The sequence below is a fragment of the Mustela lutreola genome, chromosome 2, assembly GCF_030435805.1.
Source record: "Mustela lutreola isolate mMusLut2 chromosome 2, mMusLut2.pri, whole genome shotgun sequence".
Taxonomy (NCBI): domain Eukaryota; kingdom Metazoa; phylum Chordata; class Mammalia; order Carnivora; family Mustelidae; genus Mustela; species Mustela lutreola.
In genome coordinates this window covers 112,767,862-113,056,219 of record NC_081291.1, presented here as the reverse complement: position 1 = coordinate 113,056,219, position 288,358 = coordinate 112,767,862, and the positions used below count along the sequence as shown (strand labels likewise).

Sequence of the window (288,358 nt, the reverse complement as noted above, 5' to 3'; positions counted from 1 at the left end):
ATATTGTCAAAATTTCAATAATTGCCTAACTGATTATAGATTCCAATCAAAATCCTAGGAGAGTTGTGGGGTTTTGGAAATTGGAAAATGGAATCTAAAATTCATTTGGAAATACATAGGACATATAATATCCAAAGTGATCATGAAAAAGAAGGACATTGAAAGGAGGACTAACACAACCAGATATCAAGGGTCATTATAATGCAATAGCAATGAAAAACCATATGGTATTGGCATAAACATTGATAAACAGATTGCCAAGTTGCCGGATATCAAGGTGGTCAGTTAGGACAATGAGCCAAAGTTGAAGTAACCATCAAGTTTGTATCCACTCTGTGTGACACTGTATCAAGAGGCAAAGGAGAAAAGAGCTGGCTCCCCAGTGTCTGTTTTCCCCACAGATGGCCCTGAGCACAGGTGAGATGATATGCAAAACAAATGCGAGAAATCATATCATTGCTAAGGAGTTCCAAACAAAAGGCTCTTGCCTTTTGTATGGACCTGGAGTATCTAGTGTTGGAAGGTGGGAAGGGCTGGAAATGGAAACATACTAAGTCAGAATGAGGAAATTCCCTCAGCCCAAACTCCTCATACCTCCACACCCTCCTCCATAAATAGGTCTCAGTGAGGTGGAGTGGAGTGGAGAAAGTGCCTTTGTCCCAGCTCTGATTAAGGAGGCCTTAGAATGGAAGTGACCAGGGTATAACACAAATATACATATGAGTATGACTGGCCAGGAGAAACCTGGGAGGATTATGTCCTCAACTGCAGCTCCTTCCAGAGACTGAAATAGTGTGGCTGTATACCAAGACTGGTATAGGGAGGGAAGTCTCTCTCATAAGGCCTGTTGCACAAATCCTTGTAATTGCCTATGGTTGGGCCTGAACGATCACTCATAGAATTTTGGCCGGGAGTTGAACTTTTCATATGTCAGTGGAATAAAATAGAGATTCTAGAAACAGACCCATATACATACAGGCAAATGATTTTTGACAAAAATGTAAAGGCAATGTAGTTGCAAAATTGGATATCCATATGCAAAAAATGAACTTGGAGCCATCCTTCACACAAAATATAAAAATTAAGTGGATCATAGACCTAAATGTAAAATTTAAATAAAGTCTACAAATCTAAATGTATCTGCATACAATCAATATACTAACAATGACCAAATGAATGAAAATCTTGTTAGATAAAACCTAACCCTATAAAACCCTGTAAATCTTATGGAGGAATTCATAGGAGACATTATTTGTTACCTTGGATTAAGCAAACATTTCTTAGTTATCCCATTAAAGCACAATCCTTTAAAAAACTGCAAAAATGGAGGTAAGTTAGACTTAGAATTAAAAACTTCTACCCTCCAAAAGACAAAGGTAAAAGTAGAACGACAAAAAACAGATTGTGAGAAAATAGCTCCAAATCACATATCTTTGGCAAAACATCTCTGGAAAATAGTTTTGCAGTTTCTTAAAGGTTTAATGATTTAAATGTCTGCCTAAAAATCATCTAGCCATTCCGCTACTAGGTATTTATTCACCTATGAGACATGTAAGCATATGTTCATACAAACACTTGTCACAAAACTTCAAGTCAGCTTGATTTCTATATTCAAAATTGGAAATGATGCAACTGTTCTTCAATATGTGAATGAAGAAAAGATAAATTGTAATATATCCATACAATGGAATACTGTTCTGAAAAAAAAAAAACTATTGATATATATGTATAGCAGCATGGATGAATCTCAAAAGAATTATGCTGAGTGAAAGAAGCCAGATGAAAAGAGTACATGCGATGTGATCGCATCTCTAGAAGAGTCTAGAAAGTGCAAACTCTACTATCAGAAAACAGATCAATGGTTGCTTAGGGATGACCGTTGAAGGATATGGAAGGTGGGCATGAGGGAGGGATTACAAGGGAACATGAGAAACTTTTCGGTCTGATAGAGATGTGTATTATATTGATTGTGGTGATAGTGTAACAGATGCATATATATGACAAAACTTAACAAAATGTACACTTTAAACATGTATAGTTTATTATACATCAATTATGCCACAATAAAGCTATTTAAAAATGATTGATTTCTGACCATGAAAATACGTCCTCCTTTCTTGCAGATAATTATGGAGACGAGTCCTAAGCTTCACATACTTTTGGATGGCAGAGAAATCAAGTTAATGACAGGCTATTCAGGGAATTCCCTGGGAATGATGACTTGAATAATAAATCTGATCTTTACCCCTTCCTGGGGTCTTGCTCTGGAGTACTACTTTCTTCTTCAGACTAACTCTCCATGTCTCGAAAGCAGCAACATTAGGCAATTACTGTTTACACTGTACCCTTGACTCCCAACTTAGTCATAGAAACTGCTCTCAATTTCCTTCGGTACCAACAAGACTTTTCTGGGACTTTGGGAAAATTGACATAAACTGTGAAACAAAAATCTCAATATCAAATATTTGATTACTATCAGTGGAGTGCCAGACCTGGCTTCCTTTGGCCGTGAGAAACAATTGTTAAATGCTCAGCAATTTTACAAGCTAGTGGGTAAATACAGCTATTATTAAGATTTAATTATATACTTTAATAATGAAATTATATAAAAACAAAGATAACAAATACTCAAAACTCATCATTTCCTAATTTCCTGCATTCAGTATTATCTGTGTTCTTGCGGTTTACACATCTTTCAACATCCATATTTAGTGACATCATGCTTATTCCTTGAAATTGGCTAGTTTAGGAGTATTTACAAATACTACAAATCAGGGCTTGATTTATTGTTCAGTTGATGGTTGAGAACAGGGCAAAGAAAGTGTTAAACAGATTAAAGTAAAATGGCAGCATGTTTGTCATTGTTATATTGTGTTATATTGTGAATAGTACAAAAGCTTGAGGAAATATTGTTCTATTATTTGAAACTATTATCTGATTTAGCAAATAAATTGCTTTGGTTCACTGATATACCGAAGTTGTGAGAAATGTTTTTGTTGTTTCACTTTTGTCTTACACACTAACATACACAAAAATATCAACCAATATTCATATTGAAACTATATTGACTCATCAGTTGCTAACATGAGTAGGCATTACAAGATTTAGCAAAAACCAATGAAAATATTGTTATACATTCTACGATCATTTTTACTTTGTGTTATATAAATATTATATCACTAAAATGTATAAAAACAAGTATGTAGATTTGCATTCATTTCTTTCCCTCGAGAGCCAAACAGACCTCTTTCACAGTTCATAAACCCAGACCTGATTCGAAGGTTTTCCTCAGGGGTATCTTGGCGTTGGCTGCTTCCAGTCATTTTCTGGGGATGCCAGTTCACTTCTCTCCCATGGGAGTTGTCTATCCATGAAATATGAACCATGGACAAGGGGATTTTAATTACATTTCCATAATTAATAAGTCCCCTGGAGTAATTTTCTCAAAGCAAAGCCATACTTAACTCTCAAAATGACATTTCCTCCGCATGAAGTTTTCAGCTTCAGCAGGTCTTCCATTAGGGAAGTTAAACACCAAAGGCAGAAACTGCATGCATAAGATACATTTGCTGCATGAACTATCTGTGCTTTTGTGGTATAAGAAATATCATTCACAAAAAATAAAAAACTAAAGATAACTTAGGAAAATAAATTTCAGGGAACACCTGGGTGGCTCAGTCGGCTAAGCATCTGTCTTCTGCACAGGTTTTGATCCCAGGGCCCTGGGAATGCCCTGCATTGGGCTCCTTGCTCTGTGGGGAGTCTGCTTCTCCTTCTGTCTGCCACTCCCCCTCCTTGTGATCTCTCTCTGACAAATAAATAAAATCTTTTTAAAAAAGAAAATAAATACAATGAATACTTCAAAGAGTTATTAGCTTTAATCTATAAATAATCTTTATACATACCATGGTACTTCACTGGGGAAAAATAAAAACAGGTAAAAGTCATGAACAGAAACTTCACTAAGTAATCCAAGTGGCCGATGAAATACAATAATGATCTCATCAATAATAGTAAGAATTAAATTTAAAATAAAGTATCATTTTCACTTTTAAATTTGAAGATTTTAGATATCGGTCTATTCAGGTTGTTGATTTCTTCCTGGTTCAATTTTGGTAGTTTATTTAAGCGATAATCTTGGAGAAGGTGATATAGGGAAATAAAGCGACTCTTAAGTACTCTTTTTTTTTTTTCCTTTTTAAGATTTCATTTATTTATTTGTGCGAGAGAGAGAATGAGAGAGAGCAAGCAAGTGAGGAGGAGGGGCAGAGAGAGACAGAGAAGCAAGCTCCTGGCTGCGCACAGAGCCGGATTGGATATGGGACTTGATCCCAGGATTCAGGGGTCACGACCTGAGCCAAAAGCAGACATTTAACCAACTGAGCCACCCAGGTGCCCTCATGTACTCCTGATCAGAGTAAATTGGCACACTTTCTGAAGGGCTCCTTGGCCATATTCTTCATGTCTCTCTCTCTCTCTTTTTTTTTTTTTTTAAGATTTTATTTATTTATTTGATAGAGAGACCACAAGTAGGCAGAGAGGCAGACAGAGAGAGAGGAGGAAGCAGGCTCCCTGCCAAGCAGAGAGCCCGAATGCAGAACTCGATCCCAGGACCTGAGATCATGACCTGAGCCGAAGGCAGAGGCTTTAACCCACTGAGCCACCCAGGTGCCCCGTTCTTCAAATCTTTTGACCCCACAGTTGCACTTCTAGTGATTCATATTAAGAGAGTAGTTAAGGACATTTGCAAAGATGTAGCTAAGAGAATGTTTTACATGACTTTGTTTATAATAATAATACATATATATAATATTTAATAATTAAATATAAAATTTGTTTATAATGACAAATTACATGTCTAACAAGAATGAATTTGTTAAACTCTTCACATATATATACATATACATAATATTAAGCAACCACAAAAATTATATAATGAAATACTAATAATTGCCATGGAATGACCTTAATGATATACAACTTTGGTGTGAAACAACATCTTTAAACTATATGCAGTTTTGTCTCTCTTTTGGTGGAAAGACATACGCACACACACACACAATCATTAAGATTGAAGGACATACTCAAAAATATTAACTGACCTTTTATTTCATGTGTTACTTTCTTCCTTTTTTTTTTTTTTTTGCTTATTTGTATTTAATTGTCCTGTATTGAGAATGCATTACTTGTATAATAGAATTGCTTCTCCACACTATTTCAGCACTTTATAAATTTCATAATCAGGTGATTCAATGACTTCTTAATTCTCAGATTCCTTGGGATTACAGCTGTTTTGCTTAGGGATGCATTTGCAAGCAGCTTGGTAGGGTGAGCATGACTTGAGAGGGCACTCCTGGAAGGAGGAGAGTTCCTTGTGTTTGCACTTTTCCTGGTTATGCAAATGCTATGCTGACTCTAGCAGCCCGCAGGTGGCTGCTCTCTTTGTGCCTCAGTGTGGAAATGCAGAGAGAGTGACTCATTTTACTGGTGATATGACTCTGGGTTTGGTTACCCACAGGCATTTCTTCTCTGACTGGGTCCCCTGGAGGAGGTTTTATTTTAACATGTTAGCAGAGGCTTTTCCAGCCCAAGTGAAAGGTTGTGAATGACAGAGAGGGAACACACCCTCTCATTTATCTCCATTTACAAGGATTGGGGCAGCCTGACCTCTTGGTTTGTACCCTTCTTTGGCATCTCTGGGCAAAAAGCCTCAGGCTTCTGACTTCAGCGTTGGAATTTTGACTACAGGACAGTGTCTCATAGTTGAACCATTTCTATAGTTCTACACTTTAAAATTATCCTAGAGAGTTCTCTATAGGTCTACCATAAAAGATTCAACAGAAAGGTTACTTTTGGAGATAAGGGGCTGTGGCATTTACTCTCTAAGAAACTTAAAAGCCTTCTTCTCCACTTAGAAGGGAAGTGATATTTAATAGGATCTGTGTCCTACACAAGAAACAGTCTCCCCATCATTTCTTCTGTTCAGTCTATTGACAAAGCCATCAATAAAAGCCATCAATTTATAATTCAACTTGACAACCTATACTGAATTTCAAAAACAGATCAGAAGCTGTGCTAGATACTAAGAATAGAAAAATGAATTAGACAAACCTTAGAGGCCAAGTCTGATAACATAGAATCCACAAGCAACTTTGTGTAAATGAATATGGGATGTCCCAAAAGTCCGGAGACATAGGTATATATGTATAATACGTTATGCATAACACCAAGGACTTTTTCAATATATAAAACCAGTAATGTAATACCATCTAGGTCTTCAGACTTAATAGCTATCTTGTTGAATATAGTACAATAAGCACTGGGATGACAGTATAGAGTTAGACCCTAGATGCCAGTGAATAAACAATTTCATCTGGTGGAAATAAGTCATAGAAAAAGACAGAAAGAAAGTTACATTAAATAGGGCTTTGGAGGATGAGTAGATATTCACAAGGTGAAGGAATTGAACAGTATTCCATGTAGAGGAAATGACACTGAAATTTGGATGGACCATTGTCTTGTTTGATGATAGAGCTCACGAGAACTTTCCAAGAAGTAGAAATGCAGAGTATTGTTTGTTTGTGAGGCTGGGGTCTAACTGGAGCGATTATGGGACAAATTTTCTTCCATTCCTGAGCCTTCTGCTAGTAGCCAGTGGTTTGACCATCATCAGGTTGAAATTGGTAGGAAACCTAAGCAACACATGTTTAGGGAGTCAGCAGGGCAGTTAACAGAGGCAGCAACTTCTATTTAGGAAACATTAAGTGTAAATCAGAGATGGTCCTATTTGAAAACTTGTAGTGGCTTCCAATGTTACTACGGGACAAATTTCAGAGCCGATATTCTCTATCAGACCTGGAAACTTGGTCTAGTCAAAGTCCATGTGAACTATTGAGGGTGACAAGGATCAAAGCCCAAGGACAAGGTCTAGGGATAGAAACTTTGTGAGGAATCTGAGAGATGCACCTGGTGCTTTGTGGAAGCCTGTAAGAAATTCAGACTTTCTGTCTGCCCCAGACCTAATAAACCCAAGCTGCATTTTAACAAGATCCTCAGATGACATACATACTACTGATCACTGATCTGAAGACCACATTTTGAGTAGCCAGCGTCTGAACTGCTGGTTTTCTAACATGGATGCACATTGAAGTTAATTGATGAGTTTTAGGAAATAGTGATGTCTGATCTCTGGGACCTACCTACGGATATTCTGATTTAATTGATGTGGTCAACACACCAAGAGACAGAAAATAGGAGAGGTAATCAGGAAAAATTGCTACCTAGAAATAGGTTCTCAGGGTCAAAAACAAACAAATGTGGATAACATTGATGGATGGATGGATGGATGGATGGATGGACGGACGGACAGATGGATCAATGGATAGATAAGAAGAAGTCAGAGGACTGAGATAAAAATGTACAATACCTAGTTCAAGAGGACCTTGTATCTACTAAATTTTAGTAAGTTCTTGTCTAGATAGAGTCTTGGCTCACTATAGAGAAGCAATCTAAGTTGAAGTATTTCTCATCGGTATTAATTTAGACAGGACAATCTTTATTGTTCAATACTGACCCACTCATTGGCAAACATTTATAATCCCTGGCTCTGAACACTAAGTGTTGGTAATATGCCCTAGTCATTGTGACAACCAAAATATCTTCTCTCACATTTCCAAATGGTTTCTCCAACCTGCAAATTACCAGTTCAAACTCCCAATTTCCCTGCCAGGATCATGTAAGAGATTGATAAAATGTACAGAGCATTGTCTGTGTTTAACACTTGAGTATGTCAGACTGAGTTTGCACACATCAAATCACACCTCTTGAAGCTGTGAATACATGCAAGTGAGGAAATGTGGAGTAGAGTGCAAAGAACACCGACCCTGTAATCAGAGGTTGGGGATTGAGACCACCCTCTAGCTAGGTACCATCACATTACCACTTCTTCTGCCTGGGAGTTTCCAACCTATAAAATAGGAATAAAAATACCTGGGTCAGTCATCTTGCAGGGCTGTTAAGAGATGATGAATACAGAGACCCTTTAGAGATGATAAAATTTTGTTTAAATGAAAGTTAGTATGATTCTAAAATACTACTCTTTTCTCAATGATATAGGAAATCTCTAAGGTGGGTGTCAAACTGTACACACAATGTTGTGTGTTTTAGAAGTTTTCCTACAGCCCTGTCTGTGCCAACCAGCAAGCCCTCCCATGGGTTGAAATATGTATATCAAGTTGCTCAAATAAAAATAAACTGCAGCTGCAATTTTAAAGTTGTTTTTGACTCTAGCCCCTGCATCCTAAAGTCTCTTAGAATTTCCCCCATACACATTCAAGAGCAGGTGGTCAAGGGGAAATTCCCATAAGTCCCCTCCACAGCTTTTTTAAGCTTGCCTTGATACTTATGTTCTGCTCTATCAATTTCTTTTTCTCTTCCTGTGTTTTTTCTTCCTATTATATATATTCCTATTATATATATATATTCCTATTATATATATTATATTCCTATTATATATATAATATACTATATATATATAATATTCCTATTATATATATATATATATATATATATATATATATATATATATATATATAGCAAAGGGTAACGTGTGCCTTTGGGCCAGATATCCTTCATTTCCCTTTCCATATCTGCTCTCCACCTATAATTTGCTCCAGGATCCTGAGTGCATGAATTACATCAACATGGTTCTACCTTTTCATTGGGTTCAGCAAGTAGATAGTCCCTGGAGCAGAGGTGGAAGGAGAGTGAAGTGAGGCCCTTTATTTCTCCAGTTCCTACCACTTGTAAAATCTGCCTGGGCTGGGTGTGGTGCTTCCTAGAAGGTCACCCGCTCTTTTTAAGCAACTGCTATGCAGGCCTTTTGTTTTCCAGGTGAATTTCTCCCACACCTTGGGTCTTGGGATGGAACACTACTCCTGCTACAACTCTGTTTGGGTATTATACTTGTGTCTCCCCAAACTCCACTTACCCCTTTATATTTATTTTTGTTGAGGATAAATTGACTTTATCTTATTTTGAGTTGGACATCTGTGTCCTCTTTGGTGCTTTACTGATACAGATGCTCAAAAAGAGCACTGGACTTTAAGGATCAGGACCAAAATTAGCCATGTCTCTGCCAATAATTTCTCAAGACACTTTCCCTATTAAGGTTTTGGTCTTCTCCACATATAATAAAATCAAAATTTGGGACTGTGTGATCTCAGAAGGAACATTTCCTAGGCACTGACCATAGAGTTTCCAATAGGATAAAGTAAGAGGTAGGAAATTCTGTTTTGCTTATCATTAATGGGAATTTGCATACCTGTGTTGTTCTCTTTAGTGTCATTTTATCAACTAGAACTTGTGGCATGTGTGCAGGTGGAAAGGGAGCTTTCTGATGTTTGAATGACTTTGACACTTATTAATGCATGTGATTCCTGGTAGGCGGTGGTTTTGATTGTTGTTTGTGTATTTGGAAATGGTATGCACATTAAATTTAGAAATGTCTGCTTGTTGGCCTACGTTGTCCAAATTTGAATGGTTTCAAAAAAAGCTTTCTGGTTTTTTAGACAACATTCATCATCGTCCATCAATCAATCAACTAACTATCTTGGAATACTTACTGTCACTCGTGCTGATGCCAGCTTCTTAGTTACCATTGTTTTGACTCTTGGGAAGCAAAGAAAAGCACACTGAGAAAAAGAAATGACAAGGGGCGCTTGCCATGGCAGTCTTTCATTTGGAGCCACCAGTGACGCTGTTGGCTTCCTTCAAAACAGTGGTGTTAGTTTGTTGTGTTATAATTCTTAGTAAACCCTCCTTGAAGAAACTGAACTCAGAAAACCTGTAGTTTCCTATTTGTTGGTTCTGAAGGGTCTACTGAGCTGACAGAGTGATCTGTCAAGACTCATTCAAAAATAAAACCCACTTTCATTTCAATCATTCCTAATGAATCCAAACCTAGGGTTTTGTTGTTCATTTCTTTCTGTTCAACAAAGTCTATTGCATTATATATATATATAATATATATATATATAATATATAAATTATTTTTAATTAAAAATTTAGAACATAAGAGTTCTAAAGATTAGTGATATTTGTACAATACGTGGCATCTTGCAAATAGTTTTATTCATCATTCTCTTATTTCACACATCAGTTTATGAACTTTGGTTGAGTTGAGATTTCATAAACAGTGACATCAAGTCAGAAAGCGGAGTTTTCTGATGACACAAAACAAAAGCTGTTTGGCACTGGGTCGCGGACTGTGTTTCTTTCCTCTGGGGAGTGTTGCATGCTTAGAGTATAAGCTTTAGCTATTCTTCCCAGCACTGCAGGGCACGAGAAATATACATTGCTGCCTGAGTCAGACAGAAAACAGAAATGAGCAATCACCGGAAATGGCAAATGTAAGGAAAACTCCTCAGTTCTCTGGCAAGAAGTATAGGCCAAGCCAAGAAGATAACTTTCAGTCTAATTCAGATTCAGTTAATCTCTACATATCATTTACTATCCCACCTCCTTTCAATAGCCAAGTCTGTGAATCCTCACTGCACAATGCCACTAGTTCTTTCTTCCCACATATGCAGCATCTTCCACTACCTAGACCTTCATCATCTTTCTACTTGACTTTGTAGTAACCTCTATCTTAAATGGTACCTATGTCCATCCTTCCACTGTCCTTAGATGAGTCTTCCTGTAATCATAGTAGATGCTTCCCAAAAGTTTGCTTGAAGGAGAAGTTGACCTGTTTGTTTGGAGAAGCTGATTACAGAACATGATAAAGGCAGCAAAGAAATATTACAGAAGTACTACAAGTTATCCCAATAATAAATCTTTCTGAATAAGATCTAAGGACGCTCTTCAAAGAAACTTCACATTGTAATAGATTGTGTTAATGCAATACTGTTACTCTATACTCAGTATTAAGTTAAGATGCTGTCTGTGTCTTCTAGGACTGCCATAACAACATGCAGCAGTCTGAGTGGTTTAAACAACAGGAATTTTTTTTCTTAAAGTTCTAGAAGCTGAAACTTGAAGATCGGGGTGCCATGATTTTTGGGTTCTGGTAAGTGTTCTCTTCCTGGCTTATAGACCATTTCCTTCTCACTGTGTAAATCCCAGTCTAAGCCTGAAGGCCCAAATAGCAGGAGCCCTAATCTTGGAGGACAGGAGTAAAAGAATATCCTGGCTCAGGCAAAGGGAGAAAAATCCCCCCTTCCTCTGCCTTTTTGGTTTTATTCAGGCCCCCAGTGGACTGGTGATGCCCATGAGCATTAGAAAGGGAGATCTTTCTCCATCTACTGATTCAAATGCTAATCTTCTGGAAACATCCTCACAGACACACACAGAAATGCCTTATCTGAGTATCCCCTAACCCAGTCAGACTGACACAGAAAATGACTAAACACTAAACAATGACTAAACCATAAATTGGGTAAGGAGGAGATATTTGTACATTTAAGGGCATTCAAAGGATCAGACCAACACAAATTCCATCAAAAGATGTATTTATAATTTCGAGTATTGACTTTGAGGAGTGAATTAGCAATGACTTGTGCACTATGGTCCATATGCTGGTTCTGGCACTGCACTTCTGTACTTAGCTTAATTTTTATAGCAGTCCTATGAGATAGATATTACTATCCAGTATTCAGATAGCATCACTCTTCCATTCAAAGCCTACTTATGAGTCCCATTTGAACTCTGAGAGAAGAAATCTTTACAATGTTAATAAAGCCTGATGTAATCTCACTCTCTTTTCCCAATTCCCAAGAGTGTTTGTGCTCTTGGGCCCTTCCACATACCCTCTTGCCTCATTGGGTTCCATCCAGCCACATATCTGGGCATTCCTGTTGTTCTTAAATGCTTCAGGCAGACTCCTGGCTTAAATCCCTTGTCCTTATCATTTTTTGCGCCTGGAGTACTCTTCACCCAGATATCTATATGGCTTATTCCAACATCCCTTTCCATCTTGGCCTAAATGTCACTTTCTCAATTAAGCCCAATTCAAGCAATGTAAAAATGCTTCCCTGTCCTGTACCACAGCAATTTTCCCCTTCTTTATTTTTCTATAGCACTGTTACCTGATAACATAGGATAAAATTTACTTAAGATTCTTGTTAACTGAAATGGTCCTTATCTGCTGGCTTACTGCACTATCACGGCCCTTCCTTATTCCATTAAATGGTAGGAGGCTAGAAACCTACAATCTGTATATCCCAGATTTCTTCACCACCTGGATATATTTTGGATATATTTTGCCATTGAGAGGATCAGTTAGGAAATTGGAGGACAAGAGAAGCCATTTTGTGCCTAGCCATACCTCAGCCACACAACTGTTGTGGCTCCAGGTTACCTGCTCAGCTAGTGTGATTCCAACAGAGGCAACAACATTGGCAAGAGCAGCACTGGTGGCATGGCCCTCTTGGAATTTATCTTAGGGGCAACAATGATAATGGACTTGATGCTTGAGCACCTACTGTGTCAGTAGCATAGAGGCCCTTGACTTCGTGCAAAACAGTATAGCAGAGGTTCCAGTGGGAGTGGTGGCAATGGTGGAGCTCCAGCAGCCTTAGTGACATAGCTAACATGGTACATTTGCTTTAGACAATAGCAGCTTCCTTTTGCTCTTGTAGTTCCTGGGATGTTGTTCCTCATCTCTGGATAAATCCCTTCTTTCTCTTTTAATCATTAAATTATTTCAACTTTTTTTTTTTTTTTTTTTTTTTTTTTTTTACAAACAAATCCTCTAATACATTTTCTCTGTTGGAAATACTTTTGGTGGTTCTTATTTTCCTGAATGGGCCTTTGCTGACCCAGGACATTCAAGACTGCTGCCTGAATGTGCGTCCAGAAACACACACTTGTTGACATTGTTGTTTCTGCCACATCTGGCATTTCCAAAGACAAGGTAAAGGAACTTTTCTGCTCTCTGCTTAAACAGTCTTCTACCAATGCCTACCATTTAGTACTTAGCCAGATGCCAGCTGATAAAGCAGTAAGGGAAATCTTGGCTTCTAAGTAACTATGTTACTGAAAGGACAGGGATGGAGTAAAGACAATAACATGTACATTTATTCTTCCCCAACAAAAAAAGGGAATTCAATGATGGAAGTGATTTTTGCAGTATTTTCCCTATTGTTTTCTTAGCATTGGGTAATTAATTAATTAATATTCCCTTGGTAAATTTTTGTCTAATAAATTATCATCATTTTTATGTGAAGAAATTGATTCATCAAGGGCTTTAAAAATTCCTTGAGTAACAAGTCAGGAAGACAGAATTCAAATTTATATCCTGTTGACATAAAATTGTACCAGTTTTTATTCGTATGGGATAACTATTCTCCTAAAGTTCTATTGCTGATAAATCAGAGGAGTAGAACAGTAGACTTGAAAAGAGCCCTTGAATAAGAGATAAGAAACCTAGGTTCTAGATTCTCCTCTCTCTCCCTTGACCATGTGACCTCACTTCACCTTTCTGGGTCTTAATCATTGAGCCAACAAATTTTTACAGAGTGCCTCGCTTGTGTTACATTACATAGGTTTGGTAATATATGGCAAAGTCATTTTTTCCAATGATCCATTAAGCCCTGGTGATTCAAAATCTATCTCAGATTTCCCAGTGATTCCACGTCTCCTCTACCATGACCCCATCCAAGCTACCAGTATCTTCCCTTGGGTTACTGCAATAGCTTCCTTACTCATTACTCTACTGCTAATCTTACCTCTTCCTAATAGGCTTCCACAAAGTAGCCAAAGTTGGAGATAATTTTTAATGCAAATGTGATCATAGTACTCTCATGCAAAAACCACTTTTTTTCTCCTCCTGGCATACTACACTTGGTTACTAGAAAGAAGCCAATTCCTTTTTTTTTTTTTCCCCCTTCCCAAGACCTTCTCAAGTGTTATTATCCCTTCCACTTCGTATACTCTTACTCCCAGCATTTGCCCAGGATAGCCATCCTTGTAACTTGAATATCTGAATATGGTCCATCCCATTTACACAGCCCTCATCATTTATAGCAATTCTCTGTAGATTTATAGATATATTTTATAATGCTTTGTTTTAATGCCTTCCTTTCCTAATATAATGAAAGTCCCACAAGAGAAGGAAAAGTATGTTTTGTGCAGAACTAAATCTCCAATATGTAGTCCAGATACTAAATACACATCTCTTGAGTGAGTGAATGGTTAGGAAGTCATTGAAGGATTTTAAAAAAAGTGGTGTGATCTGATTGATGTTCAGTCTTTTTAGAGGAGTACTCTGAATTTTAGTTTCTTCAATGTAAAATGGGAATTAGATTATATATCACATCCCTACCATTTTCACATTCTTTGATTTTGTTCCAAGTCTGCAGCAGAATTCCTAAAATTCACTTATTATGCCTTGCCTGTGACATGGGTAAAAGATCAGTATTAAAGCTATTTTGTTACAAAGAACAAAAATTGATATGGACTTGCTTAGTAGTTCATGGCAAACAAGCTAAAATCTCTATCACTGAACACAGAATTATGGATGAAAAGTCAAGGGCTAGTAAATATAAATTTGTTGGTTTCCAAAATGGACATTTTTCCCCCTTTGGGATGCCTTTGAGTCAGAATGACTAGCAAGCTTAGAGAGATATCTCAAACTCTTTAAAAATGCCCTTGAGTGTGGGTCCACACATACTCGATTTACATGACTAGACCCCTTTGCATTTTTGTTTAATCTTATTAGCATGGGGACATAAAAATCCATGATTTGTAGGAGTCTGGAGATAAATTTAACTACCTACATTAGATGACATTTTTAGATGATATTAGATTTGCAAGAAAATTAGCTGCCATCCAGCCAAAGTCTATTCAGTTGTTGATTAAGCAAACTATTGTTTATCATACATCAAACATTGTGGAAGAGGTTATGGGCACAGGGCTATACTACATAAGGGGAAACTGAGGGAAAAATAACCTTTCTAGGGTGACATTGGTTGGTGAGAAGAGTTAAGAACACAAATTGTAACCCTCAACTTTTAATCCATTTCCATGATGGCAAGGATAGATAAGCTATGGCCCATTACCCAAATCTGACCAGTTCCCTCTTTTTGTAAATGGAATTTTGTTGGAACATGACATGCCTATTTGGTGAATATTGTCTGTACTACCTTCATGCTCCAATGGCAGAGTTATAACAGGGACCATATGGCCTGAGAAACTAAGAATATTCACTCTCTTACCCTCTATAGAAAGCTTGCTAATTCATTTACTATAGCACCACTGTACATGGACTGTTTCTAAAAATGATTTTCAGGGACTCCTGGGTAATTCAGTTGGTTAAGTGTCTGACTCTTGATTTTGGCTCAAGTCATGATCTCAGAGTTGTGCGATCAGGCCTGTGTTGGAGATTTCTTTTCTCTTTCTCTCTTCCTCTCAGCCCCTCCCCCGGCTCGCATACATGTTTTCTCTCTCTCAAATAAATAAATCAATCTTTAAAGAAAATAAAAATAAATAAAAGTTATTTTCAGGTGGTAAGCTTGGGAGTAGTGAGAAGTATTACCCTTTCTTTTCAGACTGAAATTTCCATAAGTCATTTTCTCTATTGTCTACCAACAGTGATTTAAAAAAAAAAAAAAGTGTTGGAGTTGAAGAGGGATTAAGGTTGGTTAAAACAAGCCTAGGGAATTTGGGAGATTCCTTTTACACATACAGGAACTATTCTTATCTGAAGAGTTACTTTCCTTCATAGTATGCTAATGTGATTTGGCATCTGGTTTTGATTTCAATTCCATTTGAATCATGTAATAATAAAGCAGTTTTATTTCTCATTTCTGACTATAGAAAGCATAGATGACCTAGGCCTCAGTTGTTGCATTCTGATGCTATCACCACATTTTCACAGAAACTATACCTCCCACAGCTGCTCCTGGTCTAGGACTGAACTCCATGTGGACACTGAGGCAGGCCCAGTCTGGGATGATGAGGGTTCCTTGCTGGGCAACTTTTACTCAAGGATTCCTGACAGCCTTGTCAAACATACCTTATAATTCACACTTCCACATTTCTTTTTCTGCCAACTTTATTGAAGTATAATTGAGAGAATTATAAGATATTTAAAGTGTACATTGTGATGATTTGATAGAGCATATACCTTATAACGGGATTTATCCCACTTAATCAACACATTCATCACTATATGTATTTGGTGAGGACATTCAGGTTCTACTCTCAGCAGATCTTAATTTATACAATAGTGTTAGCAACTATAGTCACTGTGATATACATTAGATCCCCAGACCCACCTAACCTTTCTTCCTTCTTTTCCTGTCCCTTTCATTTGGCATTGGTAAGAATTGTGCAGGATATCTCCTTTAAAGTAAGAAAAAGAAAATTACTGCATTTTACATGCTATATGACAAAGGAACCATAGCCCATTGCAGGTCCTTTTGGGTTCCAGAGAAAAAACATAAAAGGTTTGGAAATTCTACTCTGGTCCATAATAGTAGGTACCATGGAATTTGCCAGCCTTGAGTGGGGCCTGAAGCAGGAAAGGGTTCTGCAGCAGATTATCTAGTCTACAGTACAGTCAGCCCTGCCATCAGGACCAAATGACTCAGTAGACTCTCTGGTTTGAAGTGCTAGTGGTGGAAAAAGATACAGTGTGGAGCTTAGAGCAAATTCCAGTTAGAGAACTGCAGCACAGGCCCTTTGGATTCTGAAGTAAGACTCTCAGCAGCTGAGAATTATATACCCATTGAAATAGTAGCTCTTTGTATGTTTCTGGTTCCTGATAGAGAAAGTATGTTTGACCATGTTATCAATTTACCATGAACCTGGACTATGCATTATGAGCTGGGTTCTCAGGAGTAATCACTATGCATAGTCTGGCTCGATAGTCTATGTATTCAACCACTGTGACAATGATCTCTATGGTAATTGTTAATGTATACATTTTTGTCCCAAATGAGGCTTTTAGCTCATTGTCACTAGCACAGCATTTAGCACACGGTACCCCCAGCAGGGTCATTGGATTAATAAAGAGAAAGGGGAAAGAAGATTTGGGCAGTGACAGTAGACTTGTGGACTTCTTGGGGAAAAGAAATAGTTATGGTACCATGACATAAACTTTAGCTTCTGATTTCATTGGAGAAACAAACAGCATATTACCTAGTATTCTAACCCCCTTCTTTCCTATTTATTTATAATTTGGTGGCTAACAAATTATCCCCAAACTAAGTGACTCTAAACATTTCATTAAATCTCCTGTTTTGTGGACTGGGAATTCTGGGGACTTAGCCAAGCAATATTTCTGCTCCACATGGCATTAATTGAGGTCACTGGATAGTATTTTACTGGCAGGTGGCTGGTCTCAAGTTCCTTAGACAGCTTCATTCACATGTCCTGTACCTAGGCGGTGATGGCTGGCTGGCTAGAAATTATTGGGACAATTAAGAAACCCAACACATGTGGCCTTACCAGCATGCTGACTTCTGGATGACTGACCTTCATGGCAACTCCGGGCTCCCAGAGAAATGTTCCGGGAGGCCAAATTGCAAGACTTTTTATGACCTAGATTTGCAAGTCCCAGAATGTTGCCTCTGCCAAATTTATTGGCCCAGCCCAGGTTCAAGGGGAAAGATGGGGAAGAAGTTGGGGGATGATCTAGATCAGTGAAGTTAAAGTGAAGTTAAGTGAACCACTGAAAGTCCCTGAGCTTCAATCTTCTCTTCTGTAACTAAGGGACAATATAACATGCCCAAAGTTCAAAAATCCTTATGATGCTCCAAAATTATTATTAATGCATGAGAAAATCTTATAAATTATAAACTTTCTAAAAAAGTAACCTTCATTAACGTAGCTGTTGAGTCAAGAAAATACGGCATAATCAAAGTGGGATATGACCTAATTATGCAAAAAATCCCAATAAAGAAAAAACCCTAATATGGGTTATGGTGACTGGCTTAAACTAGACTAAACCAAAGTCATGTTGTTTCAAAAGAAAGAAAGATGTATCTGCTTGCAATAGCAGGGAATATTTTATTATTATTATTCTTCAGTGATTCCACTATAGCTAGTATGCAGGGACTTAAGAGGTGATACCATACTAAAATTCAGTGAAGTCAGAAAAATCTCTTTAGCCCAGCCATAATCGGAATTCTCTGGAATGAAGCTTCACTATGCAAAAATGACTTGGCTTCTGGAAATGCATCTGGACAGTTCAGCACTGTTATTAGATTTTCTCTGTGTCTTTAATGCTAATAATAGGACCTGCAAAAAAAAAAAAAAAAATCTGATGAAGAAAGCTAAGGTATGCAAGATTTCATCAGAGCAGGCTGCACCCATGGCCTCTGGAAATTTTCATCCTGTGGTTGGAGCCCTGGGTGCCTATCTAGAAATCAAGAGCCCCAGAGCCTCAGTCATCAACCCGGCCCCACATGGCAAAAGAGCATGTCTCCTGAATTAAATACACCTTGCTACAGTGAACTGACTCAGATGTGGTATTTTAATTGGCATTAAACAGAATTATTATTTAATTAAAGCAGAGGCTAATTAATTTTCTGAGTCATTGTTTGTGCAAAAGATGCTGTATTCCAGTCAAAACCAATTTAATTGAACAACATCAAATACTCAATTTGGTGCCTTCAGGAGGTCTATTTTGTTTCTTTTATTTTCTTACTTAAGTAGATACTTTTATCAGGAATAATTTAAGATAGGATATTTAGATTCATTAAATGCTATACAGGAAAGGGAATTTACAGAACTTCTCCAGCTTAGAAGCTTTATAAACAATAAAACTGAAACCCATAGAGTAAAAAGAAGTTATCCCAGATTGCACACCTAGTTAGGGCCAGGACAGTCCTGAGATGAATGGCTCTTGACTCTCATTCCAGTGCTCCTTCTACTAAGAAACATGAGCTTTCTGGAAGGGGACCTATGGCATGTCAGCACTAGAGGCAACCTTACAGATTATCCCCCGTTACATCATTGGGGAAACTGAGGATCAGTGAAGGAAAAAAACTTGCTGGGATGATCTCCTTCCCTCTTTGAGTGTCCTGTTGGCCCTTAGGCCAACCTCCATCTCACTACATAATCTGAACCTACTTATGAATTTGTCTTTTTGCATGCAGTCTTCTGTAATTGGTTTTGGAAGCTCTTAAGGAGAAGGTCTCGGCTGTCTTCTACTAGTATCATATCCGCCAAAGCACTTAGTAAGTGCCCAGCACTCAATATACACTGAATATAAAAGCTCAGTTCGATGACTCCCCCCAAATTGGAATACAATAGACTAACAAGGACTAGAGACCTAGAACATGATATGTACTTATTCAGGTGCAATAGTCAAAGACTTTCTTTAGTAAGAAGAATCAGAATTTGAATCCAGACTCTTGCACTTACTGACTTTCTGACATTCTGAATCTGTTTGCTCATCTGAAACCGGTTTTGTAAATATCTCCTTCACTTGTAGCTATAATGATGAAATGAAGCAAACCTATGAGCCACTTGCATAATGCCTTGCAAATAGAATGTAACCAAACAATAAATCCTAGTTTTCATATTGCCGCAGTGTGTCCACAGCCTCATTTATTATTATGGGACAGGACCCCAGCACTCCTGGAAAGGACTGCATGCTTTGCAACTTTGCTGAATACGCTGGAGGGGTAGAAAGAACCATGCTCCATGCTTCTCTTCCATCTCCCTCTTTGTCTGAAATGTCCTCATCAGGATGCAGTTCTCTGAGCTTTTTTGGGGGAGGGAGTGGCTCCTGCAAAACTCAAGCGGTTGTCTCAATCCTAATTCAGATCGCCATTTTTCCCAACCAAACCAAGCCAGGGAAGAAGCTAATGGCAATCTGCAGCCCAAAGCCTGTGGGCAGGCAGATTTCTCTCTCGCACAGAAGAAGACAGGCCAGTGTGCTCCCGGGAAGGCCCGGGTGGAGCCCGCAGTCTGTCCTTCCGTCATGAACTCAGCGGGAGTGAAGAAACCCAGCCGCGCCTGAAACGGCTGCCTTCATGAGGTACACCCTCAGCCGTGAGTTATCGGTTCTGCATAATCCGCAGCCATGCCCGGGGGAAGGAAGGGTGGTTGCCAAGTTCGCCCTCCAGGAGCACGTGCTTGCTCTTCTGGTCTCCATGTCAGGGCCAAGTGTGGGCGGCTGGGTGCGTGGGGAAGGAAGGTAGGTGAAATCTGTCAGCAGCTGTTGCAAAGAGTTTTATGGGTTTTCCTATACCCAGACCTCCCAAATTTGGGGTTGCTGAATTGCCTGGGCACACCTCAATGATCAGTCTGGATCCGTGGGTCTCCGCCAAGGGTTTAGGGGACATCACAACTGCTGTGCCAGGGGAAACAGCCCTTAATGAACTGTAGCGACAGCTCCATGAGGAAATAGGACTCTTCCTCAAAAAGCCGGAGGGTGATTGCAAAAGCCAGGGTGTTGGGGGGCGGAGAAGGAGCTGTGGATCAATCTGGAAACATGCAAGGGCAAAACTAGAACAAAGAAAAGAACTCCCCTGGAGAAGAGTTTAACTCCTCAGATACCGACTTTGAGAGCAAGGGAGGAACACAGCTCTTCCCACGGGAGAGGGCTATAAATCTTGATGTCCCAGGGCAGAGCTACCAGGAAGGATTTCTACACATGAGGCAAGACTGTGAGTCTGTTTCCTGGAAGGGCGAGGCGGCCCTGGCTGTTCTTTGTCCTCTCTGGTCTAGAGTGAGATCTCATCCTCTTCTCGAGCACCCACACTAAAAGGCAGCATTAAAACTTTCCCAAGGACAGAAACCAAGAAAGATCCACTTGTGCAGCAAAACAAAATAGAAAACTTGTGAGTTTGGGAATAAGGAAGAAGCAATTTTGCAAATCACTTCCTCTCCAACTAGTCTAGCCAGTGGGGAGAGAAAATCCTTAGCTTCCATTTTCTTGGCTCTAAGTGCAAGAGGATAGGTCCAAGAAAAGGTGTTGTAAGGAGCAAAAGAGAGTAGACATATGAACATGCACTCTAAAACACATTGCTAATAAAAGAGATCACTCTCTCCTCCTTGGTCAATATCTTCTTTACTTTTTCCAGTGTTTCTAAATATTGAATGATGACTGAGTCAAAGGAATGAGGATGAAGAGAGATGTAAATCATGAAAAACAAAAACAAAAACATCTTCCCCCAAGGAATGCTTAAATCTCCTTTCCTCTGGGGCAAAAGAAATGTTGAGTAGAATTAATAACATCAGGTTTTCCCTTCCCAGATGCTCTGCCTACATTATCTCATTTGATCCTCACAAAAACCCGTTTTGAATGGGTGCGTCCATTCCTATTTTACAGAGGAAGAAACTGAACCTCAGAGAAGTTCAGTGACATACCCAAGTTAGCACAGTCAGCAAGCGGAGAACCCTGAATCCTAACCCCAAGCACTTTGCACTGTGCTCTGTTCAGCAGTCTGGTTCCTTTGGGATGACAAAGCAAGGATATATCACACAGTGTTTCAAGAAGTTGCAAAGGAGCAGGGACAAAGGGACTGGTTTGAGTAGTCTTTCTTCTGGAAGTTTGACGTGGATTTTGAAGACTGTGTGGGATTTGGGGCTAGTGGGAAAAAAGTGGGACTACATTCCAGAGCTGACAAGAAGAACAAACAGGGTCTCAGAAACAGTAAGAGGCAGGGTACATGCAGGGGATTCTGTTTGAATGTGTGCAAACTATATTAATTCCTGAAGGAACTTCCCTGAGTGGCTTTCAAAATTCTCAATCCTTTCCCCGGTTCTGTGAGGTAGGAGATGCTGTGTCACACTGAGAACCGCAGACTATAGGTGCTCAGAGACCACTGGGGAGATGGCTTTTGATCAGTCCATGCTGCTTGGATAATCTAAAAACTCGTAGAGCCCCAGGGGGCACTTCTTGAGAAGCCTGGGGGAGAAGAGACACCCCATCACTACTGCAACTCAAATGCATTGTAAAAATGTTAAACTTACTTTAATTATATATACTTCTGGGTAAACTTTTATGTTTGAAAACCACAGATCTAAGTATAAACCCATGCCTTTCGCAGAAAGAAAAACAAGCCCAGAGAAGGAAAGCAATTTTTCTCAATTCACAAAACTATTTCATGGAAAACATAAACTAGAACTCTAGTCAGGGACCCATTCTCCTACTCAAGTGAGCCTTGTCTTAAGGCTACAGCTCATCCAAAATTTAAGGTACTATCCTGTTCTGAGATCAAGACTTAGATTTTAAGAATCTATGGAATTGGGGCTGCCTGGGTGGCTCAGTGGGTTCAAGCCTCTGCCCTCAGCTGGGATCCTGATCCCAGGGTCCTGGGATGGAGCCCCACATCAGGATCTCTGCTCAGCAGGGAGCCTGCTTCCCACCTCTCTTTCTGCCTGCCTCTCTGCTTACTTGTGATCTCTCTCTGTCAAATAAATAAACAAAATCTTTTAAAAATATACTTAAAAGAAAATCTACTGAATTGGCATGTTTACCAGATGCCTGAGTTGTCCTGATAGGATCTCCAACAGTAGACTCTCAGCTTCAAATGCTCTATCATCTGAGATATCCTATTATCCCCACCAGCAGATAGCTCCTACTGATTGGTAAGTGCTTCCTTATATTGAACCTTACTTTGGCTTCGTGGAACCTTCTCCTCTCTGTCCTAGTTCTAATTCCTCTTTTCCAGAAGAGCCATTCTGCATGCACTCTTTCTGATCCAACATGAACATCCTCAAAAACCTTCAATCCACTCTCTTAAGGCATATATTTGTTCTCTTACCAACCTAACCAAATTTCTCCTAAAACTTTCCAGATATTTACTTTCCTTGAAAGCTATCATAGCTACAAGTGTACTCTTGGTAGGATCTGACCATAGCACACTCTACTGCCTCTATTTGAAAACCTCCTACCATGGATGGAGCCAGCATTTGTACTATCTTTCAAATAATCACATCATCCTGGTAGAGGAGAACAAAAAGCCCTAAATCTTTCACCTATGCCTCTGCTAATCACATTCCTCTCCCTTTTGGCTTTTGCATCTCTATGTTATGATCCAAAGGCAGAGAGCAGCTCATTTGCCCCTTTTATGTTCTGAAGCATTAGATGGGGCTTGTTTTCCTACCTTCTTGGTGGGAAGCAGGTAGGGATGCTTCTTGGTGCCCTATGTGTGTCGTTCTCTATGCCGCCCTCTGTTTATCGCTGACTTTATGCTTAGACACTTTGTGACTTTACTAGTTTATCTCTTCTCTTTTGAGTCACCAGTAAGCTTGCAGGAGAACTTTCATTTTAGACTTTTAGACAATTAGCAACAAAGGGAGTTAGTGGAGATTGGAGTAGAAAGGGGAAATGTGAAATCAAGATATCCCTTGCCATTCAAATAAAGCACCTGCCAACTGTGGCTTGCTTCTTGATGTTTTGCCTGAATCAAACTGACTTACCAACCCATTTAAGATATGATGACTTGGGGGGCCTGGGTGACTTAGTTGGTTGAGCATCTGCCTTTGGTTCAGGGACCTGGGATTGGGGCCCACACTGGGCTCCCTGCTCAGCGGAGAGCCTGCTTTTCCCTCTCCCTCTGCCTGCTGCTCCCCCTGCTTGCGCTCTCTCTTTCTCTCTCTCTCTCTGTCTCAAATAAATAAATAAATCTTTAAAAATTAAAAAAAAAAAAAGGATATGAGGACTTCAGTTTCTCTTCTTTCTTGCTAATTTTTATTCCACCTGTAATGGTGATGATGATGATGATGATGATGATGATGATGTGGTGACCCCTTTCACACCCTTATAATTATCATTTCCTCTCTTGCCATTTCAGACACTCAATTACCTTTTTTGGGAGAAAATTTCAAGGAACATGATTTTAGGGAATTGGCTTGTTATCTTAAAGTATTTTAAGGGCTTACGAGGGAAAGAATTAAAATATGGCCTGAAGAGGTAATTAAGGATATTATTGGGTGGAAATGGCCATGAAGCATATTTATCTCTAACACATAGAAAAGAACTGTATTAGAGTCGATGCTATTTCTGAATGGAGTTGGTTGCCTTGTGAAGAGGTGAGCTCCACACAAAAGAGAAGGCCCAGGCAAAAGCTGGGTTTTACTTCGAAAAGGGTGTGGAAGATTCTGCATCAGAAAAAAAACATTTATATTTCTCATCAAGTCCTTGTCAATCTGAGATTCCAGAACTCTGTAAGGGCAAAATAGCTGGAAAGGAGAAGAAAGAATACTGTTATGTGTTGTAGCATCAGTGAAAACATACTTCCTAGCTTTGAAGCTCCTTCCTTCACAGAGCAAAATTCTAAGCTCAAGGAGAGTCCCATACATTCTCTCAGAAGGGCTGTTAACAAACCACCGTGTTTTGGTACCAACAGGACTGTTCGAGTAATAGCAAATAACGCGCTAAGACTTCCTTTTTTGGCAATTCTTGGGTGGCTCAGTAAGTTAAGTGTCTGCCTTTGGCACAGGTCATGATCTCAGGGTCCTAGGATCGAGTGCCTCATCAGGCTCCCTGCTAAGCATGGAGTCTGCTTCCCCTTCTTCCTCTATCTGCCACTTTGCCTCTTGTGTTCTCTGCTTGCTTTCATGTTCCTCTCTCAAATAAATAAATAAAACATTAAAAAAAAAATTTCTCTTTCCACCTTCTCAAATACCTGGGGCTGGTGGGAGGGCAAGAGAACCAGAGTGGGAGAAACTGAGGCTTGACAGTTCACAGTACTTCATGTTGTCTTGTTTGTTTTCCAATACTTTAGTGCTATAGAATGTTTCTCTCACATGTTATGTGCAATAAGTGGACAAGAGAAGCTTATCACAAAAACTCAGGGACAAAGACTGATGTGGGCTACATTTTGATACATGTTTCCATGATTGCAGAGGCAAGGAAAAAAGAACATCGTGACTCATGTCGTGACTCTTGAAATTTCTATCCAGATTTTGGGAAGATACCAGTGGTGTCATGCTACTTAGTTTTGTAATTCTCTAATTTTTTTCCTGAAAGGATTACTAAGCATCCAAGAGAGAATATCTTTTATATTTCAAGAGAAATATTATCAACAGAATCTGTTTTCTTTTGTGACTCAGAACCGTAAGACAGCATCCGCCAGAATTTACATTTTCAATACTCACAACCCTTGGAGAGAAGCAATTAATTTTCTCTGTACGTTTTCAGTTATGGATTTTGAATACAAGAAAGTGGTATCTAGAAGTATTCTTAGAGATCATCAGTCTTATTTTACACCCGTGGGAATCGAGGCTCAGCAACAAAGACTGGCAGAGGAAGAACATGGGAGTTAGCACTGGAACCTTTGTGATGTAGAACACGCAATCCTCTTTCCAGTGCTGTTTGTAAAACATTCATTGTCCATGCTCACCACTACTGGCAGGCCTGGCTCTAGAATGCTTGCTATCTTGTGCACAAAGGTGAGCTGGAACTGAGATCAGTCAAGCAAGCCACAGGTTCCAATAGCTACCCACAGGACAGCCTTTTCTTCTTTTGATAGGGTCTAGATAAGCAGCTAAAGAACAGAAGTAGATATGAACATTAAATGTGGAACAGAGATCAGAAAGAAAAAGTCGAGGACGAAGGACAAGCTACACACTACCACAGGACTACGGGGATCAGTTCTGCTCGCTGTGTGTGCCAAAGTAGCTCTGCACAACAATATTTTGCCATGTGCATACATGCAGATTAATTGGAACATTGTCACTAAGCTGAATGACACATGGTAGCACACTTTGCATGTTTATGAGCTATTGTCAGGGCTGCCAACTTGATTATAAAGGAGCTTTGTTCCAAAGGCTTTGTTAATTGAGGTATCACTGTAATGTTACAGATGGCTTCTAAAAGATGAAATTGGAAAGCAGAGTACCGAGATGTCTGGTTCATCACCCACTAAGCTCTCCAAATTCCACAGCTGGGGTCATTTAACTCCCATCTGTGAGGTGAACACTGTCCCCAAGCATGGGGCCAAAATCCATTCACATTTTCTTCTATTTATTCATTCAGTCATACATCCACTCATTCAATAAGAACAAGTATACTTAAGATAGAAACTTAGCTGCCTCCACTAACAGGACAGTCTTAACACTGGCATGGGATAAGTTTGATCAGACCCCTTCTATATAATCTTTCTGTTAATAATACATTGATATCTTGATGCCAGTCTGCCTATATGTTTGTTTCTGAGTTTATTAAACTAATGTTGAGATAATATCTATATTTATCTATCTCTGTATCTATCTATCTATCTATCTGGTAAAATTTCCTCAATGCCTCAATACCTCAATACCTTTAGATATTATTATTAAAAATCAAATGCCTAATGAAGTAAATATGGATTTCCACTTATTATTTATATTTTATTAAAATTTCTATAGGTATAAGAAGGAAATATACAAAAACAAGATCTCAGGAGCTTATATTATTCTTTGGGTTTTGGTAAATGTTTGGCCATTGTCATCTGGTGTTGATGCAAACCAATATATATTTAGTCTGTTATTATTTGATGATATAATTTGGGCTTTTAATGTAGAAATTATTTTAGCATTTTAGATAATACATGTATAGAATGCCTCACATAAAATATTTTATTTAAAATACTCCAGACTATAAAAGGTTATATTTTTCTATGTAAGTAGCATGTGTAGCAAAGTAGCATCCCTTTTTGGTAATGAGACTTATGTGTTGGATTATGTTTCCTTTTTGCCTAGGCTACCCAGAAACTCAGATCCAAATAGGATGCTTAGTCATAGAACTGTATCAACCCTTATGGTTTATATGTTTGCTTACTTCATTTTTGCTCAAGACTGAATTTTTCATTTCTGTTTAGTAAACAGATTTCACAAAAGTCCTTTTTTTTTTTTCTAAGCCATCTCAAAATCTAATTAAAACTGAAAATAAATTAAAATATATATGGATGATGAAATAATCATTTGTTTACATATTTAAAGTTGCCTAGTAACTTTGGATTTCAGTCATGATAGAACAATTTGTACTGTACTGAAAAATACACCTATCAAAAATATGTGTATTTTATATTTATATATAAAACAAGTATTAGAAGGAATTTAAGAGCAAATCATGCAGGTGTAATTTCGGGGCTATGAATCCTGAAAGAAAAAGAGCATAACTATTGATGTGACATTTTCCCCCAAAAAACTTTCTAGTTTGTACTTCAGGACATCTGGGGATGGGTGGTGGAGAGCTCAAGGAGAAAGCAATAGTCTTACTAGACAGAGAAGTCACAGGTTGGAGTGTGTTACTATCAAATCACTAAGACTTAAGGTAAAAAAAAGTCACAGAGAAGTGGAAGCCCTACAAGCAAGCTCCAACATATCATCTAATATTTCCTTTGGCTGACCCCAAAACGGGCATGAAATGCAGGACTAGAAATTCAGAAGAAAAGCAAGTGTGGAGATTGAAGGCATGATCAGAGATTTAAATAGCCATGAAATATTGGGAACACAGAGATTAGAGCTCAAACCCCACCAAGATGGGGGAGCCTGGGTAAATACTCGGGCTTTCAGTTGAGACATCAGAGAGTACCAGAGCTGGGAGAAATAATTAGGCATTAAGAGTAAGAGCTATGCCTTTAAAGTATGGGCAAAACAGAAACAGACCTGACCTAACAAAGTTCAAAACCAGCCCTTGACATGATGATGATGATATGCAGAGACTATCTGCCTACCTGAAGAATCTTAATCCTATTTGGAAGAAGACAGCATTATTTAGAATTCCTCAAATTTTTCACCCAAAGTATCTGAAATTAAAATAAGAATTACAAAACATGGCAAAAACAATAGAAATTACTAAAACTTTAGAGGAAAAGGTATATAATTATATATTATTATATATAAGCCGTATGTAGCAGATGGGGTTATAAATAACTAGGATTAACATAGATGAAAACAGAGAAAAAAGATAAATAATTTCACCATAAATTTAAAATTTATAAAAAGTTAAATAGAAATTGTAGAAATATAAAATACTAAACTGAACTTACACATTGAATAGATGGGATTGGTAGTAGATTACAAGGAAAACAACAGAATGTAAGTGAGCTGAATGACAGTTCATTAAAAAATATCCAGATCTTAGCACCAAAGGGGGGAAAAACGATGAAAAATAAAGATTTTTTTTTATCTTTACGATAAAGATATTGTAAAGATAAAAGATAATGACAAAAATATCTTAAAGATATGTTTTATCTAAATAAATAAGACACAAATAAGACACACATTTTATTTATTTATTTATTTAAGACACAAGTTTTTTTTTTTTACTCTTTTATGTGGAATCTAAAAAAAAAATTTTTTTTAAATTTCTTTTCAGCGTAACAGTATTCATTGTTTTTGCACCACACCCAGTGCTCCATGCAATACGTGCCCTCCTTAATACCCACCACCTGTCTCCCCCAACCTCCCACCCCCCCCGCCCCTTCAAAACCCTCAGGTTGTTTTTCAGAGTCCATAGTCTCTCATGGTTCACCTTCCCTTCCAATTTCCCTCAACTCCCTTCTCCTCTCCATCTCCTCATGTCCTCCATGTTATTTGTTATGCTCCACAAATAAGTGAAACCATATGATAATTGACTCTCTCTGCTTGACTTATTTCACTCAACATAATCTCTTCCAGTCCTGTCCATGTTGCTACAAAAGTTGGGTATTCATCCTTTCTAATGGAGGCATAATACTCCATAGTGTATATTTACCACATCTTCCTTATCCATTCATCTGTTGAAGGGCACCTGGATATGAGCCTGGATAATAAACAGCCACAGCAATACCACTAGTAACCATGTCCAGGTAAATTTTGTGTGGTGAGAACCAGAGGGCTAGACATAAACTAGAGTTCCAGAGCCTGGGGTGGGTATTGGTCAAGCCTGACCTGTGGTCTGAGATGTATAAGGTCAAAAAACCCTGATAGACAATATTCAGGGGTAAAGCATCCATCTGTATAACCTGTATAGAGGCAGAGACCAGACACATAGAGCTTCCTGCATCTATGGCGAGGAACCTGGAAGTCCCAAGCTGAGTTAACTATTGGGAGACAACAAATAGATGCTAGATCCAGAAGAGATTTCCCTATATTTTGAGTCATAACTGCTAAGATTTTGTATGGAGTACCATCACCTAGACCATAGCAGAGCAGAAACTGAAGAGCTCCAAGTTTGAGTAATTCCAGAACATACCTCTGAGCCCCTCCAGCTCTCTAACCTTCTTTCAGCATTCTCATCTCCAAACTCAGAACTTGCTTCAACATTATATTCACCTCCCCACGTGACTTCTGATCAACATTTTGGCCAATTTCCTGCTGCTATCAACCACATCACCATCTCAACTTCACCTTTGTATCCTTCTGAGCCTGGAAAGGTAATCAATAATCTTGGATTTCAGATTCTGTGAACTCTTTGGACCCATCAATTCCCATAATTTACCAGGGCATCAGGCTTATAACTACAGCCTGATTTCTGTTCTTCTCCACCATCAACCTCTTTTTGAAACAGGGGTACTCTGAGAAAGTAACGAATTAAGAATCTTTCTTTCGGAAGTGGAAGAACACCCAAAGTGAATAATGATAGGAAACCAACATGGTTGATAGCAACAGTAGGAGGAGCAGCCATAGTGACAGGAATGTTCAAAGAGGTCTGGCAACTTCTTCCTTAAGAGCTCTTTTTGGGACAGCAGATGTGCTGTTAATCCATATTTTATAGTTCCCTCAGGAGAATTTCCTTTCTCTTGGGACACAGAGCAAGCCCCCATGTCAATCTCTTGACTTGGTCATTGTCGGCATTGAATCCGAAAATTGTTTACACAATTTTTTACTTCATTTGTTTTTTCCTCTTTCTCTTTTCAATGCAAAACAAGATTGAATCATTTGTACATCATACCTATACATAAGTTTTCTGGAATCTTTTCAGTTATTGTTGTTATTGATTTTTTCCTATTTCACAAACAAATGAATAAGATATCATTCCAAAAAGACATAACCAAGAAGTAGTATCATGTTGATGAAGTGAAAACAATTCATCTGGAATCAGATAACAGGTTGCCCAAATCCAGCTTCCAGAAAATGTTCCCTCACATGTTTCCCATGTCCAATCAGAGTGAAGTCACATGCCAAGAACTTGTTTGAAAATTAAATCTGTTATTTATTTTTGTATTTGGGGAAGTGCTCAGAGAATCCTAACTCCCAGAAGAGCTTGACAGTACTTGGTTAACTGAATAAATATAAGTGACCTATTCAGCACTACTGGAGAAGGTGGTGGGACAATGGAAAAGAGGTCCTGGGTTCTAATCCCAATTCTGCCTCTAATTTGCTATACCATTTCAACTGATACATTTAACCTCTCCAGGCTTCAGTTTTTCATCTTGTAAAATGAGGAGGTTAAGTGAGTTAAAAGTCAACATTGATTAGACACTTACTATGTGTCAGGTACTATTCTAAGCACTTTATATTTCTAATTCTTTAACTATTACCATAATCTCAGAAAGAAGGCTGTTCTGTTATAGTACCTATAGTATTGAGAACACTGAATGGCATAAAGTTTAACTAATTTACCCAATGTCTGACAGCTAGTAAGTAGCACAGATAGGGGGCAAATCAAGCTAGTTGGCTCCTGAATCCATTCTTTTAGTAATCACACTCTATGACCTTTTCATGCTGCTCCACACTGCTTTAGATACTCTCTAAAGCCTTTATTCTAATTAATTTCAGATCTAGGAGTACTAAAACTCATCATTGTCAGCATTATACTAACTGAATAAACTTGCCTTTTGGGGACTCTAAAGGTAGATCCAAAGATGGCTGAAAAAAATACATCTGCAGAATCCAGTAATTACATATTAACACTAAATCTTTCTATTGGCTTTGACTAAGTCTTTTTGAGGTCACCACAAATAAATTTTGGAGATCAGCACATATACAAATTCAAATGTCCATTAGGAAGCGTGCATACCCTCGGATGCAGCTGTCTTTGCTATATAGAGAACCTAATTGAATCTCTAATCAGTATAACATGTGCTGAATTTTAGTGTTGTGCTTCTATTACTTTGTGATTTGAGATTTGCACTAGATGTTTGGTAAAAAGCTTACACTTCATTTTCTGTCTAGAAAGTTGGTTCTTATTTTTGGTTTCATAGTTGATGTTGTAAACTCTTCTTCAGTTCAGGTTTGGTGTGTGTGTTTTAATGGCTTTGCTCTTGGATTTGAACTGCAATCTTGTGAATATCTGAAATTTGTGCTTTTGTGCAGATTTGGGATGAGAGGGAAATGGGGAATTTGTAAATTGTTTCTTTTTAACATCCTTGAAAAAGCCACATGTGTTCATTCCCTTTTCTTCAGAAATGCCCAAATCCAGCTTCCAGAAAACATTCCCTCACATGTTTCCCAGGTCCATTCAGAGTAAAGTCACATGCCAAGAACCTGTTATTTCCCTGGGGTCCCTGCTTTGGGACTATTGTAAATCTTAAGACTAGCTGGACACCTAAGCTCATTGCTTTTGAAACCATGAAAACTTTTCAAAAATTCTGAATTTACCACTTTGAGTAAGAATACTCTTTTGACTTTCCTATTTTTAGAATATTGAAGGAGTCATGAGAGAAAGTTTAGTTGAGCTTAGCTTTTCCTCATTCATGAGTGGAGTTCGTATGCACATTATTCAAATCCAGAGATAAAGAGATCATTGGGTTCCAAATTATGTTATTTTTCTGTGAATACATAGGCCTTTTTTTCATATTCAGTGGATTCTAGTAAGTGGCTATTACCTGGCTCTGAGAGAAGCAGGGGGAGCTCTGATTTATAACGTGTGCCGATTCTGTACTCCCACCATGGCCAACTTCAAGCTATGGACATGAGTGACTACTTGGAAAGAGTTATATACAGTCTGCTCTTGTGACGCGCCATGAGCTGGCTAGGAAGCACACCTCAGTGATCCCAGTGGGAACTGAAATACCACTTTCCAATGATACATGATAGTGATGAGTGGGAAAGAGTGGAGCCTGATACCTGCAGATGTGATTTCAAGCCACTGACAGACTGTGTCACCTTAAAGAAAATCTTAAGAGGTGTTCCGGTGGCATAGTTGGTTAAGTGTTCTGACTCTTGATTTCGACTTGGGTCATGAACTCAGGGTCCCGAGACTGAGTGCCTTATGGGGCTCTGAGTTCAGCACGGAGTCTGCTTCTCTCTCTCCTTTGTCTCCCATCCCAAATAAATAAATGACATTTTAAAAACAACAACAACAACAACAAGACTCTTCTTCTGCCCCTTCCCCTCAAATAAATAAATAAGTATTTAAAAACAACAATAACAAAACCCTTAAAGTCTTGAAATCTCTCCCCTCCACAGAGGGGGAAAAAAATGAGGATAATAACAGCTCTCTGGTAGGGTTCTCCAAAAGAGTTTGAGATGCTTGAAATGATAGCATTGGAGATAAATAAAGTTAAATACATAAAATAAAAAATTTTAAGTGATCTTTTACGGAGGGGAATGGATATGGAAAAGATATGTCAGAAGTTAACTAGACTTATTATTATGATAATTTCGCAATATATACGAATGTCAAATTATTATGTTATACATCTGAAACTAATATAATGCTGCCTGGGAATTATACCAGGCAAAGAAAGAAAATGGTTAAAGAAAATGGTTAAAATAAAAAATAAAAAGAAAGATATGTGACTAGGAAGTCACATATGACCATGGCATATGGACCTGGCCAACGTGTATATAATAACAGTAGAAGAGAATAATTAATAAATGAAGCAAGTTCAGACACTCCAGACCTTCTGACATGATCAGTGAGTGCATCAGAAACTTTCTTGGTCTATTCAAGTGTACCGTTGAAGGGAGAGTCCACAGGCCAAGAAAGGAGGGAGGAGCTCAGAGCAAGTCTGCCATGAAATCCCTCAGATCTTTTTTTATGGGTGGGAGTTGTGAAATGCTTTTTGCATCTATAATTAGGGAATGAAGTAGAGCAGATGGCTAAAACGCAGTTATAATTAAAGTATAATGCACAGTAAAATCACCTTGTGCAGCCAGTGAGGCATCCGCGCCAGAAAATATTAATTCTCTTTGACTGCGCTTTTAAGCCTCCTCTGAGCTGCGGGGAATGGCTGTTGCATCATGACACTGATTTCACACACTCTCTTTCTGTACCAGAAGTTCTGTTCGCAAACTTTGGATTGCCCTATGCTCAATTATATAGCCCATAGAGTCTGCTATTTAATAACGAACACTATGTAGTGAAAATAAGGGCACATGCTTCTCTTTAACAGCAAAGATCCAGTGTGCTGCAATAGATACACTCCTGGGTTAAGAATTCATTTATGCACTTTTCAACTGCATGAGTAAATAAGCTCTGGAGGATAAACATCTAATGCAAGAGGATAGAGACTCTTTCCCCAGGGTGCAGCTGCTAGGACTATAAGAAGGTTGAAAACCAGTTATATAGGGGGACTGGCCCATGTGCAGATTCCTGAAATGCTGAATGTGTATTTCTCTTCCCTTCTACATAAGCAATAATGCAGCAGTGGAACCAACATTGGACCCGAGGCAGATGACTGCACCACTAATCCCAACTTGGCTTCTAAGCCAAGTCTGTGTGTTCACAGGACATTCACTGTCCATATCTGGGCTTGTCTTTTCTCAACTAGAGGATGAAGAAGTTGTACTATATGATCAATGTAGGTCTTTGAGGCTTTGTTACCTTCTTTTTAATTCAAGTGTAATGTAAGACCTATTTTCTCTTTGGAAAATATAGAATTACTAATTCTAATTTTTCTTGAAAAAAGCATGGGAAGGCAGAGTTTATTCCCTTGAGAGTTTATTTTGTTTTGTCTTCCAAAGGAGGTGAGAGATCAGTGGCTCAAACTGATTTCTGTTTTTCTTTTGCTCGAAACTGTTGGGCATCCGTATAAACAAGAGGTTGTCACTTCTGAGCGTTTTGTTCTAACCTAGTTGTTAACGCCTTCAAGGGCAGCAGGGTCCTGAAGGACGAATATTTCTTCCCCTCCCCACCATCTTCCAACTTCCTTAGGCACTTCACCTACATAGCTTTTCCTTTAAACTACACTTGACGCTCGAACAGCATGGGGTTAAGGGCATCAATTCCCCACATGGTTGAAAATCCATGTAAAACTTTTGACTCTTCAAAAAACTCAACTACTAGTAGTCTAGTACTGACCAGAAGATGTACCAATAATATAAGCAATTGGTTAACACATATTTGGTATGTTACATGCATTATACACTGTATTCTTACCACAAAGTAAGCTTGAGAAAAGTAAATGTTATTAAGAAAACTATAAGGAAGATAAAATACATTATACACACACACACACACACACACACACACACACACACACACACACACATTATAGAACAAGAACAAAATCTGCATATAGGTTTACCTGAGCAGTTCAAACCCATGTTGTTCAAGAAAATTTTGTTAGGAAAAGTATACTATAAGCATATATATCACTCGATGATTTAGGACTTCAGGCTTCAACGGGACAATAAGTTTTCCTTTTCATTCTAACCAAAAAGAAGTCAAAGACAAAACAAACAAAAATCCCACTTTTCCATGATCAGCTCCAACATTTCGCTTTTCAGCTTAGTGCCTACTAAGAATTTATCTTAAACTATATAGTCAGCTACTGGATACATAGTTTAGTAGAGTGCTTGAAAAAAATAAATCCAATAATAAAATTGATGAAAGTGAACCGTTCACAGTCAAAAGTACAAAAGTAACAAAATAGGCACCTGGGTGGCTCAGCCAATAGAGCATCTGACTTTTGATCTCAGGGTCACGAGTTCAAGCCCCACAGTGGGTATGGAGTCTACTTAAAATATAATGATAGTAGTAGTAATAACAAAATATGCAAGGAAATAAATCATGAGTGAGAAGTATTTTCAACAGAGCATAACCGGGCCTGAAGAGTTTGGATACTGGAATTACGGGGTAAAGTCTATAAAATAGTTCCGTAATTATGGTAGACAGGTCTCTAAAATGGCCCTTGGGACGCCTGGGTTGCTCAGTCGTTAAGTTTCTGCCTTCAGCTCAGGTCATGATCCCAGGGTCCTGGGATCAAGCCCCACACCGGACTCCCTGCTTGGTGGGAAGCCTGCTTCTCCCTCTCCCACTCTCCCTGTTTGTGTTCCCTCTCTCACTGTGTCTCTCTCTGTCAAATAAATAAATAAAATCTTAAAAAAAATTAAAAAAAATTAAACACATAGAATGGTCCTTAAGAATTTCCACCTTTTCATATTTACACACTTGCATAATTCTTTTTCCTTGAGTGAGAGGGATGTAGGGACTTGCTCTGATGATAGAAAACACCAGAAGTGATGAATGTCTTTTCGATGATCATGTGTGAGTATGACTTCTGCCTTGCCAGCACCTTCTCATGCCTCCTTAACATGCTTTTTTTAAAGAAGGAAGCTCTGATGTTTAAGAGGCTGATGTGACAAGGAATTGTGTGTGACCTTCAGTCAATGGCCAGTGACAACCGAGGCCCTTGGTCCAACAGCCTGAAAGGACCTGAATCCAGCAAACCACACAAGTCAAGCCTTGGGATACAGATAAAATTCCCTGACTGACAGCTTGATTGAGACCTTGTGAAGTTCCCTGAAGCAGGGATCCCAGCAAGGTTGTGCCTGGGTTCCCGACCCAGAGAGACTGGGAACTGATTAATAAGTGCTGTTTTAGACTGCTGAGTTTAATTAGTTTTGTTAATCTGTTATGCAAAAGATAACTAATATGTTTTGTATTTAAAGAAATGAAAGGAGGGGTGCCTGGGTGTTTCAGTGGGTTAAGGCCTCTGCCTTTGGCTTGGGTCATGATTCCGGGGTCCTGGGATTGAGCCCTGCATCGGGCTCTCTGCTCAGCGAGGAGCCTGCTTCCTCCTCTCTCTCTGCCTGCCTCTCTGCCTACTTGTGATCTCTCTCTGTAAGATAAATAAATAAAATCTTTCGAAAAGAAAAGAAAGGAAAGCCTGAAAACTATATGTGGGGATAAACAATTATAAAGAACCGCCACGTTTTGGGGTTTATTTTTAAAAAATGGATTCTCAACACTTCGTAATTTTTTTTTAAAGATTTTATTTATTTATTTATTTATTTATTTATTTGAGAGTGAGAGCATGAACAAGGTGTGGGGAGGAACAGAGAGGGAGGGATAAGCAGACTCCCAGTTTAGCAGGGAGCCTGACGTGGGGCTCAATCCCATGACATGAGCTAAAGGCAGATGCTTAACCTACTGAGCCACCCAAATGCTTTTTTTTTTAAATACCAAATACATTTTTCTAGAAGTAAAAATAAGACAATAATTAAAAAGAAAAGAGAAGGAAAGAAAAAGTAAAAAAGAGAAGAAAAGGAAAAGAAAGGAATCGAGATGAAATGAAACGGGATGAGCTTTACAGCAGATTGATACAGCAGATAAGAGAAAAAAAATTAAAAGGTAAACATGAAGAGAGGAGCCCAAATGAAACCTAGAAGGACAGAAATTGTTTTAAAAAATGTGAACAAGAAGTTAGAAGAAAGGAGAAATGGAGTACAGTCAATATTTTAAAATACACTAACTGACAATTTTCTGTTTCTGATGAAAGACATCAACCAAAAGTTTCACGAGGGCATTAGTGGAAAAATTGGTGTATCTCTCTAGAGTCTATAGTTTAGTTATTTAATTAATATTGAGTTTTTTTAATCTTGACAAATGTAACAAGATTATGTAATGTTAACATTTGCAGAAGCTGTGTGAAAGGTAGATGATAACTTTTCTGCTATTTCTACAACTTTTCTGGAAATCAAAATTATTTCAAAATAGAAAGCTTATTTTAAACATTAACTCAATAGAAGAAAGGTTATTTGTGGAAGGTAATTATTATTAAAAAAATAATAATTTTTTCTCAACTGTGAAAAAAAAGCAGAATATATAATAACAGTGTATGTATCATTATGGAGATTTTTTTTTTTTCAAAAAGCCTGTATTTACATAAATTTGTGTGCCTTATACCAAGTCTAGAAGGAAATGCCAAAACGTTAAATAGTGGGTAACAGGATTGTGGTTTTCACCTTAATATGTTTATATAGTGTTTAAGATCAGCATAAAATGTTTTTGAATACCACATACAGGCTCTCAAAACTCACGGTTCTTAGAGGGTATTATGCTAAGCGAAAGAAGACAATTAGAAAAAGACAGTTATCATATGATCTCTCTGATATGATGAATTTGAGAGGCAGAGTGGGGTGTCGTTGGGGGAAGGGAGGGAAAAAATGAAACAAGATGGGACCAGGGAGGGAGACAAACCATAACAGACTCTTAATCTCACAAAACAAACAGAGGGCTGCTGGGGGGTGGGGGGAGGGACAGGGTCGCTGGGTTATGGACATTGGAGAGGGTATGTGCTATGGTGAGTGCTGTGAAATGTGTAAGCCTGATGATTCACAGACCTGTACCTATGGGATAAATAATACATTGTATGTTAATTTTTAAAAAACTACATGGTTGTAATATTCTATTATTTTGTGGTAAAAATTAATGAAAGGCTAACAAACATAAAATTTCACTGGACTTGAAGGAAAAAAAACAGTGGACATGGGATAGCTAGCCCTTACAAAAAGAAATAACAAGTTTTAAATTGCTTATGATGGAAAGATCTCTTAATTTTCAGGTAATGGGTTATCCACTATAACTGGGCTTTTTAAAATAATATTATTACAGAGGTAATCAAATTTCTAAATAAAATAGAGAAGAAAGAGAGGGGTGTGTGTGTGTGTGTGTGTGTGTGTGTGTGTGTGTGTTGGGGTAGATGAGGTGGGTATGCTTGAAAACCCCTGGAAAGTCTTAGGGAGAGACCATTACAAGTACAACATTGGACTGTGGAAAGAGGGTTTGTAAGGCCTTAGAGCAGTTACAGAGCCCACCATAAGAACTTCGCTTCCTTAATTGTCATCCTCCCAGCTCATTCTAGAAATGAGTTTTCTTACAATTCGTCCTTTAGTTCAGGGGCCTGAATTCTGGGACATCTGATCAACTGCCATGGTTCAGGCCAGGTTGTCTTTCACAGTGAGAAACACAAGGAGACAAGGCAATGATGAAGGCACTGGACCATGACGGATCAAAATCCCAGAATGCTGGCGATATAAATACATTTTATATATTTTGCTTTCTTGGGCTGTTTATTTAACTTGCGTTGGTTCATTTTGTACCTCATTTCCAAACAAATTTAAGGCAGAACGTGGTTTAAATGTATTATCAGCTGTTTACATAAATCATCCCTGAAGGTATCGTATCCTATGTTTTTTCTTCTTTTCAACTTGAAGCTAGAGCTCCAATCAGTAATGGCACAATTTGTTACCCAAATACTAAGCTTCAATTATTCTGTCAAGATTATAATTAAGAATATTTTAATATCTTCCCAAAGAAACCCACATTCATAGCATTTCAATATTAAAATCAAAAGAGTACATTTTTAAAAATTTCAAACTTTCAGAAATATATGATGGTCTTCCGCCCAAAATTTGGAACATCATGTACAGATTTAATGAATGGGTGGAGCTTGTTTCAATCTTAGGTTTCAGGGGAAAGATACTATGGTTTCATAAAGTCATTTTTTTTTCTTTGCCCTTCTCTTACTAGCTGGTTGAGATACCTCCAGGGTGACTATATTGTTGCACTCTTATATTTTCTAAATTCTTTACCAGATGAATGAAAAATACTCAAACTATAAACAAGAAATTATTTTAATATAAATATTTATCATGTCTTTAGAACTCCCTTTAGAGTTCTTTCTATTCTTGGATAACAGGTATGTTTCATGTAACACAGAACAGATTCTGAGCCTAGTTTATTCATGTGAATGCTTCTCCTTTTCCTTCTTGGAAACCAGACATACTCAAAGTGTTGACATCATTAGCAGTAAATAAGAACTGAAGTAAAATGCTTTCATTAGAAAGGATATGTTATGGGCGCCTGGGTGGCTCAGTGGGTTAAAGCCTCTGCCTTCGGCTCAGGTCATGATCCCAGGATCAAGCCCCACATTGGGCTCCCTGCGCGGCAGGGAGCCTGCTTCCCCTTCTCTCTCTGCCTGCCTCCCTGCCCACTTGTGATCTCTATCTGTCAAATAAATAAAATCTTAAAAAAAAAAAAAAACAGTTCCCATTAAAAATTTAAAAAAAGAAAAAAAGAAAGGATATGTTACTATCACCCATTGATGTTTTTTCAAAAGAGTAATCTGATGGACTAAACATAGGGTGAAGGGATGTTCTTGAGGTTTCTTTATTCTTTGGGGAAGTTTCTCCCTGTATAGCTAGCACCCCAGGCAACCCCACTGACTCAGCAGGTCCAACTGGGAACTTATTCTTTTCCTTTATTTACTGCATTCAGCCCTTTGTAAGAAATTCCATATATACTGATATATAGAGAGAATTTCTTACAAAGTATGTATGTGTGTGTGTGTGTATATATATATGATATATTAAAATATATGATATTATCAAATTTAATTATGATACTAAAATAAAACAAGAGAGTCAAAGTGATGAAGGGAATTACGTTTTATATATATATCATATATCATATGATATATGATATCATATATATATTTATATATTTAAATATATATTTATATATCATATATAAATATATTTATGTATATATGATATATAAATATATTTATATATATCATTTATATATTTATATATTTGTAAATATGTATTTATTTATATAAATATATATTTGTATATTTATAGAAATGTAAATACAAATATAAATATTTATATATTTATATATAAATATAAAATCATATGATATATATAGAAATATATTTAAATATATAAATATATGAATATTTATATTATATAAAATATACAAATGATATATAAATATATGAATATTTATATATATCATATATATGATATATGTACATAAATATATTTACATAAATACATATACATAAATTTATAAATATAAATATTTATATTTATATAAAATATATAAATGATATATAAATATATTTGTGTATATATGATATACATATATATGATATATATCATACATATATATGATATGTATGATATACATTTACATATATACATAAATATATGTATATATCATATCATATATGATATATATATATATATAAAACATAATTCCCTTCATCACCTTGACTCTCTTGTTTTATTTTAATATGGACCTGGGGCAAAGGTTCATGTGGAATACATTTAATCAGCAGTTCACTATAGGAGCTGACTTTCAAAAGACAGGATATTAGGAATGATATTTAAGAGGACATATTCAAGAGTCATATTAAGAGTTCATAGCACAGAGGATAAGCTCTTACTATTGCATGTGTACTGAGTCTGCCAAACTATATGGATGCTATACCACATACATTTTGGAAACTGAGTTGGTCAGAATGTCAGACACTGGAATGCAAGCTGTAAGAGAGAGGCTGTGTCATCCACCCACACAGCCACTTCCCACTCAAGGATAGACAATGCAACCCATTCAGATGGTAGACTAGGGCCTGTCTTTATTTGGACTGCTATTAATCTACATGATTCCTCACTAATCTTCCTGGTCCACTCTTGCCCCACCTCCAGAATATTCCCCACAGGCAGGACAGATCAATCTTTTTAAAACTTTTTTTTTTGGATCATGTCACATCTCTGTGTGAAATCTTTCAAAAATTTTTCATTCGTCTTAGAATAAGATCCAACTCCTTTTCTGTCTTGGTATAATGTGACTATTGAATATGTCACTCTCCTCTCATGCCATCTCCCCCTCTCTCACTCTGACCTAAATGCACTGTCTTCCCTCTATCTCTTGGATATTCCCATCTCTTCCTTATTCAAAGTCATTGTGGGTTGTTTGTGGCTGGAGTCCATGGACAGGCTTTTCCACCTCCTTCAGTTCATCTTGGATGCAAAGTACAGGAAGACTGCTGGTACAACTGCTGTAGGTGTTGGAGAGGGTGCTGGGGTCTGAGTTACCTGTGCATGCAGCTAACCAAGCTCTGGTCCTGCTTGAGCCCAATCTGGAGGTACTGTTTTCATTTTTTGCTTGATAAGTGCTAGGCTGACTTTATAATACAAAACAGAAATAACTATAGACATATGGCCATTTAGTACCCCATGGCCAACTATTCTGTTGTTATAAAGACCCAGTAACATAGAGGGATTTATTTTACCAAAAGACTTTTTGTCTGCTGCAAGTGGTGTGGACATACTCCAGAATATGAGGCAGTTCATTGTGATTCTCCTCCTAGAGCTTACCATAAGCTCTTTGCTACATATTTTCCCACCAGATCCCTGAAGTCTCCTCTGCTATCCAACATATGGACCAGAGCACCAAGTATATTGGCCACAGTGCTGTTCCTTGGCATGGGAAGTGTTTCCTTAAGAACCCAGAAAGAGCTATCAGGCTCTCTGCTTCCTTCTTCATGTTAGGAGATGCATGATGCAGCATTTTCTTTTCTTTTCTTGTTTTAATTTTGGAAGACATATCTGGCAAGCTCCTGACAAGGTGATCCCTAAAGATTCTTACTGAAGTGAAGGACTCTGAATATTTGTAGAGTTTATCTCCTGTGGCTCAGGAGCGCATGTATCTTATCAAGGTTTCCAGCAAGGCTATCTGTTGTTTGTCCTACCTGATCAGCATGATGTTATTCATATAACGGCATCAGTGTGGTGGTCTCTGGGTTGACCAGACAGCCCAGATACCTTCACTCTACAACATGACAAAGAGCAGGAGAATTAACATAACTCTAAAACAAAACTATAAATGAGTATTGTTGCGTGCCCTATGTGAATGTGACCTGTTTGTGACCCTTCTTTATAATCAGAATTGACAAAAATGCATTTACCAAATTGATGGCTACATATCATGTACCTGAGATCTTGTTAATGTGCTTTGGCAAAGATATAATCTCTGGCATAGCAGTTGTAATCAGAGCTCCTACTTAATTGAGCGTTTAAGAGTTTTCACTTAGTCTCCAGGATAGATCTGAGTTTTCAATATGGCAGGGGCCATATTGAGAAATTAATAGAGATATGTTTGGTATATTCTTCACATTCCTGTTCTATATCCTTTAGTTCTTTAATGATGGCACTAATCACCATCCTTCCTGGAATGTGACATTCCTTTCTATTTACTGCCTTGAGAGACTGAGCAGTTTCAGAGGTTTTCATTTAAACTTTCCCACTTTGATCACTCTTTCTCTAAAGGCAAAGAACCCAGTGTGAGCATCAGTCTAATTGCCAAGTATATTAATTCCAATTAAATACTTCATGACTAGAAAAATGGGTGGATCTCCAGACATAGTGAACACACTGTGAGCTGGATTTGAACCAAGATTCTACTTATTACCTAATTACATGAGCTCCCACTCCAACAGGGAGTTTAGTCTTTAAAATTAAGGGAGTAAGTCCAACTTAAAGGTTTCTGGACATGGATGTCAACTCAGACCTTCTGTACCCAATGTATAGTTACCCAGGCAATAGCTATGGGTAAGACTGACTATATAATGTGTGGGGTCCAATTCAAATTAAAATGTGAGGCCACTTGTTTAAAATTAAGAATTTTAACAGGGTGACAATACAGTGTTAAGTCAAGTGAGGAGCCCTTCTAAGTTCAGAGCTCAGTCCACACTCTTGATGGTGCCTATAGCTGCAGGTCTCAGAGAGAAAACTGAAAGGGTTGCCATGGCATATATTTGCCATAGTGTCAGATTTCTTTTTCTTAGGAACCCAGCTACCTCTTCACTTAATGGATTTTAGGTCTAATAATTGACTTAGGTCAACAAATCAAGCAAAGGATTATCTCTTTGTGTTATATGACTACCCTCAGCTCCCTTTTTCCTATTCTTGCTTTTTTCTATGTTTTTAAGAAGAATCCTTGTTGACTGCCCACTTATTTTGCTTCTAGGTGTGCCGTGATCTATTAAACATCTCCACAGCTCCTTGTGGGTCAAGCTCTTTGACTGCACCTCTGACCTTGCTGGTCGTTGTGATAATTATGACCTTCTATTATCTGACAGAAAAAATGGCACCACTTGGCCACCATTACCAGGGGGTAGATGGGCATCATTGCCATGGATATTAATAAGCCCTGCTATGTGTCAATCTTTCTTACCATGAGTCCTGGCCTGCAAAGGAGAGCCAGCACTGAACTTCTAGTGATGCGGCTACTCTTTTCCCCAACACATTTTTGATGGCCCTGGAAAATTATGTGTCATCTTGGCCTTCCCACCTAACATATTCCCCTCTTCTGGATTTACATTACATATCCATTCTAGCATGTCCAGTTCTCTTAGCTTCCTTATTCTTTCTCTACCACCTGCTAGAGAAACTCAAGCAATTCCTCTTCAGTCATCACTGTTCATCACTTTTCTCAGACTTTTAAGAGCTTCCTTGGCAGTAAGCTTGCCCCATCCAGGCTGGTCCTTACCAGCGTGTTAAATCCCATGTCATGAGAAAGTACATAATGACCTCTTTCCTGTATAGTCTTATATTCCAGCCATCTTAATCAAATACCTTCAAAATCCAATCCCAGGGATATTTCTCTGACTTTTGCTGGTATGTGCTAGCTAATTCTGGCAACTTCTTAAGTGAGTAATTGATTTTTCCCTTTATCATTAACAGATGGGTTCCATTATCATAAATAGATGATTTTTAGCCCTATTTAGGAGACTTGCAGCCAAAAGAGGAGATAAAGGCACACCTGAGATGAAATACTTGTTGTTTTTCCAAGAAAGACCTCTGTAGCTTCTTCTAATATGAAGAAAATTCTGGCTCTTCTTCAGAGTGATCCATTTCTCCACGTTCTGAGGGCTTAGGGAATGCTATGGTCTAAATGTTTTTGCCCTCCCGCCAGATTCGTATATTAACATCCTAATGTCCATTGTGTCGGCATTAGGAGGTGGGGCCTTTGGGAGATGATTAGGTAATGAGTTTGTAACCCTCAAGAATGGGATTCATGCTTTTATAAAAGATGCCACCAAGCTCCCTAGCCCCTTCCACCATGTGAGGATGCAAGTCTACAACTGGAAAGAGGGCCCTTTCTTGACCATACTAGGACCCTGATCTCAGACTTCCAGGCTCCAGACTGTGAAAAATAAATATCTGTTGTTTATATGCCATCCAGTCTGTGATACTTTGCTGTAATGGTCCCAATTGACTAAGACAGACAGTCTACAGAACCAGCTTATCAGGGCATCCACTTAATGTTCTTATCTCACATTTCAGGGTCTCTAGGATTTCTATGCAGACTTGACTGAGCATTCAAATGTCTCTTGAGCTCTGTGACATGATCGGGTTCTCAGTCTGCTGCTTAGCTTTGTTTGCTTTTGCAGAGAGGTCCTCATATCTTTGTAAGCTACCAAAGAGGCCATCTGGCTCTCACACTTAACCTTTAACTGCTTGTTAAGTGCCCTCAATTTCTCAATATCCTCCTGCAGAGAGTCAATACAACCTAGCAGTAACAACACAACTCCACTTTACTTGCAGGAAATGTTCCCCCCATGTCTTCCTAAAAGCCAAAATCATAGAACCTGCAAGTCTTCCCACACAGCGGATGTTCTCCAGGTCAACATGATTGAATCTGCATCAAATGAGCTGCAGCTTGAGCTGGAAACTACCTGAGCTCCACATGGCTTTGGATGCCACCCTATTTATTTGTCAGGAGGTATGCAAGTCCATCCTAAAGATCCAGCTTCTGTGTGCATTCAAAGACAACTCTCAGGACTATGGGTATCATTTTGAAACCTTTTGGAACAGACTCCAAGATAGAATTAGATGTGCAAAAGATATACCACGGAGGATGCTTTTGGAGGATAAAGAAGGAGGAAACAGAAGAAGGCCAGGAAGGAAGGATATTACTTCAAAGGGTAATAAGTCCTATCTCTGAAAATCAAGAGGAAGAGGGAAAAAAAGAAGGAGGAGTTAAGAGAAAGAGCCTCAGACTGAAGTACAGTTTTAAGAAAAGTTGGCCAGGCAGTGAGGCATTCTTGAGTCAAAATCACCCATTGGAGATATCCCATGTGTTGCCTTAATGGGCCTGGTTAAGTAGTCTCACCAGGATCAGTCCTTGGCTGGAGGGAGCATGGAGGTAGTGTGGCCTTTCTGAGATAGCAATGTGGCTGGAAGAAAGAGTGCTGTGACTGATAGCTGGTTATATGCTTCATGTCCGGAGAGCTGAGCTGTTTATTTCCAAAGCTGCCACACTCGCATTACAAATGTCTGGTAAGAGCCATTTTTCCCTTCACGATCTAATGTTGTCAATGGAGAGAACTCTGTAAAACATGGCACCCTGTGTGACCATGGGTCACACAATTCCATCCTCATATAACCAGCCCATGTAAACTCTTTGAACTCAATTCAACCTCTAGAACTGCACTTCTGGGCATATTTCAATTGAGGGTGAGTGTAAGTCTTTCCCATTCCTTCACAGAAATTCTCCCTGTAGACCCAGATCCATCAGAGAACTGAGACACGTTCTTTTAGATCCATGTAGTCTGACATAATTTGTGTCACCCTCTTTTAGACACACCTTCTAGAGACAAATTCTGCAGGGAAGTATTTTTGATAGTTGTTTCATATAGGTTATTTCAGAATACAAAAATTATGCATATTCACTGTATAAAGTTTGAAAACTATAGAAAAATATTAGCAAGAAAATATTTCTTCACTCCATTAACCCATCTACCCAGAAATAATTACTGCTTAGAGTTTATGAACTTTCTTTGCTTTGTTTTGCTTTTGTGATAGATTCCATATCAAATTTTCTACACCCTGAGAATGAGCTGCCTGGATTTTTATTTCTTCCATTAGAAGATTTTTTTAAAGTGTTTTATTTTATTTTATTTTTAAAATTTTTAAATTTCTTTTCAGCATAACAGTATTCATTGTTTTTTGCACTACACCCAGTGCTTCATGCAATCCATGCCCTCCCTAATACCCACCACCTGGTTCCCCCAACCTCCCACCCCCTGCCCCTTCAAAACCCTCAGGTTGTTTTTCAGAGTCCATAGTCTCTCATGATTCACCTCCTCTTCCAATTTACCCCAACTCCCTTCTCCTCTCTAACACCCCTTGTCCTCCATGTTATTTGTTATGCTCCACAAATAAGTGAAATCATATGATGATTGACTCTCTCTGCTTGACTTATTTCATTCAACATAATCTCTTCCAGTCCTGTCCATGTTGCTACAAAAGTTGGGTATTCATCCTTTCTGATGGAGGCATAATACTCCATACTGTATATGGACCACATCTTCCTTATCCATTCGTCCATTGAAGGGCATCTTGGTTCTTTCCACAGTTTGGTGACCGTGGCCATTGCTGCTGTAAACATTGGGGTACAGGTGGCCCTTCTTTTCACTACATCTGTATCTTTGGGGTAAATACCCAGGAGTGCAATTGCAGGGTCATAGGGAAGCTCTATTTTTAATTTCTTGAGGAATCTCCACACTGTTCTCCAAAGTGGCTGCACCAACTTGCATTCCCACCAACAGTGTAAGACGGTTCCCCTTTCTCCACATCCTCTCCAACACATGTTATTTCCTGTCTTTCTAATTTTGGCCATTCTAACTGGTGTAAGGTGGTATCTCAATGTGCATTAGAAGATTTTAAAATAGGGCGCCTGGGTGGCTCAGTGGGTTAAGCCTCTGCCTTCAGCTCAGGTCATGATCTCAGGATTTGGGATCGAGGCCCACATCAGGCTCTCTGCTCAGTGGGGATCCTGTTTCCCCCTCTCTCTCTGCCTGCCTCTCTGCCTACCTCTGACCTCTCTCTCTCTCTTTCTCTCTCTCTAATAAATAAATAAAATCTTAAAAAAAAAAAGAAAATTTTAAAATAATTTTGAATTGCCTTTTTTTGCCTTGATTATTAGGATAAAATGAAGCAAATTAGAAGAGGATATTAATTAGTAAATATTCTTTCTGCATATAGGTAATGTGCATATATGTTAATATATTTATTATATTCATATACGTACATATATACATGTAGTATACATAATATATACACACACACATACATACACTCATATAAATATCATCATTGTATCTACTATCTCTAACTCTTTCCCTCACTCTCTCTTTTCTCGCTCTTCACACACTTCTTGTTATATATGTATGGTCAGGGTCTCATGATCGAAAATGAAAGATGTTTTTATTTTGAAAATGTACTGATGCAATCATTATCATAATACACAGAGTTGTTCCGGTCTATGGAGAAAATGACCTATGCTGTTCAGAAGTATAACATAAGAGATATTGAACAAGAATCCAGATGGTTTAAATGGATCAATGGCTGAGTGGCAGAGTAGTGTGTTACCTACCTAAGAGCAGTCAAAAGGAGTTCCATTTTCAGACTGGGATTATTCCTCCAAGGTTGTACTTTAAATGTACTCCTTAGAAACTTGGCACAGAGATGTTGCTGTAAACAAGACCCATTGAAGGGTCATCCCATGTGGATTCCCCTGTAAGGGTGCCCTGAGAATCACTTCCATCCCACAGAAGCATTTTATCAGTACATCCACTCCCACATGCTTGAGCAGTGTGCACAACCCAGATTTCAAAATAAGCAGAGTTAACATTCTTGACTCCTGGCCCAACTGTGGGTGCTTGTCATGAGCTCATGCCTTTCTTTAAGGGTTGGCATTTGTGGTGCTTATGTTATCACAGGCTAACTGGACCAGGAAAAAAAAAAAAAAAACATTGAGAGACATGTTTTAGAGACCATGCCTGGGACTCCAAGCCATAAAAATGCACACAATGTATTCCGCGTCATTTTGGGGAGGGTTAGAAGTGTGGCAGTAATTTTAGGGAAACAGGTTTAACTGAGTTCAGATCATGGTTCCAACACTGTCTGTCTGAATGATGAAGGCAAGGTGGCCAATTGTTTCTTCCTCTGAGAAATGGAGATAATAGCATCTAACTCCTAGGGCTTTTAGGTTTTTATCCAAATAGCTAGTGGGCATAAAATGTTTAGTAAATGCCAAACACCATAAAAATTCTGGACTTGCACATGTACTATGAGGAGGAAAGAGACTGGGTTTTATTTACCTTTATTTCTCCAGAGCCCTGCACAACACCAGGTATACCATAGGCATCTAATTAATGTTATTCTATTGAACAAATGGGTTCCAGGCTGGAAGTAATAGTTGGGTCTGCTACAGGCTACTGACACTGATGGTTATGTGATTCTGAGTTTTTCTAAGTTGTTTGTGTCTTAGTTTCTTCATGCATATTAAATAGAGGTGATGATACTTCTTGTTCTGGTCCTCACATGGAATTTGGTAGGCTCTGATGAAAGGCTCACTGGGAAAGTGTTTGGTACAATTTAAAGCACTATACACAGGCTTGTTATTTTTAAGTCATTCTGTTTGCTGGGATATTTTCTAAGTAAATGATGTCTAAATTCCCTTTTAACTTTGAGTATAGCTGATTTTTAAAAATGAAAAATTACCAAGTCTTTACAAATGTCCTCAGCCCCTCTTTTGGGATCTGTGCTCCATAGTCAAAGAGTATGTTTCAAGAAACTACACATCAGAAAAGCATCCAGTGGTTTAAGAAATAGGTATGCCTGGGTGGCTGAGTGGGTTAAGCGTCAAACTCTTGATTCTGGTTCAGATCATAAGCTTAGTGTCCTAAATCAAGCCTTGCAAAAGGCTCCATGCCCATCTTTCTCTCTCTCTTTCACTGTCCATCCCCCACTGGCTCCACAACCCATCTCCCCCACCCCAGGTGCACATACTCTCTATCTCAAAAAAAAAAAAAAAAAAAAAAGGTAGGAAGGAAAGAAGGAAGCAAGCTATAGCTTTTGGGATATACAGATTGGCCCTTGTTTTCTTGGCTTGCCTTCATAGCCCTTTCCTCCACAAATGATAGCTTTTATGACTTTCTGATGATTGGTACTCGAACTGTAAGACAGAAATTTGGGAGTGAATGTGTGTCTGAGGGAGATGTTCAGCCACAGCTGACTGTCTTGGGCTCAAACCACACAAAAGTAAATAAGAATGCTACATTATATTCTCTCCTACCTACACATAGGTTACATGAATTCTAGTAAACATATTCTTATCTTATCTGCATTAATCAGGCACCCAAAACCCCAAACCAAAAGCCCGGGTGACAAATTGGTTATCAGTAACTCAGAGACACAACTATACCATAGTCATCCTTTTGTCTAGGAAGCTTAAGATTTCACAAAAAAGAAGAAAATAAAAGAAAGAAAGAAAAGGAAAAGAAAATAGAAAAGAGATAAGAAAAGAAAAGACAAGACAGAAAAGAAAAGAAAAAAGGAGAATCATTTTCAGCTTTACCAAGGTTGAGTTCAGGGACTGAATCAAAGTGACCCACTTGCTACCTACAGTCCCTGGTTCCCTGATGGGTGCTCAGAGCAATCCCTCAAGCAGTATACATATTGAATCTATGAATCAATTGTCTTATCAGTGAGTGCCATAGAGTCTTGAGAGAGAATTATGCTGTAAGTCACTAAAAAGTCAGGCTCCATTACAACATCATCCGCTTCACTTATTTGTAAGAAGCAATTGAACGAATACATTGGATTTACAGACTAGAAACCAAAGGTCGATTTATTTGGAAGACTCAGTATAAGCCATTTTAGTCCCTTTTTTTTTTTTTAACAGATCTATTTTGTACCTAGAATGTGCTATGTATAACAAGTCTAAGCTATTATTGTGGATAAAAAAGATGACATATAACTTGGCCTTACATTAGTTTCTTATGAGTTTACAGATAAATTCATGGCCCTTAAGCACAAGTGTAGAAGTTCATGCACTATTTTGTGAACAAATGCTGTCCTTGATTTTCTCCTATTTTTCTTACCCTTGATGTTTATAGTGGTTATTTATTTCCTCATTTACCTGTCTCTAAAATAATTTTTTTTAATTGTGGTAAAAAAAATGCCTAACTCTGAATTTGCCATCATAGCAATTTAAGTGTAGTTCTGTAGTGTTAGATATACTCACGTTGTTGTAAAATAAACCTCCTGAACTTCCTCATCTTGCAAAACTGAAACTCTATACCCATTCAACAAAGCTTCCTATTTTATCTTAATTTTGGCTTCTGGTAATCTTGCATATGTATTCCTTAATATTCTTATAAGTATATGTATTTTATAAGGTACCTCAAATCATTCTGGAACAAAGTAATTTCATATAGATAGATACTTCAATGGATCATATATAAATGTAGCCTGCAAGTTTACAGTCATAGAATCTTGGACTCCTAGATATATCGCATGTACAACCTTTTTTTAAAAGATTTTATTTATTTATTTGACAGAAAGAAAGACATTCCTACTAGAGGATGAGTAGCAATAGCTGAACACTACACAAAGATAGCGACAAACCACATAAAGAGAGACAGAAAGAGGAATACAAGCATGGGGAGTGGGAGAAGGAGAAGCGGGCTTCCCGCTGAGCAAGGAGCCAAATGCGGGGCTCAATCCCAGGACCCTGGGATCATGACCTGAACCGAAGGCAGACACTTAACAACTGATCCACCCAGGCATCCCTTACATATACAACCATAATATCACATATATGGCCTCAATCTAAAGCTTGACAAACACACTTGCTACCACACATTTGTGTTCCTACAAACACAAATATAAGGATAGATTCTATTGAATGCATCACCCATCTTAAATGACCAAATAATATATGGTTCATTTATAATTGTATATGTTACATAATAGATAGGAGCGAGCCTGGGTGGGTTTTGGTAAATACTAATATATTGATTCCACTGCTTGCAATTTTACATGCTTGATGAAAAGAAGGAAAATTTTCCATAGGTCAGTTGCTGGCTATGTACATTCCAGACTGTGTTTATCCGCTACTATTCACCCATTTCCCATGGCAGTTATTATAAGGAATATCCTTAAGACTCCTGGCCCCAGACTCAGGTGACACCAAGCCGGAAGCCGTTCCTACTAGAGGATGAGTAGCAATAGCTGAACACTACACAAAGATAGCGACAAACCACATAAATGTATCCCCCAAAAAAACACAAACTCAGAGAGTCCCCTGTCTAACTTGCCCTCGGCTGGATCGTAAAAATCCCACTGCACCTCTACAACCACTCTATGTGAGATGAGGTTGATGAAGGGAAAATTGGAATAGAATGATGCAAGTAATATTAGAAGACTATAGTTCAAATATTTCACATTCATATATTTTATGGAAACACAATGGTGATATAAAAATATTGCTGAGTAATTCCCAAGATTGTGCAGGTGAGAGGGCTTGACATAACTATATTAGGCTTATAATAAATCTAATTTTGGGAGGAGACTTGGGAAAAACCTTCTCGTGGGCTTGGAAAACTAAGCGATTCTTGAAATGATGTACTAAGAAAACCAGTGTCACCTTTGTGATGTATTTACCCAAAGTACACTAAACTCTAATCATGAGGAAACATCAGCCAAACCTAAATCAAGGTATGTTCTACAAAGTAATTGACCTGCATCTTTCAAAAATATCTATGCCATGAGACATAAAGTTCTGTGTGAGACAGGATTTTCTCTTGCTATAAAGGACATTATTGGGATAACTGGGAAAACCTGAATAAGGTATATAGAGAAGATAAAATTTTAACAGTGTTGATCTCTACACTTCGGTTATTGAATTATGATTATGTAAGAGGTTTCCTTATTTTAGAAATTTAACACCAAGACATTCAGAGTAAGGTGCATCATATCTGCGACCGACAAATGGTTCATGAAAAAAAAAATCTGTAAAGTGCCAAATAGGGACTTCCTGTGTCTCCTTATTTATCTCTCACTCACGTGGGCATTAAGCGAAGGAGGGGTAGGAGTGAGGAGCAGCCCTCACACAGCTGTTCAGGGATGTCTGGAAAAGAAGCCCACCCACATTGCTTTTGGACACTGGGTGTGACTTGGAGGGTATCAGGTTTGTCTGTTAGGGAAACTGCCAACCTCCTCCCTCCCCATTTGGTCTCTGTGTTTCCTTGCATGCCCTCTGAATAGAGAGGTTTCCCTTTTCCCAGACAACCCTCTGAAGCATCTTCCTTCTCTGTAGATTCAATGACATTAGCTTACGTATGCATTTTTTCCCTATTCGATGAATTCTGGTGACCTGTAAAAGGTGGAGATCAAATCAGACGAGGCACATTGCTAAGCTTGCAATGCATCTGGTTTTTCATTTATAGAAAAAAAAAAAATGACCTTAATCCAGCCCACTTAAGTTCTAGGTCCAGCTTTATTTAGCAAATATTAGATTTATAGAGGACAAAGGTGGAAGGGTTAGTAGAATCCTCCCCCAAGCCAGAACTTGGTTTCCATGAAAATAGAGATTGTGGGGTTAATCCGAAGTCCTGTACTACACAGAGTGTTGTAAGACTAAAAATCACCCCACTCCTCAGTTCCTTCAATGTGACCAACACTTGATGAGTTTACTCTATCATCTTATATGCTAAAATGTCCTCTCCTGATTCCCATATTAGAAAAGAGGCACCAGCCAGGATGACTTGGAGAGGACAGGACCAGAGGTTTAGTTACCCAAAAGAAAGACAATTTAGCTTCTCCAATCCCACAGCCACAGACAGCCAGAGCTCTAAGGAATGTGCGAGATCATCCACTTTAAGCCCCTCATGAGGCATCTGTTGTTTTCAATTGTCCTCTACCTACTGCCCTTTTCTTGGTAATAGAAGCTCTATTTTCTTTTGGAAACTCTCTTTGCCCCAGTCTTGGTGGGGCTGTGGATTAGTGTGCTTAGACTTTTCTGAGCCAAACATGGCACCTTACTTCCACGAATTTTAATCTTAAATTAAATGACGCAAGTTTAGAAAAACCTGTTGAGTGTGATTTATTCCTGCTGTGGTATAATGAAGTGCCTCTACTCATTTCTATTACTTAGATCCCTGACACTATCCTGCTGCTGACCCTTTCCTGAACTTCATTTTTCAACTTTCTCTTCCACTCTGAATTTTCATGTTTTTTTTTTAACATATTTTCATTTAGCCAGAGTGAGTTTCTATTGCTTGTAACAAAATAATCTTCATTGATAAATCCTTCCTCTTAAAGATCAAGAATCTAAGGCTCAAAGAACGCTGCTTGCCTAAGGTCAGGGAATAAGTTGGCACCAGAAACCAGGTGAAATCCTGGTTAGCCAGTTTCTTTACATATCTGCTGTCTTCTCTAGAGATTTAGCAACCTTGGGGGGGGGGCGGGGAAAAGCAAGCTATTCCACATTACGAAAGTACCCAGTAGGACATATTATTATTGAATTCTTTAAAAGTCCATTGGACTTTTACTTCTGGCCATAACTGAGTATCAGAGACCAGAATTTATTCTTAATAACAAAAAGAAGGGGGAAAAGGAAAAGAATCCACATGTTCAACAGCTGTATAAAAAAGAACCAGTTACTCATATGTAACAACATAGGTATATATCAAAAATAGTGTGCCAAAGAAAAGAACCTAGACAAAAGAATACATACATACTATGCATCTTTATTTATGTGATATTCTATATTTGCACTGCCTGAAATGGTAGCCACTAGTCATATGTGACTATTTAAATTTAAGTTGATTAAAATTCAATAAAAATAAAAACAAAAATCTGTTTCCCCAATCACATTAGTCACATGTGACTAGTGGCTACCATGTCGGACAGTGCAAATATAGAATATTTCCTTCATCAGAGAAAATTCTATTGGATAATGCTGTTCTAGAAAATATGCAACTAGTATTTGGAAAAAATACTAATGTAAAATATTAGTATTTAGATCTAGAAAATATGCAAAAAGTCTAGAAAATATGCAACTAGTATTTGGAAAAAATACTAATACAAAAATAATAATGGCAAAAAGCAAGAGAGTGATTGCCCAGAGTCTGTGGTGGAAGAATTAACTTACAAAGGGGCATAAGAGGATTTTAGGGGTAATGGAATATTCTATATTTTGGATGTGGTAGAAGCTATATGGTATATAATGTGTCAAAACTCCTCAAACCGAACACTTTGAACTAGTGAATTTCATTGTGTGTAAATTATACAGCAGTAAATTTGATTCTAAAAGTCAAGTGTTTTATTAAAGTTTTTTTCCAATCACTTGTAATACTTATGATTAGATGATTTTTCTCAATGACATAAACATGTTATTCACCACTGAACTGTATTTTGCTAGTCCCTGAAGACACAGAGACAAATCAACTAGCAAAGTCACCCTCATCCTCTTCGCAATCCAGTACAGAAGATGGGGCTTATGCAAAAATTGCCCACATGCACAAAGAAAGTAGCAGGTACCATTACACAATAACAGATATGAGTCAGGACATTAAAGGTAGGGGAGTTTCCTTTCACCTGAAGGGATGAGAAAGGCTTTCTGTCCTCTGAAGGATCTGTGAGATGTGGATATATACAGATGGGCCTCGGAAACATTCTGGAAGGGGCAACAAAATATGATCCAGGGCAGGAGAGCAACCAGGAAAGTATGTAACCAGTGGATGGAATGCATAAAGAAGGGCTGCAGTGAAATAATTCACATGTATATAATTCACATTATTTTAAATACCAGAGTTTGGCACGGAGCACACTCTCCGCTGGTAGGAGTTGGGAAGAAAAAGTGTCCCTTTCTCTTCTGTTATGTCCAGAATTTCAGGTCATAAATGCTGCTGTTTCCCTAAGTCCTTGATGTTCTCTTCCTTTGCACGCATACTTAAAGTCATCACAAACGACATCCTTCAGACTGGTAAGTATTTGTCAGAAAGGCAATTGTCTTCTCCTAGGCTTCTGTGTATCTCATTGTATAGTCTTTGCCTAAGAAACTGGAGTTGCTGGAAAAGCATGTAACTTGTGCACCAAAGAAATAACTTATGCATTTGTAACCTGAGACTCCAGGGGGGAAGACAGATGTGATATTAATACAAGTGGCAATTATGTTAATTATAGTATAATTGTCACTTATTTTCCCAGGTGTAGATGGTTGTATGATATTGGTGTGCTGTTGAATCTTAGAGAGTTTGCCTTTTTGCCCTTGGTCAAGGTAGCTCTCTGCATTTATTTTTGGGATGCAATAGGATCCATTATTTTTCATGATTATTTATGGAAAATTTTCTGCCATTTAATATCTGTCCTTCTTAGCTAAATAAATTCAGGATTTTTTTATAACAGCTATTGATGTCAAGGCATGCAATTTAAATGTTCTGTTCTATAAATTAGGCTATAAACCTTTTGCAATTAAAAACATGCTAGAAATGCTTGCAAATTGATAACTTATTTGGGAATCTAGAGCCTCTCCTGGTAATTTAGAATATGTCGACAAGTTCTACTTACTTCCTAGAAGTAAATAGATATCAGGCCTGAAAAGAGCACCAAGTCTTGCTATTCCAAATGTGATGAAAGGACCAGCAGCATCAGTGTCACGTGGGAGCGTCTCAGGAATACAGAGTCTCAGGCCTTGCCACAGACCTACTGAACCAGATGTGTTAACAAGATTTCTAGGTCACTCACAGATGCATTAACATTTGAGAAGCACTGCACTACCAGATCATTATTTAACCTCTCATTTTATAAATGGGAAAAAAACAAGGCCCTGTGTGATGGAAGAATTTGGCCATGGTGAAAGGAAATTATTTTCAATTTATGAATTTTGTATATTCTTGTCACCTGTATTCCAATAGCAGGAGTAAAGCCAAACACTGTAACACCAATTAACAAATCTATAATTAATTAGTAAAACGATCTTCCCTTCAAGTTTTGCATTTTGTAGAACAAGCTGTTTGATTTGGCTGGGGCTCAGGCCAGCGTGTTTGTGAATTTCACAATTCACAGATGTTAGACACTCTCAGGCTAAGTAAGGGAAGAGAATGTCAAGTTTTAAATAGCTTCTCCCTTCTATCCTGGCTGAAGCAACAAATGAAATATTTTATGAAACACGTTTTGAAAACCAGAATTTCTTTTAAGGAAATGTCAAATTATTCCGAAAAAGATTTTTGATTATCTCACAATTTTGGCTACTGTTGATGTTACCCATTTACAGGTAACCTGTGGTTAGCCGGTGAGTGGAGGATGTAAACTTGCCATGTTAGTGACGCTTAGGCACACGAGCTTCTTTTTTTTTTTCCCTGCTGGAGTCTATTTTAATTTAGCTTCTGAATCATATTTCATTCAATTTCCAAATCCACAAAACCAGGATAGGTTTACAGCCTGTGTTCAGAAAGGAAGTAAGTGATTCTGTATGTAAACTTTTCTGATATTATACTCACTTTGGGATATATGAAGAATTTAATGTTTTTACTCTAAAGTAGGTCGAGTCAAAGCAGAACCAAAACCAGCAAAAACAATAAACATAATAAGAAAGTAAGACAGAGTGAAAGAGATTTAAGTAAACCAGAATATTTTCAGTAACAGGCAATATAAAATAATTTTTTAAGCTTCAAAATAGTCTGAAATAATTAACTATTATCACTTTAAGAAAATCTTATGTGTGTATTTGAGGTAGGATATTTGAAAATGAGACACAGCTCGATAAAGGTTATTTTCTTTTATTTGGGGAAGGAAAAACTTCTAAGGGATGTGAATGGATACAAGTTTCTCTTAGTTGAGACGAAGAGTGAGTTCTAGGTTAAATATAATCAAGGAATTTCCCTGTCTTTGCTATTTGAGATTGTGACCACAACAGGCGGTTGGCTGAAAGAGAGAAGGGGGGGGGGGGAAGTGGAAATGAAAAAAAAAAAAAAAAAAAAACCCTCCTCCAGAAACAGTTACAGAAGTCCTCAAATCAAATCAGTATGCAGATACATGGAAACGTTAATTAGCTGGGGCAGGATGGACACTCATCAGCTCAGTTCTGTTATAAAAGTCCCGGCTGCTGAAATTAAACTCTGATGCCATTCACGCCAGCATCCAATCACCAGAGAGATCAGAAGTTCAGAGATGCCTCCAAGTTGCCAACAAATGTGACCACTATACCTCCAGGACTCTGAAGCCGTGGTAGAGGGGGGAAGAACAATTTGAGAGAGGATGCCCAGCTGGTAAGAATCAACTGTTTCTGATGTTTGAGTCACTTGACGAATCTCATTGGCTAAAATCAACAAACGCTCCGCCTCTTTGCAAATGTGTACAAAGGGGGAAGTGTCTAAACTTCTATGTCTGATAGCATTTGACCCTATTGCTTTTAGCCTCCTGGCTTTATTATCTATATATACACAGGTACATGTGTATATGTTCTCTAACTGTTCTCCACTTGTTGATTATCAAAGAGAGTTGAAGGAAATGAATTGTGAAACTTCTCGGTGTGCTACCCTACAGTACTGTCCCGATCCATACATCCAGCGGTGAGTTGAAATGTGACGTAACTTCTATCAAAACTTAATTGGAGTGCCTTGTGTATTATGAGTGTTTCTGCTGTCTACAAAGAGCAACCCCTCCTTGTTTGGGAGCACAGTGATATTATTTTGGACTTGCTGTGAACTTAAAGTGGTTTGTGGGCATCTTTTCTAATTTTCTTTTAAGCTCATATCTGGATCTACAAAGTTACAAAGGCAATCTTCCTATGATTTCTTGAAAAAAGTTATCACACATTTGCAGATGTTGGAAATATGTTATTTGCCTTGCTCAATGCTCACCCACCCAAGAAGAAGAAATTTCATTGGTCATGGATATAATAATCAATGGACTATCTTCAAGTGAAAATAAACACAGAATAATTTTGATTTATACATTAAAAATAGATGAATAGCCATTGTTATGCCAACAGATTGTGGCTTGTCATTTTGGCTCTAAGAAATATTTTCTTCTTGATTTGTTTCATAACAAATATCATCTTTTGACAAATCTGACTTAAAATTTATGATTGTACTGAATTTTATTTATATTTATAGGAAGGAACATTTGCCTAGCACTAAGAGAGAATATTAGTGAATGTGCACGATGTGTGTGTATGTGTTTCAAATTAGAGTTTGCTATTTTTAAACTGGTAAATGAAATCTGAACAGTGTTTTTCCAGTCATAAAGTTATGGGAGATATTTAAGTCATATGTAGCAGTGTGATGTTGTTAATTTAACAGCATGATATTTGATGTTGGAATTTCATACTTTATTTTATAAGACTAATGAGAGAGGTCCTCTGAGTGTTGAAAATGGTGGGGTTCCAAAGGGGTTAACTTGTCATTCACCACCAAGGCTTATTGGAAGCTCATACCAGAAGTGGAGTGGGCTCTCTGGGCAGGGCTCAGTTACTGTCACATTGCCTAGGCAATTACAGAAGATGTGTGATCTTTTTTCATTAATATGACTTGTCACCATGTAGGACACTAATGTTGACAATGTAGACTTTGCTCCTCTTCCTGTGAGGTTTCTGGTGAGCTGTCTGAAAAAGCAGAAGCAGAAATGTAAATGGTGAAGAAAGAAAAGAGAGGGAGAAAAAAGAAAAGAAAAAAGAGAGAAAGAGCAAGCAAATTGTGGTCTTCTAGGTTGAAATGAGAAATGTGAATGGTGATCTGATTTTTGCCTTGCTATCTGCCACAAATCACAATGTTAGCAAAAATGAGGGACTCTGGAGTTTATGTTCTTGGATAACTTATTAATTAGATTTCAATGGAGTTGGGGATTGGGTTAATAAAGAGCAAAACACCCAATATTTTCTAGTTCCCAAATTGTTTTCCAGACTCAAAATTTTCTGTTCTACTCAAAATCTTTTGAAATGGTATTCTAAGAACATAGGTTTGATGAAATATTAGCTGTATCATGCTTCCCTTGAGGACATCTTTTTTTAACGTAGGTACTTGGATCTACCTCAGCTCTGGAGGAAACTTTCTTCTATTGACTAGCAACCCACACGTCAACCCTGTACACCCCTGTCTACAGGCATTACCCGTGATTGATGAGAGAAGCCTGGAAATATAAATAAATGAGAAAATTGCTTCTGATATTGTCCCAACAACCTGTTAGTTCATGGAATAAAAATCGCCTGCTTTTGACATATTATAAAATTCAAAGCACTAATAGTACATTAAAGTAGTTTAATAAATTGTGTTCAGCAAGATAGTGTACTCTCCATTTGTAATGAAAACAACTTGCAAATAAAGAGCAGACAGATGCTTGTTGCTGGGCATCTATTCTGTGCAAGGTACTGGAAATAGCGAAATGAGTAAGATGTGGCCGTAATATTTATTTATTTAACTCTATGGTACTTATATAGTTAATAATGTATATTTTCCTCAAATATTTTAACTGTTTTACCACATATTTTAAAGACTGAATTATTACTATTTTCCTGTCCACACTATTTAGTGAGAAAGTGAATAAGTAGATTAACACTGCAAGGTATCTACGATAGCATGTATTGTCAATGTAAGAATAAGTAATATGCTCTTTAATGCCTAGTGAGTTTAAGTTGCTTTTTCTTAACCGACAAACCTTGTAGTTCTCAGTTTACAAAATCTATTTTAAGGAAGACCAAATTTAATCATTCCACAATTGTAGTCATCTACATAGTTAAATTTGTCTTTTTTCCTGACCTCGTCTTTAGAAAGAAGTCATGAAAGGGAATTTTCAAAAAAAGAAAGAATAGGATATCTTGTTATTTTTAACTCCAAGCTACCCTAATGCATGGTTTCCTTTTATCAAGAATAGAATAAATGAGAGATGCTATTATCATTCATTACTGAATATTAATGTAATTCCCAAAAAGCCACTTTCAAAGTTCTATGCTAATCATTCTCGGTTAAAATTGAGATTTCACCCTCTGTGGTGTTTTTTTTTTTCACTTTGCACCTAAACATATTGATATACTATACATTTAGTTGTGTTCCAGGGTTTATGCTAATTTACTTTAGTCTTTGCAAAAACTTTTCTGACAATCAAAAGAGCATGAAAACCATGGAGCTAAGATTTCCTCTTTGATGATTTGGACCATTACAAAGAGGAAGAAAAGGTGGGGAAGAAATCACGAGCCTTGTCATTTTATTGCTAACTTAATTTTAGCACAAATATCAAAGCTTAGATGAAATTATGGCAGATCAATAAAGAAGAGCGCATGGGTAGATTACCATTGCCTTAAAAATGAAAACTATAGGGGCGCCTGGGTGGCTCAGTGGGTTAAGCCGCTGCCTTCGGCTCAGGTCATGATCTCAGAGTGCTGGGATCGAGTCCCGCATCGGGCTCTCTGCTCAGCAGGGAGCCTGCTTCCCTCTCTCTCTCTCCGCCTGCCTCTCTGTCTACTTGTGATTTCTCTCTGTCAAATAAATAAATAAAATCTTTTAAAAAAAAAAAAAATGAAAACTATAAACAATGAGTTCTGTTCATTTTTTATTAGGTGATAACTCAAAATGAATCTAAAATGTAGCATTTTAGAATCTAAATCCCTGTTAGTTTATTGTTGGGTAATAATTTGGGGACTTCTTTCACTCTTTAGCCTTTAGAACTGCCATCTAGTTTTTAAAATAGATTTTTAAACTGTGTAATTCTAAAAGATTAAATCCTTTCAAAATATAACTGAAAATAAAGCAGTTAACGTGATAAAAATTAATCAAGATCAAATTTTGAGATAATATGGTAGCTGAGGGCTAAAAATAAGAGAAAACGCAACATATTATCATTTGAGTCACTCGCAAGATGATTTTGTAATTTTTTTTTTTTTTTGCCCGTCACCCTCTATTCAAAAAAGTTCCAACTGCTAACGCGGTATGTGAATGAGTAAGAAGCATTTCCTGTGTAAATTGCTATTGATTGTGGATTTTATGCTTTACCAGTTAAAAGGTCAACTTCATTAAGTGTACTTTCTAAATATATCCCAAAAGGAAGTGTGGTGACAGAGAACTTCTAGTGGAACATCATTTCGTTTACGAGAGAATATCACAGAAGGGCAGGATGTACTTCTGTGTTGGGTGTCCTCCCCCTGCCTCTCCATTTGCACCCTCCATTCTTCTCCTTCTTCTTCTGTACCTCTGGAAGCTGACTTCGAAAGACTGCCCTAACTCTTCTTTTCTCCTCTGGTTTACTCTTGGGTTAGAAGCACCCTAGGAGATGCGATGAGCACTGGGTGTTAAACGCAACTGATCAATCACTGAACATTATATCAAATAATAATGGTGTACTGTATGTTGGCTAATTGAATTTTAATTAAAAAAAAAAAAGTGCCTAAGGAGGGAAGTTAGGGTATATGTTTCCCTGGCCACTTCCCTGTTGGGTTTTCTACTAAAGGCTGCAGGACGTGTCAGATACCCTTGCCACTGATCCCGATGCCTACCCTCCTTTTCTTTCAAGTGTAAAAGTGGTCAGTATTCCAAGTCATTACGAACTCCAAAACCCCATATCCTATCCCTTATGCCTTGGCAAACAGTCCTTTCATTAAACTCTCTATAGGCAGTCTTTTTTCAAGTACACTTATACCTGTCAGGATCATGGCCAAGTTCAAAAAATAAAATATATACCCATGGTATTGTTTATGCACATCCAATGTCTTTCAAAATTGATATAACATAAAATGATACAACTTCTGCTATGACATAAAGGGTGTATCCACTTACTGCAATGAGCAAACCAGCTTTTAGTGAGGCTAATCCATTCATTTTGGCCATCTCCATAATCACTGTTTCTCGATCTATAACAAGCCAACATGGTACAGTCTGTGTATGTTGTTTCTATCAGTCCTTGAATTGAAGCAAGGCAGAAGGCAGGAAGAATTGGTTCATAAAAAAATATGAAGGTATAATTTATCAACAGGGACTAATATATCCATCAGTTGTAGTGAAGAAAAAAAAAAAAAACTGCTTCAAACCCTTACAACTTTCACAAGAATAAATTCTAAAAGCCCTTTATGATCATTTATGGTTAGTCCAAAGTATGATGTATTATAATTCTAGATGTTACCCCTGGGCTGTGAGTGAGTTTAAATGGTAGGGAGGCAGGGAAGTGTGTACACTGAGTACACATAGAACTTGTCAAAAGATCTGAATAATAGGCTTAACTCCACCACTAACTGATTATATGACCTCATGAAATCATTTAAGCTATTTAAATAGAAGTTTCCTCATGAAGTATTTAGGGATTAGAACCTCTGATCTACTCTTCACGGTTGGTATGTGAAGCCTTATATAGGACCCCAGCTCAACTCTGAAATGCATTATCCTCGTGTAATTCCTCAGTTTTACCAATGTGAATGCAGCACCCCAGCACACTGGGGATTCCTTTCCAGCAATAATTGTGTCCTCATGTGGGCATACTTTCATTCCCTTTTGCTTGATATCATCTTAAAATTAAGAATAATTATGAGACTGGGGCACTTAGGTGGCTCAGCAGGTTAAAGCTTCTGCCTTCAGCTTAGGTCATGGTCCCAGGGTCCTGGGATTGAGCCCCGCCTCGGGCTCTCTGCTTGGCAGGGAGCCTGCTTCCCCCTCTCTCTCTGCCTGCCTCTCTGCCTACTTGTGATCTTTGTCTGTCAAATAAATAAATAAAATTAAAAAAAAAAAAAAGAACCATTAAGGGACTTGGTATGTCTTGGCTTATCTCCTTACTTCACAACTGAGGTTGAGAAATCTGAATCCCAGAAGGGTTAAGTGATTTTCTCCAAATCACAGAACAAAATAGTAGCAGAAGCAGATCTAGAATTTAAGACTTGTGATCCAGTTTGAAGTTATTTCTACAACAGAACATATTATCATTTTGTTAAAACTGTATAAAACGTTACCGTTAACAAAGTATTTCCCAGGGCAGCATGTATATGACCCACCTGGGCAGGTGTGGTAGGTGGAAAAATGGCCTGTAAAGATGACTGGGTCCTAATCTCCAGAACCTGTGGATATGTTCTATTACACAGCAACGGGGAGTGAAGGTTTCAGATGGAATTAAGACTGCTATTCAGCTGATCAATAAAATAGGTGGATTATCTTGGACTAACCACGTGGGCTCAATGTAATCATTAGAGTCCTTAAAAGTGGAAGTTGGAGGGAGAAAAAGAGCCAGTGATGTGATGTGAGAAAGGACTCAACAGATTTTGAAGTTGGAAGGGGGTCACGAGGCAAGCCAGCCTGGCAGCTCCAGATCCTGGAAAAGGCGAAATAACAGATTTTCCTCGATAGCCTGCAGATGGAATACAGCCCTGCCAACACCTTGATTTCAGTCCAGTGAGACCTGCATCAGGCTTCTGACCTATAGAACTCTAAGATGATGCATTTCTATTGGCTTAAGCCACAAGCTTGGGGGAACTTATTACAGCATCCACAGGAAACTAATTTACCAGGTAAAAAATTTTATCCTCAAATTGTAGACATGAACACTAAAACTATGTTTTGTTTTGATTTAACTAAAGGACTCAAGGAACTTATTTTATGTATTTACTTATAATTTCTTGGTGCCAAGAGGGTATAGTAGGAGGTGTAAGATACAAAACTAGACTCAAGGAATCCAAAGTAGAATTGCATATGTAGAAATCATACAAGGAGATATGAGGAAGGCTAGGAAGACGCATGCTTGCTGAGGACTGCAAGGTCAAAGTGTCCACCAAGTTAGAAAGGTGACTTTTATTAGTGGCATCTATTAACATTCCTCAACATGCTTTACATGGAGATATATTTCTTTCTCTCTCTCTCTTTTTATTTTTTTGGTTTTTTTAAATATTTCATTTATTTATTTATTTGACAGAGAGAGGGAGAAGAAGAACAAGCAGGGGACACAGCCCAGGGAGGGGGAGAAGCAGGCCTTCTGCTGTGCAGGGACCCCAATGTGAGGCTCAATCCTAGAACCCCAGGATCATGACCTGAGCTGAAGGCAGACACTTAACCAACTGAGCCACCCAGGGGCCCTGGAGATATACTTCGATTCAAATCGTAGATGGTAACTGATGCCCAAGTTTATAATGCCCAACTTCAGGTTCAGGAAACCACAGTAACCTACATTTTCACTTCTGATGTCAGGAATTCTGAGAGATGTTACATCCACAGCCTGAGACTGTGATTTGTATAAATCTAGGTGGAGCCTTGGGATTGCAGTGTAAACAAAAGCAAACTGTTTTGATTCATGGAGTTCTCAGGCCACTACTGAAAAAATAGCCCTAGGCTCTCCGAGGTTGTAAGTTAATTTTAGGTTAACAATTACATTGATACCTTTCTCTGGGAAATGGAGGGTGAGGGGGAGGAATGCAAAACTAGCATTTTTTTTTTTTTTTTTTTTAATCAAGCACCACAGAGGATTCCTTTGTTTGCAGTCAATTTTGAGACCACTACAGTGAGGCAAACTTGGACCCAGGGACCCCATAGAAGCTTTTAAAAAGGTGCATGGAGCACTGGGTGTGATGCAGAAAAAATGCTTGGAACACTGAAAAAAATAAAGTTTAAATTAAAAAAAATAAGATAAATTAAAAAAAGAGAAGCTTATAAAAAGGTACCCAGTGATATGAACAACAGACACATGTCTTCCTAAAGGGAAACTTCATGTTCTCACTTTACTTAAGAGCCAAATGGATTGTGAGATTAACGTGGCAATTTTCAATCTGTTTCAAGTCAAGAGAGCCAAGTTTCTGATTAGCTGTTTTGCAGCTCAAATTTGTCCTAACAGAGTTCCTATCTCCTTTAAGTAACTCGCCAGGAACAGTCCTCAAGCAACAAGTGATGGATGGATAAAGCACTATAATTACGATCAAAGTCCAAAGACTTCAGTCTATGTAATTATGCACTTCCCAACCTCTGAAAGTCACTTTGTTCCATTTAAAATAGGATGAGAAATGGACATGAGGTGATGTGTACTTATTGGTTAGTCAGGGTTTTGGAAATGACAGTTATTAACATGTCGGTTTTACCTTAAGCCATAATATTTAGGGGATAATTTAAATGAAGAAAATTAATTGTCACTCTGCCCTTATTGTTTGTCTTCTATTCTCCCTTTGTATCTTGAGACTTTGTTAAGAATTAGCCTCTAAGTTCAAAAATCATTACAGGAAAATAAAAATGTAAGGCTCAAAATCCCCTTGCCACTTTCAAATTTCCAGTACCTTTTTCTCTTTTTCAAATGAGCAAGCTTAATTTGTCAGGTTGAACAGAAAACACCCTTTCTCGCTTTCCATAAACTTGGTTAGCTCTCTTATAATTGAGGGGAAAACCAGAATCACAATAATGTTAAAACTGATAAAGCAATTTGACTCAAGAAGTACAAAATTGGATGCTGGTGTGGTAATCTAACCAACCACGTGGTTACCTAGGGTGAATTTTTAATGTAAGCTTTTTTACAAGTGATGGTGTAGATTGAAATAAATAATAGAAAACACACAAATTCATGAGAAGAGTAACACTGCAACATACTTTTCCTTGTAAGTTAAATATATTATACCTTAAGGTTATTGACTGCATTTAACCAGCTTACTCTATCATATTCTGACATATCATCATAGAAGTGGTCAATTTTTAGGGCTTCCTTAAAAATTCGAAGCTTTGTGGGGGTGCCTGGGTGATACAGTCAGTTACTGCATCGGCTCAGGTCATGATCTCAGGGTGTGAGATTGCGCCCTGCACTGTGCTCTGTGCTGGGCATGGAGACTGCTTATAATTCTCCCTCTCCCCTTACGAACTTGCCTCTCCCCTCCTCCCTCTTAAAATAAGAAAAGTTTGGTATTTTCTTTTTCTTCTTTTTTTTTTAAACCTGAAATTCATCATTAGTTTTTCTTCTTTATTTTTTTCTGGTTCAACCAAACTTCCATGTTTATGCTTGAATTTAATAATGTCATTTATTTCTTAACTACATAAATAAAATAAATAAATTTCTAAAGCTTTCATTGAGAAAAAGATCTTCCAACTTTTCCATTATATTGCAACCTCCAAATAGAAAGTGCTAATAAGAGGTGTTTCCATTTTCTTTTTCTTTTTCACACTTTTGTTATCTCAGGGAATGAACAAAAACTTTCTGCTAGACAGGGCTTTCAAACTAAATTATGAGCAATCTAAACCCTTCCAGTCAAAATGAATTTTTTCAGCATCTTAATTGATACTCTCTGATGTGATAAATCTTTGCACCTGTGTCAGCGATTTTTTTTTTTTAAGTATCCTGTAGAGGCTGATGTGTATCTAATTAAGATTTCGTAACTAAAACTTGGCATATTAATAAATGCCTTATCTTCAAGTTAGTGCTACTGCATGTAGGCCATCCTAGGTGTTGTGTGCCCATTGACATGCTTGCTGCAGAATCTCACATAGAATCAAGTCTTCTCACTGAGCACAAGCCTTCAGTGCTGCCCTCCCCTGTGAATTCATGAGCAGCCCTTCTATCGGGCACTCCAGGTACCACTGTATCTACATACATACAGTTTATATACAGTTTTTAAAAGATTTTATTTATTTATTTAACACAGAGAGAGTGAGAGCACAAGCAGGGAGACAGAGGGAGAAGCAGGCTTCCTGCTGAGCACAGAGCTGGATGTGGGACTAGATTCCAGGTCCCTGGGTTTGCAACCTGAGCCAAAGGCAGACATTTAACCAACTGAGCCACCCAAGTGCTGCAACAATTTTATCCCTAATAACTCAATCCTGCAGAACCATAAAGTAGAAAGCTTATTTTTTTCCCTCTCTCTACTTTCCTTTTTCCTTTCAGAGAAGCTCTGTATTTCTTTGCTTCTTGGGAAGACAGAATATATATGAAAAAGCTAAAAATACCACAAAGCACTTTTTCTAAAGCAGTCCAAACTTTTCTCTGCAAAAGTGAAATTGGGGTATTTTTTTCAACAAAACAACAGGAAATTATGACAGTAACATATCCAAAATAAAAACAACAAAAAAAACATATATAATTTGGGGTTTTATAAGAATTTTTTTTTTTAAGTATCTAGTTTATCTGAGTTGTTGGGCATGTTTTTAAAATAAGTTTTGTAAATAAGCTCATATTAAAATAAGATGATAAATACTGCTGGCTAGGGTGACTGGGAATAGAAAGAAAGGATAATGCTTTAAATAGTTCAACACTGTAAACTACGGAACTATTCAATAGTGTTCAGTAAATATTTAATAAGTCCTAGATTTTGGACATATGATAAGAAATTTAAAAATTCAGAGGTTTTTAGTACTGTTTTTACTGTAGCAAAACTAGTTCTAGAATCATCAAATTAAGTGTGAGGTAAAGAAAGATCATTGAAGCTCAGGAGGAAACATAAATATGAGAACACTTCAGGTATTTTCAGATGAACCATTCAGAAAAAGGCACTTGTGATTTTGTACTAATGATATCAAAAATTATTTATTAGTCCAATAACATGTTCCCAACAATAATGGAAGCCAACAAGGGAAAAAAAATCTAGTAAAACAGTTGTTTTTTGGTGCATAATTTTTTATACATGGAAGTTAAAATAAAATAATCAATGTTTTATTCATTATATAAATTATTTAATATTTGTCATGTATTTTTGCACTTAATGTAAGTACTTAACATACTTAACATAAGTAACTGCATAAGGAGCTCATTATCAATTCAACTTAATATATTTATTTCCTTTATTGAACATTTAGGTCAATTTTAATTTTTATTAATTTTTTTTTAAGATTCATTTATTTATTTATTTTAGAGAGAGTGAGAAAGAGAATGCATAAGCATAGAGGGGAGTGACAGAAGGAGAGAGAGAGAGAATTTTTGCTGAACATGAGGTCCTACTCAGGGTTCTATCCCATGACTGTGAAAGCACTACCCAAGCCGACACCAAGAGTCAGCTACTCAACCAATCGTGACACCCAGGCACCACCCAGGCACCACTATAATTTTTATTAAAAATTTAAAATATTATATAATCAACTTTCTTTTGAGTTATTTCCTTGGGATCGTTCCATGGAACAAATATTTAAGGAAGACAAACTAATACATGTTCAATCCATACAAAGTGCCATGTAATTTGCCTGCATTATTTCATATTTTATATATATATATATTTTAAAGATTTTATTTTATTTATTTGACAGACAGAGATCACAAGTAGTCAGAGAGGCAGGCAGAGTGTGTGTGGGGGAAGCAGGCTCCCCGCTGAGCAGAAAGCCAGATGCGGGGCTCCATCCCAGGACCCTGGGACCATGACCTGAGCCGAAGGCAGAACCCTAACCCACTGAGCCACCCAGGCGCCCGCATATAATATGTTTTTTAAGGTAAGTTTGCAGACAAGGGAAAAGAATGCCCAGAGAGAACTAATTTGACCAATGTGATTATTTAGTAATTAGAAGAACCTCTTTGTATTTTCATTCTCATCTGAGTCAGAATTTGAAACCAGGACTATCTGATCAGAAGACTTATTTCTTCCTTCACAATGTGCTGTCATCGAAGAAGTGAGAGTGATGACACAAAAGACAATATACTTTTTCAAGTTTCTGGAAAACATTGCTATTTAAAAGGACAAGTCAACGTGTTTTGCCAGAGTCCCAGCTTTGGCTGTCACTATTTTTAAATTTTTCTAACTCGATGGATATAAAATGATGTAGTTTTAATGAGCACTCATTTTCTAAGTAGGGCAACAACAGAAACCACAATTACGAATTTTTGAAGATCTCAATTTTTGATTCTGTGGTTTTCGAAAATGAGCATGGGACATAAGGCTGTTGAGTGTCTAATACTTATTAAATTATTACTATGTGCCAGAAACTATTCTAAGCACTTTGCATACTTAATTTTACACATTTAGTCCTCACACCACCTTAAGATTTTCTAGTATTAACTGCTAACTAAGTAGGTAGTATAATGTTTAAGAGACCGGCCTTTGGGGTTGTTTGCCTTGGTGCAGATTCTCTCTCTGCCAATTGTTAGGTCTCCTAACTTAATCTCTGTGCCAGTTTCCTCCTGCAGAGTAGCCTCTACCTGACCGAGGTTGCTTTGAGAATTAAATGAGTTAATTGTGTCAGTGGCTTAAGACAACATCTGGCCTGCAATAAGCACTCTGTAGGTCATAAACCTTATTATTTCAGATTCTGTAGATGAAGAAATTGAGGCATAGAGTAACTTGTCCAAGTTAAAAACAGCTAGACACTGGTGGAGATGATTTAGGTCCTGATTTCTACAGCTTGCTTGCTTTCTTTCTTTCTTTCTTTCTTTCTTTCTTTCTTTCTTTCTTTTTAATGGTCAGTGTCTTTGTTAACACTCAGTCAATTCTATGAAGAACTGGTTTTTGTCGTAAGTTTTGTCTTTTTTATGCTTAGGTACTGTAAAACTAATCATTTAACATTCTAGAAAAACAGTCTCAATCTAAACAGGGCAAATGTTACCAAGTATCTTTTGTATGATAAATATGACCCTAGAATGCCTAATTTGAGAACAAACTCTTCTACAAATGCATGGTACATGAGTGAGTGAAACTTTTGCTTACCACAAATGTGTTATGTTCCTTTCTGATATACCATAGAATTTTATTTTTATTTTATGGTATTTGCTTAAATGACTAAGCTCTTAGTTATATCTGACTACCTTGAGTCCTCTACATAGTAGGTATTTAATAACATAACTCTGTTGAAATGTTTTTGCTCTATGTGTGTATACACATATGTGTGAATATACACTCTACATGTGCATATGTGCCTTCCCCCTCACTCCTCGTCTGCTTTTCCTTTCCTTGGTACACAGTGTTAGACCAAGTGAAGGACCAAATAGAAGAGGTAGACAGGTGGGAACCCAACTTACAGGAGATTTTCTCCTTATAACAGAAGAAAATCTTGGCGAAAAAGTTGAAAAAGTGAGAAAAGCAAGTGAATCAGGTTTGAGAGTAAAGATGGTTGCTGGCCACGCCCATAATTTACTCCCTGTCAAGATGGTTTTGGTCTCATGTCAAACCATGTGAGAGTGTGTGTAGGGCAGATGTTCCTGGAACCCAGAGCTGTATCAAGTACAGCTTGGGTCTGAAACAGGCTTCTCCAGTCACAAGGGAGTGCCATGATTTTCATTACTCAAGAATTCCGTTCAGTCTGCACCAAGGGGAACCCTGCAATGAAAGCATCATGTTGGGGAACTAATTCTGCCCTTGGCAGCAGCAGTGTATGGGTCCTTTTCATTGAACGAAGAGACAGGCTATAACTAAGAGCATTTGTCTGGTACTTTGTCACTTCCTCCAACCCCAGAAGTCCTAGCAAACAGAAACAAATGTCCCACCCCATCTTGCAGGTGATGGTTTTTAATACCCAATGAGGAGAGTCTCTATAAACAGCAATCTAAATGCTGATGTGGTTTTTCTGTTTTTAGAGTCTATGCTAAAAATGGCTCTTCGGTTATTTTGGACTTTTTAATTAGTCATGCCCTAAAAACTGGGTCATAGTTGGAGCATAAAAGTTTTCTGAAAATGAGAGTATCGGTGCTAAGACTGTGACTGGTTCGTATGTCTATGTTCTATGATGAGTAGTTGACCAAAGGTACTAAATATAACCTACAAATTCAACAACCTCTCTTTTGGAGGGTCCAATGTAACAGGTTGTCCTCTGTTGGCTTCTTTAGTCACACAATAAATCCAGACACATGGCTTGCTCTCAGGAAGCTGGCCTCCTCTTAACCATCATCCTATTATAAAGTACAACTACCTGGGCAGTGTGTGTGCAGCACCCCCTCGGAAGTTAGAAGCCAAATGAGGGACCATTATCTTAAAAAAGAAAAAAAAAAATGTGCCTCTGTGCTACCTCCACTCCCAAGAATGGACAAGTTAGTACTAAAAATCATGAATTCCCAGATAAGTGGACTAAAGAATACGCATGAGTCAGGGCACCTGGGTGGCTCAGTGGGTTAAAGCCTCTGCCTTCGGCTCGGGTCATGATCCCAGGGTCCTGGAATCGAGCCCCATATTGGGCTCTCTGCTCAGCAGGGAGCCTTCTTCCTCCTCTCTCTCTGCCTGCCTCTCTGCCTACTTGTGATCTCTGTCAACTAAATAAATAAAATCTTTTAAAAAAAGAAGAAGAATATGCATGAATCTTGAAGATACGGCTATTTATTTCATTTCCAATGAAAATATTGCTTCTTTTAATTTTTTATTTAAGTTACAGTTAATTAACATACAGCATAATGTTTCAGTTGCACAGTATAATGATTCAATTTCTTACAGCACCCACTGCTCCTCACAACAAGTGCCCTCCTTAATCCCCATCACCTACTTAACCCATTCCTCCACCCCTCCCATCTGGTAACCATCTGTTTTCAGTTTGTTCTCTATAGTTAAAAGTCCATTTCTTGGTTTGCCTCCCTCTCTCTTTTTTTCCCTTTGCTCACTTTGTGTTGCTTCTTAAATTCCACTCCTGAGTGAAATCAGACGGTATTTGTTTTTCTCTGACTTATTTCACTTAACGTGATACTCTGGCTCCATCTATGTCATTGCAAATGGCAAGAGTTCATTCTTTTTTTGTGGCCAAGTAATATTCCACATCTCCATGGCTAAAAACACCACCACAAGAAATGGCATGTATTGGCAAAGATGCAGAGAGAGGGGAACCCTCTTGCACTGTTGGTGGGAATGCAAAATGGTGCAGCCACTCTAAGAAACAGTATGGAAGTTCCTCAGAAAGTTAAAAATAAAACTACTTCTGTTATCTAGGAATTGAACTACTAGGTATTTACCAAAATAATACAAAAATACTAATTTCAAAGACTATATACACACTGATGTTTGTAGCAGCATTATCTACAATAGCCAGATTATGAAAACAACCCAAGTGTCCATCAGCTGATGAATGGATATAAAATATCACTTCTTTTAAAGAAGTCAATATTAAGAAACCCAGTGAGATCACTTGCATGTCATAATTAAGATGCTTACAGATTTCTGCATGCAAAGATTAAATGACTAATTTCAAAAAGTTTTTTTTATCATATTTCTTCAAAGGTATGCTATTCTAATATGCTACTCAGTGAGAATACATTATCCTATAATTTTAAGTAAAATATATTTATAGTATAGTTTCAATTTTTTTAAAGATTTTATTTATTTATTTGACAGACAGAGATCACAAGTAAGCAGAGAGGCAGGCAGACAGAGAGGAGAAAGCAGGCTCCCTGCTGAGCAGAGAGCCCAATATGGGGCTCGATCCCAGGACCCTGAATCATGACCTGAGCCTAAAGCAGAGGCTTAACTCACTGAGCCACCCAGGTGCCCTAGTTTCAATTTTTTATGCTCCTCTATGTTCATTGCAGCATCATTCACAATATCAACAGTTTCAAAGTTTTAAGGAGAAAAATGGTGGGGGCAGGGAGAAGAAGAGGAAAAAAAGTCTTTCAACGATGGTGTGATCAAATATCATGGACCCTTACGTAATTATAACCTGACTTCTTTCCCTTCAGACATCCCTTTCAACAGAGTGAGTCCTAGTTCCTTACCATGCTCTTTTGTCCATGTAACACCTCCTTTCAAAATACTACTTTGTTTACTTGTTGTATGTATTTTTTTGTCTGTCCACAGTGGAAGTTGAACTCTATAAAGACAAGGTATTTGTCTCTTTTGTGCCCTGATTTATCCCAAACAGCTAGAACAGGACTAGGCACATGTGGGTGTTCACTAAATTACTGTTGGCTGATGAGTTATGGAGAAAGAGCTAATAAAAATTCCTTAGTTACTACTATTTATATTGTTTTTCCTGGTAAGATACTATTTCTTTAAAATGAGTGGAAAAAGTCATACTGGAAAAAGTTTCTCCTTCATCGGGAAATAAGGCTTGAAAAGATCAGGAAACTGAGGCAGTGTCACAGAGCTGATCAGTGGAGGAATCAGGACTTACAGTCACCATTACTCACAATACAGAGTTCTTCTTGCTAAACTTGGCCACCACTCCCATTTGTAAACTTGGACATCTTATCTGTCCAAATCCCTCATAGTTGTTTGGTGTTTTATTATGTAAAACCCTTTCACATAGGATTTGGGCCACAGAGCTATTATTTCCATTTTATAGATAAAGGACCTAAAGATAGAGAGCTAGTAACTTGAGGAATGTCACACAGGTGCCTAGTTGAAGGCAAAGGTAGGATTAGAATCCTGGAGTCTAATCAAATAGCCTTTTTGTAACTACATATTTTTCTCTTGCAACTGTTAATTTTAAAAAATGTCCTGAATACTGTTTATGTACCAAGCCCTATTCCACACAATGGTGAGTAAAAACTCGTCACTGTTATATTGGAATTTAAATCTTCAGCTCACAAATCAACACATGATATGCTGAGGGGTAGCAATTCTCTGTATAAAAGTGAGGCAAGGTAAAGGATATAGAGAGAGAATGACAGGTTTGGAAGAAGTACTGTATTCAATGGGTGGACATCTTTAAATCCTTAAATGAAATGATCTTTGAGTGGAGATCTAACAGGAATAAGAAGGGAATCTGAGGGAAAAGGAGAATCCCAGGCAGGGAGTGCGTGGAGATCAGAGTGACTGGAACAGAGTGAGCAAGAACAGAGTTAAGAGGCGAGACCAATTATCAGAGAGCAGAACTGCAGAAGGTGGATGTAAAGAAGGATTGACGATTCCTTCATGAGGATTTTACTTTTTCTTATATTTTAAAAAAATCACTTTGGCTGTAGGCTCTATGGGAAGAAGAATATAGAGACCAAAGTCTAGGGGCTTTTGTTTCAGAAAACAGTTAAGGTTGCTTTGAAGTAAGGTTTTAAGTAGTGGTACCACTATTTAGTGGTATTTTATTTCAAGTGGTGTCATATTTCAAAAGATGACTAATACAATTGTTGAAGTTTATAGATAGGTCCAATTTGGAGTTTGGGTGAAAGGGCATCTCATTTCTACAGCATGGCATTACCTAAGTGAGTGTATGTCCATTCAAAGCTAGTTCTCAACCTTAGAACTTAGAACTCAACATTCTCAAACTTAGACAACTCAACAACCTTAGAACTCAACATTCTCAAACTTAGAACCTCAACATTAGCTTAGAAACCTGATGTTTCAGCACAAGATCAATTTCTTGGTTAACCACTCTCAGATTGATATGTGAAGTTGAGAAAGTCAGTGTGTTAACTCTTATAATGAGACCATCTTATAATATGACTGTCCTGAATAAGCTTCTGTTGACCGATAAGCATATTCTTTTCCTGTATCTTATTATAGGGGATCACAAATTAGATTCAGAATGTTGCTAGATGAGTATGGCATACCAGAAAAAACATAGAGGTAAATAATTTATTAACCTGGTTAGTCCATCTCCATATAACCAACCCCATAAACATACACACACTGAAAGGAACATATAAATACTCATATTCTTAGGCCTGACTATACAGGTGTCAGAATAGAGTTGGAGACCCAACAGAACATACTTCTTTTCATATTCCTCAGAACTGATGAAGGACTAAGAAATTTTCTACTCCACTCTGACTAGCACATTCTTCTTTTAAATATGTTAATATGTTTGATCAGAGTTAACCCTAGTTTAGGCCTGAGATCATTTCTCTTTAGTCACTTGGCCAATGAGATCCACTATATTTTTGCTTTACTCACAGAAGGCAATGAGTCTTATATCTCAGTTTGTAAGTTGTCCCTAGTATGCATAACTATTATGAACTATTTTACAGAATTGTCCTAAAATTTCTGCTCAATAGTTATCTCCTGAGTTTAGACTGATTGAATTAAAACAGCTACTGTTTTCTTTTTAAACCATGGTATCTGCTGATCATGTTGCTGTTGTTACTTTTATAAATAATAATGCTCAAATATCCTAATTTTTCAAATGTCTCAGTTGAGTCTACCTAAAACTAGACCTTTCTAGATATATGGTAGGCAGGTTTTCATGATCTGTAATTATTAAGCAAAAATTCCTTTGAGCGTTTAAGTTTCTTAAAGCTTTTGCCCTAAACCATGTTTCATTTATAATAAGAAACTTGTCTAGTTGTCTGTAATATTTATATTTTTTAAGGGATTAAATCTAAGCGGATTCTTAGTCTTTGTTATTTTAGCTCTGAAAGAGTATGTTTGGGAGAAGCATCTCAAGTCTTTCATGTGGTCCTTTGTGCTTGGGGGAGAAATGGTTGAATTTCAGCCCACCTTCCACTGGGGCTGACAAGATTAAAGAATCAAATGATGATTAGATCCTCTCTCTATGTGTGTTTATGTTATTCATAGTAAATGCTATATACCTAATCCCCCATTTATTTGTGAGAAAACTTTGTGCTTATTAGCTAAAGCTGGGAAAGTATGAGACCTATTTGCCAGCAAATGTCTTAAAATACAAAACCAGTGGAAGTACCCCACTACACATATGAAATAAAGAAATACTTGGGACGCCTGGATGGCTCAGTTGGTTGAGCGGCTGCCTTCGGCTCAGGTCATGATCTCAGCGTCCTGGGATCGAGTCCCACATTGGGACTTACTTGGCGGGAAGACTGCTTCTCCCTCTGCCTCTGCCTGCCACTCTGCCTGTGTGCGCTCGCGCTCTCTCTCTCTCTCTGACAAAATAAAATAAAATAAAATAAATATTTAATAAAATAGTGTTTTTGTTAAAAAATGTAATCATGCCAAAGAAACAGATGACAACTACCCATTTGTAACAAAATGAAATACAGATTATTAAAACAGAAATGTATGTGAAAGGAAGATTAAGTTGGACTTTCTTCTACATGTTATATGGCAAGAAAATCAGTTTAATCTTAGAATCAATTTGTGATTATTTTATTTACTGGCTTTGATATTAGAATCTAAAAGTATCTGAGGTAAATGCTTAGGGAATTTACTAAGAGGTAAAAGTGTACAAAAAAAATTTTTTTAAGATTTTATTTATTTATTTGGCAGAGAGAGAGAGATCACAAGTAGGCAGAAAGGCAGGCAGTGAAGAGTGTGGGAAGCAGGCTCTCTGACGAGCAGAGAGCCCTGGGATCATGACCTGAGCCAAAGGCAGAGGCTTAACCCACTGATCCACCCAGATGTTCTCAAATTTTTGATTATATATATATATATGAATTTACAAAGTATTTTTGTTTGATTTTTTTTTGTGGGACAGATATAGTATTACTAATGTTTATCTTGCAAGAGACTGACGTTCTCATGCCAATGTTGAATGCCTTCTTATTAAAAAAAAAAAAAAAAAACTAAATATAAAAAAAGTCCTAAAGAAATAACCAATCGAACAACTTGAGAAACCTAGAAATTATAAAGCCTTTCCATATTTGCAATAGTGACCTAGTTATTCAGAAATCTCTCTTGTACTGTGATACCTCACACTCAGATTTCAACATAAAATTTCTTGGCCCAACTGTTTCGTGCCATGTCCTCTTATATTCCATTGTCACATGCCCTCAATGCAATTTTTGTTCAGCTTGATGAGCTGGAAGGGATCTTAATTGGGTTGGTGGAGAAAAGCCAAATTCTAGCTTTTGCATTCCACTGAGAACACCTGAGTGGGAAGATCATGGGACAGTTCCTGAACTATAGCTCCCTGAAATGAATTTCAGAGTGATTTAAAGCCTTGATCATCAGTTAGGGAAAAAATGCCATAGCTTATCTCCTCAAGGACTCACAGAATTTGCAGAAATGAAAGGGACACTAGTAATATTTTTAAGAGCTATTTTTAGTCTATTGAAATGTAATTAATGGAAACTGAGACATCTGCTTATGCAAGATCTTTAAAAATTAGAGACTTTTGGTTTAACTCCAACATGTAAGTAGCTTAGAGGTTGTCACTCTTTCTTTTAAGATAAAGCTGCACAAAGCAAAAATCAGTTACTTACTTGGACCCTTTATTGAAGTGAAGTTGCAGGACAAAGGCTACCATAAAACCTAAATGATAGGGTTCATCCAGAGACACAGTCGCAATCTGCTTTCCCTGCTGCTGAAGCCGTGAGGTGGCAGGAACATTTAATTGGTAACATTGTTTAATTGCTGGAGATTGTGTCAACTAACTCAGCAGGGACAGACCCCTTGGAACTGTAGTCTTAGGGGAGACCCACACTTCCCTGAGCCTCTGTCAGGAACCCCACCGGGTTCTCAATAAGCAGATTGAGTAAAATCTTCCCCTGAAGGGGAGGGAAAGAGGAAGCATTGTGAAATAAATGACTTTCTCCCCAACACACAAAAAGGACTATTATCCAGAAGAAAATATTTTGTTGGAGACTCTTCTTGTTGGGAATCTCTTACTAGGTCCCCATGCAGGCTTGATGTCTTAGTAAGGAGAAAAAGTAACATTGTTGACAGTGTCAGGGTTTCAAGGAAATAGGCCAGGAATACTGTAGTCTGAAAGGGAGTAGCGGTCAGGTGGAATTAGAGCCACTTCAGTGAAGAAGCACTAATGGAGACTACGTTCCTGTGATATAAACCCTCTAAAAGACTGAGATTTTTCATTTTTTAAATTTATTTTTATTTTTATTTGTTTATTTGGCAGAGAAAGACACACACACACAGCGAGAGAAGAATCACAAGCAGGGGGAGTGGGAGAGGGAGAAACAGGCTCTCCACCGAGCCTGATGTAGGGCTCTATCTCAGGACCCTGGGATAATGACCTGAGCCGAAGACAGACACTTAACGACTGAGCCACCAAGGTGCCCCAAAGACTGAGTTTGTTGTTGTTGTTGTTTGTTTTGTTTGTTTTGTTTTTTTGTTTTTTTTTAAGAGAAAGAAAGCAAGAGAGCACAAGTCTGTTGGAGCAGCAGAGGGAGAGGGAGACACAGTCTCCCTGCTGACCAGAGAGCCAGACATGGGGCTCATCCCAGAACCTGAGGTTGTGACTTGAGCCCAAGGCAGATGCTTAACAGACTGAGCCAACTAGGCATTCCTGAAAGACTGAGATTTAATTGGAATATTATAGAGCCTTTTCCTTTACAACACTGCTCTACAATAACAGGTGGAATCTAGTATAAGAGCAGCAGACAGCAACTGAAAGGAATGCAAAGCACAGACCCTCACAGAGGAAACCACCCCCCCAAAAAAAATTAAATAAAAAGTTAAAAAAGAAAATAAAAATAAGACAACTAGATGAATTTGAAGCCTCTGACACTATACCTATAGCAAATTTTAATTTAGCCTGGCTTCTAACAGTATTGACATAAATTATCCCACTAAAGGCAAAATTATTTCTTTCTATCATTCTATTACATGTCCAGTTTTCAACAGATTTCCAAGCATGTAAAGTCACAATATTAAAAACAAAACAATCATCATAACCAGTCTCAGATATGATATGATATAGGTGTTGGGATTATCTAATAGGAGATTAGTATGTTATGGGCTCCATTAGAAAAAGTCAAAACATGCAAGAACTGATTAATTATATTAGAAGAGAAATGGAAAATTTAAGAATCAAAAGAAATGATAGAATCTAAAATGCTATAACACTACAGTTTGTCCCAGGTATGCAAGACTTAACATTCAAAAAACCAACTAATGTAACCTATCACATCAGTAGGCTAGATAAGAAAAATGACATGATCATATCAACAGATGCAGAGAAAATATTTGACAAAATCCAACACCCATTCAGGATACAAACTCTCAGCAATCTAGGAATGAATGGTACTTTCTCATATTGATTGAACAAAAAAAAATCTACAAACAATTTATTGCTAACATATTTATTAATGGAAAACTGGAAGCTTGCCTGCTAGGATTAAGAATAGGCAAGGATGTCCCCTCTCAACGCTGCTTTCAATATTTTATTTGACGTCCTAACTATCACAATATAAGACAAGAAAAGGAAATTAAAGGTATGTCTTTGGGAAAGAAGATATAAAACTCTTTTGTTTGCAGATGGTATGATTGTCTATGTAGGAAACACAAAAGAATCAATAAAACTTCTGGAACTAATAAGTAATTATCATCAAGGTTGTAGGATAGAAGTTTAATGTACAAAAGTCAATTTCTTTCCTGTACACTAATAGTAAACAAGTGGAATTTGAAACGAAAAACATATTAGCACACAAAAAATAACAAGTATAAATCTAACAAAATATGTACAAGATCTGTATGAGGACAAGTATAAAACACTGATGAAAGAAACCAAAGTACAACTAAATGGAGAGATATTCCATGTTTATGAATAGGAAGATTCAATATTGTCAAGATGTTAGTCCCTCCAAACCTGATCTATACATTCAATATGATCCATATAGAAATACAAGGACATTATTTTGTTGATATTGAACAACCTGATTTTCATAAGAGACAAAAGATCCAGAATAGTAAACACACTATCAAATGAGAAAAACAAAGTTGAAGGGCTGACAGTATACAAGTTCAAGACTGAATATAAAGCTACAGTAATCAGGACAGTGTGATATTAGTAAAACAATAAGTAAATCAATGGAACAGAGTAGAAAGCTCATAAATAGATCCACATAAATAAAACCAGCTGATCTTTTTTTTATTTGAAGTATAGTTGACACATAGTGTTACAGTAATTTCCATGATTCACTTGATTCACAAGTCTGTGTGTTATGCTATGGTGACCACAAGTGTGGCCACCCTGTCACCATATAACACTATTTCAATACCATTGTATAGTCAACTGTTCTCTGACAAAGGAGAAAAGGTAATGCAATGGAGCAAAATAATCTTTTCATCAAGTGGTGCTGGAACAAAGGAACAACCACATGCAAAAACAAAAACAAAACAAAAACAACAGCAACAAAAAAGCTTGACACAGACCTTATACCCTTATAAAAATTAACTTTAAATTCATGCATCATAGACCTAAATATAAAACCCAAAATTATAAATCTCATATAAGACAACAGGAGAAAATCTAGATGACCCCTGAATATGGCGATGACTTTTTAGATATAACACCAAAGTCACAATCTATGGAAAAGTAATTGATAAGCTAAATTTCATTAGAATTATAACTCTTGCTCTGTGAAAGACCCTGTCAAAAAAATAAGAAGACAAGCCACAGACTGGGAGAAAATATTTGCAAAAGACAGATCTGATAAAGGACTGTTATCCAAAATATACAATCTTAAGGTTCAACAATAAGAAAATGAACAATCTGATTAAAAAGTGGGCAAAAGGGACACCTGGGTGGCTTATTTGGTTAAGTGGCTGTCTTGGGCTCAGCTCATGATCCCAGCATCCTGGGATCGAGTCCTACATCCGGCTCCTTGCTGGGCAGGGAGCCTGCTTCTCCCTCTGCCTCTGCCTGCCTCTCTGTCTGCCTGTGCTCGCTCGCTCTCTCTCCCTCTCTCTCTGACAAATAAATAAATAAAATTTTTTTTAAAAAAAGTGTAAAAAGTGGGCAAAAGACCTAAATAGACACCTCCCCAAGGAAGACATGCTTATGTCAAATAAACATATGAAAAGACACTCAACGTTTTATGGCATTATGGAATTGCAAATCAAAATAATGTGATACCACTACACGTCTATTAGAATGGCCAAAGCCTAAAACACTAACAACACCAAATGTTGGCAAGGATGTGAAGCAGCATAAACCCTTATTCTTTGCTGAATAGGAATGCAAAATAGCACAGCCACTTTGGAGGACAGTTTGGCCGTTTTTAACAAAATTGAATATACTTTTATAACATGATCCAGTAATGGTGCTCCTTCATATTTTCTCAAATGAGTTGAAGACTTATGTTCATACAAAAACCTACTTATGGATGTCAATAGCAGCCTTATTCATTATTTTCAAAAGCTGTGGGCAACTAAGATCTCTTTCAATAGATCACTTGATAAATAAACTGGCATGCCCTAAAAACCAAACAGTAATGTTAAAAAGAAATGAACTTAAGACATAAAGAGCCATGGGAGAACCTTAAATGATTACTACTGAGTAAAGACACAGATCTGAAGAGGCTACATAACACATGATCACAACCATGTGACATTGTGGAAAAGACAAAAATAGAAATTATAAAAGGATCAGTGATGGCCAGTGGTTTTTAGGGAAACAGGGGTGAATAGGCAGAGCACAGAGGATTTTTAAGGGAATAAAACTTCTCCTCTTGATACTATAATAGTGGATACAGGTCATTATATATTTGCCTAAATGCATAGAATGTGCAACACTAGAAGTGAACCCTCATATAAACTCTGTATTTGGGGTGATAATGAAATATCACAAATGTGCAACCCTGGTTAACCGTGGTGGAAATTGTGCTTATGTTTGAGTAGGTGATATATGGGTAATAGCTATAGCTCTGCTCAGCTTTGCTGTGTACCTAACACTGCTGTAAAAAATAAAGCCTATTCAAAAAACAAAATACTATAACAAGGATGAAAATGCCTTTTATAGGTTCATCAGTAGACTCATGAATTGTCCACAGCTGAGAAAAGAAGCAGTAAACTGTAAGTAGTAAGCAGTAAACTGTAAGCAGTAAGCAGTAAAGTCTTCCCAAACTGAAATGCAAGGAGAAAAAAAAAGAGTGAGGAAATCAACAGATCATCCAAGAACAATATCAAAAAAGTATAACACCCTCGTAATTAGAATACCAGAAAAAGAGAGAAGGGAGCAGAAGAAACATTTGGAGTAATAATGGTTGAAGACTTCCTCAAGTTAATGAAACAACGAACAGCAGATCTCAAAATCTCAGACAACAAAAAGCAGCATAAACGTGAACACTAAACACACACACACACACACACACACACTCACTTATGCATGTACACACGCAGGCACACACCCACCCTTTTGGGAATATCACATTTGAACTATAGAAAACCAAAGACAGAAAAAGTCTTGAAAGAAGCTAAGAGGGAAGAGAGGGAATCACCTTACCTAATGGGAAACAAGGGTAAGAATTACAGCAGACTTCTGAAATTTATTCGGGCAAACGAAGAAAAAGTAGAGTGAAATAATAATGGTACTGTACAACAAATGTACAACTCTACCTCCGATGAAATTATCCTTCAAAAGTGAAAGAAAAAAGAAAAGATTTTTCAGATAAACAAAAACCAGGGAAATTTATTGCCATCACACCTGACTGCAATAAGTCTCCTAAGTCCTTATGGCGAAAGGAAAATAATACAAGTAAGATGCTTGAATAAAAATATCTTTCCTATATAAAAGAAGGAGGAGGATTGGAGGGAGAATAAAGGAAAGTAAAATGAGATTCTTTTTCTCCTCTTCTTCCTCCTTCTCCTCCTCCTCCTCCTCCTTTTTCTTTGTAGAGAGAGGCTCTGCGGGGAGAGAGAGAGAATGAATCTTAGCCGGCTCCACACCCATTGCAGAGCCCCCATTGAGGAGTGTGTTGCAGGGCTTGATCTCATGACCCTGAGATCATGACCTGAGCTGAAATCAAGAATCAGATGCTTAACCAACTGAACCACTCAGGGACCCTAAATTTTTTTTTATTCTTAATCCATCTAAAAGAAAACCATTGAAAACAATAACAATGTATTAGATGGTAGCAGCATATAGCTAAGTGAAATGAATGATAGCAGTGCCCCAAGAGATGAGAAAGAGGAATTGGAAGATTTTTGTTATAAGGTACCTACCCTAGACATGAAGGAATACAGTGTTATTTGAAGGCAGGCTTAGTTTAGTTAAAAATGCATATTGTGAACCACAGGGCAAATGTTTAGATGTAATTGATACACAAAGAAAGGATATAAAATGGTATCATATAATATGTGCAATTAAAACCAAAGCATGCATAAAAAGGGGTAAAGGCAGTGGGATCAAATAACAAACCCAGTGAATAAGAACTAGTTACAAATATGGTCAATATGAACCCACCTAAACCAATAATCACCTTAATGCAAATGGTCCAGAAAAACCAATTAAAAGATAGAGATTGCCTAAATTTATGTTGCCTGCAAGAAACTCAGATAAGTTATACTCAGAGTTATAGATCTTTTAAAAAATCAGTGAAATACTTCAAAACTAGAGAAGATCTTCAAGACTCCCTCATATTGCCTCCCTATTTTCTAAAAGAAAAATTATGCCCCATGATCCACTGCTTCTAGACTGGGACCACAATGGAGCCACGCTGAGGAAACGGACTCAGAATTTGAGACTTCTGGCTCTATCATATATTCAAGATGCCCTTTCAAAGTTTTCTTTTCTTTTGATCAAATATCAGTAAAATGGGACAAGACATTACTATTTAGACTTTTTCATTTAGTTTATAAAATACTGTAATGTTCCCAAGCTTAACCCAATTTTCTGCCTTGAATATTAAATATAACAAAGTTATGTCTACTTTTACAATGAATGAAATAAAAATATGTTTTGTGTACATTGTTTAACAAAAACCTTACTGTTTTATTTGTGTACATGGTACAAGGCTATAAGTTTAATAAAGACAGAAGGGAAATGGCTGGTGGAGGCCAGTAGTGTGCTGAAGCTAGCTCATACTGAACTCAGAACAGCTGGTCATTAAATTTTCAGTAATTCTGCAAACCAGTTGTTAAACACAGCCATTATTTAAAAATAAAGTATATAAGCTCATAATTAAGTAAATAATATTAAAAGTCCAAGTAATAAATAACCAAAACTCATCATTTCTTAATTATTTACCACATTTTACAATTATCTATACTCCTCAGGGTTTATACCAATTGCAATTGTGTGGCAAAATTATTCATTTTTGAAAACTACTCATTTGTGCTGCCACCCATCTCTTTGCAACTCTGCAGTCAAAGTCGTCATTTTCAAAGCTTAAAATTGGCCATGATGGGAGCATTTACACTATGAAAATCGACATGCGCAGAATTCAGGGATATATTTTCCCCAGAAGTCTAACCGTTAAACAAGTACCAGCATATCACTGAGACTAGGGGAATACCACAAATTCGATCGACCACTGAAAGCCACATAGTCAAGCCTAGTCTGATATTATTATCTTGTATTTAAGATTAAGTTAAACTGCTTTTGTATAGGATCGGGTCCCAGTTTGGTTTGTTCTGTGGAAAAACTCCAAACAGATCAGCGCCTAATCAACTTGACAAACTTTACTTGAGCAAGTAAATGATACCTGGCGCCATTGCAACTTGCTTGAAACTATGAGGGCATAAGAAAACACGTTGAGGATGGCAGAGGAGGGAGAATAGAAGAACTCCAGTCCTTGATGATGCTGTTGACTCGGTGAATTAATTCTGAGATCATCTTCAGACATCTTGTTATATGCAAAGTATATTATTTTAAAGCCACTTTTAATTGGGATGTCTATTACTTGCAGTAGAAAGTAACCTACCTAATATACCAATTACCCTTTTTATAGATAAAAGTCAGCTAATTTCTACAGCCAAGACATGAAAGTTCATGTAAGGTCTTATTAGCACTTCTATTTTAAAAGCTCCTCTTTTTTTATTTTTAATTTTAAGTTCAACTTTGACTTAATAATAGCCTCCAGTATATGAAAGTATTATTTGAACCAGGGTTCTTTATGTGAAACATAACCAGAAAGAAACTTGAAGTGTGAACTCTCCAAATACATATTCATATAATCATGAGTATTAATGACTATGATGACTATCTGATATCTAACTTGAAATAAATACAGTTCTCCTTAGCAAAGGATGTAAAAAGATAGGTCCATTATTCAAACATTTACTAGGTTTTTCTTATATTTGGAGGTTGTTTATAGCCATAACATATTTATCAAATATAATCAGTGAGCCTGTATCTAATTATAAACTGATATCATTTCATTAAACATCATTTGTTCAATTCCTTGAGAATTGTAATAAGCATAAAAACCACCTAGTGATCTGATTTTATACTGTTAAAGTTGAAACCCTTTAACAGAGAAACTCCATATGGGCTGAATAAGGAAGAAGTATGCACTCTACTACAACTGAAAACCCCTAACAAGTGTTACACAGAAATAAGAGGGATATAGTTCCTTCTGTGTAATGGAAGGATAGAGAGTAGTAAAATAGATTTTTTTTTAAAGATTTTATTTATTTATTTGACAGAGAGAGATCACTAGTAGGCAGAGAGGCAGGCAGAGAGAGAGAGAGAGAGGAGGAAGCAGGCTCCCTGCTGAGCAGAGAGCCCAACTCGGGACTCAATCCCAGGACCCTGAGATCATGACCTGAGCCAAAGGCAGCGGCTTACCCACTGAGCCACCCAGGCGCCCAGAGTAGTGAAATAGATTTCTATGGTAAGCATGATGTTGCGTCCTCTAGTGAAAACAATAAAATTGGGAGTGTTCTAAGTCAACCTACAGTCTGAATTTCCACATTCTAGAAATAGAGAAGAGAGAGAAGAATATTAAAAATGATTCAGAATAGGTAAATAGAATAAAACAGTAAGAGCTTATACAATATTGGTTAATCTGCTTGATTTGCCTTGTGAGTATTATGGATCTGGGGGTAGCTGAAGAAATTCTTTGCAACTTCTAAGGAAGAGACTAGACTGATGCATTATCCTAAATTCAAGCTTACTCCATATGGGTAGTTCTCAGGTAACATAATTTATTATAATCTTATAATATATTTTACTATAGTCTTGTAACTGGCTCAATGTATATTAACAGGTAAATGTTTTTATGTGTTTACTCAGTCATGTACATATGCAAAAAATGTAAATTTGGTATTTTAAAGTGACAATAAAAAAACATACTTGTGATCATATATAAACACTCTAACATTAAACAAATGTATAAGAAAAGTGTTTTAAGGCATTAAACAACAACAAACAGTGCAGCCTGAAATCCTTGAAAGAAAATCTCACTGTAGATGTTCCACGATTGTGCTGGGTGTCTGCCTGGGATCAATTTTCTAAACTGTGACAGTGAAACGTAGCCTGAGGAAAGCACGGAGGTTCTATTGAAGTTAGAGCAGAGAGCAGAATTAAAAGTTGCTGAAATATCTGGAATCTGTAGGAGAACACACCAGGAAGGGTAGAGCTGAGCTGAGTAGGGATCCTTAAAGTTGCTCCTATCAAGTCTCTGGCTGAGAACTGAGCTTCCCAAGTTCAGGAGGAGACTGCAGGACGCTTACAAGCAAGCATACGTTATGGGATGAGAGCAGAACAGAGAGACTGAAGAGTGTGCACTTTTGCAAGACATGAATGTTCCATACCCAGCCAAGGTGAAGAAACCTTGTTGATATCCTGAGCTGTCAGCTGACACACCAGAAAGACCATGCATGAAGAATATGGGGGGCATTGGCTCAGTTGGTAGAGCGTATGACTCTTGATCTCGGTACATTGGGTATAGAGATTACTTAAAAAATAAAATATTAAAAACAGAATATGGATCATGTCCTAGAGTAGGCATCAGGACACTTTTTCTGTAAAGGGCCACAGAGTAAATATTTTACGGTCTCTGGGCCATAAGCTCTCTGTTGTTTTCATGGTGTAAAACATCTATACACAACTCACAAATGAATGAGTGTGTCCATGTTCCAGTAAAGTTTTATTTACAAAAGAACTAAGTACTGGGCCAGGCTTGACTCAGACATAGAGTAGTTCCCTGACTCCTACCTTTAAAGTAAGGCCCCCTACATACCAAAGCCTAAAACTTAGTTTTGGTAATATCCACAAAAGATGCAGGACTTAGATGTTAAATCTCACCAACTTAGAGGGGCTTGAGAAACATTTTAGACTTTACACAGATATGCCCTAGCAAGCATAAAACTAAATGAATACAGTTTCATGGTAAATAGTAATTGAGCTGATTTACTGAACAAAAATCCACAAACTTTAAAGGAAAATAACAAAATCTAGTGTATTTAAAACATATTGTCCAAATTGCCCAGTATAAAATAACATAGTTACAAGACAGGCAAAAAAAAAAAAAAAAAACCCACAAAAATAAAAACAAACCAAAAAAACACACAAACAACAACAACAACAACAACAAAAAACAAGAAGTTAATATATAGAGACTGAGTGAGCTCTGGAGTTTGATTAAACAAATAAAAATTTTAAGGGAGTTGTTATGGATAATTTCAAGGGCTGAAAGAAGAAAATACCATCTTAATGATAGACAGGTGAAAAATTTAAGTAGAGAAAAGAAAAGATATAAAAGGAAATAAAGTAGCAAATCTGTAATTAAAATGTACAATAACTGAGTCTGAAATTTTTAAAATCCACAACATGAGCGTCACAGAAGACTAGAAATGGGGCAGGAAAGTGTCAATGGACTTGAAGCAAATAGAGATTATTCACTATGAAGGAAGAAATAGGTTGAAGAAAAATGAACAGCACCTTAAGGGCATATGGGACAATATTATAGGAAATTACAAATGTTTAATTGAAATTCTAGAAGAAAAAGAAATTGAGAATTGATGGAGAATGTACTTAAGTAATGGCTGAAATTCCCCAAATTTTATGAAAGGCACAACATACAAATCCTTAAGAAACCCAGAAAACCCCAAGCAGAAACATAAAAAGAAAACTACATGTAAGCATATCATAAATACATTTCTAAAAGGCAAAAACAAAGTCTTGAAAGTCAACAGAGAAAATCGAGAAACTATGCAAGGAACAAACAAAACATATTACAGCTGGTTTCTTATTTGTAAAATGGAAGCCAAAAGACAATGGAATGGCATCTTTTAAATACCTAAACAAAATACAAAACTAAATTTAAAAAAAAATCCTATTAAAACAAGATTCTATATCCTATGAAAATGTCTTTGAAAAACAATGGTGAAATGAAGACATAAAAAAAAAAAAATGTGGGGAATTTGTTGTTAGCAAACCTGAACTAACAGCACAAAATATTAAAGGAAATTCTTTAAGTCAAAAAAAAAAATTATATCAGATAAGAATTCAAATATAGTACATAAGAAATAATAAAGAATATCAGAAATGATAACTAGTATAGCAATGCAGTCAAATTAGTACAGAGGGAAATTTATATATTAAACATCTATATTAGGGAGAAAAAGTTTTAAAATAATGATCTAAGTTCCTGCATTAAGAAGATAGGGAAAAACAGAGCAAATTAAAGCCTAAGTAAAAGGAAAACAAAAAAACACAAACAGAAATTAACATTGAAGTGCTCACTTTGGCAGCACATATACTAAAATTAGAAATTAACATTGGAGAAATTAAGCAAAGCCAACAATTGGTTCTTTGTAGAGCATTAATAAAAACTATTAAACCTCTAGCAAGACTGATCAAGAAAAAAAAGAAAGGAAAGAACTCACAAATGCCAACAGCAGGAGTAAAAGAAGGAGTATCACAGCAGATACTCAAGACAACAAAGGGTAATATGGGAATATCATGAACAACTTTATGCCAGTCATTTTAAGAACTTAATTGAAATTGACATATTCCTCGAAAGAAATATAATTTACCAAAATTGACTCATTGAATTATAAAACTTTGAATAGCTCTAAATTATTAAATAAGTTGAATTTGTTAATCCAAGGCCTTCCCACAGAGAAAACTCTAGGCCCAGATAGTTTCAGTAACTATCCAAATAGTTAAGCAAGAAATTATACCACTCTTATATAAATCTTTCAAAATACAGCAGAGGAGAGAACTCACCTAACTAATTTAAGAAGTCACCATATTCCTGAAGCTAAAATGTGATGAAGACTTTACAAAAAAGATAAAATTTCACACCAATATCTCTCATGAGCATAGGTGCAAACATACTAAAAAAAAAAAATTAACATATCAAATCTAAAAGTAGATAAGCTAATAGCATATAATAACTAAGTTTTAACCTGGAAATGCATCAAGTTGCTTCTATCAAGTCTCTGGCTGAGAACTGAGCTTCCCAAGTTCAGGAGGAAACTGCGGGAAGCTTACAAGCTTCATCACATCAAGTGCCCTCCTCAATGCCCATCCCCAGTTACCCCATCCCCCCACCTGCCTCCTCTCCAGCAACCCTGTTTGTTTCCTAGAGTTAGGAGTTTCTTATGGTTTGTCTCACTCTCTCATTTTGTCTTTATTTCCCCTCCATTTCCTTACATTCATTTGTTTTGTTTCTTAAATTCCACATATGAGTGAAATCATATGATATTTGACTTTCTCTAACTGGCTTAATTCACTTAGCATATTACCCTCTAGTTCCATCCACCCCAGGTTTGTTCAAAATTTGAAAGTGAATTAAATTCATCGCATTATCAGAATAAAAGAAAAAAAAAACACATAATCTAAATAGATACAGAAAAAGTGCTTCACAGAATTTAATATCCTTTTATAACTCCAGGAACTAAAGAGGCATCATCCTCAATTTGATAAAGGACACCTACAAAGCAAAACAAAGAAAAATAAAAAAACACAAAAAACCACCAGCTAACATCTTGTTGGCTGATAAAACATTGAATCATTTCCTCTTTAAGTGGGGAGAAAAAAAGAAGGTTTCTTCTTGCCAGTGAATATAATTAGCAATTTTCAATATTATTCTGAATGTACCAGTCAGCAATAAATCTAAACAAAGAAATAAATAAATAATAAAAATTGGAAACCTCTAAAGTACACCAAAGGAATCCCTAAGGAATTTATAAAAACAATTTATTAGACTTAATAATTTAGCAAGGTCACATAGTATAAATACAAAACGTATCCATTTTATTTCTGTGCATCAATAATAAAAATAATAAAAAGTAATAAAATATTAAAAATAATAAAATGTTGGAAAACAAACAATATTATTTATAATAGTGTAAAAATAAAACCACAGAATGCTTCAGAATAAATTTGACAAAAGATAGACAAGACATCTGTATTGAAACACTGATGAGAGAAATTTAATCATGTGTTTTAGTATTGACATTTCCTGGAGTGAGAACAACAACAACAACACCACCACAATTCCAGCATCCACAGTTGTTCCACTCCCACAGTTCCCTTAACTTAGCTTAAACTCTCCTTCATTACTAAGATCTACTTTGTAGGTGGGTTGTTAATGGAATTAGAAATATAATATGTGGCACGTATTGCATGAGACACTGGGTGTGGTGCATAAACAACGCATTTTGGAACACTGAAAAAAATTAAATTTAATTTAATTTAAAAGAAAAGAAATATAATATGTGAAATAATTGGCATAGAGCCTGCATCTGACATCAGTTCAGCAAATGGAAATGATTTTGTTATTGTGATTATTATGAGTAATAAGATACAAACTGAGATGCTTGCATTTATTACTTTAGTAATAACGAAATCATAGGCAAGTCTTTGAATAAAGCCAGCAAATGTAATTGATATCATGAATGAAGATCAATTTTTTTTAAGATTTTATTTATTTATTTATTTATTTGACAGAGAGAGATCACAAGTAGATGGAGAGGCAGAGAGAGAGAGAGGGAAGCAGGCTCCCTGCTGAGCAGAGCGCCCAATGTGGGACTCCATGGGATCATGACCTGAGCTGAAGCCAGTGGCCTAACCCACTGAGCCACCCAGGCGCCCATGAATGAAGATTAATTTTGATAATGGTGAGAAAATGAAGTCTCTTTAGCCTGTATTACTAATAAATTCGGAAGACTGGAAGCTAGAGAAAAATATATGGATGGTGCCTACATTAGTATACCTATTTTACCCCAGATCTCTATAGAATTGGTGAGTGACACAAGACTATGTCAATATGAGGGATTCTTTTCCCTCATATTGAGGAAAATAAGAAATAGGAGGAAAATGAGATAGCATGCTCCAGAACTTCTAACCCAGACCCATTGGATTCTAGAGCATACCACTGAAAACCTGTGTATCTTCAAAAATCACAATTACAGTTACATTTTGGAATGATAATCTCATTCAGGTTCCTTGAAATGCAGACTGAAACAAGGACTTGAGTGCTGGTAGTTTATTTGGATGATGATTCCCGGAATAAGAGTGAAGGTGCGGAGGAAGTAAGATAGGGAAAGAGTCAATATAAAGTAATTTATCAAAGTTACTACTGTGAGCACTGATAAACATCCAGAATGCCTCCCAGAACTTTCTACTAACAGAAGACTAGATTATTAATCTGCAGCCTCCTTTAATGGAAGATTATTTGAGTGGCATTAAGTCCCTGACACTCTCCATTTATCCAGGCTACGGTTGCCCTAACTAGGCTGAGCAGAGTTTTGCAGCATCAGAGGACACTTTGGAGCAGAATGCAAATAGAAATGTGAAATGAGTTTGAGATGACACTCTATTAACATATGGTGGATCTGAGCTGGTATGGATGGAACTGCCCTCTGTAATGGGGGCTGGAACCAGAGATGAGCTGAGGTGATAATGATCTCCAAGTTGAAGCCCTATTTTATGAAACCAAGTTTGAAAACATAGTATAGGTGTTGTTCACTCAACTAGGGCTGGAAAGTGGATCATATATTTTGGAAGGTTTCATCAAAGGACAGTTGTTAAATTAGAATATATAATTGTTATGTTACATAGAAAAGCTTTTTATGCCTGTAGATTAATTTTCAAAAGTTTGTAAAAATATAGGGAACTCAAAGTTAGATATATACTCTAACTTCATATTCTCTGGAAGTCCAGATTGCCAAGGCGATGTGATTCAGGTTACGTAGCTAGATTTTTCTGCTGCTAAGTAGTAGTCCACATCCGCATCACCTGCCTGAATGTCTAAATCAATTTTGACTGGCAAACAAGTTAAATGGATGAATTCCTTGACGAGGCTGTGTCCTCCCTTCACTCACTCCGCTCCCTCCCCACACCTTGGAGTTAGGTAGGTTGCTTCAAAAGAAATGAAAACAATTGTAGACCTGAGATACGATGTTGCTGAAATCTATCTTATGATCTAAGCAGGACCCCATTTAAGAGCCTCAAGACAGGTTTAACTCTAATGGGAAAGTTCTTCTGATTTGTTATTAGTTCTTCTGATGACCAGAATAAATACGTCTTCCCACAACTCCGTTTCTCTGATGGAGCCAGAAACTTTCCTGCCATTGACTCTTACCAAAACCAAAACCAAAATGAAAACCTTCTGCAACCCTTGAAAATCATTAGTATCAATTTTAAGGTTTGTAATTAGCTAAGTTAAGAAATAATACTTAAATATTTACATATGAACCACTTTCTCATATACCGACAAAATCATGTTTAAATTTTAATGGGAAACTATCTTATTTAGAACAATAGAAAAGGCATTAATTATTTGGAGATAGCGTAACAAGAAGAATGCCAGATGTATATGAAGAACACAAGACTTCAATGAGAAATAGAGAAGACCTGAATAAGTGTAGAAAAAGCAGAATCTTAATGTAAATACTTGATGATATAAAGATGTCAGTTCTGCCCCAAATAAGGTATGCATGAGATGGAATGCCAATCACATTTCTCATTGACTTTTATTGTGTACTGAGAAATTGGCAAAGCTATCTGGAGAAGTAAATGGCCAAGAATCAATTGAAAAAAATATTTTATTATGAATTACTAAAACACATTACAGTATTATAATAATAAAAAAGTATGGTATATTAGGTACAAGAATAGACAAACAAGTCAATCAAACACAACAGAGATCCGAGGAGTGGCTCCTGCTACTTGGATTAAGAATCAAATTATTAGTGCTATTGCCGGTGAGAGAAATAGGAAGGCTTAACAGTTAAGTACCAAAACAAGAAAAATGAGTCCCCGAAATTGTATATTTATTAGAATGTGAAGAAGACCTCTCTAAGTATAAAAGCAAAGTTAGGAACCAGAAAGGAAAAGACCCACTGCTCTTGTTATAAAAATTCTAATTGTTTACATTGAAAAAATATTACCATATATAAATTAAAAAGGCAAACTAGGAAAAATATTTCAATATGTGGCACTGTGTTAATATTCTTAATGCGTGTATTCACATGTTGGTGCAAAATAAAAGATCCCAAAGAAAATAATAAAACAAAGACTACAAAGGGCCAATGCATATGCAAAAAATGCTCAACATTGCTCAAAGAAAGGCAAATTAACAATGAGCTTCCATTTTCGGCTGAATAAGTGGGCACTTTTCTTTTCCTTTTTACATTTAATACCCTGTATTGTAGAGGTTTCTAGGGACTGGTACCTTCCTACCTTGCTTAAAATCATTACATCATCCTGGTGGCAAAGAGAACAATATTTTGCAAAAGCCTTAAGAATGTTTACCATTTGACTTGGCAGTTTCATTTCTGGGAATTGACCTCAAGGGGAAAAAATTAGATATAGACAGTGTACAAAGTTGTTCATGAACATTATTTATAGTAGCAAAAAACAAACCAAAGAAAATCAATACTGAAATGTCAGCTATGGCTTTAAGATCCTTGATTTTTACCTTGAAAGCTTTTTACCTTTGTTCTCCATTGAAAATTTCTACTCAGAAGACAAGGAGTGCTTGGGTGGTTCAGTTGGTTAAGCATCTGCTTTGGGATTAGGTCACGATTCCAGGGTCCTGCAATCAAGCCCACAAGGACTTCTGCTCAGTGAGAAGCCTGCTTCTCCCTCTCCCTCTACTGCTCCCCCTGCTTGTGTGCTCCTCTTTCTCTCTGTCAAATAAGTAAATAAAATCTTAAAAAAAAAAAAGAAGAAGAAGAAGAAGAAGAAGAAGAGCATCACTCCTGCCTCTGTGACCTTGTGGTTTTCTCTACATACTGCCAGGATTCTCCTTCCCGCACTGCACCAAACCATCCCTCCACTTCCCACACTAGGCTGGGATTCTTAAAGACAATGAATCTGTAACTCCCTGGAGCCTCAGTTCCCAAATGGCACCCAGAGAGAATTATAAATGATACTAATGGGCGCTCAAATACACTAGGAATCATGCTATGCACATCGCACAAGCTACTTCTTTTAATCTTTACAAAAAATCTTATGCTTTAGATGATTTTATCATTTCCATCGCACAGATGAGAAAACTCAGGATTAGCGGTTAATGAACTTGTCACATCCACACAGCTATTAAGTGGTAAAGCTGAGTTACAAGCCCATCGTACTCTATGGCTCAAATCCTTAATGACTATGAAGACATTACCTAAAGAATAGTAATACCTAACTGGTAGATAACCATGTGCTAAGCATTGTATTAAGTCCATTATATCTATATATTCATTTAAGCTTAAAAACAACCCATGAGATAGATGCTATTATTATCCCCATTTTACAGATGGAAAAAAATAGGCACAGAGTAATCATATAAATCAGCCAAGGTCTTTTGGCTAGTGAGTAAAAATGCTTGAATGAAGCCACACCCATGGCTCTTTGCTGCCTTGTGAAGCCCCTACCATCTATGCTGTGCTTTGATAGCAATTTATAACATATGCTGAGCCCCTTTAGCTCCTTTAGAGAGAAATCATTCTTTGAAAGCTCGGTTGCTGACCTACGAGATGCCAGAGCAGCAGGAGAAATGCCATTTCTAAAATACAAAGGGCTACATTTCTTTGTTAGTATCTGGGGAATCAGTTCCAAGTCCTATCCCATTTAGCATATTGAATGTCCCGCCATATAGTTGGACAACTTCAGTTCCTTCAGCCAAGATGATGACTTCATCTTCTGTTCCTTCATTGGGAACGCTGTCTCCTCTTTATACTTGAACATGAAGTCATCGCAGTAGCCTGCCAGTCATAGCCCCTGCTCACTGCTTCTGAATTTACAGAATCTCGGTCTTGCATGACCTAGAATAACAACAGTTCAGCACCTGCTCGCGAAGTGTTAAAGCGCCCAATGTTCTCACCAGAAGGAAATCTGTAGAATTTAGACATGTCACCTAAGATGAAATATAGGTTCAGTAAGGTTTTGTATTCAAAGTTTTGGGGACTAATGATATTTGATTACATCCGGGATGTCTGCAGTTTCAACAACTGTAAGAGAGCAGTTGGTGAAACATTATTGTGACTAAATTGGGGTGTGAGTCAGTGAATGAGAGTATACAGCAGGATGTGGTCTTTTTGTAGAATTGCGACAATCTCTCCTGATGACAGGGTCATATGGCTCCAAAGAAATGCTTTTCTTTCATTCTTTATTCTTCCAGTCAGTAATTGAACACTGATTTGGTGCTTACCGTGTGCCAGGTACTTTGTTAGGGGTCGGATATAGAAAGCTGAGCATGACGCATTCTTTGTCTTCAAAAACCAACATGTTGGGTGCCTGTCTGGCTCAGAGAGTTAAAAGCCTCTGCCTTCGGCTCCGGTCATGGTCCTGGGATTGAGCCCCGCACCAGGCTCTCTGCTCAGCAGGAAGCCTGCTTCCTTCCTCTCTCTGGGCCTGCCTCTGCCTACTTGTGATCTCTGTCAAATAAATAAAAAAAAATCTTAAAAAAAAATCTTGTAAGGAAGAGAGAGAGCTAATCAAACAATTGCCATATGCATTATAAATACTGTGGCAGACCGCTGGACTGCTGGACAGAGAGTTTGGAGGGTAATATAAACAGTAACAAACTCCAATTTAGGAAATGAGCGGGGGGAGAAACAGTAGGAAAGGGAGTTTCAGGAAGTGGAAACTGCATATGTATGTTCCATGGAAGAAAAAGGGAAGGACAGAAAAGAGAAAAAAGAAGAAAGAAGGATCTTTCTATCTCAGCTGGTTTTTCTACAGAAGTCATAACTTGATAACAATATTTATTTAATGTATTTGTATCTTCCTGGTCGTCTTCACTTTAAAGTGTTAAAAGGTGACACAGAGGTCATACATTGCTCCTTCAAAAATAACCCTGGCACAATATGCACTAAAAAAAAAAAAAAAAAAAGAAAAAAAAGAAAAAAAATCAAATTGACAGGGAGAAAGAGCATGGAGCTCTGAGACTAGAACTGCTTTGAGAATTGGAAACCCCATATTCTAAATTTGACTGTTCACCACAGGACCTTTCAGCCTTGATAGTTGCACTTCACATTCTGAATCATGGTGCTTCCCCTGTAAAATGAGGACCTTGGCTAGAGGGTGTTTAAGTTATTTTATTTTGTAATAGAAGGAAAGGAAGAGAGGGTATTAATCTATGGGTGGTCATTCTAGGAGAGAAAAGGAAGTCAGGTAGGAATGCTCTGAATGTCCAGGTCTAGGTCCATCCTAGGCACTGATTTCTGAATTTGTCCTCTGACATATTTTAGAACTAGGCTTTGCAGCTACGTCTCCTCAATATTGCAGATGAGAATGAAAGAGGGTAAGAAGAGATCTAAACAGAACTCTCTTTCAGGCAGAGGGCGATGCCATACAGAGAACTTGAGATAGAGCAGGAGAATGTCCTCAGTTCTCTGAGACCATAGATAATCACATCCTAGATCTCAGAGAATGACTGACAGGTGGCCTTGCCTGTGGCTTTCTTAGAAATAGAGATTCAAAGACTGCTACAGCTAGAGAGGACCTTCGAGTCCACCCACTTAAAAAAAGAGTAAATCAGACAAATTCCAAGAGCTATAAGATAATTACAAAGCTTACTAATTTGTGAGGTAAGGGGAAACACTACCAGTGAAAAAATTCACTGAGAAGTTTATTGAGGGGAAAGTCAGGGTTTTTATATACCAGAAAGAGGAGGTCCATGGTGGTTGGATTAATGAAGGACAAAAAATTTGCACTCTTGATAAGATAGAAGCAACTCCATTCACTGGCCAGAAAAGAATCTTTGATTAGGTTCAATAGAGGCTAGAGAATTAGGATCCCTGAAGCCCATGGTCCTTTTTTTTTTTTTTTTTTTTTTTTTTTTCACTTGATTCAACTCAATTGTGGAGAATCATAACTGTCATGATGTTTTCTAGGCCAGTGTTCATGCAAATGCAAAGCTTTTCTTTTACACAATCCAACCCCATCATTCCAGCATTGGGAAAACCAGCACCCAAAAATGGGAACCCACTTGCCTGGTTTGAGTGAGCCCCTCTCTGTGTCAGAAATCAGTTGGTATTTTATCCTTGATACCGGACTCATACTTGATCTTGATGCCTCCTCCCAGCTTCTCCTTTATATCTTTAGGTCCTTTGTATAATGGGAACCCGTTTTGTGCTCTTCTCATGTGATTTCAAAGGACTATGGAATTAGCCATGAAAATGAAGTGGACTGACCCAAGAAAGAGTGAGATACCTGATTATCTGAGTTGCCAAAGACTAGTAAGACAACCACCCGGGAGGGCCACTGTAAAGAAATGTCAGACTTCAAATGGGTTGTTTCACTAAGAGCCCTTCAAGGGACTTCAGATTCTAAAACTATGGGAGAGGACCTGTGAGCATTGTGTTATTGTAACTTCTCCTCTATCCTGGAGCTAGTATGCAAAGCATACTAGCTCATTATGTTTTAGAATGTAGCAGGTGTCCAGAAAATGCTTGCTAAAAAATGGAGTGGACACAAAATAACTGAATGAAAGCCAACTGAATGAAAGCTACATCTCTTTGGAAGGTTAGAGTGTGTTGTTGCTCTTTACTTCCTTTTCATTTCAAAGAAACCCTCAGCTCAGTGTGGTATGAAAAGTTGCAATGCTTTATCTGTTACAGTTCTGCAATTGCATTAGAGGCCAAGTAAAGCAATGATTCTATCAAAAAGTCCAGAAATAAGATTCAATGGCTGGTTTCTTAAAAAGAATTGGGGTTTGGGGATGGGGAGCTGAGTTCAAAGAAATATTTTGGTTTTGAGAAAAATACATTAAAAATCTTCAAATGATAAATGCCTTGGGGGGCAAGGTCTTGTCTAATCCTCTCCTCACTCCCCACCCTTGCCCCCCCCCCAACAATTGGAAAGTTGAGTAACTTGAGACCTAGCAAAGGCGTATAATTTAACTCAAGTCTCCAGATCTCAAAAATTCAGAAATGTTATCAGTGAATGCTGGTATAGGGTGTGATCTTCCCAAAGATAAGAAAGATTTATACTGATCTTTTTGTGCTTGAGGAAAGCTCTTTTATTTCAAACAGATACTTGATTGCTTAAGAGGATGCAGTTTGCACACTTCTGACACTGTGGGTATTGGCTACAACGCCCCTCTGTCCAAGAAACAGCTGTTTAGTTTCCTCTAATTGTAAAGTTACTTCCTGACCCATTCTCTCCCAAAATCCAAATGAGTCCTTATCAACTGTGCTCTTTAGTGAGTGAAGATATGACTGCTGATAGGGCTCCATCCTCCAGGGGTTTATGGTCACAAAGCTTGGCAAAGGAGCTGATCAAAAAAACTGATATCCCAGCTCCAGCATCCCTACTCACCTGTCACACCACAGGACCTAGCCAGGACCAAGTATGATGTCTTTATATGAATGGTAGTTTGAAAGGTCCAGTACTGTTTCTGTTATAAGCAGATGACTGTGGCTTTGGATGTTTATTAAGCAGATAAAGCTGTTTTCTGCCCCGCATTATTCTTCCTTGAATTAAGAATCTCAAACCTTTAGAGCTGAAAGGTACTTTACAGGTCATCTTTTACTAACTCCTCACTTTACAACTGCAGAGAATAAGCCCCAGAGAGGGGAAATGGACCTCTTTGGATCACACTCTGTGATGACAGATGGGGTTTTCTGACTTCTGAAGTACCTTCCACCGTACTCGGCTGCTTCCATCAGCAACACAGAATGACAAATCTAGAGTACAAATCTACCTTATTAAAGTGGAGAAACTGAGATGCTGAAGTTTGTTTAATTTGTTCAGAGTCATACATCTACTTGGTGGCAGAGCTTGTTCTAAAAAATTTTTCCCTTAAAGGTTTTAAGGTCCACTGATTGGCTTCTGAGATTTCCACGGATTGTTTATAGGTGAAAGTGGGTCAAAGCTGTGTGCATTTGTGTGGATATTTTTCTGAGAGCATTGATAGCTCTCATTAGATTAGCAAAAGGGTCATGACCTTTTAGTATATCCTAGATTACCTGCTCTTTGCAGTAATTGTGTTTTTTTTTTTTTTAAGGTCTTGTTGTCATATACGGGAAAAGTTTCTATCTTGGATTATTGGAAAAGTCTTTCCAGTAGTTACCTCCTTGTTACAGTACAGGAGAATTGAAAAATAAACATGTCCCATACAGTATGGGGCAGGGAATTGAAGAAATAGAGGAACGTGAATATTGAAAATAGATGAGGCAGGTCTATTTTCTAATCTTATACCTATTGTATCTTCATGTTTTTATCAGGGGAAGTCCTGTGCTTTTGATCTACCATATGATGGTAAGCCTTGCCTCTTTTCCTCTACCTTATTATTTTTCCCTGGCACACTGAGTAACCCAGTGTGCCAGTATTTTGAACTTGGAAAGAGATGACATTGCTTTAAGTCCAGGCTCTGTCACTTGCTAGCTTTGTGACCTTGGAAACATTGCTTTTTCTTTTCAGACTTCCAATCTCCTGGAAAATCTTTTCAGTATTTCTATATTTCAGTAGAATGAAATATAGTGCTTCCCATTATGTGAATAAAACCAACCACATATACAGAACACAACAAAGTTCCTACAGGGTAGGTGGAATACGTATTTACTTAATCTGCACATCTACCATCGGTTGAAAGGGGGAGTCAGGCTATCCAGAGAACAGGATTCTGGCTCTGACATTAACTTCTTGTTTGAAAGTGGACCAGTCACTCTCCTCCAACTTCCAACTCAGGACCTCTGTTTTCTTGACTGAACATTGATGAAAATAAGCTTTCTCGTACTTCTAGCTCTAACATTCTGTGGTCTCTTTAGCTGTCATTGCAGTGTCATGTGGATCTGTGGACATTCTTGTTATTCTATGGGTCACCCAGGGCTGCACCTTGTAGAACTTCTTACAGACACATTTCTTCAAATTGATGCTGGGTGATACCTTCAGAGCCCAAGAACTGAATATCTCAGGAAGGAATCCAGGCCTGGCTGGAATGAGGGGGTGTGGGGAATGAGGGCTCAGGCCTATTCCTGGCATTCTTAGCTGTTCTGTTACATTCTTTTTTCTCTTTTCTCTAGACCAACCCAATGTAGGTATTAGTCACTTTTGTAGAATCCCTCTATTATTAATGCAGTTGCTGATAATTAACAGAACTATTTTTAGAGGCATATATAATTCTTCTGTGTGATACCTCATATTTTCAACTAGAGTTGAATATGTTTCCAAATGTTTAAAATGTTTCTTGATGATGTTTGTTTGACCAGACACTTATATCCAGTGCATTAGGTAATGGAAAGTTAACTGGAGTTGACACTATCAAGGATTTTCATTCTCTGTTCCATCATGGCTAGCAAAATCCAATGATTTCAGTGATGCACAATATATTTAGTATATTTACTCTTAGAACCATACAAAGCTAACTAGCTTACCTTGTGAAGCAACTTAACCTCCACATTATTTACATGTTGGATTATTCTTTCTTGGGGGAAGGGAAGACTTATTTGTGCATTGTAGAATGTTTAGCAGGATCTCTGGTCCCTTTCCACTAGATGCCAACAGTTTGCCTATTCCTCAAGCACCTTAACAACCAAAAATGCCTCCAAGTATTTCCAAATATTCCTTGGGGGACAAAAATCACCTATAATCAAGAACCACTGCTGTAAGTGATTCATTGCCCAGTTTAAACTTAAGGGTTCTCATCTGTAAAAGGAAAGCAACCTTTCCTTTCCTTTCCCATTCAAAGAGTCTTGAGTCTATATTACTGCTCTCTGTTTCCTATAGCGCCAGATGTTCTTTTGTTTTTCTGCTATTGTCCTTTGGTTGTCTATTACTATTTACTCTATATACATACCGGTTATTATTTATTTATTTATTTGTTTGTTTGTTTTCAGTTGAGTGACTAATACAAATGTAGAACACCAGAGCTAGAAGCATTCAAGTAGATTGTCATGCCCAAGACAAGCTCTTTACCACTATGAAAATTCTCTTACCATTTCATTAGCACAAGTTCAAAATGCTTGTCCTTATTCAAATTTTTTTTTTTTTTTTTTTTGCATACATGGTATTCCATGCTTTATAATGTTTTGGTTACTAAAGCAAAACCGTATTTGCATTTAGCTATTATCATTCCCCAAATAAGCAATCATGTTTCAGGTATTTTGTTAAGCTCAATTCATACTAAAAAAAAAAAAATGTTACGTTTTATTATTATCTTTCTTGGTTTTAATTAATGTATATTTCCAAGGAAAGCATTTCCTTGGATATCCTCTCCTCAAAATCCAAATTTTTTCTGAAAAATGTAAATGTGTGAAAGAGTAACAAATCTGTAATGGATTATTTCAAGTAATTTGAAGAATTAGTTAAGTAATAAAATATATATGCTTCATATAGCACTTGATTTGTTTCCATTTATGGCCTTTATTATCTTCTCACATCCAAAGAGAGGTTTATCTTGGGTATTTCTGTTGCTTTGTCAAGGAAGCCATGCAAGTGGATGCCTGAGATGGGATTGTAAGTCAGAGCCTGTAGGTAGTGGGTGGCTGGAAATAATGATTTCTTGTCTTCTTTGTTTTGAAGAGGAGGGGAAATTCAGATATTTTCTTTCCTATAATTTTTTCAAACTTTTGGAACTCCATCTATAGAGCATCACTCTTTTGTCCTGATCTCAAGACCATATTAAGTTGGTTCTAATACACCTGCTAAAGGCTGGTGTGCCAGTAATCTAATCTGTACTAGGTTTGCCTGAAGGAGATGGAGAGGATGAGTTTGACATTGGTAGTAGGGCATCCCCTCATAACTCTGAGTAGATTCTGCCCTTTACCCTCAGTGTCTTTGTCTTATGCAAATCTGATTTTTTTTTCTGATTCAGTGACTCTGTCGTAGTCATACTCTTTTTCTCCCATTGTTTCATTTTTCATGGAGTCTCTTCTCCCTCTTAAATTCAGAAAGAAGATGCAAGTATATATCATTTATATATTTTCCTGGCTTTCATTTTAGAACAACATTGAATTCATTTTCCTATACAGAATGAGGAAGGGCTCCATTTTTCCACCAAGACCATTGCCTATCTGTAGTCTCTTGCTTTGTAAATATGCCACATTCCTTTTGAAATGTGGTGTAACCTACATTGAAAAGTGAGTATGGAGAGGAAGAGGAAGGTAGGAAAGAAGACAAACTGTAAATAAAAAGAAAGCACAAAGATAGGCAAAGGAACTGCAAATATTCCTCACCTTTTTGGTGCTAGTATTCATGTGTTTTTGTTTTTGTTTTTAATTTCTAATTCTTTGTTTCTGGTATATAGAAAGATAGCTTTTATACAGTAACCTCATATTTTGTGACTCTGATACATTAACTTTTTAGTTCAGGAGATTTATATAAGCTCTTGGGAATTTTATAAATAAACAACTATGTCACCAGTAAATGAAGGCAGTTTTATTTGTTTCTTCCCTATTTGTATACATTTTATATGCTTTTCTTATCTTACTCCACCAGTACAATTTTGAAAAGAACTGGTGAGAAAGAACATTCTTTTCTCATTCTCAATCTTAGAAAGCATCCAGTTCCTTGCTATTACATATATTGTTAGCTGTACAGATTTTTTTTTTTCCAAGTAGACTCCATGCTGGGTGTGAAACCCAATGTGGTGCTTGAACTCACAGCCCTGAGATCAAGACCTGGGCTGAGATCAAAAGTTGGACGCTTAACCAATAGAGCCACCCAGGTGCTCCTTTCTTATAGATATTCTTGATTGAGCTGAGGAAGCTCTCTTCTATTCTTGGTTTCTTTTATGAACATTGGATATTGTCAAATGTTTTTTCTGTATCACTTGTAATGGTTATACGGTTTTTCTTCCTTAGCCTGTTTATACAGTCAAATTATTTTTAGAAGTTTACATCAAAATATCTTTGAGCTTCAATAATCAGTTCTTCCCTCCTTTCTTCCTTATGTTTTACTTTTCTTCATTTTGTTGCATTAGAAGTGGCAGACATTCCTTCATTTAAGATGGCCTCTGGGTTACACCTCATAGAATGGGTGCAGAAAGTAGTTAATGACACTTTCCTAAAGCCAGAGTGCCTGAGTTCAGTCCAGCTTTACTTTTTAATTAGCCATGAAACCATCTGTATATTATTCCTTCACTTTCCCTATCTGTAAAAATAGGCTAATAATAGGATCTATCATACTTTGAAGATTAAAAATACTGACACATGTGAAGTTCTTAGAACAGAACTATCTGCATATAGTAGATTATACAAATTTTTTTATTATTACATCTCTATCACTCACATGTTCAGCCCATTATAAGCGAATGTCTATTGATTTTACTTAAACCAAGTGGTATTTAACTTGCTGCTTGTGATAATTTATTTTTAAAATATTGAATACTTGATATCATGTTCTATTGTAGATGCAGGGCTACAGTATTGTGGAAATGACAGTGGATTATAGGAAGAATAGTATCTACTATACTTGTCTCGACAGATGCAAAAGAATAAAAGGAATAACAGACATTAATACAAGCAGATTCAATTTAACCATTATTGGATTATTCAATTTAACTGTTATTGACCCAGAGATGTGGACTATGGTTAAGTCTTACATACACAATGATAAAACGGCCAAGGTTCCTGCCTTCATCGAACTTACAGTATGACAGGAAGACTATTTTTCCTGTTTGTTTTTTAACTCATCAATTCTTTCTTTCTGAAAAATACCAGTAAGCTCCTCCTTTGTTTCAAGAGTTCCACCCTCACTGCCTCATTTTAACACTCACAGCAACCCTCTCAATTTCCTCTTAATAACCTTACCTTCATGATGAAGAAACTAAGGCACGTGAGACATGAAAATCTGCCTCGGGTCCCAAGACCAGTAAGTGGCTTGAGCTCACTCATTTCTCTTGATTCAAAGTCATTGCTCTTTTTGTGAAGTCCGCATGTACCAGCTGCTATTTGGTGTTTGGAAAAGAACTCATTTTTATTAACTTTATGCACGTGACATTTGAATAATAAAAAAGAAACCTGAATTTAAAGTTGTAACATAGCCTTCTTATTTTGTGTTGGAGTAGGAAAGGAAGCTGGAGACTACATTTCAATGATTCTAAAACACCGAGTTTGGATTCAGATACTACAAATTAATCATCCAGTTGTCCATTGTTTTGTCCACAGAAATGAGGTGAAAAATCCAGAAGAACTAAATGATAGGGAAATAGGACTTAGTTATAATTCACCAACATAAATTTGATATTTCTGAGTAAAAAAAAAAATGGTATTATTAATATATGTTAAAAAAATTCTGGAGTTTGCAAAACTATAAATCTGTATTCTAACATAGCTTTTTACACAGCAGCATTGGTTTGTTGAAAGCCACTTTTGTTTATTATATAGAGAATTTTAATCTTCTTTTTTTTTACCTGAAATAAAAGAGAAAAATAAATAAATCCTCATATTTAAAATTTTAAAGCTAAGTAGTTAATTAAGCTTGAATTGTGATACTTTACACATTTTTTTACCAACTAGCTACGAAAGGAATTTATTTAAGTCATCCCAGTCTTGCCCTAGAAAGAGAAGTTTTATGTGCTGATGCTGTTTTGTGACTAGGAGCCACTTGTCTGACCGCAGTACAGCGTGGATAAATCCCCTTGTATCTTTTAGAAGCCTTACTTGCTTAATCTTCATGGACACATGAAGTGTCTGGAGTGAGCCTTGATAAAAGGTGGATCAAAAGGTTGTGCAAGAATTTGAGGTTAAATGCTTGCCCAGAGGCTCCTTTTGGTTGAGGATCCTTTGGTTTTTCTAATTGAGGTTGTTAACTGGCAGCCGTCGAAACAACTATCAGTGATCCGAAACACTAGCAGCAACAGTTTTCTGACTTAGGTAATATGGACTTTATAAAAGAGTGGTGCTATCATTCACAGATTCTGTTTCAATATGCATTTATTGCACACCTTACTCTGACTCAGGCATGGTGTATGGTACTCCCTGTACTGTCTCATTTGGCTGTCACTACATCACTGCTGTTTAAGCATTATTATTATCTCAAAATTACAGATGAGAATGGAAGTCCCATTAAATAAATAAAGACCAATAAATAGCATAGTGATTTCCTAGTTACAAATGCAGGACCTCCAGCATAGGGTTGGTAGAGAGATAGGTATCATGGCTTGAGTGTTATATTCCCATTCAGTATCAAATATTCATGAGAATTATTGACTGGGGAGCCAATACAGTAGTTGTGACAAAGACATGTTTTATGCCTCAAGGTGAGCCTTTCATTTTCATCTTAACACTGATATACTTGAATGAGAAGTCTTGATACACAGAGAGCTACAAACAGGGTTATCTGGCAGCACTGACTTCTCCACTTCTTGAAGTTAAGAGAGTAAGCTCTCTTACCCCCTCTAAATATTCCATGGATGGTTTTAGGAATGATTATGGTGTGGTGATAATCACAATATACCATTCTAGGAACACAAAAATCCTTGGGTCATATTAATATTTCCAAATCTTTTTGATAGTTAATATAGCACAGAATTAATGAATGCGGTTAGGCAGATTATCAAAGTCCACCCAAACCAAAGAATCTGTGATTTGTGATTTCATAAAGGGTAGTTAAGATTGGTATTAGATTGGTATCCAACTTTCCTAAAAAGAGAATGAGACTTTGAAACAAGAGATGGACCTCTATATAGGTTTTACATGTAATAGCATATCATGTGTTTATATATAATAGCAAAATAAAGTTTGAGGCTATTATCCTTCCATGATTTATGATAAAAGAGATTGAATAACAAAGGCTCTAGAGATTACTTTAAAACTACTTGTTCTCTTCAGCTGCTTGGAGCTAAACAACTCCAGGACTCAGTTTCCTCAACTGTAAAAAGGAAAAAGTAAATTTTACCTGTCGCATATGATGTGAAGATTAAATGAGCAAATGTATATAAAAGTATTTATAGAATCTAGCACAGAGTTGGTCTCAGTAAGTGTTATTATTATCATTGTGCATATTATTGTATTGGCCTTCCAGAAAGCCTTTGTTTTTTGTTTTTGTTTTTAAGACTTTATCAATTTATTTGAGAAAGAGAGGAGAGGGTAAAAGCAGGGAGGGGCAGAAGGAGATGCAGACTCCTGACTGAGCAGGGAGCCAGCGGAGGGGCTGGATTCCAGAAAACCAGGATCATGACCTGAACCGAAGGCAAATGCTTAAGTGACTGAGTCACCCAGATGCCCCTCAAGAAAGCCTTCATATAGCAGGGCGACAACTCCAATAATTGATCCTAAAGAGTTACGTGTGACAAAAGGGAATTAAGAATGTGTCTATTTCTGTGAGATTGTAAAGACTATGAAAATTCCTCTCCTGGTATTTCTATAAAACTCACAGTTAAAGAAAGAGATAAAACAGAAATTTAAGTGAGGCATACCTGCTACGAGTGAGAGATCATGGGAAAGCCCAACTGATTATGGGAAATGATCCTTCAGGAAGCCAGATAGAGGAGAATGAGAATTGACTTATAGTAATGTGAGGATTTATATAATGTTTAAGCTGAGCAGGGAATGTGAGAAGAATGTGAAACAGTATTTTTTTTTTTTTTTTTTTTTTGGATAACATTTACCTCTATAGAGAATGAAAATGGAAAATTAAAATCACAAGTTCACAAAGCACAATGGAAAGAAGCTAGACTTGAACTTGCCAATATGAGACCAATCCTCTTTCTGTCATTTTCTGGCCATGTGACCTTGGATGGTTTGCTCATTGTCTCTCTATTCTTTTACATGCAGATCAACATAAATGCACCATTTACTCTTCATAAGTTGGAAAGTGGGTAACTCTTCTTCAGGTTTGAAATTCCTGAGTATGAGTACACTGTTTTATGAGCCCTTGGAGAGATAATCATAATCGTTAATAGTATAAGGGTTTCCAAAGAACTTGCCTCAAATTAGCACTGGTGGACCTATGCTTGTCGGTTAGGGGGACCTGCTGAATTGGCTTTGGGCGCTGCCTGGTTTTGGAGCTGCCTAAGTGAGTTGATTATCAAGCTTCCAAAGGGCATCTGGTTGTTTTAGTAGTTTCCCTGGGGGAATTAAAGGTTTTAACTGGATGTGAAACATCAGACAGAAACTGTGGGGAAGATTTATTGACAATGAATCTCAACTTTCCGAAGGTTCATTTTGAAACTAACTTCCTTCTCACTCAAAAATGATTCAGATTTGAAACCCTCCAGGGGCCTCTTTGTGACTTTAGAGCATTAGGGAGCTTTTTCTTTGCTGTCATAGATTATCTCTCCATTGTTTCTTGACTTGTTGAAGGGGAGATGTGATTGGTAAGTCGCCTCTTCCCTAGGGCCTCACATTCTTTACTCATTCAGAAGATAAGTAGGACTCCACAATGCATTCCACAAAGCTTTCTCCCCTGCCTGGTCCCAAGGCAACCGGCATAAGCCATGCCAAGGGTATAATGAGCAGGGTAAATGCCACAGGGAAAGAGCCAAAAGAGAAGGCTGAGGTTGAGCCTTGCTGAGAGTTGCCATGACTGCTGCACTGTTTTTAACTAAAGAATCAAGACTGAGTGGAACAAAAAAGCACAAACTTGAAATTGAGTCTTAGCTCTGTCCTTTGAAATGTGATCTTGGGAAACTTAACAAACTTTTGTCCCATTCCTTTTTCTCTTCTGTAAAGTATGCACTGAATAATTGGTCTCAAAGTGTTATTGACAGTACTATGTATAGAGGATAGTAGAAAATTAATAAATCACATCATTAACAATAGTTATTAAGACTAACTCGGGCAGTATGTGCCTGGCATTATGCTCAGTACCCCATATGTCTTTTCACATCCATCCTCTTGAAATCTACACATAGATCCCTTGTCACTTCTATTTTGCAGATGAGAAACTCTTCGTGGTTGAGGTTAAATAAGTTCCTCCCAGCCAGTAGGTGAGTGGTGCAGTCAGAACCAGAACAAGGGCTGACTCTAAATCCTACCTTATATCCATAAACAACTTTCACTGTTGTTGTTTTCAGGGGTCCCAATATAGAAGTCTGCCTATATGAACAGGGAAAGAATAGGCAGGTGGCCACTAGTCTGAGAAGTTTATGGTGGGATTGAAAGGAAATGTAGAAGGAATGTTTAGGGGTTTAAATAAAAGTAGTTTTCAGAATCCAGCTCCTTAAATTCTAACACAGAGAAGAGACAGGAAGTGTACCAGGGCTCCATATTTTGGTCACACAGTCGTCAATCATCCACAAGAGAACTTAGAGCTCTGTCACTTGTATTTTTTTCTCAAAACAGAAGGAAACGAAAGCTCAGAAAGTGGTCATGATTTATCCAGAGTTTCACAAGTCAGTTGTTAGAAGAACTAAGGCCAGAACGCAAGTTTCCAGCACACTTTGGGCAACCTCATCTCGGCCTCTAATGGAGGGACCACAATTAATGAGATACCCTCAAAATCTCTAACAAAAATTTTCTCACTGGAGAAAACCTGATAGTAGCCACTTACGCTTTAGTGTGAATTAAAGGTTCTTTGTTGTTACCTATCCTGGAGACCATTTCTCTGGTTTCCTATTTGGACAGCAAAGGCACACACAACTTCTGTCCACTTTCCAACCAGATTTTTACTTATACATTAGGCTAGTCTTGTGCAATAGAGTGAAAGGAAGAAGAGCCTTGATGGTGGCAAAGTGGTCAGTATGCTGGAATGTGTATATGTGTTGCTATATGTGTGCATGGATGTGTGGGCATTTATGTCTTGCTCTGACTCTTCAGAGGTTAAGGAGAGGGGTCATTTTGGCTCATGCTATTTTTCTTCCCCCAGAGCTCTTTTTTTGGTTCTCTACATGGCGATATTGAATTAACATTTTAAGCTTCAGTTCCCATCACTTCCCTTGTGAAGCCATTCACAGCTTATAAAGTAGTTTCTTCAGCTTTCTAGACAGACCAGTACTTAGATAACATCTATCCACCATTCAGATCTCGGTCTAATTGTCACTCTCAGGGAAACACCTTGACATGAGGCTTGGGGCCCTCTAATGCATGCTTTCACTGTGCCCTGTCTTCTTTTTTTCATGCACTTGTCAGAGTTCTAGGAGAGCAATTACTGTGTCTCCCTGTTGTCTGTTTCCCTCACTAGGCTCTAAGTTGAAGGAGAGACAGGTCTCTTTTGTCCAGAACTCCATTTCCTCAGGACCTAGTATAGTGCTTAGCATAGAAGAATCACTCAATAAATATTCCTTGATTGAATGCGTAACATGCGTCACTTTGTACTGTACATAAATTTTTGCACTTCTGGCACTATTATTGCATTTTGCTGCTTTAAAGTTCAGTATGTTGTTGGCACTTAGAAAAATTACACAATACCATTTTTTAAATTTAAATTCCGGTTAGTTAACATACAGTGCAATATTAGCGTCAGGTGTACAATTCAACGTTTCCATACAACATACAGTGCTCATCACAACAACTGCCCTCCTTAATCCCCATCACCTGTTTAACCCATCCTCCCACCACTACCTCCTCTCTGGTAATCGTCAGTTTGTTCTCAGCTATAGCTAAGAGTCTGCTGTTTTGGTTTTGTCTCTCTTTCTTTCTCCCCACCATGCTCATTTGTTTTGTTTGTGTATACAGACACACACACACACACACACACACACAGAAACACATACACAACACGTCTTCTTTATCCATTCAAGAGCTGATGGACATTTGGGCTCTTCCCATAATTTGGCTAGTGTAGATAATGCTGTACAATTGGTGGGTCATAGGGTAGTTTTATTTTTAACTTTTTGAGAAACCTCCATATTGTTTTCCATAGTGGCTTCACCAGTTTGCATTCTTACCAACAGTGCCGGAGGGTTCCCCTTTCTCCACATCCTCTGCAACACCTGTTATTTCTTGTATTGTTGATTTTAATTCTGACAGGTGTGAGGTGGTATCTCATTGTGGTTTTGATTTGTATTTCCCTGTGGATGAGTGATGCTGAGCATCTTCCCATGTGTCTGTTGGCCACCTGGATGTCTTTTTTGAAAAATGTCTATTTATGTCTTCTGCTCATTTTGTAATTGGATTGTTTTTGGGGTGTTGAGTGTTATAAGTTCTTTATATATTTTGGATACTAATACTTTATCAGATCTGGGACTTGCAAATATCTTCTCCCATCCTGTAGGTTGATGTTTTTAAGACTTTGAGACAAAAGAGAGAGGGCCAGGAAATGAAACAGATGTAAATCACCTATCTCAGGAAGTGTTAAAGACTTAAGTTCTCATTAGTATGCAGAATATATATCTCAGAATGAGCACTATTAACATCAAATAATAAATCATTCCATAAAATTATTCCATATGGTAGCATCCTAATTTGTAACAGAAATATCAATACCACAAGAGTGGTATCATCATTGCTAGGTAGTTGGGTGTGTGAATGCCTATTTATTTCTGTTGAAGAGGAGGAATAATAGCAACGCACTACTGGGGAGTAGGAAAAACCCTATGACCTAGAAATAAAGAAACAAAGGATTAGCTCTTATCTAGAACATGGTGTCCTTGAGTATGTTCTCTTCCCTGGGGTCTCATGTATGCAAGGAGAAGGTTAGTTGGTCTAGGGTTTTTATCTTAAGTAGAACTTTTCTTTTTCCCCAAATAAAATTTTACTGGGAAACAGAGACAACTTCAATGAATACAAGTTGAACTGCTTTTCCTCATGGAAGAGAAGAAATAAACACGGAGGGACAAGCATTGGACAAGATTATCCCAGGACTCTTTCCCTCTAACATTCTGCAATCTGTTAACCCAGGAGGGTCCAATCCAGGTACACCTTAGAATTGCCTGGGGAGTTTGTAAAAATCCTGATATCTTTACCTAACCTCTCCAAATTCTGATTTAATGAATCTGGAACCTGTGTACTAGATATGTAATATGTGTGTATATATGTATGTATGCAGGTATGTATGTATGTATCTATCTATCTATTATTTACATAGATATTTTACAGCTTCCCATATCATTCTAATATGCATCTGGGGTTAAACAAATGTATTAATTTTCAGACACACCCCTTCTGCACAACCGCTCCATATAAACTGAAAGATCAAACATTTAAGTGCCAGCATATTTCAGTGATATGAAACATTTCAAAGTTAACATACTCTTGAAAGTCGTTCTTACAGAGCAAGTGATTGTCGACCTCATAGAAACTTTTGCCATATTTATATAAAATATATTTCAGCATCCTTTATTCTTAGTTATGTTTGGTGTTGCTTAACAGATGTTGCTTACCACCTGATGTGGTACCTTAGCATAAAGCTGCTACCTTTCTCACCTGGAGAGGTCATGCCTCCCACCCTTGAGTTAAATCAAAACCTCCAGTGGTCTAGAGAGTGTGTAGAGTTCAATTAAAAAAAAAAAAAAGGTTTAATATAAGACATAATTTTATATCTGGAAAATTGACAAGGAACCTACTGTTTTCCGACTCTCTTAAAGGAAAATCCTTCTAGGAGTACAGTGTATTCTCCAGGTCTATGAAATAACTATTTTTATGTGCCAAAATGTAGAGAGGAACACCAGTATAGACTTGGAAGGAGATCATCTCAGGAAGTGTTAAAGACTTAAGTTCTCATTAGTCTTTAGATTGTTTCCACAAGGGGGGAAATACTAGTTTGCTTTGGATGAACTCAATGCCAGCAGTCCTTTAACAGTAGTTGTGGAACTTCAGAGCCTAGAACATCTGAAAAAAAAAGGCCAACATTAACCTGGCTTGCAAAACTAAAGAATTTCTTGGGGCACTTAGGTGGCTCAGTCGGTCAAGCATTTAACTCTTGATTTTAGCTCAGGTCATGATCTCAAGGTGGTGATATTGAACCCCACATCAGGCTCCATTCTCTCTCTCCCTCTGCCCCCACATCAAAAAAAAAAAAAAAAAAAAAAAAAAAAGGAAAAGAAAAAATCAAAACTGAAGAAGAATTTATTAATTCCATATTCTCCAAGCATGTCTACTAAGACATGGGTTTTCTCTCCTTGCTCTCAAATAAGCTTTTTAAATATGGAGAAATTCTATAGAACACTGTAATATTTCCTAGTCACTCCCTAGTTTCAGCATTACCATCCCCTGATCCAAATAATTTAGCACACAGGATGACAACTGCAGCAAGCATTATTTTGGCAGGAAAATAGATCAGCTTACCACTGTGACCTTAGTCCTTATTTCTAGGTTTGCCCTAGAGACTCTTCCTATCTTCTGCCTGTGGGCTCTCGGCATCTTGTGACATGTCAAACTATACATCTGATGCTGGTGTACTTCTCCATCTAACACCGATAAATCAGACCCAGAATTACCTAGATCCTACTATCAGCCAGGCAAAAGGTAAAACTCTCAAAGACCAAGGAACACAGGTTATCAGCAGCTGTGTTTAATAGATAAGGTAGGTCCACAGAGAGGGCTTGAAATATTGCTGAAAGCAGAGTGGTTCTGACTCCAGAACCCTGTTGCCTCGTGGAAAACCCAAACAGGCCCCCAAACCCAAGCTGTACATTATTAAAATATGTACATTAAATGTATCATATACATACTTTTCTGAATTTCCCAGAGTGATCTTTTTAATGACTGCATGTAATAGTATAAAATGTAGGGGCGCCTCGGTGGCTCAGTGGGTTAAAGCCTTTGCCTTCAGCCCAGGTCATGATCCCAGGATCCTGGGATCGAGCCTGGCATTGGGCTCTCTGCTTTGCAGGGAGCCTGCTGCCTCTGCTTACTTGTGATCTCTGTCTGTCAAATGAATAAATAAAATCTTAAAAAAACCCAAACTTTAATATGTAGAGTTCCTGGTAGATAATGAAAAAAAATAGTCTTTCATGCTGAATTTTAGATGAGTTATATTTTTTGTGATTATTAATAATAGTCATGATCTGTGTACATTCATATATTTTCTTTGCCTCAAAGTTTTTCCTTGAAAATAACTCCAGGCATAGGTTTGCTGTCTCAGAAAGTATGGATGTGTTTATGATGATAGTACATTAAAATTTTTGCTTTTAGGTATTTCATAGTGAAACCTTATTAAGCAGAATGCCATTAATTTAAAATTTAGATAATTTGCCCAGAAAATTATTACTTTTAAAATAAGATGATCATATTATTATAAATATTAAGAATATTAAAATAATATCATAAATATTAATGTTTATATTAAATACTATATAATATTAATATTAAATAATATTATCATAACAATATTATAAATATTAACACTCACATTATAAGCATTGTAACTTAAAAATCAGAAATGCAAATAAAAACAACAATGCCATATCACCTCATAGCTATTAGAATGGCTGTTATCAAAAAGACAAGAAATAACAAGTATTGTTGAGGATGTGGAGAAAAGGGAACACCTGTGCACTGTTGGTGAGGATGTAATTGATGCAGCCACTATGGAAAACAGTATGAAGTTTCCTCAAAAAACTAAAAATAGAACTAGAATAGAATCCAGCAATTCACTTCTGGGTATTTATCTGAACAACAGGAAAACACTAACTCGAAAAGATTTAGGCACGCCTATGTTCATTGCAACATTATTTATAATAACCAAGATATGGAGACTACCTGTACTCACAATGGATGAATGCATAAAGAAGATGTATAAATATATACAATTGAATATTATTCAGCCATTAAAAAAGAATGAAATCTTGACATTTGTGACGACATGCCTGGGCTTTGAGGGCCTTTTGTTAAGTGAAATAAGTCAGACAGAGAAAGAGAAATACTTCTGTAAGAATATTTTTAAAAAGGAAGAAAATAAAAATAGCAGAACTAGATCTGTGGTTACCAATGGTAGGTAGGGAAAGGTAAGCAAAATGAGTGAAAAGAGGCAAAAGCACAAACTACTAGTTATAAAATAAATATATCATGGAGATACATTGAATAGCATGGTGATTATAGTTAATAGTACAGTATTTCAAATTTGAAATTTGTTAAGGGAGTAAATCTTAAAAGTTCTCATCAAGGGAAAAATTCAATAACTATGTATGGTGATAAATGTAAAAGAGATCTGTTGTGGTGATCATTTTATAATCTATACAAGTATCAAATCATGTTGTACACCTGAATTTAATATGTTATCTTATGTAAATTATATCTCAATTAAAAATAAAACTAAAGTAAGTAAAACAAATTTAAAACCCATTATATACTTAAAAATTTTTGCTATACAAATGTAAGTAGAAACTTACTGCTAATTAAAAACAGATTTTAGGGGTACCTGACTGACTTAGTCGGTAGAGCATAAGACTCTTGATCTTGGGGTTGTAAGTTCAAGCCCCACATTGGGTGTTGTGATTACTTAAAAATAACACCTTAAAGAAAAGAAAGAAAAAATATAAATTTAAAAATGTATCTTAACTATTCTGTAGAATGGTCTTTCAGTATCTTTGGTCACTAGTTATAATAAAAGAATGCTGTTTATATAGCATATGTGTACTGTGCACACATAATCATCTATAAGTTGAGCCACAAAATTTCATAAAATGATACTTACCCATACTATGTGCAGGGGGATCTGATATATTCCAGTTATTCCCTTGTGATTTATCCCATTCCAAAGTCATCTCTAGTACTTACATAATTGCTCATTCTCTCTCTCTCATTTCTTAAGTTGGCATTAGCCCTCTAAACTGACTTCATGATCTTGATCAGTAGATTAATAATCTTTGAAAACAGTCTTGACAATAAGTACAATATAAGAAAATGATTTACTGACATTGAACTCCAATAACTCTATGCACTATCTTTAACTATTTCACCAATTTTGGCAAATAATTTCTCTGTCAGTGTTCGTAGTTATGAGAAATATATTCTCATAGTAGTTAATTCGTAGTTATGAGAAATATATTCATTTACAGTTACCAATACAAACTTGTTGTTTTGTGAACAAAGATCTAAAAGAAACCATTATCTTTTGGTTTCCTCTTTCGTTCATTAGCCAGAATCTGTTTTTCATTTCTGTCACTTGTAAATTTGATGCCAAAATCCACACTCTGACCAAGGGCAAATAAAAATCATTTGGTCTCGTTGCTTAATTTCTTCACTGGCCTGAATACATCTAACCTCTGAGGAAAACCTCAAAAGACATAGGCTTGCTGGGGTACGGTATGCCAAGGTGGCTGGGAGTGCCTGACATAGAGCAGATCCTTAGAGTGTGTTTGCTGATCACAGATAAACAGATTACAAAAGGGAGAACTTGCAGGAGTGTGGGGAACAAACAGGCCAATGACCATTATAAAAAACTGTGATGTTCTCCAACTTCTAATCTAAATGGCCTTTTTTCCCCACAAAAGAGTTGAATCTTTTGAGTTAGTGATAGCTTTACTTCACAAGCCTCTGGCTAACATGAAGATTACATTTCTGTCTAACGCTTTCATCGTTCCTGTGTGGTATTATTTTTCTTTTTTCTATTATGGTTATAAAAATCTAAAGCTGAAGTATAATTTAAATGATTAACTTGTCTGTGTTTTAAATTCATCCTTATTTAATAGTGCTTTATGTTATTTATTCTCAATTAAATATAGTGAATAGCACATTGGTTTGTTTTTTCTTTATTTAAGAATCACAGTTGCTTTTTTATTTATGATGTCTTCAGTAAATATTTCTTGAATTTTCAGTCTTTGATTTATAACTCTGAGGAGGATTTTTTGAGATAATATGGGGAAAGCTACCATAAGGAATGATAAAAGTCAAGGATTATAGGTCTCCTTTAAGGATTTGGGTCATACAACTTAACCCTTGTTCCTGTTTTCTCTATCCATAGGATGGATACTTGTGAACTTATATTGTATAGGAATGCTTTGGAAATGAATAAGCGTATGAATTGATAAATGCTTTGAATTATTAAAATAAAGACATCATTATTATATCATTTACTTAGGAAGATATCTCAGACATCAACTACTTACTCGAATTTATTATGTTTTCAAAAGAAGTCTATTTTTCACTGGACCTACATGCTACTATTAAGTCATGGAGGTGTATGGATGTGTTGGGACAATGGGGTGAAGGAGGAAAGGTAAAGAGAAACCACACTGAGTGTCCCTAGGTGTCAGACCTTGTAAACATACTTCCTCAGGTTAACCCTCCAACAGCCCCAGTGGATATAACCTATTATCCCCCTGTCATAGAGGAGGAAAATATAGCTCAAAGAGCCCACATTAACTTGTCTGTTTTTCAAGATATTTGAGTTACTGCCCTAGGATTTGAACCTTACTACAAAATTCAGCTTCACAGGACACCACAGTTTTCTCACCTTTCAGATTGCTGCTTTGGAAACGTCTGTTTGCAGCTAAAATAGGAAAGGGCAGGGCTAATTTAATTAAAAGAAATAATTTATAATATTATCCCAAGAGATTTCTTTTTTCTCTTCCCTCAATGTTTCCATTACAATTTTAGCTGAAGATCTGGATCATTTCTTATTTTATCTTGCAATTTTGGCCACTCTAGTTCCTGGACTTACAAAAATATACTTGCTAAAGTTGAGTTAAAGGGCAAGACTTATACTGCAATTTTTCTGCTTGGTTATTTGTGTAATTAAAATGATTGTTCTGGAGAGTGACTGAAGGTTGAGCCGGAGGAGGGCAAAGGAAGGAGGGGCGGCTTGACAGAGTTAGGGAAATTCCAGAGGACATGATTGCCAGATTTCCTGCTGACCCTTCACTGCCAAACCCCGCCTCCTGCTCTTCTTGCACAGCTGTGCGGTTCATTAAATAGTGATGTCTACAAATCACAGCAGTGGTAAAATGCAAAGCAGGGGGAATTCCTGTGCACGGGTCGCTGCCAAGTTCCTAGAGTTTTAACAGCACACTCACCAAACTGCTTCTCTCTCCCCTCCAAAAACTATAAATAAATTCAATATCAAGAGTGTATTCATCAATTAGAGTGCCTCTCTGTTCTCTTGGAGAGTGTGAAGTATTGTGTAAACACATCAGTAATGGTGGCCAAGTCTAAGGCAACTAAATCTGGGTGGGTCTTATGTTGTCAGAGATAAGGCTTTGACCTTGATGTTGCTACCAGTCTTTTAGTTGAGACAAGGACCATGACCTCATCATTTGAAACATAGATTTTCCTGTCCATAGTTTGGGTGTAGTGCTTTTCAGAAACCTGCCTTATAGAATTTAAAGTCAAGAACCCAGTGGCTACTGTTCAGGAGAAGGATGACACAAAGGTCAGGGTTTAATTCAATGGTATGGACAGGATATATTTGTGTGTCCCTGTCTGGCACAGTGCTGAGGGTGGTGGGGGATGAAAATGTAAGAAAGAACTAATGTGCGCTAGTAGGACTGGCGTGAGCTGTGGCTCTGACAAATGGTAGACAAGTGCTGTTAAAAAGGTATCATGAGAAGGATGGTAAGAAAAAAAAAATCGTAAATTCTACCTGAAGGGATTGGAGAAGATTCAAGGGAGGAAGTAATATTAGCTCCATGTCTTTAAAGATAAATAAAGACAGAGGCACTTCAGGTGGAGGAAAAAAAAATTTTGCAAAGGTACAGAGAGTAGAATTTAGTGAGGATGAGAGTGTTGCCTTATGTTAAGGTGGTAACATTATGACTATATTATAAGATGCACAATATTAATTATCTGGCAATTAGAAAAATAATAACCTACTTGCCTTTATGCAGGCATATTGTCTTCAGTTGGGTCCATCTGTTTATTTTATGCCAGTTGGATTCTTGCATTGATGTTCTATGTCTTGTGCTTATGGGCATTTGAATTTGTGACCCCTGGGACTGAGTAAAAAGTATGAGTGAAAGAGGTGGGTTGGTGGAATCTCTGTAATAAGAGACCATTGGTCTGGGTTTTAGTAGATGGACAGAGAAAAAAAACAAGAGTATGAAGGATCAAAGTAGAGAGGGTCTGGAGGCCCCAGGAAAAAAAGTGGTAGCTAGCTGGTAGGCAGAACTTGAGTTTTTTTTTTTTTTTTTTTTTTTTTTTTTTTTTTGAGAGTTTTAGGATCCAAGCTGGACAAGGAAAATAGAGAGCAATTCAAATTAATGTGCATTTATTGAAGTCATGCCTTGCACCAACATTACTCATAGGTATGGTGGTGGATATTGAGATATATCAGTACATTGTCCTGATGTTATAAGTTACAAGGAATGGAAACAGACATGTTAGCAACTATTGCACAAAGCAGAAGACAGTAAGAGCTAGTAGTTTGCCATGGAAATACGGAAGATAGATTTATTTTGACTGGAGAGGGTTGGGAAATATTTCTGAAGAATTGTATTGAAGGTGAGATATAAAGATTAGCTAGGCCACTGATATGTAAATGACTATGATTGAAAGAAAGCAAAATAAGCAAAAAAGGAAGCCATAAAATGCAAGAAGTATTTCAGAAATTAAGACTAGGTTATGAATTGTATTATATTATAAGATTAGATCATCAAGCATCTTCAAAGTTGTGCCCTTGAATTTGGACTTCAAATTTGATAGGGAGCCATTGAAGATATCTGCTATAATGGGGTTGATTTTTAAATTCAGGGGTTCCGGGGGGCTCCATTATTGCCATACCTTATAGCTCCAAGAAAGAGCTAGGTTTGTGAGGAATTCCCCCAGACCATCATACCATAGGATGATAAGTCAGGATTGGAATTCCTTATTATTTGGTTTAAAGATCAGATATGTATTGAGATTCACAGACCTCACTCCTTAATATGAGTTTGATGACCCCTGCATCTCCACCCCTACCCTTGGGCTCTTATATCAGTTGATTCATTCTCTGTGTTTCTGGCACTTAACATGCTGCCTGACAAGTAATAGGTACTCAGTAAATGTTTGCTGAATAAATGAACAAACTACGAACTTGTTCTAACACGTGGAGAAGAGCCTGGTTATCAGTGCTTGAGTAAACAGTCTACCCAAGAGCATCTGGTTTTCAGTGGGGCTGAAAGCTAGCCTTTGATACTTCCCCTTTGGTCTCTGAGTTCTTGGACAAATAGCTCATTTTCCTGAGATGAGTCTCCTTCACTTGAAACAAATTTGTCTTATCCCCAACCACTAAGAAGCAGTCTCAGATGTGCTCCCCCACCCCCAGGGGGCTGATCCTGTTGCAACTTCACCAAGTCAAGCTTCCCATCTCCCTGACTTACTTCCTTGTTGAAATTTGAAAGGAGCAGAGATTGAAGGTTGCCATAAAATGACAAAATATATTTCAAATATTTCTCTTATAAATACTAAAAAGGAACAACTAACTTACATATGAACTACAATTTCATATGCAGAGGTAATTGAGCCATTTTAAAGTTCTAATATTATACCAGATACCTATTTTCTGGAAAAATTTTATATCCCTTTCTATAATTGCTACTGATACTTTCATAATCTTGACAACTGCATATATTAATAAACATGCCAATAAGTACAAACCAGTTTTTAAAGTAATTTTACAAATCACTACTTAGGAAACATTTTATCAAGTGAAAAGATTTTGTCCACAATGGAAAGAGTGGTGAGTGGTTAAAGCTTCGTCTTATATTCTCTCCAAAGTATATTTTTAAAGGTTTCATTTTTGCATAACACAGATGAAATCTAAAAACTATTTGGGTAGAGTTGGGTTCCAGCTCTCCAGTTTATAAGAGATACTCATGAATACTCAGTGGTATGCTGTTGTTACCTGTAATTAAAGTAGAGACACCATGTGCCTGGAATTGTGTGTGTGTGTGTGTGTGTGTGTGTGTGTGTGTGTGATCTATGATAACAGTATTCTCACAAGTTGGAATGCGGAAAAGGACTATTTCTAAATGTATTTTCTTCAAGTTCTGTGCTCATCTTCCTTGCCATGACATTTGAAAAGGTGTTCATGTTCCCGGTGTTCTCTCCTAACCCTGATGCTCTGCTTGCCCTGAAAGCCTACAGAGACATATGCAAAGAGATTAGGTCTCAGCTTTGGTCCCAGGAGTCATCCCTTCACATAGTGCAGGCTCATTGCAGGGATATCAACATTCAGAGCATAGGTACAGGGTGCCAGGGTGGCTCCGGTTAAGCGTCTGCCTTTGGCTGATCCTGAGGTCCTGGAATTGAGCCTCACCCTTGACTTAGACTCCCCACTCAGCAGTGTCTCCTTCTCTCTCTCTCCCCGTATTCCTGTTCTTGCTCCTTCTCTCTCTCTCTTTCAAAAAACAAATAAAATATTTTTTGAAAATACAAGTATAGGAAAACAAACAAGAAAGAAATCTTGCTTTGACAGAGTTATATATTAAGGTATATGTTTGTAAGTCAGGTGCTCAGAAATCTTGAGACGTTTCCTTTATGTAAACTTCAGTGCTGTTCGAGGGACTCCTCTTGTTCTTCAAGTTCTCTTTCAAGATTTTCTGTCTCATTGGTGTACACCACAGTCTTTGATAGTTTTCCCTTGCTTAGAGATCATCTTTACAGCTTTCCAAAGTTCTCTCAAAAACGAGAGGCCTCTAGGTTCTTAGGAGGGAGAATGAAAAAGGGGGGGGATGGTAAATAGGCTTCAAAGATCTTACTCAGCATGCATCTCAGAACTGAATCAGCTTTACACACACACATATACACATATCAAAGTCATCTTTTTAGAAAAACGTGATCTGAAACCCAAAACCAAAGTCAAAAAGAAAGAAAGAAGGGATGAGTGAAAGAAAGAAGGAGAAAAAAAGAAAGAAAGAAAGAGAAGAAGAAAGAAAGAAAGAGAAAAAAACAAAATAACAGAAAGAAGGAAGGAAGGAAGATTTGTTGGTGTGTGTTTACCAAACTGTTTTATTTTCCACAAATGACTATACTTTCCATCTTCTCTTAAAGTTAATGTGTCTATGTAACTTGTTCTAACCAGTGCAATATGGGAGTTCTCCTTGCTACACCTCGACTTCCTAAATTACCATAAATTACCATAAGATCCTTCCTATGCCTTCTCCCTTCCTCTCTTCTCTCCTCTACTCTCCTCCCTTTTTCTCTTCTTCCCTCCTCTCTTAAGGCTGGATAGAAGAGGGATGCCTGGGTGGCTCAGTTGGTTGGACGACTGCCTTCGGCTCAGGTCATGATCCCGGAGTCCTGGGATCAGGTCCCGCATCGGGCTCCCAGCTCCATGCGGAGTCTGCTTCTCCCTCTGATCTTCTCCTTGCTCATGCTCTCTCTCACTGTCTCTCTCTTAAATAAATAAAATCTTTTAAAAAAAAAGGCTGGATAGAAGAACCCAGAGGAGGTTTTTGAGGCCCTAGAGAATTGCCTGGCCTGGGTGGAAGGATTCTGGATCTTTGAGTCACTGCTTATAGGAAAGCTGCACAGGAGAGTTGCTTGGAAGGAAATGTCCTCCTAAGACTTTGTGTCAATGAGAAGTAAAGTTTGACTGTGACATTGGTTTTGAGATTATGGCATTTATTTTTCCATTGTACTTAGCTTTTACTCTAAAACAAGGATCACATAGGATATTTTCTGGTCAGCGAGGGAGGATACATTTGGTCTCTCTATGAACACAGTGCTTTTGTTTCAGGGAATGTGCCTTGATCAACACGAAGACCTAGTAGGTATGTTTCTGTCAGCCGAATATAATTGCGATTACATCTGATGCTTACAGCCAGTGACTCTGGACCCTTAACAAGGTCATGAATGCTGAGTCTGAGACCATCCCTGTGGTGGTTTTGGACGCAGTTGTCATGGTATATGAATCCGATGGTAAAAATCTGGTAGCTAACCATGTGAAGAATTCGGGTACCGTACATATAACACAATGAATCTTAGTGCAAAATTGTGAAGATTTATCACATATAAATTTCTGTGCGGTGGTTTGGGGTGTTTTCCTTTTGTTTAAAAAAAAAATCAAGAGACCATAAAACCATTTGAGAAATAACTGTGAATATCCAAGGAACTGAAACATTCTCCTCATTATAACCGTTGTGACTCATTATTCTCAGGGGATGCGAATCAGACCACAGTTTAGAATGGTGATAACCATTACCTACATTTTATTGAGTACCTGTCAGGATTTAGACCAGACACTTTACTCTTACTGCAACATACAGCATTAGGTATTTGTATCCCTGTTCTGCAGATGAGAATGTAAGGTTTAGGAAGCTTGTATATAACTTGCTCAAGGTCAAACATCTGTCCTGTGCAAAAATCAAGATTCTGAAGTTCATGTTCCCAATTGGTTCCCAATGCTCCCATTATGGGCCTCTAGAATCTTTATTTTTAATTATATTAGATATATCCTTTTCATGTATAATGCTCCCTATCATAAAATATATGTTTTTTATCTCTTTTCTTGAGTGAGGTCAAAACCCAAGGGATACCATATTTGTCAAGACAATTGTATTGTAATGAATTTACATCATTACATGAATCTAAGATTTTCTTAGATTCTCTGTCATTGGACATGTCGGGCATCCAGCTTCCCCAGCGATCTGCTTCTTCCTCTTCCTTTCCCTCTGCTTCTTCCTCTGCTTGTGCTCTCTCTGCCTCTCGCTCTCTCAAATGAATGAATAAAATCTTTAAAAATAAATAAATAGGCAAATAAATAAATACCCAATGTAAATGAGGTTAGTCTTGTTAATCAAAAGTCATGCTTGTCCGATTCCTAAATCATTTATTGCTTTTGTAAAATCTGAGAGTTAGTCCCGAGATCTGTTCAGCCCTGGATAAGTCCTGTGCCTTAGAGAAGGTGTCTTCGTTTCCTCTTTCCTTTTAGCCTGAAATCAGATCCACCCTCCAAAAGTCAGTCTTCACACTGAGCTTAGAAAGGGAAGACAGAATTAGTAGTAATGAGGAATAATATATATGTTAAAAGATAGCATTGAGAAATGCATTTATGTGGGAAAAGGAGAAAGCTTGCTGTATGATCTGCTGTTCCCTCTGTCTCTGAGAAGCTAAAATTAAAAATTGATAAAGACAGATAACAACATTAAGGGGATGCTCTGATGGACAGAGGCTGTCTATTAGAAAAACGGAAGTACTTATCTGTAACAGAATCAGCCCCAAGGATGTGTCTCAAGCATCGAGGCGGGGTGAAGTTTGACATCACTGATTACCAAAGGTCTGGAGGGAAATCCCAGGATTCCCACAATGTTGCAGTGACCAGAGAACCATGCTGCTCCTGGTAACCATACTTCCTTTTGTCCTTTCTCATAGGTCCTATGGTTTAGAAGCAGCCTGCAGCACTACCTGGCACAGCTCAGCTCCTTCTGAGCCGTGAACTTCTGAGTTTGTTCCCACAGTAGCCATCACGTCCTGTTTGTCTCCCTGATGCTGCACCCATTCTTTACCCTTCCACAGGTGTTCTTTTGCCACCTAGTTTGTTAGAAATCTTTTTATACGATGAGCATTGGGTGTTATACACAACCAATGAATTGTTGAACACTGCATCTGAAACGAATGATGCGCTATCTGTTGGCTAACTGAATTAAAATTAAGAAAGAAATAAGTAAAATTAAAACCAAAAAGAAAGAAATCTTTTTCTATTCCAAACCATTTTTATAAGCATTCCTCCTGACCCGCCGACACACTCACTCTGGGCCTCCTTTGTCGTTGGAAATATTCATGAACCTGCAGTTAAACTTTTGCTTTTGGGGTCATGGTCAACGAACTTGTTTATAGAAGGTCAAACAGTAAGTATTTCTAGCTTGCTAAGCCATGCAGTCTCGACTCTGCCCCTGTGATATGAGAGCTGCCATTGACTGTCCTGAACCAACACACAAGGCTGCTCCAGAGTGCTTTTCAGAAATAGACAAGAGTAGTTTCCAGAAACTGACAACAGTAGTTTAGGGACTGGTAGTTGATAGAACTTTGTATCACTTGAGGGTCGTGCATTTTTCTTCAGCCAGCTTTCCTTTGAAAGTCTTTCTCTGTGGAATTATGCCTCTCCTGTTCTCTGTGAATAGTTTTGAAATCTCCAGTTTTGAAATGTAGATAAATGTCTTTAATGTCATCACGCTTCCTATCCCTTTGAGACTATGGCCAGTCTAGGTTGGCACTCTAACTGGGATGGATTTTAAGAAGCACAGAACAAGCAAACGCAACTTTAAAGAATTTTCATTTTTTACATTTGTGGAATTCTGTTCTTTTAAATTTCTTTTCTTTTTCTTTTTTGGTCTTTGGAAGGATGTTAAAGAGGAGCCAGTTCATAGCCTTGAGGTACACACTTGTTCCTTTCTTCTTTATTTTTCTCTCCAGTTTTCCACCAAACCCTGCCCCAAACCCATCCTCCCCGGCAAACTCAAGCCACAAATATTTCATCCCCTTACCACCAACCTCTGACTCAAAGGCCTGTGTTTTGCAGATTAACTAAAATACTCTTGCTAATTTTTTTTTCTTTCTTTTCCTTTTCTCTTTTCTCCATTCCCAAATTCAAAAGTCAAGGAGCTAGGGCAAAGAGGGAGAGGATATGCCTACTGGAGGGCAGGTCAAAACCCACAAACATGCCTCACTGTAATTTTTCATCTTGTCAAATATTAATTTTAGTATTCTTAATATCATTATGATTTGAGGTATGTTCTAATTTCTTGTGGGGGGGCACATACTCGTACACAGTACCTATACAAGAGATCAGTGTAAGTGGCCTTAGGGAACATTGTCTCCTACACGTTTAGGTGGTACATCTCCCAGCTGAAAGCTGGTAGGGAGGGAAAGGGAGAGACTTGGGCTATGGCATCTCTGCCACACATTGGTCAGCAAGCACCTCCTCACAGACTGGGCCATCTCCCTCTAAGACAAAGTGAGCAAACAGAAGAAGGCATCCAGGGCCGCACTGCAGTTAGCCTGTAACCAGCTCCTGTGTTTCCCTGGGCTGTCTTCCCACAAAAGGCGGGAAGCCTAGAAATGTGGAGAGGGACTGGTGTCCGATGGGGTCACTGTCAGGGGATACTGAAGGGAGGACCTCTGTGATGACCCAGAGGCCTGAACCAAGCCTGGGGCAGCAGTCATTCTTGGTGTGGTGAGAAAGCTTTAAAAGACCTTTGCATCCCTGGTCTTGGCTTGCAGTGGGCCGTCTTCACCAGGGGCTGGGAAGAGGTTTGCCTGATGTCATCATTTGGCATCTGCTGAATGTAGAAAGAACCAGGGCTGGTCGTGTAAGAGTTGAGGAACAGTAGGTTTGGGGCCTTAAAATAGAAGAGTAATAAAATAGGAAGGAAGCTTAGTGATTATCTAGTAATCCAATTACCTTCTTTTACACATAGGGGAAAATGAAGCTTTGACCGGAAAAGGGAATCCTTTTCCCTAGCCAGTTAGTCCAGACAGAGCTCTGCATTACCCATGATGATTAGAAATAATAACTTGGTGCAAGAGAAGCCACAAGTGAGTGAGAGGAAGGTATAGTGTCCATCTTGCTTTGAGAGGTTGAGCTAAAAATTTGTTTTATCAAGGGGTTTCTCCAAACCACCTGGAAGGTGGCTCCTTGATTGCCTCTCATGTCCAGACTTCCCTCCCTGGAAGTAAGGAGGAGCCAGCTGTTCAGGTGATTCCAAATTGCTTATCTCCCCATTAGAGAATCACCAGCACTAGACACCAATGATGCTTAACTATGCCACACATTGGAATCTCCTGTGGGACTTCTAAATTTTTCCATAATGCTCCTTCCCAGATTCTGTTCTTCAAAATTCTGATTTAATTGGTTTGGGGTCACACCCAGGCATCTGTATATTAGCACCCCCGCCCCCCACCGCATGTATCCCAAAGGGTAGCCAGATTTGAGAAACACGAAGCTAAAAGAAGCCTGAGAGCTGAAGCATGGAAGGGGATGGCAACACAGAAGTAACAGCATAAAGAGGACAGTCCAGGAAGATGTCTGAAGAGAACTGTTGCTCAAACGAATAAGAAAGTAGGGACAAGAAGCTGGTGGGCCTCTTTGGGAGAGTAATGAGGTTCGAATAGGCTCAGGTGGAAGCAGTTTAGAAGCCTGATTACTAAAAGAGCAGGACTCGGAAGGAAGTCTGTGGAGACAGATCTCTCCTCTGGTTCTAGACTGAAGTGTCTTTGGTTTTCTCACCAAGAAGAAAGAACAAAGGACCAGCAACTCAGAGGAAAGTTTTTGGAATTGACAGGTAAAGAAAAAATAATGGGGCAGTTCTAGAAGAGAGAACGTGTCTTACTGTCAGTAATTCTAGAGCCTTGGACCTTCAGATAACAAGGTCAAAAAGCTCCTATAAAATGAACGATAGGATTTTCGGACCAGGGGGCCTAAAAGATCTCTAGGGGCAGCCCCCTCACTTCCTTGAAGGGAACTTGAATCCTAGAGAGGAGCAGGGACTCGACTAAGATCACCTGAAAGCCAGAGTTCTGACCTCCGCTTGTCCCTGGGAGAGTCTGCCCAGTGTGAGAGTTAGAAACAGAATCTGGAACCAGCCTGTGGAGTTTGCTGCCCTCATGTACAGAGTGTGTGCTTTGGGGTAATTACTTACGTTCTTTGTGCCTCGGTTGCCTAATCTATAAAATGAGGTTTAAGAGAGTCAAACTTAATCATGGGTTGTTGGATGGATTAAGTGAGTTAATATCCATAAAGCATTAAGAATGATGCCTAGCGTAGAGGCTGTATTAAAAATATTAACTGTAATTGTTACACCATGCTGTTTTATTTAACTGATAAAAACACATTTCAGTGAAGACTGTGATAATACCTTGCCTATGTGAGGATGGATATCTGGAGAAAATGTAGATTTATCAAGGTGCTCTGTTTTTTTTGTTTTTTTTTTTTTTTATGACAGTCTTAAAGGGATTAGAATGTAGGTGAATCCCCAAGTTGTATCTTTGCACACACGGTTTCTTTAAAGTGCAGGTTTTGAGCCTCATTCCAGATCGGCTGAAAGAGAATCTTTGGGAGGTAAGGACAGGGAATTTGTATTTTCCGATTGTGGGTCAGGTAGTGCTGTTGAACTTTCAAGCATGACGCCGACTGCCCCTTGCTGAAGAAGTAAGGTGACCTTCCATGGTAAGACACCAAGACCTTCTTTCTTGCCTATCCCTTTTTTCACTGTTTCAGATATGGAAATTGAGGTTTAGAGAGGTGGGATAACTTGCACATAGTCATTAACTTTGTAATTAACAGACCTGGAGACTCTGAAACCAAATCCTTTAGACTCCAGGCTGGCCATCCTTCCAGTTACCAGGTGCTCAGGAGGAAGTAACTTGCCACTTGGCTTCAGTTTTCTTATCTGTAAAATGGGATAATATTTGCATTTACATCATAAAGTATGAAAAGTAATGCCTTTCAGGCATATCGTGGAGAAACTTGCCCACAGAAGCAATTGCATAGTAAGTGTTGTTTCTGCTCTGATTATTGGCTTTGTCATATGTACTCTACTTTCCAAATATTTCCTTCTACAAGCGTTTATTTGACACCCACTTGGTGCCTGCTACTGTGTCAGACTACTGAAATAAATAAATGGTAATGTGAACTTTGTCTCCAAGAGCCAACTACTCCGTTAGAAACTGTAAGACAAGATATGATCAGAAAGAACAAAGAGCCATACCGTCTTAGTAAAAACAAAATTGTCTACCAGGAGCCCTTAAGAAATGTGTCATTCTGGGCAGTTCTATTTTCTAGATAAACATGTGCTCTTTAAAGAGTATTTTTAAAAAAATATTAGAAGGTAGATATTTCTTAGAATAAGGCATACTTCTCTGTTTTTTTTAACCAAGAATAGTATGCTCGATGTGAACTCATCCTAATGATTCAGGATCACATTGTGAACATTTTTATGGGGTTGTCATCCATGAAAGTCCTTAGGATCTTCTGAGGTGTACCTTTCTCTTTATTCTTGTGTTCATTTTTGCTTTTGTTTTTAATTTTTCTCTTTCATTGTTGTAATGACCCATTTCCCCACCAAAGTCACTGTGACCCATCAGAAAGAATAAACACTTGGGAAACAATTTGATCTGTATTTGTACACTAACTCTGCTAGTCTGTGTGAACAAAGGTCATTCATTCATTCAACAAATGTTTGTGAATGTCCCATTATTATGTCAGGAATTCTTTATTTATTAGGATATGAATATATCTTTGCATATCTTACATATATGTAAATTTTTGTCTTCAGGACGCTGTAATGTGGTACTTTCTTAACTATTCATAGCATAATTTCTTCACATCTTTAAAGTGAAACTGAGGCAATGACTAACATTGCCGTGTTAGGAACTTGGGGTGGGGTGTATTTGGAGAGAGAAACAGTTAGACACAGATAGGATTCGAATTCAGGAAATCTCTTAAGCTCTCATTCTGTATTAAAAAGCATTATGGAGCACTTCCAGGCACTGTTCTAGGCCTTGGAGATCCAGCAGTGAACAAGGCAATCTGCTCCTATTGAATTTACATTCTTGTGGAGGAAAACTGACAATGTACAAGTAAATATATAATACAATTTTAAATAAGTGATCTAAAAATATATATAGAAGTCCATAGAGTATGAACCAGAGATAGGAAGGTCTCTCTCTTTTTCTCCTGGTTTCTCTCAAAACAATGTTCATAAATGTGTTGCTTAAGACCTAAATCCTCATGATTGATTAATTAAATATCAAACATTATTGCTAGGTACTAGCCTTTAACATGTATCAGATCCCATTCAAAAAAAAATCTCTAAATTTCAAGATCTCTTATTATATAAAATTTATTTCCTCCCCTCAACCAATTTGTATGTTTAATTTACTTAGAATAAAATTTACCAGGACAAATTATTGAAATAAGCATGGTCCATGGGTGGTAATTTGTCCACAGCTGGTATGTTGAATGTGAAGGGATTACATGAACCTGGTAATGTGACCTTCATACACAAGATAGAACTTGTAAAACCCTTTTGTAAAAAGGGTAAAGCAAGGCCCAAAGGAAGTCGAATGAAGATAACAAAGAAAATGAAGGGAATTGTGAGGATCAGGACTAGCAAAATAATTGATTTTTCATGTTTAAAAACTTCTATTTTTTATATACCCCAAATCTTTTCATTTATTATGATAAAATAAAATACATCTTAAAATTTTTAAGTTAAGCTTTTTCTGTACTAAGACTTGGAACAAATGGAGCGAGGACAGGTGAAAATAGATGGTGCCCTTACTTTGAAGGGAGCCAGTAAGCTAATTTAGCAAATTGGTGGGGGTGGGGTGCTCTAAAGAGTTTGTTCTTGGGTTCTCAACTTCCTGCCTTAGTTCTTTTTTCAAATTTTATTTTACTACTAATTCCTCAGCCCATCACATACATAGCCCATAAACATGTAAAATTGTTTTGCTATAAATTATAGATAATATTTAGTATATTTTGTATAGGTTAGACAAATTTATGTTTAAAAAACCCCCCAAATCTCTTATTATTCAATATGAATGTCCCTCACTATTACTTTCTTAGCGGCCGTTCATCTAATCACTCCTAAGAATGAGGCTCAAGAGCCGAATGTGCCACTCACTCTTGAAATATATGATATTAACATGTCTTTTAATCAGCTATTAAGCTACAGAATATTAGCAATAATACCCACTCTATGAATTTGAGCTATATATACCTGCTGTATCTCACCATTTTTGACCTCCAAAATAACAATTCAGACAGTACACAGATATAGAGTTCAGACAGTACACAGTTCAGAATATGACTATCAAATGAGACATATGTGGACATCATTTCATATTGAAGTATAACAAATGTGACTCACTATTTCTGTAGCAATAAAATGTTGACCCCCATGTGTGTAAGATATACTCTATGAATTGGATCACCATGAGATATTTAAAATAATAATATATGAACGGAGATGATTACACAAGTATATGAATAATTACAATACAAGGTATGCACTGAAGCAAGAAAAGAGAAGTTTTGACTGGATCTGATGATAATTTATCATCTTCTAGTGTTTGACTATAATAAATGATCAGATAGTAGTCTTAAGCATTCAGGGTGAGAAGCATATTCTTTGGTCTTCTGTTGTTTGTTTTGTTTTGTTTTTGTTTTTGTTTTGCAATTGGTCCAAGATCATTTCTTATTTTTAGATCCACTTCTGATTTTCAAGTTGTTTGCCACTCCATGAGTTCAGTGCTGAGCAAATTGTTATTCCTCTTTTATACTCCCCATATGAATGTAACTGACCATGAGAAAGTTTTTCCAACTTCTCTCAATATTAATCAATTTAAGCTATATTTGTTTTAAAATCTCAGAAGATCTTTCATGTATATTAGAGGTTGTCAAGCATTTTTTGTGAAGGGTCAGATAATAAATATATTAGACTTTTGGGGCCATATGCTTGCTATTGAAGTTCTTTCAATTCTGCTGTTGTTGTTCAAAAGCATCCATATATAATACATAAACAAACAAATTTTGCTGTGTCTAAAAATTTGTTTTCCCCAAATACAGGCAGTGGGGGCCAGATTTGGTCTATGGATTGTAATTTGTCCACAGCTGGTCTAGATGAAGGATTACACTGCAGATTCTTAACTTGGCTTCCAGCTATGGGAGGTGGGTTGGAATGTGGAAGAGATTCATAAAATCTTTGAAATTCAAACACAATCATTTATGTATATGTCAGTATGTACATTTCTTTCTTTTGCCTTTTTCTTGCATTTATTGTGTGAGGCTATTGCTATAATCAGATTCCCAAAACAGGTCTATGAGAAAAAATTGAAGGCCACTACAAGTGGAGTATTTTCTGAACGAACCCAATGAAATTCTGGAGGTTTATAGGGAAGTGGACTTTTCTTCAATTTCTGAAAACCACTCAACTTGGAGTTCTCTGACAAAGAATAAAGAACCCCATGTGGTAGTGACATCCTCCTCAGCTGACATTGCAAGATCACCCTCACTGATAGACCTCTGTCTCTATCCATGATCTCTATTTTCCAGGTGGACTAGGTGACTGACCATTAAGGTCCTCCAACCCTGAGATCTTCTGGTCTTCTATTTGCCTCCAAAAGGCCTACTTTTATTTTTCCCCATTTTCTTAAGTTAGTTTTGTTTTTTCTTTTTTTTTTTTTCTTTTTTCTAAATTCAGTTCAGCACATTACTCAATCCTAAGAAAACTTCTCTGTAGATATGTATTTCCCCATAGTTCTTCCAGAACTCATTGAGTACACATCCAAGTCATGGAACTTCTTATCAGGTCCTCACATTGCTGCAAAACCCTACCATATCCAAAGCCTGATGTCATGGTAATTACAGCTATTCAAATGTCTCCTAAATTCTAATTTGGGGGCAGGTTATAGATAAGTTTCCTGTGCATAAGCTTGCATGTGTCTGTATTTGCATGTTGTGATGTTAACATGGCATTAGAGCAAGATGGACTCGAGTTTCTCCTATCATTATCATTTGCCAGATGCCAAATTCTAAACTGAAATGGATCAGACTATTCACTGACCAATTGAATACAGGAGAGAGATGTTGAATGATAACTTTCTTATGTAATATATTCTTAGATTTAGAGAGACTGCTCAGTTTACAAAAATGTTTTGTTTTGTTTTAGGATTTTATTTGTTTATTTATTTAGAGAAAGAGAGAGAGAGAGAGAGAGAGAGAGAGAGAGAGAGAGGAGGGGCAAAGAGAGAGGGAGAGAGAGGATTCCAAGCAGACTCTGTGTGGGCTTGATCTCACGACCCTGTGGTCATGACCTGAGCCGAAATCAAGAGTCCAACACCTAACTCTCTGAGTCACTGAAATACTCCAAAAAAGTTGTAATTGTCCACTTTCTTCAGAGCTTTTCAAGGGATCCAGGGTGCTCTGGGTTTATTACTAGAACTCTGTGGGCTTCCTTGGAACTGTGAATAAAATCCCTGGGAGTCTCATTTATAGAAAGAAAGTGTAGAGGATGAGAAATAAAAAGCTTTCACATTTTCCCCCCTATAACTCTGCTGTAAAGAACCAGGAAAGTAGTAATATGGGGTTTGACTCCCACTTCCTCATTTGTTAGAGGACCTGTGTAGACAAAATGAAAACATCATTTCAATATAGGTAGATTACAGGAGAATCAATGAAGGACAAGAATGCTTAAAACATGCCAAACTGAGGAAGTAAACTCAAACAATAAACAAAAAAGTATAGATATCTTAGTCTATTCAGGCTGCTATAATGAAATACCATAGATTAGGTAGCTTATAAACAACAGAAATTTATTTTTCACCATTCTGATGGCTGGGAAGTCCAAGATCAAGGCGCTGGCAGATTTGGTTCTTGTGAAGTTCTGTTTCCTAGTTCTTAGATGGCAGTCTTCACTCTCTATAACCTCACATAGTGAAAGGGAGAAAGAACTCTCTGGGGCTCCTTTTATAAGGGCATGAATCCTATTCATAGGGGCTCTACCATCAAGACCTAATTATCTCCCAAAGGCCCCACCTCGAAATACTATCACATTGGGGATTAAATGTCTGTCTATGAATTTTGGACTGGACACAAAATTTTAATGTATTGCAGCATGCTTACTAGCTGAGTTTTGTACTGAATGGTAGCAAAAGTAATGATTGTGACCTGGGGGAAGATGGTGGTGGAGTAGAGGAGGTCATAATTTGAAAAGACTCAGGGGTAAAGAGAAACAACCTGTAGGAACAGCTGGCTAAATAATTTGGAATAGGGCGTTTGTCCAAAGGAATAAAAAAGATGAGGGATGAGGTCTGATTAGATTTTGTCCAGGACACAAAGGTGAGTGATTATAAATTCTGAGTCAGGGAAGGAGAAGCATGATAAAAATCCTGTTGAGACAAGACTGATGATCACACATCAGTTGGGAGAGACTGCTGACAAATGAAATGAGGGCAGGAGGAAGGTACAGTGGGCTGAGGGTATAAGAGATGGGGGCTGCAGTCAGAGAAATCATTACTTTTAAGGCACAATTTGTTAGGATAGAGAATGAAACACAAAATATGGGAATTAGAGGGTTTGGTACTTGAGAGAAGAAAAGATCACTCCCTCAGAGTTAGAAACTGATGAGTTGACACTAGATATATAGACTTTGTTGGGAAGATTGGGAGTTTGGTGTACACAATATAGGGTTATGGCAGAAGCAAGCTGTGGCCAATCAGATCTTTAGACAGGTGGTAGTGGGAAGAGAAAAGTCTTCTGAATATGAAAGGGAAGCGAACTAATTATGGCAGAATGAAGGATAAACAGATATTGAAAGATACAAAAGAGACTTTCTTAAGAATTTAGTTCATTAGTTCACTAATAAAATATAAAATGAAATTTCTTGGATACGACACTTCGTTGTTCAAATTGTGGCAAATGAATATTTCAAGATATATTCTATAATGCTTTCTGCCCAAGTAACTTTTCTTTGCCAGGAGTGAAGCTGGCATATGAGTTTGATGATGGGGTGAATAGAGTTAAGGAACAGACTGGTCATTTTTCAGCATGAAGTTGAAAGGCAAGAATTCCATTTAATGAAGAAAAGTTGTTAATGGACTTGGTTTAGCTTATGTAAGTCGCTTTCTGGAGGTGGACATATCTCAGGTATAGGAATAAATTTACTCCTCCAGGGCTCTTGGGCATGGTTGATTGTAATGATGAAGAAATTCATTAAAAGACATCCAGATGCTCTTTGGCATCCCTAAAATTAAATATGACAATCAATAATCATAATAGTTATCATAATATCAGAGTAAACTGAAAATATAGAAGTGTTTCCAAACTAAAAATAAAAATAGATTTATGTGATTTGGAATGCTCCTGAGGCTAACTGGAAGACTTGTTCTGGGGAAGATCCAAAAAGGTTGGTATAAAAGGCTTTGGCATTAATGTGAGGGATTGAGAAATTTGTTGGAAGGATACAAGGATATACAGAAGAAGTCAGGTTCAGAGTTTGAGAACTGGGGTTATTCCTACAGTATTTGAGTATTCAAGTCCCCTTGGGACAATAGGGACCTCAGCTGTCTTTTCTTACACTACATTTGAGAGTCAAATCCTATGAGGAATCTGTAGAATCTCAATATTGAGAATCTGCAGAAAGGACAGATATTCTGTCCATATCATTCACTGACCAGTACTTGCTTTTTTCCACACCATTTCCTATTCATTTGAAGAAAAAATGGTAACTCTTGTGATTGAGACAGAATCAGTAGGAAATTTTATTCTTTTACAGAAAAAAAAATCCTCTGAACTATGAAAAACACTTTATATTGCTCAAATTTTGAGATGAATGAAAATTAGAACCATGTGTGTATATATATATATATATATATATATATATATACATATAATTTAATAAAGCATGAGCTCTGAAGTCCTACAATCTTAAATTTAAAGCCCAGCTCTTTCATAAATAAATAACAAGCCCAACTCTATCATTTACTAGCTGAGTGACCTTGAACAATTTCCTTATCCTCTCTGAGCTTAAAATTGTCATGTGGAAAACTGGAAAAGCAGACCCACTGAAACGAATTTCTGTCATAATCAATGACAATCCTTTCCTGCCAATCACAGACAGAGAGAGTACAGACCAATGAATGGCCCATGCTGGCTTTTCTGCTCTTTAGGAGGTCACAGTCCATTGGAAAATTAGGAGCATAAAAGCTTATGACAAAAGGTAAGAATTAGACAAATATTGGAAGTGTTCTATTTCTGACACCAAGCTATGAAAAACTATCAAAGGAGCAAGATAAATGCCTCATTCATCACTAAATCTCCTACATAGCCTTTCATGTAATATTCACGATAGGTATTGTTGAGTCCTTTGCTCATAAGCCTTGGACTAAAATACATTATTAGATGAGTACAGCAATAAATTCACAGAGGATTTTTTTAATCTGAACAATTTCACTACATTATTTTTTAAATGGCTTTCAAGAACACAGATAATAGTAAAATAATTAGGAAATGACCAGTTTTGAATATTTATTATCTTTGCTTTTAGTATAATTTAATTTGAAGTTTAATACTTCATAATAAATTATAATAATGACTATGTTTACAACTGGCTTGGAAAATTCCAGAATATTGAACAGTCTGCTTTCAGTATTCTAGTATGGCAGCATGGCAGTGGATCTAGGCTAAATTTTCTAGTATTCTAGCATGGCAGTGGATCTAGGCTAAATTTTTCAGATTTCAGCCTCAGTTTCCTTGTGAAATAAGGTAACAAGACTAGACAGTCTTTAAAGGCACAACCTACTTTGACATTCTATGTGGTCCTCAAAGATTTAGATTCTTGGTGACACCATCTTTCCAAGTGTGTGCACAGTTACTGAGAGAGCCCTCCAGGTCTGCTTTCCTGGAATTCCCCATACCTCATTCTCGCTCTTCCAAAAGGAATGACTTCCTGCCAAAGGAGCCTTTCAGTCAGGAAGTTTAGGAACAGCCAGTGAGTTCCTGGTCTACTTCACTATTAAATGCTGCTTTGTTTTGTTAAGGGAATTAGAGGATATCTAATCAAATATGCTTCTACTTTCAGAGTATTGAGTTTGGATATCCTAAAGGGGAGTAAGCAGGTTTTAAATACCCAGAAAATGTTAAGTATGGGAACTGTTTCAAGAGGCCAAAGGTTGGGTAATTCATGTCTGATGCATCAGTTCATTCTTCTGGGACTGAGGGGTAAAGATCTATGTTGAATACCATATCGCTGGGGTGAACTGGTTCTTTTTAGATTTTAGTTTTTCCATCTATTAAATAAGAAAAAAGTAGGCTAGATGGTCTCGGAATCCTATTAATTCTAAAATCCCTCTATAAAATTAAGGTTGTGTTGAATTATGAAATAGTAGATTTGGAGATTTTGGGGGAGTTCTGAAAGAAACTTAACGTAAGAGATTTGAGTGGTGACTTCTAGGACAGAACAGGAAGAGCAGGAGGGAAGGCAGACTATTAGGAGATACCTTTTGGGGTTTTCAGGTCACATTCTACAGAGTAGGGTTCTTTTTCTTTTTTTCTTTCTTTCTTTCTTTCTTTCTTTCTTTCTTTCTTTCTTTCTTTCTTTCTTTCTTTTTTTCCATTCTGAGTTAATGCAGAGTGTAGGAGAGGTCATCCATAAAAAAACAAGCTGGAAAGAAAAAAAAAAAAAGAAAAGTGATGACTTCCTATCTCTGGGTGTGACTGATTTGACAAAACCATTTGAACAGAGTGATTGTTCTATGAGTAAATTGATACTGAGATTCACCCAAAGGCAAAGCCTCTGAAGATGGGTAGGCTTTAGCTCACTCTTCCTGCCCTGTGGCACTAGCTGATCTCCTTCCTTCCTTTCTCTCAATGATGGTTGCCATCTTTATTCAGAAACCAAGAATCCATTCTCGGTTTGCACAGGAGACACTTTGAAGGTCTTCTAACTGAGACCACAGATTTTTAAATTGTTAACAGAAACTTTTCTTCAGATAAAATCTTGCTTGGAACACTAATGTACTTAAGACCGGCAAAAGTCAAACTTGCTGGCGTTAAGGAGTGTCTGGAGTCCTACCAGTAGGGACATTTCTTTACATCGGGTGAACCCACTGAGGCACCAGAAACCCTAGAGTTACGTGAAACCAATTTAAAAGCCGCTAATCTATTCTAAACCCCACTCCCATTTTTTGTAATCAAGTCCCCTTAAAGCATTAGGCTCTGGAGTGGGGGTAGAGGTGGGGAGGGGTTGTTGCCCAATTCAATGTAGCAAACCTGGGATAAAGGTGATCAAGGAGAAAATGAGAGACAAAGGGAATACCGTTTGAGCCTGCAGACACGGAAAAAGAAAGAACAATTTGAACTGCAGAGAAATGAGGGATAATTCAGATTTGATATAATTACTTTTGTGTAACATTTTTACAGCTTTAAGGGGCCTTTCAAATACATTATTTTGTTAGTTCAATTCAGCAAGTATTTCCTGGGTGCAGATTATATATTTGATCTAATCCAATCAATGTATTGACTACCAGGTATTGTATAGAAAATGTGCAGCACATTATTTCAAGCAGACCTTTCCACCACCCCGTGAAGGAAGCATAGCTGAAGAAAATAAGGTACAAAGAGGTTAAGTAACTTGACCATGACTTTATAATATGTCAGTAGTAGAGCTAAAATTTGAACCCAAGTCTATCTCACTTCAAAACCCGTGTTCCTTTCACTCTAACCTCAAGGAAACAGAAAATTAAGAAATTCGATGGGCTTTGCCTTCAAGTTACTTAAAATCCTCTACACTCAATTGTTGCACAAGTAAAATAGGATTAATTAGCATTGATGAGTCATAATGAAAGGCCAGGAAAGTTTGGAGGAGAAGGATTATTTCAAGTAAGGGACCAGGAAATGCTTTGTGGGGAGGAAATCACTGAGGACTGTGTAGGCATCTGTGAGGCAACTCTATGTCACAAACAAGGAAGCTGAAGTTCAGGGAGCAGGGAGGCTCTTCCACAGTTTTGCAGCTGGTTAGTGGTGACATCAAAAATCCAGGGACTGTCTTTTAGAAGTCAGAGAGAAACAGGAGAGAGAATGTGAACATAACATCAGCGATGTCTGATTTAACCTTCTCACTGATAAATGAATTAGTCTGCCCTTTCTCCATCCCTACTTCTGCTAGCATCTGATTCTTTCCTGGACTGGTGTAACCACTTTGCCCATAAAGTGATATGCTTATAAACCTTTCTTCCACACAGCTTCCAGATTTATCAATACGAGAGGTACTCTGTTAGTCTTGTACTTTAAATCCTTTTTTAATACTGTGGTGGTGGGTAAGCCAACCTACTCGTGTGATCCAAAACTTGTGTAGAACTAGATACATTCACAATACCTATGTGTGTGTGTGCGCGCGCGCGTGCGCCCAAATGAGTACAAGTAAAACTGAGAATCTCTGAATAAGATCAGGGGATTGTAGCAGTATACAATATCAATATCCTGATAATAATATTCTTAAGGGTTGTGTAAGTTGTGATTTACCATTGGGGGAATGACGGAAAGGGCACATGAATTCTGTGTAATTCATTACAACTGCGTGTGAATCTATATTGATCTCAAAATACAAAGTTCATTTAGAAATGTTTTTGCAAAAACTAGAAATTTTGAAATATTTAAGCTTCTCTGAACGTAGCATATAATTATCTTCTTCACTCCCCAGCTCTATTTTTCTGGCACTCTCTGCCCCAGATCTTAAACTGTGCAAACAGAGTTGCTTGCGACTTTCTCACATACACTAAGTTATTTTCCATTTTAGTATTTTGTTTATGACTGTTGCCCTAGACTGCTCACTCATATCATTAATCCTTACCTGGCAGAGCTAATTTCTTCAGATTGTTTAAGGCTCTTTCTTTGATCCCTCAGATGAGATGATAGACTCTTACTATATTTATTGGACATTTGGTTTCTTGTCTTACCTTCTGTACCTTCTTAGAGAGTGAGACAGTCTTATTTGTTGTTTATTTTCAATGACCTTTATTCTTGCTAGTAAGTAATAGATTCTATGTGTTTAACTTGAGTAAATGATTGTGCTTCTTCATATAGTTTGGGGATTATCAACAATAAACCCAATGTTACTGTCTTCTATTCTGTAACTAGACCAGAGTATTCATTTGCAAATTTAAGATGATTGACTATCTTAGTACACTATTTATTAACACTTGGTGATATTAACAGTAATGATTAAGAGCTTAGCTGATTTCATCCTGGGGTAAAATGAGTCCACTGATAATCACAGTGAATCATAGACTGAGATGATCTGTGTAGATAATACACAGACTTGGAGACAGCCCCACCTGAGAAAGCTGGCATTTTACTTCACATATAGAGGGATCGAGAGGTTTTTTGTTTGTTTGTTGTTTTTGTTTTATTTTGTTTTGTTTAAGTAAAGGCAAACTTGGGGATAGCAACAAAATGGAGCAAACAGAAATAGCATTCATTTACAGCATACTCAGATGTGTACCTATCCTTTAGTCCAACACAGAATTTTACACTCCAATTAAAAACCACCGGCACACACAGGGATTAATAAAAGAAAAAAATATAGGTTCAGAGGTTTGCATTTATTTTCCCTGGGCACCATGTTAAGAAAGGAGTGATGAGAGGGGTGATTTTACTGTGGATGAAGTTTAAATTTTCTGAAATCCTTTCTGTTTTCTGATTCTGCTTTTTACCAGCTGGAGGCAGAATGGACAGATAATCTGTTGAGACGTTTATAAAACAGGTTTAATAATAGGTCACCCTGGCTGTCAGACTTAATGAGGGAATGTTTATTTTCTTTCTGAAATCTTCAGAACATAGATGCTGGGTAGTGGAAGTGTAGAGTGTAACAGCATTTTTAGTTACAAAAGAATTTGATAGAGGATGTGATTATCTGACTTTATGTCCAGGGATCCCTGACACTGCCCAACAAAACACCAACCATGCAACTTTCTGAAATTTGCTTTATATGACTGCATGAATTTGAAGAGTCACCTGAGATGTCTTGATTAAGTATGTTTTAGTTTTAATATTCAATATCCTGAATACAGAAACTATAATTGTAATTTCTTTTTTGTCCTTTTAAGGTTTGTAGAAACCCCAGCTCATTTCTCTTGGAAAGAAAGTTATTACCGATCCACTATGTCACAGAGCACACAGACAAATGAATTCCTCAGTCCAGAGGTCTTCCAGCATATCTGGGATTTTCTGGAACAGTGAGTATCAAAGAAGCCAAAATATGTTGTATTTGAATTACTATAAATAGGTAGAGAGTATAAAAATATTGCTTACGGGGCGCCTGGGTGGCTCAGTGGGTTAAAGCCTCTGCCTTCGGCTCAGGTCCTGATCCCAGGGTCCTGGGATCAAGCCCCGTATTGGGCTTTCTGCTCAGCAGGGAGCATGCTTCCCTTCCTCTTTCTGCCTGCCTCTCTGCCTACTTGTGATCTATCTGTCAAATAAATAAATAAATAAAATCTTTAAAAAATATATATTGCTTACTAGGGCATGTTTCTAAAATCGATAAAATTCAGTCACTATTGTTAGAAAAATTAATTTTCTCCAATAGTATTTCTGGGTTCAAAATTCAGTAGAGGTTTACTCGGTTTACACCAAAAGATCATTATTCCAAGGTGGTATAATTTTGGAGTATCAGAAGGGCTTTCCTCAAACCATAAGAGACTCTTGATCATAGGAAACAAACTGTTGCTGGAAGGGTGGGGGGTTCAGAGAGTAGGGTAACTGGGTGATGGGCATTAAGGAGGGCACGTGATGTAAGGAGGTCTGGGGATTATATGCAACTGATGAATCACTGAATTCTACCTCTGAAACTAATAAGATATTATATGTTAATTAATTGAATTTAAATTTTAAAAAGTTGGGGGCTCTTCTGCCTAACTCTAAGTAACTTCTCCAGTGACTCCCTTGATACCCCAAATCTGTTCCTTTGGCTTAAAAGTTCTTATTTGCTGTTTCAACACAAATACCCGCTGGGAAGGTAAAATATTAAATTTTGTTATCACTTATGCCTTACTGGGAAAATGATTATTTTCTCCTTTATTAAGATCAAGTTTGGATAAGTAAGTAAATTCAGAGGAAGATAAAAGAGTATAGAGTACTTCATACTCTAAGGGATAGGGTTTAAAATACTCATTTCCTGATGCACCGTTTTTCTCCCATGTTCTACCCAGCAATTCTCAGACAAGGTCAGGGATCATGATTCCCACTGTACAAATAGGACTTGAACCACCTGAGATGACTCATTTGACATGTGGTTGAGGCACACAGTGAACCTAGAGTCTCTGACTCCAACCAACGAACCTTGCCAGCTTTGAAACAGAGAGAGCTCCTTGTTACCAGCCGGGTGCTTGTGTTTTATTTAGTCCCATTCCTTGCCTAACACACTTTCATTTGTCCTTTATGGTAGGCCCATATGTTCTGTTCAGCCCATTGACTTGAACTTTGTGGATGAGCCATCAGAAAATGGTACAAGAAACAAGATCGAGATTAGCATGGACTGTATCCGCATGCAGGATTCGGACCTCAGTGACCCCATGTGGGTGAGTGGTGGGAACTTCTCTAATATGTGGGCCATCCCATCCACATCTCTGTGAAATCTGTGTATTTGATGGCATATGAAAAGGCAGATGGCCCTAAATGGGCAAGGCCATTGGGCAGAGAATCAAGGTGGAGAGCAGAGAGAAACTTAAGTGTTTGTGGATTTTGTGCTCAACTCTTCTTACAGCACATGCTTTCACTGGTGTGGGGAATGTGGGCTGGGAATAATTCTTAAAAAAAAAAAAAAAAAAAAGAATGTAAAGATTTTATTTGTTGATGTGACAGAGAGAGAGACAGCGAGAGCAAGAACACAAGCGGGGGTTGTGGTGGGGGAGCAGGCTTCCCGAAGCGGGGCTCGATCCCAGGACCCTGAGATCATGACCTGAGCTGAAGGCAGGGACCCAAGGACTGAGCCACCCAGGTGCCCATTTACATTCTTTATCTGAGTTTTTCCTTATATCTGTCCCAATTTGGAGAAGGTGGTACCACTCCAGGGTTTTACAGGAGGTCGAGTTAGAGTCAGAACCACAGTCTAGATCTGAATTCTAACCAAATTCTATCGATACTATAGCGGACTGCCTCTTTCATGGAACTATCCTTCTTAAATAAAGAAAGAGGAAGTAAATTCAGTGTGAATATAGGTATAGATTTGAGTACCTAGTAATAGAATAAGGGGAAGGAAGGTAAGTAATACATAAAATAGTATTTTTGCGGGGAGGGAGTGCTTTTCCACTGAGTCACTCATGACCTTAGGCTTCAGTTCCTCATCTGTAAAAGGGGTAGACCAGGGGTGTAATGGGTTAATAATAATAAAATACTTTTCTGAAATGTTTAGATGAAATTTTCTGTATTTGTGTAGTGCATAGTGCTAGGGGGCTTTTTGTCTTATTTTTAAAAAAATATTATTCATTCACCATACAAATCCTGCTGCTGCTTTTTTTGTAAAACACACACACACACCCCACCAAACAAACAAATCCTACTAGGAAACAAAGTGGGGATTTCATAGATCACATGTGGAAATGATTTTGGAGATCCCATTAAAAATACCTTGCCTTTCTTTTCTGGTAGAAGATTTTATTAGAATTTTATATATATATATATATATATATATATATATATATATATGGATTGTACTTTTCTCTCTCTCTCTCTCTCTCTCTCTTCTTTTAAATATTGGGAGAAGTTGTGTCAGGAAATGGAACAGGAAACAACCAAAAATATAAAATTGTAACTTTATAAATACACTGATGTTTTGCCACTAAGTTGATGAAAGGAAAATAACTATTTGTCAGTGGACCCTTCCATTCTAATACTGATACGGTTCTCAGATTCGAGCTAGTGAAAGATGAATAAATCCAAGGGGCAGGTCACTCAAGGCCTTGGAATGTATTACAATTAAACCTGAGCAGGGGTAAATTCTGATTTGACAGTGACTTTGAAATTAGGATATCTCTAATTCACTTAATAATATCACCTCTTGATAGTAGCATAAGCCTAGGCAAATCTTTCTTTAGATATTCTCTCCAGCAATTTTCTGTTCCGATTCCTAAACTCATAAAAGCAAGTGAATTTATACCAAGCTTGAATGGAGACTCAAGCCTTTTAATTTAAGGTTTCTACTCTTATTTCACACATGTTCGCATACTGAAGTATGTGGTTTCTAAATGTGCCGTTCCCTTTCTTATTTTTTTATGTTAGAAATTTTCTCCTTAGACATCTTGGTTTTTTGTTGGTTTGTTTTTATGTTTATTTTGGCTTTGTTTTCCCCCTCTGGCCAACTCCTATCTATCCCTCAACAACTAGTTTATCCTATCTTCTCTGGGAAAACTTCCATATCTCTTTTTGCCACCAGTTTGAGTTAAAGACCATTCCTCTGAAACAACCTAGGTCTATTTTTAGTCCTATTACTTATTGTACAACATTATAATTGCTTATTTCCCTGTGTCTCAAGGGGACAGGGACCATATTTTGTCTTGCTCAGCATTTGTTAGTCACATAATAGACCCTCAGGAAAATTTAAAGTCCTGTGAAATGAGACTTGGACGTTATCTCAAAAAGTCAAAAAGCTCTCTTTTAAGCAGTCCTGTCCAAGAGAACTTTCTTTCAGTGATGTAAATGTTCTCTCTTCTGTATTGTTCAATGCAGTAGTCATTAGCCACATGTACCTTTGGGCATTTGAAATGTGGCTAGTGCAACTGAGGAATTTAATTTTAACTTTAGTTAATTAAAATTGAAATTACCACATGGGTTTAGTTTTGGGAGAGCGCAGTTCTAGAATATCTCCAGTCAGGGGACTGTTCTCTTGAACATTCATAACAGCCAAACTTCCTGTCCCCTCTGCCTCTCAAGTTCTTTCCTTTGTGACTATGGTCTGTCAGTGTGGAAAAAGTTATGCTGTTTAGATACTTTATTCTTTACTTCCACTGTTTTCTCAATTCTGTTAGAAAATATCCAGATTTGCTATTTGAAAAAAAAACAAAAAACAAAAAACTTTAGTCATTTAAAGTCCATTTTGGTGCTTTTATAAATCAGCTAAAAGAAACTTTAGAGAAATCCTAGTGGATTATCTGAACGAGAGTCTTGGAAACTCTACAATGGTGTTAGAAAAGGAAAGAATGAAGAAGGAGAGAAAATAAGTCAAGAAAATACATAGATGTCATTGCCCTCCTGATAGGTGTCTAGCTAAGACTGCACTGCTCTATGAGTTGGAGGTTATTGTTATTTAAGAAATACTGATATTTAAAAGGGTTATCCATTTGCAACCTACTTCTCCTGATTGTCAGTTATTACACACACACACACACACACACACACACACTTGATTTTGATTCTTTGAAATAGATTTTTAATAATGCCACTAGGAGGACTGACCTGATTGAAAGAGAGCATGTTCAATTTGAAGTTGATTCCTGACTCTCCGGTTATAATTCTAAACTACAAATTTTTAGAAACAACTTTTTCTTAAGCATCAATATTTGGTGGTGATTAACATGTCTGATCTTTTATTTAATCTTCCCAATCACTATGTGAGGTAGAAATCATTATTGTTCCTTTATAAATTAATAAGTCAAAGGCAAAAAATGAAGGTTAAAAACCTTTTCCAGGATGACATGTGCACACAACATCAGTGTCAGTATCCTACCCATACTACTCAACTCGATCTTCTCTCATTTTTCCTCCAGGATACTGGAGAGGAACTTTCAGAGGAACTTGAGCTCTATTTCTTGTTAAGTACCTGTCTGCTCCGTGAGCATTAGGGATGTCCATGTGGAGAAACCACTCCTCTCCCCATGAGAGAGTCCTATAGTAGAGTCTTAACACTGCCTCCTCTGAAGAGGCACAGGTCACCATCAGTAATAATGGACAATAAAACCATTGTCTCATCACTTATTAGCACCTTCAAGCTTGAAATTGTTTACCAGCTTAAACTGAAGGTAACACAAAGTCAGGAAATAAGACCCAGAAACTTTGAAAAGAATAAGGGATTGAGATGATTCCGAAAAAGATGAAAAACAAAATGAAATGTGATTTTTTTTTTTTTTTCTAGTGATGGGTCACTTAGGAACAATGATATTGAAAGAAAGCTACAAGTTGAGGGAAAAGGAACTTGATGGCATAAGCTTGCCTCTCTGTGGCTGTTCTGTTTTTAATATGCAAAGAAGTGAGGTATTGCTAGTAAGTGATAGTTCTGTATGAATCCTGTGTCTTCCCTTGTCTTATGACCATTCCAACATCCTCATCTGTGTCCACATGTGAAGGACACAGAGATGGGAATATGTAACAGTGACAGTCCTCAGCAACAGGAGTCACAAAATGGGGGACATGCTCAGGCTCCTATAACTAGTATTCTGGTTTAGAAAGTAAAAACTGGGATCCACTTAGATTCCTAGTTCTTCCAACAGATAGCTGCTGATGTTTGGTAGCATATTTTCGCTTTTCTTATGTATAAGTTCATAGCTAAATAGTTCTACAACTGCACATAAATTACTTTCCTTTTGCATATAATATCTTAAAAATTTGGGATCTCTGCCAGGCATGTTCTCACTATGCAAGAAATATGAATCTGTAGACATGAAACAACATGTCAGATAATTAAGGACAAAAATCTTGAAATTGAGAATGACATCCCATTTTTATTGATGTTTTTCACATAACCTTTACCTTAGCAATTAGTCATGAAATGGAATCGTAATGTTTTGCTCTGATTATTAACAAAGGAAATTTGAATTGCAGAGAACGTATGTGCCTTCTTCATTAGAATGATTTTAATGTCACTAAAAAATGAACTACATTGAATTAGAAGATGAAAGTGAATGAGGTTTTTTTCTCAAAATTTTTTCATAATTTAGCCTATGTTTCCAAGATCCTGTTGGCTTTTGATTCTACTAATATTTCCTTTAAATCTCAGCCTTGCCTTATTTACAAACTGTCTAAACATGCCTGGCACATCTTCAAGAGGGAGATAAGAGCATCAACACTTAAATGTTCTCCTGGAACTATTGATGGAAACTACATAACTTTTCTTTTTTGCATTTATTCATTCTTGGTGCTTTAAAGGAAGCCCTATTTAGTCGAATTGGGTTTTTTCCCTCATAATTTGAGTGGCAATTATCTAAAACCATCCGTTTCCATAAATTCTTATTGTAACATCCCAGATATACATGAAGAGTCTTTACCTCTTCAACTCTGCATTTCCCAAGAGCAGATAGTGTGTTTGTGTTTTGAAAAAGCCTAGGCCACAGAACCAAGCATACTGCCCTATATCTTAAATGATCCAAGATTCCTCTAAGATTTCAAGTATATATACTAGATCTAGTCATATACATATACTAGATTAGTACTTACTGAATGCTATGTTCTGCTAATACTAGATCTAGTCATATACATATACTATATTAGTACTTACTGAATGCTATGTTCTTTGTGATACAGATGGATAAATCATGGTGTGTAGCTTTGAGAACACCATAATACAGCAAATGAGTCAATGTGTACAAAATTATTCATATGTGTGTATTTTTAAAGCCACACCCAAAAGAAATGATTTACTGTGCCTGACAAAGACTGGCAAAATGTCATAGAGAAGGTGATTTTTATTTAGGTCTTGAAATAGGAGTCAAATTGATCAAAATATAGAAAGGAAATGAGGTCCAAGTTTTGATAACTATTATGAAAACAATTTATTTAAAAAAACTATAAAGTAACATGCAGAAGTTTTAAAAGAGAAGATTCAAACATTTGGCATAGGAGAAATGTCTATAGAAAGAAGGAAAAAATACAAATTTGAAAAATTTATAGCACATGGCAAAGGTTTAATGGCCCTAATAAATATTTAAAAATTAATAAGAGAAAGATGAAGCCATGCTCTTTGGCAAAGAGTCTAAGTAATTCACAGATGTTTAACAGACATAGAATGTTTCATCTCTCTAATAAAAAATATTGTGAATCCCAACAATGAGTTTCATTGGTTATCATTCCAGATTATGTCATAGACTATCATCAACCTGGTCAGCGAAGATTTAAATGATTGATAATATCCAGTGCTGATGAAAATATTGGGAAACAAAATCTATTCACTTTGGGCAGAAATATAAATTGATGTATTTGGAGGAAAATTTGCCCTTCTAATTTATTTAATTTTAAATTTTCATCCTTAGGTACCTAAAGGTATATACCACTTCTAGGAATTTCCTTCACAAAACAATTTAAAATATGTAAATAAGTACACACACACACACACTCACACACACACACTCACACACACACACTCACACACACACACACACTCACACACACACACCCCCATGCATACTGACATGTACACACACATACACATATATACAGAAATGAAGACTTCATTGTAGCAGTGTTTATCATATCTATAAAATGATTAAGACCAGCTAGAATTTTGTAGGCTTTAAAGGTTTGGACTCAGAGAGGAAAGAAACTATAGTTTAAAGCAAATGAGGGTTAAGCTCACCATTGAGAGCTGGTATTAGCAATTATGAAGCATGGTCATTTTCATCTTGCCAGTTTTATTGTTCATGAACCTCAGGGTGATTTCTGTGTTTGTGCTTTGTGTGAGGTATCTTTATGTTCAGGGAAAGATTATGTAGAATTGATATTTCTTATGAAATGTTTGGAAGAATTTGCTCATGAAACCATCTGGGCCTGGATATTTCTTTTTGGAAAGCTCTTTAATTATAAGTTCAGTTCTGTTAATTGTTACAGAACTACTGAGATGATTTATTTTATCTTGGGCAGGTTTTCATAAATAGTGGTTTGTAGGGGCACCTACCTGGGTGGTGCAGTTGGTTAAGTGCCCGACTCTTGGCTTCGGCTAAGGTCGTGATCTCACCATCATGATCTCACAGTTGTGAGATCGAGCCCCACGTGGGACTCCACATTCATCATGGAGTCTGCTTCAGTTTCCCTCTCCCTCTTCCTCTGCCTTTCCCACCCATGGATGCGTGTGAGCGCTTTGTCTTACTCTCTAAAATCAATAAATAAATCTTTAAAAAAACATAGTGATTTGTAAGAAATTTGTTGATTGCATCAAAGTTCTGAATTTTTATATGGAGAATTGTTTGTAGTATTCCCTTACTACTCTTTTAATGTCTGTGAGATCTGTAATATCTTTCTGTTTCATTTCTGATATTGGTAACTTGTTTCCTCTCTTTTACTCTATCAGTCTCACTAGGGATTTATTAATTGTATTGATCTTTCAAAAAGGCGCCTCAGCTTTCTGGTTTCCCTGTTTTTCACTTTTGTCTTTCTGTTTTCAACTTTATTATTTCTGGTCTTATTTTCTTCTGCTCCTTTGGGTTTATTTTGCTCTTCTTATTAAAGTTTCTTAAATTAAAAATTTAGATTATTGCATTGAGATCTTCCTTGTCTTCTAATGTTAGTATTTACATTTATAAATTTTCCATGAAACACTGCTTTAGTGGCATCCCCTACATTTTGCTATGTTGTATTTTTATATTGTTCAGTTTAAAATATTTTCTGATTTCTCTTAAGGCTTTTTTTTTGATCTGTGTGTATTTACAAGCATGTTTAATTTCCAAGTATTCCAGTGTTGTCTGTTATCTTTCCATTACTGCATTCTAATTTAATTCTATTATGATCAGGGCGCCTGGGTGGCTCAGTGGGTTGGGCCGCTGCCTTCGGCTCGGGTCATGATCTCGGGGTCCTGGGATCGAGTCCCGCGTCGGGCTCTCTGCTCAGCGGGGAGCCTGCTTCCTCCTCTCTCTCTCTGCCTGCCTCTCTGCCTACTTGTGATCTCTGTCAGATAAATGAATAAAAATCTTAAAAAAAAAAACAAACAAACAAACAAACACTGTATGATTTCAAATTTTCAAAATTTTTTATTTCATGAGTTTATTTCATGAGTCAAGATATAGTTTATCTTGATGCATGTCCTGTGGGCACTTAAAAAGACTGTGAAAGATGTTTTTTGGGCTGGAGTATTCTAAAAATGTCAATTAGGGCCCATTGGTTGATGATATTATGCAGTTCTTCTCTATGCTGGTTTATTTTCAGTCTACTAGTTCTATTGATTAGTGAGAGATGAATATTGAAGTCTTTAACTCCAATTATGGATTTATCTCTTTCTCCTTTCAAGTCTGTCTGTTGTTGCTTCATATATATTGAAACTCTATTTTGGGGTGTATTGTTTTATCTTCCTGGTGAATTGATCTTTTTGTCATTATATATTTCTCTTTATTCCTTGTGATATACTTCATTCTGAAGTCTACTTTGTTTTTATATTAATGTAGCCAATCTAACATTTAAGTAATATTTTCATGATAAATATTTTCTTCATCCTTTTACTTTTAACCTGTATTTATCATTATATTCAAGGTGAGTGCTTCTACAATGTATAGTTGGTCACTTTTTATCCATTTTGTCAATATCTATTAATTGGTGTATTTGTATCATTTCATATTTAGGTGTATATAATATATACCATTTGAATTTTGTGTGTTTGTTCTCTCCATTGCTCTTTTGTTTTCCTTTTCTCTGCCACTATTTAGATCACTTCACCTATATTTAGTATTTTCTTTTAATTATTCTGTCTTGGTGTTGGCTATATTTCTTTGCATATTTTTTACTTGTTTCCCTAGGCATTGTCATATTCATAGTTTCTCATAGTCTATTATGAATCAATATTTTACCACTTCAAATGGAATATGGAACACTTGCCACAATATTGGTCACATAATCCTCCCCCATGATGTTGTAGCTGTCATATATATTACATCTATGTACATTGAACACTCCATCAGACAGTGTTATAATTTTTGTTTTCAACTGTCAAATATATTTTTTTAAAAACTCAAGAGAATAAGTATATTTTATTGAATAGGATATTTATCATTGATGTTGTTCTTCCTTCATACTACAGTTACAATTCTGACTGAATACTATCTGGAAGAACAAGAATTCCATGTACGGTTTTGTTCATCAGAATGATTTTTTTCAAAGAGATATAAGTACTTCTGTTTTCTTTTTTTTTTTTTTTTTTTTTTTTTTTTTTAAAAAAAGACACATTTATTCAGCGTCATGATCAGACTATTACATTTAGCAATCAACAGCATGGGTGCAAAAAAAAAAAAAAAAAAATCTACATTAAAACCCTTTGTTGGAATGCTTTACACTTTCCACAGAACAGAAACTAAAATAACCTGTTATACAATTAGTCACAAATACAGTCCTCGAGTTTTTTTGCCCATACACATGAGTATTGTCTAAAACATGTCTTCTTTGTAGCAGCTAGGCCCTGCCACCACTGTGCTTGGCTGAGTTCACAAATCTGTTGTAACCTGTAGCTTCCCTGTCACTTCTCTGGCTCTCCTCTCCTGCTAAGCTTTGTTTCCTGGCAGTAATTAAAACCTTCTGCCACTGCCATAGCTGCTGCTGCTGCTGGAACCACCATAGCCACCTTGGTTTCGTGGTTTGGCGAAGTATTGGCCTCCACCACCATAAGGGCCAGAGCTTCTGCCTCCAAAATTGCCTCCTTTCATGGGTCCAAAATTTGAGGATTGATTGTTGTAATTGCCAAAATCATTATAGCTTCCGCCACCTCCAAAGTTGCTTCCATCATTACCAAATCCGTTATAGCCATCCCCACTGCCACCATATCCACCACCACCTCGACTGCCACCAAAGCCACCTCGACCACTGAAGTTTCCTCCGCGACCAAAGTTGTCATTCCCACCAAAACCACCTCCACGACCACCACCAAAGTTTCCAGAACCACTTCGACCTCTTTGGCTGGATGAAGCACTAGCCATCTCTTGCTTAGAGAGCGCTTTCCTTACTTCACAGTTGTGGCCATTCACAGTATGGTATTTTTGAATGACAATCTTGTCTACAGAATCATGGTCATCAAATGTTACAAAAGCAAAACCCCTCTTTTTGCCACTGCCTCGGTCAGTCATGATCTCAATCACTTCGATTTTCCCATACTGTTCGAAATAATCTCTTAGATGATGTTCTTCAGTGTCTTCTTTAATGCCACCAACAAAAATCTTTTTCACAGTTAAGTGGGCACCAGGTCTTTGAGAATCTTCTCTTGAGACAGCCCTCTTTGGTTCCACAACTCTTCCATCCACCTTGTGTGGCCTTGCATTCATGGCTGCATCCACCTCCTCCACAGTGGCATAGGTGACAAACCCAAAGCCTCTGGAGCGCTTCGTGTTCGGATCTCTCATTACCACACAGTCCGTAAGTGTTCCCCATTGCTCAAAATGGCTCCTCAGACTCTCATCGGTTGTTTCAAAGCTCAGACCTCCGATGAAGAGCTTCCGCAGCTGTTCAGGCTCTTTGGGAGACTCTGACTTAGACATGACGGCGGTGGGAGGGGAGACTTTAACGATGCTTACTCGGCGGCGTCCACAGGCCAGTACTTCTGTTTTCTAAGCAGATCATAAGCCATGTCAGATCTCTAATTTGTTGAATTTTTATTGAACATAAATTTATAAACGTTTCTTTCATAAACTCCACCAACCTTTTCTCCCTCCCTGCCTACACACACACCCACTAACACACACACACGCACGCACGCAGACACACACAACTCACTGTAACTCAATTTGAGCCACATCTATAGAAGTTTTCTAAAATTGTAGGATTGTGTCAAAATGGTTTTTGATATGCCAATTGTTTTGTCCTCATTTGATAAATTTCATTATTCATATGTATATATGTATGAAGCACATACTCTGTGAACAAAGTATTCTTCAGTAATTCACTCTATTCAGGCTACAAGGGGCTGTTTACCAGCAATGCTGTATGAGTCACTCAAAATTCTCAATTTCCTTCCTACATGCCTTCTCCTGACTCAAACGGTGGAAGGGGTACGATCCTTGATATGTCATATAAACAACAATTATTTTCTGTATGTTCCTGGTCTCCCAGGCATCTGAAATGCATAAAGTCTGCCAACTTGAAGTCTGATACCAGTATCAAGAGCTCCCTTGAAGGAAGGCCTCTCTGTTTCCCTTCCCTTCCCTTCCTACATGGTCTCTCCCTCAGGCTTCCAGAGCCACCCTCACATCTCCACTACTAAGCTCTTTTGTTCCTCCCACACATTCTCTCATTCCTTTTCAAGTGTCCTATTTCTCTCCCATCTCTACTTTTTCCTTGTTAGGTCTTCCAGAAAAACTCTATAGTTCAGTGTAGGGAAACTCAGAAAAAGGTGTTTTTTTCATTGCTGTTGTTCTTGTTTTTACTTTGATGATTACATTCTATGTAACAGGATTTTACAGGTTATTACTTACTTTAGAATTCTGACATAAGACTTTTAGCCAGATACACTGTGGTTGGAATTCTGTCATTACCAGTTTAAGCTGTGTGAACTTGATTATCTCTATGACCTGCTCTTTCTTCATTTTTACGGATAGACAATAATACCTATCACTGGCCTCAGAGAATTGCAGTGGTTTGTTTCATTATCTGATTTGTTTTCATTCAAAGTTCCTGCCATATAAAACTGTAGTCATTTAAAAATTATTTTTATTATCACTCATCTATTTTCTTAATAAGAACTCTGAGTGGGTAAATATATATTACTTTTCATGATGAAATGCAAATTGATAAATTGCTCATCTCTACTTAGTGATGAGTTATAAAACTATTAGTTTTTTTTTCTGTTTTTTTCCTTGAAGAAATAGATTTTATAATGTACATTTGGATTATGTCATATATAAATTTATAATCTACTTATTTTTTTGCATTCAATGATGAACCTATTTCTCTTATTTATAAGTCTTCACAACAACTTTAATTGCTATGTTATGCCATTACACAGACATATAATGATTTATTTAACTGTTACTTTACTCAGATTTTTTTTAAGAAGAATATTTATATAAAGAATATTTTCTTGCACTAGATGCTTAGAAGTGTGACTATTGAGTAAGATTGTATGAACACCAGTGTTACTGATACTTATTATCAAATTTCTTTTCATGGGTTTGTTTTCTTTTCAATTTGTACTCCTACAACTCTGCGGAAGTGTCTATAAACTTGAATCAATTTTCGTTAAACTGTCTCTTCTTTATTTTGATTTATTTATTTATTTATTTGGCAGAGAGAGATGGAGAGATCACAAGTAGGCAGAGAGTCAGGCAGAGAGAGGAAGGGAAGCAGGCTCCCCGCTGAGCAGAGAGCCCCATGTGGGGCTCGATCCCAGGACCCTGAGATCATAACCTGGGCCGAAGGCAGAGGCTTAACCCACTGAGCCACCCAGGCACCCCATACTATCTCTTCTTTAAAAATGCAAATATATCTAGGAGACTAAAGGAGATTCTAGTCATTTGCACATAGAGGTGAAACAGTCCCTCTTTCTATACCTTTGATTACACTCTGTGGAAGGGATGGTAGTTTTGACTGGAGATGAGGAAGACATCTTGGAGAATGGAGCATCTCTGGCTGGGGAAAGCAGGCCTCACCAGGTTAGAAACAATATGAAGAAAGGGGTGAAGAAAGAAGAGTACACAGAATATATATATATATATATATATTTGCCTATATATATTTCTCTCTATATATTCTTATATATATTTCTATATATATATATATTCCTATATATTTCCTATATAATATATATATTATATATATATATTCCTATATATTTCCATATTTATTTCCTAGGAAATATCTATATTGCCTGAGATTAGCCCTGAACATGGAGATGCGCATAACACTTTCTACTTTTCTGTGCAGCACTTCTTAACCCTTGCTCTTAGGATCTTTACTACCCTTTCTCCTTGGCTACTACCATTAAAATAATCATTCAACCATAATTTGTACCAAATAAGCTTTTGTTTATTAGTTCTATGAAAACAAATGAAACAGAATATATTCTGTGTAGAAAAAGTCCTCCAATTTTTGGAAGATGGGTTTGTAGTTACTTATGTTGCTTCTGAGATGGCCCAGTATCCACTCAGATTAGACTGAGTTCAGGTGTCCCAGAAGAGCAGACTGTTTTCCTGTTCTGTTCTTTGTGCAGTGTAGCCAATCAGAAGGCACCACTTTGTTCAAGATTGCCAAGCCAGGGACTTTTACCTTAAACACAAGTATGCATTTCAAACCTTGAACAAACAGTCTGCTTAATAAAATAAGGGAAAGGGTTTTCTTTCTTTCTTTCTTTCTTCTTTTTTTTTTTTTTTTCTCTAGAAATTCACAAACATCATTTGACAGGTGACAGCTCCTCCCTTACAAAAGGGGCTGTTTGCTTTTTGCTTTGGTGTTTGGGTAAACTGCAGCGCACACTGGCAGAGAATTTATTGCCTAGGGGAAGGTGTTTGCAGTCGCTGTGTTTAATCTGAAAAGAAACCCTTTCCTTCTATCCCCTCCCTCTGTTTTTGAGGAGGGAGAGTTGGAAATGATAGCCCTAGGGAAATAGTTCCCCTAACACCTGTCTTTGGTGTAACCTCAGCAATGTTACTTAAGACACTGTACTTAGTGTGTATGCATTCAGAATGACAAAGTTGAAGAGGGCAAATAAACAGAAAAGGATTTCAGCAGAAACACAGGAGCTGATTCTGACCTTACATCCTCTTAAAAACCTAAGAGTCTGAAATCCTAGCATGCTGATTTAGAGTGAATCTGATTTGTTTGAAGTAAAATGCTGTGAGTCACCTGTTCATTCCTTCAGTGACCAGTTTATTTAACATTGTTTAATCTATAAAACTTGGAAAATTCTAGAATAGTAGACTTAGGACTACTATTGTAGACCTGATATAGTTCTACTCTAGCCTTCCTTTAATAGATGAGACAACTAAGATCCAAGTTGATTAGGGTAGAATTCTCCAGTGTGTCCACTAGGGTTTATGGTTGACTATGGATTAAACCTAACTTTCTGGATTTGTAGACCTGCCTTTCCCTTTCCTGTTAGAGATAGTGTTGATGAGCTCGGGCTCTGGAGTAGCTTGCTGTCTGCATTTGAATTCAGATCTCTCATTCACTACTTGGATGACCTTGGCTAAATCCTGGCTTGTTTCTGAGCTTCAGTTTACCCACTTGCAAAATGAGGATGATTAGATTGGTAACAGACCAGAGAAGAGCTTTTTAGCATATTGAGACCTGACATGTCAAGCAGGTAACAACATCTTATATGAGGTCAGCTCTCAGTGGTGGTGGTCCTTACTGTTACTTCTAGAATATGATAAATCTGGAAACAGGAAATTAGGAATCCCAAGTAGAGCAATTGCTGATGCAGAAAAAAAGCAATATTTGCATGGGTTTGTATTTTTATATTTCAAAAAAAGAAGGTAATATTTGAAGATACACTAGTATTCTATAAAATCTGTTAAGCTCCTTCCCCCCCATTTGAAACTACACAGAGTTGAGTTTTCTTCAAATTAAGTCGAATTTTGAAGCAGATTTCTTTTAAAAGCTCTTATATTCTGGCATCCATTCAGTCTCCTAGAACTCACAGAAAATATTTTCAGTTTAATTACTGAAAAGTATTTTATTTCACTTATTTGGGTGTCATTCAGTAATTTAACATAATAAAATACTCTCTATGCCAGAGCCCAAACTTTGGAATTGGATACCCTTATATCCCTGGCTTGAATCTTCATGTGATAAAGTCAGAGCTGTGTGGACTCCAAAACAGTTTAGTTTTTTCAAAATGTGTTCTCTAGCCAACACCATCAGGAACTTTAAAAGATGCAAATAGTTTGGGTTCTACTCCAGATCTGCTCAATCAGAAACTAGAAGAGGGAGGGCAACAATCTTTCAATAAGCCCTCCAGGTGATTCTGATGTTGGAGAAACACTGGTGCAATCCAGTGTTTTAACATACGTATTTTTATAGGCTAAGAAACTCAGGTTCTGAGTGTAGAGTGACTTGCCCAAGGGGACAGAGCCATAATGACAGAGAAGAAACATCTAGGCCAGTCTCTATTTTAAAGTAGACATTTTTAGCTGTGACTCATCTTAAAACATGTGAAAAGTTCTACTGGGTTATGCCACTGAGAAATTAAAAAGGTAGACAGTAACAGTTTAGAAAAAGTAATTAAACGTATTTATTAAGTGGTTGGCTTCACGTCTTTATCAGTAGACATTGTCAAACAAATTCTCATACCTGATTTTCTCTTAAATTGTAGGTTCATAAGAATCTTTTCCCTGGCAAAAAGACTAAAATTTCAAGCTTGTATTCTTGTCAATTCAACAGGGATTTTCTAATTATTTACTAAGGTCAAGATACTCTGCTAAAGGTATAAAGTTTAAATAAAAGGGCTAAGTCTTTCACTACATCTAACTTAAAATCAGTGGGGGAGACAGTTATGAAGTTAATGAACTAGGTTATAGTTGATCTAAATGATCATAACCAAGAAAATATTTGTTGCTTAACTATTGAGAGATAAATAAATAAGACAACAAATTAGTACCCATGTTAGACAATGGACCAGTTTAGTCATCAGCAATGATGGCTGGGCTTTACAACTTTGGGAACAGTATTCACATCATACTCTAAAAGAATCTTAACTTTTAGGCATTAAGCAACTCAGTGATCCTGCACCTAGCCAACATTTGCTGCTTCATTCTAAGGAATGAATGAATAGGTAAAGAGTATGTTCTATACCTAAGGACCTCACAATTCATTACCAGACAGGGGATGCAAACAATTCTTATCAAGATAGAAAGTGGTAAGCACCAGAATTCTGATAATCATGTCTATGTAAAAGCTTAGGAAACATATGGCCGTGTGAAAAAGGAGAAAGAGAAGGTATTTGAGACCTTGAGAATTACCTGAGTTAGGGAACAAGCGTACATGTGGGAAGCATTCAGTGCAGGAGAACAGGAAATGATGATAAATAAGAACTGGAGAATACTTGCCTCACTTAGAGTAATGCAAATTATTCTTATTATCCTAAGTTCCCTGGACTCATAGCACATAATGTGGGCTATCGGTTTGAGACCCCTTGAGTTAAATGCATAAATGACTTCGATAAATTGTGTATCGAAAGGAAGGAAGGTCAATTTGGCTGGAAGCCAACAGGGAAGAGGAGGAATAAGGAAATAGATAAATAGTTGAGTTGGGGTCATGTCAGGGAAAAGAGGGATACATTCTAACCTGGTGGTCTTGGTGAACTGCTTATAGGATTCAGAATGTGGGCAACTAGAGGATGGTGGCTAGCGGTGGGGAGGTACCTGCCTGTGCACGTGACCCCAAACTCTTCAGTGTCATGTGCTTAGTGTTAAGAGAAGTAGGTGTATTAGGATTAAGAGATTGGATCTCTCTATGAGATTATTCTTTTCAGATGAGGACCTGTTCATTATCTCCTTTTTCTCCCACAGCTCTTAAAGTAGGAACATAGATGAAAATGAGAGTGCCTTTACTTTAGGGAATAGGTGAATAGACTACTAACTAGAAAATGAGAATGATGTTGATTTAAAAAAAATGGAATAGAGATAAAAAACAAAAAGATTTTAAAAAAACATGGCTGATTAAAGCAGTAGCTGGATTGACTATTTCTGATTAGAAGGGTCATGGGGGAATCTTCATCAGGTAAAAGGTAACATCTCAGTGTGAGTGCATGTAGTAGGAGAGAGACAGAAAAACAGACAGACTTAGTTTGTAGAGTAAAAGCCTTTTCATTCATTAGCTGAATGGAGTGTCCCTCAGAAGTATATTGTCTGCAGTGATGTGAGCTTCATTTTTATCTTTTTTGTCTATCAAAGTTGATTTTTTTTTTAAAGATTTTATTTATTTTGAGAGAGAGAATGTGTGTGTGCATGGGACGAGTGCGGTGGAAGAGGCAGAGGGAGAGAGAAAATCTCAAGCAGACTCCCCGCTGAGTGTTGGGCTCAAAGCTGGGTGGGATGTCACCACCCTGAGATCGTGACCTGAGCCAAAACCAAGAGTCAGGCTCTTAACTGAATGAGCCACCCAGGAGCCCCAGAGTTATTCTTTGTGTTTAGGAAAGACCTATAATTCATCTATAGATTAAGGAGAAAACATACACACACACACACACACACACACACACACACACACCACACAGTTCTTATTTCACTGTATTTACTTATCATCCTCCCAAGAAGCTGAAGAGCTCTTAATGGATGTTATTCAAAGCTTTTCTCACCACACCCTCTTAAAGAGATAGAAAGAGAGCAGGTACTTTCACATCTCAGTTGTGTCCCCCGCATGGCATAGGATAGTGAATCAGAAACTAAATTAGATACAAAACCCACACGATTTGTCTTGGTATCAAATATGCTTCAGTCCAGTGCATGTTACTACCTAATTAGAACTTAGATGACCTTATAAAATATGGCTTTTAAAAATAGCCCTCTCCTTTAGATATCGGGTTTGAGTATCAAGATGTTTTTTCTATAACCTGAACTTTAGTGGAGCATTATGGATTTTGTGATGTTGGCTGCCCTGGACAAAGGGAATAGGCATGAACCACCTCTGCTAGTGAATTAGATACAATCCACTCCCCCCTTAACCAAGGTATTTTCTGTGCTTTCCAGCAATAGCTTAGTTTGAAAAAGAAACAACTCAGCTGCTTGAAGTTGATCAGATAGAAAGAAAACTAAGAAGGCTATGGAAGAAGGGAAAAAAAAAACTATTTTGTGAATCATCAAAAATGGAAAACCACTGTGTTCCAGTATGTTCCCTCTTCTTTAGATTCAAGAATTAACACATCATGTCTAAAATTAAGCTCTTTGGAGGTCTTTTGACATAGGCAGATAGATCAGGGTTTATAGTGCAAATTTACTATCTCTGATATCTTGAAAAGCACCCAAACTTTAGCAATTCTGAGGTTCAGTGAGAAGCCACTGGCCTAGGAGTCAGAAGTCCAGGCTTCTAGTCCTCATGCTGCTGTCACTAATTGGCTTTTTGTTGGTAGATGAATAACTTCCTCTTCCAAGTATTTTCCTTATGTGTAAAAGCATGGAATTAGACTGGTTGCTCACTTCATCCCTTCATCCTTAGTAACAGATAAACCACCAGTCCTTGCCGAAACTCCTTTTGTGTCTTTATGTGACTTTGATGGGAACACAGACAGACACATACATTTTCCAGAACCATTAGTGAAAACATATAAACCAATGTGCCCCGTTGACACACATACACAAAATCTGTCCTAAATCATCACTATGTGGCGTGGCATCTAAAGAGTTTCCTTTCCTTCTATTCTCTAGGTCAAGGGGGAGGTGGGACAAAAATGAGAACACAAAAGCAACATTTTCATTTTTGAGAAAAGGAGTACTTCCTCATCAGTGCTTTTTGTGGAGGTGGGGTGGGTGGTGAGGAACTGTGCTCCTGAAGATTAGTCATGAATATAAATCCTGTCTGGAGCTGGAGAAAGGAGAAGGGACTGAGTTCTGCTACTCCACTCCTCCACTGCTACCTCCATCTGCCTCACGAGCCCGGAGGCAGTGTTCCTTCCAAACAACTACTCGCCTAACCAGTTCATTGGAATGTCTTTCTACAGACGGTGTCCTCATTCAGATTTCTTCTGAAAATGAACCTCTCTAAAAGCATAAATCATGTTTAAAAAAACAAAACATGGTGGTAAATTTTACACACACAAAAATCTCTTCTTTGGTTTAAAAAAAAAAATGCACACACCAACCTATCCCCCCCAAACCTGGACACAAACACAGAAATAAGAGCAATTAGGAAAACAGTTGCCTTGCACCTTTTAAAGAGAGGACTTTTTCTCTTGGTTGGATCTGGTCTTTGGGGTGACAGGAATTAAGCGCTCTTGATGTAATCTTCCCTGCTTACCACACACACGCCTTGTCGATCCCTCAACTTGCAGTGTAGGGGAGATTTTATGAAAATATTAAGTATATGTTCTTCTTGTTGGCATTTTAAAATGGACACATAAGACAGCGTGAAGCAAAAGATATGAACTATGGACTGACACAAATTTTACCATGTAACAATCATGACTTCAGACAGACCAATAAAAAAGGTCATATTCTGTGAGAGAAATTTAATAAATTGTGGAGTAGGTACTTAGGTGTCCATAGGTGGTTTTCTTTCTTTCTTTCTTTCTTTCTTTCTTTCTTTCTTTCTTTCTTTCCTGACCCTGTTGCTCAGCTGGGTCATACTAAAAAACCTCGAGTGGTAATGATTCACATAATATTTTCTTATTCTGGTTGTAAACAGTTCTTAAATAAATAAGGATAGTTTGTGATTTGAATTCACTGAGAAAAAAAAATAAAAGTGCTGATCTCTTAATTTATATAGTGGTAATGGGATGGTGTTGATAGTGTTATAGAAATTGAGTTTCCTGCTTTATCTGGTGAAAGTCTGAATGGTAGAGGATTAAAAAAGGCATTTGATTTACTGGGTTTATTCTTATTTTTAATTTTTAAAAGATTTTTATTTATTTTATTTGACAGGTAGAGATCACAAATAGGCAGAGAGGCAGGCAGAGAGAGAGAAGGAAGCAGGCTCCCTGCCTAGCAGACAGCAGGATGTGGATGGGGGGCTTGATCCTAAGACCCCCCGGATCATGACCCAAGCCGAAGGCAGAGGCTTTAACCCACTGAGCTACCCAGGTGCCCTGGTTGCTGGGTTTATTTTTAAAGGAATTCACATAATCATTTGAGGTTTGGAAAATTTGAAGTTTGGTTTTAACTTCACATTATCCTTCTGTAAGAACAGAATGAAACTAGCCTTATTAATCTATCCAGAGTTTTAGCTAAAGAGTAGTTCATGGTTGGAAAACAATGAGTCACAACTTTTATCTTGCAGAGGCTAGGACACTAAATTGTCTGATGGGTGATAGAACCAAGCCATTATCTTATGACTGGATTTCAAGAAGAAAGAAATGGTGTTATTTTTATTATGTGATTCTTTTCCAAAAATCATCTTGAGTCACAGAGATTCTAAGTAGTTATAAATTATTTTCTAAACTTTCGTTAAAATTTCTAGATAACTGGTCATCAAATTGCTCCCAAATCCAGAAAGACCAATAGTAAATATATATATTAACGTCAAAACACTGTTCTCAAGCGGCTATTTTCATTCTTTATCATAAACAATAAAAAAAATTCTGGCCCCAAATCCCAAATTTAGCATATGCATTAAAAGTACCCATGATACAATAACACCTACTGCACACTGTGGGTTGACTTGTTATTTTAAGGTTGACTCAAGTTAGGCTGTGACAAGGGCATGTACTGAAATTGTATTTGGCAGTGGTATATGGATGCCATAGTGAGAGTTCATATAGATTCAAGTCAGATAATGGATAAAATACAGGCCTAAAAAAACGAAAAACAAAAAACAAAAAAACCCATTCCCCCAACACACACGCACACAATTTCCTAGTCAGTGACCTCGATGAGAAGTACAAGCATGTGCCCAGAGATGGCCAGAGAACTTCATTCCCTGCTCAGCACAAAGCAAGTTAATGTGGCTGCAGAAATCCTGTTCAAGGCCCACAGCCCATATCTACTCCTGAGCTAGTTATGTGACTTACGGCAAGTTATTTCACCACCCTATGCTTCTTCTCTCATTTGCAAGATGTGAATAATGGCATCTCCTTCATAGTCTAATATAAGTATTAAATCATAAATAAAAATTATGTACATTACAGCATGAAGAATCATACCTAGCCTTAAGAAGTGCTGAATAAATGCTAACTATTATTGTTTTCTTTTTTAAATATTTATTTATTTATTTGACAGAGAGAGATCACAAGTAGGCAGAGAGGCAGGCAGAGAGAGAAGGAGAAGCAGGCCTTCTGCTGAGCAGAGAGCCCGATGTGGGGCTCGATCCCAGGACCCTGAGATCATGACCTGAACAGAAAGCAGAGGCTTAACCCACTGAGCCACCCATGCATGCCTTAAAATGCATAAAATTAAAGGTATTATAGTTTCTACCATCCTCCAAAACTTTGATCCTATGTAATGATCAAATTGAATAGAAGAGTAGAAATTTATCCTGGGTAAAAAGAAAAGTGAAATTTTATCTCATGAAGTGTTATCTCTAGTCAGTCCCTTTGAGAATATTGGGTGGAAACCAGTGTTATGGATGTTATGATCTATTCCTCTATTTTAGCTGTAATTTGTATCTGACTATCCAGCGCTCCCATCTGTTTGGGTTAGAGATTATGTGTCCAGTCGTCAGAGGAACCATGTTGATCCTTGCTTTGTACTTTTCCATTTAGTTATTATTCATTTGAAACATAATAACTTGTTTAGAATTAATGGACTAGTAATGTGGTCTTGAGTGAAAATATGATTATGATAAATGCATCCGGTAGATCATTTGTATACCCTAATGGGATGTACAAAAGAGACATAGAGTTTTTTGTTTTAAAGATTTTATTTATTTATTTGACAGACAAGAGATCACAAGTAGGCAGAGAGAGAGGAAGGGAAGCAGGCTCCCCACCCAGCAGGGAGCCCGATGCGGGGCTAGATCCCAGGACCCTGGGATCATGACCCGAGCCAAAGGCAGAGGCTTAACCCACTGAGCCACCCAGGTGCCCCGAGACATAGAGTTTTTTAAATGGCTGTACCCATTTAGACCTTCAAACAGGCTGTCCTTCACAGTGGCCACCTTGGGTAGTTCCATGCTAAATCTTCTCAGTGTCATTCACCTTCAGGGACAGCTGATCAGGAACATAAGAAATTTTGTATCCTTATTTTAAAGCTATTTTTTTCTCAATTAGCATCATCTTATCCAATTTGATCACTCACTTTATATGCTAAATTTGGCAGTGCTAAATACATTTTTTTAAGGCTGAAAATTTGTCACCATTGATTTGATTCCAATAATCAGTCACAAAGTGATTTATAAATTATGACAGATTGTTCATGAAGCTTGATGCCCCATGAAAGCAGGAATCATTACTTTCTTTTCTGTGAAACACATTGCAAAGCCTGGGCCTATTTAGTGCTCAGCAAATGTTTGTTGAATGGTCTGGAGGTCTAGAAGGCCCACCTCTTTAATCAAATTCTTAGCTCCCTAAGGAAGTAATGCAGTGTGAGTCTTTGAATGCCCCCACAGAAACTAAAGGACACTACATAATCACTCTACTGTCATTGTCTTGAAAATTAGATGCAGTCCCTCAATTGTCCCAACAATTTCTTCTCCATCCTCGTTGACTTTTTTTTTTTTTTTTTTTTTTTTTTTTTTTTTTTTTTTACCGCTTCCATATGCCATCGATTGCTTTTTTTGTTCATCGGGAATGTGTAAATATTAATTTAAAATGCTTCTTTGACATCTATTAAGCAATTTGCAACAGAATCAAGCAACAGAAGTTTTGGCATTTGGGGAATTATCAAAAAGTATTGTGCCTAGAAAGCTGTTCTTTTTTTCTTTGAGGAACATTTTTCTCTGAGTTTATGCAAATTCGAAAAGGCTAATGCAAGTCATCTCTAAAGATTGGTATGCAGGACAAAATGTTTAAGGTCACACGTTTTCTCTTGAAATTAGTCACTTCTGTATAAATCATGTTCTAGGTCAGAGGTTTTCATTTGAATGAATCAAAGCTAATTGCAATAAGGATTTAGAAAATGATACTTATTCATCAAGAACACACAAATAAATAAAATCACTTATGTTTGAACAACCTTCTGCAGTTTAAAAAAAAGTTATTTCATGTCCATTATCACTCTTAATCTTCACAACATGTAATGTATATCTCATGCCATTATAAGTACATTAACTCTTTGGATTTTTGGTGTAATTAAATGTTATTAAAAGCAATTTAACTTCATTAATGAACAGGTTAGTATGTATTTCTAAATAAAAGGCACCCATAATATTTCATACTGTTAAACAATTGAAAATATGGCTTTTGTTCTGGAGCTCCAAGTTAAAAGAATAAGATCCCAAAGATGCATTCTTTAACATTGTTTCGTACTCTACCTACAGGCAATATTGATAATAAAGCTAACCATGAAAGAGATTTTCAACACTGGTCACCTGATTGGCCTTGAAGAAACCTTTATTTTTTTTTAATTACTCATCTTTGTCTTCTTTTTATTACGGATTCTTTTTTAGACTTCCTGAGTTGAGTATTTGGGCATAGTCAATAGTGTCAGCACTACCTAGGACCGAATAAAGGATTGTTTGGTTGCTTTCTTGGTTATCGGAGAATGAGATCTTGGCTCTCATTCAACTAAAACAGAAAACGTCTGGGCAATGTCTGCTAATGTTGAAAAGTAGGGTCAGTTCTCATTGATATTCAGCAAATTCATCGATTGATTCACTTCTTAAAATGTATTGAAACCTTTCACTGTATAAGACCCCATTTAATATTTGTATGCCCAACCTAAGGTGATAGTGGGAATATTATCCTCAGTAGAATGTGATAGTGTATCAGAAACCTTGTTTGCTGAGCACAGTGAAGTGATAAATTTGTGCCCTTGTTTACATGGCTAATTGTAAGGATTTGGAAATACTCCTTTGATGTAGTAAGAGCAGATAATGAAGACAAGTTAAATGAACCTTTATAATGAATCTAGGAGTTCAAATCAGCTAAGAGTTCAACACTATCTGCTAATTTTCTTTTTGAGCCTGGCCCAAACTTTTATGTATCACCTCCCAGGCAGAAAACCTATTTTGGATATAGTGGCAAGCCAGCTTGTTTTTCTTTATAACCTAACACTTTATGCACTCTCTTAAGATGTTGGTGCTGGAACCAGCTATAGAGATCATCTTATAGCTATTTTTTTTTCTTTTTTTCTTTTTTTTTTTTTTGGCCAGCAAAGGAAATGAGCTCAGAGAAGTAGTGACAAGCCCTAGATTACATAGCCAGTTGGTGACAAAACCAGCCTAGCATCCACATGTCCTGATTGTTTGCACTATGTTATGATGTGCTCTGTTGAAAAAGAAGTTCCTATATACTGTCTTTTGAAACTAATTCTGTATTTTCAAATACAGAGCTCTGTGTACCAACTTGAGACTGTTATTTATTTATTTATTTATTTATTTATTTATTGATAATGTGAAATAGCTGCTCTCACATTGCCATTTTGCCTAACCACAGCTTATTCTTGTTTGGAGAAAGTATCAAGACTCCCTCTAATGTGTTTGGTGCTTATTCAATGCCAAGTTTAGTGCCTAGACTACCATGTTCGATGGAACGGTAGATTGAATTTCTGCATCGTTTCCAAGAATTGTGCTGTAAGAGCATAGCACACCCACCCCCCACATAATCTTGTTCTGCAGCCTTGGTGGTGTAATGAATTAGTCTTGCACGAGTCTGCTGCTTGTGGAGGGCTAAGCAGGGGATCAAATCCTCCCTTTGTAGTGAGACAAGCTGCCGGAGAAGTGATTGATATTGCAGACAGAAGTAGGACTTCAAGGAAGAAATAAGCAGATAAGTGGGGTAATAAGTAGATAATACTGCTACTTTGCACTTAGTGTCTTTTATCTGAGCATCTGAAGGCAGCTGTATCCTCAAACATCAAGGCCTCTCAATGTAAAGAGAGAATGGGGTCTCTTACTTGGTGGCCGCCTCTACAATCCATAAACCAGTGAAAAGATTTCCTAAGGAAGACCAGTGGTGAAGATTTTTTGTTTTTCTTCTTTTCTCTGGGAAGTTAAGCCACCAGGATATGAAGCAATCTCTCTAAAAGTTATCTTGATCTTGATGCAATGATCTGTATGCACTTTCCCCTACAACGTTTGGATCTGAAAAAAGAACCTTCGACTGTACCAACTAAGGCATTTACTGTATTTTTTCAATCCCTTCTGGTCATGTCAGACTCACTCCCTTTGAGTAATTCTCATTCTTGCATTTATATTACTCCTCAAAAATTTCCCTTGTAAATCTTATTTTTAGGGCAAAGTCCTTAGACAGTAAATCTTTCAGACAGCATCAGGCCATTAGGGCTCCAAGAAACTATTGTGAAGCGAAGCTGTGTTTAATGAGGTTGATGGGCTCAGTTAGAGATCTCTTTGAATATGCCTTCATTAATTGTGTACACATCTTGTTAATTCAGACAAAGAGGGTGAGTGGCCAAGCTGAAAGTGTTTCTTTTTAGCAGACTGTGAGTCAAAATTCAGAAGCCAATTCCTAGCAGAGTTAGAGAACAATACTGGCTGTCACAAGTTTTTGTAGGTAACTTTATTCCCTATTTAACAGAGACTACAACTGTTTTCTAGACATTAAATGACCCAACATAAATACTAAGTGCCACTAAAAATAGTGTTGAACATCCTTTCCATTTTTATTGCCAGTTTATGTATGTTGTGGGCTCCTTACATTTTTGTTTCTGTTTGTTTGTTTGTCAGTCATAGAAATCTTACGGTTAGGAGAGATCTTCAGGGTCATCAGATCCCACCACCCACGCAGTCTGGCATTTAGCTTCATAATTACAATATGTAAGTAACTGGCATAAACTTGGGAAGGAACGAGGACATGGATCCATCCAGTCTGTGTCCCCTGAAGATCAAAAAAATTTCACTAGATGTGGAAAAAAAGAGAAAAATCCACTTAATTCATGGCTAACTGTTTCACATTTTTATGGTTTGTCTAAAGACAAATTTGCTTTCTTTTCACAAATAGTATTTCCTTTAGAACAAATTTCATACTTGGCAGAAGATAAAAAAGAACGATGTATATTTAATAGTCTTCTCCAGCCATCTTTCAGTGTGACTGAATTCTTTTGTGAGTTGATGGTTCTCAAGTTGAGATAGTTACAGATAAAATGTGAAAGAGATTGTGCATACATGTGTGTGTTTGGGGAAGGCATATGATAAAGACAACACATGGATATTACACGTATCACTGCTTTAGCGATCCTAACACACTATTGGTTAATTATAATCTCTTCTATTTTTCCCTTCCACTTTATAGTTTATAAAACACTTTATCTTTCTTTCTTTTTATTTTTTTTTAAGTAATCTCTACACCCAGTGTGGGGCTCAAACTCACATGCCCGAGATCAAGAGTCACATGTTCACCAACTGAGCCAGCCAGGAGCCCCAACTCTTTTTTTCTTATCTGACAATCCTCACAGGTACCTTATAAGTGAGTAATATGGTCATGATGTCCTCATGTTATAAATGTGGAAATGGAGTTTCAGGGTTTCATCGAGCCCACAGATGTAGCAAGTATCAGAACCAGGACTCTACGGCCCACTTTTTGACTTGGAGCCATTGCTCTCCAAGTCAAGTTCAAAGTGCATTTAGATATAGCATCAGACAGGACATGTTAGTCGGCTACAACGAAATGCTATATAAAATCAGTAAATACTGTCATCAAATATATGCTCAACACCCATTTACTTAATTGACCTTTTTTTTTTAAATTTATTTATTTGTCAGAGAGAGAGAGAGAGGGAGCACAGGCAGACAGAATGGCAGGCAGAGGCAGAGGGAGAAGCAGGCTCCCTGCTGAGCAAGGAGCCCGATGTGGGACTCCATCCCAGGATGCTGGGATCATGACCTGAGCCGAAGGCAGCTGCTTAACCAACTGAGCCACCCAGGCATCCCTTAATTAACCATTTTAAGTACAAACCTTTCTACAGAGAGGAAATAGAATTAAAAACTATGTATAAAGAAATCACTTACCATGACCTGAATCCACTTAATTTAGCTTAATATGTAGGTTAAGTTTTTATGACTCCAACTCATCATTCTCCCCCAAGTCGGTCCCCTCCCTTCCTCCCTTGCTTGCTTCTTTCTTCCTTTCTTCTTTCCTTCCTTCCTTTTCTTATCTATTTTTTTTTTTTCTTTTTCAACCCCAAACCCAGAGGATGCTGCTCTTGCTAGATTTTACATTATGTTCTTTCAGGGCAGAGTGGAGACTACCTTCTGCGCAGTTACCGAAATCCTAATGTCACTTTTTGTCTCGCCTCATCTCCATTTAGCTTTGTCTACTTGCTTGAGTGCATACTTTGCTTCCAAGTTTTTGTGAGGCGACGGCCCATATCCTTGGCCACTTCTTCCACCTCTCTGCATGTCTGACACTTCTTGGTCTCAGTTTCTACTGCTGTGTCATTCTCCTTTCTCATTTAGGTCACATATTTCTTTTACATTTTAGAAGGCCCAAAATTAATTCTGAAAAATATTTTACCAGAGGGGAAACGGAAGTTGATATTTACTAATAGCTTAAATATATTTATTAGATAAACTGTCTTTGTGGCCCAAACTTAACTGTTTTCAAAGCAGAACTTGAGGCAGCTGAATGGGTATATAAGATGTAATTCTAGTACCCTTAGAGAGTAAGCCATGGCAACAAAGGTAAACACGTAATTTCTCTTAGTTAAACGCAGTGGGCAATGTAATTCTTTCTAACAGGAATGTAAATCTAAGAATATGGAGAGCCATTTCATGTTCACAAAACTGTTGCCAAGCACTGGGACATGTACATTCCATTTGGGGGCTTTATATTGTCAGCCTCTAAAATGAGAAAAGTTTGGCTATATGAGTTCTAGAGTCTCTTAATCATGTCAGATTTTTGAGTTCTGTTTCTACCAGTGCTTAGAATTACTGCTCATATCATTGTCACTGCAAGCCAGGCATTCTCTTTTATCCTTACTTTTGGAATATCACATTTCCCTCCCAGAGAAAATGGCAGAGCTCTTTCTCTTTTCCCTGTTCTTCGTGCTGAGGCACAAGAGAAAGTGGCCCTCGTAATGGGTGTGTCCACTTATAGTGCTAGGAAATAATGGGAAAAGAATTTATGAGCAAATGCCTAATTGATTGCTAACTACTGAGACTCATAGACTTAGAGAAGCATATGGAAAAAAAAAAATGGGTCCTTGTGTTTGAATCCCTAAATTATCCTGAGAACCTAGGGAAGCCCCTACTGGATTAGAGTCCTCCAGGACAGGAGGTCTATTAGGAGAACTAGTTTTGTTTTATAGTTTTAAATGTAAATGTTAGCCCCAGATGGGCAGAACATTGAACTCTCTAATTAGCCTTGCAGGTCCTTCTTTAAAGAAACAAGTGTGTAGCAACTAGCCATTTAAAAAGACATTCTGTGCATTGTTTGCTGAAGGTCAGAGGGCAAATGCTGTTGTGACAGTTGGGTGGACTTGGCAGGCACACTTCTCTGAAGAGGATCAGAAAGAGAAGAGCAGTCGACGTTAATCTTTGGTGATAGCAATGGCAGAAGACAGTTCTGTCTACTAGAATCTTTTTGATATTCATTCAATTCACGTGAAGTTTTCCAATTTTTAATCCAAGGAGTTAGAAAAATAGAGTCATAGGAAATAGGAGATGATCTAGCCAATACCTTTATCTTTAGGGAAGTTAACTTATAAATTATAAGTCATAATAGCTTAGTTGCCTTATGCATGAAAAAGACAAAAATCATTCAAGCTCACCAGTCTTATTCCAGTACATGTTTCCTACTCTACCTCTCACCTCTCAAGTCCATCCATGCTCACCTAACTTCACTTTATTATTCTGACTACAGAATGTTTTGTCTCTGTCTTCTGTCCCTTACTGTTATTTTAATTTAGGAATGCCTTATTTCTCTTTGTCTTCCTTCCAATTCCTACCGAATGGTAATGAGACTCAACTCCCATTTCTCCTCATTGGGAATTAATCATTCCTTCTCCCTTATTTCCATAGAATTGTTACTTATAACTTAACATTTAGCATTTATTTTATTTAGCTTCTGTTTTATATACATTTCCTCCTGATTTATAAACTTTATTGCTGTTGTTTTGTTTTCTTTTCTTTTCAGAGATGTCCCTTCCATTCTATCAGGCAGTCTGAGGACAGGCACGGAATGTTGTTCTTTTTTGGGTCTTATTGTAACACCATGTACAATGAAGTATTCAGTTAATGTTAGAAATTAAATGTGTATATGTGCAGGTATGCGAGGAGAAATAAAGTAGTTTCTACTGGTGGTCTCTCATATCCTTCTAGCATTAACATGGATCTAGGACTTAATCTTGGACTCAACTAATGTTTAACTATTTAAACTAGCCTTGACTTTTATTTTTCTGTTTGGATTGCCCAGTTAGGAAGGGAGGGGAGGTAAAGCTCAAATTTGACAATTTTCCCAGTGATGTATCCTGATAAGCATTTTTGACTTGTTTCCTTCTAGAATAATAGTGGAGATGGAGAAAGGGAGGTGGTCTGATGTTTGAGGATCATGCATGAGTTTTAGGTATCTGCACAGCCTTCTAGCTATTGACCTTGACTAAGAATTCACTATGGTTGCTAAATAAAAATTGAAAGAATATGGACCATTTCAGGAATTAGTTGGGAGAGAAGATGCTGAATATATCTTTTAAAAACATGCTCAGAAGGAAGCATCAGGGTCCTGGTTTGCTCATGATCTTACAGATTTAGGACACACCATGTATACTATCATTGATTTAGCCTTTCAGCACTGTATCTTAACCCTCTTACCCTGAAGAGAATCAATCTGAATTACAAAGCCTAGTGAACAAAAAGAAATACTTAAGAGAGCATAAAGAGCTCATTAAGATGGGCTTAGTATACCTGTTTCATTCATTTGTCACCTGAATTACAAATAATTCTTCACCTTTAAATTTATTTTGTTGGGACTGCTCCATAGTGTGTGTGTGTGTTCAGATTATTTTTAATGGAACCTGACATTGCCACATGTATCTTTCTGTGATCTGAATACAATGATTTGAACTCTTCTGGTTCCCATCTGAAGACTTGTTTCTACATTGTTACTAGGAGGCTATTAATACTTAGTTTCTCTTTACTTTTAAGCTACATATATTTTAATCCTAAAGTAAATTCCTGTCTTTGTTGGAAATTGCCTGTATTTTCTTAGATGCAGCATTCATCCTAAATCTTTCTCTCTCTCTCTCTTTTTAAAATCTTTCTATAACCACTGTTGCAGAGTTCTCCAGGTAAAGATGGATGCAGGTAATGTTTTCTTACAAAATCAAACCAGTGGCCTCTGGAGGCCAGAAGATCTGGCTTAACCACCTGGCTCACAGAGGCACACCTACTTGGTTGCACCACTTTTTAATCGAGTGGTGAATCAGGCTTGGGAAGCTGCAACTAAATCAGTTTATTATGTCTGTAACAGTAAGAAGCTCAGGAGATCAACATTAAGGGAAAAAAGCTGTTAAGTAGGAAAGTATCTTTGGGAGTCATTTGTGGCAACAAGACCTCTTCTTTTTCCTGCAGCGCAGGCAAACAAATTGATTTGCTCAGAGACCAAATCCCTCCCCCTTGTTGGGGGCATGCGCATGAGCAGACAGCCTCTTCTCTGACTGGGCTCCCTGCGTGGCCATGCAGAGTACCTACAGCCTTAGGCACAGTGGGTGTGTGAACTTGAATATAACATTGAAGCCCTCTGAAACCTGGTTTCCTTATCTGAGAATTGGTGGTAAGAAGGCCATGCCTGCTGCCCAGATGTATCTCAGGGATCAAACCAGAGTCGTCATCTGACAAACAGAACTGGAGTGCCTACCATGCATGCTCTCCAAGCTGGAGGAAGTACAGAACTACAAGAGCATCACCCATGTCCTCCAGCTCATATTTTAGTGTGAGATTCATGGAAACAGAACTCGAAAGTAATGAGATGAGATCTACGATCATGCAGGTATTGCCAGGACCAGGTAATTTCGAGCTGGGAATGACTGGGCTGCTTAGAGAAGACAAATGACCCACCGATGCCACCACAATGCTGGGTGTGAAAGAGTCCCTCAAGTGTTGAATCAAACAGAGGAAACCTGTCCTGTGGGTGTTGAACAACATATTGGAGTTTGCCTGGTGGAGAGAACAGAGGAACCGGGGTGCACAGAGCTGCAAAATTATGAAGTACAACATCTATGTGCTCTTAGTCTGCAAAGCATGCTAATACCCAAAGCTCTTATAGTATACTCCAAACTACTGCATCCGTCTTAGTTCATTAATAAGACTGTGTACTCAATTAACACTGTCCTAGACAGAAATATAGGCGATTTTAAAGCCAGAATTTATCATAGGGTTCTTACCACAACATGTTCAGGTCCTCTTAAAGTTGGATTCGGTTTCCCATTTTGGTCAAAAGTCCCTAGGGTTCATATCCAACCTTATTGCCTAGGTTCTGCCTTCCAATACTGTGAGTGCTTCACTTTCTTCTGTACTCAGGATCCTTGGGACAAAATTGATACCGGGAATCATGTTTTCATCTTTATTTTTAATTATTTTTACTTTATTTTATTTTATTTTATTTTATTTTTAAATTTATTTAATTTTTTACAGAGGGCAGAGGGAGAGAGGGAATCTTAAGCAGGCTCCATGCCCCTCACAGGGCTCTATCTCATGACCCTGACATCATGACCTGAACCGAAATCAAGAGTCCAATCCTCAATAAACTAAGCCACCCAGGTGCCCCTATTCTTCTTTTTTGTAATTTCATTACTATTATTTTTGGATCAAGGCCTCCTACACCCTATACTTAGGATGAATGGAAATGGTTTCCAGAGACAGGTACTCTTTCTCTGATGGCCTGGCACAGAGTGAAGATTACAGCAGCCTGCTGGCATTGGTGTCTAGGAGAGCAGTCAGTACTCGCTGCTTTGCCAGTTTGGAGAAGCACTACGGTTTGTTATACCTAAGTTACCTCCGCCCCTCTGCTGGAGGTGGCAAGGATAGTGATCCAGGGTTCAGCTAGGGCTTCAGGCTTCTGTTTTTTTCTCTTAATCATCCTAACTTCTTCTTCTTTTTCTTTCTTTTTTTTTTTTTAAGTGTCTTTCTTTGTTTCGTATTGTGGTAAAGAGCTGTTTTCTGCCCAAGAAGACATTGTTTAAACCGTTGTACAGTAAGAGAGAAGTTAGTGTCCCTTAGAAGCCTATGGAGAATTTGAGAGGCCAAGAAAGGACTTTAGAAATCCCCTAGGGCTTGGCCAACACTTTATTGCACTTCTGTGAGGCTGAAAATCAGAGAGGTTTCAAGGTCACACAGCAAGTCACAGGGCACATACACTGGAACTTAATATATATGTATAAACCACATATGCATACCTCATATTTTCACACTTAAGATATGGACATAGTGCAAGTATGACTAGTGTAGCATAGAGGATGAGTGGAAAATAGGGCTCCCGGAAGGGTTCAGTCATTTCACTACAGTCCCTGAAGCAAAGATGATGTATGTACTGCAGGGGAGATTCACGAGTGGGATCATCCAAGTTTTCCCAAAGTCACAAACCAGTGATTGTCCATCCTGTTTCCTGAAGCTTTAGTAGTTTTTGCCAGTTGAACACATCCCGTAACGAATGGTAAGTGCAGACGGGTGAGTTGAAACCCTAAAAGGACATTGGAATTCTCTGAGAGTCTGAATTAAAATAGGCAGAGTATGATTTTTTTTTCCCCCCTGGAGTCCATTCAGGATTCCAAAGTGAATGTACCTCCTTTTTATTTTGCCTAGGGATTTTCTTTTTTCCTGGAAAGGGTGGAGAGAATTTATGTAAGAAAGAAAGCTGAGTTGCCTCAAAGCACAGCCTCCAGGAAGAATGAGGCACCCCCCCAACCCAGTATTTTTGCTGAGGATAGACAAATAGAGGAACTAAAAGTAAAGCTTAAAATCTCTAGCACTGAAAACATCGTAGAATTCAGCTGGTCTATAAAATCCACTACCTAATGCTTCTTAGGAAGGAAATACCACAAGGAAAAGATGTGAAATATGAAGTTGATAGGGATGTTGTCTGTCTTCATTAATAGTAAAATTCAGATTATGGTTAAATAGACAAACCCAAACTTCAATACAAGGTGCCAAATGTATAGCAAAACTAAGTCGAGTAAGTAGAATGGAAAACTGCAAAATGGACAAGGAAATATTCTGTTTTATGTAATATAACCCATTTACTCTCAGAGCTAGTGCTTAACCCAAAGCCCATGACTCTTGGAATAATGCCTTTCTTAAAGGCAAGGTAGACTACCTTTCTACAGTTTTAAGTAGGGTAAATCATTTAAAAGCTGGTATTGTATTGAAATATATCTCAGTATGGAACCAGAAGGAAGGGTGATGTGTTGTGCAATTAGCTTGAATGAATATTTGTTCATGATCTATCCATTAAAAAAAAGGACTTACTTAAAAACACAGAGGTGAGACCTACACCCCAGGTTTCTGCTGGTGACTCCAGAGCTCTTTCCACTATTCCAAATTGACAGCTGACTACAGACCTCTTCCTTCTGACAGCAGCCATTTGGAGGCTATGTCAGGAGAAAAATGAAAGTTAGTGAAACACAAACAAAATCTAGTATTTATGGAATTAAGTATTTATAGAAGGTATCCAGTAGCCATGTGCAGAACTACAGATGTGAATAAATAAAAGGATAAAAGTGTACTTAAATCTATTTAAAACTTACTGTAAGCTAATTAGTGTCCTAGGATTGGTTAGGAAGGTAAATGTTACAAAATGGTGTGATATTTTGATTTTCTAGATGAAGGTTCAAAAAATCTAAGTGAACATACCAGTCTTCAAATACAGCTTACTTTGATTTAAAGACTTACACTTTCCAAAGCAGAGCAATCAATGGGGATGGAGAGGAATATGTTCGTTTTAATGAATAATATATGATAGCAATAGAAGGAAGTTAATTTTGTTTGTGTGCTTTTTCACTAAACTATGAAAAATAATTTTTATTTACTAAAGTAATCAGAGTTCATATTTCAATATATACAATACTAAAAGAGCAGAGAAACTTGGAAAGTGTGTGACAAAAATGTCAAAGGGTTAATATCTTATTAATGAGGAAAACACTACTCCTCCACTGGGGTAGAGATTGGAGGAGAAAGCATAGGACATTAACACATCATTCAAAAAAGAAACGCAAAGGGCTACTAAACGTATTGAAATATATTTAATCTTACTCATAATCTGGGGGATTCATATTTAAAATAAGAAAACAGTTTCTTTTTATTTGTACAATTGGAAAAGTTAATCTTCAATATTGTGGTCCTCTATCCTCATTACAAATGCAATTTATGCCACCCTTTTGGAAAACAACTTGATTCTACACCCATCAGGAGACTTAAATTATAACCTTTGACCCAGGCTGTTGAGTGGTAGTACTTAACATGGAAAATGCTCATAATAGTATGATAACTAGTTAAATATATATATATATATAAATTATGATATGCATGTGTGTGTATGTGTGTGTCTATACATACACACACATAAATGATCCCAACTGTTTATAGAACACATACATTAAGAGAGGAGAAAAAGCATGGAAACTTAACAGTAATTCTGAGAAGTTTGCTTACAAAGGGCATGTAATTTTTTTCACTTTTTGTCTCTAAATATCACATGATTTTGTAATCTAAAAATTTAAATGCAAATTAAAGGTAGTGCTAGGAGAGATGATCTTATCTGTGTTTATTTTTGCATCTCTTTACCTGGACCGTTTTGGAGTCCTTCCAAAGTAAAACACTATCTAAATTTGGGGAAGTGGTTAACAATACTGTTATTAAAATAATCATAGAGTGGGGTGCCTGGTAAATGAGCTATGAACATGGCATTGAAGGAGGGATAAATACTGGGGTGGGAGGAGGTATAAAGACATGACCTCCTTGAACAGCACAGGGTTTGTGTGGATTTGGGGGCCAAAATATACAGGTTCTACTCTTGATTTCATCATTTAGTATTTGTCTGCATTTTGGTGTCTTCACCTTTATCTGTAAGATAGGAATGATAACAGTACCCAGTTGATAATTTTGTAAGAGAATTAAACACATTTGATATATGTTAAGTACTTTGAAGAGTGCCTGACACATTAAAAGTACAAAGAGAGAGAGAATCTAAATCTTGTTTCCATTTACCTTCTATTTGACAGTTGACAGAAATAAAAAATGATAGCCTGAGTACATCTGTAAGATTTAGGACAGAACTCAGCTCCCTTTCTATGCCTATGAGACTCATTTTTCAGTCTAGCTAGTGACCCTAAAGTGGATGTCATCTTACATTTTGCTTTGGAACTTAGCTTTAGAATAAAAAGAACATTGATTTGGTGAATTAATTAAGTGGCTCTCAGTAGCTTCTACAAATGCCAATTCTTCTCACCTATCCATAGCAGGAGGGGATGAAATCACTTGGGGAAGATTAAAGCTCTAAAAATTAGATGTATGTTCTGTGTTGGCTGTCCTTTATAGTAGCTGGCATCAAAATGATCTAATTGATTTTGTTCTGTGGCAACTTGGAAAGTCCCAACATTTCTTAGCTTTCACACAGGCTCTATAAAACCCCAATCTCTTTTAACTATTGCAGTTGTATTATTCTGACAATTTTCCTTTTGGCAAACAGGTATTAAGAACTTGAGGTACTGTACTTAGATCAAAACCATCATCTTTTTTTCTCTTTTCTATTTTCATTAGATACTGTGCATTGATTCCCACAGGAAAGGCATCAGTGTCTTAATAAATATCTTGAGTAAAAGAATCTACTGATCAACCTTCTAATTGTTTCTTCAGAATTAACTGTTCAATTGAACACATTCATCAGGCATTTAGACACTTAATGTGATATGGTGAACAAAAAAATGGACTCCAGCCCCAAAGTTCGTTGCCCACTGGAGGAGAGAGCCAAGTATACAAAATTTAGCATTGCAAGGTAGTATTATATTGGTTTTTATATACATTCATATAACACAAGAGAAGATTTAATTTCATCTAGGGAATTGGAGAATTTCTCATGAAGGTTGTAGTGTCTGAGGAACCTAAAAATGTTTTCACTGATCAGGTAAAAAGAATGAAGGCATTCCAGACTGAGGGACCAGACTGAGCGGAGAGGCACGGATGATTAGCTAGGGCCAGCATGTGACAAGCAGAGTGGGATATGTGGAAAGTGTGGTTGAGAGCATAGCTTGGAGTCAGACTGTGAAAGGCCCTAAGTGTCTGTGGAAGTACAGTGGACCCTTGAACAGGATGAGGACTGGGGGCATTGACCCCCCCCACCCCGAGTTGAAAATCTGCATGTAACTTTGACTTCCCCAAAACTTAACTTCTATCCAAAACTTACTCCTATCTTCCTGTTGTTTGGAAGCCTTTCTGTTAATATAACAGTCGATTAACATGTATTTTGTATATTCTTATAAAACAGTAAGCTAGAGAAAATAAAATGTCGTTAAGAAAATCATAAGGAAGAGAAAGAAAATTTACTGTAGTATGTTGTAAAAAAAAAATCTGCAAATAAGCGGAACTGTGTAGTTCAAACCCATGTTCAAGGGTCAGCTGTAGTTGGTTTTTTTTTCATTGGCATGGAGGCATCCTGAGAAATGACATGGTCAGAGTTGTTCCTGAGGAAAGATAAAGAGATAGGGAGGGGGACTCTCATGGGGAGGAGGGAAAGTAGGGACAACACTGGATATCCATTTTTCTACTTCATTCAGGTAGACCTGTGGTTAAAGAATAAAAAGTTTGATATGTTTAGAATCAGGTATGTATTCTTTCTTGGAGTCTCAACTGCTGCTATTAAAAACAAGTCACCAATCTTTGTTTACTTTAATAAATGTCTACCTAATCTTGGCCAAATTTACCTATGCCTCTTTAACTTCTCTTTTCTTTCAATTAATAGAACTGAGGTCTTCATGAGAGAACACACTGAAACACTGATCTCCAATCTGCAGCCTTTTCTTGAAACCTAAACATTTCCCCATCCTCTATACCTACTTCCAACCATTGGGGGCAGGCAAAAATCCAAGAACACAAAATTGCTTCCTTTTTTTTTTTTTTTTTTTTTTTACTTTTTAGAATGTGTAGGTACTATGTTATTCCCTACCTAACTTCACACACATGGATTAAGAAGTTCAAGCAAATGTTTTATGCATGCAAGGATTTATACACTTGCTTAACTTTTTTACATACAGATATAAAATGGAACCATTGATATTTGGTATATTATAAAGATAACATGTCAAATCAGAGAGAAAAAAAAAATTTGAAAAAATGGTAAACGTGAGGAATATATCCTTGGGAGGGGTGGATCTTCATTTGTTTCTCATACCAATAAAAATTCCAAAGAGTTAAAAGATTTCCATGTTAAAAAATGTTAAAAGCCATAATAATATGAGATGATAGTATGGTTAAAGAATTTTATAATGTTGGGCTGGGACAGGTCTTTCAAGCTATCTTGAAAAGTATAAGGCAGGATGCCTGGGTGACTTGGTCGGTTAAGAATCTGCCTTCAGCTCAGGTCATGGTCCCAGGGTCCTGGAATTGAGTCCCACATTGGGCTCCTTGCTCAGTGAAGAGCCTGCTTCTCCCTCTGCCTGCCGCTCCCCCTACTTGTACTCTCTAGCTCTTGCTCGCTTTCTCTGACAAATAAGTAAATAAAATATTTAAAGAAAAAAGAAAAATATTAACTCATAAGAGAAAAATTATAAATTGGACTATGGAAAACTAGGATTCTTCTACACCAGAAAGCAACCCGTAAAACCATATATGCATTTGAAAGCCCAGGCACACACATGCACACAGCAGAGAAATACTTCCAGTTATAATAATGGGTTATTATCAATAAAATATAAAGATCTCCTACAGGAATAACTGTTTAGGAGGATAGCCAACAAAATGTTAGCAGTATTATTTCTGGACATCAGACACAGCGACCCCACATCGTGGATGGCTTCCCTTCCCAGTGCACTGGGTTTACAACAGCTGTATTTTCATGAAGGGGTAGCAGAGACCTCATTGTGACGCCACAAAGCTTTGAGGAATCTGGGAGAAGGGGCTGAGAACGGAAAGTTGTAAGCTGTTAATAGGGTTGTTCCAACTCCTGAGGACTTGGGAAACCCACTTCAAATCTTTGAGTTTGTTTATTTATCTGCAAAATGGGGTAATAATACTTACATACATCACTAAGTCATTAGGAAAATTAATGCACATTACTAAACCTTTGAGATCCCAGGATAAGCATTATTGCGTGGGGAGTAGAGAATCATGGCTTCTCTTAACCTCCTGCTAAAGTTAATACTTGGTATTTCTATACCAATTCTGAAATGAAACCTTATCAGAGGCACTTTAGTTAACTCACATATGGCAATGTGTTTGAATTTAAATGAACTGGTAACTAGTAGTTCTTTTTTTATCATGAGGATACTAAAAGCAAAAATCACAGATTTCCTCCCCCCAACCCCTCCACAATATAGTGTACCTTTTTCTTTAAGTCATTTAAGCATCTTGGTATCTGTACAACTTGATGGCTCTAACTACACAGTTTGGAGATGAGCAGATTGCTATATAAATACCCAAGTGAAATAAGAAGAATGCAAAAAAAAAAAAAAAATCTTCCAACCTGCTTCCATGGATTCTGGACAGACTCTTAGCCTTGTAATCGTCTTTAGAAATCATTTAGTTCTGCCTCTCATTTCACAAATGAGGAACTTGAATCCAGAGTGGTGCGGTGACCTGCCCCAGAGGCACAGAGCTAACTAAAGGCAGAACTGGGATTACAGGCTGTATTTCCTAGTCACTCCTGTACCCCCCAGTCCTGTGCTCTTAGCCTTCAGCTACCCAAAGGACCCAAATAGCAGTGGCAGATAGATAGATAGGACAGACATATGTGTCATAGATTTTGTCCAGAATCTTAGTAGCTATGTTAGACATAGACCATCATCCTCAGATCTGATTGTGCTGAAGGCTGAGCTCGTTCATAGAAAGATTTTGGTCTATCACATCCCGCTGGGAATATTTTGATTTTGTAAAAGATGAAATGTGTTTACATTTTGATGGAACATTATCAACATTTGAGTCTGTGAACCCTACACTTAGGGTTCAAAATGTTATGCTACCCCAGTATTATAAAAAAATGATCTAATAGTGGCTTTCTGGGCAGTTGTCTAATGACATTTACTTGACAGCACTGATTCCCAAGCCTGATTATTCAGAACTGCCTCATGGGCTGTACCAAATACAGCTGGGACCAGATCCACACATCTGTTTTTAAGAAGCACCCTGGACAATTCTCAGGGTCACCCAAGTTTTTAAACCACTGGAATAGAGAGCAGATTAAGGAAGCAACAATCTGTTCTTCCCTGTTGACCTGAAAGCTGTCAGTGGGTATAGAATTTAAATACATGATATAAATAATTATACTGCACTTCATACCCAGAGCTCATTTGGTTAATATTTCAGAGAAAAAAATGCACATTATGTCTGATATAAATTTGTAGTGTTACAGAGCGTTGTCATATTCTTGGACACTTGATATTCAAATGATGTTATTGAAAATTTTTGCAAAAAAACATTCTTACCAGTGACTCAGGGACTTTAAAATAAATATGCCAATAATCACATTATCCTTTATGCACATGCATTTAATGGATACAAAAATAAAAGTAAAAATGGGGCAAATCTAAGGTCATGAATATATTTGCCAAGCTAATTTCTAAAGTTTATATACCAGCATAGCCTGGCTTCTGATTTTCTTCTAATCTTCTTATCTTTTAAATTTTAGGGGAAAAAAAAAAATCTAAGCATCTATTTCTAGCTGTCTCAGCCAGTTGTACCTTTCAGGCGGGACAAAGGGACTTGGCCTTCCAAGTGGGGGTGGGGAGTGATACTTTGATAGAGCTCTAAAGTGAATTACATAGAATACTCAGCAGTAGCAAGAGAATTTTAGTGAATCAAACCATACCATGAGAGTGCATTTCATCTTCACTAAATTGTGGTAACCAAGGCCAGATTCTACAATAATGTTCTTCTATGTTTATGTAAATATAGTCTTAAGGCAAAAGGCAATTGGTTTCTCACACTTTAAGATTTATTCTTTCTATCAGGCTTTCTGCTCCTTGGAGAGCATGCTTCTCTGTCTCTGTCTCTCTCTCTGTCTCTCATGAATAAATAAAAAATTTAAAAAAAAAGATTTATTCTTTCTATTTATAATTTATTAACTGTTTACAGAAAAAGATAATGCTTTTGGGTATTAATGAAAACCAGATATAATAAAGTAAAGAAAATATTCAAATAGATAAGCTATTGTATTGATTCATGTCCCAAGAAATAATGATAGAAAGAAGCGGTACTTTTTTTTTTTTTAAGGCTTAAAAAAAATGGGCACTTTTCCCAGAATTTCTATTTCCTGTACATAATATGGATATTTGTTTTTGCAAGGTAACGGGACCAGTGGTTTAAATTGATCATTGACTATGTCCTGAAAAAGCAAGTGGCTGATATTGGCATAAATTTGTGTTTAACCACTGGCATTTCTCTGTGGAGAATAAGTTGAAAATTTTTCAGCTATCCAGCAGTGGATTTTAATTTTTATATTGAGAAAATATAACTATGATTTGAATATTTAGAAATAGGTTTGAGTATTTAGGATTTAGTTAGAAATTACTAACTTTACATAGTCATTCTTAAAACTCCACATCTAGTTTAAATAAAGGGGGGGGGGCTTCCAAAAGCTCTCCCTGAAGTTTTACTTTTCAGTTGCAAAGTGTAAAATAACCTTCTGAAAAGCCTTCTCTAAGTCCTGGTGGTGGGACGTCTGAGGTTTGTTTGGGGAGATTTTGTTTTGTTTTTAGGAGAGAGCACTTTCTTATGAAAGAGACAAGGGAAAGTTTTACCAGTCTCTCTCCTTTTTTTTTTTTTTTTCCTTTCTTTCTTTTTCTTTTAAAGATTGGTGATAAGGAATTCTAACTACTTAATGAGATGGGAGAGGCCTCACTCCATTGGAGTGGAGGACTCCAGGTGGAAGTTGATGGATTGGACAGGTAAAGAGAAGAGCCCCGCCCCTCATGCCTATAGTTGGGTATATATTAGGGAACCTAAAATTATGTACAGAGAGAGAAAGAGAGAGAGGGACCTGAGTTCTGTTATCTTCTTAGTAGATTCCTGTTGTCAGGGTCTCAGAGGGGGTGGGGGGGTTGGCAAAATCCTGGAGCCAGAAGAGAGGACAGCGGCATTGATCAATCTTACTGCTAACATGTTGTACCTGGAAAACAATGCCCAGACTCAATTTAGTGAGGTAAGGATTTTAGATTTTAGCACTCCATTTAGAGATGTTTTTTCATTTTTATTTTTTAAATAAAAGTTTACATATTTGTGGTTCTTGGTCACCCAATGTAATGCTTTTGCAAATTGTGTGTAGGAATCTCCTTTTCTTGGTTCATGTTTTCTGTGGTGACTGTAAGATTTTTTTTTTTTTCCTTTAAGTAGGAGATGAAATAATAGGAGAAAAGGGAGGAGAAAAATTTCTGGGTGACGTTATATATTTGAAGAAACCCAATATTCAGGAGTTTGTAAAATCACTTTTTGTAAGAACAGACTGAGAGAGCAGCTCACATTCTGCTACATACATGGAAATGACTCCTGTTGGGTATTCACGTACCAGTAAGACAAATTAGTTGGCTGTGTCTTAACTCAGTTAAGTTCTCAGTTCTATCTCCAGACTTCATCCTAAAAGCAAATGAAGCTTTTTCAAAATAATCCAGGTGAGATTTTTTTTTTTTTTTTAAACCATCTTCGTTTTGAATTCTATCAATCCAGAGACCCATCTAAATCCTCAGGGGACTTTACTAATGTCCCTATTGTCTGGTGATTGACTTAAGACTTTCACTGTATAATGACAAAGTTATTTGGGGGCGATGCGTTATTAAATATTTATACATGTGTACATGGCAGTGTGTATCATAGCATATAGGATTTTAGGTAAGGAATTGGTTTGCCTCTCTGATCTCTCCTCAAATTTGTCTCAGGGACTTAAATCACTGAGCAAAGGGATACGGAAACAAAACTCCTGAAGAGACTGCAAGGCTTTGAGGAAGTTTCCTAAGGTTGAGGGAGGTCTAACAACAATATTAGTTTACATTCCTCAGAATAGGGCAGCTGTGTTGACACTAATCAGATCGAGGTTGGGGGAGAAGGCGGGTGGTGAGCGTGAGTTCAGTGTTTCGGATGAAAATGCTTGCAGGCGAATGCTTGGAAAAGTAGAGTGGAGTGCTCAAACTGAGCTCCTTAAAAATCAAAACAAAGTGCATGGGACTCAGGTGCACACGGCGAAAGGAAGAGTCCTGCGAAAGGCAACAAAGCCGGGCCCGCGCTGTCATATTGACCGCGCTATTGTCTAGACACCTGAACTGTGTAAATAGAGCAGGGGAAATATCGAGTTATCTACAGAAGGAAAAGGAAGTGCCTGTTTTCCTTTAAAACATTTAAGCAGGCATGCTTGTACTTAGTGGAGAAACTTGAGTTTCTTGTTCTGCATTAATATGGCAAGTTAGCTTAAAATGTTACCAAACGGTTAAAAAAAAAAAAAAAATGGAGGTGACTTTAAAGATGATCTCATTTCTATGTGACCCTATGTTGGTCAGTTTTAATCACTAGCAACATGGTTTATCAATCATATCATACCAGACTTTGTGTTTGTCCATGAGCTATTTCCCACCTATACTTATAAGCAGGCTGGGATCTGACTTCATGCCTAAGTAGGAAGGGGGAGAAAGGAAAGGTGGTTTAGAAATATCGATAAGAAAAGTTGGAAGTTGATGCAAAGTGGAAAATAAGGGTTATTTCTCATGAAGGGAAAACCTGAATAAATGTTTTGCTTAGAAGATAACTGGTAGGAATTCTTGCCTTTTATGGAGGCAGAAGAATCGTGTCGAATGTGAGCGTATAGCGCCCTTACCATGAGAGAAGATACCTTTCCATGGCTTTGTAGTTTTCAGAACTTTACATAAATGTGTATAGTCAGGTGCTCAAATTGTCTATTTTCTCTTGGCATGCTGCTAATGTGTAGGGGAGGATATCTATGAAAAAATATGGCTGAATTTCTCTACCTTCCTGCATCTTTTTTAGATATTACCATGGTGAATTTTATATCATTCCACTAATGTGTGTTTTATGTGTGATTTTTATAGCTTCATTTTCATCCTGTTGCTTAAGAATGGCTCTCTTTGCTGTATAGAGTCAACGCTTTAATATCTAGTCCTCTGTAAAAGTGCCGTTCTATATCTGACTATGTAAAATGTCTGGGACTGCATGGCCCGGAGAATCTGGAATTTAATGCAAAAGTTGTTAACGTTTTAGGATTCCTCCTGAGATAATGTTCATTAGGAATCATCATATAGAAATGGTGATCTATTATTACACAAAAGTTGTCAAAAAAATGGACAGATTAAGAATAAAGAAATATGTAACTCCCTGTGAGAGGAAAAATGACTTTGAAACTATAACCCGATCCCTGACTTCAGATAATTTTTAGTAACTTCTTCGGGTTAACTCAAAAATGATAGAAGAACACTGATCCTTCTCTACTCCCTGTTCCCCACATTTCCAATTCTTTCCCTCTAAGCAGAGCTGGATTTGGGGAAGATGTTAGTGAACAGGAAGAGGTCCGGAAGGGCAGAGAACATGGGCAGAATGTACCAGGCGTGGCTGAAGGAACCCCCCCTTGGGTGACAATGGAGAGAGGCCTCAAGCAGGCACCATTCCAGTGTACCAGGCTTGGAATGACATGGCCTCTGGGACTAGTCTCAGACTTTGAGAGAGGGACTCAAAAGAAGGGAAGTTCTTCACAGATGAAGCTTTAGTTCAACTTTCTTGCCAAAAAGTTGGGCTCTGTGTGCATGTGTATCTGTGCTTGCTCATGCATGTGGGAGACACGGTGGAGGTAGACACTCAGAGACTCTCAAATCCTCCTTCGAGGGACATTTAGGACATTTTTATTTAAAACCTCTATCCGGGTTTCTGTGTGATGATGGAACGGTACTTGGGTTCCTGTATTCTAGAACTAAACAGGCCTTCAAGGCTCATATACTGAGACACCTCATTTTACAAATCAAGGTTAATGATCTCTTTCTGTAGTCAAGAGAGCCCATAGGTGCAGAAGTCAGTCCCGTTTACTTAATGTAACCCTTTTCTCTTTCATATCAAGAGAGATAGGATGCATCCTGGAAAGCATTGTTGTAATCCCCATTATGCCCCGCAAAAGTTTACGTAAAGAACCGATGTGCCAACCTACTTGAGAGCAAGAAGAGTAATTTGAAGGTGGCAGTACAAGATCTTGGAGTTGAGGATCTTGCCGTTTAATTGACGTGTAGGCCTGCATGGTCAAGGGAAACAGTCTTTCCTATCCTGAAAGAAGACATTTTTCCTATGGGACTGATCTTTCTCTTAATAGTTAATAAATGCCTTATCTCAAGCTTTCCCATGTTGTGCTTCTGCGATGTTTAGCACCATACGTGAAAGCAGAGTAGGGAAGAAGCAGAAACTGCCGATTTAACTTAGCTGTCAGCCAGGCTGTGCACCTCACTCCATGCTACAGTCTCCAACGGAATTGCTTCTTTTACAATTGGTTGCCCTCAAGCCCAGAGGGGACTGGGAGAAAGAGATCTTAGATCTCAGATCACAGATCATACTTTCTTTTGCTACTATTGGAAAAATGGGTGGTGATAATAAATCACTTATCCTTTACCTAGATAAGGAAAAAGCATGTTTGGTTTGTTTTGTTTTTTAGAAGAGCAGTGATCCTCAACGGTGGTATGGAGCGTACACTAAGAAATATGAATGAATGTCTAGTCAGCTATGGCAACCAAAAAATATTGGTTGTTTTTTCATCATTCCACATGCTTCTTCTGAGTGCAAAGTTACTAAAATTTTCTTAGACAAGGAGTGTATATGGAATTTGGATTCTTTATTCTTTGTATTAAGGGAGTATAAGTCTGAGGTTAGGAGATTTTAGATTTATAGGAAGGATATGGGACAAACAGATGAGAAATATGACACCACAGATGTTCCTGAACTTTCTCTGAGGTGCATATGATTACTTTGGGTGAGCCCTGAGCCTGTGGGATAGAGGAGTATAAGTAAAAGTCCTCTCTTCATAGCAGTATTTTGAAAGTAAACTCCCCCCATTGATTAACTTAATTTATTCTTTTAATTAGTTTATGCCAATAAATAAGGAAGAATGAACACAGATACCAAAAGATACCCCTGTGAAAAATAACTTATTTCCATAAAAGTCTTATTTTGAAGATGAAAGTTTTTCAAGGCCAATGAACTCAGAATTTTCTTTTGAATGTATGATGAAAAAAAAAAAAAAAGATGACTGATGGAACATTATTTTTCAGTGCCAATTTGCTGGACTGAGTTACCAATGCAGAACATACAGTAGAGCAATGGGTTTGGGGTCTGGAAGAAAACGGATTGAAGTGTCAGGTAGAGCAGTAGATCCAAGAGTGAAGCTATGAATTTAATTCTTAATCCCTTAAGAACACAATTGGGAGACATAAGAAAATAGTAAAATGAAAAAAAAAAAGAAAATAGTAAAATGGAGTTTATTAATGTGCTACCTCTCTCAACATTTTATAATTTTCACTGGTGCCTTTTCATTAAGTTGAAAGTTGTCAATAGTCATGAATACTAGTATCAAATGGGGGAGAAACTTAGGTTAGAGGAATGACTTACTCTTTTCAAATCAGTGTTTACTGAGCATCCGTTATATAAAAGATGGTGCGTAGGACATGAAGTGAGTAAGAAACAGTTGTTACACCAAGAAGTTTACAGTTCATAGAGGAAATGGACACATGCAGTTATAGTCAGGGAAGATCCTCATTGTCACATGAGAAGTGTGAGCAAGACAATATAAAGGATCAAAGAGAAAGAGAGTACCTCAGAACAGGAGGATCAAGAAAGTCTGTCTGTATGAGTAGGAGGTAGCTGCACTTGGAAGGTCAGGTAGAAGAACTTCTTAAGTCCTTAAAATATGAGAGGGAAAGAGGATTTTGGGTGAAGAAACAGGCATCAGGAGAGCCCCAGAGTCGGGGTGAATGCTGATATACTCAGCAATGTCAAAGAGTCCAGATGGAATCAAAAGCATGAAAAAATTAGGAAATAAAGTTTGAGGTGTCAGAGTGGCCCATGGAGGGCCATGTGACATTTAATATTGTGGCAGTGATAAACCATAGGAGGGTTTTGAACAGAGTGGTGGTATAATGGGAGCTGTGCTGGGGCACATTTGGGAAGGATAAATGGCTTTGCTCCAGCCCACCTAGCAGTATAAAAATGCATTCCTCCATGTTGCATATTGGCTATCTGTTTTGCAGGAATATTCACCACTTCTCTGGAACCTTTGGAAGGGTAGCAGCAGATTGTGTCTAAAGTCTTATATAACTTATGTATTCTTTGTGTGTTGTTTTCTTTAATAGCTATGGTCTCCATGGATAAATTGGAAACCATTGGTTTTGGTTTTTCCTAATTTATGCCTGCTATTTGAATGTAATCATGAATAGAACCACTTTCACTTTCAAAAGGGTTCCACTTAGAAGATAAAGTATATGGTTACCCCACAAATAAAGACATCCTTATTTCATTGTTTTTCCCAACCTCCACTCCAAAATGGAAAAGTAGTATAAATTTGGTTGTAAATAGATACAGTAGTTTTGATATCCCACCCCCAAGCCATTTAGATTATTTCCCCCAGGAAAGAAGCATTTCCTTACAACCCAACATTTAGAGAGAGCTCATTAAGTAGTCACAGGGCTAGGCACTGTAAGGAAAGCAGACGTGAATAAGTTGCAGCCACTGGTCTGCAGAATTCACAACTGAGAATTCATAACAGAACTCACGTCTGAGAATTCACAACTCTAGGGCACACGGAAGGTATTACAAATAACTGCAGGAGGAAACAGAATGTGGTGGGAGAATCTAAAGACACTCAAAGACAGTGAAATGGGTTCAAACTGTGTATAACGAAGGTAACATGTCACGTCATCTGAGGACCAGATTTTAGCCAAGGTGGGGAAGAAAGGTCATTCTGCGTAGACGAGAAAATTACTAAAGATACAGGGGAAAATTGCACAGGAGCAGATGAAAGAGCATGAAATATTTACTTGGAAATGGAATGTTGATTTAAACACATCTGTATTTAGTATGTACGTTAAAATGGGAAGCTGTTACAGAAACAGCAACAAAATATGGTGGGGATGTCTATCTTACTAAGAACTTGAACCTATGCATATTTTGAGAGCATGGACAATGTTCAGAATTTGAGATTCAAAACTCTGTCTATATGCCATAGGCATGACAAGTATCATCCTGCAAGGAAGGAGCAAAATTAGCCCAAATGATGGGGCTGGGTGACATTGAGGTTTCCCTGTTCCCTTTCCTTAGACCTCTACAGAGACAGATAAGGTATCTCACCCTTATATAGACTCAGTAATCACATGTTTATGTTATTGAAGCAAAGAACAAAAATCCAGACTGATTTTTTAAATCTAATTATGATTAGCTTTATTAAATAGTCATCTTAAAACCAGGATGAGAAAACTGTTTCTCTGGTCACTGCTCTAAATGCCAAGAGTAATCCTGGAGCTAAATGTGAGAGAATATACCAAGTATGATATTTGTTGAAGATAAGAATTCCAATTGAGAAATAATGGACCAGAACCAAATATGAATGTCCCATTTAAGCAGCAAACACCTGCCCCCCCCTGCATTAAGCAAAAAAACAACAATCAAGAAATCAAGATTTTGATATCTCAAGTGAAAAAAATCTTTGCCATAAATTTTTCAATTTATTTTGTACAAGGATACACATCTGCATTTAAGACTTGAATGGAGATAGGGAGGGAAGACCTGTCTCCCCCCATATTAATATCCTTCCCTTCCATACCCTCCTCCATTACTTCCGTCTCACCCAGGAAGAAAATGTGAGCAATGAAGGAGATAATAGAGGGGTAGGTAAGGAAGGGTAGGTTCTTGGGGGAGGTAATTCAGTGACTTGATTTAAATGTCAAGAGGCAGGCAGGAAAAATTGGCCTTTCTGTTAAATAGGGGGAAGTCCAAGCTTGTATCTCATTCCTGTCTCCTCCTTACAAACCTAACCCTCCACTAACATCAAGTGGATTTTGAAAATTTCCAACATTGAAAAGGGATTGTCCTGCTTTCGAGGTTGTGCAGACATTCGGGAAAACAGTGACGTTCCAGAAACTACCACATTGCTTGCAACCTCCTTTGCAAAACTAAGTAGTTAAATGAAATGCCTGTAAAGTCTTTTTGGAAACAGTACTTTGTATTTTCCCATATTCGATCTTCTGACTTGGTCTGATAATATAGCACACCTATCCTATTTCTGAAAAATAATTCTTGGGAAGTTCTCATTTCTAAATTTATTTCTTATTTGATAATGACTAAGTCGATACACCCTGCCTAAGTTTGTTTTCCAAAGACAAAGTAAAATCAGGCTGTCGTGTAGAAGGCAAGACGGCTTCACCAGGCAGTATTTACCTGTCAGTTTAATTCAGTAACTGGTGCTAAGGTAAAGCACACGTTGGTTCTAGGTGAGGGAATATCTGGCAACAATAAAACATTTTTGGAATGTTAGTGGATGCAGGAAGAGTGTAAATTGATATCTCATGCAAACCTGTGATCCGGGGGCACCTGGGTGGCTCAGTGGGTTAAAGCCTCTGCCTCCTGCTCAGGTCATGATTTCAGGGTCCTGGGATCGAGCTCCGCATTGGGCGCTCTGCTTAGCAGGGAGCCTGCTTTCTCCTCTCTCTCTGCCTGCTTTAGCTCTTGGTCAAATAAATAAATAAAATATATTAAAAAAACAAAACAAAACAAAAACAAGAAACAAAAACAAAAAGAGAACCTGTGATCTGAGTTGCATCTTGTCTGTGTTTCTTCAATGGTTTAAAAAAAAAAAAAAGATTTCCTATAAAAGCTGAAAGAGGGAATTTTGAGTCAAGCTGTGGTGTGTTGCCAGAGGCGGAAATTTATGAAACACTCTCGTCAGCTCTTCTGGAAACACTACAAAAGAAATAGTTCTACTTTCTTATTGGTGCTAAAGCCACTAATAGGTGCAGTTTAGTATAATACCCTGATGAGAATTACCACCCCCAAACTCAGCTTGCCTTGGAAAGAACTCTGTACAGGCGTTTTCTTTTTCCTTTCAAGCCTGCGCAAAAACACCCAAAGGGGCCGTTTCCAATCTAGGCAGTGAGCTTTCTCAAGTTTATTCTTTCTCAGATCACAGAGACAATGGAGAATATGCCCTGTTTACTCAAATCAGTCTGGATTAGTGTCACTCCATTGATGGAATCAGAATTAAAAGGAAAACCATTACCCTCTCAACGGGCAACATCAGATGTTTTGGGAATGGCTTGAGTACTTTTAAATAGACTGTTTGAGACTGTCACCAGACGAAGCTTGAGGACTCCACAAACAGACACAGAGAGAAATGGTGACACTGGGTGAAGTCCAAAGCCCATAATAAGCCTTAGGGTGGGAAATGATTTTAATAGCCAGTCCCAAAGTGCTTGAAAGGCTGAAAATCACAACAGTAAGTTTCCAGAGAAGGAACTTTTCCTGGCTTCTTTCTATCCTTCAATGCCAACCCTCCAGATATTTATCTTCAGGTCAAATTGTTTCCAGTTTTTAAGGCCCTGTGGGAGACTACTTCACTCTTAAAAAATGTCTCCGTTCTCCCCACCAACACACACACACACCTTCAGAATAACCCCTCCTTCTTCTGAACTCTTTTGCACTTCTTGCTTTATCCCTCATTTTTCTCCCAGTGGATTAGATCCCTTTTCCCTAGTTCTAGGCTGAAGACCCTTGGTGGGCAGGGGGTGTGTGGTATTTATCTCTGCATCCTCTCCAGGACTACCAAATGGTGTCCCTGGAGGTGATGAAGTCATGTGTCTGTTGCTGTTCCATGAAGGGGCATCTTCAGATAAAAGCATGGCATATTGTATGTACTTTTTACAGAAATGACTCTTTGTATCTGACCTGTGCAAAAAGCAAAGTGATTGCGTATATTGTACAAGCCTTGTCTCTGCCTGTATGTGGAGAATGGCATGGTTTTCCTTGACATCTTATAAGTCTTTCTCAGTCTCTCTCTCCTTTTTTTTTTTTTTTTTTTTTTTTTTTTAATGAGCCTTGATATTTATTTCCATTATACTTCAAGTGGCAAGAAAGTTTTTAAAGGACAGGGAAGTTTCCTGAGTAAGAGCTGACTGGTACTCTAACAGAGGTAAACAGTGTAAAGTGTATGCTGCTTTCATTTAATTGATTACCAAGGAGACAGAGAATGTGTTTGATTAAAAACAAAACAAAACAAAAAAACCCACCCAGATTAGACTTTTTATCTGGCTTTGCAGTCACTTCTTAAAAGCATCTATTTGCTTCCACACTGATTCATTTTGTCCTCTGCATGTCTCTTGATCATCACCAGAGACTTGGGTGGTTTGCTCTGGGTGGATAAGTCTGAAGATTTGCAAACACTTACCTATTTCATTTTCTATGGTGTTACTATTATTAAAGGATGTCTGAGAAATCTTTAAGTCATTTTGGTCTTAAACATGGTGTCCTAGTTTTTTGTTTGTTTTTTCGTGTTCAAGTCAGACACCAAGGAGCTGTTGTAATTATTAAACTGATTGATTGTTACTTTCATAATGGGATAAATAGAGTGAAATGAATAGATGGCTGTCTGAAATTTTCAAAGTAAGACATATCTTCTGCATAGCTGGAAACTTCAGTTTGGTTTTGCAGTGAAAAGTGACAGCTTAAAGGAACACTCCAATGTTACATAAGTCACCATGTCTAATTACAAAGCATAGTAAATCACTGAAAACTTTAATCTCAGATACAATGGAAAATGTAGCAATCAGCAAAGAACTTGACAAGCAAAAGCAAATTAGAATTCATGAAACAGTGTTTCTCATTTGAATACATATAGAATAGTAAAAGTAGTATGCTCCTTGTTTCATGCTTTACTTTTCTATTTGCAAATCAAGGCTGGTGTTTCAACCTCTGTGTGTGTATTATAAAGTCTGTGAAATGAAGTCATGAATTTAGACCATTTGCAAGAAATGGTTTGTAAGTCTGATAAAGTGCAATCTGAGTTCTTCAAAACATACATTGTAAGCCCTTAATTAAGACATTATTCTAAACTGACTTCTAACTAACTGGGTAGAAAATCATGGAAATTAGAGAGGGAGGGACAAATTTTGTGGCCTATCCACCAGAAACTAACGTCTCCCTCTACACTTGTTTCTGAGTAGTTTCTTTAAAAAAAAAAAAAAAAAAAAAAAAAAATCTGCATTTGGCCACAAATACCATCCCTAGGAAGTGAATAATTATATGACCACAAAGATTTGGATTCTTACTACTAACCTAGATGCATTAGAAACAAACTCTAGGCCATTAGGTAAAAAATACTGCCTTGGCACAAAAACGTGTATGTGTTTGTTTTAAGGAAGTAGAAGCTCATTAATAAACTTCCTAGCTAGGTGTGAGCTACCAAGTATTACTCATTGCTTTGTGAGTGACAAGACTGGCTATTCTGCTACTAGTTCCCATAAAAGCTGAAGCTAAAAGCACAGTTCTCACCTACCAAAACAAAGCAAAGCACAGAGTAAAGGTCAGAGAGATTATTTGGGGATGCACCCTAACTTTCATTTGGCAATAGTATGGATAGACATCAATTGGACTTGAAGGCAGACTTCCTTCAGCTTGAGAATCAACACTTAGTTGTGTTAGAATAAAAATAGATATCTTCTGAAAATGATTTTCATTTTGAAGTGATTTTTTAAGGATTTTATTTATTTATTTGACAGACAGAAATCACAAGTAGGCAGAGAGGCAGGGGGTGTGGGGAAGCAGGCTCCCTGCTGAGCAGAGAGCCCGATGCTGGGCTCAATCCCAGGACCCTGAGATCATGACCTGAACAGAAGGCAGAGGCTTTAACCCACTGAGCCACCCAGGTGCCCCATATTTTGAAATGATTTGCACTTATTCTTTCAATAAATATTTCCCAAGCAGCTACTTTGCCTTAGACTCTGTTCCAGACATGAGACTCAGTACTAATTAAACCAGAAAGAATCTCTCATAGGTCTATGGTCATGCAGAAAAGACCAATATTTAAAAATATATATTTGTACAGATAATTCATGTCAGTTATAATTATGTGATGCCAAGGGAAACTTTGAGCAGTATCACTGTGTGAAACAAAGGAGAACACCTACCCACCTGGGCAGAGGACTCCTCCTGGAGGATGACATTGAGCTAACCTTTACAAGGGGAGCTAGGATTCAGGCTGCCTTTGTGAATGCTGTGCACCAAAGGAGCCTGCCTTCGAAAAACTGGAAGAGTGCCTATTTACTGGTTCTTTAGTGAGTAAAAAAGAGAGTTTCAAATAGTGTGGCACTGACCACTTTAAAGATTTGGGATTTTTATTCTAAGAAAGTAGGGACCTGCTCAAGGGCTTCAAGCTTCAGAGGGACATGATCTCATCTGCACTGAGTTTCCGGTGGCAGTTCCAAGAAGCTGGGTCTCTCATCTTTGCAATTACAGTTATTATAAGAATGGTTAGTTTTATAACCTGTCTTTAATATGGAAAACTGGTTGTTGAGTTGTTTTTTTTTTTTTTTAAGATATATGTCATTTTTAGCTGAAAATTGAAGGCAGAAATTTGAGTGACTCAAATTTGCATGCAGTCAGAATGGAAGATACTGTAAGAACGCAGATTCTTGAGCCAGATTGACTGGTTTTTCTTTTGGGCTCTGTCACTTACTACCTTGGGCAAGTTCCTTAATCTTGAAGAGCTTCAGTTTCCTCATCTATAAAATATGTATAAAACATGGGATAATAATGCCACCTAGCTCATGAGGATTAAATGAATAAGTGGAACCTGAAGACTAGGAAAGACACAGTGAAGGACTCAAAAAGATTATTCGTTGTAGCAGAAATAGTGGTAGTAGTAGTAGTAATAATACCTAATGATGTTTTATAGAGATAGGATGAGATATGGATGTTTCATATGTTTCTGATTTTCTTTTTTTTTTTTATCTTGATGGTCACTATTGTAATTGCTGTGTCTTCAGTTTCAGGTCATGGTAAACAAAGCTGTCTCCTGTGATTCAGGGTTCATTGCATTCAGTTGCCCTATCGATTTAAGTCCTAATTTCTGACATGATCTAGATAGATATATTATATCATATATATAATATAAGACGTGTGTGTGTAAAATATGGTCTGACATATATATATTTATACATACACACACATATACATATGTGTGTATACACACACACACACACACACACACACACATATATATATTATTGTTAAGTATTTTAATCTCACTTTAAAAACCAATGAGACATTTATTGATGAACCTCTAAAGTCACCATGGTATATTCTCCATAAGGGTGGGTTAATCTTCACTGAAAATTTTCATTACTGTGTACTATCTTCTTTTCGCATTACTATTTCTGCTAAATAAAGCTATTGAAAGAGTGGTTGTTAACAAATTGAAAATGTCCTCAGGGGCACCTGGGTGGCTTAGTGGGTTAAAACCTCTGCCTTTGGCTCAGGTCATGGTCTCAGGGTCCTGGAATCAAGCCCCGCATCAGGCTCTCTGCTCAGCAGGGAGCCTGCTTCCCCCTCTCTCTCTGCCTGCCTCTCTGCCTGCTTGTGATCTCTGTCTGTCAAATAAATAAATAAAATATTTGAAAAAATGTCCTCAAACGTATTTTTGTTCTAACTTTGAAAAAAATTGAAACGGCATATTTTCCCTTCATATTTGTATCTAGAATTATTGAATATTAAAATTACACCTTTCTGCTTTCTGCTCAGCCCATGCACTTCCTTGGAAGCACCGTGATGGTGACCAAAGCTTCTCGCAGAAAGTAGATGCTCATGATTATGATTTTGTTCGTATGTCATTACTAAAAGGGAGTACTGACTGTCATCAGAACGTAAAGTTTAGTTTTCCCTAGCTGAGCTCTACACAGTGTAAAGTAGGTCTATTTTAGTTTTCAACCCATTTCCTTTCTTCAATTTTCAAATGCTGTGGTCTAGTATTTGTGGACATTGTTGCCCACCTGATCAGCCCTTTTTGTATTTGTTCGTCTCACCTGCGGTTGTCTGGCATTAGTTGGGGCTTCTCAGGAGCTCTTTCCCAAGTTACGGGTTCTCAGACCTCTGAGGAATCTCAGCACTTTGTGTCAGAACATAAAACCTTCTAGTAAACTCTCTGCCGGCTGTCAGAAGTCCTATGTGCTTAGGTGCTTTATTCTTACATGTTATTTATGGTTATTAAGGTAGGAGTGTATTTTACCTCCAAATGTCCACTTTGGGGGATCATTTGGAAGATAAAAGAAGGGAAATACTTTACAATTAACAAAATCTGGTCTGGAGAAAAATGTGATGCTGAATAAATTCTTAAGGTTGAAAGATGGTACTTAAACTTGACTTTATAACACAAGTATCTTCTTGGCTCACAAATGGAGCACTTTACCTCAGTTGTGTGCAGTTCTAGCATAAAACAAGCCATCATTCCTTCAGGTGAGGCAGGTGATAGAAAACTAAAACATGACAAGTATTTTTCCCTAAGGCAGTGCTTGTTGAAAAGTCACTCTTCTGCCGATATTTGGGGGATGAAAATGCAGTACTGTCTGCTAGAGCATATTCGAATGAATGCTTTGTCAGTCCAGGGTCATGAGGAAAATTATTTTCTTTTCCCAGGAGGGGCTTTAGAATGTTCTTGAAAGCTCCTTCAAGAAGCCTGAGGTGAGAGGTTCTCCCAGCTGAGGAAAGCATGTCCATGCTGCCTGAATCATTTTCGATTTCTAGGTTTGGTCTGGCTAATCTGTATACGTAAAAAACAGATTAGCAGATTATCTCTCTTGTCTCTCTCTCTTTCTCTCTCTCTCTTTTTTTTAAGTAACCTCATGGCACTTTAAATAGCTTTTTGGATGAGTGTGGTCATCTACCAGAATGTTAGATTGGATGAACTTTTAATATTTAATCATCAGAATCAATCTCCTTATAGAAAACAAAGGTCCAGGCAGTACATGTACCTTATACAAGGTTTTTCAGTACATTAGTGACAGTCCTGGGGCTCAGACTCCACATCATCCAGTCTAAGTTCAGAGTTCTTTTGCCATGTGAGGATCCATTCAGGAATGTAAGTGCCGAAGAATATTTAATTTCCCAGTTTTGTCTCAGAGTGAATCAGAGAGATTAATCTCAGAGAGATTATAAATATAATTTCTTCCAAATAAAATTTAGGTAAGTGATTGTTTCCTGTGACAAGAGGACATTGAAATGGAAGCAAATAAGTTTCGATTCTGTATCTTGCAGCCAGCAAGAACCTCTCCTTCCCCTGATTTGGCTCTCATTTTTTTATTAATTTCTTGCCATAGACTGTTGGCCTTCGTTGCCATGTTTTCATCATTTAGCTATTACAAATAGTAATCTCTGGTAAGTAGAATTTACACAATATCTTTTATACAGATGAATTGGAGGACAAAGATTTACAGAAACACAAATGATGTCTAAGTCCTTCTTTCCGTTGTACTGGTCAAATGCCTTGATGGGGGTCCTTTCTGAGGTTAAATTCTTTTATAAGAAAGTCATTGCGCTGTCAACGTGAAAGGTGAACCCAGGTATTCAATACTGAGTTTTGTTTACAGTAATATATACTGACACATTATTTCTGAGAAGAGGAGAAGAAAATTTAGGTTCACGTTATATGCAGATTTTAAGATCACTTATCAGTGTAATCCAGGAAGGAGAAATAGATGTAGCTAAAAGGGTTGCATTTAGAGGACACTCCAAAAGCAGTGACCACTCAAGAAAAAAAATGCAGTCTTCCATATTTTAATTCTATGCATCCAAACTGAAGAAATAAATGAGAGCCTGTAGATGGCTATGAGAATAGCAAAGCCCTTAAGCAAAGGGTTTAAGAGAGGAGAAAAACAGGAAAATGCTCTTCTCTATATTTGGGACTAGTTCTTACCTACACTTACTCTTTCCTAATGGTGAAAGCAAGCAGTTTGAGACTCAGCCCCTGGGTGTCCCTACACTTCTCATAACAGCTCCACGTTTCAGAACGCCCCCAGAATGTTCTGTGAGTACCTGGAGTAGAAGTCTCAGGGAGCAATTTGTGTGTTTCATCCTTTCTGTGGTCAGATCAGCTAGTCTGTGATGAACCTGGATATATTCCAGTTACAGAAGTTGGTAAAAAACCTAGGGTCCAAGTGGTGAATCTTCTATTTCAAACCTATTTGATAGGAAATGAAGCACCTGTTTGAATTCAGAAGAAATCAGTTGTTTTACTTTATCAGGTAAATTGTATTCATTTTGCCATTCAGGTTTTGTGGAAAGATGACTGTCTCTTCTTTCAGACAGGATGGGGTAGATCTATAACATTTTTCATTCATTCATTCATTCATTCATTCACTCATTGAGTATCTGTAGGGTATGCTAAGTTTTTTTTTCAAGATCAAGGTACCTTGTGGTTAGAAAGGGACAATCTACTTTTATTTTTGTTTTGTTTTCTTTCAAATTCTAATAGTTTTTCTTACATAAAAAATATATGGGACATAGGCAATGCCAGAGAATTCTTCTGAGGGCAGTTTTTTGGACTGACATTGAAGTGTCAGGTTTTAACTTCTGCTGCTCTTCTACTGGTCTTTGTAAATAGGCATTACATTAGCATCCCAGCAAAACAGAAGTTTCTCCCCTCTGTGCTTATGGGATTATAATAAAGAAGAGGCACAGACATTGCTCCCTTTCCCCCACTATGTTCACTTTGGTGGAACATAGGGATGGTGGAACATGAGGGATGAATATTATCCTCATTGACATAGTTCAGAGCTAGCTTCATCCATAAATACAAAAGAGAACAGTAACAAGGGGCCCTGTATTTGTTTCATGCTCTGCTATCACCTGTTTGAACCATAAACTAGGACGGAGAGGCCCTGCGTTTTCATTTTGCAAAGGGTCACACAAATGATTTTGCTGGTCCTGTCTGCACTGCTCATGTTCCTTTTGGTTCCGCTGATCTGCCTTCAGCCTCCAATCCTCCTCTGTCAACATGTCCCTTCTCTCGTCAAATAAGAAATTGTTGTTGTTCAATGAATGCTTTTTAAATTAACTTCAAAAGTACTGCTTCCTATGGCAGGTTTATGACACTGATTTTTAACAAAGCTCTGCAAAGTATCCAAGTAGATTTCCAATCATGCAATTCTTAACTTTGGTGGGTTGTTGTTGTTTGTTCTAGCTAAATTAAAGAGTAATAGTGTTGGTTTTAGGGTTTTAATTTTTTAGAAGACAATTGAGTACACTACTTGACTTACTTATGGCTCCTTAAAGTAAAATTAGGAAAGTTTGAATTGAAATGTGTTTTCCCATTTTTATCTTGGATAGTAAGCCGCTCTTTGTCTACATCTGAAAATTCCAGCTTTATGATGCATAAGTTGACGCATTAGCATTGGAACCACATTCTGTTATTAAGTAAAATATTTCCCCTGAATTGTATAGAATTAAAAATGCTGCCCTTTAAAAGCTTAGCCATCAGCACCTACAGTGCTCTTCATGCCTGGGAATACAGTCTCTTGTTTCTTTAGTACCACCCAATACCTTCAGTCCTCCTGCTATTCCAGGGGTCTCCTTTGTGCCTCTGGGGTAAATGCATTCTCCATGTCTTTTAAGTCCTTCGAGAAGCACTGAGTGTTTGCTCACTGGCTTTTAACGCTGGTCCCAAAACGTTTCTCTTTACATATATTGAAAAAAAAAAAATCAAAGGACGAAGTTTCTTTGTTCTCATCCAAGCCCACAATTAGCCCAAGTTCCATTCTCTGTAGCTGGAAGGAGGAGGAAAGGGGTGACTCCACAGGCATTTTACTGCCTGTGAGAAAGTGCTCAGCCGGTTCCTTTGTCCTTTTTGTCAGGGCCGGCTGCTTCCCTAATTGTACCGCTGTAGGGAAGCACGTGCCTCCAGGAGCATTATCTGATTCCTACAGGACCTTCAGGAGTGCTTTGCATGCTGACCCTTAACTTGAACACAAATAATATCTTTTCAATCCCATTCCTAGGCTGCTGCTGCAGGCCTGCGTACCTCCTGAGGAGCTGAATTCAGGGGGGGGGGGGGCAGGGGTGTGGACACTCACCAGCGCCTCAGGTTTTATTCTCTCCACTGACTCACCTACAGTTTTGCCTCACCTGTCAGGAGGGGAAGCTGAAGCTGGAGGACAGGAAGGAATGGGAGCTGGAGAAGTCAGAGGGGAGAGAAGGCAAGACAAACAGCTGCTCTTGTCAGCATGGGGAGAAGTGTAAAGAGATTAATAGTGATTTAAAGAGCAAATGGGGACGTGGCATCCGGCCATGGAATGCGAATGTATAAATGTACTGGAATGGACATGCGGCCTTTAGCATTTAGACAGATGCTCTCTGGACTGAATGGAATGGCCGAATTCGTACTTTCTCCCCCCGCCGTGTGAAAAACCTAAATTTTAGTTAAATAATCCAGTTTAATGACAATTTTCGTCCAGCTTCTCTTTCTTTGTGAGTCTGTTCTTCCCCGCAGTTTTACTTGGTCAAGGACTCTCAGTTATCCTTCAACGGAAGAGCCAGAGTCCTCCTTTCCTTTATAAAATATGTACCAAAGAGACTACTTTTCTCTCCTGTTTTTGCTTTGTTTTCCCCTTCACTAACTTGAAGAAAGAACGAGATCAATATGAGTCAGAAGTTTTCACACACAAAAAACTATACCATCCGGTGCTTGCCCCTTCTGAAATGTGCCCGTTTTGACTCTAGTTTAGGAAGGACTTGAATTGTCTCAGGAGTGACAGGTGTGATGGTGCTGGGCAGGGCCTGGACTCAGAGTCAGAAGATTTGGTTTCAGAATTCCCACTCTGTGCTTACTAGCTGATGCTTGAGAAGATCTCTCCCACTCTATGATAGTAATGCATTTTTTTCCCACTCTGTGCTTACTAGCTGATGCTTGAGAAGATCTCTCCCACTCTATGATAGTAATGCATTTTTTTCCCAGATTAAATGACAAGTCAATTCCTTCTTTCCATGTACATCCTATCAAGTGCCTCCTATTCCGTGCCTGTTGGCCCAGAAGACCTACAAGTATCTGGGAGAGGAGCTATATGAACTAATGTACTTCTAAATTATATCAAATATAGAATGTTAATCATAACTAGATGATGTTCCTCTTACACATGTTCTACTCTGGCAAAGAAGAAATGGCTACAAAGAAAACGAAAGAACAGATAAAAAATTAGGTTATGCTTGGATGATATACTAGCATGTTTTCTTTAAAAATATCTAGGTGGCTCTCCCTAACCTTACTACCCATGCTTCTCCAGTCTTGCTGAACTAAGTCCTCGGGGCCCAGGGCAGAGGGCAGTGGGGGGTGGCATTCCTGGTACCCTGGGACAGAATTTAGACAATAAGATTACAGGGAAGTTTGGAGGACCTCTGATTTTGCCCCATATACAACAACTCTATGCTTAAGTCCTCTTTAAAACATTTCTACCCAGTGTTCTTTCTTATTCTGAATACTATGGCGGGAGGGGATAAAAAAGAAATAGTAGGTGGTTTTTATTTATTTTAAAGAACTTCTCTATAACTACTGAGCTCTGGACATTTTTGTCCAGTTTGTTAATGAACACATATTCTACTTTTTTTTTTTTTAAATATAGTTGACACACAATGTTACATTAATTTCAGGTGTATAATGTGATTTCAAGTCTATACCCTACGCTCTCCTCACTACACACACAGTCACTGTCTGTCACTAGACAGTACTACCACAAAATCATTGCATATATTCTACTATCAGTTTCTCTTCAGGAGACCACAGTCTCCAAAAGCTGCACATGAAGCTTTGTGATCTCTGTGGGTCATTACAAAACACACGCAGGCCTTAGACTTCCCTTGCTCTTTCTGTGTATCACAAATTAGTCATTTTACCCGGAATGTGAAGTTTCATTTCTGAATGTGAATTTCAATTTCTGTAGAATGCAGGCAGCAAATGATGCCTTCTCAGAGCAATGATCTGCCACCAACATAGCTAACACTGGGGTTTCTGGGTGTCCTGCAGCCACAGTACACGAACCTGGGGCTCCTGAACAGCATGGACCAGCAGATCCAGAACGGCTCCTCGTCCACCAGCCCCTACAACACAGACCACGCGCAGAACAGCGTCACGGCGCCGTCGCCCTACGCGCAGCCCAGCTCCACCTTCGACGCCCTCTCTCCATCCCCCGCCATCCCCTCCAACACCGACTACCCGGGTCCGCACAGCTTCGACGTGTCCTTCCAGCAGTCCAGCACCGCCAAGTCGGCCACCTGGACGGTAAGAGCCCCGGGTCCCTGTGTGCCCTTCAACTTGACCCCTGAATCCGAGGGGCGGGGGGTGGTCTTCACTACCCCTCCCAGCGGCTTCTCCTCTGTCAAAGCTTACAGATCCATTTTGAATGGTGGAATGTTTTCCACTGTCCTCCATGGACATTTTATTTTTAAATATTTAACACAGAACCTGAGAGAGAAAAAGTGCCATTGAATGGGAAAAACCCCAATCTTGGAACCAAAGCCCTATGTTCTGGCAATTTCAGCAGATCTGTTCTCCCCTGCTTTGTGCAGTTGGGGTGGGGGGGAGTCCTCTACCTGAAAGTTTTTGGAAAACTATAAAGCATTATTCTAACAAAAAGTATCATGGGCATAGGATACAGGCTTGCATTTCTAAGAGTTTAGCATAGTTACTATCTCATTACTTTGAAGAAGTAAATGTCATATTAATGTGTGGTTAAAAAAATTAAATTGCAAACATGGAGTGATAGGAAATTAAAATCTCATTTATTATAGAATGGCTAAATTCATTTATACTTGTAGGTTTTATAGCACAAATTGTAACTTATTGATACTTATATATTTACTACCTTTAGAATTTTTTTCCTCAAAGAAAGCTCTAAAATTTCAATTAGTCCAAAGAGATTCTGGTTAAAAATGGGGGAAAAAATGAACTTTGCATATATAACTTTTCCAAGAGTACATGGAAATATTTTCAAAAATTAAAAAGGTACAAGAATGTTTATTCTATTTCAAAGTTTGTTTTCTAATGTATTATAAATAAAGTTCACATATGAGGGAGGAGACTTACAAGACTGGTTTTAACTACTTGAACAAAGGATGCCCAACACCAAAGTGGCAAAATGGTACACATGTTTTTCAAACAACTTACTCTTTGCATGGATTATAGAAGTGCTTCCAGATACTATCATCTTACTGATAAATAGCTTTAGAATTATTTTAGCAGATCTTCCCACCCCCGTTGGCAAATAGATTTCTCTGGAAAGTGTTTTACTTTTTATGTTACAGAGTCTAGTTCACTGTAGCTTTAATCCAGCTCTACATCGTTTATAAAACAATCTGCATTTACGCACTACATCCCAACGTAGTTTCACACGTGTGCCCTCATTCTGTCTTCGCTTCTTTGTGAGCTAGGTAGGACAAGTTTTATAATTCCCATTTTCCTAGTGAGGAAAGCTAAGAATGTGGAGTTGAAGTGACATCCCTGAAGGGACAGAGGCTTCTGTGCTGTTGGACCTATTTCGGATTCTCCCTTCCCGCACTAGATTGTGTTCTTTTTCTACCCTTCCACATCAGGATGTTCAAAAGGGATCAAAATTTTTATTTTGGGGCTTTTCTTTCATGGTTTGAGAAGCGGTTCTGTCATGGTTCATACTTCAAACATAAAGTCTAAGTAAAAGCTTAAAATCTGATCTTCCTCCCATGTGTTATTTACCAATTATGTCCCAGTCTTGAGGGTCTTTTGTAATAATCCTGGAGACAGACACTAAAGGTGAGTAAATGTAGAGTCCCTAGACCTTAAGTAAATATTGGTTGATCAGTCTCAGTAGTAGCATGCTGAAGATCTGCTAGAAGCGCCATTTTATAAATGGCTCATGGTGCGCTTTAGCATAGGGATGACCCACTGGGTGTTCACGGTCCCTGATCTTCCAGGCCAACACTTTCTTGTTTGCACACCTGGGCCAAGCTCCACTGCATTAGGAATAAGCACACCTGAAGGGCTAATGGGCACAATGAGGCCACTAGATGATGGAGCATTTTCCCTCTAACATGGTTTAAGGATCATAGTGGTGGAGCGTGCTGCAGGTGGAACATGAAATTGGTCTCATCAGCTCCTCATACAGAAATACAGAAATCTTAACGTTCTTAAGGTTTCTTCCAGTTTGAACATGATTCTGAACCATCCAAGCCCTTTCCTCAGAGAACTAAATTGTGTCATAGAAAAAAGCCTGGAGAGCTATACCTAAATGGTAGATTAAGAAAGAGAGAAAATGTCTTCTTGAGTATACTTAGGTTTCCTGACATGGGACAACAGTGAGATCAGTATTCTGAATGACAGGGTAGTCACTGCTATTTATGGGAAGAGCCACTGTTTGGAAATCAGAAAACCTTAATTCTAGATATGATCATCTTTGTGAGTTTTTAGCTGAGTCACTTCATCTTTCTCAAGTTCAGTCAGTACTTCTGATGAGGATAACGATGAGTCTGGTGATACCTACTTTCTTTTCTTACGGTGAGGTTGAAGTAATTAGCAGCATAGAGGTGCTTGAGACATGTAGGTGACTCAGTCAGTTAAGCAGCCTTCTGTTCAAGTCATAACCCAGGTTCTTGAGATCCAGCCCCACAACAGGCTCCCCAGCCTGCTTCTTCCTCTGCTTGCCACTCCCCCTTGTGCTCTCTCTATGTCAAATAAAAATAAAATATTAAACTAGGACATTTTCAGAAGGACTTAGGTCATCATTAGAAACTTTGCCTACCATTAAAGAATGGCCTTACTTAAGCTGCTTTGCCTTTCTTGGGCTTCTCTTCAGCTGTCTACTATCTACTCTATTGATTTTATAGAACGGGGTGACCTAATTAGATGTCCCTTCTCTCCTGCCAGTGTATCAGATGGTGTTCAGAGCTTCATTTATTTATTTATTTATTTATTTATTTTTAAAAAGATTTTATTTATTTATTTGTCAGAGAGAGAGAGAGAGAGAACACAAGCAGGCAGAGGCAGAGAGAGAAGCAGGTTCCCCGCTGAGCAAGGAGCCCGATGTGGGACTCAATCCCAGGACCCTGGGATCACGACCCAAGCCGAAGGCAGTGGCTTAACCAACTGAGCCACCCAGGCATCCCCAGAGTTTTAGTAAGTCCTTTCTTGTTCACCCTCACTTTTATTTTAGTCAGAGGGATATTTCTCCTAAATTTAGGGCCCTCAAACCCTTATCTGTGTAGCTACTGAGATCACCTAAAACAGCCAAGCAGCAGTATCTAACTCTCTGAGCCAATCTGTATACACTTCCACTTAGACATAGACCTTACATTTGTTTTAAATTATTTTTATTAACATATAATGTATTATTTGCCCCAGGGGTACAGGTCTTTGAATCATTAGGCTTACACATTTCACAGCTCACCTCGCATTTTTAAAAATTATCATCTCACTTGTTTATTTTGACTGAGCCTCACAACGAGGGCTGTCAGCCCCACTTTTATAAATGAGGAAGCTTAGAGGAGTGAAGGTGACAAGGCTGATGACCAGTCGAGGAGGGAGAGGAACCCAGGACCTCCCATTCCCAGCTCACGTCTCTCTGCCATCCTGTCTAGACAACTTCTCCTGGAAATGAATAGAAGAAACCATGGAGGGATATCCAGGCCCTGTGTGGTACGGAGCTGAGACTGAGCTGATGGAGGGCTTTTTAAATGTCATATTACACAACACCTATTTCTTTGGCATCTGTGCATATTAAAGCCACTTTTCAAAATAAAATACTATCATTTAAAACTGCCCACAAACTAGAAGTAGCAGAAGCAGCTGTCAGGAGGAGGAACCACACTTTCTGCATCGTCTCCTGGTAATTTTTTAATAAAAACCTTTTTAGTACCATTTTATCACTTGTCATCATCCTCTCGTGTTTTCTCTTTTCATTCTGGTTTTACTCAGAATTACTGCCAAAATATAATGAATATATTTAAAGCATATATGCATATTTGCTTTCTCTCTTTTTTTAAACAACGAATGTGATTGTATTTCCAGTTCCATAAAAGCAAGGTATTTATTTTAAACTTTTTCCGATGAAATAAAATGAAGTGTGATAACATTTTTCCATATTCCATATCTCACAGACATGTACACATACGTTCAAACCCAAACCCACACTGAACTTAGGACTTCGCTTCAGACTCCTTTCTTCTTTCTAGAGTCTAATTGCTGCTGCTCAGGAAGGCCTCCCCTTTAACATCCTGAGGTGCCAGTCTAGGATCATGGCAAAGAATCAGGAGCCATCAGATGGTTGACAGAATGGTATTTTAGAAATGGCAAGAGGGACACCTGGGTGGCTCAGTTGGTAGGGTGTCTGCCTTCAGCTTGGGTGTTGAGGTCCTGGGATTGAGCCCCACACTGGGCTCCCTGCTCAGTGAGGAGTCTCCTCCCTCTTCCTCTGCCACTCCTCCTGCTCATGCTCTCCCTTTCAAATAAATAAGTGAAATCTTAAAAAAAAAAAAAAAAAAAATGGGGCATCTGGGTGGCTCAGTGAGTTAAAGCCTCTGCCTTCGGCTCAGGTCATGATCTCAGGGTCCTGGAATCAAGCCTCACATCAGGCTTTCTGCTCGGTGGGGAGCCTGCTTCCCCCCACCCTTGCCTGCCTCTCTGCCTATTTGTGATCTCTGTCAAATAAATAAATGAAATCTTAAAAAAAAAAAAAAAAGAAAGAGAGAAAGAAAGAAAGAAAGAAAGAAAGAGGAAGAAAGAGGAAACAAAAAAGACAAATGGCAAGAAACTTAGGTGTGGATTTTGATTCTGAAATTTGCTCACAGCCTATGGGACCTGTCCAAATAGGATGTTAATGCTTATTCCTTATTATGAGGATTGCATGACCTGTGTAATACTAGTTTCTCATAGGAATAGAAATGTTTGCCGAATCTGAATTTTGATCCCTTTGTTTCATGAGTTTATTACAGTTTTGTGAGGGTTCAGTTGTACAACCAGCAATAATTTGAAAGAATGCAAAGCAAAAAGTTTCTGCCTTTTTTTTCCCCCCTTAGTGCTTTGGTGCTATTCGCATGCCCCAAGGAACTGTGATACTATCCACTATCCAAATATATGAATTAGATGATGTAGAATGATAACAGGTCGTCCCATATGCAGACTCCCACAGGACGGCTCTGCTGTTTTCCTATGCCTGCCCAAGCAGACACAGGCCCTCCTACCTAACACAGGGAAAGGTCCTCTCCAGACAGACTGACCTATATTCCCAAGAGGACTGGTCACTAGAGTCTGAGGAAAGGGAACACTCTGCCCCCAGTCTGTCTTGATGATCAGCCTCACACACCTTTATCAGTTTGAGAGCTGTTTTGTCATAACCCATGATGTACAGTATTATCTGTGTGTGAATACTGTGAAAAACTTTCACGTTAGTGATTGTTGTGCTTTGTCTGAGATAAAGACCTGGTCGTTGGCCATACATTTTTTTTTTTTTCTGTCATGATTTTTCCCTTCACAGATTTAAAGGTCTTGGAGGGTAGGCCTCCTGACCTAGTGCCCAGCACACTGTCCAGCCTACACAGGCCCGTAATAAATATAAAGAAACTTTGTTTTCTCTTCACGGCTAAAGGAAGCAATTCCAGTTCCAAGCAGTATGCCTCAATTCTGACTTTGTTAACCATCCGTAAAAGGGATGATTTTTGCCTCTACTCATGATTTCAAGAGAGCGTTTTTCCTTTGCCGTTCCTAATCATGCCAGCTTCATGTCCTGTTCAGAGCTTTGAATAGTCTGACTTGAGCAAGTGGAGAGATTAGGGAGGTGGTATTTGAAAGGGGAACAGCCAGTTCCCCAGGGAGAGCTTCATTGATCCCAGCATATCAGTCCTGCAAGCTCTCTTACCTTGGCTTCACAGGCGAGCTGAGAGGCATGCCTGTGGCCCACCCTCCCTGTCATCAGGTTACCTGAAATGTAAGACTTCCAGAATCAGGCTGCCAGCTCTGCAGAATTCTAATGCAAGCCAGGCCATTGCGTGGCCCTCTGGAATCTCAGAACTCTTAAGAATAGCCCATCAAAGGACATGGTGTACAGACCAAGTTTTTCATGGTGAAAATGATTTATCAACTGCTTTACACTAAGGAAACACTTTTGTCGTCAAATTTCGAGCTTTAATTGGAGCTGATCTCATCACTGAGTGGCTGTTAGGTTTTATTGCTGAGGGACAGGAGAGAAGACTTGGCTCCTGCTAGTGATACATGTGTTACCCATAACGAGGTTATTTTCACTTCCTGACATAGCTGTCCTATAAGTCTCCGAAGATACATAGAGGAGTGCCTTCGGGTGCCCCTCTCATGAGGAAGGAAACAATAACACTGAGCACAGTCGCCTGTTAGCCAAGCTATTTCTTAGTCCACCAAGCATTGAGGAAGACTTTCCTAAGTAAAGGGCCAGAATATTCTTGGTGATGGTTCCTGTTACTTGGTTGACCCTGGATTGGAATTAAAAATGAATTTCCATCACAAGACACACTGCAGGGCTCTTGGCCCCAGGGCAGGGCAGAATAACTTCATCAGCATGTTTGCCCTAATTTGTTTATATTGACTCTAGGTCAATGTATGTGGGATAAACCAGTTTCACCTAATGTTTATGCCCCTCCCACACTATTCTGAATGATTTGTTGAATGCGCTTTTTATTTAAAAATAAATATTTTGGGGGTGCCTGGGTGGATCAGTGGGCTAAGCTTCTGCCTTCTGCTTAGGTCATGACCCCAGGGTCCTGGGATTGAGCTCTGCATCTGACTCCCTGCTCTGCAAGAAGCCTGCTTCTTCCTCTCCCTCTGCCTGCTGCTCTGCCTACTTGTCATCTCTCTTTCTCTCGCTCTCAAAAATAAATAAATGAAATCTTTAAAAAAACAAAAGTAAAAATAAAAATCTTGACACTGATTTATTATATCTAATGTGATGAGAACTACCACTTAATTAAAAAGAAATAAATAGCAAATTTAAATAAAGTTGACATTTCTTTTTTCCACTATAAAGTTTTCTTTTTGTTTTTCTCCTTGTTCTTTCTCCCGATCCTCCTCTTCCTCAGTCCTTCCGTCCCTTTCTTCCCTTCCATCTCCTTTTTCTCCATCACTCTGTTGACATTAGTACTGGTCAATTTTTTGTTTTGGTTTTGTAGGAATTCACCAGCCACTCAGTACCTTGTTTTTTCACTGGAGCTTTGCTTTCCTGGAATGGTGGATTAATATTGGGAAGATCATGATATAAATCTGTCACCATAGACAGTTTCATCAAGAATGGGAATCCGATGCAGGGTGCCTGGGTGGCTCAGTGGGTTAAGCTTCTGCCTTTGGCTCAGGTCATGATCTCAGGGTCCTGGGATCAAGCCCCACATCAGTCTCTACTCAACAGGTAGCCTGCTTTCCTCTTTCTGCCTGCCTCTCTGCCTACTTGTGATTTCTGTCAAATAAATAAATAATTTATTTAAAAAAAAAAAAAAAAAAGGAATGGGAATAAGATTATCAGGCCCTTTTGGTTTAACAGATCATGTTGACTAGATATGGGCTACCTGAGGGGTGGCAAACCCAAATATCAGTGGGAATTGAATGATGAGAACAAGGATGGCAGCAAGATGAGATCATGTGCCCTGCCTACAAGGTCTGTCCTTTGCAATCTCAGCCCGTTGTTTTGGGAGAAAGTAGACCTGGCATTAAAAGAATAAATTTTCAGAAACAGCTTGAAAACCTGGATTTGCACATAATATCTGCAGATCTTTAAATGATCGTAATAATTTAGTTTAAAAAAAAAATCATAAAACACTCTAGACCAAAGGAAACAATAGACGTACTGAATGTTGACCTTGTCATATATTGAACAGTGACAAGGGAAGATTATGTGAAGTTTACATAATATAACTGGAAACTAGAGCAGGTATCTAAGGGAGAGATTACCAGTAAATATGTTTCATTCATAAATAATTCTCTATCCCTTTAAAAACTTATATAGATTAATCCCTTTCTACAATAAGTTAAGCAACATGCTTGTCATTGGAGATTTTTCTGTTTTTTTTCTTGCAGTAAATGACTTTCACCTTCTCATTCCAAGTAGAATTTTATTGTATACAATATGGAATACTGTGCATTGTTGGATCCTTTGTCTAAGGAAAGGATCTTATTTGATTGTTTTTGTTTTTATCGTTGGAGAATTTATGGGACTCTATGACTTACCTCTCTAAAATTGGCCAAACTGCAATCAGAAAAGGGCAGTGAGATTGAAAGAGAGTTGAATCAATTTTCTCAGCTCACTAACTGATGGCTTGTTTTTAATTGGCAAGTAGAGTGTGTGCCAGAAGAAAAATGACCTGAAAATTGAGGTGTAAACAGAGAATAATGTCATAAGAATTTTTAATGACTCAAAAGAAACACAGTATATCATTAAGCTTGACAAAGATCCCTTCAAATCAGCCCAGAATGATATGTACCATTTATTGAGGGAATGTTGCTCTGAGGGCATTCCCATACCTGAGTTCGGCACCTTCTTCCACTCACATCCCAGATAATTAGCCATTTCCATAGTATGACCAAGTCTTGCCATGGCTTCCATCCCCTCTGGTGGAAAAGGGCAGATGTATTTTTCTCATGAAAGGGGTTTAGCAATCACCTGTCACATCATGAGTATAGCATGTGCGTAAAATATATCCTCATAGGTTTATATCACTATCAATTACTATGTCTACTCTGGTCACCATGACTGGAAGACGACTTGAGATAACATAGCTTTCTGCTCAACCACTTCCAATTCTCTGAGATTAAAGGAGAGTTTATTGTAAGGGAAAATGTTAGACTCTTTGAAGCCCTGCAGATGTTCTGTAGACATGGAATGGCTTTTAGAACAAGGGGTCCTGTAATTAGACACATGGAGGTCTAAAGGTAATGATCTTGGCAGCAGTCTCTCCTGTGGTTTTTAATAATGATTATGGCCCCATCATCAGGCTGCCCTCAGGTGAAATTTAAAAGAAAATTTGAAAGTAGCCAGAGATCCTAGATCTAATTCATTGTGAGGTAAGTTAGGGAAACATTCTCACTTTACAAATAGAATGAGCATTCTTATTTTAGTTCGAATGTAGTAATGAAGACCCATGATGTCTTAGTGGAAAAGAGAACAGTATAATTTGCCACTCTGTTACTGTATTACTAATGTCCGAAAGCTTGGAATGTAATTTCTGATCATGTTATGCCAAATAGGGAATTTTCAAGTTCACCAGTCATGCAGATGTTCCTTCATGGGTTACTCATTCAGTTTTTATTTTTAGTTTTTATATGGTTTAACAGGTATCATCTACTAAGTCTTGTGAAATATATAATGAAGGCAAATATTCTATTTTAAAGTACTTTGGTTGGGGGAGGGGGGAAAGAGAGAGAATCTTAAGCAGGTCTATGCCAAGTGAGGAAGCCTGATGAGGGGCTTGATCTCGCAAGATCATGACCGGAGCCCAAATCAAGAGTCAGACACTTAACCAACTGAGCTACCCAGGTGCCCCCCAAATACTTATTTTTTTACTTGAATGGTTTCCAAGTTATATTAGGAATAACAATGATTATTTAGCTTAAGGATCCTCGTTTGAATCTGAAAAGTCATCTGACAGGCTCACAAAGAGCACGGTCCATGAAGTAGAAAACAGGACTCCGAGGGCAGCTTTGGAATACTAACAAGCCTTATGATCTTGGGCAAGTTCTTCGGTGTCTGCCCACCTGTTCAATGGGTCTTATAGTATTTAGTTGGCAAGATTGTTGTGAGGCCTAATTAAAGTTTACAAAGCTCTTTGGAAGCCTGAGAGATCAAGTTCTAAAAACACAGTATGTTACTATCTTACCCTGGATTTTTGTTTTTAGATTTATCTGCTGAATACTGCATCAATTCATGCTTACAATTTAGTTGGTTTCCTGAGGTTTTCCAGTTATAAGCAGAGATTAATAAAGTGGTATAAATATATAAATCCCTAGAAATAAAAGTGGGATGAAAAATACACTATATATAATGTATGTGTGCGGGTGTGTATACATGTACATATATATATGTACATGTATACATATACAAATGTGTATACATATATATTTTCTTCTAATATAAAATAATTTCTTCTTAAAGCATGTTTAATTGGATCCCACAACTGTTAATCAGTTACTTTCTTTCTTAGGGATTTATTGGTAAGATTTTTCAGAACCAATGATAAAGTTTTAAACTGTGATCACTTTTAAGAGGTCAGTAAAAGAAAAATATTACTATTTTCCTTAAAAATATAAAATTAATATGCATATTTGTATAAATACAAATATGTTACTCTAGTTGAGTAAAAAAGGAATTAATTTCCAATAATTAAAATTTAGACTTGAAAGACATTTCTTTCTTCTCTCTTCCTTGTTTTGTTTATGTACCTTTTCCTTCTACCCTGGGTATAAATTTATGATTTTCATATTTATGAATATAGAGCCCTGGTGTTAAACAATATAAATTGCTTCTACTTTTTTTTTTTTTAAGCTATTTTGTATTCCTGGGAAAGCAAATCTCATTTTCCCATAAGAAAAACATTGTTATTATGGATTATATTTCTGACCAAGGACTTGTCATCAAGTAAGTCATAGATGTGATTAACTGTATGTCATAAAAAGCAAAATTCTGACCACTATCAGCCACTGTAATAGTTTAAAATAGCAAAATAATTATCATAGTCCTATAAAACTTGCTTAAATATCTTGAATGCCTTAACATGTGTATTAAGTTTACTCAATGTTTTGTTATTTTTATGAACTTGATTTATCTAAAATTGATATGCTATTATAACAAATACTTTAATTAATATTTTGATATGCCAGAATTTTGATGCACTTAATGTGTAATAATCGGAGATACCTTTGTTTCTCAAAATTTTCTCTAGGAAAATTAGAATGGAGACTTACAAAACATCTTCCTGTTTCTAAGAATTCTATTCAAAAAAGAATTCTGTAGTGTAGACTGGCTTTAAGAATTTGAATTAATTTTTAAAGGCATTATTAGAGGGGAATAATAATAAAGATATTATTACAGTAAGGGAGAGAAAAAAACTGGATCCTATTGAATTTAAAATCTTAGTTTTTCTGTGTGTTTACTATCCCTGACCACACCACAATCTCCAAAGCAGGACAGTCTTGAGAAGATAAAATGTCCCCAGAAGCAGGTGTTTACAAGAAAAGCTGTGAGCGCTAGTGGGAGCAAGCTCTGTTCCTTTGCCTTAGTGATTGATCACGGAGGTCTTTGAGGACTCAAGTTGTATATCCACTCAGAATTTGGTGCTTACCTTGAAATATTATTTGTTCAAATTATCACCTACACTCACTCTTTTGACCTGTCTGTACAAACCCATAGAATTTGTATGGAAGGTCCATGGGAAATGGTGTTTGATAATTAGATAAAGCAGATTGATCAGTAGGTACACTAGAAAGTATTGTTGTAATAGAACTCTGGAGTAATTTTTTTTATACTTAACAGTTAGGATAGAGGTGTAGAAAGTATCCTATAATGATAATTAAGAATTTCTTCTTGAACTAACCCACATAGCTAAGTAACCTCTTTCTCCCTTGCTTATTCTCGTGTCTAGAATGTATTGAAATTATATAAATCAATACGCACTCATTTAAAATGCTTAAGTTTAACTTTATTTCCTTTGAGTTTAGAAAGGCATCTGACAAATAACTATTTTAATCAGTCTTGGAAAAATATATCATCCACCCCTAAGAGTTACCATAGGTAACTCATTCTTTAGGTTTATATTAATCTTTCATGGTATTCACTGGTAATAGATCGTGTTTGATGTTTACCTTCAAAGACCACAGCTTACACATTTATATTTAGGTGTAACAAAAGCATCTTTTGCAGGTACTTCTATTTTATGTCTGAAGGTCCTTACATGATTCAACAAACAGTAACTCATCTGTGTAATTTTTTGACATAAAAGCTAGAATGGCAAGTGAGGGCCAACTCAAGGTTTAGAGAAAAGATGTCTCACTCAGCAGCAGAAGCTGAAGGAAAAGTAGACTTCTTCCAGGTTACTCACTAGGACCCTCAAGAAGCATTACATATATAGCTCTTTGTAAAAGTTCCTGTAATGTATTCATATTTCAGAAGGGATTTTTTTTTTAATTTTATTTATTTATTTGACAGACAGAGATCACAAGTAGGCAGAGAGACAGGCAGAGAGAGGAAGGGAAGCAGGGTCCCTGCTGAGCAGAGAGCCAGATTCAGGGCTCGATCCCAGGACTCTGGGATCATGACCAGTGCCGAAGGCAGGGGCTTAATCCACTGAGGCACCCAGGAGCCCCACAGAAGTGATTTCTTACCTACTGCCATGTGGTTTTCAGCGATGTTTTTCTTCACATAAACATCATAGACATAGGTAGAAGAATCATGCTGAGAAAAGTCCTTTTGTTAAGTTTTTATAGAATCTTCTTTCAGCCTCTATCCAAGTGTATTATCATCTTGGGTATGTGGGAATTAGGAGCAGGGAGGGGAAAGGTGAAGGAATAGGAAGAAGAACAGAGAAGGGAAGGGAACATTGTTCATGCAAAAACAGCAAGTGGATTCTTCTGTAAAAGTATAATGTGGATTCTCTAAGTTTGTTCATTGGATGTTTTCTAAGATGCTTTAATAGTATATTTTCATAATATGGACTTCTAAGAGGAGAAGAGCCAAGCCATTTGAAACTGAATGTTAAATTCAGTTTAAAATCTTGGCTTCTTTGACTAATGTATTCTATAATCTACTGGATGTTTTTGCTACCAAGAGGGAGAATATACCTCTTATTTCCTTCAGTTTTCCTCTTAAGAGTGTTGGCTGAGCTATTTCAGGAAAGGAGAAGAAAGGGGACTTCTTATTTTCTTTTCCCTGGCAAGTCTTGTTCCTTTTTGAGGAATCTGCATTTTATACCCAATACTAAGTGATCTTAGTCAATGAATATAGTAAGCATGCCATTCCATATACTTTCCTTTTCAGTGCTTTGAAATTTCTAGCAAAGAAGGTCTCCATAACCATCTGCCAGTATTTTAGTGAAATAAAGATAAGCGATATAATTTTAAGACCTCTTTCTCTGCTGGTTTGACTTTACTAGGTGTGAACTCATAGTGCCACAATGTAACCAAAGCAGTATTTTAATGTAAATGCATTTTTTAAAAAATTTATATGTTCTTTCTACCTGTTAGAAATAATCTTTTATTATAATTACTTTTAAATCTAAGTTTTCCTTCCTGTTGTCTCAGAATACAATCAAACTTCACAGAGCTTAGATTTGAGTCCAGCCTTCACTGTGTCTGCCTTTGAGGGTCCTAGTGGGTATATACAAAGAAATGACCAGAGTTGCTTGGGTATCTTTTGTCCATGATCTCAGTAGAATGTCAGTTGTGCTCAGCACATAGAGAATGCCTCAAGAAAAAACTAATTTAGAAGTGGGAGGGCGTTAGGATGAATATATTTTGCCTGGGTACTGCCCACACTGTTAGATGAGCAGTGTGAGAGGTTACATCCTTCTAAAACTTGCTTACAAGCATTCCCACACTAACAGATTTTCTTTTTAAAAATGGTTTGACAATTTGTTTTGAAGCTGTCACTTGGGCATATGGTTGTGGGGCACAGATTAGCTCCTAATTTATTGCTCTTTGAATGTGTTTGACATCGGAATTTAGACTTCAGAAGCAGAAAATGGAATACTTGAAAACATCTAAGCAGAATAGGGGATCATCTCTTTTCCATCATTTCCTGATTTAAGATGAAAATGTTCTCTCAACTGCTAACTTACAATGAGATGTGATATGGCATATATAATCCTGTAAAATATGGGGGATGCTCACAGTGTATCATTTCTAGTTATCTTGCAGGACTGATGATTACAAATACTGTCACCATCCTATTGGATAGCCAGAATATCTTTGCCTCTTCCTGAAAACAGGGACTGTGGCTCTTTTGCTAAAATGAGGACAAACAAAAGTGCCTAAGGAGGCAGAGTGGTGGGTGGAAAGAATTTAGGCTTTGTGTGTAGATAGACCTGGAGTTGAATTCCTCCGCTCTATCTATGTGGCCTTGGGCAAGACACTATCCCTAGGGCAGCTTCTTCATCCCTAAGATGGGACTAATACATCTTTAGGTAGCACTTTATTAATAGGATTAAACATAATGAATGTAAACTGTTTAACCCTGTGCCTGGCCAATGGTGATTTTTTTTAACTGTATAGATCATAAATTTAGGATTAGAATTCAACCTAACCCCACCACACTCACAGATTCCTTGGGCACTGTAATAAGGAATCCCCTCCTGGGGGAACTTCTAGCTTCTGCTGCCACCATTTTGTGGTGGAAGTTGTATGTTAGAACAGTGCTTTAAAATTTTATCACAGTAAGAAGCAGAGAAAAATGAATCTCTACCTTGGGCATCTCGAGTTGGTCCTGAGTCCTGAGTAGAAGACATACACTTTCTGGGCTTTTGTTTTGTTTTATTTATATAAAACATTTCAGTAAAACATTTTGTTTTGTATACATAAAACTTTTTTTTTACTTTAATATATTTATATGAATATTTCTTTTCCCTGTCTAAAAAAATGAGAAGTCTTCAAAATTTTAGTTGCAGGAGGATAAATAGCATTTATCTTGTGGCTTTGAGTTACACCCAGGCATACTGCAATGTCTATTTCTGAGGTACCAGTACCTTAAACAATTGTTTAAGAAGAACAATTTTGAGATAAATTAATGTAGTCTGGAAGACGACACTGAGGAGTAATTATTTTTACAGCCATAACCCAAACCGAGTGAGGACCCCACACTATGAAAGGTTAATATTGTTATTCAGTTGCACAGAGCTCCTTCTATATTGCCCAGCTTTCCTGAAGCTAGCCGCATTCTAGAGTTGTTTGGGTGAGCCCAGAGGGCCCAATCTCCACAAAACAGAAGTCTCAGGGCAGCAGATTCCAGCTCAAAGTGAAGAATGGTCTGGATTTTATGTGCTGCCTCCAGTGGTAATGAGCTCAGCCACACAGTGTGTGGGAGTAGGTGGGACCCTTGACTCGTTTCAGATGGGAAAATGTATCAAGTAGCCTCTGAAGATCCTTTGGATTAAAAAAAAAAAAACCCTGTGCATCCAGAGGACAAGTCTTTTGTGGCTGGAAAGAAAAAGGACAGCAGTGGATGACCTGCTCTGTGCCAAGCAGCTGGTTAAGTGGGGGAAGAAAGTGGACTTTCTAGGCAGCCAGTGGAGTAGAAACCCAGTAGAAACTCCGCCCTCCCCAGGACAGTGATCCCAACTGTTCTACCTGAAGCTGTGGTCAGGTACGGGAAACTGCTCAAGTTAAAACTCGGAAGGTAGGATGAGGCCAACCTATGCGGATCAAGGCATTTGGACTTTGTCTCATGGGCAGCGTGCTGATGCTGAACACTTCTTGAGCATAGGAATAATCATGCTCAGATCCCAATATAAAGCCCATTCATACAGCAGTATCAAGCATGGTTGAAGGGGGACTGGAATGAAGAAAGCAGTTTGGAAAATGCTACGATTGTGCAGACACTTGGGGGTGGGGCTGACTACTCACCCAGGATACAGTGCACTTGAGCCAGGAAAGACAGACATGAGAGAGCCCCAGAGTCAGATGTGGAAGTCCCTGCTGCCAGGGGCTCCACGGGAAGAAGGGAGGAGGAACGGAGAACCAGGAAAGTAGCTGAAATGATTAACTGTGTTCCTAGGGGATATATGTTAGTAAAGGATTGGCAGCCATTTTCCAGCTGGGGCTTTTGCTAATCACTTAACGATGTCCCCAGTGCCTCCATTTCCTCATCTTTAAAATAAAGATAATGATAGCTACACTCCAGGGTTGCTGAGAGGGTCAAGTGAGATAATGAGGTTCCAGTGGTTTTTGAACTTGGAAGTCCATCTTCATCCAAACTGTTACTGCTGCCTTGGCATAGAGGCAGCAGGTAAGGCATGTAGCTTCCTGTCCTGTAAAATTAGCATTCACATCCTTTTACTGAGGCTCAAGCTGAAGGTCCTGCTTGAATGAGATGATTATTATCCAGCCTATTTCAAAACTTCCTACCATGTTTTCTCTCACCCCTGGTAACAAAAGCCAAAAACCTACTAGCCTCCAGACACTTGACCCTTCTGCCTTTCCTTTTTCCCTGCGGAGAAAGCCAAGTAGTCTCTAGAATAGAATTCACACTCTTCTCCAGGCCGATGGAAATGACTGGCTATGGGAGATAAGGACCTTTCTGTAAGGCTCTTCTACCCTGGGTAAGCTGTTTGTGAAGTATTTTCTCATTAGGATGATGGCTGTCATACAGACAGCCTTGCCCCCTCTCACAGTGCTTGGTCCCAGACATACTAACATGTGTGCCTCGGTTGTAAGCCATTCCTTCCAGGGACTGATTTCCCATGGAAGCACCAGTGAGGGGAGAGGCCTTTGTCAGAATTCTCATGTCTGAATCATTGCCATGAGCTAACGTCTCCAGCTTTATGAGTCACTGCTGGCCCAGGCATCAGTTTTGTAGGTCAGAGAAATGAAGATGCAAGTTAGAGTCCCCTGTTGTCATTAGCTCACATGGGGGAAGGCAAGCAGTCTTCAGATGGTGGCATTCTAGAAACCAGATGTTCGGCCTTCTTTGTAAGGACATAAGTGAGTGGAAGGGTTTAAGAGTTAATAATAATATTTCAAAAATCCTCTAATTTTTGTGTGTGTTTGTTTTGCTTTAGGCGAAGTAGGTGAAATGATGTGTTTGGGAGATGAATGTTCTCGTAATAGGCAAGATAGAGCTTGTAGGGGAACATCTGTATCCAACCCATTCCGCATGAGATGGGGCCAAGGCTTGCTTGTGTTTTAGTGCCTGTTCAAACATGTCTAATTTTAAAAAAGATTTATGAAGTTTTAGAGGATTCTCCATAAAATATCATTTCTTCATAGAGCAAGTAGAGTCATTAATAGCCTAGTGGTTAAAATATGTACCCTCATGGTGCAGAGGCAGTGCCAACATTGGGTCCTATGCTAAAAAAAAGAGTTGCCAGTATGAAGATGATATTTAAAGTATTAGGAATATCTGGAATCGTTCATGAATCTTCCTGTTAATCTAGCAAGAGGTGCAAAGAAATGATGCTTTCCAAAGTTTTTTAAAGTTTCTGATAGTGTATAAAACATAATGAGAGACATACTTGGGTATTTGCCCCCAAGTGCTTAGGAGTATAGCTCAAAAGCTGATCCAAAGGAAAGTAACAGAAGAGGGGACAGAAGACATATTTATATAGATATGCTTATATATGTATATATTATACATACATATGTACATACACATATATTCATGCATATACATTACATATACATACTTATATATTATAAATATATATGCGCGCGCGCGCACACACACACACACACACACACACACATATGTGGAATACCCTGTGCAGAGAGAGTGAGAATCTGAGAAACTTACTTGCTTTTTTGTTTTGTTTCTATTTTTTAATAGACGGTACTTAAGTACCTGCTTAAATCTTGGTGCTTTAAAAAGTAATGACATTTTATTTCAATGATCTGCTTCTTGACACACCTTTTGGGAAGAAGGTTGGGTGTCTGCTATAATTTACAACAAATCCTCAGAGTTTACAAGAAACAAGTTACTTCTCCGTGACTTCTGCTGCCCCTCCTTTTTTTCCTCATCTTCTTTTTTTCCCCTTCTGGCTCCTTCTCAGTTCTCTCAAGGATATCAGCTGCACAGAGCAAAGGGCAAAGAAAGCAAGGAAAGTACAAGGAGTGGTAAGAAAAATAGTAAGGAAACTTCCTGAACTTACGGGGGATAGTGGTTCTTTTCAGCAAAATGAATCTTTTGAGCTTCTAAAAGAGAAGTTTGTGTACTGAACATTTTCTTACCCATAAAACTGATTTTTTTCATACTGTCTGAGGCATCTATAAATATTATATGCATGAAGGACAGGTGTTGCCCTCTATATTAGAAAATTCAGGGGTGCCTGGGTGGCTCAGTGGGTTAAAGCCTCTGCCTTCGGCTCAGGTCATGATCCCAGGGTCCTGGGATGGAGCTCCACATTGGGCTCTTTGCTTGGCAGGAAGCCTGCTTCCTCCTCTCTCTGCGTACCTCTCTGCCTACCTGTGATCTCTGTTGGTCAAATAAACAAAAATCTTAAAAAAAAAAAAAAAAAAAAGGAAAGAAAATTCAGAAGAAATTTTGTCACTTAAATTTTAATTATGCTTGATCAATTTCTTGGAAAAACATTAGTTCACATTCAGAAGCTCAATTTCTCTTTTGTTCGTATACCAAAATATTAGCAACAGATCTCTCTAAGAAATAAAATTGTGAATATTTTTCATTTAAACTATTTTTCCTTTTTCAATTTTTTTAACTTCTCTTGGTATATCAAGACAAATTTTTTTTTGAGGGAGAATATTTTTTTTAATATTTTATTTATTTTTTTATTTGAGAGAGAGAAAAATAGTGCACACAAGGGGGCAGAGAGAGAGAAGGAGAAGCAGAATCTCCACTGAGGGGGGGCACCAAACATGGAGCTCGAACCCAGGACCCTGAGATCATGACCTGAGCCAGTGGTCGACACTTAACTGACTCAGCCACCCTGGTGCCTCTTTTTGAGTGGAAATATTAATAAAGGAACTATATGGAAATAAGGATTTGAGTGATGTATCTTAGTAAAATTTTAAAAAAAATTTTTTTTCTTTTTCTTTTTACCAGTAAGTTTTAAGAAATACCAGCTATGTGGAGAACTCAGTAATTCTGTGAAAAACAGTGTTGTGGGTTTTTTTTTTTTTTTTTTTTTTTTTGTAATACTTAAAATTTTATCTCCTTAGAAGCTTTAGAATACTTTCCCACTTAAACTGGGAGGGCCAAGCATACACTTATCACTGCTGTCCTGGCATTTCCCATCTGATGCTTCATATGTTTTATATCCTATGCATGTGCTCTCATGTCCCCAGGACCTTTGCTGTAGCTAGGTGGAAGGACCCCGTATCAGTAGGTCTCAGTTGTTACAACTCACTGAACCACACCTTTAGTTTCAAAGTGCATTTCTTAAGCACCAGAAGGTACGGTATGGTGAAAAACATACATTCCCCATAGCTTACTAGCTGGGGCAATGACGCCAGTCACTAGAGCCCTATGAGACTCCGTTTCCTCCTCGTGCAGGTTTACAGAGTCTTGCTGACAAGGTTATTGAGAGTGCAGTACGTGACCCCCATTGGCTAGTGCCTGCCACTGAGCAGGCCCTTGCTAAATCAGCCTTGTTATTCTTAGACCTAGATGCTGTAGGCTAATCATATTAATAGATAGGTAAGTTAGCCTTCTTCAAAGAGCTCATAGTCTACCAGGCAAACTGATAAACCTAGCTGTAATTCAGTGTGACAGGTGCTGTAATCTGTCTGGAATGTCCCCCTATCCACCACCCTCCTTGTCTGCCAGGCAGACTCCTACTCATCCTTTAAAACTCACTGAAAGCTGTGATTGTAGATGAAGCCTTTCCTTGCCGTATCCCACACCCTGACACATGCACACTCGTGTACACACATGCGCACACGCACATGTATACATGCACGCACGCACACTCAGGAGTTCTTTCTCTTATGCTCACTGCACTTTGTACACACCCTCCGAATCATGGTGTCGGGCATGTCTGTCTCACGATTACCACGTGAACTCAGAGGGAGTAGCTTTTCCATCTCTGTCTTAGTGCCGGCACATGTAATGGGTCTCCTCAGACGCTCGTCGGACAGTATTCCTTGGCTGAACAAAGTGTGTTATAGCACAGGAAACAGACCAATTTGCCCAGTTTCCCCGAGGAGTTCACATATAAAGTGGGCTCTCCAAAGACGAGCCAGGTCCTGCAGTGGGGGAGAAAGGGAAAGGACATTCCAGATAGGGGATCCCGGTGAGTAAAAGGATGGAGACGGGAACATGCTGTGTACGTCTCGGAGGAGGAAATAGTGGGGTAGACCCGGACCAGGCAATGTTTGGGAGTATGGGGAGGAGCCGGAAGGGGGGCTGGAGAGAAGAGCCAGGGGCTCTGAGTCATCTTCCGGGGTTTGCCTTCAGTGTCCCAGGCACTGAGGAGACCTGGAAGGACTATGAGTAGGGCAGCAGCGGTGTTGGAGGTGGGGAGACTGGGCAGAGACACTGGTTGGGTGGCTGTTGTAATGAGCAGATAAGAGATAAATGAATGGGGAAATGCAGGTCAGTTGTGGGGTTTGGAGTGGATTGGGAGTATGTATTTCAGAGACAGAAACTCTCTCTCCATAATTGGGTTTATTTGGACTACTAACATAGCATTTTCCACAGAGCTGTTTAAGAGCTACTTTTTTTTTTTTTTAATAAAGATTTTATTTATTTGTTAGAGAGAGCACAAGCAGGGGGAACAGCAGAGGGAGAAGCAGGCTCCCCGCTGAACAAGGAGCCCAAGGCGGGACTCGATTCCAGGACCCCGGGATCATGACCAGAGCATTACAGGAGGTTTCAGTGCAATCGTTTACCGTTTTTCTCTTAGAATTAGTCTGGGCTCTTTATCCACTGCTTTGTCTGTGTGAGATAGTACCCACATGTGTATAGTGGCCAGATTAAAACAAAACAAAAAACAAAAACAAAAACAAAAAAACCCAACTTCCTGTTCTCTCTGCTTCTACCTTGCACTGGAAACATCTAGGAGGATGTTTCATTAAATGAAGAAGGAAGAGCTCTGGCCAGGGAGTCAGTGATGGCTTTAACGGCTTTGGCCACACCAAGCTGCTGTTTTGGGCCTCGATTTTCTTACCTATAAAATAAAAACCTCGGACTAAATATTTAAGCCTTATTCCTGTTTCTTATCCTAGATTTAAGAATGAACACTTTTGCTCTTTTACTGGGTAAAAGAATATATTTAACAGTAGCACAAAGAAGACAGAGGCATCTTTTACTTTAGCTTTGGGCACGGTGGAAAAAAAAAAAAAAAGCATGCTATTCAAAAAGTAGTCATGCTATTTTACAAAGTCAATCACTAGAAAAATGTATTTGTGCTTTGACCCATAGTTGGCCCTCAACAAACATTCAGTGAATTGAATTATAAAGTCTCTTCATTCCTTTGGCTGACCATTAGAGATCATGAATTTTTTACAAAAGATATTTACTGTTAACGAACTATTTTTATTTTTACCAGTACACAGAAAAATGATTCAAAATTATTTACAGGTACCATAATTCTAAGTCTAGCTAGGGGAATGGGACCAAAATGGGACCAAAAGAGAAGATTTTGTAAATCACCAGCCTAGAGACCCAAGCATCTGAAAAGAGAGAAATCACGAAATCAATTACAAGCTTCTTCCTGTTTTAGTGCCTGGAACATGCTGTTTCTGAGAAGTGTCCTACACATATTGCTCTAATTGATACTAAATATAATGTGAATAAGAGCTTAAGCACTTATTTAGCAAGCTAGATCCATATAAAGAAGTTAGAATCTGACTGTCAGTTTCCAGAGAGCCTGATTTCCCTTCTTCTGTCCCTGATTATTTGATCCAGATATTAAGGAAGGGCTGGAGAAAAGTGCATGTTTATTTTAAAGGTATAATGATAAGTTTTCAGAGCAACTTCTTTGAAAATTAGTTCATTTCACTTCTTAACTAAGTTCAGTACAATAATTTATGCATTTCTCTGACAGTTTTCTTCAAATATTTGTCCTTTTTTTTTAAAAAAAGCTTTTATTTTATTTTTCAGAGAGAGAGAGCACAAACAGGGAGAGCAGCAGGCAGAGCGAGAAGTAGGTTCCCCACTAAGCAAGGAGGCTGATGTGGGACTCGATCCCAAACAATTTTCCTTTTTTCTTTTTTAAAAAATATTTTATTTATTTATTTGACAGAGAGAGAGAAATCACAAGTAGGCAGAGAGGCAGGCAGAGAGAGAGAGGGGGAAGCAGGCTCCCTGCTGAGCAGAGAGCTCAATATGGGACTCTATCCCAGGACCCTGAGATCACGACCTGAGCCGAAGGCAGAGGCTTAACCCACTGAACCACCCAGTCACCCCCCAAACTATTTTTCTGGGGTAAATTTTTATTCATTGAGCAGGAATACCTCATCTGATATATAGTCTGCATTATACAGTTCAGGGATTGTCAGTACTGAGCTAAGTATTAGCTACACTATCAACCTTCATTTTCTTGGACTCTGGAAAGAAAGGCAAGTAGTAGGATTTAGTAGGATTAGACTAGGATGGGGGGTGATGAGAGAGTATCAAACTGTTATTGACACTATTATTGACACAAAGAAAGTTCAGCATATCTGAAGTTCAGATTTTAGATCTGGTTGGTGAAAAAAGCCAGACCTTTATAAATTAAAGTTAAGAGTGACCCTTTCAACAGTCTACCACAGTTCTTGATACAAAGGATCGAAAACTTATAGGTTTGAAAAACAAAACAAAAAACCACCTACCGTTCAATTTGATTTACAGTATCTCCCATTTTCATGGAAAGGGTTAGGGACAAAGTTCATTTTATCACATGAAAAAATTATTCTGAAATCATCTGGAAACTGGATATCAGCATTTATTTTTTTGGAGTAAAAAACTTCCAATTTAGTAATAGGGGTTGAAAAATCATTAATACCTTTCCTTTTCATAAGAGTGAGTTTGCATCACAGACCTCAGTGATGTATTATTCATTCTCAAATATACTTGTATTTTTTTATATGCATCATTTCCCTTTACATAGCATGCCATTTGGTTCTTGTTTTATTATGATTACCACTTGAGCGAGGGATGGATAAGGTAAGGTCTCTGTCTAGAAGTTCATAGTCTTCTGGTTGGGAAGACAAATGAACACCTATAATTATAATAAAAGACAATATGTGTCACAAGAAAAAATAAAGATAATCTTATCTTTATTTGGAATCAGGGAATGTATGGACAATCAGTAATACTGTCGGAATAAAGAAACAGGTGTGTAAAGTAGAATGGACAAGACTTGTAAGGTTTGGCACAATTAAAACACAAAACAATCATCTGGAACTCTGTCAGGGTTAAAACAGTATGTGTAATTATTCTACCACAGTACTAGGGAAATGGAAAAAACCCAACCTGCTTTTGCTGGATGAGATGGGCCAAAAGTGCTCACTCCAAGAGTGGCCTGTCCTTATGCTGTCTGGGTAGTTTCCTTTCGCAGTGCCAAGTCTGCCAGCTCTCCTTGAAATGAAAACGGATAGAGACTTCAGAGCCGAGTTAGGTGAAGACAGTCTTGTACCCCTGTCACAATGAACACAAAAACCCTTATAATTTCAAAATGGAGGATAGTTATTTAAATCTTCTGTTTCAGGTTCCTTGGCTCCTAAATTCTTTCTGTGTCCATTAAATATTTCACCTTGAATTGACTAGTCAGTCACCCTTATTTTTAACTTTCCACCCAGTCGTTGATTTTAATATAAATCTCTTTCAGAGGATACTTTATTTAGGCAGAAAGTTGCACACTTCCCAGAAAGTTCTTTTGGAAGATATTAGATGATATTTTGAAGTAATGATTTTATTTGTACACTTATAATGTATAGATCATTTTCATTTCCACATATCATTTGAGACTCACAACAGCATCCAAGTTCAGTGTTACTATCCTCATCTTCCTGTTGAGAATGAGGACACAGAAGTTCACAGGTACAGTGAGGATACTGAGTCTCCAGGCCTCCAGATGGTAGAGTGAAGTCTTCATTTTCGGTCATATACTAGCTGTAGAGTAGTGATGTTAGTCTGTCCTACTCTGCACTGTTTGAGCCCCGCCTCCTTCCTAAGCTTCCTTCTATATTACAGGAGCGCTATCATTAAAGAAGTGGGCATTTGGGGCGCCTGGGTGGCTCAATGGGTTAGAGCCTCTGACTTTGGCTCAGGACATGATCCCAGGGTCCTGGGATCGGGCCCCACATCAGGCTCTCTGCTTAGCAGGGAGCCTGCTTCCCTCTCACTCTCTGCCTGCCTCTCTGCCTGCTTATCATCTCTGTCAAATAAATAAATAAAATCTTAAAAAAAAAAAAAAAAAAGAGAGAGAAGAAGTGGGCATTTGGCCTGTAAGTGATAGGTTTCAGTTTATAACATATAGGACTGGCATTATAATTTTGGGCCTAGAACTTGCTATGCCATGAACGCGATCATGCTCTCTTGAGGGGAAACAAATCTTTGGAACATGGGAGCATGCACATTTCTTCTTGTCCTTGGATTTTCCTAAGTGAATAGCTAATGGAATTTAGCTTCGACTTCTCTGCAAAGGGCTTGATGGACTGAACTGTTCTTATAGTCAACCCCAGGGACTTGCAGATGGATCACTAATCAAAGTCCTGAATCCAAGAAAGTTGCTCACATCCACCTTTCCCGAGTGTAGAGCTCAGGTACACTAGCTGGAGCTGGAGACAGCTTACCAGCTAAAGTCAGAAGTAGTGACTTAGGGAGGAAGGGTAAAATAAAAGCTCTTTGCTTCTTCTTTCGTTTTCTAATAAAGGATAATGTTTGACTTACGTTTTTACTTCTGGCGGTATAGTTAATTATGCTATTCTCCTGTATAGGGTATTATGGTGTCAGACTTTGGCAACTGACAAGCAGCTTCAAAATTTAGATGATGGGGGTAAAATTAGTAGTTACCTTCTATTGAGCATCGGGCCAAGAACTCCACAAGGCACCTCATATTAGGGTAACTGATTCATGCAACCGTTTTTCAAGGTGAGTAATTAATACTCACATTTTACAGACGCAGTTTTACCTCTCCAGGCTTAGAGTCATCCAGCAAATCAATAGCAAAGCGAGGCTCATAAATTCAGGAATAAATGACCCTTGAATGAAAGGTCCTTTCTACTAGTGTCTTGACTTTCACTCTTCTGCATCTGTTACATTTTTGCCTGCTCAGATTTAAGTTCTTCTAAAGAGATCAAGAAAGCAAGGGCAAAGGTGAGCTTCCCTTATTCTCTTAAGGACTTTCCCTTATTCCCTGTTGGCCCTATAATAAATAGGATCAGGTTTGCTAAGGCCCTCCTTCATTCCTGGTTCCTTTAGTTTGTGCGCATATCCCTGCCCCTACGGTGGGGAAATTATATGAGCTTCCACTCAGTTCAGGTTCCATATCACTCATTATTTAATTTCCTTTTCATTTCCCTGTTCTCCTATGGCGAGGGAAGCAGAAGAGATGATAGTGATGGCATCAGGAAGAAAACAGGGTAAATGAGAAAAGCAACTAGATACTTCAGACCAGTATGTAAATGAGTTCATCTCTGGTGTAAAAAAAGAAAAAAATAAAGCAAAAACAAAAACAAAAAACATGGTGCCTTTGGCTTGAAAACTGCCTTCCCAATTTGTGAGCATGTTTAAGGTTATGTAAGTGCAGTGTCTTAACTACAAGAGCAACACCTCTCACCCAAAGAATGCAAAGTGCTTCACAAACAGTAGAACCTACAATGCCCCTGTGATCTACCCTGTGATCTAGGGACTTTTTTTTTTTTTAAACTCTATTTTATAGACTGGGAAATCAACTCGGGAGATGTACTGATCTGTTCACATAGACAAAATAGATCTACAACTAAACTCAAACTCCAGCTTCTTGTTTCTTTAGAAATAGCCCACATGGAGAGATTAATCTGACGTCAAAGATAGCAGTGTTCTCTGATTCCCTTTTTGGTATTTTTTTAAGAAGGGAAACACGAATTACAAAGTAGATACAGTTGCATAGAGGGTAGATCTTAAAAACATTGTTTAAGATAATAGTACCTGTTTCCTTAAATGAGAAGGGGCGGGGGAGAGTTAGAGAGAGAGAGAGAGAGAGAGAGAAACCAGATCTCTGCTCCACTGCATTTACATCTACGGCAGTTTTAATAGTTAGAAAAAATTATTCTTTTGCATTCTGCTGCCTGTCTGCACAAGAAGAACTCCTGAATTCAGAGTGGAAAATATTTTATTTTGAAAGGTGCACAGGAAAGAAAGACTTGTTATAAGATGTGCTCTGAATGTATGTCTGTATATATTTAATTACAGGTAAAAGGAAAAAAACAAATGGATGCGTGTGCACGTGTGTGTGTGTGTGTGTGTGTGTGTGTGTGTGTGTTGCAGATAAAACAGAATTGGAGGGCTAGGAGACATGACGATACTTGTAAGGTATGAGGAGACAAGACCAGAGGCGCCGGGAAGCTGGACTACTGTGGAGTGCTCGTTGAGACTTGTCTTTGCCCCATGGCCTGCAGCGTTTATGTAGAAATTGGGGACGCTTTTACTCGTTCCAAAGCCTTACCTGATCAGACCTGCCCAGGTTTGAGTTTGGGAAAAAAAGTGTTTGAAGTAAACAGGAAAATTACTCACCTTAATGATGTGTTTTACTGGCACTGATAGTGCTTTGATAGTCTGACAGATTTTTTTTTTTTTTTAAAGTTCTGGAGAGGAGAGACTTGGGGGGAATTTATTAATATTCAATTCGGAAATCATAGATTCTTATGCTTTGGGCAAGGGTGTGGGGGAGGTGGGCTTTGTGCTATTCAGATTTCGTGAGGTTGATCCTCCTCCTCATAATGTCCAAGTCAGGGCTTTTTCCCATTAGGGATTTCTACTGAAAATCAACAAAAATATGTGACCATGTAATCTATCTGCATAGTTCCATGCATGTGTCTCCACAGTCCTTCTGCTGTTCTTCCCATAGAAGAGTTTCTTTCTAGTGCTTGGGCTGTGAGTTCATCTATGGTGCTGATTAAGACCATTATCCAGCCGGTTTGATGGGAGAGTTTGGTGCACCAAACAGTAGTGTGCTTCCTCCTCCTTTCTTTGCTTTTCTTTTTCCAATTGGGAACACAATTCTGAAATCTCTGCACCTAAATCTCTGCTCAGGGTAGGTCATTCTCAAGGGAAAGTATGTGTTTTGACGTTTTGTCCAGATACAATAATTAAATGTTGACTTCATAAATTTTTCATTGCTATTTGTTTGTTTGGTTGTTTTCTAAACTATTAAAGGATACACATTTCTCAGCTTTGAGGACTGAGAGCAGGGTCATTCATTTCCAAGTATTTTAATCTTGATTGAGATAAAGTTGGGTGGTCTGGTCCCATGAAAGGAGACTTCATCTGCTAGGTCTTTGATTCCTTGAGACCTTGGTGGAATGCAGACTTGTGGCCAGCTTGGGGTCCCACACATGCAGGGTTTGAGAATTAAATTCCTTTGAGCTTCAATTCATTTCTCAGTTTCTGTATAGCCTATGAAGCTATGCACAGGCTGACTTGTATAGTCTGAAAGAAGACAGATAGTTGATTCAAGTTCATAAACTTCAACTTCTAAAGCTAACAGACTAAAAGGGAGAAGAATAAGTTATAGGTTAAAAAAATTTAAAGTTGCCCTTTAAAATCAGAGACCTCTGCCAGCTCTTTCCCCCTGGTTCTCTGACTGGGAATACCCTGAACGTCTTTTCTTCATCTAAGTCCTAATAGGAAATGAATCAGTGGCCAGTCAGATAAGTGAACAGAAATATTGACTGTGGTGTGTACATACCAGCCTCCCGGTGTATCAGCTATAATGTGCCTGATGAAAACATTGTAGTACATTCTTAAGGCATGCTTAATCCTTGTTCTGTTAGCAGCCATTTGTCTGTAACCAGAGCAAATCTAGGCTTAGACTATGAGGAGATGTTCCATAGAAGTGGGTTAGGGAGGGTTTGGTGTACTAGTCAGATGTTACTATCAGCGTGTCTGTCTTTGAAGCAGGTGCTCAGAATGCACATTCCTTTGGTTGAAAGGATAGTGTTTTGGTGTTTTGTTTTGTTTTGTTTTGTTTCCTATGCGTGTTTGCTATTTTCAAGCAGTTTCACTCTTGGTTCTATCCACATTCCACAGTCAAGAGAATGTCAATTTGGGGAGAAGTGTTTTATTTTGGTTTTTTGTTTGTTTGGTTTGGTTTTCTTGTTTTTTTCTAAGGAGAAAAAAATCAGATGAACTTGTGTGACTTAAAATGTCAAAGTGTCTGGGTGCCTGATTTTCTCTGTCAGTTGAGCATCTGACTCCTGATTCTGGCTCGGGTCATGATCTCAGGATCGTGGGATGGAGCTCCGTGTCAGGCTCTATGCTCAGTGCGGAGTCTGCTTGAGATTCTCTCTTTCTCTCTCCCTCTGCCCATCCCTATTTGTGTGTTCTCCCTCTCTAAATAAATAAAGAAAATCATAAAAAAGCAAAAAGAAGTAAAAGAATCTCTCTTTTAAGAGTAGATTTTGTTATTTCATTTGGCAGATAATATGAAACTGAATGAGCCCAAAGTGTCAGAGGTTTATAAGAATCATCAGTGTTTATTAATGACCATCCACATAGGGAGAATGAAATTATTTAAAAAATCTCCAGCATGAGGACAGTTGGAAAGTATACTTCTCCTAGGGTTGGACAAACCAAAAAGTTTTTGCCCTGTGACCTGTAGAAATGACATTGATTAGCCGTTGAGACCACCATCTCTCATCTCATGCCTACTAGAGAGCTAGAGTGGATGGCATCCAGATGATTGGTTTTTTTCAGTATCTCTCTTCCCTATCCTCATGGTGCATGTTCTCCAGTGAGCCCAGATACCTCTGGCTCAGCTGGTGTCTTTGCTCCCATCCCTGATCTGTCCACCCTTCCCTCTTCAGTGTCAGGCAGAGGACTGTCTCTAACACACCACTCAGATCCAGGATCGTCGAGGCCCCTTGCTGGTGACTGCACACTGACCTCTAAGCACATCATGCCCGGAGCAGACTTGTTCCTTTTTGGCCCAAGCTCCCACCAATAACAGTAATCTCTTTCTGTTTATAAAATGTCTTATATTTTTCAATACACGCACATATATATTATCACATTTAATCCTTATAACAAACCTGTCAAGTTGGCAGTTGTTACCCTCAGTTCTCGGATGAAGAGTTATGTAACTTTTCTTGAGATCTGACACCAATTTGATGCCTCGGGAAGCAAGCCTTCCGCCTCTGTGAGTATTGTGTTCCTCACAGCCTGCTGTGATTCCAAAAATATACTCTGTCCCCACCGCCAGCAGTGATATTTCACAGTCATCAGAAGATGATGTTTGTTTTGTTTTCCTACTCCCGTGCCTAGGCTCCTGCTATGTCTTCAATCTAAAGTACCCCCCTCTCCCTCCCCTCATTCCCATTGGTCACAATCTCCTCTATACTGAAATAAGATTAGCAAAATGTCAGTGAAGGTTGAAGATAGGTGATGGGTTTGATAAATATGAAAATGCCAAGCAGATGTCTGTAGGTCCTTCCCAGGGAGGGCTGTCAGATTTAGGGGGAAAAAAAAATCCAAGATATCCAGTTAAATATGAATTTCAGATAAACAACAAAAAATTTAGTATAAGTATATCTCATGTGTTCATGAGATGTACTTATGTTAACAAATAAATCATTGGTTTTGAAATTAAACATTAACTGGTACATCTGGCAGTGCTATTCCCCGTTCAACCAACACCTCTTTAAGCAGAAGTGAATTTATCATCCCTCTCACTGTATTGCATTCAGCATTAGTGAGGGGACAAAAAGTCTGCACATGCGTCCAAATACAGGCTGAGCTAGCACACTTGTCTTCCACAGCCTTTGGGGCCTTCTTCCCTCTCTTCCTTCTTCTTTTTCCTTTGTGTCATATCTGTTTCCTTCCTCTTTCCCTTTCCGATACTGTTTCTCATTTGTTCACAAGGACAACTGTTTTTAAGAGATGTATTCGATTATTTTTCTTGTTTGTGCTAAAAATTCTAATAGGTATACTCTATCTTCACGGCACCACTGAGACAGGTCGATTGCATTCTATTCCTCATTGGGGATACTTAGAATACTAAGTTTATAAGGAATGAAAAAAATTAAAAAAAAATGTCTGCAAGATGAAGCACGTTTTCATCTTAAACAAATGAACTGTAAAGAAATAGGAAGTAACATTATGATAAGCTCTTAAGAGCTATTGCCAGTAGAGGATGGGGTTTGTTTACCTCTCTCCTCACCCTCCACCTCCTTTCCCTGTCCCCAGCAAACACAGACGCCTATGTATTAGGTGGCCACACAGTCCCTAAGTATCAACCATGGAAATAGACATCTCAAAATTATTTTAGTTCTTACGGACTTATTTAAAAAGAGAAGGAGAACAAAAGTTGAAGACTTGGCTTCAAAGTATTAAATAGCAAATCTGATATAATTTATTGAGTTACTCCTTGCCTTGGCAGTACCCTCCAGTAACCCTAGGATCTCAGTGTTCCAGCATGGCGACTTCCTGTGCTTATCTGGAATTAAGAAAGTCTGCAGTTTACTTATTGGAAAGAAATTCATCTTGTCATGGTTCACTTAGAACCTTAGGCACCTGTAGTTGAAAGGTCCTATAGGTCCCTTTGACTTTTCACACATTCATTGGAGCCCACATGGCACCTTAAATGGAATCAAAAAGGAAATCAGCCAGTATGGTCTCTGTTTATGTTTTGAATTCCATTTGCTATTCATTTGTCTTCTCTTTCTTTTAAAGATTTATTTATGCGGCACCTGGGTGGCTCAGTCAGTTAAGCATCTGCCTTCGAGTCCCAGGATCGAGGCCTGCATCAGGCTTCCTGCTCAGTGGGGGGTCTGCTTCTATCCTTCTCTCTCTCTCTCTCTGTCTCTCCCTCTGACCCCCCCACTCATTCTCTTTCTGTCAAATAAATAAAACCATTAAAAAACAAAATAAATAAAGATTTATTTACTTATTGTAGAGGTGGAGGGAGGGGGAGAGGGAAAGACCATTTTAAGCAGGCTCCAGGCTGAGCACGGAACCCAGTGCAGGGCTTGATATCATGACCCTGAGATCCAGCACCTGAGCTAATACCAAGAGTCCGGTGTTTAACCGACTGCCACCTAGGCACCTCTACTTATTTCCCTTATTTTTAAATTCCATTATATTTATTCCTGGCATCCATCTCCCTGAGGTAGAAGTAAGGAATGATATAAAATACTAGAGTAATAATGACCCCCAACAGTTGTTGGTCCTCTTTCATGGAGAGAGCTAAACCTCTTGGCCAATCTGACTTCGTATCTATCAGAAGGACAGTGCATTAGCTCTATAGTTTAAATACTGCAGGTAGAAGCACAAAGCAGAGTTATCTATTTTTCCTTCTCATTAACTTGCTCAATAACAAAGCCCTTCAGCACTTTGGTACTCATGTTCCGTCCATTTGATTTGTATCTTCGTTTTATATTCTGTTGTTTGTCGGCAATATTTATTTATATTAATTCTTCCTAAATAGTAAGTTTCTGGAGGGCAGGGACATGCTCTCCAGCCCTCCCTGGGCTAACATGTAGTAGAGAAACTTGAATACAGCCAAGACTCCAGAAATGCACAGGGAGACATCATACAATGTGCCATATGATGGGTATACACGTGCAGTAGGTGGCCTCGATTTGAAAACCTAGATGACAGGCTTGATCTGGTCTTCTGCCCTTCTTTTGTAGAAAGCACGCTAACTTACCTACTTGAGCCTCTGATTCTTCATTGAAAAAAAGGGGGGAGGCATGATTTGCTCATAGCGTTAGCTGAGAATTAATAGTGTATTCAAAAGTGCTTTATAAGCTGCTAACGACTTTGCCTCCAACATTTGTTGGAGCAGTGGTTTAAACGTTTGAGTCCCAGTCTCTGCACATGTGAAACAGGAGAGTCCCCTTAATGAGTGTCCTCAGGGCCGTTGTGACTTCAGGAAACATCAAAGGTAACATTGATTGAGCACCTGCTGTATACCAGTCACTCTGACAAATGTCTTCCAGTGTCTGCCTTGTAAAGGTAACTGCAAATGGTATTACTGGTCAGGCAGGGTTGGCAGGGGTGGCCCTGACAGGAGACACTAGATGAAAGGTCATTTTACCCTCCTGGGGAGGGAGATACAGTTGCAAAATTACCAATCAGGTCTGTCAAATCTTTTTAGACTGGCTTTCCAAATTCATACCCTCAGGCAACTAGAAACAGGTTAGCGGGCTCCACCCCCACCCCTTCCCAAGATCTGTGCCAACACGCTGCCCTCCAGAAAGGGAAGCTGCAGCTGCCTCCCAAGCCAGGCCAGTACCCAGGGCTAGCCGCAGAGCTGCCTGTGGCTTCCCAAAGAGAGGTCCCAGGGCAAATACCTCTCTACCACGGTTTTGCGGCTTTATGATGCAGTCTGAATGTCCCTGTCCCCTCCACCTGCCAGGCCCCGGTGGGCTCCTGGCTGGTCTTCAGGGTAAGCGGGTAACAGACAGCCCACCTGCTTGATGTCAACATCTGTGGGCGCGGCCCTGGGAAGAATGTGCCGCTCCCAGCCTGGGCTCAGGTAATTAATCCCCACAACTGACAGGTGGCAACAGGCGGCCCTTTGGCTGGGGCCATCAGGAAAAGTGCTTGAAGGAAGGATTTTTTTTTTTTTTTTAAACTATCAAGCATACAATTCGTACATGTCTGGCAGTGAGACAACTGTGGCAGGAAGGGAGACAGGGAGGAGAAGTTGAATAGCTTGCCAGAGGACTTTGGGGCCAATTTGGGGATCTCTTCCTGCCCAATCATGACGATAGATTCAATAGGATATGGTGGCCAGGGATCTGTTTGCAAGCTTACTTTGCAGCTTTCCCCTTCCTTTGAAGTAGATGCACTCCTAAGCGGGATGCCTTAGTTGTGAATGAAGAAGCTGGAGCCCACAAGGGCGAGTGATTTGCCTAAGGTGATGCAGGAAGTCAGTGGGCAAGTGGATAACAAGGATCCTGCCCTCCTGCCTCCCTGTTGGGGATTCTCTGGGCAATCTTTTCTGCCCCATTATGTATGTGCCGATTAGAAGCTGGATGACAAAACTGTAGTGTCATCATGGGAAGGATAATGAATTTGTTCTTGAACAAATTGTTCTGGTTTTTCACCTAACTTTTTTCTTTTCTCTGCTTTTCTCTTCTTTCTTTCTTTCTTTTTTTTTTTTTTAAGATTTTATTTATTTATTTGACAGACAGAGATCACAAGTAGACAGAGAGGCAGGCAGAGAGAGAGGAAGGGAAGCAGGCTCCCTGCTGAGCAGAGAGCCCCATGCGGGGCTCCATCCCAGGACCCTGAGATCATGACCTGAGCCCAGGGCAGAGGCTTTAACCCACTGAGCCACCCAGACACCCCCTATTCTTTTCTTTTTTAAAAGATTTTATTTATTTATTTGATAGAGAGAGCACAAGCAGGGGGAGCAGTAAGAAGAGAAAGAGGGAGAGGGAGAAGGAGGCTCTGCACTGAGCCAGGAGAGTACCAATGCAGGACTCGATCCTAGAACCCTGGGATCATGACCTGAACAGGCAGATGCTTAATGACTGAGCGACCCAGGCACGCCTCCCCTAACCTTTTAAAGTTGGCTTCCCAAGAGAACACCTAACCCTCCCTGAAACCATATATATGCATTTATTTTCTGTTTTTGTTTTTGGTATTTTGATACATCATCCTTCATAGCCATGACAGAGCATTAACCTGATGTTTGTTTAGAGTATGTTTACTTAACTAAAACCCTTAAAGTGATCACTTTTTTAATTATTAAAAATGAAAAACATTCTCTTCTTAGAAATGAAATTTATAGTATTTCTCAATTGAATTCATTTATAGAGAATAGACCCATAATATTGTATATAATTAACCAATATAATTATGTGTGAAAAGGTTATTCAATTTGTTTCAAGTAGATCACACCAAAGTTGTGTCTGGCTGGCTCCTTCTAGCTAAGACTGTTTTTGCATTTTGTTGAATTAGATAGTTGTAGCTAATTTTCCAAAGCTTCTTGATCAAAAATTGTTCTTCTATCTAATATTTTTATTTTCAAGCATCTCATTGCTGCCCCTTATTTATCTTTCCCTCTGCCAAATCAGTTGCCAGAATTTTATTTTGTCCTCTGAATACCCCATCTATTTTATATGATTTTCTTTTCTACCAACATCAATTTTTGCTTTTATCATCTTCCTACCCTCATAAAAGGGACTTTTTAATTTGGCAGTTCCCAATACGGTTTAGAAAAGGAAAAAAAAAAAAAATGAAATCAATCACTGAATGTTTTAGAATAACTCTGACTAAATTCAGATTGGCTTTGCACTTGATAATTGCTATATTTGGATGAATGGAGTCATGACAGCTTTGGGGCTTGCCCTTTTCTTTTCTTGTCAATTATTTTAGGTTACTTGAAGTAGGAAAGACCCCACCTTTCACCTCTTGTATTCTTTGAACTGTCCTCAAATTAAAACCATAAATTAGAAGCATACCTAGAATTTCCTGTTAGTGAATGGTGGTTGTCTTTTAGATTATTTGTAAGTCTCATTATTTTTTCTTTTATCTTACTTTTATCAATCCATATTCATGCAGAAGGCCAGAAACGTTATTGGTACATTTAAGCCTTGGCTTAGATTTTCCTCCTTCTTTAAGACCCAGCCATCCTTGCAATAGATAATTTGCCCTGAGTGTTAACGGACTGTGCTAAGGTTTATTCTGTGGGCTAATGGCCAATAGGTCATCATACATAGGCGTATAGTATTAAATTAGAAAAAGAAAAATTAAGACATTTTCCTCTAGCATGATGGCCCGCCAGATGTGGATTTCCCTGCAAGCTGGCACTGTAGCTAGCGTCATAATGCAGCTAGCTTTGACACTATCCTGTATATCCTACTGCTGTTTCCCTTGAGGATGGATTGAGTAGTGAGGTGGGTTTTGTAATGGTTGATCTATTTATCCTATGGAAATTTATACCTTCCATATTCTTGCAGATTTGTAGGCCAAGTTAGCCTTGCAATTTGGGATTTGCATAGGGTCTGGCATTTCTTCTGGGAGAAGTTGAGAGACTAAAGTATTTTGTTTTTCTTCTTGATGGAGTGGGGAGGGAGGCTCTTTGTTGCACCTTAAGGAAAGGGAGCTGTTGAAAAATTACACAGGTGTGTGCTGATATTAGCTGGCATCTCTACGCCTTGGGATACTGAATTACCAGTCTGGCAGCCAAGAGCATGTAATACAGTATGTCTACCGAGGCAGGTGGTGACGGTGGGGTCGTAGTTACTGGAATGCTTTTCTCCCCACTTCTCTTTGCAACATATTATTAGGAAAGGAGCTGAATTTACTCTTGTTTTCCAAAATCCCCTGGAGTTAATTTTATTTGAACATGATATTTGGCTTTGTGCATTTCCCTCCTCAATATGCCAAGCCTCCTCCCCTCCTTCCCAAAACAAAACAGCACTTAGGCAAACCTTGCTTTTCCATTTTGTCGGGGATATTGAATAGCAAGAAAGAGGTTAGTTCATTTGTTAGTTTTGAGGCTCCTCCATTCCATGACACTGTAGAAATACTTTGTTCAGACAGATGCTCAAGACGGTAGAAGAAGAAATTTGGTTGAAGCCCAGCAAAAAATGCAGTTCTTTGTTTTAACTCAGAGGCTATTGATTCCTAGGACTAAACACACTATTGGATGTCGATACAGATACAGCAGTACAGGCATTGATTGCTACTCTTTTTTATATATTTCTGATCAGAAAGATTGTTAACACTCTGCTTTCCAGATTCTTTTTAAAGAGTTACCTTGCCAGAATGAACCTGGCAACTGGATTCTTTTAACAGATTTGCAACAGATCATAAAATACTCAAAATAGAAGAAACATAGATCCTCTGATAGAGTTCCCTAGATTTTCCCCTATGGGTGATTATCAGCTCAGTGTTTGGGAAGATCATGTGATTGCCTGAAATTCCCAAGAGTCAGTGACTTTTTTTGTGTGTGAGAAAGATCAATTACTTTATCTTTGGAATTAAATTCTTTCACATATGCTTTCTCTTCTTTCCTTTTTTTTTTTTTCTTTTTCACTATCACAGTATTTCACTTTCTAATTTTATTTATTTTTTAAAATTTAAAAAATTTTTTATTGACTTATAATGTATTATTAGCCCCGTGGGTACAGGTCTGTGAATTGCCAAGTTTACACACTTCACAACACTCACCATAGCACATACCCTCCCCAATGTCCATAACCCAACACCCTCTCCCTACCCCCCTACCCCCAGCAACCGTCAGTTTGTTTTGTGAGATTAAGAGTCTCTTATGGTTTATCTCCCTCCTGATCCCATCTGGTTTCATTTTTTCCTTCCCTACCCCCAAACCTCCCCATGTTGCCTCTCAAATTCTCCATATCAAGGAAATCATATGATAATTGTTTTTCTCTGATTGACTTATTTCGCTCAACATAATACCCTCTAGTTCCATCCACGTTGTTGTAAATGCAAGATTTCATTTCTTTCAATGGCTGCATAGTATTCCATTATATTTATATCACATCTTCTTTATCCATTCATCTGTTGATGGGCAACTAATTTTATATTAAGATTTGCATAAGTTTAAGGGCCACAAGTTCATGCAGTATCTTAACTAGAACCAATTCAACTACTACTGTACAGTCTACTGACCATTGCTAATTTATCAAATCTAGGACCTGAGGGGGTAGAATTGGTTATTAAAACAGCTGGTAGGCATTCATGTTATTCCTTTGTCCAAGATCCCATTCTGAAAATATATGTACAATTTAGGTAAGAAAATCTCAATTTCTAGACAGATTTATTTACTAAACTGAAGAGCATGTGATATCTTTGTCTTGTAGGAAAGTGGTAATGTTATTTTATTTTTTAGATGAGCTCTGAGCCTCATACTTGTTTTCTTAATCCTAGTGCACATTGCTGTAAATTCACTCTGGTACAAAATACTCCAGTTCCACCTGGACCCCATATTAAGAGTGTTAAGACTGCCTGGTGCACAGAGAAAAACTGGCCTATGTGTCAAGATGGTCCTTGTTGCTGAGTATGTTTGAGCAAGTCTCATCTCTTCTCTAGAGCTTGGATCCTTCATCAGTACCTGGAGGGGCTGAACCAAATGATCTCTCAGCTCTTCCTGATCTCACTTTGTAAGCAAAGCTTAGCCACTATATCTTAAACTAAAACTGCCTTGAAACAAGTGATTCCATAATAGAAACATAACTAAGTCCTTGGCTTACAATGTCAGTTTGGTTTTGTATGGAAACTTGGGGTTCAGAGTATGATATCATTATAAAAGTATTGGCTTTCAGAAGTAAGCAAGTCCGAGTTCATCCCCACATTGCCTGGATTTAGTTGTGTAACCTTTAAAAATCATTTCTTCGGGGATGACCTGAAGAACTAAAAGAGCTTCACTAACTACATAGAGCTTCCCATTTTGCCTTTTGTCCCTCTGCTTTTTCTTCAGAACATATATATTGCATTTTAGAAATAATTTATTTATTATCTGTGCTCCCTTTAAGCCAAATCCCTTTAGCCTAAGGGATGTTGCTAGTTCCCTGGAACTCAGAACATAGCCTGCATGAAGTGGGTGTTCAGTAAATACATATTGAATTAATGAACCATCTTCCTTAAGTTTTATAACTGAAAATTGTGGCGAGAAGAAGGCTTGGGCAAGATCTGCTATAATGTTCCTTCTGGGTCCTAAAATTTTATTTCTATATTTTCTGCCTTCTAAAATCACAAGTCTGTAACAGTTTTACAAGTGCTGTCCATATTAAATTTATTGATTAAAATTTTTAATTAGGAAATATTTCAAGCCTATAAAAACAGCAAATAAATTTAGATACCTGAGTTACCTACCAAAGTCCTAAAAAAATTCATATTGCTTGAAATACAGTTTTAATTTTTTAATGTATATGTTTATTTATTTTATGATTTATTTATTCAGGAAAAAGAGAGAGGATAAGGGATCCAGGAAGGGGCAGAGAGGGAAAGGAATAGAGGATCTCAAGCTCTCCTAAGCATGGAGCTTGATGCAGGACTTGATCTCACAACACTGAGATCATGACCTGGGCTGAAATTAAGAGTTGGATGTTTAACCTACTGAGCTATCCAGCATCCTTCAAATATATTTTTTAAAAATAAAATGTGGCAGGGGCACCTGGGTGGCTCGGTGGGTTAAGCCTCTGCCTTCAGCTCAGGTCATGATTTCAAGGTCCTGGGATTGAGGCTCACATCAGGCTCTCTGCTTAGTGGGGAGCCTGCTTCTCTCTCTGTCTCTGTCTGCCTCTCTGCCTGTTTGTGATCTCTCTCTGTGTGTCAAATAAATAGAACCTTTAAAAAAATAAAAATAAAAAAATAAAATAAACGGTGACATATAAAGCAAAAGGTCTCCTTCCCTTCTGTCTCATCACCCTCTCTCCTTCCACCTATTAAAATGTAAGAACATGAATAAATGTTGAAACTATGGGAAATGAAAATAGATTGCTAAAATTAAATTTTGAGCAGTGTAAAATAAATTTTAAGGACATATAAAATTGTATTTACTTATGAATCAATGCATGTATATTTTAAAAAATACATGGAAGCAGATACGCCAAATCCATTCATTTCCTTAAATAAGTGAATCTAGTAATTTGACATTATTTAGAACTTTTAGTTAATTAGAACTGATTACTGGTAGATAAATAGTAACTCTGTGATTCATTGTAAATGGTTAATATTCGAACTTCAGGAAATTTTTATTATCTGACAAAAACTACTTCCTGACCAGATTGAGATGCAGTTTTCACAATACTCCCCAAATCACTTAAGCTACATTGAACACTTCATGTGGAAGATCTTAGAAATATGAGGCTTCAGTAATAATCTTAATACATGAATTTATGTTGTTCTTTGCAGTTGATGAAGGCTTCCCATATCCATCCATGATTTTTCTTCTCCATTCTAAATGATGCATGAACACACCAAAACAGATTGAGAACTACTTTTCAGGGCAACAAAAGATGCTTGCAAAAATAATACCAGTTATTTGCTTATCCCTTTTCTAAAATCAAAGGATGAATGAGAGTTAGCATAGTGCTCCCTAAAGAATCAGTAGTAAAATGAGACCTGGCTTAGTCAGTGGACTCTTCAACAAATAGAGAAAAGAAAAGATAATTAGTTTTAATTCTGGACAAAGAAAATAAAATACCGTGAGGGAACACTGGGATTAATAAGCCAACTTTGTTGTGAAAGAGGAAAGGGGTTAGTTCTCAATGTTGAGAGCATTAGAGAAGGACTCTTACTCAACACCAACAATTGCAAGCAACAGTTACTGAGGTAGGGGTCAAGAGACAAGATTTAAATTCTATCTCTTATACTCATTCCCTGGGTCCTAATGTGGTCACTTTCATTCTCACCAATATAAAATAGAAAAAAAATGGAACATACATCATGAACAATGCATCATTTAGAACACTGAGTTTTAGGTACTCCCCCAAATTTCCTCCATCTTTCCACCCTTTTAGTAATTTGTATTGCTCTAGTTTGGACCCTCCTTATTTCTTGCCTGAACACCTCCCGATGGGTCTCCTTTCTCTTACTCTGTTGCAGTCTTGCTCCTACCAGCTTTGCTTTACTTAATACATAGAACTGGTTAGGTCTTTCCCCTGCTTTGCAATCCTTAGTGATTCTTCTTTGCCTGTTGGTGGAGTCCAAATGTTTCTTGTGACATCCAAGGCTCTTCAGAATCTGGTAGTTGCCTTCCTAGCTGAGCCTCATTGCTCTCTGCTCTGCGCCTTCCCCTCTGGTACCTCCCCTTCCCACCCTGCCCCCACCTATATTTCAGCCATAGTTAAAAGTCTGTCTGCTTATATTCATGATGCTCTGTATCTGTGGGAAGCCATGTCTGTGGAAAGCTCTCCCGTCCTCACGTTTTTGGATACATCATTAGGTTGGTGAATAATTTGCCTGTAAGTCCTAGTTTAAATATCACTACTGCTATGAAATCTTCCTTCTCCAGTGGGATACATTTGCTTTTCTCTTTCTCTCTCATCTCTAAACAATCCATCAGTATATCTGGTTAAAATATATCCAGAAACCCAATTGCTTCTTGCCAACTCTACTTCTGGTCCAAGCAATACTCATTTTTTACTTGGATCACTTGCAGTAGCTTCCTTACTGAACTCTCCATTTCCATCTTTGATCTATAAAGTCTGTTTCTCACATAACAGCCAAAATATTATTAAAATCATTAATCAGATCATGTCACCTTCTCAGACCTCTCCAGTGGCTTCTTAGCTCATGCCAAGGAAAGGTGCAGTCTTTCCTGGCCTGTAAAGCCTTCTATGATCTGGGCCCCATATGAGGTCTGATTCAGATCTTATCCCTTGCCACTGTAGCCTTCATTCACTGGTCTCCTTGACAGACATACTCACCCCAGGACCTTTTCATTTGCTGTCTCCGGTATTTGAAATATTATTTCCCTAGGTGTGTGCATGGTTTACCGTGCTTCCTTCACATCTTTCTTTATCAATTTGTCAAAAATCCTTCCCTCATAACCCTTGATAAAATAATAGCTCCCTCACAGCACAACTCCCCAACTCTTGGCTCTTAATTTTCTATCTCCTTTTTTTCCCCCCTGACTTCATTTTCTTTATAGCACTTATCACCATCTAACAGAGTATTTATTTGTTTATTCTAGAATATTAACATCTTCAGAGCCTGGACTTTGCTTTTGTTTATTGCTAAATTTTCTGACTTAAAAGAGAGCCTTGTGTGTAGTACTTGCTCAATAAATGGGAAATTTATTAACACATAGTTTATTGCTCTCTGCCCCCAATCCCATAATATGTTATACATATCTCTGCTCTACACAGTGTATTTGTGCTGTTTGTGGGGTTTTTTTGTTTGTTTGTTTGTTTTCTGGCTCTATACTGTGAGCAACTTGAAGGTAAGGGTGAGTAAGCTTTCCTTTCAATTTACTTTATGTTTCAAAGACTGTCCCACAGTGAGGATATGTAAATTCCTGCGTTCTAGGGTTTTTAATCTTATTTCTCTCTGTTCCTCTTACAGAGCCAAGTACTTGACATTGTATAGTATATGCTTAGTAAATGTTTATTTGATAATTACTGGATGATGTGCAAGTGGGGAGATAAATAGATGTCATGCCTAGTTTACGGTAGCAGCTGATTTGCAGATTCTAATATAGAATCTTCATTTCCCACCAAAATATTATGAATTACAGAAAAATGTGCTACTGAGTTGGACACTCATGCTATTGATAGCACCATGTAACAATTTTTATTTTTTTTTTAAAGTCTCATGGAACTGAATTGAAAGTTGTCAAAGAAACATGAGGGATGCAAAAACTAGCTGTAGCTATATCTTGTTACGTTCACAGAAAACTACAAAAGCAATTAGGTACCTATGTCAAAAAACAATGACAACCAAAAAAGAAGGAGAAGAAGAAGAAGAAGGTAAAACTACTAAGTGTAAGGGAACATCATTTTAGTGAATCAAAGGAAGCAAAAACATCCTAGCAACCAGGAAAAAAACAAGTTTAGAAGATTGCTTCAGTACAAAGCAATAAAACATAAGCACTATAAAGTTAGGAGAAGAAAATAATATATCTAGAACAGCAGAACCTGGTGAAAAGATGACTGGATAAGGTAAAAAGGGAGATTAAGTAGATAGGAGCATTTGAAATGCAGTAGACGAATTACAGTTATTTGTGGTGGAACAGACCAGGACTAACTCTAGAAAACCATACATATGATATGGAAAACGACTTTGATGAGCTTTCCCAGAACGCAGACAAAAGCAATAATGCTAACAGTTAGTGTTTAAGTAAATAAAGTGTATGCTAGGGAATAGGGAACCAAAGTAAGACTTGGATGTTTCTGAAAATTAATAAGAGTAGAAGAAGCAAAAATAGAGGTGAAACAAGAAAAGAAAAATTATATAGAGCTACATTCAAGCATGTAAGTTGAAAGAGCTCACCAATTCCCAAATGATTTTAAGAAAAAAATCAGAAACATTCTCACATTTTTTTTTTAGAACAAAATAAAGATGGAAACAAAATCCTTTAAGGAGCTTGGGAGAAGTAAGCACCTTATCTAGTTTAAAGCAAGAAAATTAAAATTGATCTTGGACTTCTCTCTAACATTAAAATATGCATTGACTCAATTATCCAGTTTCAAGAGATCTAATTTACATACTAAAATTAATTTATGTCTAAGGATTTGTGAATTAATATATGCTCACCGTGTTATTTTTAATACTTTAAAATTAGAGTTAAATTCACATTCTATAAGACAAGCATAATTAAGTAAATCATGGTATGTCTCTCCAATACTATAATTATAACCGCTTAAACTATATTTTTAAATTAATAGAACACACTCATGATATGTTAAATAAAAAAGATACCAAAATGTTTGTTATGTTCCAGTTTGTATAAGAGTTTGTGTGCTTATAGAGTGTATGTATATATGTATGTATGTGTTTATATGCATAGGAAAAAGTCTATAATGTTAATGGCATTTATCTCTGGGTAGGGATAAGACATCATATATTTCCTTTTTTCTTCAGAATTTCTATGTGTACATGTTGTTATAATTAAGAAAAAGAAACAGAAAACTTTATAGAAAAAAAAGTTGAGAAGAAGTTTATAAGTTTTTAATTCTTTATAGCTGCTTCTAATAGTAACACTATAGGGAGAGATACACTATATCTTCAAACATAAAGATTGAAATATATAATATCCACCCAAAGAACTAATGGAAATTCAGTGCAATGGAATTGCACCACTAAAGAAGTTCTTAGATAGAGGAGATTCTCTTTTCAGATATAGAATCAACTGGCTTTTTCCTTTGATACCTGTAAGTAGAAAAAACCTAGCTAGAGATAAAAATAACCTTAGAACAGCAATAAAAAAAAAAATCCATTTAGAAAGATAAGAAAATGGTGCAAAGGGGGAATAAGTTAAGGTCAGAAACAGAACCCATTAAATAAGTATAAGTCTTAGAAAAAGAATTATTTTTCTCAGAAACATAAGTGTGGCCCCTCATGATATTGGATATGAAGACTAATTAATCCAAAAGAAATGCTTCATATGTTCCTCCATATTAAGACTATATTAAAATGTTATAGACACAGTTAAAAGGGTGCATTAAAGGAACCTTTGTAGAATGTAGAATGCTTATATCAGAGAAACATAAAAGTCTAAAATCAATGATCTAAGATATCAATTTAAAAAATAAAAATAAATCAATAGCAATTTGAACCATAGTTCATTTTTGCAGTTAGACAAGAATAAAAATTAAAAATCATGCATATCGGAAAAGAAGGAATAAAACTGTCTTTACTCACAGTAAACATAATCATCTATGTAGAAAATACTAAAACAGATACAAAAAGCTACCAGAACTAGTAAGTTTAGCAAGGTGACAGGATGCATAGTCAATACAAAGATCAATTATGTTTTTATATACCAGAAAAACAATTTTCAGACTTAAAATTTTTCAAGTACTATTTAAACAATTTTTAAAAATACTGAAGGAGTTGTCTAACAAAGTAATGCAAGGTTTGCATACTAAAAACTGAAACATTCCTGAGAAAACTTAAAAGTTCCTAATTAGAGATATATACCATGTTCATGGATTAAAATACATAATGCTACTAGTATATCAGTTCTTTTCAAAATGACCTATATATTCAAAACAATTTTTTCCAAAATTCTATCAGGCATTTCTGTAGTAATCAACAAGTTGCTTGTGAATTTTAAATAGAATTTCAGAGGACCTAAAATAAGCCCAAACAATTTTGGAAGAGAACAAAATTGGAGGATACAGATTCTCTGATTTTGAGACTTCCCATAAAGTTAGTATAATCCATACAGTGTGACAACTGGTATATGAATCGACATACAGGTCAACAGAAAAGGACAGTGTCCAGATAAAGATGTGAACACATGTGGTCAATTAATTTCCAAAAAAATATCTAAACCAATTGAACACAGGGAAAAGATTGAGATAAACTTTTCAACAAGTCTTGCTGGAACAATTAGATAGCTGTTAAAAAGAAGAGGAAGACAAGGAGGAGGAGAATTGACTGAACATAGATATAGGACTAAACACAAGAGCTAAGACTCTAAATTTTATACATGTAAATATATAAATCCTTCTGACATTGGGTTAGACAATGATTTCTTAGGACACAGAAAGCATACACCTTAAAGGGCAAAATACTGATAATTCCTCAGAATTAACTGTTTTGGAAAAGTACAAAAATGGGTAAAAAAAAAAGTTGCAGACTGGGAGAAAATATATTTTTAAAATGTGTATCTGATTAAAAAAAAACTTGTATTTAGACTATATAAAGAATACTTTCAACTCAAATTAAGAACGCAAGCAACCCAATTAAAAAATAGAGATTTAAAAAGTTTAAAAGATTTGAATAAACCCATCCAGAAAGAATAGTATATAAGTATATGAAATAATATAAATGAATATAAATATATTCATGTTTTAATGTATTTGATTATAAATATATTAATGTTTATTTGTATGAAATATAAATATACTTATATTTTCAATTTTTATTATGTAAAATATAATTGATGAATATGAAATAAGTATATGAAAAGGTACTCCACATCATTAAACATCAGGAAAATGCTAATTTAAACCACAGTGAGAACCATTACATGCTTGCTGGGATGACATTAAAACTGACAATAGCAGGTGCTGACAAGGCTGTGAACGCACATTGCTAGTGGCAGTGTAAAGTGGTGCGACTCTTTGTAAAAAAGCTTGGCAGTCACTCATAAAGTTAAGCATATGTTTACTGAGCAATCAGACTTCGAGGTCCCTATCTGGAAAAATGAAAACAGGTGTCCTCACTCAGATTTATATATGTACGTCCCTGAGTCTTATTCACAGTAAGTGCAGACTGGAAATAACTAATGCATCGATAAATGATGGAATTCTACTAAATCATAAATGGAATATAGTACATGCAAAAACATGGATGAACCTCCAAAGCATTATGTGAAATGAAAGAAGCCAGGCACGTATGATTATACACTGTATCGTTCCGTTTCTGTAAGATTCTAAAGCAGGGTGGTGAGAAAAAAGCAGGTAAATGGTTGCCTAAAAAAGGGTCAGGAAGAGGATTGGTTATAGAAGAGGCAAAGATAATTTTGATGACTGGACTGAGGAGGTGGTTAAAGAACACATCTCCCCTCCCCAAAAAATAGACTATAGATTTAAAAAAATCTCAAGTCAATGTTGGGAGCAGGTTAGAGAGAGATTTTGGGAGTCCCAGAGAGAGAGAGATTAAAAGGAGACAGATGTATTTTGCTTTTCACCCTGTGCCGACTCAAATTACCAGAGTATTCTAAAATCTCAGCTTAAGGGGCGCCTGGGTGGCTCAGTGGGTTAGTTTCTCCCTTTGGCTCAGGTCATGATCTCAGGGTCCTGGGATCGAGCCCCACATCGGGCAGTCTCGCTGCTCAGCGGGGAGCCTGCTTCCTCCTCTCTCTGTGCCTGCCTCTCTGCCTACTTGTGATCTCTGTCTGTCAAATAAATAAATAAAAAGTCTTTAATAAATAAATAAATAAATAAATAAATAAAATCTCAGCTTAAATCAAATGACCATTCTTTTGTGATCCTGCAGAAGATTGGAAACTTGGTAGAGATAGTAGTGGCCATTTGGTAGAGGATAAGGAACGCCTCAATTTAGTGCTGGAAAAATAATCAAACATCAGCACAGACCGCCCTTGTGACCAGTGAGGGAAATGAAGTAGGAGAAGCTGGGCCTCTAGTTACTGAGCAGCAGGCCTGGTAGTCTCACCGGAAGCAATAATCAAAATGGATCTCGGCCCTGGTCAGATACTTTGATTCAGTCAATATGAAACTTTCATCCTTAAAATTGGAAAATGTGGTCTACAGTACCAGACGCAATCCTAGCCCAGGGGGTTATCTGAATCGCCTGGGCTTGGTGAGGAGAACAGAGGAAGAGTGTGAGTCATTGCAGACAGGGAATGGCAGGACTGAATCATGGGTGATGCATGTATGGTGTTTGGGAGGAGTAAGAGGTTCGCATGGGTAGAATATGCGATGGGAAGGGAGTGTGTTGGGAGGGGGAGGGGAGGGAAGGAGAGAGAGATGGGGTCAGGCCACAAAGGGCTTTAACAAACCATGGGAAAGATCAGGGCCTCGTGCACGACTTACCCTGAACTGTAACCAAGAGTACTGACAGACGGCTGGTACTAGACTCCAAGGTTGGTTTCCTCCCAGTCTGGGATTTTTTCAGTTCTAGCATGTGCTGTTGCTCTCTGCAATTAAATAAGCAAACATTATTACATTGAGAATTAAATAAAGAGGAATTGTTGATGGTGAGTCAACTACTTACAAGCTTGTTTTAATGTTAGAGAAGATTGAATACCTTTGAATTTGCTTCAGAGTATAGCCATGCTGTTGGGAATTAGAGAAAGGTAAAAATACACAAATTTACACTGCTGAGCCAGGAGAGATCAAGACAAGGGACTCTTGTTACAGGGCTGGGATTAGGACTCTCCTAGACTGGTTGCTAACCAGCTCTTCTCTGTGACCTCAGGCAAGTCCTCTGTAGGCCTCGGCTTTCTTATCTATAAAATGGGGATAATAATGCTGATTCATTATCTGTTATCTGCAATTCTGAGATCCAAAGAACCCTGAAAACCAAAAGTTGGTTTGGTTTGGTTTGGATTTCATGACATTTGTGACAGCTTCATTTGGTAGTGAAATCTGGCCTGAACTTTGAAGCTCTATAGTCATTTCCTAGTTGGTATGAATAGTCATGAATTCTGAAGAAACATTAACGTTTGATTATGGGGTGTTGACCTAAATCCTGCTGGAAGTGTTTATAATATATGCTATATGAGCTCTCCTCCAAGTTATAAAATCAAAATTATTCTGGATTCTAAAATATCTGGCTCCAAGGGTTTCAGATAAGAGACTTTATCCCTGGGGCACCTGGGTGGCTCAGTGGGTTAAAGCCTCTACCTTCAGCCCAGGTCATGATCTCGGGGTCCTGGGATTGAGCCCTGCGTCAGGCCCTCTGCTCAGCAGGGAGCCTGCTTCCCTTACTTTCTCTCTCTCTGCCTGCCTCTCTGCCTACTTGTGATCTCTGTCAAATAAATAAAAATCTTAAAAAAAAAGAGAGAGACTTTATCCCTGTAATACCTTCACCATGGGGTTGTGTGAGGATTCTATTTCTGACGGCAGAACTCAGGAAAAGGTAAAACCATTATTATTTATTTAGACTTAGAAATGAGATTCCCCTCTCCCATCCCTCAGAATGAGAGAGGGTACCAACTGATGAAACCTATGTTGGTTTTTAGTGCTTTTACATTTTAGTCTGTCCAGTTTGATTGATAGTATATCAATTATTGAAAAAAGATGTTTTTTTTTTTTTTCTTTGAACTGTCTTACTCTGAACACTTCTCCTGCTCCTCCTCCTCCGCCTCCTCCTCCTTCTTCTTCTTTAATCTTTACCTACTTGGGTAGGGGTCTTATTTGTCTTCAGGTGACAAACTTATTTTTCAGTCATTTTCCCTGAGGTGAATCTTATGGAAACACAGGCTTAGGTTATATATCTCCAAACTAAAACACAAACGGCTATGCTTATGTTCTGAGCATTCTCAGTAAAAGTGAGTTCTTAACATGTCCTAAAGCAGTGTCCTTGTTTGTAAAGTCATTGGTTAAAAACACAGCCCAAAAGTACTGTTCTAGTTTTCATTCAGTATTTCCTGAGTAGAGTTTTATTTTTGTGGTCGATTTTTGGCATGCTCTCTGTTTCCTCAAGCGATATAAAACCCGTTTGTTGTGTCTAATCCTTGACCTGTGGGCATGGTTATGCAACACACTTCTTGCATTAGGAAAATTTTAACTGAAAATTTCATATACTAAAATGTTTGGGATGAAAGATTAAATATTTCAAAAGGAAGAAATAAAGCAATCGTTTTCAAATGCGCTTTTTAGTCAGACATTTGTCTTTAGTCAGAGTTGGGTTGAAACATATCATTAATAAATCTTTTTGCCCTTCTGGCTCCTGGTCCCCAGTGTCTTTCCCCTGGAGCACTGTGGCTGCCAATTTAGGGTTGCAGCCTGTGTGTGTATGCGTGTATGCGTGTGTGCGTGTGTGTGTCTGTGTGCACACACACATGTACCTTTGTCTGGGTAAGTGTTACTCGGGGCCCCACTCTTGGCTGGCAGTGCTGGTGTCTGGTGGTTTCACTGCAGCAACACAATGAGGAATGCAGGGATTGGGTATTGGCTTAAGGGAACAGGGATGCTAAGGTTTAATAGAATGTAAGGATTAGAATGGAGACTTTCTACATTGGTTCAGAGATGGGGAGGGGAAGAAACACAGGAAAGGAATTTTTTCTTCTATTTGGTTCTAGGTTGCATGCTTTCTTCCCCTATTTTGCTAGTTCTACAACCAACCAACCAACCAACCAACCAAAGAATCACTGAATTTCCTCTCCCTCAGAAGGAAGTGTGGGGAATAAAAGTTTCAGTCACTTATGAGTGAAGAGATCTATATCTTGATGGATTTTGCCATCATGATTTGGATCATTACAATAGGCTAGTCCTGTTCATGAGCATATAGGAGCAAATGGCCCCTTTCCGCTTTCTCCTTGTCTCAGGCTATGGCATGAGAATATAAGGGCAACAGTTTGGGAAAATTTTTGCTTTGCAGTTTTCTAGTTGGTTGCCCTTGGGTAAAATCTCTTTACTCTCTGCTAGATATTCCATCTTCATTTCCCCCCCCCCCCATATATCCTATTTTCTTTGAGTCTCTCTAAAGTATTATAAGGGCAGGGTAAATTATCATCTGTTTAATATTACTCAAAATATGAAAACATTGTGGGTTTTTTTTCTACTTAGTTTCTGGATTTCTGTAAAGCTGTTTGGGGTAGGAATTATTTAAACCCCTCCGAGGCTCAATTTCTTCATCCTAATGAGAAGATACCAGAAAATAATGACATAAATGTGTTTTGATAAATGTGAAGTCTTTTATCGACAGGATGTCATTTAAGGGGGGAAAAATGGCTAATTTGATTAGTGACTATTATTCCTTCTGGTAAGATTGCTAGCTGTCATCGTTGGCTATGTAGTAGCTGGTTGTAGACATGCATCTGTAGATAGTGGACCTAGTTTCCTTGTTCTGAGTTGGAAAGTAACAATATCTCCTGTCGGTTCTTTCCTCCCACCACCATCGGCCCTTCTCTAAGCAGTATTCCACTGAACTGAAGAAACTGTACTGCCAAATTGCAAAGACATGTCCCATCCAGATCAAGGTGATGACCCCACCTCCACAGGGCGCTGTCATCCGTGCCATGCCTGTCTACAAGAAAGCTGAGCATGTCACTGAGGTGGTGAAACGGTGCCCCAACCACGAGCTGAGCCGTGAATTCAATGAGGGTAAGAATTGGGATCTGGGGCTGCTTGGCTAAACTCCTAAAAGACAGAGATCCTGTGGAGATTTTACTTTGGGGGTCCATCTACCTGGTTCTAAACTCTGCAATCTGAGTTCTACCTCTTCATCTAACAGAGTGTCTGAGAATAATGATAACCACATTGATGGCTCCATAACAATTGGACTATTCATAATTTAATGTTGGTAATTACTAGGTGACCTGAACTTTCCTCTTCACTCCCTGCTGTTTCCTTCCTTTTTCTCTTTTCTTTTTTCAAATGAGAGGGTGGAGGAGGGACAACCTGACCTCTGACCCGTTCAGCCCAGATGAGGGTAACCTTCAACTTTAGTGCCTTTCCTAGAGTGGGTGTCTAGGCCATACCAGCCAAGAGCTGGGACGAGCATAAAAGGTGAGAAACACTAGAAAGCAGAAGAGGAGAGTGGGAAAAAAAAAAAAAAAAAAAAAAAGGTATGAAGATTATTAATGGGCAATGGGAGCAAAGAGAAGATATAGGACATAAGCTTGGATGGGGAACAGCAACATCATGGACTGGGAGTCAGGACGCAGGCATTTTGGGGGCCTCCTTTAAGCTCAGTGTCCCTGGATAAGTCACGCCCCATGTTCTGAGCCTCAGCTACAACAAGAGCTTTACAATAAGGTCACTATTTCCAAGGGTTCTCTTACATTGGACATTCTAAGTTTCTATGAAAGGAGGTTAAGTAAGGAGCAGTGGAAAGTAGAAATGAGGGACAAGAGAACACATAAGTATTCATCAAAAGAGGGATCTGGGTGCAGAAGGCTTGGAAGGTAGGATACTTTATATAGAAAATATATTTTAAAAAAGAAATGTTGGTAGTAGCTAGTGTGATGTAGGAATAAATGGTAGCGAATAATGGTAGAATAAAGGGAGTGGATAGAAATTTCAACAGAGAAAGTAAAAATCCTCCCACCATAACACAACTACTTTTTACACATTAATTTCTAGTCCTTGTCTACACAGCCTCATTTTCAATACTTTTCCATCTTGATTTTCACTTAACAGTATGTCTTAAAGATGATTCCTTATAGCTAGGCTCCATTTTAGGTTTCCACAACTGCCCTTGATCCATCAAGAGGATATAACTGTAGTTTGTTTTGTTTTGATTTTTCACTGTTTGACGTAGCACCTGTTTTTAGTTGTCGCCAAATAAATGATTCTGCAGAGAGCATTTTCATACTTAACTTTTGACTTTTGCAGAATAACAATTTTTATACAATGATAATATGTACCCAAAGATTAAGAACACCTTTATGGTTCCTACTTCCCAATTCTCAGATCAGCTTCTTTCTTTTGGAGCTCTGTCAAGTGTCCCAATTTTGTGCAATCTGGCCTATGCCCTTTCAAAAGCATGCTTCCGTTTTCTGATCCTTCAGCCTGGAGTTTTTTCAGCACCAGAAAACCAGTACGCTTCTCAGCTTTATAACCAAAGCAGGTGTAAAATCAAAGGTTACTGCCTGGCTCAGTCAGTTCAGCATGTGACTCTTGATGTCAGGGTCATGAGTTCGAGCAGGTGTAAATATGAAGACTTTATGGCAGAGAAAAGAACAGGCAATGATACATCTATTATCTCTTGTTAGTATTTTTGCTAGTCAGTTTTGGAAATCTATTCTCCAGCTGGGTTTTGGAGTTTTGGGGTTTTTTGTTTGTTTGTTTTTTGTTTTTGTTTTTTGTTTTTTATGAACTAGTTCCTTTTACTTCTCTTTCCCATGGGAGATAGCAGAATCCCTTCTATGGATCAGAGCAGAGACGTAATCATAGAATTCCTGGAAAGCTTGAATTTTTAACCTTCAGCACAGGAAACAAAGGGACTATTCCCTTAAGTATAGATGAGCATTCCAGGCCTTTCTGTTGTTACAGAGTCACACCTTCATTCATTTGATACCTGCAATGAGTTCTCTTCCTTTCTTCAAGGATGTATGTTTCCTCTATTGAATAAACCGTTTCTTCAGCCACCAATATTTTGCCCATGCAGCTTCATTTCCTTCTCTCTTTCCCTTTCTTTCTTTGAATGCAAAGAACTAACTATTTTGTCTTTCTTTGTTCTGCAGGACAGATTGCCCCTCCCAGTCATTTGATTCGAGTAGAAGGAAACAGCCATGCACAGTATGTAGAAGACCCCATCACAGGAAGACAGAGTGTGTTGGTACCTTACGAGCCACCGCAGGTAAAAAGACAAGGACTGGGCTGCCTTGGGAGAACATGTTTTGGTAATAAAAGGTGTTTTGAGGGTCTCTTTCTGCATCAGTGTTTGTCATGAAATACAATCCTTTTGGTATTTCTCCTCTCCCTCTTTACCACACTGCTTCTCTATCCCCTTCAGGACTCCTACATTTGTACTAGGTTAACTTGATGAAATTGCTGTGTACCCACATTCCCATCTTAAAAGCCTGTGATCATTGAACTTGCAATTGGGTAAATACCAGACCTTTTCTCATCTAGAGAATCTAACTGGCAATTGAACTGGTAGTAGATTTGGACTGGATGCCGATTTATTTCCAGTGGCCTACAAATGGGAGACTCTGAGGGGGGTCTCTTAGCTCAAGTTTGGACGAACAGGTGGCAGATTAGGAAAGCAGACTGGGTCTGTGTTAAGAACACTGGAGTGGTGAAACCAGTCTCATGGTTTGCCCATTTGCTGTATGGGCAGTTCCCTTGTGGCTCTGCCTCCCTAAACTTCAGTTGCCTTGCTCATAAATGATCACTTTGGAATAGCTGATTTAATCCAGAGGACATTTTAGCTCCAGAGTGGTATTTATGGAACTTTACATTTAAATCTGTGTTTTCCTATTTTATTCACATGGGGGAAATATCCTTGGATGTTGCTGCTATTTTAGATAATTCTTTCATTTCTCCCCCTCTTTGAATTAGGTGATAGGGATTAGCTTGCAAATGAATAAGATCAGTAGGATCAAAAAGTTCTACGATTTTGGGGCCCTTGTGTGGCTCAGTTGGTTAAGAGACCAACTCCTGATTTCTGCTCAGGTCATGATCTCATGGTCCTGAGATGGAGCCCTGTGTCAGGCTCTGCGTTGAGCCAGGACCCTGCTTCTCTCTCTCTGCCTCTTCCTGTGCCCCTCCCGCATTCTCTCTCTCTCTCTCTCTCTCTCTCTCTCTCTCCTTCTCTCTCTCTAAAATAAATCTATTTTTAAAAAAGTATTACGTTTTAAAGTCTTTTTCACCTAATTTAGTGTCCAGTGTTGCAAACATTAAGCTTCCCAAGAGACAAGTCAAAGAGAAATCTACAATGGGTTTTAGAGCTTGTCTTTCTAGAGGAAAGTGTGTCACCTCATTCGGAAGTGAATTAGTTAACTAGAGAGAAGTGAGAAGGAAGAACATCAGTTCAAACCATTGCTAACCCAGAGTCTTTTTCCTCCTGCGTTCAGGTTGGCACTGAATTCACGACAGTCCTATACAATTTCATGTGTAACAGCAGTTGTGTTGGAGGGATGAACCGCCGTCCAATTTTAATCATTGTTACTCTGGAAACCAGAGAGTAAGTGGCATAGGCAGAATTGTCATTCTGCAAAACACCGTGGGCAGAGGGCAACGTGAAATTGTGTTTGCTCTATCATTACCTTCCCATGCACAGCAAAGAGCTACCCTTGATTTGTTTCCTTTGTGCTTTAAATCCTGGCTGCAAACACCGACATAAAAGATCTAAGAAGGTGGAGACAGAACAGGGTGCATTAAGGTGGGGGGAAGAAAAGAACTGGGAAGGCATGCAAGTCACTTCATACCTGAATTCCTGACATTTGACTGCAATCGTTTCTGATTAGACAGTGTTTGTTTTCATGCGGCTCCCAAGGCAGTTAACAGTTTCCTTGAGTAAGTCTGGGCTGCCTCAGGGGGTTTTATCCAGAAACATCCACTGGCTTAACTCAACTTTCCTTCAAAATCTGTAGCTAAATACAGCTGTTCAGTTAATGGCTTGGAGGTTCTTTGCAGAACAAATGGAATGTTATTTACTAATATTGTTTGTGACATGTAAGCCCTTTTGTGTTCTGCCAAGTGCTTCTGGGTCCATCCTCAAAGCAGCCATGAGGGAGCCGGTGGTGATGGTGGGTGGGTGATGGCTGGCACTGCATATGGAAATGAGAGAACACCAGGGATTTTTACAGCTCTTTTCCAGGTCACCCTTTCTCTCCCTTCTCTCTGATTTGTAGTGGGCAAGTCCTGGGCCGACGCTGCTTTGAGGCCCGGATCTGTGCTTGCCCAGGGAGAGACCGGAAGGCGGATGAAGACAGCATCAGGAAGCAGCAGGTGTCGGACAGCGCAAAGAACGGTGACGGTACGAAGCGCCGTAAGTAGCTGTAGTAGCCAAACGGGGTAGGGCGAAATCGACTCCAGATGTGGGGGCCGGGAGCAGTAGTGGGAAGCTGCATAGGAAGACCTCAGGCTTCAGGGGCAAGAATGACTTGAGGTCCCGCAGCCAGTGCGAGCGGCTGTCCCGATAATGGAGGGACTCCCAGATGTGCCTGACAGCTTGGCATAAGCAAATCATCCAGGTGGGGATTTCTTCGTCCAGAGGTCCTCACACTGTGACTTCCAGACCAGTAGCATCAGCATCATCTTGCCACTGGGTAGAAATGCTAATTCTTAGTTCCCAGACCTGCTGAATCAAAAACTAAGCGTATGTGCCCCCGATACCAGTTTATCTTTCTGTAATTGCGCGGAAGGGCTGAAAATAGCATCTACCTTATGAATTCTTGGAAAAAAATGAGATTTACAAATATATTTCATGAAGCACCGTCTGGGGAATATGCATATCTGGGTTTCATGGAGTTTTGACACGTATCACCATCTTGGGGCCTCAGTTTCTTCATTAATAATGAGACTAATGATTTAGGGCTATTGTTTTCAAACTCACTTTGTTAGGCAGTGAGATTTTTTTTTTTTTAATATGAAATATTGCAAAGAAGATCCCTACGGTGCATATAGATTAAACTAGAATGGTGCTATTTGAAGGGGACAGGAGTCAGGGGTGGTCTGTGACTCCCAACTGTCTCTTGCCCATGAGGTACAGGGGTTTAGACCTCCAGGTAACAAAGTGTGAAAACCACTGATCCACATGTGCATCTAACTTGTGAGAAGAAGTGGATTCTAGAAGATACCTCGCATAAGCCTGTTATCATTACAAGTATTTTAAAGTATACCATGCTGTGACTTATTTCATGAAAACACGTTTTAATCTTACTATTGGTTAGTATCCAGAAGAAATAGAAATTGTATTGCATTTTACAGAACAACAGAATGTTATAGGAGCTACTCATCATCAACTTCTCACTGTTCCTTATGATTTCCATTCCTGTTAGACTCCTTTTCTCCCTGATTATTCCTCAAAAAAGTGTATATGTATGATTTATCGTACACATACACAAACATACAATACTTAACTATGTATATAAATTTATAGCCACCCTAATTTTCCTCTTGAGTCTGTCTAGTGGCATCATTTATATATGCTTCCCTAAGTACCTCAGTTACCTACAAATTAATAACTTTGAGTAAGAATAGATCATCCGAACTTTGGCAGAAGAATCCTCTCTATATCCTGGATCCTGGCTGTAGTACCTCCTGTTAGAAACCTAAAGGGTTTATGAGCTGCCTCCGCTCACTTTACCGGAGGGAAAACCAAGGGCCTGGAAGTGAAACGGGCTGTCTGAAGTTACGTGATGTATACATTGTCACAGGAGGGCTGAACCCACAAGCTGAACACATGGGCAAAACAGCTTCTACAACACCCCTTCCTTTACCTCCTTGGAAGATAAATGATCTGAAACATAAAAGACCAAACCCATTTATCTTCCTTCCTCAAACAGCTGTTCACAGTCACAGGCGCCTGAGACTCGAGGATCCCTGCAGCACCACATAGGCCAAAGACTCTCTTTCAGCTTCCCAGCATGTCCTTCTCCTGCTTACTTCTCCCCACCCCCACCCCCCACCTCATCATTGTTAGGCCTACACTCAATGTAAATGCAGTGCTTACCAAGGAAATGGAGGCGTAGGATGGGAAACTCTAATCTCACAGGTTTGCTGAGGCTACTGTTTGTGTAATAAATGTACTAGAGCTTCAGAAATGTTCCCAGGATGAAACTTGCATTTTCCCTCCACCAGCTTTTCGTCAGAACACACATGGCATCCAGATGACATCCATTAAGAAACGGAGGTCCCCAGATGATGAGCTGTTATATTTACCAGTGAGTCTCCCTTGAGTCTTCATGATTACTTTATTTTTACCTTCTCTGTGTTATCTGATGATCTGTGACAATGAGAAAGGGAAGATGGTGACTAGGGAGATAAGACAAGAAAAAAACATTGTTTGAGAAATCAGGAAATGATCCCTCCCCTATTTTGGAATCTGTCAGTAGTGCAGGCGCTCTACTTAAAACTTACCCAGTCAAAGCACCTCCTCTAATATATTTTTTTTCTTACCCAAATATTTATAGCTAAGTTGCCGTTCATTGTTTAAGAATGATAAAGTTACCCTAGACAGTGTGGCCATACCATCCCATGACCAAGATTGAGATTGTGTCAGAAGGAGCTCACAGATTCGAGAGTAAAACAATTATAGACTTGACTGCAATTTCTTTTAGAAAGTGCTCTACAGAAAGCCAAGCCAGACAGGATCCTCAGTTATATGTGAATGGCCAGAAGACTCAGCCCAGTTGTGGTATAAGAGCATTGTTCATTCCTACGAGGACAGGACGTAAGTCCTCTCCAAGTCACTAGGGGGTCCCTTTCTAGGCTATGGTTGTAGTCTGTGGGATGCACAGACTAATCCCACAGGTTTTGGCCATCCAGAGCAGTGGCAAAGTCTTGATAACCAGCATAACCCTAGACACCATCTTAGCGTACCTGAGACCCAAGCATGCAGGGCCAGGAGATTGACAGGGAGCTGCCTCCCCTGTATTGAAGCTAAACCAACTGGACAGGTTTGGGTGTGCCACACCTGCTCCCCTGCCTTCTCTGGGCCCTGACCTTCGGGGCAACAGACTGCTTGCTCGTAAAACAATGAGACAGTGAGTTGGCCAAGATTCTCAGTGTCTATTTTCTCAGGCTACATATGTAAATGGACTTGTGAACTTTAAGTTCAACATTATTCTTCTAGACCAAATATTCCAAAAGAACTAATGTGTTTTCAGCTGCTGAGATAGGAACCAAGTTGTACTAAGGAAGTCAGTCACATTTCATCTTTAGTGAAGATTTTGCCAAACTGGAATGTGTGAATTAGGGGAGGAGGGGACCTTTTAATTTAACATGCATTTAGTTGATATCTGTTGGATGTCAAATATGCCTGAGCATTTGGAGTAGAATAGAATTTTTACCTTCCAAGGATTTGCCTTCTAGCAAGGAGACAGAACATAATGAAAGAAATCCTTCTGCAGAGCTGGACTTGATGGCGTGGGAGCACATAGAAAGGACAGAACATTCACCCAGGTCAGGGAAAGCTTTGCAGAGGTGACCACAGAGCTGGGATAAGTAGGAGCTAACATGACATACGGTAGAGAAACCTTTCCATTTCTGAATTCTGACAATTCTTGCCTCTTAGGGAGGGGACTAGGAAAATGCCTAGGAAACGGAACTGAAATAGGCACCCACTCATGGGACCCCACAAGTGCTTACGTGCCCTGCTTGTCTCACTCCAGTCCTGGTCCTGCTCGTGCTTTGAAAAAATTTTAAGAGACTCTCTTAAATAGAGAAGTGTGTTTTGCCTCAGCTGAGAATGTCTGTCTTTCCAGAGATTGTCAATAACTGTTAATTCTCATTACTTTCAGTAGTTGTTTCTTGTAAAATCACTGCAGATGCTGTTCTAACAAATACTGAATCATGGGGAAGTTCAGAATTAAGTTCCTGTGAGTCTCAGATCACAATATTTCCTGTGACCAGTCAATACATACCCTTGTTTGATGTGTGTTTCTGTTTAAAGACACCTTATTTCACGTATACTATTGATTCATTTACACTGAACTCATGACCAACAGCACTACAATTCATGCCTAAATGAAGCTTATCAAACACGTTTTCTCCATAAGGCATGTTGTAGCTTTCTGGCACCTGGAATCCTAGACAGCACTTCAACATTAACCTTGGGGAGCAGTTTAAAGAGCAGGTTCACCAAAAAACAAACAAACAAACAAAACAAAACAAAACAAAAACAAAAAACCCCACAAAACCCAAAAAACAAAATAACAATAAAAACACACATACACAAATGTGGAAAATGTGGCGCTGAATAGACCATGGAAAGGACACTTGTTGTGACATGAAAGCTGGAACAAGACAGCATGCCCTTGTTCACCAGAGCTGGGCACGTGCCTGAGCAGCTGCGATGTGTCCCCCGTGTGAGTCGTGAAAGGCCACAGAGTGTCGTGAGTCTTGGTTTCTGTGTTATAAATGAATGTTAGCAAGCAGGTGAATTTGGCAATACTGAGTCCACAGATAAGGAGGACTGACAGTACTGCTGACTATTCTAGAGTTCTTCATCGTTCCTTTCTCTCTCCTTACGCTCTGCACGCAGGTGAGGGGCCGCGAGACCTATGAAATGCTGCTCAAGATCAAGGAGTCTCTGGAACTCATGCAGTATCTGCCTCAGCACACGATCGAGACCTACAGGCAGCAGCAGCAGCAGCAACACCAGCATCTACTTCAGAAACAGTGAGTGTGTCGATGTGTCCTTTCAGGAGGCGTGAGTAAGAGTGACTGTTCGTTCCGGTCAGAAATGGGGTGATGGGTGGGTGATGTAGAAGACGAGTAGTGAGACAGTAGAACACCACAGGTGACTCCTTTGGAGTTTCAACAACCTTCTGGGTTTTTTTGCATAGCTTGGAGAAGGTTCCACCTAGCTTCTGAAATTGAAGCTAAAACGTTTCAGGTGAATTACAAAGAGACTAACGCTAACACAGTTTGTTCCCTCTACCCCGCATCCATACACATCTATCCATAGGAGAATTTTGAGCATATGCTCTCCTCTAGTTGTGACGTGTATATTTAACAACATGTGTATTTAACAACATATAACCTTCCCTCATCCCAGTGGATTGTCCTGTACCTTGCCTGGGAGGCACACAATCCACTTTTGGGAAAACCATTGTAGACTGGGGATAGCACACAGGTTTAATTGGAAGTGACTCCTTGGAGTTCTCCATTGAGGGTTCTGAGACCTAGTGCATTCTCATGGGGAGACTGTCTGGATGCCAAATGGCAAAGTAGCATCTTCTTGTTCCATGCTGTCTTCCAGCAATATGTTTTTACATAAATTGGGCCAGATTTTGCAACCATATTATCTCTGTGCAATGTATATGTTATATGTTTATATGTTAATTTTTACCTCGACTCTTAGATCTTTGATGATATGAACTGTTTTATGATTAATCAGAACAGAATAGCTCTTATGGAAGAAAGGAAAGTTGTCAAATCAAGACTCTCTTGAGTCTTAACCCTTCTATGCTTAAGAATGATCATTTGTTGGCTTAAGGGTCTATACTGGAAATACTGGTGGAGTCTCTGTAGATAATGTAAAATGTATACATTTTGGGCCCATTTAAGTAATTTGGACATTCAACTCTACTCTTCAGACAAAAAGAAACGAAGCCAAAATCATCTTGCCTTTTACAGTAGAAATGTAAATGAACACTAAGTAATGGTTATTTTCTGATACGTTAATAGCTGCTATAGAGAGATAGCTATGCAAAGTACAAGAAAGAGGGCTCCTCATCCTCTTTTTAATCAGCATAAATGCAGCCGAGGAATTGGACTGCATCTGTGAAACTCTAGAGGCATCCCCTGAGCACCTGCCGGCCCTAGGGTACTGGGTAGGCAGCTGAGGGGTAGAAAAGAAGTTTGCTCTCCCTTAAAGGACTTCAGGCTCATTGAGCATTTAAGACCTCATTTGCCTGGAAGGGATCTCACCATTTACTTTGAGCATGAAAGTTTTGCAAATCATAATTATAAGGTTTTACAGTAAGGTTGAGTGGGAAGTTTAATCAGAAGGTTTCTTGGGGACACAAAGTATTCCAAAGGAGAATGAGAACGCGGGGTTGCAGACAGAATTCCCAATGCAAATCCTATATATTCTTTAGGATATCAGAAGGAAATATATGCTAATATATTCAAGTGTAAAACTTATTTAGTTCTTTGTAAAGTCTTGCAGCAGGGATCAAAGAAACAGACCAGTAATATCATTTACAGACCAAGAGAGGCTAAGTGCCTCTCTCTTAAGAGGGAAATATGCATGTGATGGTATTAAGAAACACTCCCCAAATGCCTCTAGTTCACTCTGGAAATGTCTGGCTCAGCCACAATGACCTCAGAAGGATTACATAGCCACATATCATGCTGAACTAGTTACTCTGTGAAAGTCTTCCCTGTCTTTTTTCCAGCTAACAGGAGAAGTACTGTCAGACCAAATTGATACTTATTAAATGATGTGGCTTAGAAAATCTGACCATTTAGCACAGGGGTTGGCAAAATGTTTTTTCTGTGAAACACCAGTAGTAAACATCTTTGATTTTCGGGTCCATATGTTCTCTTGTAACTTGCTACCTAGTTCTGCCTCTTGGCACAAAAGCAACCACAGTGTGTAAATGAATGAGAGTGGCTGGTGCTTTTTATGGACACTGCAACTTTAATTCCATATCATTTTCGTATCATGAAAGAATTCTTCTTTTGAATTTTCACACTTTTAAAAACATCAATGCTGTTCTTAGCCTGTGGGCCAGGTTTAGCTCATTCACTGTAGTTTGCCAGTTTTTGTTCTAGGTAGATGGGTGGATTTTCCTTCACGGCCTCTGAAGGCTTTGATTTATTTTCAAAGATATATTTATTTTTTGGAAAGAGGAGAGGGAGGGGTAGAAGGAGGGGGAGGGAAACTGAATCAGACATAGGGCTTAATCTCAAGACCTTGAGATCCTGACTACCTCAACTGAAACCAAGAGTTAGGCACTTAACCGACTGTGTCATCCAGGCACCGCATGGCTTAGCTTTTTTTTTTTTTTTTTTTTTTTTTTAAATAGGAATATTTGGAAGCTAATACGTATATCCTAAAATAGAGAGGCATGGAGATGTTTTAGGAAAGCACACAGTGATTAATAAAATGGTATTTCTATATCTAACAAAACGACAGCCTTTAACAGAGATCTCTTTTTTCTGAGAAAGTTAGGCATGTCCATCCAGACACCAAGTATGGTTAAAGGTGAAATCGTATCATCACCTAAGACTGCTATGGTTGAGTTGATTCATGTAACAAATTTTTACTGGAGACCTGTTATGGGTGAATTCCTAACCAGACCACATTTTGAATCTTAAGAAAGCTCTGGAAATTCGTTCTGCTCTGTTTAAATTAATAGGACAATTTGAAACAATTCCTCTAGATCACACAATAAAATGAATGGTTTCATGTCATAGTTTTTGAGATTTTTAAGCAGGAAGACCCACTGTAGTCATCGGGGACGTGGGCAATTTGTGTTTGTTGACATGAGATACATAACCCTGTGTTCGCAGGGGATGAGTTATCCAGAGCTCAGTCTGAGTGGCTGACACTGCTCTGAAGGGCAATTATTTTGTATAGCAGTCTATTTCATCAAAGAAGAAAATGCATATTAAAATTGTTATTTTAAAAAGCCTGAGAGATATTAGAAACATATTGTCCCTTTTTTGCAAGTGTAGCTACAGATAAATAGTGAGGGAACAGAACTTCATGGGTCCCTGGAGTATCCATTTAAAAGCAACATTGCATGTTTTCAAGTTGTTACCTCCCAGTATACGAGAGCTAACTTCAGTGTGATGACTTGTGCATAGAAATGTGACAGACTGCAAAAGGAAATCTTTGCAAAATACAGACATTTGTTCTGATTTTGCCTTTGTTACATTTATACGGGACTCCAAAGATTGATAGATGTCTATATAAATTCTCCAGTTGCTATGTTCTTCCTGAGTTTTATTCTCCCTCCCCCCACTCTTATTTTCACGCAAATCTCGAAGAAAGAGCATGAATGACTAGACAAAGAAAAATGGAAATCTGATTCCCTGACAATCATTTGAAAATAATAAATCAGGTTGGAAAATGCCTATAATAGCCTGTGATTTCCTTTCCAAAAATATAGACCGATTTTATGCTGGTAAGGGATCAATTTTGTGTTTCTCTTTTTAGTAGCAGAAAAATTAGTGGGAAGGAAATATACAGTTTCTACTAAGCAGCAATAAAATATTTTCAGTTGAATTACTTCTTTTAGTTTCTCACTGTGTGTTTTCTCTCTGCTTGCTTTTCATTTATGCATCATTTTCCTTTTTCAAAAATCCCTTCAGTTACCTTCATGATCATAGGCTTTATGGCGGTTAAATTTTACACTGAATTCTATGAATCAAATTGTTCCAGATATGACTAGGCTTTATACCATTCACAAAGAAATTTGATTTTAGTTGATTTGCTCACATGGGAATAAACATCTGAAGTTATGTTTATGGAAGCCAGAATCTAATGGGAGACAAACTGGATCCATTCGTGACACTAGACTGCTTACCTTCACTCTTTCAAGGGAAAGTAACTCTTAAGACAGCTTTGGAGAAGCTGCTTGAGACCTTTAGAATGATCTTTCGATGTGTGCACTTTGGACCAGTAGTATTGCTTTTTCATTTTTTCCGATAGTTTATCCTCCTCCTTGGCTTCCACTCTGATCTTAGGCCAACATCATTTTGTGAAAATTCTACTTAGCCGAACTCTTGTTTTCCCCTGGAAAATTATTTTTTAGTTTCTACCGATGGATTTATTTTAATCATAATACAAATATGTGACATCCCGAGGAGCGCTTAGGGTTTCATTCTCCTTGAGATATCTTGATGATTATAGATAATCAGTAATGGAGGTCAGAGAGGGAGCGTAGTGGGATCTTCAAGGTCGTAGTTTTAATCTCATACCACAGCTGGGGAAGCTGAGGCCCAGTGAACTACACCTTTGATTTCATGGCCAGTTTATAATAACACGAAGATGAGAATCAGATTTAGAAGCTCTTTGCAATGTTTCCTCAACTTCATTAGTTAAGAAAGTTATAACAATAACACTAAAGCAAGCGTCTTTGCCCACTTTTAGGTCTCTGCATCACTTGGCATTTATCCTTGTGGTTTCAATATGAAGTTTTACCTCTTTAAGCTCATTTGGCTATAACTTTCTTCAAGAATATTGATAATTTTTCCTCAGCTTGCACATCTGCGGGGGAAGCAAGCAGTATTTTCAGCATTATCAATGGAGGAAAGAGCAGAATACATACATCTCTACCTCATCGTTAGGTGTGGTTTAGATCGTATTTCTAGGTTTGATTTAGAAATCCTTCACACGTCCAGGGTATTTGTTTGAAATTGCCAGTTCCGTAGGTAAAAACAGGTGGATCTTGACAGTTTCACTTAGTTCAACCTTACAGGTCGAGGACCTGCACACTTTTTGCAGTTTACACAGTGCTACTTTCTGAATTTCACAGCTACGTTACAAAGTTGTCAGAGCAGAGATTTATTAGCTATGATTTAGTAATGAGGAAAAAAACTGAGAGTAATTAAATTCAGATAGATTAAGTCACTTTTCTAAGTTCTCACGTCTCCTTGCACCACTAATCTCAGTTCTAGGTCTCAAAGTTTGAACCCCTGTGGTCCATATACTCTTACCATAACAAGAACATGATTTCTGCATGTTGTCTCACTGAGCCCTTGCTCCAAGAGAAGCCCCAAAGTGTACTGTCCAAACAAGAAGTCAAAACTGTGGCTCTTTACCCAAGAATAGATTGCTTCCCTGCTAATTTATATGCTGGCACATTCTTCAAGATGATCTCAATTCTTGCTGGTGAGGTTGGTTTCCTGAATTCCAGCCCTAAGCAAGTAAAAACGGCTTTGTTGCTTTGCAAGGAGTAACCGAATGTGACTCCAAAGCCATCTGGGAAAGAATTCCCCAGCAGTTCACGGGGTTGCACAATCTTCAGCAAAATGAGAAGGTTTGTTCCTGGCATCCTTGTGGCATAATTGATTTCTTAATTATGTAAAAGTTGCTTTCATGAGTTTGATATGTGTGTTTGAAGGCCAAGTTTGTGACTGAAAGGATTAAGATATTTATCCATCTCAATCTGGGCACCTACAAAATGCTCATTAATAGTTCTTCACAAATGCATGACGATGCAGCCCCCAGACTGATAAGATCATATTTCTTCATGCTTCGTAGGTAGGCCAGACAGGAGCAATAATGAGCTATCATAATTGGGCCGATGACATTTTACCAAAGATTAAAATGAGTTCTTGTCTCTGCGTTCTCTTTTTTTTTAAATTTGTTCAGTCTGGTGTGCCAAGCGGTGTACTAAGCACCATGACGTACCCTGACACAGTAGTCCTCAAATGAATCACTTGTGGAACTTGTTAAAAATATGTATACCTGGGCCCCAACCTGGCCTTTGAGGAATCTGGAAACTTTTATTTTAATTTTTATTTTATTTTATTTTATTTTTAAGTTACACAGGTGATTCTGATAGTGCTGATTAAGTACCACGGCTTTCTCTCATTTCTGCCTAAAAATCTTGAGAAGTCCTCTCTGAGAAATTTTAGAAATTTCCTCTGATGAGGAAAGAGTAGAAATAGCTTCCCAGGCATTCTGTCCTGTCTCACTGTGATCATGAAGGTAGGAGGGTGTTTCTGTGTTCAGTTGATGTGAATTTATGAAGTCTGAAGCCTTCACCTCTTCTTTTTCTCTGGTTCCTCTCTGCAGTCTCCTTTCAGCCTGCTTCAGGAATGAGCTTGTGGAGCCCCGGAGAGAAACCCCGAAACAGTCTGACGTCTTCTTTAGACATTCCAGCCCTCCAAACCGATCAGTGTACCCATAGAGCCCCATATCTGTATTTGGAGCGTGTGTTTCTTGTGTTCCCGTGTACGTGTGTGCACGTGCATGCGTGGGTGTGCATGTGCGTGTGTGTTTGTGTGTGTCCAGCCCTTGTAAGCAGGACTTGAAGACACGTTGGCTCAGAGACCTAACTGCTCAAAGGCACATAGCCACTAGTAAGAAAATCTTCTGAAGGGACTCAAAACTTAAAGAAAGGATGTTTCCTGCAGATTCTGCATCTTTAGATCTAGCACTGGGCAGTCAGGAGCCCCCACGTTTGTCTGTGAGCTTTTGTGTTGTTCTTAGAAGGGAGGGGGATCAGATTGGAAAGAGGGGCATTAAGATGTGTATTGGAACCCTTTTCTGTTACCCTCTGTTGTGTTTTTGAAACTCTTAAAGAAACTTTTGAGCAGGTCTCAAACTTAAGATGTCTTTTTAAGAAAAGGAGAAAAAAGTTGTTCTTGTCTGTGCATAAGAAAATTGTAGGCGACTGAGAGCCTCAGTCAGGCCTTTTTAATGCTGGTCATGCAATAATATTGCAAATAATAACACACTAAGGTGTCAAGTGTACTGCTGGACAGAGAGGTTATAATTACTACAAGTAGCCAATGGGGGGTGTTCTTTTCTTCTTCTTGAGAATTTGCAGTATCAGTCTCCTCCCCTCATGTGTAGATAGAAAGTTCATAAACACTGTCAGATCCTACTAGAGTCACCTTGTTGGTATCTGATATGACAGTCCTCCTTGCTCACAGAAATCCTTGAGCCCCATATCCAAAGCGGTTGTCCTAGACCCCAAGGCAAACGAACTTAATTTTGTCATTTTAATAGGAGGGTAAAACCACTCCAGTAATATCGTTCTGGGCAGTTCTAGATCAAAATGGAGTTCAAAGTCTTCTCCACAAGATCTCTGACTAATTTGTTTATTGAAGCCCCTATCTCTCAGCCCCACCACAGAACTGGCCATATGGCTAGCTCTGTTTACACCCTTTTGTTCAGGACACTTAACGTTTTATTTAAGTGATGTCCACACAAACACATGTTCAAATCAACACTCCTGGTCTGAAACTTAAAAAGATAGAAAGGGTGGCTGACTTTCTTTTTATTTCTTACTTTTCTTATTTTCTCAAAGAGTTTTAAGAACCTATTTCTTTCCATTTTAAAAACGTATTTTAAAATGATGATATGAAGACTACAAATTTTACAAATCTTCCCCCACGTCTCCCCACACCAGATCACCAGCCCTTTATTCTGTGTTATCACAGCAATGATTTCTTGTTTTTGAGGCTGTTGCTTTATGGATGTGTGATTTTAATTTTCAATAAACTTTTGCATCTTGGTTCATCTTGCGGTTTTTCTTTTCTGTCTCTCTCTTTTTTTTTTTTTTTTTTAATTCCTTAAATAACGATACTTTCATTTACGTTTGTGAAGTACTATGTGGAAGTCTAAAGAACAAGAATACTGAACAGTCACACTGGTTCTGTCTCCATTTCTGTCAGTATTTGGTGTTTTTACTGTATTGAGATCATCAGTCCTAGAAATACATTTCAATGCCTACACCAACTTGAAATATATTTTGGCTCTGTGGGTGTTTCATTTCATCATAAGGAACCAGGCATATAGTATCATTTGCCTACTTCTCTGAATAAGATTCAAGCTACATCTTCAGTTGCTAAACTTAAATAAAACCCAAGTTTATTAAATAATTTGTCTTCTGTGACATAGGCCTTGGCAAATATTCATCCAGGAATATGTAATGGAAACTGCTGTCCAATTTTTTTAATTATACCAAGTTTCTATCTTTGAGTAATTGTTTTTAAAATCTTCAGAAACAATTGTTTCTGCATAAAAATAATGAATAGAATAGCTTGAAAAATGCTTAAGAAAAAAACATTTTTATGTTTGACATAAAAACATGTTAATGAAATCAGATGAGCTCATTACATTAGCAAGGTGTTTTCAATTAATCTACTAACTCACTAAATTATTTTTAGAAAGTTTTTTTTTTTAAAGATTTTATTTATTTATTTATTTGTCAGAGAGAGCACAAGCAGGCTTAGTGGCAGGCAGAGGCCAAGGGAGAAGCGGGCTCTCTGCTGAGCAAGGAGCCCAATGTGGGACTCAATCCCAGAATCCTTGGAAAGTGACCAGAGCCAAAGGCAGCGGCTTAACCAATTGAGCCTCCCAGGTGCCCCTAATCTAGTAACTTCCTAATACCCTTTTAAGGGGTTCACAAATCCCTGAAAGGGTTAATGACTATGCTTCATTTTTTGACATTTGCATTTCTTTCACAAGTTTTTTTTTTTTTAACCCCATCCTTATGTAAGTTTTTTTATGTGTTTAGAGTGACATATAAATTAATATCTTTAAAATAATGGAAAATATTCTGCAGTTACAGTTGTTTTGTTCTTAGAGGCAAGATTACCCAGCTAGAGAGTAAGGTTACAGGTAGGACAGTAGTGGGCAAACTTTCAAGGAGGAACACCTGCATTTCTGATGTTACATGGCTTCCCTCGTTTTGACCTTCTTCATATAGGGGGTATTTTGCTTTATCTGCAATATCTCTTTCCCCTTTCAGATTCTGCACTACAGAAACTGTTTGCTGAAATAGATTTACCCTGAGAGATCACCACATTCTACTAGAAAGTTACATTTTAACTAGCAATGAAAGATTTAAGACAAAAAAAGGAATCCTTTGATGAGATTGTAGGTATCACCAGCAAGATGGAGACGATGACTTTGAATTTATATCTTTTCAAGAATTTGGATTCTCTGCCACATAGTCACTAGGCTTGGAATCAAGAAAACTGTTTTTTAATCCTGGATAATTTAAAGGTCACTTACAGCTCTAAGATACTGAATTTTATTCACAGAAACCTGAGTCATTAAAGTTAAGAACTGGGACTTGACCTTTTTCAGGATTTCTCCTCAGAACTAGAAATAAATGAAATATGCACGTCTATAGCTCTGTTATGTTGGATTCCTAGAAAAATCTGGTACTCATCTAGAGAAAACTGCCTGAACTTACACCTGGTTGTTTTTCTGAGGATAGCTATGTTCTCACTTTTTTCAGTTTTGAGGCTGTGTGTTTGTGTATATGGCGGGGAGGGGGGGGAGATAAGAAACCCATAGTGTCACAGATCCTGTTATCCTTAAATATTTTCTCCTCTTCAGAGTCCCCAGTAATCTTTGGGATTGTCTATTCAAGGACTATTACATCATATGTGTAAAGGAAAAAAACAAAACAAAACAACAACAACCAAAAAACCCTTGTTCTTCAGGACCTTTAAATGGTCACAGTTTTATTCATCTTGCTCCCTTTTCCACTGTACATAGAGCTTATCAGAACGTTCTCTGTATTTCAGACATTGCATACTTAATTATAAACAGACTGCCCTGACCTTGTCCTTTTTGGCTTTAACTCTCTCTTCCATATTAAAGGAGAGGCATTCAGAATTTTTTACTTTTTTGCACTCTCTTATCCTCATTCATCCACTCAACCTAATTCCTGGATTTGTTCAAGTAAGAATAGTTGCTACTTCCTCCTGATAATTCTTAAACTGATATCTCTCATCCCCATGACAGAACACTGGAGTATTAAAACATTTGGTCCAGGAGCATAAGAGTAAAAAGAACCTATGTTTCTTGAGCACCTATAAGTCAAGGACAATGTCCAGGGTTCTTATGTAATCTAATTTAATCTTTTTTTTTTTTAAAGGAATGTAGTATATATATATATTTTTTATTTTTTGTTATTTTAAGAAATCTATTATTTTTAAAATTGAAGTATAGTTCACATGCAATATTATATTAGTTTTAGGTGTACAGCATAGTGATTTGACGTTTTTATAACAATACAGGATGCTTACCATGATCTAAGTGTAGTTCACCATCTGTCACCACACAAAGTTATGACTATGTTATTGACTATATTTTCTGGGCTGTACTTTACATCTCTGTGATATTTATTTTATAACTGAAGTTGATACCTTTTAATCTTCACCTACTTAGCTCATCCCTTCAACGTTCCTCCCCTCTGGAAGTCACCAGTTTGTTCTCTGTATTTATGATTCTATTTTTGCTTTCTTTTGTTTGTTCATTAATTTTACTTTTAGGTTCCACATATAAGTAAAATCATGCAATATTCATTTTTTTTCTATCTGACTTATTTCACTCTAGATCCATTCATGTTGTCACAAATGGCAAGATCTCCTTTTTATGGCTTAGTAATATTCCACATACATATCACATCTTTAACCATTCACATATCAGAGGACACTTTGATTTTTTCCATATCATTTCCATATTACTTCATGTTAGTCTACACAGCAACTCTTCTAGTATAATATCTGTTCTACAGATTAAGAAAATGAAACTCCAGAGATTTTGCATAACATCCAAAGTCAATTAGTTTATGTCAGACCAATTATTTTGTGTCAGTTAAAATCAAACCATCTAAACCTAGGTGCTTTGGTTGACTCCAAAATTCATGTTTCTTCTTTATTCATTTCTGGATTTGGGGCTAATTTCCTAACATAGTTTAGGTTGCTCAAAATAAATGACCTAGTAAAATGGTAAAAAATAAATACCCACAAAAAAGAAATGGAGAAGGGAAGTGTGACAGGATTTGGAAGAAGGAATGTATTATAATAAAGCTCCAGGAAAATGCAAAGCTCTTAAAAATATTTTTATTTTCCTAGTGGTGGACATCAGTGGTTCAAGTGATGCTTCCATTAACTTTTGCTTTGTATTTGAGTGATTTGGGGGCATGAAAGAGATAGAGACCTCTTTAGGGTTACAGAGGACCAACCTGCCTCTGGAGTCTGCACAGTCTGCCATCTTAGGTACTTTGTTGTGGGCAGAGAGAAAAAGTACTTGTCAAAGCATCGCTTGGCCACCTTACCCTGAGCTTTTTTTATTTACTCTTTTACTCATTTACTCTTCCTTCAGACATGTATTTTGATATGGATTTTCAAATGTTCCTAAGTATATCCAAAGTGCTGACTCTTAACACAAGGCTTCTACCTAGGGATGGAGTGGATTTGATGACAGCTGGGGGAACTGCCTTTGCTATATCCCTTGCCCTTGCTCTACCTCAGTCCCCCACATTTCTCTTACCACTTCACCCATTTCTTGACTCTGTGACTTATTGCACACTACTGTCTAATTTCTGGCAAATTGCCACAGAATGAAAGAAAAAACTCTCGGACTAGGAACCAGGAGACCTCTCAACTCATCATTCAGTAATATGGTCATCATTCAGTAATACACATCTTTATTCTTAGAACTTATGTTTACATATCTGTAAAATAGAATAATTTCCACCCACCTCTGCCTTGCCAGACCGTGTTCTCCTCCACGGGAATGCGACGGTCATTCAGTAAATGGATAAAGGAGAGCTTAGTAACCAGAAGTGTCTTACAGTTGGGAGGGCTTATTATATAAACACCTGTTTATACGACATGGACCTGTAATTGTGAGTTCTTCAGAGGATCAAAAGAGAAAAGTCCGTGCTCTCTTACTTTAAAATCAGTAATTGTAAAATGCAGCTGAATTGTTAATGGTACATCAACTGTCATCCTTATTTATGCAAATGTATACAAGCATATTGTTTGAATTCCTCCAGCCGTGGCTCTTCAGAGACAAGGAATGGAGCCTTCCCCATTTTGTGTAATTATGCAGAATGCTGAGCAGCTGCCACAAAGGCCAAGTGTCGTCCCACAGTCGCACTCAAGTCCTAGAGCTCCCTTTTACTCGTCCTTCAGACATTATTATACCGTGTTTGTCTGGAACCTAGGTACATTTGTAGAGCCCTCAAAATTTTGTATTTTACATACTTATAATAAACTCAGAAAACTTTTTTTTTTTCCCTCTCTCTCTCCTCTAACATAAATATGTTATGCAGGGAGGAGAGAGACAGGCACAAAATAATGTCTTTTGTTTGAAGATTGTGAAAGGGAAGCATTTCTCACCATGGGTTAGAAATAGGCTCAAGCCCAATCTTCATTCTGTGGTCACAGTAATTACTCATTGCCAATGCTGTATAGTCTATAAAGTTCTTCCTCCCCTTCTCCTTTCCAGTTCTCTCCATAACCTGACAAGGTAGGTTGGATTATTATCCCCAAGTGTCTACTACACTATGAGCTTCACACACATGGGACTAGTTTTTGCCAGTTTCTCTACCTGTATCATCCAACTCAAGTAAGTGTATATGTGTTCAGTTTATATAGTTTTATAGTGAGAAAAAAAATGCAAGGGTGTTTTGTGGCCCACACAGCACCCATGGTTTCTAATATATTCTAGAGGGAGCCTTAAACTTCGATCTTCTGATGCTATATCTTGTTGCAATTATAGTAGATAGCACCAGTTCTATACTCAGAACAAAAGTGACGAACAGCCCTTGAGTAGGGAATGTCATATGTAATAACATGCCTAGTATAACAAACCAATCCCAGTAAGTTTTCAAATCGAAATTATGCTAAATGGAATTGTTTGTTTTCCTTTGTCTCCCAGGAGATGTATCAAAAGTCAACAGGGCTCCAGGCTTCTCCTGTGTAGAGAGGCTATGGGTAACCCCAGGGGTTCTCTCATGGCCCATGAACTTCTGTGCTGAGAAAGCAGGGTTCCATGTTGGGGCCTCTGCATGACAGCAGGCTATGCTGATAAATTCCCCCATTTGACTGGCTTTGCACTTATTTTCTGCGTATCCCAAATGGCCCAGGAAGCTGCCCATGAAGATGCTCAGCTGGTTTGAAATTGGCACCTTCATGTCTTTTGTAAGCCTGTGGGTCTTCACAGGGTTCTTCTCCCTCATTGATTTCCAAGCTTGTTTGACTTGTAGGGCAAGACTGGGTAAAGGGATGGAGAAAAAATAATATGGAGGCCAAAATAAGATGCAATTATTTTCTCCCTCACAAAAGAGATTCTTTAGGAGAATGTTCAACTCTATACTCTATACATTCAGGAAAAATATGATTTGATGATTGCCTTGCAATCCTTCCCTAGTTAAAAAAAAAAAAAAAAAAAAGTTCTTGGATAGAAACACAAATAACTTCTTGTCATAGGTCCTAGAGGAATATTTTTACAAGTGTATAGCTCAAGGACACGTTTTAATCTGAGACCTGTTGGATATGACTAGTCCTGCCTCTCTAATGTCACATGCTCGCCGTCATTCTCATGTTTGTGTTCCTAGGACCTCGATGCAGTCTCAGTCTACATACGGTAACAGCTCCCCACCTCTGAACAAAATGAACAGCATGAACAAGCTGCCTTCCGTGAGCCAGCTTATCAACCCTCAGCAGCGCAACGCCCTCACCCCTACAACCATTCCTGATGGCATGGGAGCCAACAGTAAGAGTTTCTCCCTTTAGCTGCACCTTAGGGGTCAATGGGGTTAGTGTAGGGGAAGACTCTGCTCTAGGATGGGGGAGGGGCTTGCTCCTAAACTAAGGAGAGGCACAGCAGGATAGAACACATCACAGTTTCATGGCTTGAGTTTCTTACAGTGAACTTTTTGTCACTTTGGAAGTGTATAGTTCATTACAAAGCACAGTGGTAATGATACAAGAGGTTGTTCCTTCAGTAGGGTAAAGGACCTCTGTGATAACAATCCACTTCCTGTCAACCTGGTTGGGGCCCACCTCCTACCTCCTTTGAGAAAGCAAAACGGAGATCTATCCACCATGTGAGAAGTAACATGGTGTGATAGACTTAAATTCCAGAGAAATAGATTGTGGCGTCTGGACTCCATAGCAGTATTAGCTGTGCAACTGTGGGCAAGCACCTCTCCGGTCTAAAATGCTGTTTCCATTCATAAAATTATCACTCTGTACATTTAACCTCTTATGATTCTGTGCCCCGATGACCTTGGCCTTCTCAGCTTGTCTACTTCATCTTCTGTACAGTCATTGAGGAATTGGCATAGATAAGGGAGTCTCCCATTTACTTATTCATGCAAAGACTAAGTCTAATTGTAAGAGGTAACATGAGAATCAGGCGTCCAAATGGATGATGATTGCTATATAGCATTGCTGTAAATAGAATTATTCACTAGAACTAAATCCAGCGGAGTGAGTTCCCAAACTAGAGAACACCAGAAGGAGGATAAAATGGAGAAGGATGTCTCCTACCCTCAGGGATGCAGAAGCCCAAACACTGCATTTGTATCCTGCAATGCCCCTCAGACAACAATGCCTCCATCTTGTCCTTTGAAATCCTTTATTATTCTGATCAAGCCTTTCAATGTGCTTTTCAGTATTGCCTTAAAGAGACTAGGGTTTTTTGTTGTTTTGTTTTGTTTTGTTTTGTTTCCATTTTGTTTTGTTTTAAGAAGTTAAAGGAAGCTAGGATTGTGACTCTCTATGATCTGATGGCAAACATTCAGATTTAAATGAGATAGAGTGTATGAGGTATTGTTGCCTGGTCTGGAAACAAATACTTTAGAGCCAGATTGATCTCTCACTTAGGATGCATTCATCCTAAGGCTCAAATCCTCACCCCTTGATAGGTCTGCTGCTTTGACAGTAAAAGGAAAAAGCACCATGTATATTTTTACCTCATTTTCTTCCTTGTGATATTGTAGAGTCCTTTTGTTCCTTCAAGTTTATAAAAGTTATAGTTTGCCTACTTTTTCTCATTTATACTTCACACTTTTTCTTTAATGTCATTGACAAAGTCAGAGGAAAAACTGATGAGATATGATAAGCCCATGCTCCTTAGCTGCCCAGTTAGTGGCAGAGGCCTCTCCTTTTTGGTATATTTTATTCAATAAAAAAAAAAAAGAAAACCAAATTGCATTAATCTTTTTGTAGATATGTTCCTTTGTTCTTTTTTTGACCTGAAGACAAAATTTGCTTCATAAATATTATCAGTATTAACCTTTTCTTCTCTATAGGTGAATGTTTCCAGTTTGTAATTGAGTTTAAAAAAGAGAAAACAAAACAATTGGGGTTTTGGTATCTCTGAATACAATCCAGAAATGGACCCTAAGAAAGAGCTGGAATCTTTAATTTCATCCTTCCTTATTAGGCTTATGGCTCCCAAATATTGCAGTAAATCCTCCCTAGACAAATATTCCAGAGGTCACTGTCTCATTCACAGTTCTCTGCATTTGTTCACTGCTCATCAGTTTACTGAGCATGTGATTGAAGCCAGGCACTGTGCTAGGGTTTGTGGGGATTGAGATATGTATAGGGTCTACTCCAAGCTTGAGGCATTAGCCTAATGAGAGAGACAGAAGTATAACCCACGAAAGACAGATGCAAAGAGGAATATGTTAGCATCAGGAGTAATGAGCATTTAGAGCATTAGAAGTAGGGAAAGAAGTGGGGGGAGATGATTCTAAGGGAACATGTGAAGGTCGAAAAGCGTGCATCTAGTTCGGAGTTTGGTGACTGTTCTGTTCTGTTGGATGATATGTAGGGTGCCCGAAGGGGTGCAGTGAGAGAGAGAAGGCTGGCTAGGAAGGCTGGTGAATTCAGCCCTAGGTAACATTAAACCAGGCAAGATGGACCACTGGGAAGCAGGTACTGATGACGGCAGTAACCCTCTCTGTTCCTCCTGCTCTGTTCAGTTCCTATGATGGGCACCCACATGCCAATGGCTGGAGACATGAATGGACTCAGCCCCACCCAGGCCCTCCCTCCCCCACTCTCCATGCCATCCACCTCCCACTGCACTCCCCCACCTCCGTACCCCACAGATTGCAGCCTTGTCAGGTGAGTCCACAGCATGTGCCCCTGGGGGCCTGTCCTAAGCAACTCTGGGTGGCGGAGGGTGGACAGTCTCAGAGTTCATGACACAGCTGGTAGAAAAAAAAAGGGAAGGAAGCAGCCCTTCCTCTGGTGGCAGTTCAACACTGTTACCTCTGATCTGTGGAGTGGTCAGCAGTGTTGCATCAAGGAAAAGCACAATGATCTGCATGGGAAAAAGTGAAAATGTGAGTTGATAGGCATATCATTTTTCATGCCTGTTTCCCCCCATCTTCACTTACACCCCCCAAACTTTTACACGGTCAGTTGGGGCCTTCAAATTGGTGCTCAGGGCTGGGGTTCCCAGAAGGGCAGTAAACTTGCTATCTCGCTCCCTTTCCCGTTTTCCAGGACTCATAGCTCTCAGCCACCATGGCCTCTTTATGTCAGAGGGGGATGTGCATTAAAAAGTTTGAATGTATGCAAAAACGACAGAGACTTGCAAGAACTCGATGGTCACTGCTGCTTTGCCATAGGCAGAGAACGCACGTTCTAGGCAAGAGCACACAGATAACCAGAAGAAAGCAAAGCATAAAGCCTCAAAGGCAAGAGTGGGTGCCACGTCTCCTGCCTAGCACGCATTGCCTGCCCCTGCTTCATGTGCAGAATGATCCTCTCATTTGGCTGCTGGAATAATGGGCGTTGGTCCCCCTGTGACTGATGCAACAGTACCAAACAGCGTCAGCCAGACGGATGGCAAAGTGCACAGCTTGTGCCACCCAACCTGTGGTTCGGTGATGGTGGCCTCACCCATCTGAGGCCAGCACACCAAAGGAGGGGTCTGTATTCTGAGCAGGACATAAATGAGAAAGCAGTAATGACATCAGGGTATAGTGGCCTCCAGTTTTTCTTAGCCACATGCATTGTTCTCAGAAACCCACTGGTACAAAGCAATTCTAGCAGAGATGCTCTCTCAGAAGCGAAGAGGCAGGAGGCAAGAGCGCTGGGAACCTGACCCCTGGACCCCTTCCTTTCACCCCCTGCAATGGCTCCTAAGGCACTTACCCATGTAGAGTGCCAAGAATTCCACCAATGACTGCTCTGCAGGAATCCTCCAAGTTGATTTTAATTTCTATAGACCTAAAGTTCAAGTCACTACCTATCCCCAAACCTCAAATCCAAGGCCCACACGGATTGATTTCATCTCCCCCTAGTCTCTCCTGTAGGGCATCCCAGGGCAAAATGTTGGGTTTTCCTTTACCTCGCCAATGCAGTTGGGGTGAACTTTCTTTTTCTGTTTCCTCCTTCCTCTTCCCTCCTCCCTCTGCAGTTTCTTAGCGAGGTTGGGCTGTTCATCATGTCTGGACTATTTCACGACCCAGGGGCTGACCACCATCTATCAGATTGAGCATTACTCCATGGATGTAAGTAACTGTTAGACATTTCACTTGAGTTTTATTTCTTCCTTTCTTCCCTCTGGTGACATCCACCTGGTAGTTCAGTTCCCCCTGGTTTTAGCACTGGTTTTTAGCATGCCCTCAGTCCTCAATTTCAGTGGAAACCATTACCAGATTAGAAAGACTCCCAGGTCTCCGCCTACATACCTGAGAAGGATAGCAATCAGTCTTCCTCAGCTCATCAGCTCAGCCAACAGTTGTCTGTTGCACACAAATTCTCTTCAGAGTGGGAAAGAGGAGATCTAATTCCTGCCTCCATGAAATTTACAATCTCTGAAGAACTCCAAGAATTTTCTAGATGTTCTCATTAATCAGTATGAGACTCCAAAGAAACTAGCAGGAAGCAGGTGATATTATTCTCACTTTAAAACATGGAGAGGTGACAGTACAATCATTTGCATCATGAGATGATGACAGAACCAGGAATAGAGCCCTGAGATGGAAGCTTCTGGTCTTTAACTCTATTTACTGGCTTCTTCTACCTTTCCTTAAAGTCAGACTTTAAGGAGGAGTCAGCTGTTTCTCTGTTAGAACTATGTGTTCCTTCGTTTTCAATTCTATCAGAATAAGGTCAAGCCATCCCTGATCACTGGCAAAAATCACTGATCATGGTTCAGGTCCCATCCATACTTTTTATAAGAATGAGAACCTGGGGTTATCACTTTGCCTTTCTGAGCCTCAGTTTATCAAATGGGGTTCAAAAGCCCTTCCTTCTGGCTTTGATGTCCCTTGTCTTTTGGAGCAAGCTGGAGAGAAGGGGACTTTTTCTTCCTTCCTACACTGCTTCTTTAACTGCTCACATGGGAGCTTGTGTTGTTCTGGTTTGCAGCAATCTGATTCTCCTCCTAGGCTGCCCTTCATGCTGCTCTCTTTGGGGTTTACTGTCCTCTTTTCCAGCTTCCAGAGGGCCTTTTGAACTGGTGGAAGAAGATACTGTCTGCCTCTGCTGCTGCTTCTCTAGTTGGGATCTCTTCTTTCCCCTCCTTGAGCACCGATGCTAGAGATGCCCCTGCAGCATGAGAATCCCCCAGCCCTATGATGATGAGACTATGCCTTACCGCCCTTCGGCCCACCCCTCGTCCCCGCCCCATAAATCACCCTGGCTGCTATTCTCTGATGGAATGAATTAAGTGGAAACTGTAATGCAAGCTTTAGGAGTAAGTTTTGACAAGTTTCATGTCATTTTACAATAACGTCCATCCGTTGAGGGAAAGAGAGCTGCCCTGTGCTTGACAGCCCTATGTGATAAAAACAGGGAATATGTCCTTTCTTACATTGTAAAAATGATGCCTTCTACTTGCTGACTGTCCCCACTGGGGAGTGTGTCAGGAGGCTCCTCCCTGCATCCCTCTCATCTGCATCTGTAGATGTCCTCCATAAGTCTTTCTCTGCTGCTATTGGCTAGGTTTCACGTCAATGTCTGGGGCCCAGCTTCCTCACCTGTCAGTTCTGAGTTCTGATCTCTCCAGAGAATCACACAGCTTGATGGGGGATAGTGTACAGCGTTCTGGACTTACTGAGAATTTCTGAAGCATAAAGACTTACACTTCCTTATTTATGTGTGAGTTGCCTTTTTATAATGGATCCTTCTGCTAGACTGGGAAATCGGAGGACCCATACTGCAGGTGTCCAAAAGGGGAAGTAACTGGGAGGCTCTCTGAGTTCTGCAACCTCTCCTCAGCTTCTCCTATCTCATAACTGGAAATAGAAACCTTTTCCAGCTCGTCTCTCAACCCCTGTCTGAGTTGCTTGGAATCTCTTCTTGGAAAAAGAATATGGTTCATTTGGGAAGTTGTCCTGAGTATCCCCTCTAAGATGCCAGGATGGGTTCATAAAAATTTAATATAGTAATAATGCAAATGGTTAAGCTTTAGGTAGTGTGCTTCATAACTTCCAAAATACTTTCACATCCATATTTACACCTGAACCAATACTGTGTGTTGACCTAAAATAGGAATTCTGTGCCATTTTACTAAGGAAGAACCTGAGGTGAATAGGGGAAAAGTGACTTGAGGAAGGTCTAGAGCCAGTCAGTGACAGTATAAGAACCTCTGTCAAGAGCTTCGTACTCCAAGCACAGTGTTCTTTCTACCCACCACACTGCTCCATAAAAGAGTACACCATCACTGAAGCCAGTTAATGAAGGGATAGTGTGATAAGTGTGAGAGATGTCACTGCAGTTAGTTAAGAAAGAGCATGCTCGTAATGCCTTCCACTCACATTCATAGTACATGGACACATATTCTGCATTTGGATACCCTGATTTATCCAAACACCAAGTGACCTTCTGGCCATTAGGGCAGTTTTAGGTTCAGAGGCTGTCCTGAGTCCCCAGTTCATTTACTTAATTGGGTAACTTTAGATTTGCCAACCTCTCTGACCTTCTGCTTTTCAACCTATAAAACAGGTATAAGAGTACCTACCACTAATCTGAGCATTAAATGAGATCACGAATGTAAAATAATTAGTTCAGTGCCTGGCATGTAGAAAGTGTTCGTTACCTGTTAGCAATCTTTTCTTCTCATCAACTCACTTGAGCAGTAGTGATGATCCATTAATCTCTCTCTTCTAGGGATGAGAGCCAGGTAGATTTAAGAGTTGGAAGGTACCTTTATCTTCTGTTTTTGTTGCAGGATATTTGCCGTCTGATCTAACTAGTATCCCTCTTTTACCAGCAAAGAAACTGAGACCAGGAGAGAATAAGTGAAGTGTTATCCACAAGCAGAAATGGCACCTCAAGGCTGTACCTTTTGCTTAGTTACATATAATGCCAAAGGTTATCTGAGAACTAATCCTATTTTGTAGAGAGCAGTAAATTCACATGGGTTAAATCAGAACACTGGGAATGACAAAATGATGTGGACTAAATGTCAATTTGTCTCTTTGTCCTAATTCTCCCTGATACCCTTCCTTATTTCGTAGGATTTGGCAAGTCTAAAAATCCCTGAACAGTTCCGACATGCCATCTGGAAGGGCATCCTGGACCACCGGCAGCTCCACGACTTCTCCTCCCCTCCCCACCTCCTGCGGACCCCGAGTGGTGCCTCTACCGTCAGCGTGGGCTCCAGTGAGACCCGGGGCGAGCGCGTTATTGACGCTGTGCGCTTCACCCTGCGCCAGACCATCTCCTTCCCACCCCGCGACGAGTGGAATGACTTCAACTTTGACATGGATGCTCGTCGCAACAAACAACAGCGCATCAAAGAGGAGGGGGAGTGAGCACTACCATATGAACTCTTCCCATGCTCTCCCTGTCTGTCTGTCTATCTGCCTCCCTACAAGGCACTAGTGCTTGACCTTCAACGTGTCCTCCCTAGCTCCTCTCCTTCCTCTTCTCAGTTTGGCTTCTCAAGGGAAGAAGAAGTAAGAGGTTATCTTTGATCCAATGTCCTACCTGGCACCTGATTCTGATTCTGGCTTTAAGCCTTCAAATCTATTGCTTGCAGAACTGAAGTTATCGTGGCTAGGTGGAAGTGAGCAAAAGAGCAGTGGGTATCTCCTTAAGCTGCAAAGATTTCTCATTGACTTTTATAAAGCATTTTCACCCTTATAGTCTAAGACTATATATATAAATATATAAATATACAGTATATATTTTTGGGTGGGGGGCATGGAGTATTGTTTAAATGTAATTTAAAGGAAAGGAAATTGAGTTGCACTTATCAGCTTATTTTTTTAATTTACTGGTTCGGAGGGCTTATCTATGCCCCTCTTTCAAGGGGTATCATGTATGGTAATAGGTATCGAGACATTGATAGCACATATGAATGACAGAAATGTCCTTTCAGTTCTTCTGATGCGAAGCAATTGCCACATCAAAGCTTTGGATGGATCCAGTTGTTTTTACCATTGCATAATGTGTGTATGAGAAAGTCTTCTTATGTACATGGTTCTCTGTGTTGGTGCACCTTATGTCGCTGACATTGCTACTAGTGGTGGCTGTTCACTCTGGGGTTATTTAGTCCAGTTAGAAGAAAAAGCCCATGTTCTCACTATCACACCCTAGAAGAAAGGAAGTATCCTCTCTTGCTTTGGGTTGGGTGTGGAGAATGTGGGTCATGGCTAAAATTCTTAAAAGTTCCCTGGCAGCTAGTTCAAAAACATCAGGTATCATGTTATCTGGGTATATTAACAACCCCCCTTCATTCATCTAATACCAGATGCCTTATCTTTTGGTTTGTATTTGGAAAATATTTGTGGCTAAGTTTCAATCCTGGACTTAGTCAATGATACATTTGCTTGTTAGAACTGAAATTGTAGTGTCTATTCAGAATATCCAGGAAAAACAGGAATCATACACAAATAGCGAATCTCCATTAAGCAGTGAGAGACATCAGGGAGTCATGAATTGAAATTCTTAAAAGAGCTTTTGAAACATAGCTAATATTATTTGGTGCATGTTTCTTCTGAAAACTCTTCTATTGTATAAAATTCTGCATGTAGAGGCTGGTTTATCATTTTCTCTTCAAATTTTAAAACAGGAGTAGTGATCTGGAAAATCTAAAATGATGAGATCAGTGTTCCTGTGGCATCAGTTGGATCGCCCTATCACTTTTCATTCTTGATCAATAGGAGTTTGACTTTGTTGGAAAATAACTGTGAGAATTCAATTTCCCGTCCATCTCTCTCCCGGACTGTCACAGCCATAAAATGTCCCCACAGATCAGGGGATAAGCCAGTGGAGGTGTTGTTGGAACCACATAAACAGATGGTTGTCTTCAGACTTTGGGAAAATGTGTAAATGATAATATTCCTGTAGATCTTTCAGAAAGATGCTTTTTCTTCCAAACTCTAAAACAAATATTTTGTACATAGGCTAATGAGCTCTAAAATCCTTCTGTGCATTCTGATAAAGAGCTGTGATTGCACATAAGCTTCAACTGTCGTTTTAAAGTGCAAAAGAACTAATGTTGCTCAAAGTATAATGTGTGAGTTTCACCAGGAAAGTGTATATATGTTTTGTGTGTGAAATTGCATACTTTGTCTCTCAATTTTTATTGTCTTCTTGGGCTAGCAGGTTTTCCAGAACCACAGTTGAAACTTTATTTTTTATTATTATTATTGTTTTTATATTTTCATGGAAACATCATTTAGTAAGACTACAATGTCAAACAAGGAAAACAAAAATACCATTACTGTAAGATAGGGGGAAGGGAATGTTGTTTTTTATTATTATTTTTATTTTGTACGTTCAAGAAAGTGAGTCCTTGATTTCAAAGTTTTATTGTGCTTAAATGGTAAAGGGCAAACTGTTAATTTGTGCAGTAAGTATGCAGCTTGGCTTGGAAAACCTACCGAGGGGAAGAGTAAAAGAGGTACATTGGCAATGCTCAGAGGGCAGATAGCTTCCCCCACTGTCCTGAGTGTCTGAACGAACCTAGGACCTCCTCTGAGCTATTTCGGCACTGTTCAGGTAGCATCAGGGACTCAGAAATTCCTGTACTGTATTGTACGTGTTTGGCACTAGCCAAGGCTAGGCACAATGGCTGGCCTCATGTCTTGGTGGCAGCTAGGATAAAGGGTGAATGAGTATTCAGGACCGACAAGTGGGATTGGACTTAGTGGAGATCTTGGCAGAGTGGGAGGTGTTCAGCTCAATGCAGTCTGCTGAAGAGTGGATGGGTTTTTGTTTGGAAGTGATGAGAAGCAGAACTTTCTTCATTAAATCCATTTGTCTTTTGTTTTCTTGATATCCTCCTAAAGTACATTATGTGGGATGTTGAATGTTAAAGGTTGAATTTTTTTATTATTTTTATAATTGTACAAAAGTTAAATGTCAAATGTTTTATATGCTTTATTAATGTTTTGAAAGTTTCTTTCTTATAGATGTGATACTTTTTTTTTTTTTTTTTTTTTTAAATCTTCTGTTGCTTGTCTTTGGTATTTTGTGTAGTGGGCTTTTGGTGAGCCAGAGGCAAATCCCCAAGTCACTTATGTTTGCCAGGACATGCAATAAAATTTAAAAATAAATAAAAATGCATTGAGAAATGGTGTTGATGGGATGTGTGTGTGTCTGTCTTCTGTCTGTCTATCCATCTGTCCGTCCTATTTTTATCATTGAGGAAGAAGAAGAGGCACTGAAAGAAGCATTAGAGTTTCAAATATTGATGTTTCTTATCTCAGACCAAGTGATCATTATTTTCTTATTTTAACCAATCTACAAGGAAGGAAAGACTAGGAAGCTGTCCTCCTTTATTACATGGGATACTCCCAGATGTAACACTTTATTTCATTGAAAGCAGAACGAAATTGCTTTGGAACAGGGACTACACTACTGATATTCCTAATGTCTGTTCAGGGACTTTCCCATGGCAATGACTTAGCAGTGGGGGGAGGGGGGATGCCGATTACCTTATTATATGTGGAAATAGCACTGCAGATGGTGGGCTCTGGGTATGTTTCCCTTTAAACTCAGTGTTACTCTCACCTTTCAATTACATACATTTATTCAGCCAATAAAATACTATCAAAATGGCTTAATGATTTTTACTAAAGAAGTGAAAAAGTTTGTTCTTTTATGAGCTAACATTAGATGACATGAAAACAGCTTAATACCTTGGAGTTATAAATAACTTGACAGAATAGCATTGTATATATAGTACTTAAATATTAATGTGTTTACCTGTTTATAGGACTATAGACTCACATTACAAATATATACATTCTCACAGGCAAAGCAGGTTCAGCTTAAATTAGAGGCACCAAAAGTTTCAGAATTCTTATTCCTTACATTTTATAAGTAGACAGATGCTGAAGGTAAAGTATATGGAGTAAATTTTCATGCACAGGAGTCACTATACTGTCTCATGTCATTTTAGAAAAACAAGATGGTCAAGTTCTGGTTCCCAACATTAAATGGCAAAAAGTCCACTTGCTGAATAATTAATTGTTATAGTGATCAGGCAAGTTTTTGCATAGACATAAATTTTCAACTCTTGGATCATTCCAAAGAGGGTGGTTGGGGGATTGCATGGTAAGAATATGTTTAGTTTTATAAGAAACTGTCAAATGGTTTTCTAAAGTGGCCGTGCCATGTTGCCTTCCCATCAGCAATAAATGGGACTTCCTCTTGCTTCATATCCTCACCAGCTTTGGTGTTGTTAGTGTTCTGGACTTTGACCACTCTAAAAGGGATACAGTGGTATTTCCTTGTTTTAATATACATTTTTCTGATGACATATATGGAGCATCTTTTCATAAGTTTTTTTCCTTCTGTATATCTCCTTTAGTGAGATGTCTGTTAAACTCTTTGCCCCCGCCCTCTTTTTTCAGTTTTATGTTCCCTTATTGTTGTTTTAAAAATTCCAAAACAACTTTTAAAAAACAATAACATAGCATACCTGCATGGCTCAGTGATTTAAGCATCTGCCTTTGGCTCAGGTCATGATCCCAGGGTCCCAGGATTGAGTTTCACATCGTGCTCCTTGCTCAGTGGGAAGTCTGTGTCTTCTTTTGCCTGGTTTTCCCTCTACCTGTTCTGCCTGCTGCTCTCCCTGCTTGTGCGTGCTCTCGCTCTCTGAAAAATAGTTAGATAAATAAAATATTTAAAAAAAACAATAAAATGTATGTCTTACAATTACCACAGGGTCTGCTAGACCCTCTATAAATCTAAAATGCAATTTGAAAATGTAGTGATTTTACCTTTCCATATCTTGAGACATTTTCTCTCTTTACCATTGTTGAAATTACTTTATTCATACTTCTCGATTCTAATGAACCAAAAATCAAAAGACTAAAATTTTTTAAAAGGGAAGAATGGTGGCATTGTCCAAAGCAGGGTTAATATAGTAGCCACTCACCACATGTGACTCTGATCATTTGAAATATGGCTATTTAAAACTGAGATATGCTTTAAGGGCAAACTACATATTAGATTTCAGAGGCTTAGAATAAAAATAAAGAATATAAAATAGTTCCATATAATTTTTTATGTTGATTCTATGTTAAAAGGTAATACTACAGATTAAGTAAAATATATTATTAGAATTAATTTTATCAGTTTCCTTTTATATTTTATGTGCCCACTAGACAATGTAAAGTATTATACAAATGACTTTCATTACAGTTCCATAGGACAACTGGCCTAGAACAATGATGTAGTGAGAAATCTAGCAAGATGAATCTACTGTTGTACAATTATCTAGTTTTTACACTATGTTGCCCAAGACTACTGCATCATCTTTTAAGGAGGTATAACAGTCTTCGCAATCTTTATCTTTGGAGTCCACTTTTAGAGTCTCATAAGAATACCTATTTTTTTTTTTTCATTTTCTCCCCATAATGGCAAGAAATTGACAGAGGAAGAGGTTTTAAAATTGTTAAATCGGAAAATGAACGTGAAGAGAGAGTGCCACCTTGGACTGTAATGAAGATAGTGAAACAGATTGTGTATGTTCAGTCTCAGACTGAGTTTTCATATGATGATCCCCTAGATGAATTTTCTCAAACAAAAGGCTAAACGGTTGAGCAATAATATGGTTCTAGAGACACAAAAGGATAAGTGTTACTCATATAGTTAATTTTCAGTCAGGAAAATTTTACCATGTGAAACTTGGGAACAAGAACTCGACTATCCTATCTTTCTAAAATGAAATGAAACAGTATTCTTTAATAATTCCTGTGCACTGAAATCTACCCCAGATGCTTCACAAGTGGACTAATGCTGAAGGCAGGTGTGTATCAGAGGTAATAAGGAAAAAAAAAATGGATGATGTAAAAACACAACTCATCAATTTGGTCATTCCAATTGGGGTTTGTAAATGTAAAAATAAAAACATTTTGCAATTCTGGAGGAAACAACATGGTCATCCTCTTTTCCTCAAAATCATAAGCCATCAAACGTTCCAAAATTTTTTCAAGTATTACATTTTGGTGATGCAAATGCAAGATGAACAATCAGAAGCAATAATAAGCTAGAACATATCAGAGATGTATTTGAAATCAGTTATTTACAGGATGGGTATGTTCCAGAAGGCATGATAGTTCATGAGAAGTTAATTGCACTCAGACGCTATTTCTCATATTGGGTATATGTACCACTAAAATCATGAAAACAAAATTTTAGGTTTACTAAAATTCTTACTAAAATTTCTGATGAAGTTTTTATTCTGCCTTTGATTTTTGTATTTCATTCACAAAATAACTAAAATATTTTAAAAGAATTAAACCCATATGATCATGGACAGTGACTTTTTTTTCCGGCTATGATGTTATTCAAATCACTTCCTTGATGTTAATAGTTAAAGAATACAAAAGACCTAATGTCAATTAAGCATTCTTTTTTTTTTTTTTTTTATAACACTAGCAGTGTCTTTTTTTTTTTTTTTTTAAGATTTTATTTATTTATTTGACAGAGAGAGATCACAAGTAGGCAGAGAGGCAGGCAGAGAGAGAGGAAGGGAAGCAGGCTCCCTGCTGAGCAGAGAGCCCGATGCGGGACTCGATCCCAGGACCCTGAGATCATGACCTGAGCCGAAGGCAGCGGCTTAACCCACTGAGCCACCCAGGCGCCCTCAATTAAGCATTCTTGAATTATCTAAAAATTGCATTGGACGTCTGAGTCCCAAGGACCATATTTCTGCTTCTGGATTATCTAAGAAGGTAACCCAGGAACCCTAGTTGGCAAACAGGGCACTCCTGGTAGCAAAATAAAGGATGGAATAAAGGGTTGTACGTGAGTGATGGGTGCACAATGGAGCCTTCCTGACCCAGAGGAAAACACCCGTCATCTTGGATTTGAGCACCCACAGAATGGCATTCTCCCTTCAATGATTTTTCTCTTTCATATCCTATAGTTCTCTTACTAGATAAACTAGAACATAGGACACTTCCAGGCATAAGCCCAGTTTCCAGCATCCTCTTTGTACCCATAAAAGTCGTAGTGTCCATTATTATTTTTCTGAACTTGATTGGCATCGTCTTTTTTCTTGGTGCTTCAGGCTTATTCCAAAAATGATTAGGCAGACATATAGATTTTCATGGAAATACAAAGAGAGTGGAAAGAACATCTCACTGAAAGAAGTCTGGTGACTGGGGCCAGATACTTAACCTTCTGTACCTCAGTTTCAGCATCTGTAATCTGAGGGGTGTGAACCCCTAACATGTAAGTATTTCAGTAATATCCTTTAAAAGAGAGCTGAAGGATGTCATAAAAACAACTCTGCTGAAGCAGATATGAGGTTATACCTTTAAGACAAATTACAGCCTCAAACTTAAAAAAAAAGATACATATTTTTAGATAAGAATAGTTCATTAGTTTAAAGTATAGTTTTTAAAGCCAATGTTGGGTGTGCACTTGAAATTTATGAGATTTGTAATTCCGCACACTGATCCTGAATTTATGCGCCAAGTGGATGACAAGTACTGACAGGTAGATTTCTCCTTTGCAATTCTGATCAGAATTCTAGGCCTAGGACCTTGGAGGTATAATATTTTGTAATTCGAGCAAAAGTTACATGCTCAGGGTCAAGAGACAGGAAGAGATTTCTAGTAAAGAAAGCTTTGCATAGGGAACAGCAGAAAGTATATTAAGAATTTTATGGCACTTTAACTCCTCTGACATTTGTTCCATAATACAGGGGGATACCACAATTTTGTCAGTAAAAGGAATTATAATGATTTGCAATAATGATTTTATATTTCTAAACTCTGGGTGCTACCTTTTATAAGATGATCATTCTGCCCTACTGTTTTTCAGCTAGGTCCACATCAAACTGTATCTAATTTTTCTTCAACTAACCAATACCTTCGTCAAAGTTAGAGAAAGCACTTGAAAGCACTCCCAATTCCCCGGGGTTCAGAGAAGCCTGGATTTTAACTGTGAGAGAAAGAACACAAAGATCAACCCATTGTCAGATTCCGGGCTGTGAAACAAATGGGAAATCTGCTGTGTCATTTCTCAGGGCTTCCTGCCAAATGCATTTCGGATATATTCCGGCATCTGTTCTCGAGGATTCTGGAATTAGAGTGCCATCAAGGTAACGGCGTCGCGGTATATTAGGATGAATGCTGGTATTCATAAATATCCAATATTCTTTTAAAAGAATATTCTAGGAAATTCACTTTTGTGAAACTCTCACGCAGGCAGGAGAAGCTCTAGGAAATATATTTCTAACATCTGGTGTTCAAAATGACTCTCGGATTACTGGGAAGTGTGTGTGTATGTGTGTGTGTGTGTGTGTGTGTGTGTGTGTGTGTGTATTTTCTCTTACTATTTTGGGGGCTGGGGCATTTTAATGTCCCTTCCCCTTGTTTTTTGTTTCCTCCAAACTGATCTACTCATAAGCAGCACAAACTCAGCAAAATGATGTGGACGTTGTTTTTGGAACATTCCCATTTCTTTGCCTGTCTCCTTTCTTCTCTACCAAAGACATCCACGTGATATTTCATTCTCCACGGAACCTTGACATTCCTAGGAGAGTGGTAATCCTCCTATGGTGGCTAGGGCTCCAGCATTATTTGCACCTTGCCAGGAGTTTCAAGCCATTCCTTGGAGGCAGTGGCCTGCCACTTGATTCTTATAGATGCCCGCCCTCAGACCTGCGATAGCTTAGAGAGTCCTATGCAGAGCAGGAAGTCATATCTAAGTGAAGTCTCACCAGGACCAGTCAGAAGGCATCATACCGTCCCATGGCTGGCTAGTGTTCAATCAGAATTCAGTAATCAATGGGAGTTCTGTCTTCGTATATACTGCCCTTTTTCTTTTCTCGTATAATATCCTATTCATAAGAACGTAGCTTGGCTGCCTCTCCCCCTGTCTTTCATCTCCTTAGCCTCATTACTGCTTGTCCTGGGGTACAATACCACAGTCTTTGCTCATCATCACAGCCTCTGTAACAGTTTGACCTCCCTTGGTGAGGGTGGCAGGAGTGGTGAATGTCTGCCTCTCTCCCATGGTTGTAAAGTGTTCTTTCCTTTCCTGAGGAAAAGAGCTCCCCTGTCTCTTGGCTGAGAGACTATGTTCTTATGAACTCCATCCCAATTATTTCCATGGTGCCCTTGTGTAAGAGCCAGTTCTCCTTGTGTTGAATGGGTCATGCATGTTTGTGGCGAGGGAATCAGAGGTTATAAACTTTGTTATGGTCTGAGAATCAGGACAAACTGAACTCATCAAACGTCTACACAGAGGTGGCTCTCGGGCTCTGGTGTTTCCTATCCAAAGGGTTGCTCGGCTTCCCTTGATACTTTCTGGTCTGTTGCAAAGCGCTGCGGAAAATTCAGGGTTAAGAAAGACACAGCACTGTGATCCTAGAGGTACAGACCAAGAGGAACCTGGGAATCATTTAGTCTAATTTCCCCGGTTTCTGGAGTAGGAAACTGAGGTCCAGGCAGGAAACAGAACTATCTAGCATCTCACAGCAGGGCTGCATCCTGCTAGCCAACAACGAGGAAGAAATCTGGGTCCCAACCTTCTTTTCCACTTTGAGTGTGACACAACACAGCCTCTGTTCAGAAGGTCTCTTTTCCATGCCTCAGCAAAAGCCCTTGCTCTGGTTCTGTTTGATTGTCTTTATCAGTGGAACCTGACATTGAATACTTTTGGGCATTCTCTCCCTATTTGCTTTACTGTTGTCCCACCGCCATGCTTTTGTTCAGCCACCAACAGCCCTGGCCTAGAACACTCTCTGGCATTGACACTCCAGGAGTCCTGGAACCAACTGTGGCTTTTATGCTCATGGTGCAGAGCACCTCCCGCTGCCTCTGACACTTGCTTTGATCTTGATCGTTGGGTTTATTTTTTTTTTAAATATTTTTATTTTTTATAAACATATATTTTTATCCCCAGGGGTACAGGTCTGTGAATCACCAGGTTTACACACTTCACAGCACTCACCAAATCACATGCCCTCCCCAATGTCCATAATCCCAACCCCTTCTCCCAAACCCCCTCCCCCCAGCAACCCTCAGTTTGTTTTGTGAGATTAAGAGTCACTTATGGTTTGTCTCCCTCCCAATCCCATCTTGTTTCATTTATTCTTCTTCTACCCACTTAAGCCTCCATGTTGCATCACCACTTCCTCATATCAGGGAGATCATATGATAGTTGTCTTTCTCTGCTTGACTTATTTCGCTAAGCATGATACGCTCTAGTTCCATCCATGTTGTTGCAAATGGCAAGATTTCATTTCTTTTGATGGCTGCATAGTATTCCATTGTGTATATATACCACGTCTTCTTGATCCATTCATCTGTTGATGGACATCTAGGTTCTTTCCATAGTTTGGCTATTGTGGACATTGCTGCTATAAACATTCGGGTGCATGTGCCCCTTTGGATCACTACATTTGTATCTTTAGGGTAAATACCCAATAGTGCAATTGCTGGGTCATAGGGCAGTTCTATTTTCAACATTTTGAGGAACCTCCATGCTGTTTTCCAGAGTGGTTGCACCAGCTTGCATTCCCACCAACAGTGTAGGAGGGTTCCCCTTTCTCCGCATCCTCGCCAGCATCTGTCATTTCCTGACTTGTTGATTTTAGCCATTCTGACTGGTGTGAGGTGATATCTCATTGTGCTTTTGATTTATATTTCCCTGATGCCGAGTGATATGGAGCACTTTTTCATGTGTTTGTTGGCCATCTGGATGTCTTCTTTGCAGAAATGTCTGTTCATGTCCTCTGCCCATTTCTTGATTGGATTATTTTTTCTTTGGGTGTTGAGTTTGCTAAGTTCTTTATAGATTCTGGACACTAGTCCTTTATCTGATATGTCGTTTGCAAATATCTTCTCCCATTCTGTCAGTTGTC

General features: G+C 38.1%; 2 protein-coding genes across 5 annotated transcripts; one reads left to right on the top strand and one right to left on the bottom strand.

The window, feature by feature from the left end:
• The first annotated feature begins 57,040 nt into the window (after positions 1 to 57,040).
• TP63 (tumor protein p63) lies at positions 57,041 to 280,601 on the top strand. 4 transcript variants are annotated; one of them, XM_059163147.1, is made up of 14 exons: positions 57,043 to 57,263; positions 138,716 to 138,844; positions 140,053 to 140,185; positions 199,411 to 199,665; positions 248,403 to 248,589; positions 250,674 to 250,789; positions 252,009 to 252,118; positions 252,789 to 252,913; positions 254,740 to 254,822; positions 257,144 to 257,280; positions 270,660 to 270,817; positions 273,039 to 273,183; positions 274,487 to 274,580; positions 277,536 to 280,601. In XM_059163147.1, exons 1-14 carry the CDS (start codon positions 57,043 to 57,045, stop codon positions 277,830 to 277,832), a joined length of 2,190 nt encoding a protein of 729 aa, XP_059019130.1. In that variant the 3' UTR covers positions 277,833 to 280,601. The 4 variants fall into 4 exon arrangements, with proteins under 4 accessions (XP_059019133.1, XP_059019130.1, XP_059019129.1 ...); XM_059163146.1 differs by having other exon boundaries at positions 57,044 to 57,263; positions 252,789 to 252,925; XM_059163148.1 differs by lacking the exons at positions 57,043 to 57,263; positions 138,716 to 138,844; positions 140,053 to 140,185 and adding an exon at positions 180,373 to 180,534 and having other exon boundaries at positions 252,789 to 252,925.
• On the bottom strand, positions 148,792 to 150,086 carry LOC131824731 (heterogeneous nuclear ribonucleoprotein A1). Its single transcript, XM_059163151.1, has one exon. The coding sequence runs from the start codon at positions 150,035 to 150,037 to the stop codon at positions 149,075 to 149,077; it is 963 nt and encodes a 320-aa protein (XP_059019134.1). The 5' UTR covers positions 150,038 to 150,086; the 3' UTR covers positions 148,792 to 149,074.
• Positions 280,602 to 288,358: the final 7,757 nt, after the last annotated feature.

Excerpts from the sequence above, each read along its gene's own strand:
- TP63 (XM_059163147.1), top strand. The coding sequence starts at position 57,043 with ATGTGTACAAAGGGGGAAGTGTCTAAACTTCTATGTCTGATAGCATTT. Across the intron at positions 138,845-140,052 it reads ATCTGGGATTTTCTGGAACA|GCCCATATGTTCTGTTCAGC; the intron begins GTGAGTATCAAA and ends CCTTTATGGTAG. Across the intron at positions 248,590-250,673 it reads GAGCCGTGAATTCAATGAGG|GACAGATTGCCCCTCCCAGT; the intron begins GTAAGAATTGGG and ends TTTGTTCTGCAG.
- LOC131824731 (XM_059163151.1), bottom strand. The coding sequence starts at position 150,037 with ATGTCTAAGTCAGAGTCTCCCAAAGAGCCTGAACAGCTGCGGAAGCTC.